This window comes from Podarcis pityusensis, assembly GCF_964106645.2.
Source record: "Podarcis pityusensis genome assembly, chromosome: 2".
NCBI classification, from domain to species: domain Eukaryota; kingdom Metazoa; phylum Chordata; class Lepidosauria; order Squamata; family Lacertidae; genus Podarcis; species Podarcis pityusensis.
The window spans coordinates 72,643,137-72,862,035 of record NC_138029.1 but is presented as its reverse complement, the minus strand read 5'-3'; the positions used below and the strand labels follow the sequence as shown (position 1 = coordinate 72,862,035).

At 42.6% G+C, this 218,899-nt stretch overlaps 1 protein-coding gene and 2 long non-coding RNA genes across 7 annotated transcripts; 1 reads left to right on the top strand and 2 right to left on the bottom strand.

Annotated features, from left to right (window-relative positions):
- Positions 1–252: 252 nt before the first annotated feature.
- Positions 253–196,791, bottom strand: BSN (bassoon presynaptic cytomatrix protein). 4 transcript variants are annotated; one of them, XM_080996376.1, is made up of 13 exons: positions 196,500–196,791; positions 171,859–172,258; positions 149,475–150,311; positions 38,763–39,191; positions 26,580–33,431; positions 12,030–14,181; positions 10,822–11,654; positions 10,120–10,216; positions 9,248–9,388; positions 8,322–8,376; positions 7,815–7,913; positions 5,680–5,744; positions 253–5,207 (listed from the first exon to the last, which is right to left on the bottom strand). In XM_080996376.1, the coding sequence occupies exons 1-10, from the start codon at positions 196,688–196,690 to the stop codon at positions 8,336–8,338; spliced, it is 11,973 nt and encodes a 3,990-aa protein (XP_080852502.1). In that variant the 5' UTR covers positions 196,691–196,791; the 3' UTR covers positions 253–5,207; positions 5,680–5,744; positions 7,815–7,913; positions 8,322–8,335. The 4 variants fall into 4 exon arrangements, with proteins under 4 accessions (XP_080852502.1, XP_080852504.1, XP_080852501.1 ...); XM_080996378.1 differs by having other exon boundaries at positions 7,815–7,910; XM_080996375.1 differs by lacking the exon at positions 5,680–5,744.
- Positions 96,893–137,792, top strand: LOC308472044. 2 transcript variants are annotated; one of them, XR_013983265.1, is made up of 3 exons: positions 96,893–97,103; positions 99,497–99,751; positions 137,704–137,792. It is a non-coding gene; the product is annotated as an uncharacterized lncRNA (long non-coding RNA). The 2 variants fall into 2 exon arrangements; XR_013983266.1 differs by lacking the exon at positions 137,704–137,792 and adding an exon at positions 123,638–123,714.
- On the bottom strand, positions 111,603–115,327 carry LOC308472049. Its single transcript, XR_013983271.1, has 2 exons — positions 115,209–115,327; positions 111,603–111,888 (listed from the first exon to the last, which is right to left on the bottom strand). It is a non-coding gene; the product is annotated as an uncharacterized lncRNA (long non-coding RNA).
- Positions 196,792–218,899: the final 22,108 nt, after the last annotated feature.

Here is a 218,899-nt window from a genome sequence, read left to right as displayed (position 1 = left end):
GAACTAAGCGGAACTCTGTTCCGGCACCTCTGAGGTGGGCACCATTACCACTGTAAGAGAGTTCCAGCACCTCCTTTTCTAGAAAAAATAGCACTGGCTGTACCACCAATCTGAAAACTAGGCTCTAGAAGGAAGTGTATGGAGAAGCAAGGAAAGTTTACACCGCTTTCAAATCTAGGTAACCCCCCCCCCCGGGGGGGGGACCACCCTAACTTTATGTGCCCCCAGCAGGTAGGGACTCAGCCTTGTGAATCATATTAAGTCCTTTTATTCTGTTTTCCACAGAAATACCTTGTAGGGCAACTTCCCATACGGAATCACAATACATGAGGTGGTACACTGAAATACTACAAGTTCTCACAGAGCACAGCAGGACACACACATCATTTACAATGTTCAGATAAAGGATTTAGGTCATTGCACTTACAACTGTAAACTTCTTCTTTTGTTTGATGGGTGGTGGTTGGTATTTTTTAAAATTAATTTTTATACAGAACCCCTCCTGCCTCCAAGATAATAAAAATAAAAAAGAATAAGGGAACAACTCAAGATACATGGGAGGCAGGACGAGGGCATGAAAGGTACATGTCATGTGACAGCCACAACAACTCTACAAGACTCTGCTATGCTTTGCAAGAAGAGGAACAGTCCAAAGGAGCCAGTCACAAACACCAGGCTTTGTTTGTTGATCTTTTGTACACAAAAGCAAGAGTTGGCAGGTGTGCTGGTTGGTGAGATGGAGCCCCCGAAAAGGGGCCTGTGAGTTGTTGTTTTTCTTTTTTTTTCTTCATACCACATGAGATTTTTAATTTAGTTTTATTATTTTACACACTGTACAAATATTTACAATGGAAGGGAGGGAGGGAGGTTGTAGCAGCCACTGTTGAGAAAACCTGTAGGGGACACAAATTCAACCTAGAGCCCTGAAGAAGCATCCTCAGATTTTGCACTTGTCATTGTGGGTAATTCTTTGTATATTTGGGGGGGGGGGCAGGGGAACAGGGGAGGCCTGAGTGGCAGGGAAGGAGCTGGGTGGAGAAACGTGCAGTTGTTGCTACCAAATGCCTTGTTCGACTCAAGTTGGAAGCAAATCTCCATTTTGGGAGTCTCTACCCCAGCTTGCCATCCAAGCTGAAGCAGCTGCCAAGAACATATGCTTACCAACCAAGCCTTCCATCCTGTATGTAGGTCCACTATGAGTAGCTGCCACCCCTTCTACTTGGAATTATTTCCAGTCTGTCTATCATCAGAAAGATCCATGAACTCCATAACTGCTATGGTGGCCACAACTCCAAGATGAACCAAACAGGTACGTAGACTGCTGCCAAAACTGGGTCTTTACAATGGGTGATTGCCAACAAGGTGAGTGTGCAGTTTCCTTGCGCATGGAAAACTCAACTAGCATTCTCTGAAGCTAAGGTGACATTTTCTGGTCTCCTCCAATGAGACAGCACAGTGAGGTAGGGCCCAAGTACCTGCTTATGCTTTTATTAGTAGAGTAACCAATTCAACAGTGCAAGGAATTCAAGAGGCAGCCAGCTTGAAAGCATGGCCTCTGCCTTTATCTCCTACATGAATTTCCATGTCCTAAGCCAACTGCTGTATCAAATGATTGGCCTTTGTTCTACAAAGCATTCCACGCTGGTAAAATACCCTGGCTTGGCTACTTTAGAAGACAGCCTCTAGTCTACATACATATGATAACTTTCCCCACCTTGTAATCCATGGGAAGGAATAACATAAGGCTTAGAGGTCACTCAATGGTACCAGAGCAGGAGGGGAAGATAGTGCCAAAGGTTGTGTAGGCAGTATATCTGCATATTGACTGAGAAGCTGGGTTCTTAGCAAACATCTGAACTACCATCAACAGACCTTCCTACTAATATTTTTAGACTTGCAACTCAACATCATGTCTGATACCCATTTGGGTATCAGGTGCAGTTGCACTGCCCGTGTAGCTTCTACCCTGTAGACTTTGACCCTGGTCCCCTTCATCCATCCACACAGCTGGTGGGGATGACTGTATCTCCCTCAGGCAGACACTGGTTCTCATTGCATAGGTGTCTCAGGCAAAAAGGGACCTGCCTTTTCTAAGGCTTTTGGCCAGATCTCTAGTTGGGCACCATAGTGACAAACTAGGAGCACAGGCAATTGCTGTGTGAATGTGCTCTCTAAGATGACAAGGAGAGGCCACTGCTGGCCAAAGATGTTGCAAAGTGTGAGTCTTCTCCAAGTGCACTCCATGGGAACCATGCAAACATGTCTGCCTTTACAGTTTTGCTTATAGTGCCACAGTCCTCTTTTCTTTTTAGTTAGAAGATGAACCATATTATATGCTAGCTGTTCACATGAGTCTCTTGTAACATTAAGGCTTATATCAAAATAATGCAGACCTGGATTAATTACTGTAGAGAGCTCATGTGATTCCAACCCCCAGCTGCCTAAGGGCCACAGCATACATTCCTTTTTCAGCATGCTCCTTTTTTAAGCGCTCACATAAAATAGAAAAGTGTGAAAGCGTGAAACACATTTGCAAGTGTGTTTTAAGTATCAAATAAACCAGGAATACGAGTCAAGGAGTCCTGGTGAGCTGCTGCTCCTTGAGTATCCAGTTGGTACCCAGGTTTGCCTCTGCAAAATGGGTGACGTGGCCCTTAGACTCACTGATCTGTCAGGTTCTCTTAAAAATGTCACAAACTTCTGTGTTTGCAAGAACCTCTCGTGTAACAGAGGTAGTTGCCTCTTAACCTTTCCCCTTCTCTGTCAGAAAAAGCTCATACAGTTTTGTTCCCATTTTTGCAGAGCTCTGTCTTTGAGTCTTACCATGAGGAAAAGGCCCTGCACCATCATTGCACCAAGGGTGCTTGGTATGGCGGAAGTGAGTTGAAACGGTCTCTGTTCTGGAACCTACTTCAGCTTAAACTGCACCGCTCAGTGGCTGTCAGCCTCCCATTGTCAGGAGCTGCCATTTAGTAGGTCTTTATTCATTAACATTGTGCTTGTGGGAACAGGAGACATCACTGCTGTTTCCCAGGTTATGAACTTAGGGGAGGGGAATAAGGTGCTTTCTTTGCACTAACTGATGCCACACTGCTCAAATTGTCCATGCAGAATTTATTGGGGTAACTGAGTCTTGGAACACCTCCCCCAGCCTGTGGTGCTCTCGAACCAAGATAGAATTTGGGCTTAATATTTTTTTGGTCAGGAGGAATGTGCTTCAAGTCTCAAGAAAGCCCAGGAAGACCCTTGAACTGGACACTAATGGCTACTCCAGGGAAGGATGTGGCAAAGGACCAATAGTTAATGAAGTTCCACAGGACACATCTGGTGTTACATTCTGCAGGATAATTATGCTTCATGGTGTCACTGACAGGCCTTCAATAACAAGTGCATAAATCTGCTAATGGCATTCAGAAGTGATGATGAACCAACTGGAGAGAGAGAGAGAGAGAAAAAAAAAAAACCTCAAGCAAAGAACGGCAAGCATTCTAAATAGATGAAACCGTGCAGAGAAGTAGCAAGCCATGCTCTACAACAGACAGAGACAGTCACCGGCTCTATGGCTACCCTTTGGCAAAAGTGTCCCTCGGATGGGTCAAGCATGCCACTAATTGAAAACTTCATACGCACAGGTGTTCGATATAAAGATACCTATCCAGTTTCTCAATAGCACATTTGCAATTAAATCCTTATACATAACATTGAACTTATTAAATATTAACAGTTGTTTTTTTAAACTTTTTTTGTTTTGTTATTTCATTGCATAGAACATTAGACATGAGAATCATTTTGCTGTTACCCACGGTGAATGGAAGCTCCTATGAGTCACACCAATGAATTGTTGCTCTTGAGCATGCTCAGTGTGGACGAGAGACGGGCAGGAAACAGACAGCGCAGACAAATGGGAGCCAGAGCATCCATACACTTGCTGGATTCTTTACAGCAAAGGAAAAGAGGAGCCGTTTCACAGGGTTTTCTTTCGGCTCTCGCGGGTAACAGTGCCAGGAGCTCCTCGCCAGCAGGTTCAGCAACATCCTGCCCCCAGGGAGCTCCTCCATCGTTCTGAGCATGCCCACTGGTAATGGCTTAAGAAGGACTTGAATTGCACAGTAGTAGTAGGAAGGAGGATGGCAGAGGCAAGCTCTCCTGATCTCATCACACTGGATTGTGCTCTTTTTTGTAGCCTTCTGCACTCTATTGCTTCTACCGACAACAGTCCATGTGCTAACGCAGGACAAAGCAAAGAGGAAAAACAGTATGTTCGATACAAAGTAAAAAACAAAAACTGAGAACAAAAAAGAACCTCACAAAAAAAGAAAATTTAAAATAAATCCAAACCCCCAGTTGCTGGGTGCTGATGAGGTATACGCATAAATAAAAGTGGAATGATTAAGGCTGTTTTTGAAATAAAAATAATCCCCAGGCATACATAAAACAATGCACAACACTAACAACGGAAAGCACTGCCATTTGAATGCTTTAGAATGGCTTCAGGATGGCTTTGGGGTGGCTGATAGACATGCCTGGCCAGCATTTGCTTCAGTCAATAGTCAGCCAGTTTGCACTGCCTTTCAGAGTCCTATGGCCTCTTATCTCAGTGGTGAAACAGTGTTAGGTCCTAGTCGAAGTTCTCTTCATCCCATGCTTTCCATTGCAGGGAGGATGAGAGGGAACAAACACTGTGCAGGCGGAGCGACCGACAGGGCAAACTGGAATGTGAAGAGCAGAGCCTCCAGCTCCCAGCCCTCGACTCAAGCACATCTTGGAGAGTGGGAAAAACCTATGAAGATTCTAGAGTTAAAATTCAGTAAGAGAGAAAACTCTGCGTATAATCTCAAGAAAGGGCCATGGCTCCCAACATTAGACCTTAGGCACAAATGGAACCACCGCAGTGAGTAGTCTCTGGAGCCCCAGACATCCCCTCCAGGATCAGGGAAGTGGCCAGTCTGTGTGACAAGCTGGGACCGGGCCATGTTCTGTAAACGTCTTTTATGTACATCTTCTCAGACTAAGCGTCTGCCTTCACCCCTTGGGGCTCATGCAACGAACACCGTGGAGTTGACAGCAGGCGGCTTCTGAAAGCCTTTTGCGACAGTTGGCTCAGATGTCCTCAAGGAGCTTCTTATGGGATCCACTGGCAAATGTCTCCATAAAGATCTCTTCCGCCTTCCATCTTGCAGCCTAGTGGTTTTCCATGGTTTCAAAAGCTTGATGAGACAAAAGAGAGAATCAGAAATATTATATTTACAAGAGGTCATTCACAGAAACACAATTTCTTGCCATGCCATGGTTTGGCACAAATTTTCCTGATCCTCTCTGGATATTCACTCACAGCACCACCTGAGAAAGTTCTGCTGTACTGTACTGTACTGTTTATGGCTGCAGTGTGCCTCTCTCATTTCTCAAAACCAAAGCACAAAAGCAACCCAAAGAACTAGCCAGAAAAGACCACCAATCAAAGAGCCTGAACAGTTTACATAATGACATCAGCTGCCCACGCTTACTGAGATGCAACTGTTTCATACTGGGGTTGTCTAAAACTGAGGATTGAAAGAGCCAGCACTTTCCCCAAAGAGATTTGTTGTTTACTTTCACCTCTCCACTCAAACCCGGGGGCAGACCTGGCTCACACTGTAATGTACAGACTGAGGCAGCAAGTGTAAGAAGCTACCCACTTACCTCAGCTGGGATAAGTTCAATTTCCCCCTCAAATCAAAAAGCATGCAGTCCTTTCAGTGAGCTCTCTAAAATGGACAAAAACACAGACAGGGCCATGAAAGGAGATAGTGCTGTAAGTGGCAAAGCTCTGAGCACACCCAGGGGATGGAATCAACCAGACAAAAATATTCTCTCTCTGCTTGTGGCTCAGGGCTGTGGCCCTGGGGCCTATGCAGGCTTGTGCTGCTACCCACATTCTGGAGCTGCCACGGGTCTCTCTGCCTCTTCCCCTCATTTCAACTCTTCCCAAGGTAAGAGTGTTCTGCATATGGCACACTGGCTTTCCTGGAACTTAGCACAGCAATGCACAAAACAGGTTCTTTCCCCTCCCGCTTCCAGATGAGCTGCTGTGTTCTATTGATAGAGCAAAAAGAAAGGATTGTTGTCTGCTGCCTGCAGTGAGAGGACTGCTAATAACAGCTGCTTTCCCCAAAACAGTCACTGCAATATTGTGCTGAGCGAAGCGGTATTTCTTAGTCAAAATAAGCAGCAAAGAGCAAATATCCTCACTCATGCCTTCTTCTTATGCCCCCCGTTATCCATTTTACATCTGGATTGCTGGTCTGGGGGCTTAAGTCTTTAAGGCTGTGGCTGATAGAATAAATTTTATGCCACAGCAAAGAAATTTTGATGCCTTACCATAACAGACAACAGAGTTAAGCACCAAACAAATGGGACACATTTCTACACTTGGTTCCAAACAATCTATTTATTGGCCATTCATCCTGATTTGTTTGCACAGCATTTGCGGGGACAACACCAGTTATTTATGGAGCATCCATACTGATTTGTTTGCAGGGAGGTTATATGACATTGTGCCAACTACGTGCTATCCCACACCTTAATTTTCTTGCTTCCTCTATCACAGTATCAGAGTTCACCCAGTGGGGTGCAGCTGCGACATCCTGGCAGGTGTTTCACTGCTGCTTAATATGAGGAGGAAGAAGGGGAAGGAGGAGATGGCAGGGAGGCTGGTGTGGCATGGTTACCATGGCAGGAGCAAAGGAATAGCCCCACTGTTGAGCCCACACCATCCTGGCCTCCCTCTTGCCTAGTCCCTCTCGCTCCTGGTTAAGCAGCAGAGGCACTGCTGCAAGGAACTTAGCGTTGCAACTCTGCTGTAGCAGGCGACCTGCTGTTTTGCTCCCTCATGCTTTATCATCTCTTTTTCCCCGCCACGGCTGTCCCCAGACATGCTGTCCTCTGTGTCTAGAACATCTTCCTGCTGTATATAAGAGTATTTAGTGCCTCAGCCTCCTTTAAGCCCTTCTTCTTTAGAATCGTAGTGTAGAGTTGGACGGGGCCCCGAGCGTCATCTAGTCCAATGCAGGAATGTCAGCTAAAGCATCATGACCGATGGCCATCCAACCTCTGCTTAAAAACCTCTAAGGAAGGAGATTCCTTTAACAAGGCCTTTCCCAAACTCAGATGGTTAACAGCAGGTTTCCTCAACCTCGGACCTCCATATGTTTTGAGACTACAATTCCCATCATCCCTGACCACTGGTCCTGCTAGCTAGGGATCATGGGAGTTGTAGGCCAAAAAACATCTGGAGGGCCAAGGTTGAGGAAGCCTGGTTAAGAGTGTGGTGCTGATAACGCCAATGCTGGTAAGGGCCAGCTGCATATTCCTGCATTGCAGGGTGTTAGACTAGATGATCCTCAGGATCCCCTCCAACTCTATGATTCTTTGAAACCATCCTAGCCACACCAACCTGCACCTTCATTTCCTCCTCCGTGTCAGTCCCTGCCTTCCCCTGCCCCCACTAGCTATATCCACCTAATACAGACTGTAAGAAGTCTGAATGGGGACTGTCTCTTTTCTCTAAGTCTGTACAGTGTGTAGCATGCTGTGGACATTAAACAAACATTTAGCAGCAACAGGATATACTCTTGACTGGAAGTGGCACGGCTTACCTAAACTGTCAGGCAAATTGCCATAAGCTAAGCAGGATCTCATATGACTAGGTAAAAGAAATATCTCCTATGGGCTTTGTCTCTTGGGGGCCATCACTGAGCCTTGATGAAAGCCAAGTATCTGATCTCATCCACATCCTCAGAAGAATGTAGGAATGGAGGCAATGAGGTGACACTCACTGTTATACCCAGAGTCTAGTGCGGCAGACTGAATTCCAATGGATTCTTCATAGGTTTTTCCAGTGCAATGATGAGATCTCCATTTATTCTCCCAAACTCCTGCCAGGGTGATAGAGAGACACACATAAGAAAAAGATATGGCTATTAGGAAAGAAAAATATACATGTGCAGAAAAAAAAGAAAAATGTCAGAGTAACTGAAGGGGGCGCTTGGATTAACAGAACACTAGGTTAGCTCTGATGTTAGGGTGCTGCAGCAATGAAAGGCGCCTGTTGAGGAACAGAAGTTGAACCAAGCTATGAAACAGGAAATTACGCCAGGACCTCTTTCAATGGCAATGGCCAGAGAAGATGAAATGTATCAGGGGTTTTGCTTGGCAGCTGTAATGTCATTGGGGATTGTGTATATATACTTTGTTGGAAGCCACCCAGACTGGCTGGAACTGCCCAGTCAGATGTGTGGGGTACAAGAAATAAATTATTATTACCACAACAAAAAGCGACTCACCCAGCGATGTTCTCTCACCAAAATGATGTGAATTTCTTGCCAAAAGCTGACACAGCTATGGGAGTAAAGATAAGAGAAATAAATGCCATCAGCATATGTGGTACCGAAGACTGGCTGCATCTTTTCCCCACTCACCTCTTTCCCACTGGATCTTCAGTTTTTAGGGCCCTTCTTCTATTTCACAAGAGCCCCTCCTCCATATTATCAGCCTTCACATTGCCAGCCCTGTTATCACCCTCTGTCCCCACATCTCTGTTTGTGACACAGGAAGGGACTATGGCTACATGCTTTGCATATAGAAGGAAATTCACTTCCTGGCATTTCAAGTAAAAAAGGATCTCCCAACAGAAGGGTTGGCCTGAGCTGATGGAAAGCTGCTGCTGGCCACTGGGATAAGGCAATTCTACTTTAGCCCTTAGTGATCCTCATCATCAAGTGAGCACTTATGGCCTGCCGTGTTGATGGTCTGCTATGCTAATGTGGCTTTTTCCTTCAGTGTTCTACCACCCAATCCCCATTTTCTTTGTTTTGATTTTGTCTTCACAGCTTTTACTTTTCTTGCTGGCTTCTTATTTCTTGTATTCTCACATAGGTGTAAATTAGAACAAGGGCTGTGGCTCAGCAGCGGAGCATCTGCTGTGAGTGCAGAAGGTCCCAGGTTCAGATTTCTGCCTGCTCCGGAGAGGCCTGAGGGAGACTCCTGCCTGAAATCCTAGAGAGCCACTACCAGTCAGTGTAGATAACACTGAGCTAGACGGACCAGTGGTCTAAATTAGCAGTTGCCCTGCAGTTCTGCCATTTGTCCTGAAAGAAGTGTTGAACAAATCCACGTGTGCAAGCATGAAGACAGGTGAGCTGTCTCCAGGAGCAAATCCCGCATGCTTTGACATGGGGCACCCAAGAAAGATGCCTCTGAAACCTCTCACCTTCTGTCAATTTGCCTGCTTGTTCTGCTGCCCCTCCTGGCAGGATTTTGGAGAAGACGCTCTCTCCTTCAGCTCCTGGCAGTCCAGTCGCTGCCCCTGCAGAAGTGGGAGCACCTGCTGGTTTGGAACCTATCTTAATGCCTGTTGGAGAGAAAGAAATTGATTTGTATGGATTTATTTAGCTGCATATATGCATTTATTTAAATATATATCTTCCCATATCACCAAGGGTAGGTCCAACTGGCAATTTGCATATACCCCCCGCCCCACATTCATAGGCCATAACCAATCTCTGTCTAACCGCCTTCACCAGAAAATGATGGCCACACTATTTCTAAGTGTGTTAACCAAGCTGCACAATGTGTTGGTGAGATATCAGTATGACAGGCACAAGAAACGACTAAAACTTCTTGGTGAAAAAAGTATTTTAAATTGGAGCTGAATGATGAGAGAACTTAACTTACAGTCATTTCCCCAACTGGTTAATGAGACAGGAGTGGGAAGCCTTTTATTTTTGACAGCTATGCAAAGCGAACCTATTGTACCCTATGTGGAATGAAGCTGGAGGCTGCTTTTGGGCATTCTACTTATGTTTATCTTTTCTATGACATACAGAATACTAGTTTCAAGTGAATTAATTCTACGCTGACTGGCCTACACTCTGGGGCCAACCATGGCTAAATGACCTAAAGCATTTGCCTTCTTAATCTCAGGTAGGACATCCCCCCCATCCATAGTAGATGGTCTTGGAACTCCCTTTGACTTCAATCTAATCGTCCCTCAGAGAGATCTGAGCCTACTGAACTACTGGTGCTGCCTCCCTTTTTAAGGAAAACACATACAATTGCAGGTGCTGGAAAGGAGCTACTGACCTCCTGCTGCTGCTCCCAGTGGCTGTGTTTGGGGTGCTTTCCCCACCTGTGGCACTTTTGTGGTAGGTTTGGATGCATCCATCTGTTCTGCTTTAGACTGTAATATAGCAAACAGTGATTTATGTATTTATTTAATGCAAATGAGAATGAATAATGGTAAAATGAAGCCCATCTCCTGGGGTCTTTCTTTTAGCCTTCTTCCTAGAGTTTAATTGCCAGGTCATCCTGGCTGTCTCACAGCAATCCTTATCCACCCACCCTATTCTCCACCAGATACTCCCCACCCTCTAGGATTCCTGAGGTACTGCCTGTGATCTCCATCAAGAAAGCTACATATAAAGCTCCTATACAAAGGCCATTTCCTTAAGTGCATTCCTTTCCTTTCCTTTCCTCTCCCCTCCCCTCTTCTTTGTCTGTGTCCGAACTGCCCCCTCTGTAACTTACTGCAGCCTATTGTTAGTTCCATGAAACACTACTCTGCTGAGAAGACTCCATTCTCCATAGCGACCTAGTCAGTCCACAAATGCACATTTCCTTGCTTTGACATTCTAAGGTGAGGCAATCCCAGCGCGACTCCTGTACTACAGAACAGGCCATCGCTTAGCCCAGCCCTCTCACCCGACATGGGGCAAAACAAGTTGTGGTCAGCTCTGAGGGACCTACTGTATAACTGACCCCGAGCAAAGGCACGTAGGTACTTACTGGTCCCGCTGGGTGAGTGCCAGGTTGTGCTTGGAGGGCAGATTGGGGTTTGCCTGCTGGCTGGGCTTGGCCAGGTTGTTGTTGGGCTGGCCGTGAGGAGGGCTGGGCTTGGGTTCCTGCTGGCGGTGGCTGCTGCTGCTGCTGCACCCTAGCTTGCTGTTGCTGTTGCTGAGAAGGTTGTTGCGAGGGAGCTGCTTGCTGCTGCTGCTGCTGCTGCTGTCTGCTCGACGGCTGCTGCTGCCTGGATGACGGCTGCTGCTGCTGCTGCCCAACTTGCTGCTGCCTCACTTGCTGCTGCTGTTGGTGCGAAAGAGGCTCCGATTTTGGCTGCTGAGATGGCGGCCCATGTTGCACCTGCCTCTGCGATTTTTGGGACTCTGAGGTATGATGGTAGCCCGATGGCTGCCGAGACTGCTGGGAGTACTCTGAGGAGCTGGAAGGATAACCTGGCTGCGCTCTTATATCGGCCTGCTGAGCCTTCTTCTGGGAAGAGGGCTGCCCATGTCCGCGTGACTCGTGGCGGCCAGCATCTCTTGGATGTTGCCTGGATGACCTCTTTGGCAGGTCATCGGTGGAGTGCCGGGAGGAGGACGAATGCCTCCCGTAGTCTCCATGGTGCCTGTGTTCTTTGGAAGAGGAGTGTCGCGGGTGAGAGTAGTCATCGTGATGCCACATGTCTTCATCCGGGGGCTCGTCATAGTCATGATAGGTGTGCTTAACTGGACCCCTCCTTTGGGAGGATGAGGAGTGGCCACCATAATGCCTCATCCTCTCCGAACGAGGTTCCCTCGGCTTATCAAACCAGTCTGTCTCCTCCTGACCCAAGTGATAGGCTTCAGAAACCAAAAACAAATCACAGTCAATCCCCTCATCCACAGTTGGGAATGTACCCCAGGATGAAGCCATGCAATGGATTAAAAGAAAGCAAGGAACCGATCGCATGCACACAGGATATGCCACAGTAGCCGCTTGGGAAATAGATATCTATAAATAAACAGGAATCATAGCACAGTATCACACTGAACAAGCAGTGAGCAGAGCACCAGTAGGACATGCAGAGTGCAGCATGCTAACACAGAACCACCAAAACAGAAAGCAAAATGCGGGAGAAAGGCACCTGGCAAGGAAACGGAGGCTGTGGTATTGTCCTTGCAAATATGACCCGCTTGGGCATGCTCTGGGGTTAAGTTACCACAGGTAGCCATTACCTTCACTGTCTGAAACAACACAGTGTGAATCATCCATGATGTAACCTTCTTCATGCTTGTAAGAGTGGGTTCTTGGCACATCTTTGATATGTTCTTGTACATCAGGCAATGAGTGACTGGAGCAGAACTGAGAGCAGCTGTCCCCAGCAGACTGAGGGAGAGGCCCACCCGAGGACCGCGATACGCCCATGGACTTCCCCAAAGGACTGATGGGGCTCTCTTCTTCTGAGGTTTGTGTGCGAATAGGAGGTCGCCCGCGACTTTGACTCATGCTAAGGGAAGAAGGTTTGGAACTGCCTCTCTGAGGCCTCTCCATGCTCTCTCTCTCGTAGGACCTGCTCCTGATCTCGCGGCTCGACATTCTCTCCGACACATAGCCGGACGATCTGGATCGCCCGCCACTGTATGCCCTGTCATCTTCTTCCATCGTATCCCTGGCAGACCCACCATAGTACTTCTGCTGTTCATATACATTCTTTTTGAGGCCGTATGTGATGTCGTCTTGCATCTTCTTTGCTCTGGATGCCACACTGCTGCTGCTGACTGACGTGGTTGCTGGGTAAGAGGCCAGGTCTGATTCCACATCTCTCGCTTCTTCTATAGGGGAGAATTTTGAGATCTTCTGTTCCATACCTTGTTTCCGATGCTTGCTGCGTTTGGAAGAGATGACAGCTGGGGCCAAGTTTTTGGAAGAGTGCTTCTGCACTCCCATGGTGGACCCAGGCTTGTCTGGGCGAGTGGAGTGCCTGTAATCACTGTCCCCATAGTAGTAGGAGCCAGAGCTACCCGACATCCTCCCATTGCTCTCTGGGCCCCTATGGTAGCCTCTCCCACGATGGTCAGGGCCGTGGTGATCATACATGTCCTCCTCTGACTCTTCTCCCTTTGGGTAGCAACAAGGCCTGCTGGAGACATCTGTGTCTGTGAAGTCACTCTTTTCTTTCATATATCGCCCATTACTGCTCTGCAACTGCGAATCTCCTTTTTGGCCCTCTGCTGAGGTGCTCTCTTTGGTTAGTTCACTGATGTCATCAATCATTACATAGTTCCGAGGAATGTTCTGCTCCAGGTTGGTGTAGAGGGAGTCAGAGGAATAGCTGGTCGAGGGACTTTGAGCTACACCGCTCCTATCCACCAGCCTTCCTTCTGGCGGCTTGTACTGGTCGTAGCTGCTGGTCACAGTTGTGGTGCTGTATGTCACTTCTGGAGTTGCGGCTGAGATGACCACAGTGGGGTTGCCTATTACTTCATAATTAGTGGGCATCTTCTGCTCGAGGTCAGCTAGCGATGTCTGCCGCGGTTTCTGGGAGGTGGTGTGTGTGTCCGCGTGGGTCTGGAAAAGAGCGCTCTGTGCTGGCTGCAGAGGTGTCTGACTGGGATACGTGGTCTGTGCTTGGTAAGGTGGCCGGAAGCCTTGGTGACTTTGCAGAACCTGTTCAGACTGATACCCGGTGCTTGGAGTAAAGCTGTGACTCTGGTATGTCGTTTGGGAAGGGTAGGCTGGCATCTGGCTTGCTTGGAATCCATTCTGTGCAGGGACATTGCTTGCTGAGGGGTAGTGTGGAGGCTGAAACCTTGCTTGCTGGAATGCGGCTGGGGCTGGTGGGGCAGCTTGTCCTGAGTACTGATACGGGGTGTAAGAGGAGGCTGATGTGTACTGTGCACTGGAAAAGTCAGCGTACTGATTGGAAGGGGCAGTACTAGGCCTCGTCAGACTCTCATAGCCAGAGAGTCGTAGGTTGTTGAGCTCGCTGTCAGACATATAATCCCTGTTTTCCCCCAAGCATCTCAGGTAGGGATAGTCACGGACGTTCCGGTCCTTCAGCAAAGACTCTTTTCTCTGCGTAATCCCCAGTTCCAAGTACTTCAGTTTGGCATCAATCTCCTTTTCTTCTTCATCAAGCTCAGCCTGTTTCTTCCGCAGCTTTGTGGACTCGTGCTCCACTAGCTTCAAGTCGCGGTCAATGTCTTTGAGGAGGCTGGCCTTCGTCACCTGAATGGCTGGCCCTGCCACTCCCTTCTGCATGAGGCCCGGCATGTACATCTGTGAGTGAGCTTGGCTGGCCAGAGGGAGATGAGCTTCTTCTGGTGGGGGGCTAGGCAGTGTCCGTTTCACTTTCCGAATGAGGGTGTTTGACTGCAGGGTTGAAATCTAGAAGGTAATGGAAAGCTTAATTTAGATAGCAGGTAACCATGTGTGTGAAAGAACACATTTCCATTTTTAGTTACCAGGTGGGTGTATTACTCAACAGTGGGGTTCCTATCTTCTAAGACAGGCCCATTACATATATCTCATATTTTACCGCACCCTTTTCAAGCTCTAAGTGGCATAGATGATTCCCTCCATCATTTAACCCCCCATCCCTCTTTGAGGTAGGTGAGGCTGAGAGTGACTGGCCCAAGTGAGCTTTGCCGAGTGGATAACTGAACGCTGGTCTCCCAGGTCCTAGTCCCACACTTTTAAATACTACATCACACTGGCTCTAATCTTGTGATGGAGACAAAGTGTAACCTTGCACATTAATGGTTGTTAAAACTCACCAGGACTCAGAAGCACTTGAGTCACAAGGATGCCACATGCAGCCAGACCAATGAGGACAAGCGACATGAATTATAGTCCTTTATTAGCAAAGCACTTGGTTACATCAGCTGCTAAGGTGCAAGAGATATGCACGCCCCTTCCTACTAACTAGCTGCCTAGGAAATCTACCTCTGCAGAATGGTGCTCTATCTTGGAGAGTTGGAGCAACAGTGTGGCCCCGCCCCTTCCTGCTTTCTTAGCTCCCGCCCCTTGTCTGATGTGGTGTGCGGAAGCACCAGTTGCTCCCCTCACTTCAAGCCTCTCCTTGAGCAGAGATACAGCGGAGGTGGGGAGAGAAGGGATCTCAAAGGTCAGCTTCCGAGACCACTTCCAGCTTTTCCTTCCTCCTTTCCCCGTTTCTGACTCCCCAGTTTCTTCCTCCTGACTCCCCTCGATCTCCTCAGAACCTCACAAATCACTGGCCCCTTCTGAGGGGTCCTCCCCACCACCACCCATAGCTGTCAACTTTTCCCTTTTCTTGCGAGGAATCCTATTTGGAATAAGGGAATTTCTCTTAAATAAAGGGGAAAGGTGCCACCACCTGTCTCCTCTTCCCACACATTCCCCCAGCCGTCATGCTCCTGCCCGTCTCTGACACAGAATCCTCAATGATTCTATGTACCATATTGGCCCAAATACAAGCCACAGTTTTATTTTCTTTTAAATTCCAACCGTGAAAAGTTAAAGTGTGGCTTAAATTCACAACCTTACAAAAGCTGGCTTTTACGATATCGTTGCTGAAACAGACATATGGTAAAATGGAATGGGTGTGAGTACCTGTGGAATTTTAAGGGAGTGACTTATATTCGGGTACAGAGGCGTAGCAAGCCCAGGTGGTACCCAGTTTGGAATTTTTTTTGTCACCCCCCCCCCACATTGACAGCTGTGGTAGGCTTGGGAGTCGCGGGCAGGCACCAAATGTCATCCCCTCAGTGATGAAACCTGGGGTGGTCTGCCCCCGCTCCCTATGCTTCTGCGTCCCCACCCCCGCGACTCCCAGGTACCCCAAGCCATCGGGGGAAGGGGGGGAGCTATGCTGCTTTGCCAGGGTGCTGGCAAAGCTGCGCAGCTTGTCCTCTCAGGAGCCACGGCTCCCATCCGTCCCCTTCCCTCTCTCCCCGGCTCGCTGTAAAGCAGCAAAGCAGTAGCCACTTATCGCGAGCCGGGGAGCGAGGGAGGCTGGGAGGGAGCCCCCCAGCTCGCTGTGAGCGACTCCTACTGGCGGCGGAGGGATCTCACCGTGTCCGTACGGCGCTCCAGCGGCGCCAGTGGCAAACCGCTATGTACAGAGCATGTGTGGTGTCGGTATGCACAGCGCATGCGTGTGACACAGTGCATGCGTTGTATGTAGCGGTTTGCCGCCGCTGCCACCAGAGAGATGTATGGACGGTGGTGGGATCCTCTGCCCGCAGCTGCAGCCATGAGCAGAGGATCCTCCACATTTGCCTGTGGCGGCGCGATGGCTGCTCGTGCTGACAGGCCCGGGCCGGGGCAGCAGGGCAAGCACCCCACGGGGTGCCAAGACACCTGGGGGTGTCTTGTCACCCCCCCAGACATGGGACACAGGGCGCACCGCCCCCCCCGCCCCCAGCTTGTGACACCACTGTTTGGGTGCAGCTTATATTCGGGCCAATATGGTAATGATTCTGCTTAATGATGCTTCACCCTCTCCATTATATTAAATTAAATTAGGTTAACGAAATTGTATTTCTATGGAGGTTTTGAAATTTGGCAACGCCCTAGATTAGCATGTCCATGGCTCTTTCTGCTAAAGTACTCACTGGATATAGAGTACCAGCACTTGTTTTTATTTTATTCATTTGCAGCACATGGCAGCCATTTTGTGCTGGCACCCACGACACTTTTATCATTATATGAGTAGAGGTGCCTCATTCTTTTACCCCCTCCCCCCAAAAAAACACCCACTGAGAATGTTCAATTCAGGAAGCCTTTGGGTGGTTATCTTCAAAACTAAAATGTACAACTAAAATATACTGTATACAAATTCTCATGATTTGGGGCAGGTGTGTGGGGGACTGCTTCTTAATATTGGAAAGGCTAAGTTGAATAATGATGTTAATGGCAATATTATACTATATGAATCACCACAGCTACTGACATTGAGGAAATGAGTTCTGAAAGAAGCAGGAATCAGCTTGAATATTTTTCTCTAATGAGCCAGAACAAAAATCAACTCAGTCTGGTTCACAGATTTTTTTTAAAAAATAAAAAAGTTAAAATAAAAATCTCTGCTTGGATTATCTTGGGAAGATTTCTGCTTTTGCAGGCAAAGCAAGTTTCTAATAATGCAAAATTTGTCTGTCTGGGAAAAGCACTCTTATTTAGTCTGAAGGTGTAAATCCACTGTCTTTGAAGTTCAGATGATCCTGTGATTATTATTATTTTTTGGTCTTGCTTTTGTGGAAGCCCAAGCCAAACAGTATGTAAAATCCAGGTGGAAGGAAATCTCCCCAAAGGTCTTGCCACCTTGGCAGATCTTACATAACCAGTGGAAATATGAGACCCTAACAATGCTAGAGAACAACGTTTTGCAGTGTTAGAGTATCTGAGGTCATGCAAGTAACATATTTTGAAATGAATATACAGGATCAGTAGGGCCCTAGAAAGAGACAGCTATCATGTAGATCTTGGAGGAGGGGATAACAGCTATTCCATCAGTATCTCTGATTGGTCTCTAAGGGCCATGCAGCCTGCAGGTTTCCATTGGGCCAAGCAGAGAGGGCAAGGATGCCTTGCAGGCAAAATGTCATCTGTCTGACATGAAGACATTCTGATGAGCAGAAATATTAACAATTAGCTTTTGGGCAGTCAGAGATCATTTCATGAGTATTTTCATAGCAGCCAGTTTTTGTTTCTCATGAGAGCTGCTTTCCCACACAGGGCCTGCTAGCCCTAGGTCACCAGTGGTGTCCCTGGGCAAGTGTCTCTAGCCTTCTTAGAAAGAAAGTTATGGGGTAACATTTGCAGGTCCCTTCTAAGTGATTTCTGTAAAATGAGAGTGGCTACCTAGTATATTTTTGCTTTTTCCTGGGGAATGCTCCCTGTTGTTATTAGAGAGCAACAGCATCTATCAGTGTTGGATCTCCATAATCAGGACCAGCAGAACATAGCTGACTTTCCATGGCAAGAATAAGGTTGTCAGTGGTGGGCATCTAATTTTGTGTTATGCCACCCCTGCCTTCATGGCAGTCATTTTGAGACCTGGAACTCTCTGAAATTTCATAATGTGCCCACTAGTCCAAAAAGGTTGGTGACTTGTGCCCTGGAGGAATGGTGCAGTTTCGCAAAAGCACACTTTCTTGCTTCTCTATTGCTTTCAGCAGTCACCCTTCATTGCAGGGGAAAAACAGAAAGATAAATGATAAGATATGTGATGCAAGCCTTTTGATGTAGCAGGCTTAACTTTAAACAACAAAAGAGTAGATAGATCCTCACTTTCATTTTTCTGGGATATCACCAACCTGTTGATCTCCCAAAAATCTTTGTACAGGCACCAGACATAACTCGATCTTCATAAAGTTTCAGTATATATCAGGCTAATGTGGCCTTGCTATGTTTTGAGATTTTCAAGGCAGGTATTAACCTGTGATTCCTTTATATCCTGAACCATCTAGAAGTATTGCACTTTTAGAGAAAGGGAGCAGAGAGGAAACAAGGGATACAGAGAATGAGAAGGAAAGGAAAAAGTGTGAGAAAGGAAGAGAGGCTTACATAGTTCCACTGCTCTCTGCCTCACACCTGTTCAATGCATTGGTAGCTTGTGATACTTACAGTGCACTTATAATGCAGCCATATTTAGCCTTCTCCCTTGCACTCCTGCATCGGGAGGACATGTCTCAACAGTCCATTTTGCAGCAACAGGGCTCACGACAAGCAGCATTTGGATTCCTACATCATCTTAGGTAATTGTCTTTTAAAAGCCATGCAACAGCTCCAGCAGCAATTGCAGAAGGGAGATTTCTGCCGCTGAAATTTGGGCAGCAAGTATCAGTGGGTATCAGCTGGTTCTTCCAGATTCTAGAGCTGACAAGGAACACTCTTAGACCTAAGTGTCATTGCTATCTTGGCCTGTCAAAGCAGTTGATTTTCAGGGATTTCTCTCACTCCTCAGCTGCAGGATGTCAATAGAGAAGGAGAGAGAATTGCGGCAGATCCTGCAGTAGCAGCTCCAAGAAGAACTGAACAGCACATAAAACAGGCTGCAGCTTTGAAGCCACACGCTGAAGAACGAGGAAATTTCTCCCTTTTTTACTGCATACAATTTGTAGTGCCCTAAACAATAGCAGACTATACCTAGGTGAGTTCCACACATTCTCAGTGCATATGTCAATCAGAAGTGTTTATACTGTAGAGGTAGGTCTAGTGCTGGTGAAATCAACAGAATTTCAGTAGTGACCCAGGATAAATGACAGCGTGGAGGAGTCAAATGAATCTGCCAAGAGTTTGAGTCTGCATCATTTGTAAAATGTGTCATCTCTCATGTGTGTCTAACCTATTAAAGTACATCATGTAGTGCTGAGCTGAAGTGGAGGTGGTGGGGGAGAGCTGTGGAAGAAGCATGAAAATAATCTTGAAATGGAAATAAAGGGGAAGTTGTGGACCCTTTGAAATGACGGTTTTTGCATGAAAATATTGAAGTTCATGAACATTTTACACATCACTACCACTATGCATCCTCAGCTAGTAGCTGATACACAGAGAGGTACTAATCTTTTATTCTGTCAGCTAACAAACACAAGCTGTTCATCAAACAATAAATAACTATCCTGCAGTACTTGAAGTCCCAAGTGTAAAGCCTGAAGGCAAAAGCAAGATGAGAATAGTGTCAGAATACCAGAATGCCAATCATAATGTTATTGACGGAAGAAACCTAATAAATGAGGGGATTAGTTAAAAGGAAGTTGAAAGGGAGAGTCAGATGTCTTCAGAACACTTGGAAGCTAATGAAACATACTGTACTAGAAGCTCAGATAAAATCTATACAGCAGATTAGAAAGGAATAAACAAAGCCAGGAAGATGCCCACCTAGTTAATGAGCAGACTTCAAGGAAACAGTAAAAGGAAGAAGCTTTCTTTTAGAAAATGGATGCCTTGTCCAAATTGGGAAAACAAAAAGAGCTTAAACTCTGGTAAAACAATAAACCAATGACAATAAACCAAGTGAATAAAATTTGAGGGAGATATTGTTCAAAACTATACAGCTTTATTTTGATCCTTTAGAATGAGGAAACTAGCCTGGGGAGCTGTCAGATTGTTAAGACAAAAGTGGTGTGAAAGAATTGCTGAATGAGAATAGGAAGATTACTGAGAAGCTGGACGAATTCACTGTGGAAGATACAGGAACTAGTATTCATTAGAGATGGCAAGAGATGAAGGTCTATGGCTAATTGACCACAGAAAAGTCACCAGATGCCACACACCCAATATGAAATCGTTGATCATCCAATTAAAATATGACCTTTGTCATTAAAACTCAATTTCCTTAAAATAATCCTGTATCAACTTTTTAAAGCTGGCAGAAAATCAGGAAATTACAAATCTATTAGTCTAACCTTTGTTCAGGGTCCTCTCATGATAATTGGTTAAAGAAGAGGCATCATAAGACAGGAATAAACAAATTGACAGTATTCACAATAGACAGAAGAAAGCAGTGGAGTCCCTCAAGGATATGTATAGAAACCAATGCGATTTAACTTATTTACATCAGGTCAAGGAGTAAGTCGTAAGGTGGCCAAGTTTTTGGATGATATCAATCAGAATGGGGCTTGAGGTAGAATGAGAAGAGCTCCTTAAGCAGGGAAAGGGATCCTATAGCCGACAGGCCAATCTTGGCCTACTAGGGGGTCCAATTTGACCTCCAATTTCCCCCAAAGCACTTCCACCTGCCAATCAGCTGATGGGCGAGGTTGAATTCTGCATTGGCTGTGCCCACCAGGTCCCCACAGGGAACTGGTATACAGTCAAAACAGCAGGATTTAACACCCCTCTCATCAGCTGATGAGCAGAGAGTTCAGTCCTGCTGGGTGGTGCTTCCCTAGTGCATTTCCTGCGGGGAGTGTGCTGGCCAAGCTGACCTCTCCCTCACGGTTGAACTCTTGACAGAGTCCCTACTCCTGTCCTGAAGGATGTCCGCAAACTGAGTGAATAGGCAAAACAAAATGGCAAGTTACGTTAACTGAAAATGGAAAAGTGATAAACACTGAGAGAAAAAATTCCACCCACCTATATGCCGGGTGGAAAACATCACTTCATTGTGATGGTTTGGTACAAAGCTGTAATACAACCGTATTTGAATATGTAAAGAATATTGTAGAGCTGGAGCAAATGCTGAAAGAGGGCACACAATGATGAGTGTATAGCACCTTCCCTACCATGGAAGGTTAAAGCAGTTGAGGCTTTTACAGGTGAACAAGAGGGATATTGTAGAAGTTGTACTGGAGAAAAACATTTTGAATAGTCTAGAGAGAATAACTAAAAACCAACCAACTAAAAACCTTCCAACTAGAATTCAGGGTCACTATTTACATTAATTGGTGATAAGATTCAGGACAGACAAAAGAAAGTACTTTTTCAAACAGCACATAATGAGCTTATGGAATTTGTTGCCGCAAGATGTTGTGATGACTTTAAAAGAGGATTAGACAGGTTTACGGAGGATAAGGCTATCAACAGCTATCAGTCATGGTAAATAAATGGAACCTCTGAATACCAGTTCCTGGGGGCAGAGGGAGGAAGCAATGGGGGAGGCTGCAGGCGGGTCTCCTAGAAGCATCTAACAGAGAGAGCCAGGGTGGTGTAGTGGTTAAGAGCGGTAGACTCGTAATCTGGTGAACCGGGTTCGCATCTCCGCTCCTCCACATGCAGCTGCTGGGTGACCTTGGGCTAGTCACACTTCTCTGAAGTCTCTCAGCCCCACTCACCTCACAGAGTGTTTGTTGTGGGGGAGGAAGGGAAAGGAGAATGTTAGCCGCTTTGAGACTCCTTCGGGTAGTGATAAAGCGGGATATCAAATCCAAAAACTCTTCTAGAGGGACCCTTCGTCTAACCAACTATTGTGTTCTTACTGATGCTGCAATTAGTGCTAGTGTTCTAGGAAAATGCCAAAATTAAAGCAACCGTTATGTAATACAGAATACAGCCTTCAGCTATTTTTTGGCACCCAGGAGGACTCCATCTTTTGCTAAGTGGGTTGGAGAGAGGGTGTTCAGGGAATGAGGGCTTTTTGTCAACCTGGGCCCCAGCCTGTTAATCAAGAAACTGAAGATATTAGCACTGTGTACAGGGAGATGCACTGAGAGTGCATCTGTAAATGACTGTGTATGTGCACACACCAAGGTGTAATCCAAGTCCAGCCTTTTAAAATATTCATTGTTGGAACGTTAATCAAATGGAAATGTCCAAGTCTACCTGCTGGGGAAATTCTCCTGCAGAAAAGGTTATTCTACAGCATGGAATATTGGATATGCAGAGAGGTGTGCAGAGTAGACATGGAGAAATAATGGCAAAACTTTGATATCATTGCTTTAGGCAATCCTCCAGTTGCACTGAGGAACACCTCCCAAAGACTGACAAGGGAGGAATATATTAAGACGTTATGCTGCATCAAAAATGTAAACAGCACTCGTTTCATCAGTAGAATTTGCCCAAGAGCATCATGATCAGTTCACACACTGAGGCAGTATCTTCAAGTCAGGCAAGAAAACACCTTAAAAATCCAAATACAACTCATGGCTGACATATATGCAAGCCTATTCTGGACAGTTGTCATTCCAGAAGTCTAACTGTCAAATGCTTTTCATGACTATTGCAGGGCACTTCAAACACTACAAAATTCCTACATGGGAAGCATGTAGGAATTAGCATGTTAGCCCTAAGTTTATCAAGCTGTTTCCTCTGGAGAGAGAAAGAGAAAGATTGAAAGCTGAACATTTCTCTCTCTCCAGAAGAAATAATTGGATTCAAAGAGCTGGATGAAGGACTCTGAATCCAAACCACTTTCTTTGCAGAGGGATAAATCCTCATTTTTTAGTGCTTCCGCCAGCATTTTGAATCCACACTGTTTCCTCTAGCCTCCTCAGCTGCACTATGGATTTCCCAATGGGGACTTCCCTAGTGCAGCCAATCCCTGCTGTTTGTAAGAGATGTGCTTTGGATTCCCAACAATCAGCTGATTGTTGGCTGTGCACTTCAGGCACCCACAACCAGTTGATTGTCGATGCTTGTAGAGATCCCTAGGTGGTGATTTGAAGCCCCAACAACCACCTAACAGCTGGGGCTTCAATGTGCCTTGCAAACCCCCATTGCGTTTTTATCTGCCCCACACCTGATGTGATATATATGACATCAGGTGCTGGGCAGATGGCCATGGCTTGGCCAAAATGGTCTGGCAGGCCTAATTAGATTCACAGGCCAAAAGTCCCCAACTAATATCTCTTTGTCCTGTTCAGTGTCTGCTCAGATATATGCAACACTGAAACTTACAGACACAAAAAGCCAAGTAAATACAGCTGGTGTTTCAAAATGACACTGTGTGAGTCTAAAGCATGCAGGAGAGGGAGAAAACAGAGGTACTGGGACATAAGTTGATGGGATAAGTCCTTGGATGTCTGTTATCACTCATCTACTAAGTACTCTGAGGATAAAATTGCTTGCATCTGTGGCAACCTGCACTCTGCATTCTTGTGGATCTGCAATGAATACATCCAGAGTGCCATCTATTCCTTTTTCATGAAATGACTTTCAATTGCTGAGACAAGGACCGGAGCCAATTACCTGTTTGGTACGACCATCTTGCTTACTATATCAAGCAGGAGAGTGTTTGACCAGTTGGCTCCAGGAAGTGATAAATGTTCCATGAAAAGAGGGGTGTGTGTGCAATCCTGATTACCTTGAAGACAATGGTTACATGGTCATTCCCTAAGAAGGCTCCTTTGTGTCCACAAGACTTTCCCCCCCTCTGTTAGCTGGTCACAAACATTCCCATTAGGGGAAAGCTGCTTAAGTGCAACTGCAGACATTCTTGGATGACACAAATTCTTTGGACCCACCCGAATCCTTTTTCTGACCTGGTTTTGTCATTGAAATAGCATTGGTTGTCCTGAGGAACGAACTCAGGGTGTAGGGTTGGGATACTGCAAAACCCTGTCAATTTTCCTGGGCCTCTCAGCAGCTATCAATATAATCAATCATGGTATGTTTCTGGAAAGGCTGTCTGAAGTCAAGATTGGGGGGACTTTTTTCCATAGTATTTCAGAAGGTGGTGCTGGGGACTGCAGCTCTGTCTCTGGTGTTCTGCCAGGTTTCATTCTGTCCCCATGCTGTTAACATCTGAGGGAAGTCACCCATAAATTTGGGGTGTGGTATGTACAGTATTCTAGTCTGTCTGCCATGGGAGATGCTATGTTGCCTGTTCTGGATGCGGTTGCACTCCCCCTTAAGAATCAGGCCTGTAGTCTGGGGGTGCTATTAGATTTAGTCTTATCCATAGTGGCCCAAGTGGTCTCAGTGACACAAAGATAAGCCAGAGATAGTTGTTCTTGATTTTGGCACAGTCTTTTTTTAAACTACTGCAATGTTCTGTACTGGGGACTGCACTTGAAGGTCGTTTAAAAACTGCAATTAGTTCAAAACATAACAGCAGGTTTATTGACTGGGACCACTTTGCAATAGAAAACATTTATTAGCACTTGTACTGGTTTCTCACAGCTGCAAACTGTAATGTTAAGACTATCTGGAAAACCTGTGTTGCCTACCACAAGAGCTTGACAGAGCAAGAATACAGATGTACAGCCTGCTAGAGCCAGAAAATTAGAATGCTTCCTAGATTAACAGCCCACCCCCCAATGTCTGGAAGCACCTTTCCATTGCAATTTATCAGCTTTCCAAAATATAGATTTCTTATGTCTGTGTAGAAAAGGATATGACTGACGAAGGTGAGTTGATGGACATTTTAGGGAATGGGATACGATTTCCCCTTGCGCAGCTGTCCTGGCAGGTACTAAAGCGAAAGATCTCATGACAATTCCCACATGGATGTCTTGTTTTCATATGTACTAATGAAGGGAAAGTTCCTCTGAGATGCCACGTAGGAGTTCCTTAGCAGCTAACAACATGTTTTTCCCAAAGCACAAAAGGCTATTTTTCTTTATTGCCACTAGATGGCACAAGAGAGAACACACAGCTTCTCCGCTTGCATGGGTTTTTAGGATGCAGAAAAGGGAGCACTTGCTATTTTGGACTTGGGTGTGTTCAGTATCTTGCTGATACTGAACCACACCACGGAGTATCAAACATATATTAAAGACGAAGCAAAAGAGATTGCTGTAAGAGGGTAGACATAATGCAATCCTATATGAGAAGAATTGCTGCAGTTGGTAGGTAGGAAAAGCTGAGAAGTATAATAAAAGCACAAGACTTTATATACAAAATATGTTAGGAATGGAGTTCATTATGTATTTCTTGCACAAATTCAGTAAGGATGCTGTGCAATTCAAAACTAGACTTTGCTCCTGAAGACCAGGATGCCAATCTGCAATGTTGTATGAGTGAGATGTGATGGTCCTCTCTTTAAGATGTCTGTAGATTGCCTGAAGATGTTCTAGTATCTGATATCATACTGGGAACATAAGGAGTAGCAGTGGATTCTTTCACGCTGTGGGGTATAATAATAATAAATGTATTCATACCCTGCCTGTTTCCCTGACAGGGACTCAAGGCGGCTTACGGACAAAATAAGAATAGCCAAAAGCATAGAAAAAAATACAATAATTAAAACCAATTAAACATTAATGATATTAAATATCTATCTACCCATCCATCTATCAGAGATCTATTAAAAACATACAGCTAATTATAATAAAAACAGCACCTGCCCTTTCATAAAAGCCGACAGTTCCCCAAAGCCTGTTGGAATAAGAAGGTATTCACTTGCCAGTGGAAGGACAACATGGAGGGAGGCATAATAACTTCTGCAGGGAGGGATTTCCAAAGGCCCTCTCTCGCATCCCCACCAAGCATACCTGTGAGGGTGGCAGGACCAAGAGAAGGGCCTCACCTAAAGATCTCAGAACCTGGGAAGGTTCGTATGAGGGAATACAGTTTTTCAGATAGCCTGGACTTTGTATATATATTCATGCCTTATATACAAACCACACATTAACATCCAGTAAGAGGGAATACATTTCTCAAAGGTTAAGACAGAGGAATCATTTTAAGTATAGTGAAGGTGGTTTGGAAGTGCCTTTGCTGTATAGAAAATGCATAAACCTTTCAATGTCTTGAAATGAACTCTGAAAAAGTGGTTCTGGAAATTTTCAGCATGTCAAGTGAAAGCAGGCTGCAGTCAGCAGCAGAGCTAGTCGCTTGGGGACCCGGACCCATGCCGTGCACCTAGGGGCGAGTGGCATGGCGGCAATCCACCTGGGGGGCAGATTGGCACAGTAGCGATCCGCCCAGGGGGGCGATCAGCATGGTGGTGATCTGCCCAGGGGGGATTTTGATACCCTTGTCAGGGATGAGATCCGGGGCGGACCGCCCCCCCCTTCCTATGCCCCTGGCTGCAGTGGGTACTTACTGGTCAATGTCCACTACCTCACCAATCCTTAAAGCAATTTTATAATTATTTTCAGTGTCTTCATGGTTTTATCTTATTTTAGCAATTTTTTGGGTTTAAAAATGTGGGCACTCTGCTTGAAGGAGAGGAGCATGATTAAGAGCATCATGCATTTGACTTGCATGTCTGTGAAGAAAGTTGCAAAACAAGCTTTACATGGAGAGTGAGGGACCAGCTGTGACCAATAAGCCTGTTGTCTTATCTTCACGGGGACTTTAAAGCAGCTCTCCTTCATTCCTGCTGCATACAGTGATTACGTGATAAGCGGGGGCCTTTAAACAGAAAAGCAGAAATATCATCAGACTTCTCTTACTTATCAGACAAGCGGCAATCTTACCTGGCTACCAGGAAGCAACGCGTGCTGATACAAGGAGAACCTGTCTTTTGCAGACTCCTCTGATGTTGGGCTGATGGGCTTGGGGTCAGATAAGGACCGCTGCATGGTTTTGATGGGGCGAGGTAGGGTCTGCTGGCGCTGGGTGGTGTCGGCTGTGAAGTGCTTCTGCGGGGTCACGTGGGCCTTGTTGAGCCTCTCGCTGGTTGTGAAGGAAGACTCTAGCAGCCGATGTGGGGACAGGGGCGAGACTGGGGAGTAGAGCACTTGGGGGGACTTGGGAGGCTGACGGGTCACCAGCTGAGACAAGGAATCTGTCGGCAGGTGGGATTGGTAGCCAATTTCAAGTGGGTCGGGCTTCTTCTTCCCCAAGGCCTGCTGTCGGACCGAATGGGGATCCAGGGGGCCTGTGCTTACGATCTGGATGTTGGAGGAGTAAGGCGTAATCGTCGTAGGCACAGTGAGCTGGGGGATCACGATGCCTGGCTGTGGCTGCGCTTCCGGCTCCGTCTGGCAAGCCAGGCTCTCTCCTCGCTGGGTCTTCTCGGGGGCAGAAATGTATTTCACGATCTCCACCTTGGGGTCAGGGGTGGTGATGTGGATGGAAGGGGACACTCGGTGGAGCTGGTCAGGTTCGGTTTGCACAGAGCAGTCACTGATGGTCTGGATCGCTATGCTAGCCGTGCCTTTGGCCGAAGAGTCTGGCTTGCTTTCTGCGTTGGAGTCTGAGTGCCGCGAAAAGCGGGAGCGCCGGCGCCGCACGGGCTGCTCCCACTCGCCATTGTCTTCCTCGTCAGTCTGCACACTGCAGTCAGTGCTGCGCCGGGTCCGCCGGCGGCGGGATGCATAGAAGCGCTCCTCCCCATCTTCCTCATCCGTCTGCACACTGCTGTCTGTGATCTTCTTCACGGCAACATATGGCTCGTGGCCTGGCTCCTTGTCATAAGCATCCCGGAGGCGCGGCATGGAGTTCCTCTTCTTGATCCCCCGACCGGCTTCCCACTGGTCTTCCGTCTGCAGGGACATTTCAGAGGCTGAGTTGGTGAGAGGCCTCTGGAGTCCAGGGTAGCGAGGCTGCCCTTGCCCGTCTTGCCCTGGGGCCGCAGTAGCTATAAATGCTTGGTTCATGGGTGGCCAGTATTGCCCATTTTGAGCAAGGGTCCGCTGCATTTCTATGGTGATCTCTGACGCGGCCTGGGGAGGGAGCCTCCCCGAAGGGTCACAGACAGGAGGGAAGGTGCTCTTCTGCCTCTTCTGCTCCTCCAGTTGGTGCTGCAGCTGCTGCTGCAATTGCTGGATCTGCTCCAGCTGCAAGCGCTGCTGGGCCAGCTGCTCCCGCTGCAGCACAAACTGGACTTGGCGCTCCTCCTGCTGCTGTTGCAGGACCTGGTGCTTTATGGACTGCAGCTCCTGGATCTCCCTGTGCATCAGCAGCTGCTCCTTCTCTCTGTGCCTCTGCAACTCCACTCGCTCCCGCTCCAGCTCCTCGTGCAGCCTCATCTGCCTCAGTTTCTCCAGCTCGACTCTCTCCCTCTCAATCTGGAGGATGTGCTCCTGCTGCTTCCTCTGCCTCTCTTCCTCCTTCTCCTTTTCTTCCCTTTCTGTGGCTGCTTTGCTGGCAATGCTGGGCTGGGTAGCTTCGGCCTGTTTCTGGGTTGGTGGTGGTGGTGGTGGTGGTGGAGGCGGCGGTGGCGGTGGCTGCTGCTGTTGCTGCTGCTGTCCTTGGCTGGCATCCCTGACAGTACTCTGCACCCCAGAAGTCACTGCAGCAGCCTCCTCTCTGCCTTTCTGCTCTGGCCTTTGCAAGGCGACAGCAGTCGGAGCCGAGGGCTTGGAAACTGGTGCTGGGCTTACGCTACTGGCAGCAGTGCTGGCTGCAGTGGTGCTAACAGGCTTCCCCAAATACATTGGTGTTTCCATTACTGAAGATGTGGGAGCCGCTGGGAGTCTGCTGGGCACTGGATAACGATACAGACCTTGGGATGCAAGGGGGATCCTGGGAGCAACTAGAGGCACTCTGGTCAAGCTGGCCAGAGGGACAGCTGTGATACTGCCTGGGGCATAGGGTCTATATAGGCCTCGGAGCATGGGGCGCAGCACAGAAGCTGGCTGGGTAGTGATGGGGAGAGTTGATGCGATTGGTGTGTTGATGGTTGAATAAATCATGCCATCAGCAGCTCGGACGGTGGCTGTGGAAGGGAGTCCCTGTCTGACAGCTCCAAGTCTGGAGAGGTTGTACTGGGCTAGGTTTCCATAGCCTTGGCCAGACTCTGGGAAATTTGGCTTGTACATCATGTTTGATTTCATGGCACCCTGCTGGGCCGAGATGCCTCCGCCCCCTCCTGGCCCATACTGTCCATATTGGAGAAGATCTGAGTTGTTCGTATGCCGTCCACCGTACTGGTCCATAGAGTTGAGTGCTGCACACATTCGGCTGATTTCTCGGGCTGTTGTGGCGCTATAATGAGCCAGGCTGGCTTCCTGGAAATTTGCCAGATCCCCTCTTAGCGAATACCTGTAGTCAGAGTAGATATTGGAGGCCGAGCTATATCTCCGCATTGGGTAGGAATGGCTCAGCAAGTCACTCGGCTGCCTGAGGTCAGAGAAAGAGCCGTACTGCATTCCGTGCCCCATGTAGCCTCCCTCGGTGAAGCTGTGGCTGTATGGAGGTTTCATGGTGGTCAGATCCACAGCGGAATCCCCAGCAGGAGCATTGAAGGGCTGCCCTCCCTTAACTGGGTAATAGTTCAAGCCCATTTCAGAAAGGTTTGTATCTGACATTGAGGAATACAGTCTCCCAAACAGGCCATGATGGTAGAACCTGTGCTCCTCGTACGGATTAGGCCCTGGTGCTGCTTGTTCTCGATAAGGATATGCCTCTGCCACCTCCTGTTCTCTGCTGCCATAGTACTGGCCACTAGGCTTGTCGGCGCTTGCTGCATCCCCAACATTTTTCTCTGGCACCTTGGAAGAAGGGTTAAAAGCCCCAGTGCAGCTGCCTCCAAAGGGAAATTTGTACACTACGTCACAGCATGCTATTTGACTTTCAGGCTTCATCCCTGTGAGATCCAAGGCATTGGGAGGAGGTTCCTCTTTGATGAGTTTGGTGACAGGGCCTGCTGCAATATCATCCATCTGCACCATCATAACCTGGGATTTCTTAGTCCCAATGGTGACTGGGGGTGTCTGAGTTTTCAGTTCCACTGGGATCCCTCTATACACCTCTGAACTTTGGTCCTGAGGAAACGGTCTGGGAATGGCACTCACAATATTCTGTGCATTGTTGGTCTGACTGATCAGGGCATCTTTTTTCATCAAGGATGTCATCTGGTTGGGCAAATTGTATCTTGCAAATTTCGCTTGCTGTGGACCTGCGGCTTCTGGACGGCCTGCAGAAGCAGAAATTCCAGTGCCGCTACCAACTCCTCTGAAAGTACCAGTCTGAACTGCTTGTTCTACCTGCTTAATGTGTGTCAGGCAGACAGGACTCCCCGTCCCTTGACCAAAGTCCACTCTGTTCTGGAAAGGGTCTCCATAGACCGCAGGATGCTTTGGCTGAGACACAAGCATGGAAGATGCAACAGTGATGCTGACTGTGGTGGCTGTGCTTATGATAGCGTGGGGCTGTTCCTGGGCATTAAGGTTGATAATTAAGGGTTGGATGGTGCTGGACTGCCGACTCGGTGACTGGTCCATAGTGAGGCAGTATTTTCTGCTCTCTGTAGCTAGGGATGTGAGATCCATCCCTTGGTCTGTTATAATGATTGGAGCTGACTTTATTGCAGTCCGCAGGTCCACAATATTACTACCAACTGGTCTGGGTCCAGGTTCTACTCTGGATGTCCCAGGTATTGATGATATCCGACACAAAGAAATGTTCTCTGCAGGCAGCGTTCCCCAGCTATACACACCAGGCATGCTGTCAGCAGCAGTTGTTTGCACTTTCTGCATTGCAGCACTAGGAGCAGAGGCTCTTTCGAGAGCTGATTGGGTCTTCGTGTAAGTGGACTGCAGCTGCTCTTGTTGGAGTTGCGCTGCATGGATTACTGTCTGACTGTAGCTATGCTGGCGGCCTTGCCGAGTTGGAGAGGAGGCTGGTGAAATGGAGGAACTTACGCCAATCGGCTTGGTCTGAATGGCTGCATCCGCTGCTAATGTGATGACCATACAGGGAGATTCTTGTGATGATTGTTGCCGAGCAAGGCGAGGGGAACTCGATCGGTAAGGAGTTTGTGTTCCTTGAGCTACCATTGGAGAAGAGGTTGACATAGCGGTAGTCGTGGGGGCATCGTAGGCGAGAACCGGGCTATGGGTTTGGGTGGAAAACTCTGCAGTTGATTTAACCCCCATCCCTGAACTGGGTGGCACCCCAGCTCTAGGAACAGAATGAGTTGGGCTCTGAGTAGGAGAAGAAGGGGAAAGTGGTGGGCTTGAGCTTTTGAAGTAGGAATATGTTTTAGGTGTCGACATGGGTCCAGTGGACTTGTCAGTCATGCTTTGGAGTTTTTCTCTTGCTGATGGCCCACTAATCTCTGCAACGCTCCTGACCCTGGAAATATTTTCTGTTTGACAACCATAGCTGGCTGTTACTTTTGTTTGAGTATAACTTCGGCTAGTAGTGGACACGGATGGTGCGTCTGAGCCACTCAGAGAAGTCGGAGAGCTATAGATTCGTGGTGCACTTGCAGGACTGGAAACAACAGTGGTGACGGTGCTAGTTCCTTTAGCATACGTGTAGGGCGTTGTTACGCTCTTTGAAACTGAACTAGGTGCTGTGGGTGAGCTATGAAGCTTTGGCTGCTCCTGACTCTCCTTTGCAAAATGCTGAGTGACTCGAACATCAGGGATTATTCTGCCTGCGCTGCTTTCAGTGGAGGAAAAGGAGACAGGAGCAGACAACTGGGTTGGGCTTGTCCCAGGAGTGAGTGGGCCACTTTCATAAGCACTCTCTGCATTCAGAAACTGCTTTTCTTGATAAGCATCTTCTCTCCCTTTCTTCTTTACTTCCTGTTCAAGGGTCAAATCCAGAGAAGAGGATTGATGCATCCTGGAGATATTCTGTGATGTCTGAAGGATTTCTTCATAAACTGCCCCAGATTTGGAAAGTTCATTCTGATAGTCTGCTTGAGAGGAGTCTAAATTCCGGCCGTCATAGCTGTAATCATCTATGTATTGGTATTCGAAATTATTTTGGCCTTCTGAACCACGATAGCCCACTTGCTGGAAGGTGTTGCTGTAGGAGACGCTTTGCTGGGATGGTTGCTGCTTCTGAAACATTTCTGCCTTCCTCATCATCTCTTCATAAGCTTCTTCCGCACTTTTCAGGGGCTTGTTGGAGGGGTAACCAGAGCCAGCAGTTTTTTCTGTTGGAGAATAGAGGGACATAAATGTTGGGAGGTTGTACTCGCTGCCAGACTTGTACAGCTTGGAGGCAATGACATCAAACCCCTCTGCCTCGGAGTCAATGGAAGGAGAATATTCCGAACAGGAAGATCTGTGCAGTTCCTCCATCTCTGCAGCCTGACGCAGTTCCTCGGTGGGTGATGCATCTTCAATGGGAGACAGATTGCTGGGTGGCGTTTTAGACCTTTCCCTCCTCCTCTGTGCCCTCAGCTCTTCTTTATCTCTCTTTGTTTTCCGAGCCGTGCTTCGGATGCGCTGCTGTTCTACCTCTCGCATTTTTTCCTGTTCTCGCAAGAGCTCCTCCTCCTCCCGCAGCTCTTCTTCCTCGGAAGAATCTTCTATGGTTGGCAGCAGAGGTCCGTGGGAGCGATGCCGGGCTTTCCTTTGCTGCTTGACCTCTTCCAGCCTCTGCCTGCGACTAGGGCTGCTATCGCTGTCCTCCTCCAGGGAAGAGATGGAGGTGGGGGAGGTTCCTGATGTGTAACTGGGTGTTGTTGCTGGCAAGGTGGAAGAATATTCGCCTCTTGACCTGTCTTCTGGGGATCCCGTCAGGCTTTCCATCTCCAGTTCAGGTTCTCTGTCCAAGCTGATGTCTGCCTCTTGGCTGATCTCCATGTCTCTGCCATAGTTGTTAGTGCTGTTTAACTCAATGGTTTTGAAACGCCGCAAACCTCCCTGAGATGCAGCCATGTCTTCCCCCTCAGTACTTTCCAGCTCTTTTCTTTCCTCCTCATATATGCTGCCGGAGCTGTGAGGCAGGCGTCTCTTGGATAAGGCGGCCTCCCTGCTTTTCTCCGAGTCAGGCTTGTGCCCGTTTTTTGCAACGCTATATTTTACACGATCGTATTCCTCCTCCTCCTCCAGGTTATCTTCCTCTGCGCTCATCTCCAGGAGTTGCCTTCTCATGAACTCTTCGTCAGTCATTGCAGGTTCTTTGCTTTTCTGCCTTGTTGGTACGATGGAGAACTCTCCTTCGCTGCTGTCCTCCACGTAGTCGTGGCGTAGCTTGCTGCCGAAGTCATCTGAAGATTCCATGCTGTCCCTCTGCTCCTTCTGGTTCTCCCATTCTAGAGAGTCTTCATCTTCTTCCATGATATCTTCTAGCTCCTCATCAGAATCAAAGGCTTCTGGGGTGATAGAAAGGGACCGTGGCCTCTGCCTTTCCCTCTGCTCCTCTCGTAATTCATGGTATGTTTTACCTCTGTCTGTTGGCTCCTGAGCCAGCCCCTTGGACTCCAGTAGGGGCCGCATGCTGCTTTCCAGCTTAGTGAGTTCCGAAGGACTTGGAGGGCTCGGCTCTACAATTCCGGTTTCGTTTAGTTGTTCTCCTTCTTGCTGCACTAAGCCCGTGATCTCACTCTGGGAACTGGATATGCCATCAGATGAGTAGCCAGTGTCACTCAAGCTTTGAGGGCTACGAGACAGGTCTGGTGGATAAGGCTTACTGGATTCCTACAAAAGAAGAGAAAACAAATTCCATTAGATGCCATTAAAAGAGACTTTTATGAGCACAACCCAGTTTATCACATAGGCTTGCAGAAATCCTGAGCTATAATTAACTTGGACATCATGAAGGGACATAAAAATTTGAAGGAAAAAAAAACTACAACACAATAGCCACAATTTAGCAAGTAACAAAAGTGTTATCCCTCACTTTAATAATAATTTTAAAAATTAAGAAGGGAAGGGCTCCTAAACTCAGGAGTCATAAGCAAGTAAAAAGGTAAAGGGACCCCTGACCATTAGGTCCAGTCGTGACCAACTCTGGGGTTGCGGCGCTCATCTCGCTTTATTGGCTGAGGGAGCCGGCGTACAGCTTCCAGGTCATATGGCCAGCATGACTAAGCCACTTCTGGCGAACCAGAGCAGCGCACGGAAATGCCATTTACCTTCCCGCCGGAGCGGTACCTATTTATCTACTTGTACTTTGACGTGCTTTCGAACTGCTAGGTTGGCAGGAGCAGGGACCAAGCAACGGGAGCTCACCCCATCACGGGGATTCGAACCGCCGACCTTCTGAAGTACCGGTAATTTATTTTTAAGCTTGCACCCCACCCTCTCTCTCAATACTCAGATGTCAAAGAATGTAAGCAAAGCTATCAAGTTTAGAAACAAAAATCCGGCACCCTTGCAAATTAACATGAAAGAAGTATCATTGCATGATGCATTTAATTAAAAATTCCTTCTTGCCAAGTTCATGACAGTAAAGCAAGACGGACAGGACCTTTCACGCAATCCATTTACAATCTAATAAATGAACAGCTCTTAGTCATTTGTTGCAGATGTCATTCTTCCAGGAAGCACTTCTGGTTTTGAGAAACAATATATTTTCCCAGAACCCAAATTGAAACATTTTGCTGCTAGGAAAATGTGATTCCCCTCAACTCTGTGTTAACAAAATCAGAATTATTCTGATTGCTCTGATTGTCATTCATTAACTATGATCAGGGCTTTTTCCCCCAGCCAGAACTCGCCAGAACTCAGTTCCAAAACCTCTCAGGTGGGCATGGTGAGTTCCAGCACCTCTTTTTCTAGAAAAACAGCACTGATTATGATCAATTTACATCTCTTTCTTAAAAAAAAAACACCTTTATTATTTCATGCTATACACTTAGATATTTCTTTAAAAATTAAATTATGTCTAAGTGTAGCCCAAGTCTTCAACATGCTAAGCCTTACTGCATCTGTTTGCTTCTGACAGGTCTGGATTTCAGCAAGTCCCTAGGAACAAACAAAACATTTGTAAAATCCAAATAGCTGGCTCTGCAGTTTTGTAAATCTGTGCTCTCTTGTTGTCAACCCAGGGGCTAAGATGACAGTGTCTTATTGGCTGGTTCCTTTCCTTTTAAAAAGGACCATCTGGTTTGCCCAAGGCTGGTTGGCTCCAAAGTTGTATGCTCTAGCATTTTTTGTAGCCTGAAGTCTAGCAAAAATATAAATGTTCCTTTTGCAATAAGAAGGAGCACAAACCTTGAAATCCTACAAGTTAAGACTGCAAGAATTACCTTGCTGGACCAGGCCAAGGTTTATCTAGTCCAGTAATGTATTACCAACAACAGCCAGGAAGGCCCTCCGAAAGCTCACAAGTCAGGTATGATTGTAATGGCCTCAGCACCTGGTTCTCAGAGGTACAGGACCTCTGAACATGGAGTTTCCATACAGCTATCATGGCCAACAGTTGTTAATAAGCACTATTTTCAAAATTAATGCCTAAGTTGACTATTTTTCATGTACAAATCTGCAGATTGGTGAACATTTGTAGGGAAGTTTGGATCACCATTGTTCGTGACCCCAGCAACTACCCAATTTGTGTGTACAGCTCTATTTCAGCTCTATTTGTTCAAATACTTGCTTGGTGTGTACCTCTTCAAATGTGGGCTGGAAGATTAATTGTCAAGAATATTGTAAAAAAAATATCCCAAACTTGACAGCCAGCTGTCAAAAGACCATTATTCTCTGGTGTGGAAGAATGGCTATTGGAGTATTTAAATATCTTTAATATACTATAAAGTGATGTGGCACTGTTAACAACACTGTTAATTTCTTGGTGTGGCAAATAAATTAAGCTGCCATTGTTGGTTCTAGTCCTGTGATTACAATTTCTCCTGCATTTCTTTCAACCATTCTCCATAAAATAATGGGTAAAAGGGAAATTGCATTCAAAATTTTTCAGAGGAGGTTTTTTTTAATATATAAAAGGATGTAATTCTCCTGGATAGGGTGCAGAGCATTTGGGCAATGGGGCCATGATATAATCAGGACAGGACCTGACATTCCTGACTAACTGCTGGCAGTCTGAGGCTTCTTATGCCAAAGAATTAGAGTAATTTGGAAGCAATATACTTTTTTCAAGCAACTACAGAGTTAGGTTTTTTTAAATAGGTGTTTGGCAAAAGCTGCCACAAGCCAGTCATGATCTGACACCTCCTCCCAAAACCAAACCAAACATTTGCCCAAAGAGCTGGAAAAGTAGGCTTCTTCAAAACTAAAAATATGCATCACTCAATATTAGCTTTCCTCTTCCTTTCACACCACCCACCTTTGCTCACTCTCTCTTAAGGGTTTCTTTGCTCATGCCTAGGATAAAATATAATGAGCCTCTTCTGCCCCAGTAATTCAGCAGCTTCCTGCAGGCTGCCAGCCTCTATAAATAGAGCAGAAGTGAGGATCCTGCTCCATATTCTGCCCCCCCCTAAAAATACTTACCCTTCTGCTCCTTCGCAGTCTTGCTCCACCTTGTGCTCCACCCATGCAAATACCTGATGGACATTTGTCTTTGTTTGATAAAGAAGGCATTGTGATTGTGGGGCACAAACTCCACCTCCATTCTTTTCTACAAATTCCTTACAGCAAAAATGCGTCGAAAAGGGCATTTCAGAAATGTTGCTGCAGTTCAGCTAAGCGTTATGTTTATTCCCAGGGCTCCAGTAAAGTTTATGGTGACTGAAATCCCACATACAGCAGTGAATATTTTAAATCTTCACACAGAACTTGTGGAACTTATAATTAGAATTTGAGATCAAGAAGGGAATTTTATTCATGCCCTGAATAGCAAGAGGCTGAAGATCTTAATTCCTGCACTTCAGATGCCAAGACCAGGTGACAAAATAACAAGAGAGGACAAAAGACCAGCTAATCAGTGTCTCTGGAGGCAGCAACCACTCTGTGGAGTTTAATTTCAGGGGTTGACAATTTTGCAGAGAAAGCCCAAGAGATTGAAGCAAGGGACAGTGGCACAAATAAAAGTGTGTTTTTAATCAATACCCCAATCAAAGCATTGGCAGCAGGATTGGTATTGCATAACTGGAGATTCCTACAAAGCCCTAACCAAATTAGTGTTAAATGTCATCTAGGCTAATGCTTACTCCCTACTTGCAGTTCAGGGGGGCTGAGAAGAAGAAGAAGAAGAAGAAGAAGAAGAAGAAGAAGAAGAGGAGTTTGGATTTGATATCCCGCCTTTCACTCCCCTTCAGGAGTCTCAAAGCGGCTAACATTCTCCTTTCCCTTCCTCCCCCACAACAAACACTCTGTGAGGTGAGTGGGGCTGAGAGACTTCAGAGAAGTGTGACTGGCCCAAGGTCACCCAGCAGCTGCAGGTGGAGGAGCGGGGAATCGAACCCAGTTCACCAGATTAGGAGACTACCGCTCGTAACCACTACACCACACTGGCTCCCGGCAGAAGGCAGATCCTTCAGCTGTAGTAAACTGAAATTAGTCAATGTGAACAATTGATTAAAAACAGAAGCAAAAAGAGTCTGCATAAAGAACAGCAGAAACACCAGCTTGCTGTGAAGTCCTCTGGGAAGTATCTTTGCTGTCCGTCCTGGGAGGGGCCAGGAGAGGGGAAAGCGGAAACATCGAAATGACATTCTGATGCTGAGTATTGGGGCCTTGCCCTCTGCACTCTCCTCCTTCTTTCCATCTTTCTGCTTCTTCTGCTAGCAAGAGCTTTTCAGTTATCCCTCAAGCACTCAATTTCACCTTTGTTTTTTCTCTGGAGCATCTCACAATTAGCCTCACACTGTGCAGGTGGCACCTAACACTCCACCTCCTCTGCTGGCACTTTCATTCTCTCTGCTAAACTCTGCTAGTTCTCGGTAACCCCTATTATTACCCAATAGCGAATGCTATTAAAAAGGAACAGACACTGACTTCACAGGTGCAAATGTGATTCACAGGTAGCCATTTTGACTCCTACCAGCTTTTGCTAGATAACCCCCGCCACACACCCACACAAAAGCTGCTTTTAAAACATAAAGAGGTCTATTAGGATGCAGCTACATACATATGAGTGTAACATGTAGTTTGAACCTAAGGCTGCAAAGGCATTACACTAGGGTCAGAAGGAAGAAAAAAGACTCTCTGAAAGGTCTTCTCTGTAAAACATGCCTTACATCACTGTGCATAAACAAACACTCTTGTCATTTCTGCTATTACAAACTACCCAGGAGGGTCACCGGACTACTGTGCTTGGCCCCACAAACAAACAGTGCTGTGATAGGTGAAACCTCTCTGTGCATAGGAGGTACACTTATGAAAGATGCTGGAGACAAATAACAAGCACCTTCATGTCCTGCAGTTCTTGCATTTGGACTAAAGCATTACAACTAGAAGAAACTTGCCAGCTAGGGTAGAGCCACTACACAGGCTTCTGGCAGGTGACCCACTGTGGCTTATTTGGAGGCAGAGGAGGAGGCAGTGGGTAGATGCAAACGCACCAGCAGGAGCACCACATTGGCTCTGCCAATGAGTTTGCACTGTGCTGACCTCCCCACCATCTTGGCACCTTCAGTTCCACCTCACCTGGTGATGTGCTTCTGATTACCACACAAAAGCCTATGTTGTTACAGTTACAGTAGCCTATGTTGTTGATGTTAAAGTATAATGTCACCCAAAAATAATCATGCTTTCTCCATTAATTGATTAAGAAGACTCTTGAAATTAACTCCATACATTTTTGAAACTAGTATATGTTCAATCCAGTTATGCTTCGAGGCATTGGTGTTTCGAAAACCCAGGGATGTTTTTAAAAATAGCAAGCAATGAAGTGGAGGAACAAATCTTAGCAAGGGGGAAAAAACCCAAAAAGAGACTTCTGCAAATATGGTGCATTTGTGCGAAGAGGCCTGTTGGATAGCAGACCATGTCTCTATCATCCCCTGCCTGACTGCCAGCTAAAAACACTTTAATAAACTGCCTCCTGTTGGCTTTTAGGTTTGGTATCAGCTACTCAAAAGAAACCTCTTATAACTAAACCATTGTGTCCAGTGGAGCGATGCTTACCTCCTGTTCTCGTGTTTTCTGAGACTCGGATACGGTCGTGCTATCTTTGATATCCGCTTCTGGTTTTGTGGCCATAGTTTTCCCCTTTGGCAATGGACTTTCAGAAGCTTTGGGAGGCTCTTCGGGTAGTTTGGGCAGTGGCTTTCCTTCTGATGGAGCAGGAGGCTTTCTGTCTTGGACAGCGGTTGGTAATTTGCTCGGTTCTGAAGTCCTGAGATGGTTTGCTTGTGAAAGGTGCCTGTCGTGAGGAGCTGACATTTCAGGTTGCTGAGGAGCTCCTCTCTGTTGCTGACCAATTCCTCCGGGTTGGTGTCGAGGGGATCCAGTTGGCTGTTGCTTTGGAGCAGGCAGTGGCATTGGAGCAGGGTCTCCTAGGCTTCCTTCTAGCAGCCTCTGAGTTTGGCAGTTCAAACACAGCCATTCATTTTTCTGAAATAAAATGGAAGAAACAAACAAACCAGGAATGAAATCCACATTTCATTCAAGATCAGCATGAAGATACCTCTCCTATGGAATGCAACATACTTCCTTCTCTCTGAGGTAAACATAATTATTTCCACTTTACATTATGTGGAGGAAAGCAGATTTTGCTGTAACCCCCAAACTGCCATGGTCTAATGGACTGATGTAAATCCTATTGAATTCAGTAGGGCTAACTCCCAGGTCAGTGCACATAAGATTACAGCCTTGGACAGATAGGCCGTTGATCCATCAAGCTTAGTTAGCAGCAGTTCTCTAGGGTTTCAGACACGCAACATTCCCAGCCTTACCTGGAGATGCTGGGGAAATGAATGTTGGACCTTCTGCATGCAAACCTACAACCCTTCCCCCAGCCTTAGATGTTCAAATTATAACTCAGTCATGGACAGGTAGCCTTGGGCAAGTCAGAGTGTGGCCGCCTCAATTATCCATCTCTAAAATGGGATTAACATTGACCAGCCTCCCAGGATCGCTGTGAGTACATCAGCATAACAGCAGATATATGTTGTCATAATATTACACTGGTGCATTTCCAATGGAAGAGCCAAAGATGAGCAGTGGCATTGTTAGCTTGGCATTATGACAACAAAAGAGACGGTGCGTGTTAAAACACATCAAACTCAACTGAGAGCCAAAGAATACTTCCCACAACCTCCTCCATCTCTGCCCGTACCACCATGACAAAGTTTAAGATTCAGATCAGCTCTGCATCCAGTTACAGCATATCCACAGCAGTATGAAAAACCCCAACAGGGAAACCTCCCAAAGAAGCTGCCTGGACACTACACTACACTGCACTGACTACCCTTTCCCCACTTTTGATAGATAATTCAAAAGGATGGCTATTTGCAGATAGAAGCAAAAGGGCTTTCAAATAGCCATCTATGGGGAACATTGCAGCCTCTCAGTTTCTGGGTTCTTCTTGTTTGCATCACAGTGGTTGCTTCTGTGGAAGGTGCTATCAATGTCCACGTGTCTGGCAGGCTGTGATTTCTCTTTGTAATGGAGAAAGGCAGCATTTCACAACTGCTTTATCTCCATCCAATATATATGCATTTGCAAAAGTTATTGTTTGGATATTAGTTGGGGATCCAAATGTTTGCTTAACATTTTCACCATGTCAAATTCAAGATGTATCTCAACAAGTTAACTGAAACACCACAGTGATCAAAGAGATAGTATTAATATGAAATCAGCTCCTTGTCCCTCAACAGAAACAGCTTAAAATCACGAGGTTCTATGCAATGTCTTTCTCTGAAAACATGTAGTAGACAAGGCATAATTTTTCAGAATAATACATGGGGGAGGGAACCCCCTCCATGTCCTAAAATTAAGAAAAATTACTTGGTATTGTGTTTCCTGTTGCTAAAGATGCCATTTCAAATGCACAAGTAGCTTCACTTTGATCCATAGTGATTTTATATGGAATGCTTAGTCACTTCAGCGCTGTTAATTGCATTCACTTATTCCACTCATAATGGCTCCCTTGTGTGCAGTGCATCTGCTGCATGCATAACAGCTGAAATTCTTCTCTTGTTCTTTTATTTTTAGCTCTGAAATGCAGAAGCTAAACTGTATTTTACCAAGAGGATGATTCTCTATAATGAGGGCTTTTTAAGTCTGCTGGATGATGAGCTATAGGAGGGTTGGAGAAACATAATGATGTTTGTGTCCCCAACATTAATATTAACATGCCCTTTCCAACCTCAAGATTTCATTTTACAACCATATATTTCTCTCATACATATCTGACTTCATATGACACCTTCTGGTACACCACATACTGAGGTATTCAGTACCAATGACCACAGAATCCTTCTGGACTAGCTTCCAGTAGTTCCACTCTTGCCTGATGGGCCAGAGGATGGTTCTGGCAGAATATTGCTCCTCACATGGCATGGCATTCTGCAAGGCTCACTTTGGACCCTCGTGCATTTTAACCACAGGAAAAGTGTGCAATTAATAGAGAGTACTACATGAACCTGAGGGAAAAAAGAGAGGCCTGAGAAAATGGATTGTGGGACTATGGACTGGGGAGTTAGGTAGCCTATTTTTTTCTGAGTCTAGGCCCTGAGGAGTCTCCAATCCAATCCCTTTAATAGTTAGATGGATGTAATTTTCCACCAGTCTTTACTGCAGCATTGTGAGCTGGCAATCCCAAGGAAGAAGTGAAAAGGCAATGGGACAGTGTGTTTATATGTTCACTTTAACCAATAAGCCAGTTCTTTGACTGTGATGTGTGAGGCATATGGAACTACAGAAGGGAAGCCACATCCACCTCATAAGATATGGTGGGCCTCACAAGGAAACACACTGGACTGTAGGATGTTGATCCAGGACAGATACTCTCCTCCTGTTTGTCCTCCCTTACAATCTGTTTGTATCTGTTTCCCCTCCACGCAGGGCTTGCCGTACTCTTTTCAGTTTTCTCATACTGAAAAGGCAGCAGTGGACTGGATGCCTGTCATGTTTATTTATGGATATGTATAGGCTTATGCCTTTTGATACGGGGCTTCTGTTCTTTCTTTCATACTCCTGTGATTTAGAAATGGTACACTGAGCATTTTAACTAACCGGATAAATAGATAAAGAGTAAGGCTGAAACCATGCTTGGGCGTCCCTGAGATTCTGTGGCAAATCTGTTGAGAACATAACACAAGCCATTTCCTGCCATCACCCTGGCATGTGGGAAGGTAAATGCACAGTTAAAATGATGAGAGCGTCATTTTGAAAATCCTGCTGCATTCATTCTCCTCGGGGACTATATAATTAATGTAACAGGCTCTTTCCTTTATTCAGGTCAATGCTAAGGCTCAGCTCAAATATCCCAATGCAGCTAAAGGGGTGGGGGTGGAAATAGGAAGAAGACAGGTAACTGGATGGAAGCATACATTAAGCAAGTGAAGTAACTACACAGGAAACAACATGTTAATGGAATATACCCTAAAACCACCATTGTCACCGTGTGATACCTTCAGATGTTTGACTGCCCATCTAGCCCTAGGTGACAGGAGAAAACAATTTCCCCTACTTCGTTTCGGCTCAACCTCAACTTGCTTACACACATGGAAAATATTTACTGTAGTACCTTGGTTTACAAACTTAATCCGTTCCAGGTCCGTTCTTAAACCGAAACCATTCTTAAACCGAGGTGTGCTTTCCCTAATGAGGCCTCCCACCACCGGTGCTCTTCCACTATTCTGTTCTTAGACCGAGGTAAAGTTTGCAAACCGGGACACTACTTCCGGTTCTGCAGAGTTTGTAAACTGAATAGTTCTTAAACAGGGCTGTTCTTAAACTGATATACCACTGTATTTATTTATCACAGCGTAAAAATACAAGATAAAAACACAAAATATTCACAGATGCTTGTTTCTGACTGCTATTGGAAATCTAAACCCAAGCTGCTGATTCTAGCTATGAGAGGAAAACTCCCACAACCCAACATTCCAAGTCTAGTGTGGCTTGGTTTAATTTTTATTTTTTTATTTTTGCAAACATACTTATGAACGATCTTGCACAAAATAAACAATATTTTAAACAACAGCTGAGTTTAAAATACAGTGGTGCCTCGCAAGACGAAATTAATTCGTTCCGCAAGTCTCTTCGTCTTGCGAGTTTTTCGTCTTGCGATGCACGGTTTCCCATAGGAATGCATTGAAAATCAATTAATGCGTTCCTAGGGAAACCGCCTTCAGGCCAGGTCCGGGGACAGTCTGTCCCCGGACCTCTTCTGAAGTCTGGGGGGGGGGGACAAGGGCTTTTCTTCCCACCCCCAGCATTTTAAAAAACCCCGGGACAGCGGAGGACTTCTCCGCTGTCCGGGCAATCTTAAAATGCTGGCGGGCGGCATTTTAAAATCGCCCCGGGACAGCGGAGGACTTCTCCGCTGTCCGGGGCGATTTAAAAGCCCTCCGGGACAGGCAGGCAGGGGGGAGCAAAGACTTTCGCCCCCCGCCCGCCTTCAGAAGGTGTTCCCGCCCCGCCGCCCGGCTTCGGAGCACCGTTCCGAAGCCGGGCGGCGGCGGGAGGTGTTCCCTCCCCCCCGCCCGGCTTCGGAGCACCGTTCCGAAGCCGGGCGGCGGCGGGAGGTGTTCCCTCCCCCCGCCCGGCTTCGGAGCACCGTTCCGAAGCCGGGCGGCGGCGGGAGGTGTTCCCTCCCCCCCGCCCGGCTTCGGAGCACCGTTCCGAAGCCGGGCGGCGGCGGGAGGTGTTCCCTCCCCCCCCGCCCGGCTTTGGAGCACCGTTCCGAAGCCGGGCGGCGGCGGGAGGTGTTCCCGCCCCGCCGCCCGGCTTCGGAGGAGCCTTCCGAAGCCCGCCGGCGGCGGGAGGTGTTCCCGCCCCACCGCCCGGCTTCGGAGGAGCCTTCCGAAGCCCGGCGGCGGCGGGAGGAGGTGTCCCCGCCCCGCCGCCAGGCTTCGGAGGAGGTCCGAGGACAGTGGGGAAGACCCGCTGCGCTTCCCCGCTGTCCCTGAGATTTCCCTATGGGCTGTCGTCTTGCGAAGCAAGCCCATAGGGAAATTCGTTTTGCGAAGCGCCTCCAAAACGGAAAACTCTTTCGTCTAGCGGGTTTTCCGTCTTGCGAGGCGTTCGTCTTGCGGGGTACCACTGTAAATAGGATAAAACTAAAACCAGCCATAGTCATGAGGACCCTTCTATAACACACGTGACCAAGTATACAGAATAACAAACATAAAACATGACTGTACAAAGAGAGAAATGCCTCAATTCTAAACTACTCAAAGAAAGGAATTGAAACACAAGTCAAAAATGACAAAGCTCAGAACTCAAAGGGCCATAGTTTAGTGGTATAGCATTTATTTTGAATACAGAAGGTCCCAGGTGCAATCTTTAGCATCTCCAGTTAGGGCATCTGAAACCCTGGATAGCTGCTGCCAGACACTGTAGAAAATATTGAGCTAGATGGACCAGTGGTCTGATTCAGTATAAGGCACCTTCCTAGGTTCCCTCCTCGCATCTGCAGAGGAGAGTCTATGAGAAAAACAAGCAGTACAGACAGAGAAATGAGCTTGTTTCCCTTGGGCTTTAGCCATACACACTTGGCAGGTAAGCTTATGTGCTACTATTACTTTCCCAGACCATGTTCAGCAGCATTTCCTAGCTTCCTTTACTTTGTGTTAGGAGTGCCAGCTATTATTTCAAACATATATAGACCATTTTTTCCTACCACAAGATAGTACCTAACAATAGAGTGTACAATGTAAAAATAATGAAGTATAAAAGTAAAAGTACAGCATTGATTCACAACTTAAAATAACCCCAGCTCTATAAACTCTAAAACAATACAAAGGTTACCTGTCATGTTTTGAGTTTTGACTATTGACAATATGTCCCATTTTCAGACATCTGAAAATCTGGTACATTATTCAAGATCAGGATGTCGTGGACTGTATGTGCTGCACACACAACTTCAGGTTTCCAGGTCATCTGGAAGTATATTACTGAGTCTGATAGTCTGGCTCTGTGCGGGAATCAATCCCAAGTCTCAAAAATTATGCATCCTTCTTTCTAGTGCAGAATAGGTTAAAACCAGTTTGGTAGAGATGACCCTGGGCTCCTTCAAGAAGAGCGGGTTATAAATTCAATTAATGCTAATAATAACGGCTGCACATCACTGAAAGGTCACAAGTTCAAATAAATAGGTTGGGGAAAATCCAAAGCTGACTGGAAGGGGAACATGGGGAGAGGAGTGGATGGGGAAGTTATACTGTGCACCTAAATGTTGTTGCATTGCCAGATTTATCTGGATACCACCCTTGGTCCCAAAATTTGCCAATGAATTTCAAAATTAAAATTTGGCAATAAAATCTGAAAATCGCCTGTTTTGATGGGTACATCATGTTGATATAAAATGACCTAAATTCTACTGCAAGCTGCCAATTTCAGTCAAAGACTAACTACTAGGTGTTAGGTACAGTTCAAAAGTAACTACTACTGTATGGGAGCTGTCACATACAGTGGTGCCTCGCAAGACGAAATTAATCCGTTCTGCGAGTCTCTTCGTCTTGCGGTTTTTTCGTCTTGCGAAGCACGGCTATTAGCGGCTTAGCAGCTATTAGCGGCTTAGCGGCTATTAACGGCTTAGCGGCTTTAAGAAAAAGGAAACAAACTCGCAAGAACTCGCAAGACATTTCGTCTTGCAAAGCAAGCCCATAGGGAAATTCGTCTTGCGGAACGACTCAAAAAACGAAAAACTCTTTCGTCTAGCGAGTTTTTCGTCTTGTGAGGCATTCATCCTGCGGGGTACCACTGTACTGGCAAATGTTGGCTGCTACAGCAAAATGTTTGGATGTCAAATGTTGGTGCTGAACATCAAACAGGCACCAAATATTCACTTATCCAAAGAACATTATTCATCAAAATCCACAGAAGAAAAGTTTGAGGAGAAGTTTTGACTACAAATTCATTTCAGCTCTAAGATTTGTACTACTATGATCACGCAAACGCAGCCCACCTTGTCGGTGACACATCAGAAAATGAAAGCTATGATTCATTCAAGAAGGGGAAATAGAAACTTCATACAACTGAGTAATTTGTTGCTGCACTGCGTATACGTATCTTTGTAAATTCACCTAGAAAATCCAGGACTCCCTGTCATTTTAATGCAGCAAGCCACATAATGCCTATGATCCATCTACTGAAGTCATGGTTTCGTGGTGACAGTTGTACAAGTTGCTTGTCCTAGGCACTGATAAAGCATAGAGTATGCCATTAAACATCTAGCATGGTTCACCCTGTGGTTTGTCTAGCTCCCCGTTTGCCAAGAAAATAGAATACAGGAAAGTTCAAGCCTAAAGTTCCATAACTGCAGTCCTCTATACTTCAGAGTGGGCAGTCAGTCACACATACTCAGTCCCTTTGAAAGTTATTGGATTCCAAACAATGATCTGTGCACAAGTGGAACACGTGTCTATTTGGGCAAGGCGAAATATAACACGTAATGGTGAAATATAACATGAAACAGTGAAAATAGCATACAAAAATATATTAGGGTAAATTGATTTGCAAAAATGTCTATATTAGGGGAATTTGCATTAAAATATGTATATTATATTAAAGTCACACTAAAATGCCGATGAACTTTCATAAGGATTTTTCATGCAAACTGATGTGGAAAAGAGGAGGACTGAACTTTAAGACTGGAGAAATGGAAACTGAGAGAAACTGAAACTGACATATTTGCTGGACCTTATTTGGGGAACCCCCTACAGCAGATTTAGGGGGAGGAGAGGATGCAGATACAGATTTGGCACTTCAGTGGAAACTTGTGGTACCTGTGTGCTCATTGTTAGACATGCCTCAAAGACATTAAGCTGCTTTCCCTTCAGTTAGCTATGAAACTAAGACTTGCCAAGCCAATCAGTCAAATTAGTATAACCGGAATTGTTGTCAAGAAGAGCGCCAAATCATTAAGATTACACTATAAAGAAACATATTACACTGCTGTGTCATAAAATGCATTGGGAATGTTCAAGTATTCAAGCAAAGATCGTATAGAGAATGCTGTTTACCTGGAGGGGTGAGAGTGTGTACCATCTATTATTTGTTTTTGAATTTTTGCGTATTTGTAATATTTGCAATCTACCTTTCCATGCACCATGGGTACCCATAGTGACTTACAACAGAGGTAAACACATGATGCACCATAATACCATATAAAAGCCAATACACATAAGAAAGGCATCAGCTAAAAGCAACACATTTCTGACAGTAATACTAGAGATTCCTACTGCAAACCAGCACCTAGGGTGAAAAGAAAGCTCTCCTTACACATGAGCTCTTGTCAAGTGTAATGGCCAGCTGGAATGGAAAGAGGCGAGGGACAGAAGAAACCAAAGGCAGCTAGTTTTTCAGCAAAGCCAATGGAGTAAGCCCTATTTCCCAAGCTTTCTCTGTGCTGCAGCTGGGAGAAATGCTGCTAGAAGAGAGTTGAGGGAGAGAGCAAGCAAAATGGAGCTGATCCCTGACTGATCAAAGCCAATGGAGATAACCATGCTTCTATCTCCCTCTACTGCTTATAGAATTTATCTTCTTAATTCATTTACGTGGTTTATAAAGCCACCCTTCACGCAATGGTCTGAGGGCTGGGTGCATTCTTCACTCGAATAAAATGAAACATCTGTACAAAATCACTGACATAATCACAAGCATTGAAACAGCCATCATCACAACATACTTTAAAGCAGGTGATAAAAATAGATCAAACTAGCTGGTATATCCTCACCACCCTTCCATAGGCCTAGGCAAAGAGGTGGTCTTCAGCTGTCGAGGAAACTCTTTTGGTGTCACCCCTTCAAGAGTTTTCTTGCTGATGGTGACCCACTGCCCAGAGCAGGCTCTCCTTTGATGGCTAAACATTGTTATAGTATGGAGGACACATGCTGGCAGCAGGTCAGCTTTTGCAGATGCTTTTAATAAATTATTTGAAAAGATTAATAAATGGCCTAATCAGAGAGGTTAATATGAAGAATGGCTTTCAATATTAATCCAGTTCATCTAGGAATCTGCCCTAATGTATTTTTCCATTCTGGCACAAGTGATTCAATGCTGCAATGAATATTTCAATCACATTTACTTTCTGAAGCCTTTATTACTGTGCTATATCATAAATACGATATTTCTAGGTCAAGTTCCTGTCTGTACTATCAGGCTCCATCAATAAGCAATCAAAATACCTGCTCGCAGTTCATAAAGTATTTTCACAATAATATACCAAGAATAATTCAGAACCTCAAGAAATATTTCAGCATTCAGATTATTGGTGCGCTTGCTGAATAACCAGCTGTTGTCAGAGCTTGCCCTCTCATTAAGCAAACTGGATCAGTTGTCTCACTTGGAGATATAGGCGGTCAGAAAATTGGGGCACCCCTGTATCCGCCATATGCTTCTGCTAGCCAGCTCTGCTACTATTCCTGCCACCACATCTGGCAACGTGCTTCCCCTCCCTACATCATTCTAGGAAGGGACAAAGGGGTCCTCAGTCCAAGTGAGCCATTCTGTGTGCGATGACTGTGTGTCAGTGCCATGGCTCTCTGCTAAAACAGCTGCCTGCCTTAAAACTTCTAAAAAATGTTTAGGAGCAATTTTGGTCACTGCAGCAAACCACCTCTGAGGGCAAGGCAGGTAGGTAGGTAGGTAGAAGATGGAGGCAGAAAACCTCACCACCATAAAAGAAAAGTAGGAGAGAAGGAGTGCGAGAGGGGCAGCAGCAGTTGCTGCTGAGGCTCAGGTGGCACAATCTCTTGCACTGGCCCTGACTGCTTCCCTCAGGAAATATGCATCAATAGATGCATTTGTGGATGAAGATACAAACGAAGTTGTTATAGTATGTGTTCTACATGTAGAACCTGGGTCCTGATTTCTGAAATTTAGCATCAGCCATAAAAGCCGTTCACTGCTTTATTTATATTCTGATTTTCCCCACATATTTGAAAGTTGCTTTTCCTTAATCAACTCCTGTTATTTCTTATCATCTGAATGATAATAAGGCCATCCCTCTCAGGTGTTAAGATTGGCAAGGGAGGCCCTCTTGGTAGTTCCAGTTTCCTCAGAATTTTAGCAGACGCCAGTCCAGGAGAGGGCATTCTCTGTGGCAGCCCCTAAAACTCTGGAGTGCCTTCCTCCATAGTCTCACTGGGCCATAGCTGTCAACTTTTCCCTTTTCTTGTGAGGAATCCTATTCGGAATATGGGAATTCCCCTTTAAAAAAGGGAAAAGTTGACAGCTATGCACTGGGCACCTTCAGCATATAGGTTTTGCCATATGCACATCTTTACCCTGGCCTTTGAGTCCTGAGATATATATTTTAGAACCCACCCAATTATTTTTATTGTATTAGGTTTTAACTTTTTAAATATTAACTTTATTTTACTTGTTGTACCTGCCCAGGAACCTCATGGTGACAGATGAGTAAGAAACACAGTAGACGAGGAGGATAATAATGTCAGTGGGCAGCATTTTCAGTTTCTTTCCCGTTATAAAGGTTTTCTGAATCAGTGGATCAAGCTGTGGAAGCTATTTTCAGATACATCATGTTCAAATATATGGCTTAGCAAGATGTGCCTTCATATCCTGTGCAAATCCCATTCATATTCTGTTCCCTATAGGCCAAATTATTTTCCAAACATGCCTTAGTTTCCTAAAAGTTCTGAAAGGATCACTGACAACTGCCATAAATTGATGGATATGCTAACAATGCATCAAGTATTGCTAAGCCATGCTTCTCTTTGGACTGAAAGATTATCCATATAGCCTCCCATAGATTTTATTTAATTACTTCTGAAAATCCTGTTTGCTGTCACCAAGGAACTAGTGTTTGCACTGTTGACTCAGATAAATCCAGATTAGGATTTCAGAATATTTTACATCATAAGAGATCCACAGAGTCTGTCTCTGTTCCCAGCTCAGCTGTCTCTCCAGACTTTAGGTCTATCACAGACATTGTTTCACTGTGTGCAAGCTTTTTCTCCTGATTGCCTCAGAATCTGCGCAGTGTTTTATGCCCAAAAATTCACTTTCAGTACTGGAACATGTAAATTCCACACATGGAAACCTGAAGTCCCATACATGGCAGTAGACCTCCTCTGAGCAAGACTATACCGCTTCCAGAAATTTCAATTTCCTTTCCTTTGACACAACCACGAAGATCCTACAACATCCTTCTATTAGCTCTCCCCTAAACTGTGTGCTGTTATGCTGTTTGGGGATTTAGCTGGACTCCATCTGGAGTTCATACTCCAAAACTGTTAAACTGCTGCTGGAGTCAGTTAAGTACATGTCCCCTGTAACGATGGGGTCCTAGAGTGTTGGCAATAAGGTCTCTCCCCCCCCCCCCAAGCTGGAACCACAATTTACTTATGAATTTATTTAGTAGCCTATCCCCTGGTGATCCCAAGGCATATTCCTTCCATGCTGCACCGCTTGTGTTCACTATACACTTCAGGTAACGGAGCAATTAACGCTGTTGATGACTCTGACTTTTCAGGAAGATCCATTAGTTCCTGCTGTGTGGTGAAGTTTGTTAGCATGATTATAGCCTTCTCCTGTTGAGAAGAAGCAAGTGCTAATCCTCAGGGAGATGGATGGTACTGCAGGAACTGGGAGTAAAAATAACCCATTGAAATAAAGAGGGTTGCCATGGTGATTGGAAAAATAGAAATGCAGAGATGGACAGGCAGTGGAAAGAAAAGCTACACTTCCTGTAATCAGCCCTGTGCTCTGTGCCATTTTTGTAGCCTTGGACTGCCATATGCATACGACTGAACTTGGTCATCACCTGCTGAACCATCTGTACACAGATCCGTCCCACATACTCAAAACTATGCAGCACTGCATGTGATAAACCATTTGGTTCTGGCTTCATTCAATCACACAGCTGATAAGTAACTTTGCTTTAAATCTGGTTGAAAACTGAAAATATCCTGATGAAACACAGCCCACATTTTCTGCCCCACCCCCGAAGTAGCATGGAAAAGATATAGACCAAGATTTTATGCAGAAGCATTGTGATGGATAACATCCCCCTCCCCAATTTTTCTTTAATAGACTAATATTTTATGGACAGTGTAATATATTTTGTAGTTCAGGAGATTCCCTGAGATTCCATTACAGGGATCCTGTGGTACATCGTGTATCAAATAGTGTACTAGGGGTTAAAGGGACTAGAATACAAACAATCTCAGCATCCAGGTTCTACAATGATCATGATCAAGGGCATGAATAATCGAATTGGAATAAGGCAGAACTTTTAACCTGCAATAATATACATTTTTACTTTGGAGCAAGTCCTACTGACTCCCCCACCCTTTTAAATGGGACTTATTTCTCAGGATTGCACTATTAGAAACTTGTTTACAAAAAAAGGTAAACCAGAAGAAAAACAGTAAGCCACAAAAGGAGGATTTAAATTGCTTTTCAGGATGTCATTCATTTCATTTAAGAAAAAATTCTATGCATGTCAGGATGGCATATACTAAATACAGCAATTAAAGCAAAATCTAATATGCAGCACAATGGATAAAACCACAGATGTCTTACACTAGCTGCTCAAATGCCGGGACAAATAGAAGCATTTGCCTGGCACCAAAATGACATTAAAGTTGGTATCAGGAAACCTCTCTGGAGATGACAATCCGCAGATGGGCCAACATGACCAAGGAAGTCTTTCCCCAGTCACTATGTGCATAAATTCAGATAGTTGGAGAGATGATCGAAGGAAGACCATGAAGTTCAGGCATGCTTCACAGGGTAGGGTATAGTCTGATGAAGTCGAGAGGGGGGTTTCATTTACAAGAAAAAGACGACAACAACGACAACAACAACACAGGGCCAAATTGCACATGAATAGCCTGTTTAAATAGTACACTTAGGACAGGGCCATGATTCTTTCTTAATGAAAAGCAGTCTCATGGAACCCTAATCCAAATTATCACTGTAGCTGCTTTTTGTTAATAAATATGTGGCCAGTCCCACACACTCTAACAGCGTAACATGGAGCATGAAGAAGAACTAGAGTTTGGATTTGATATCCAGCTTTATCACTACCCTAAGGAGTCTCAAAGCGGCTAACAATCTCCTTTCCCTTCCTCCCCCACAACAAACACTGGGCAAAGCTAATATCCACAAATATTATTGAAAAGCATTGAATTTTTTACCCATGATTTCCAACAAAAATCCTGGCTATGCCTATGAAAGACTTATCTGCTTGTTAATAGCGCTCAACAACTTTAGCCTCCCCCCCCCCAAAAAAAACTCAACAAGTTTGACCTCCCTTAAAAAAGCTCAACAACTTTGGCCTTCCCCCCTCCTCCAATGACACTGCCAGTTGTCTTTTACTGGGAGTAGATTGCGGTCTCTAGAGAGTTGGACGTGCCTGCACTAAGCTATACCAGATCTTATGAACATCTGATCACAGGCGACTGATGAGGTAGGAAGGGTGTATGTGTCATCCAGTGATGACATCTTTGGGAATTTAGCAAGAGGGGAAATCCACATGCTTACAAATGATGCAATGGCCTGATGCCATGATACAAGATTTGTGTTTCTGAACCTGCCTATTAACCCTGGTAAAATATTATTATAAAAAACACAAGGGAAGTCTTCCACTTTCCTTTTATTTTGATTGCTCTGCTTTTGGGTCATTTTTAGTGCTTTGTCCTTTTCACCCGTCTGTTCAGGACTCATTATTCCATTCACCCTGTGAACCTGTTCTCAACATTAGCACTCCTAAAAGAAGTCAACCTCCTCGCTTAACTTCAACCAGAGGATTAGGGTATGCACTTTAGATTTCACATTTGTCAGCTGTTGCTAGATTTTGGCTCTGGAGGGCCAGCAGGCCTCACACTAGGACTGTACTCCCTACTCCTATCACAGCAGAGGTTAGTCAGCCCTCCCCATAGGCATGGAAAAGACTTCATCACCTTGGCAGAAACTTCCTAAGGATATTGTTGCAATTCTATGTGTCACTTATTATTTTTTAACGAGAGTATCAAAATCTCCATCCAGGAAGGAGCACATGAAGGCAATATGTGTGCCAGTCAGAGAGCTATATAAATAGCCAGCCTCGGCCACCCACTTCCTCTTTAATTAAATTTTAAGCTAGAAATATATCAGAGGGTGACCTAAAAAAAGTTAAGTTTCCAGCAAGTTTCCAGGATGCAGTTGAATGTAAGCCTGATCAAGAGAGAAAGCTTCACCAAAGGAGAAAGACAGGAGGAAGTTATCTCATATAGGCTCCACCGTTTCGCTCTGTGTAAAGGTTCACCCTTGGATCCAAACACCAGAGGTCATTATTTCTTGGATCCAAACACCAGAGGTCATTCTATATGTAGATTCGCCTCCTAGTTAACTCTAAGACTGCTTAATAATAATAATAATAATAATAATAATAATAATAATAATGCTATATGCCACCCATCTGACTGGGTTCCTCCAGCTGCTCTGGGTGGCTTCCAACAAAGAATAGTAAAAGCTCAACACAACATTACAGTTAGGGGTGAGTAACTAGACACATTACAGTAGGGGTGAGGAACTTCCGGCCTGTGGGTCAAACTTATGCTTATCTCCATTGCCACCAAAGTATATATAGTCCTCACTTTTTTTACAAGATAAACAACCTCTCCAGTCAAGCTATTGCTTTCCTTTCATCCCATCTGCCCAGCCTCTCCTTGTAGAACAGGATACATAGAAAAGAACACTCTCCAACCAAATCGGTCACCGTAAGGTCTTGCAACGTTTTCTTCCAGTGTATGGCCGCTGCCTGCAGAACAACTTTGGAAGCTGCCCCTTTTCCTCCTGATAAGCAGAGTGATGCAGCTGATAGGAAGCCAGATGCATATTGCTGTCCCTACCCACTGGCTGCCCCTGCCCCAGAGGGAAACCCCCCCCCATCCCTAGATGGGCAAGCTTACACTGAAAAGTTTGCATTCAGCCTGCCTCTGCAGTACTCACCATCTAAATGAACCAGAAAAGGTGTGGGAAATCTCCATACTCTCCTGCATGCTTCTGTTTCATATACTCATGGAAGAAAATGCTTTCAGTGCCTAATGGATATGTATTGCATAACCTTAAGGCTCTTTCATGCGACAGGACTACAGAGCGCTTGCCAAAACAAAATGTACCCCCAAGCCAGAAAATAGGTACATGATGCAGGAAATATAAATAGATACATGAAGGCTTCTCATAAATTAGTGACTAAGATTGCGATCCTAAGCAGGTTTATTTGAAGGTAAACCCTGCTGAAATCAATGGTGTTACTTCTGAGTAAATGTGCTAATGGTTGAGCTGTAAATTATCAAACATCATTAGTTGGCTTGTTTTTCGCTCACAAGAGCGGGACTGGCTGGGATGCATTTGTGCATTATGTCCAATGATTACAGTAACTATGTCTTCCTCTTTTCTTCCTTTGCTTGCATGGAAATCAATAAGCACAGAAGGGAAAAGGCACAAACCAGAGGTTTACCTAGATACACACAACTTTTGCAGCTCTTACCAGGAGACTTGAACAAAGGCGGCAGGGAAGTAAGAAGGGATTCACTGTGAGATTTTTAGTGTTGCATATGACAATTTTGTGTGCACATTTTGTATTGCTGAAAACTACTGTGGCTGCTGATACCATGCTTGCATGAGCTGTTTTTCCCCAGTTTAATAAATGCACCTCAAGGCTGAACCTCAAAACAATTTCTAGGTACTAAACCCCATTGAACACAGTGGTACTTCCAAGTATTATTACTATTATTTATTAAATTTACATTTCCCCCTTCCTCCCAAAGCAGCAAAACAATACCATTAAAAATAAAACTTATTTAAAAGATGTAAAAGCAACAAAAATACATAAAACAGTCACAAATCCTAACAGCATCTGGGAGGGTTGGTGGCAGAGAAAAGTCCAGAATCAGAGGCAGAAGCTAAAGCAGGGGAAGAGAGAGGCCAAGAGGCAGAGATAAGTCAGGCTGGTGAAGAGTCATGAGTGTCTCCCCTTCCTGCTGTGACAAGCTCTCCTCCCCCCTTGTCTCCCAGAACCAGAAGAGGAATGAAAAGGGTGGAGGAGATTAGTGAAGTGCAGACACAGCCTCTGATTGCTTGGGGGAAAACCCTGGAGAGGAGGGGACTTAGGTAGTTGTGGGAAGGTGGGGACCTTCAGTCTCGGCAACTGCTTCATGGTGGCAAGACCTACCAGAGATGAGTTGTTATGCTCATTAGGCTTGACACTCCTATGCAGATTGTGTTTTTGCTAATAAAGAGTTAACTCCAACTTGCATGGTGTGTTTTATTGCTGGCTCGCCTCTGACAACTTATAAGTAAAAACATGTGAAAATGACACAGAGCATAAGTAGGCCAATACATTAATTTCATACAGAAAACACGGCAATTTGAAATGCATAAAACACGGGTAGACAAACTAAGGCCCAGGGGCAGATCCAGCCCAATCGCCTTCTCAATCCGGCCCATGGATGGTCCGGGAATCAGTGTGTTTTTACATAAGTAGAATGTGTCCTTTTATTTAAAATGCATCTCTGGGTTATTTGTGGGGCATAGGAATTCATTCATCCCCCCAAAAAAATAGTCCAGCCCCCCACAAGGTCTGAGGAACAGTGGACTGGACCCCTGCTGAAAAAGTTTGCTGACCCCTGGCATAAAACATAGTCAAGAACTCTGGGAATATCTCCATGTGATTTTTACTGAACATGAACAGCACTAAAATGCTTTTGTTCTTGATATGTATGAAAAATACAAAAACAATACTTCTACTAATGTTGTTCAGCAATGTTCATGTGAATGCATCCTGTTAAATAGCAGTATGCCATTGTTTTTCTATTTTTCATTTTTGAAGAAATGCCATATGGACATGATGATATCATATGTACTCTTAAGATATATAAATAGAGTTGGTTAAAAATAACCGAGTTATATAACAGCTTTTTCATAGCTTTTGCACGTGAAAATGGTGAATTTGTGGTCCTCCAAATGCCAGGCACCATCTCCTGTCAGCCCCAACCAGCATGGCCAATGATCAGGGATGACACACATTGTACTTCAGAACCATTTTGGAGGGCTACATGTTCCTCACTCCTGAGGAATTGCAACTATTGAAAGGGAAGCCAGTACATCAGTGGATAGGGCAAGTTAACAGGACCTTTTTCAGCATTACTCTGCAACTGGCATAAAATGAAAAGAACAGCATAATATATAAATATGTTGATCCACTTTTGTACATCTTAAACTCCTTCTGTGAATCTACTTTCCATTCCATATTCCCTGACTTACTTCAACTATACGAAATATACACACTCCGCTGTATAGAGCAGGTTGTAGTATAGTAAATCTACAATGCGCTATTAAGATTCAAGAGGAACTGACTGACATGTGACTTCAGCTTCCCATGCACAACAGCAAAGGGTCACTGTTCAGGACAAGCGTTTCCCTCAGGAGCTGTTGCAGAGAATTTCCCAAGGTTGCCTGAGAGCAGAATAATTTCTTCAGTATATACCACTAATACAAGATGGAAGAAAATGTCACTATTCATCCATCATACTACACCTTCTTAGAATAAAGGCTAAAATCTGAAACACTTTTACAAGTGAGTAAGTCTTATTTTACGTGCACAAGTGTTGAGCTTGTGTTCTCCTCCTTCCCTTCTTCCTGCCTCCCAGAGGAGGAGATTGGAAGGTTTGGCTTCCACTTCCAACTAGCCACAGCATTACCAGAGTTGCTTGCATGTTTATACACATGTAATACGTGGACTCATATCCTGCATGCATGTTCACAGAACTATTGATTTGGAGATATTTTCTGTAGATGATTGTGTGTTGCAGGCAGTACTGAAGTGGAAAAATAAACTTAGGAAGCACTCATTGTGTTGTGTTTAGCAATCACAAATAAATGCCAATATTGTTCAGCTTGCTTAAGGCAGCATTTTCCAAACTTGGGTCTCCAGCAGTTTTTTTGACTACAGTTCCCTTCATCCCTGACCACTGGTCTTTCTAGCTAGGAATAATGGGAGTTGTAGTCCATCAAAAAAACTAAGATCATGGCCACTGGTCCCATCACCTCCTGGCAAATAGAAGGGGAGAAACGGAGACAGTGAGAGATTTTACTTTCTTGGGTTCCATGATCACTGCAGATGGCGACAGCAGTCATGAAATTAAAAGACGCCTGCTTCTTGGGAGAAAAGCAATGACAAACCTAGACAGCATCTTAAAAAGTAGAGACATCACCTTGCCAACAAAGGTCCGTATAGTAAAAGCTATGGTTTTCCCAGTAATGATGTATGGAAGTGATACCTGGACCATAAAGAAGGCTGATCGCCAAAGAATTGATGCTTTTGAATTATGGTGCTGGAGGAGACTCTTGAGAGTCCCATGGACTGCAAGAAGATCAAACCTATCCATTCTGAAGGAAATCAGCCCTGAGTGCTCACTGGAAGGACAGTTCCTGAAGCTGAGGCTCCAATACTTTGGCCACATCATGAGAAGAGAGGACTCCCTGGAAAAGACCCTGATGTTGGGGAAAGATTGAGGGCACAAGGAGAAGGGAACAACAGAGGACAAGATGGTTGGACAGTGTTCTCGAAGCTACAAACATGAGTTTGACCAAATTGCGGGAGACCGTGGAAGACAGGAGTGCCTGGAGTACTCTGGTCCATGGGGTCACGAAGAGTCGGACACAACTAAACGAAACAACAAAAGTCCAACAACAGCTGGAAACATAAGTTTGGGAATCCTTGGTTTACGGGAATTAGCAAGAATCACACAATTACTTTAAAACACACACCACACACACACACACACACACAAAAACACACACATTTACAGTATTTATACAAAACTGCTGACAGAGAGTAAAAATGGCTGTCGCTTGAAGCACCAATACAAAAATATGAAAAATAAAATAAAATGGTCAAATATAACAAACAATTCAAAGAGCCCTGCTGTATCAGACCAAAGGCCCATCTAGTTCAGCATGTAGTTCTGAACTAGATGCCTATGGGAAGCCCACAAGCAGGTCAGGAGCACAATAGCACTCTCCTCACATTACACAGTTGACTCACCCCACATTGCTTGAATCATACATTTAAGCAGTTTCCAATAGAGATATAAAGATAAGCAGAGCTATGTCTTACATAAGATTCTGGGCAGGGCATTAAAGGGATTGTTATGTTAGTTTCCCCGGTCATAATGCTAGCACTTCTGTTCTGGTTTCTAATGTTTCTTTTATGCTGTATTACGTGTTGCATTATGGAACTGTGGCTTTTTTATCGATATTCCGCCATGTTGCACTAGATTTTGTTCACAACACTGACCATGGTGTGACACAACACCAGATGTCCCTGGACATGTCACTACCCTTTACGTGCACACATGCTTCTGTTCCCCAGAAATTCACCCACAAATATGGTGGGAAAGAACTGTATGCCAGAATACCACCCCAAATTTCATCACATGGTATGATTCATGACAACGATGGGGAAATTACAGGCCCAAACTCCCATGATTTTTTTGGTTAACAGATTTCTTTCTGGAAGCAAGGTACATGGAAATATGCAAGAAGCTTTCACTATATTCCACTAAATTTCCAGAAGTGGATTTTATATAGTATAAAAGAACACACAAAACATGGAAATTATCAGGTAAGCAGGTTTTAATCTAAATTTGTGAGGTGATCTTGTTAATGTCTGGGATGAGCATCAGTGGCATTTAATAACAAAGGACCCAGTGATGAGTAATAGGAATTAAGTTTCCCACCACAGAGTTATGATGGAGTTACAAGGGATGACTTGCCAATCAGAGCACCTTTTCAAAGGGTCCACTGAAAGGTCTTTTCAGGAAATGAAAATGAGAGTGCTTGCTTTAATTAGGGTGGAATATACTTGCTGGAGGGAATCCATTACTTGTAAAGGAAAATTAATGGCTGGATTAGAGGCATTACCCATATTAGATATGGCACCTGGTCCCTGAGGATTAATTAGACTTATGCAGACTATCTCATGTCTTGCTTGCAATATCCTGTTTATGGCTGTTGCTTACCAGCATTAGTGTTGGCTCATACTACAACTGCTTTACCAAACTGGTACTTGCAATATATATATATATATATATATATATATATATATATATGGCTGAGCAGGTACCCAAAAGGGCAGTTTTCATTTTGCTGCTGCTTTTGTGCTTCCCAATCAAGTGGGCAAGAGGGTGAGGCTCCAGGTATCTTGAGGAGGCGGTTTCTGAAGCAGTTGGTCACCTTTCCTGATGGGAAAAGTGAAGGGTGAGGAAAATAATTGAGAAGCAGCACTTGAAAATATTCCCAATTCCTTGAGATGGAAGCTCTCAATGGAATCAGCTTCCTGTCAGTATTTGTAAAAGAAAAGGTTCTGACCTCCTTTTTACTCCTTTGCCTAGTCCTCAGACTTTAGTTGGCACAAAGAGTCCTTAAGAAAGAGTACTTTGCAGAATGCTGCTTTTATTCTTAAAAAGTCTCCTTCTCCAACCACGACCGACAGCTTTTACACACACCAAACGCAACCAGCTTTCTACCATCCAACCAACCCACACCATACACTAACCTTGACCAGTCTATATATACAGGTATACGATACGATACGATACGATACGATACGATACGATACGCTACGCTACGATACAATACGTTATCTTGATTGTCATTGTCCCTTGCGGAACAATGAAATTGAAAACTACATAAAACTACATAAAAACTACCACAAAACTACATAAAACTACATAAAAACTACATAAAACTACTACAAAACTACATAAAACATTCAAAAACCCCTAAAAACTCTAAAACCCCATTTTAAAACACACTATACTACAGAAACCCCTTATGCTGCGTTTAGAACCAGAATTGCATTAGCGTAGAAACTGTTTTTCAGGCGGCTGGTATAAGTTGGTGAAAGGTTGCATGAGTTATTGTAGGCCGCTGATTCATGCTGACTTAGTTCTTTTAGCATTAAAGAAACAGCAGCCAATTTTTAGCCATGACACTTCCCTCACACTTCAACCTTCCTTATTGGAAGCTTCAGAAACAACAGCTGAAGCAAGAGGTGGACAGAGCACTGCAAGCATTGGAGGATATTGGGAAACATCAAATGGTTCTCCTGTTCTCCTCAAATTCTTGTAATATCCTGCCCCCACTCTCTTCAGCTATCATTCAAAGTGGTGGCTCCTGAAAATGGTACTATTCCAGCCTCACTTGGGCTGATGCTGAGGAGGTACAGGGCCAAGAAGAAGAGTGGGGTCTCAAAGGAGAGGCTGGCAGGCTGGATCCAGCCCATTGGTCTTTAGTTCCCTGCAATAAAACATACTCAAGACAAACCACAGTCTGCCCAGGCTCAGCCACAACACTAAAGTGACACAGCAAGTGTGGCATTAAAGGGACAATGCTGGGTTTTTCAGGCGTTTTTTCTTTTAAAAACAACAACAACAACAACACCACTGCATTTTCTGAATTTCTGATGTATTAATCCTAAAGCTGCAATAGAGGGCTATACCTATTCTGACAAATAGCTGGAAGTGTGCGCTAAAGCTACCATTTAGTAAAATAATTCAACAATAAGCAGAAGTACAATGCATTTAGGAAAAAGATATTTAACTGTAAATTTCCTCTTCCAGAGCTACCTGCTTAATTATACAAATGGGTGGTCTGCATCCAGCAAGGGCACAATTTCTTATGCTAAGCAGAGCAAAATCTGTTGGGTTAGGACTCCTATTTCTCAACTTTCTGCTGGCAGAAAGGAAATAAGGAACAGAGAGAAGGTCTGTGTCTGGACATGACTACTTTAGGAGAGCTTTGTTTACAGTTAGAAATTTCAGGGAACATAGGAAGCTACCTTATATTGAGTTAGACCATTGAACCATCTGGCTCACTGTTCTCCATTATGGCCTAGTGGCTCTGGGAAGAAGCCTATGACACATATAATACAAGTTTATGGTAGGACTCATCTGATAGTGGAGCCTCTGTCTGCTCTATGTTTTGGTAACTTAACACCAGAAAAAGAAGACTGTAATTCAAGACTTCATCTTAAACAAAAGTTGGAGTGTCTGACAAGGACCAAGCCCTTCTTGGCAGCAGAAGATAGAGCCTGAAATCCAATGTGGCTGTCAGAGGGCCTTGTCCATTGGTTGGCATCTCTTCACTGGCTGCTTAGTCAACTTAGCCATTGCCCATACTGCCTACTGAAGACTAGGTGATCTGAAGGATGGTAGAGTCACTACAGGCTCATCTCATCTGAGGCTGGGTCTGCTGCTGACCTCATGTCTGATGCTGAGTGGAAGGGAAAGCAGGTGTTTAAGGAGATAAAATGAGTGGAGGTGAGATTTGAACCAGGGTCATTCTGGTTCAGATGACTTAACCACTGAACTATATCAGCTTTAAAAGGGCAAGATCAAGTGAATTGCTGCATCAAATCTCTTGAGCTTGCTCTCTTGCAAATATGCTGAAGCCAATATAATAAAGGCCCTGCATTGTTTAATAGTGTGCAAGAATATTACTGTTCATAGGCTTCAGACATTCTATGCAGTCTATTATTATTATGATTATCTCTCATTTTAAGTTCTAGTTTCTTATAACTCCTTAATAGTGATTGGTTAAGCAACTACTGCTTTTTAGAAAAGATTAAAACCACTCCTTTGATGGGAGGAAAGAGCCATGACAGAGCCTTGAATGATAATATTCCTTCAGAGCTTTAGGAGTTGCTTAAAAAAGACAACACTACATTGTAATAAAATTAATTAAGGAGAGAAGTTATAAATAAAGTGAACTGAGAACATCCAAAGAATTTTATTCAATATCCTGTAAAAGAGGTAAGTGCTTGAAATTTTTCTTCAATAATAATCTGAACCCTGAATTAATCTAAGAAGAACAAATCTTCTAGTATGCTGATAGCCCTTGATGAATAGCTAAACACTAATTCCAATATTTCATTGAGTTCTACAATTAAACAAATAGCGATCCTAACCCTGGATTTACTTACTCCTAATTCTGCCTGCACTTGTGGAGCCTGAAAGATAAGTCAGTAAACTGGAGCTGGGGTGACATCTACATGGTGCTTTTCTTGTTTTAAGTCACGTCTACAAAACTAGGAGCACAAAAAGGGAGGTGATAAATGAAAGGGCACTTTGTACAAACAACAAAGCTCTAGAAGCTAGGGAGACCAAAAGTGCAGATGAAGCATACTGGAGCATTCTGGGATGGAGTGCAATGTCTCTTGATAACGTATGTGTAAGGAATTCCCTGATGCCAAAGGGAGAAGGGGAGCTAGGCCAAGGTATTCTTTTTCACTTTCTCAGTCAACAAGTGACAAACATCTGGATGTAAGGCCTATATGCTGCAGCTACTGCCCAAGACACCTCAGTGTAGCCATGCTTCTCTCGTTCCCTAAGGGCAACCAGGCAGACATTCATTATGCATACATCAGTAACTTTCTGCAATCTGATAATAATGCGGGGGGGGGGGGGAGAGAGAGAGAGAGAGAGAGAGATTGTTTTAATGATAAATGATTATAGATTTTGGCGATCTACACACAAACAGATAAAAAAACCTTTTGGCATGCAAACTCTACTGCAAAGGCATATCAAACCACCTTTTCAATTATGTATGTATTGCTGCTGGCTAGCAGAAGTTCTGTTGCTGCTGTTGTTTCATCTAAACAAAACCCAGTACCAGCAAGAAACTGCTTCAGCTGCATCCATCTTATGTCCTTATTGGCTGGCCAAGGGTTGCAATATTAATCAACGCAATCCATCCATCAATTAAAATATTATGTCTTGATAAATCACAGCCCTGATTAATCAAGTACTCTATGCTTCATTTGGCTCAGCACTTCCATCTCTCTCTTTCTCCCTCTCTCCCTCCCTCCCTCTCTTCATTTCTTGGCAGCATTTATTCCAGCATTGAGCTGTGGCTTCCTCATCCTTCCTCCAATCCCATTCCACTCCTGTGTGTGAGTTCCCTCTGCCACCGCCGCTTCCCCAACACAGTTGGTGTTCAGCACGGGCGCATGATCCACTGCTGACACAACTGGGTCCCTTTCAGCACAACCACAAGGTGGCCAGGGCAGTCTACATGCTGAGAAGCTGTGCAAATAGGAGGGGCTCATGATCTCAGCACTGACTGCTATTCAGGGAAGTCAGAAGGATGAGGGTTGCAGGGCTGCTTTTTCTTTCTCTACCCTGCACAGGCAAAGCACTGCCGCTAAATATCAGTAGTGGCGGGGGAGGGGGGCACTTAGGCAATGAGGGTTCTGGGCTGTTTACATTTAGGTACAACCCTTGGTTTCTTCCAGGTATGATGGTTGAAAGTAGTATGTCCATGTTCCTCTGAGAATACCAGCTGCTGGGAGAAGCTACAGAGAATGAAGCATGCTTGGTATTATAGCAGCCTTCATACTTCAAACGTGATCTTCCAGTGTGGAGATGGATGTTAATACCTAATGTGTTCACTTGGTATTATGGTTACATTTATTTTAATAAAAAATGGTTAATTTGTTTTATGACTATGCATATTTAATCTGCTAAACTAAAAACCTGGCAATTGATTAAATGTTCTTTAATCAGATTGCAGCTCCTAATTGCTGCACATGTAAAGGGTTTATATGCCAGTGGTATAGCTACTCCTCTGGAACAAACTCCTGTTGGAGGCATGTCAGATTTCATTTAGACCACAGACAGACAGACGTGGGGAATGAGACTTGCCATGTTTACTTGTAAAACCTATTGTACATCTGTAGCAAAGCAATACATGAACACAGTACAGCAGCATCTACACGTTTCACAAAGAGGGAGCACAAAATTGCTTCCACATTACAAAGGCTTTCCTGCATGGAAGAAATTTCCCACATAAAGTGTTGTGAATGAGTGTGCCCGGTTACCCTAATATGCTTGACAGATAAGTTAACATTCATAATGCATATTTTAATGCTCTATGGAGCAGTACAATATACCACTTCCAGGTGAGCTGCTCTTGCTATTAATTTCTGCAGAGTTTTACTGGATGTCTTACTGGCAGCTATTAAACTAACCTATATGCACCCTTGTATATTGACTAAGCTCGAAAGCTCTGGCTTTGGCTAAAGACCCAAGGAACTGCTACCTGAGTAGCCTTTTTATAGCCAGCCAGCCCTTGCCACGTCTTGCCAGCTAGCAACAGAATTCATGAAGCAAAGAAACAGCAAACACAGTAGAGATTTTTTTTGAAGATTTTGCATCAGTAATATGAAGTAGAAACCTTGCATTATGTTACCTTACCTATATCGACAGCTACAGAATATACCAAGGTGAAATGAAAGAGAGTTATTTGACAATTCATTAGCACCATAAAATGGCGGTCTTGCACAGCTAAAATGCTATTCCAGCTCAGGCCTAGTACTGGGATAAGTTTTAAATGCCCGGGGATGAAAGAAATTTACCCAAGTTTCATACAGCTGCCTAAAATTCAGGGAAATTGCATCTTCCACATTCCATATTTAGATTCAGGTAAGTAGGGAGCCTGGTTATACCAACAGAAGAATAATCTGGACCAGCACTAGATTTATAATCCTTCTCGCTTTACACCAATCCTTTCCAATCTCATCATCTACTCCCAGTAACCATTAATAACAGCTCATCGCATGGGAACTTGCAAAACACTGTACTTGTGGAATCAAAGAACAAATCTGTATTGCATCACTGACACTGGGGGCAAAGTCCATATGGACCAGGGCACAAAGAGGCACCACAGTGCTTCCCGAGGTCCTTGTATTTGTATTTGTATTTGCTCCTTGCAGTGTATTTCCTGCCTCCTGCCCACCACAATAACTGTCCTTTCCTTAATCTCTACTGGACAACACAAATATATTTTTCTATAGCTCTATAGAGTCCTGTTCTAGAATGGTAGCTATCTAACATACAGGAATCCACAAGTACTAACTGGTAATTCAGTTATTGACGCTTTATAGCAATTTGTAAACTGCTTTGAGTTTGTTTGCTTTTTACAATCAAGCAGTGTATAATTTTTATGAAACAGATTATAAATTTGCAAAAAATAAAAATCTTCATGAAAATTCACCAGTGTTTTAGTGAAAATTTCTTCCAATAAGCTATTTTTTACATGCCATTTTGACTAATGTACACATGTTTTGCAAATGATTTTCCCTAATAGAATGCATTTTTGTATGTTATTTTGTCTTCGTTTTAATGCACTTTCTTCTAATATATATGCATTCTTATAAACACTGGTTGGTTGAGAAGTGCATTGCAAAATTCAGATAGGTGTGCCTTTTGAAGGCTAGCTATGCTTTGGTTTGCATATTGTTTTGGAAAGTGCAACTTTGATACTTTCAGATTTGAATCAAAGTTCTCCTCCAACCTTAGGTGATGTTGTCGGGGGGGACGGGACACAAGTAACAGAATAATTGAAGGCGCCCGCTTAATGGCACACTGTATAAACCACATGCAGTAAGAACTGTCGCTTTCTGACCTGGCCTATTAGGAAAGAGCTACTTGCAACTAGGGATGCATGTGGTCAGAAGCCTGCAGGGTTTAAAATGACAGCTCTGAGTTAACAGATCAGAAAACAGCACTGAAAGGGCTATATTTACCCTCGCTGTAGTGTCCAGGAAGAAAGGGCTTGACATTTTATCCCCCTTTGATGTTTCACCATTTAAAATCCTTTCCCTTCTCTGTCAAGTTGAAAGCTATTTTCTGTATAGCTCTCTGTTCTGTGAATCTATTATTTTAGAAGACACGGAACCTGCCACTTAAATGACAGCAATCCAGCACCCCCAAAGTGGGTTTTGCTTCTAGCTTAAAGGTGCTTCTTGTCCTCCTTACCCAGCTGGGATAGCTCAGTAGGTAGAACATGAGGCTCTTTATCTCAGGGTCATGGGTTCAAGCCCCAAGATTTCTGCACTGCAGGGAGTTGGGTTAGATGGCCCTCATGATCCCTTCCAACTACAATTTTATGATTCTATGACTGAAAAAAGTTCTACAATTTCTGAAACCAACCTTGCCCAGTTCCATTCTCTTTACTCTCTATCACAGGCTTCCTCAACCTTGGCACTCCAGATTTTTTTTGGCCTACAACTCCCATGATCCCTAGCTAGAAGGACCAGTGGTCAGGGATGATGGGAATTGTAGTCTCAAAACATCTGGAGGGCTGAGGTTGAGGAAGTCAGCTCTATCATAAGATGGACTTTAATGGTAGACTTCCAGACTGATCATGCTACCTGCCCCATCAAAACAGAGGGCTAGTTTATTCAATCAAGATTCAGAGGGTGATTGATTAGTTTCATTTTGCCAATTCCCGACTACCTGATGGCCACAGTCCTAAAAACCTGAGGGTCAGTGGCTGTTATCCCAACATCCAGAGTCATGATTATACCATTCCCACACCCCTTATTATTACATGCAAAGGAAAAGAAACCATTAATAACTCCTCACTTGTATTTATAGACCTCCCTGTTAGGAAGTTCATAAATGAAAGATTACCTGTGACCCAGCTGGAGGTCTACATCCAAGTTATGCTTCACTAAAAGAAACTGGCGCCAAGAGTAAATTACACTTTACTTAATTTTTTTTGGGGGGGAGGACACAAACTATGAGCCTGGGTTTGGATGCAATGCTAATCTAAACCATGGTTTTGCTCCCAGGAGCAAAGCAAAAGGATGAGTGGAGGAGAAGCAAAATACTCACAAATTTCTAAATGTACCACCATTTGGCTCAGCATTTTGTGCAAACAAAGCCAGTATAATTTTACTGAGTCAGGTAGCTGTTAAAACACACACACTTATGGTACGAATGAGGAAGTTTTGTTCCGCTAGATATTGTTGAACTTCCATCATTCCTGACCATTAGCCATGCTGGCTGGCATTGATGACAGCTGGAATCCAACAACATCTAGAGGGCCACATGTTCCCCATCCCTGACATACAGAGAATTGTTCACAGTATAAAGTGATATCCAACAGCTATTAGACCCAACAGCTTAAATATAATTTCTGCACAAACAAGCAGTATACTTTTGATAAACATATGCTAAGTAGGGTAACCAACCGGTGATTGCCATTGCACTTTTTTGTGGAGTTTCCCTGTTGCCTTTTACTGGAAACATAGTGTAAAACTGGGAAGGGTGGGATATAAATTCATTAAATAAGTAAATGTTGACCTTTGTTTGATACAGTAAGGCAATTTTTATATCTGCACATAAATTAGTCTGACTGCTTTTAAAGAAATGGAATCTATCTACTTCTCCCATCCACTACATAACAGAACTAAATAAAATGGCTTGAATTTTTTTCATAACAATCTATGAATCACACTGGATATAAGCCAGTTCCTTCACTCACTCAGAACAGGACTTATCAAATTTAGATTAGATCCAACACAGCCACTGTGAATAAGCTGAATTCACAACAGCTCTAGAAACAGCAAATTAAAAGTATTTTAAACTATTCAGTGGTAACTAATTTAAATATGTGTCTAAGTAAACGAATAGTCAAATGTGACTCATGAAAATAAAAAGCTGTATTAAGAGTGCACACTGCTGCTTCCTCATCACATAAACATCTTAAGAAGGGCGCTGATTTTGCTGGCCATAAAATCCCTTTCAGCACTGCTATATTTAATTACTGCTTAATCAAAAAGAGTCTAATTAGAGGGCAAATGCAGCCCTTTATATTGCAATGATTGCATTTGTCTCTTTTATTTCAGAACTCATTCTCATCAGCTTGCTTCTGAATCAGATTTCTCTCACACAACAGAAAGCAATGCAATTATTTCAGACTATAAAAGAAAATGTAATTGCTTGTCACAAATTGAATACATTTCTAAGAAAGTGGTGTGACAGTTAGTTTCTTAGGAATATCACTGACAATCCTTTTTCTGCTGAGGTTTGCCATATGGGGATGAATGAGCATGTGGCCGAGTCACTGGGGTCAAGTTCCTTTCTCTGCCACTACAGATGCCCTGTTTATTCTTGGGCTGCAGGGTGCTTTGTGGCATGCTTCCAGTGACTGTGTGGTAAGGCCTTCTGGAACATCATACTACAACCATACCATCCCTCAAGGGTACATGTCAGACCTCATGCTAATTGTTTAGCGACTTAAGCCACTCTCAATTTTAGACCTGCTTTACAGCTGTTGGATACTGATTTCTGTTTTCCTGTATTAGATGCTTAAGATGGCTGCTTCCTTGATGTCTGGGAGGTGGGAGACTCTTGACAGCCTTTTATCTGCCACTGGGCTCCCACAGTTCAGTTAACTGTTTGCCTGTTGCAGTGACTACAGCAGTTATGAAATCTACTGCCAGATCATTCCAAAGGAATTGTCCCAGAGGAATTCCCTAATAAATCTGTCTGGTTAAAAGTGTCCCTGAAGTTGACACTGCTGTCCTGTTTCTCAAAACAGAACACTACTGCAAATAATGTGTTCCTGTTGCAGAAGCTCTCTTTTCAGTGCTATGCCCCAAAGGCCATGCCAGCTGTGATATATATTGTGCAGGTTTAATGAACAGCTCATCCAGGCTTCATTTTTGTAAGCAAGATTACTGCTAAAATTAGGGCAAGTTTGCCCAGTCATCTGCTACCACATTTTCTCCATGCAAACAGTCTCTGTGTATACAACTGCTTGGGGAAAGTTATAGCGTGAATTGTAAGTATGGAGTTGGAGGAGGCAGGGGTTGTTGTTTAGGTTTTGCAGAAGTTTCCATGACTGCAGCAACACAAATGCAGGAAAAATGCATCCTTATGCCACAGATTTACATAGGACTTTCTCCACATACTCACAGAACCTTGCATGTCCAAAGAACAGTTTATGAGGAGACATTTCAGTCACAGAAATGATTGTCACTCAGTAATTTCAACCACTAGGAAAAGAAGATCCATTGGTAGGTGTTCCCCTCCACCAAACTGACATAAAAAATGCAGGCTATAACAAATGGTGAACTGATAAATGGGGCAATTTTTAAATCCTATTTTATCCGCACCATTCCTGGTGCAGCTAGGCTTTCTCTTCTCAAGCTTACAAGGCATAAATATCCAAATTGCAAAACTGCAAAGAGAAAAAAATCAAGGTCAAAAAAGCATGTTGGTCAATAATGAAAAAACAAAACAAAACTCCCAAACCCATAAAATGTTGACAAAAATACGCTCCCCACCCCAAAGGTTTATAGTTAGCCAATTAGGACCAACTGAATTGCCACAAAATTGTGGCAAGCTTTCAAATTCCCCAGAACTCATCAGCAAACTGCCTTGGTTGCCTTGTACTTGTTGGAAAAGAAACAGAGGGAGTGTGACTATTACGTTGCCGATTCACCATCTCTCAGAGGCTTTTGATATCATCAGCCATTGTTGGCTGTCCAATCTGGGTCTGAGGGACAGTGTTTTGCCGCTGTTGTAATCCTATTTATACAGCCATCTCCAGAGAGTGGTGTTTGGAGAATACTGCTCAGTCCCATGAAGCCTTCAATGTGCAGTTCCACAGGAGTCAACCTTACCTGTTCATCCAGAGATTTGGAGTGTGTTGTCACCAATATGCTGATGGTACACAGGTGTATAATTATTTTTGGTTTACACTGACAGGTGAGGAAGAGGATGTGCTGGATCAGTTTCTGGCTTTGGTAATAGACTGATGGAACAATCCCCCATCCTTCCCCCCACTCCACTGTTCTGTGGCTTCTCTTGGTTCAGTTTCAGGGGGACAAGAGAAGGGACAGTCCTATGGCACTAGTGGAAGTCCTTGAGCATGGCTTCTCCTGATGGTAGTTGTTAGGTGAATCCCACCTAACTACTACTACTGCTGATTTCACACAGAGCAAGGGGGATGAGAAAAAACAAAAAAAAGCACAAAAATTAAGTTGTTGTAGTCATGAGGTCAGCTTGTAGACTTGGTTACATGATGTAGATTGCAGACTTTATAAGTCCCTCCCAGATGCTACAGATCAGGCATAGGCAAACCGGTCCTCCAGATGTTTTGGGACTACAACCCTAGCTAACAGGACCAGTGGTCAGGGATGATGGGAGTTGTAGTCCCAGAACATCTGGAGGGCTGAGTTTGCCTATGCCTGCTACATAACATATGTCCTATGGTCCCGGGTTAAAGAAGTAGTGGCTGCTCCTGCTTTCTGAGAAATTAAAGCCTGGCTTCTTATAATGCAGATATGCCCCACACCTTAAATGCAAAGCACAGGTGGGGTAGGCAGAGGGAAGGAGTTATTAATTTTGCAGACCCATTCATTACGTTGGTGGTGTGCTAGGTAAGAAGCGTCAATTGGAGCCAAATGTCATTGTGGCTGCAGGGGATGTAACTCTCAAAATGCAAAGTCCATCTCTGGGAGGTGAAAAATCATCTTCCTATGTTTTTGGCAAAATTTTATAGATCTTCACCTTATGCAAGAACAACATTAAGCTGCTTCAGGGGAAAGTACAAACTGTCCAATTCATTTGCCAGCAGCTAAAACCCACATTAAGATGAAGATCAGATAGCGATAACAATTAGCACTAATTTGTATTTAACATTTTCAAAACATAGCACAAGCATTCATTATTACATTCCCATCACTGCTGGGAGGTAAGTGGCTGAGACATTTGTGCTGAAATTTCTGAAGCTACACACATGTTCACTGAGCTATGATTTCAGCTTGAGATACTATGAAGAAAAGTACCTATAAGTAACAGATAATTCCCATTTCTCTTAACCCTTTCCAACTTTCCAATGGGAAAGGTAAGCCATCAGGTTTTGGAATCTCTTTAGGATGGATACTGTTTCACAAAAAGTAATTTTGGGTTAAATTATTTATAAAAATGAGAACACAGCCTAATATGTATTCTGAATGGCCTCATCCACAGAGAATACATGACAATGACTATATTAAAAAAGGAGAATGATTTGTTCAGGCTGAGAATTTATCTGTGCAGGTCCATTAGTTTGCAACTCAGTCTGCCCAGCCCCTGGAAGTTATTGCATTGCTTATCCACAGGATAATCACTAAAACCAAGAAATTCCATAACAGGGCCCATATTACTGTGCCTGACAGCAAGCGATACTGTGTACTTGGGATGGGAGGGGATGTACAAAAATGCACATAGTCATGATGGAGAGGTTTAACCTCCTCTGCTCCCACCCCATCCTACCCGTCCCATTCATGCATCTGATGATGTATAAGCTTCCTGTCACCTACCCAAACTCCTGCTACACTAACAAAGTATTCTTTTCTTACAGGAAAGAATACCTGTAAAGGAACTTTCGCTTCCAAAATGGAGTTGGTTTACATAGTTATAATGAGTATGGGGTTGCTCGTGCGTAAGTTGCCGCCTCTCCTGGCTATGTTGCCTTGTTAAACCTTTCTGTCTGGACAGCCCTTCAATTCGTGGCTGCCTCAGTCGCTAGCAGAATCCGTCAGTGGGCGTTTCTTAAACCTCTTCCAACATAAAAGTTGTTTGACGCCCAGTCTCCTCCTACTCTCCCTGCGTGGAAGTCTTCTGCGCAGGGAGGGCGTGGGTAGCGGAGGACCCGTGCTCTCCCCGCTGGTGTCCAGTGAAGAGTCCTGGAGCCCTCTCGCCGATTCCCCCATCTGCCCCCCCTTTATCGCTGGTGTAACGTTGATTTGCTTCCCCCTCTGCTGAACTGCCTCTCTCCCTGCTTGGCCCTTCTCCAGCATCATTTGAGAGCCTTCCCTCCGCCTCAGGCTCCGATGTCAGTTCCCTGACAATAGTTTTTTAAAACAATCAAATCAAGGCACAAGGTTTAAAAGAATCCAATGAAGATTCAGAGGAACAAAGGACATTGCTTAAATAGCACAGGGATGGGAAATATTTTCTGTATGGAGGGGCCAAAGTCATTGTGACATCAGGTGATGCTTCCCTTTCAAGCCCCAACCTCTGGTACTTTAAAGTTAACTGTAGGGCTTTCAAATGTCTTTAAATATAACATGAATGTTTTAAAATAGCAGCGAGGTGGTGGGATATGTGGGATCATTAGTGAGATTACAGTTAAACCACAGAGCCTAGGGCTTGCCGATCAGAAGGTCAGCGGTTCGAATCCCCGTGACGGAGTGAGCTCCCGTTACTCGGTCCCTGCTCCTGCCCACCTAGCAGTTTGAAAGCACGTCAAAGTGCAAGTAGATAAATAGGTACCGCTCCAGCGGGAAGGTAAACAGCGTTTCCATGCGCTGCTCTGGTTTGCCAGAAGCGGCTTAGTCATGCTGGCCACATGACCCGGAAGCTGTACGCCAGCTCCCTCAGCCAATAAAGCAAGATGAGCGCCGCAACCCCAGAGTTGGCCACGACTGGACCTAATGATCAGGGGTCCCTTTACCTTTACCTTACAGCAGATATGGAGTAGAAGTTTAAAGCTTTCTTTCCCTTCTGTGGTATTGACAATAATGGTTATTTGACTGTATTTGCAGCATGTTTTTCCTCCCAGTGTTGTTCCCCATTTACAGAATGCCCACCCTAGTGAGGTGTATATGTCTTCCTTGTTATTAACATCTCTGCTTAACTGAGCCTTTGATGGCTGAAAGATACTGATCCTGGCAACCTTGAAACTATTGGCAGTGAGGATATCTGACCTGTTTTCTATGCTTTAAGATTTTTTTAGGGGTTTTCAATATTTTTATATGCTTTTAATTGTTTTTAGAAACACATTTGTTTTCAATTGTATTGTTTTATTATTTGGTGTTTGCTGCCCAGGGCTCCTTTGGAAGGAAGGGATGAAAAATTAATAAAGAAAATAAAATTAAAATAGTAGCTTTTGAGGGGCTATATTCATCTGGACTAGGGAAGGATAGTATTGTATAAAACTTATTCATTGGCTGCTGCAACCCCAGCCTCTACGCCTGCTGTTTGCACTTGAAAAAAGCATGCATGTTAAATGCAAATATTTATTTATCATCTAGTCTGGCCTGAAATAGGCAGAGTTGAGTGCTCTTGTGGCTAACCAGCTGTCAGGACAGTGAGCTTTGAAGGAAGCCAGTAGGGTGGAGATATGACAGGTAGGCAGCAATGGTGCTTCAAGGCACCGAAAAAGGATTCCTTTGCAGGAAATTGTGGCCTTGAGAAGTTTCTGGCACCATCTTCTCTAAATGGGTTGGGGGGTGGATAGACGGGAAGAAGGCTATTTACATAAAGAATGAATGTGTTTAGGTTCCTATTGATATGTAAATGAAGGGGATCTTCTGTCGTTTAATTAGAGATTATCAAGATTTGCTGGAAATGCATATGCTAAATGAAGCTTCTTTCATTAATGAGCCATTCTGTTCAGGAGCTGGCAGGGCAGCTATTACAAAGGGCAAAAAATAAGGCTGCATTTGAACTGTGACAGAGCTGCTAAGAATATCCCAGGAAATACACAAAGCGGTATTCAACTAAATCATTGTGCAAGGAGAACAACTTTCACTTGTACAATGGGACTTCCCCTTTCTCCTCCCCCCAATGCATGCTCTGCACTGTCTCCAAGTCTGTTTGCAAGCATTGGGGGAACCCCCATAAGAGTTTTAGGGGGCTAAAAGGGGGAGGAGAAGGAATTAAGTCATTTTGCAAAAGGGGAAGTCGTTTTGCTCAAGCTGTTATTTAGTTGAATGCTGCCCATATTTTTCAAGTTGGGTGTGTCCCATTAGATTAATATGAATGATGTCTACATGTTTGATGGCAAATAACTATTCAATTCATTGGTGCATATATATTTTTTGTGGTATTTTGCTCTCATATGTGCCTGCACAGGATTGTCAAGAACTAGAACTTTTCTATATAGCATGTACTTTAAATGAAAGGGTATTTTGATAGGATTACATATCCAAATCAGAGCATATAAGATGGTATCTGCAGGAGGCCCTCACATGCAAAGCACAGTGATCAGTTGGGTATATAAGAGATAAGGTGATTCTTAGAAAGTAGTCAGAATTATTTGCATTTTATATATCAAATCATTTATAAGCAAATATGGTCAAAGCAGAACATAGAGGAAGAAATTTTATCCTGTATTAATGCTAGCTGAGAGAAGTATCTTTTGAAGAGGTACTTTTGGTGAGCTGGGAAGCATTTGCAATTCACAGCAGTAGAAAAGATTTCAGAACGATAGTACAGCTGAAAATAGATAGCTCTGATTGTTTATTGCTGCAGATAGAAACACCTTATCATAGAGCAATGAGACGATACTCCTCCTATGAGTGTATTCAGAGGTCAGCTGCAAAGATTGTGTAAACCTAACTATATAGTGAAGACACAGTGTGACCTTCTGCTACTTGCCTCATTTGCTCTCATTTGCCCGAGTAGCAGAAGCTAGCATATTGGACAATAAGAAAAATACACACACTGTTAAAATGTGTGCTCAGAATTACAATCAGAAAGGAAAGACACTAATTTCCACAGTGCTCATAATAACAGGAGGCAAAGTGGAAAAGCAAAGCAGGTAATAATGAGATATTTATTGTACATGAATCTTAATGAGGAGGGACACTGCTTTGAGCATACGAATGCTACAAAAATTGCAGCAATGTCTGATAGCAGCTTTCGCAAATAGATTGACGGCAATATGCTCAACTCTGTGTCAGCAGCAGGAAGGAAGGAGGCGAGGCAGGATATATTTTAGAAGCAGCGGAAAACACACTGCTTGGAACTCTGAATGGCAGGCACACGTGAAAGGAGTTGATGGTCCACCAGGGTGGGGAGAGGAAGAGGACACAATGAGCCTGAGGTGCTTTTGAAGTACCGAGGATGAAATGGAACAAGGCAAAAAAGCCTGAACAAAATTGCACAGGCGCTAGCTGGGGAATAATAGAGCTGTTACAAAGAGTGACGTGGAAGAGAACAAGAGGAAGCCACAAGTGACGCAGAGTAAAGCATGCTCAGCAGGAGCACATGGGAGAACACACACGTGTGGGAACCATTTTAAATAGCAAATCTGTGAGTCACTGTGCCAACAAGCAGGTGATCACAGTGACCTACTTGGTAGCATCCTATGACAATACCAGAGATGACCTGCAGCATATTGGTATAGTTCTGTCTCCTTTATCTCACAAGAGGATACTGCTGAAGCAGTTCTGGGCACCTGGCAAGCATGCATGCACTTTGTAATGGGGGCCAAAGTAGGCACTAACCTCTTGGCTGGCAGCTATTTCTACCAAAGGATCACTCTAAATGGGATTTAGAAGCGGAGAGCCAAGGGCTCCTCAAAAACAATATTGCTACCAAACACAAGCAATTAACCCTTCTCACTTGCCCCTTTTTACTTTGTGCTACCTGAAATGGAGAGGGTGTGCCTTTGAGAAGAGGGGACATTCTCTTTTCTCCCAAAGAGAAGAGGCAACTGATGACAAGTGAGTTAACAGGACACAACTGGAATGTACTGCTTTCTGACTAGACGTATATGTGATCAAAATGAATCACAGTACAGTCTATCACTTACTAAAGAAGAGATATCTTTAGTAAAATAGAAATTGCATTTTTTATTTATTTTGAACATTTTATATTCTGAGCGAGTACCAGTTACACCTACCAGTGACACCCGATCCCAGAACAGCAGTGTGATGCTGCTTCAGAAGAGTGCCTAGAGAGATGTTCAACTGAGGAAAGCACATTTCTCACCACCTTATTTTCAATTATTATTCTCTGAAATTAATTTGAAACCAGCTGCCAGTGCCAGGAATAAGCTGTGAAGTGGCAGTTGGGTCATTAGTTACGAGATCTAAGCTATGGTGTGTGGTTGGCTCTTCTTGCATTTAGCCTGTGCAGTAGTAGCCAACAGAGGGTTCTGACTCAGCAATTGTTTCAATTTACTAATGCATGGCAAATAAAATGTGTAATTAATAAAAATAAAACTGCTTCTGCAGGGTTTTTTTTTAAATCAACATCATCGCTCCATTACTTAAATGCTAGATCCAAATGCACTGCCATATTATGGACTGTATTAGCCTTGTCTTTTATTTATCCATTTTATCGCTAAAAAAACAAACAAACTTGTATTCTGCAATTTCATTTTAAAAAACTGTGGTTTACAACAATTTTGTGTGTGTGCGTGACACACACACACACAAATACAAACCACCTGAGAAATTTAAATAATAGACTAACAGCTATTACAAAACATGTTTTCTTAACTGTTTACATAAGCCTGGAAGCATAGGAAAGTTTTCAGCAAATGTTTGAAGGTTAAATAAAATACACTTGCTGAATCTCTGTTACAAAAGCGTTCCACAGGATGACATAAAAGGCTCAGTTTTATGTCAATGTTTTGTGCCTTACCAACTCAGGGGAATTAGATTTTACAAGTGAATCTAACGTATACTACTGCAAACCATACTTCAAAGCCAAAAATACTGAGAGCAAACACTACTAGGTACGTTATCTCCTACTGTACAACTGTACAACCTCCTAAAATCTGACTTGCATCCCTTGCATTATTGGTTTCTACTAAAGGGTTTCCTCTCATCTCCAATCCTCAATGCTTGTCATTCGTCTCATCAGCTCCCATTCCTGTGGTTTTACTAATGCCCCCATATTCCAATCTGAAGAGTTTTTGACTATTCATCGACTCATGGGAGTGGCAGGTAGAAAGCCTGCTTCAATGATTACTCCTTCCCTACACAATAAAGAATTACTCACAGATTTCATTGTTTGTTCAATTGCTAGGATTTTTTCCTTAATGACATACATCATCTAGTTTTTCAGAGGCCCAGTCCTATTTGCCAGCCTAGGTGACAGAGTCTCAGCAATGGAACATAGGCACAACCTCTTCCCACGTTGTCATCATCATTATCATCATTTTATTATTATTTATACCCTGCCCAACTGGATGGGTTTCCCCAGCCACTCTGGGCAGCTTACAGAATATATCGAAACACAATAATATATCAAACATTAAAAAACACCCTGATACTGGGCTGCCTTCAGATGTCTTCTAAAAGTTATGTAGTTCTTTATCTCCTTGACATCTGATGGGAGGGTGTTCCATAGGGTGGGCATCATTTGCTTCAGTGTTGTTGTTGTTTAGTCGTTTAGTCATGTCCAACTCTTCGTGACACCATGGACCAGAGCACGCCAGGCCCTCCTGTCTTCCACCGCCTCCCGCAGTTTGGTCAAACTCATGTTGGTAGCTTCAAAAACACTGTCCAACCATCTCGTCCTCCATCGTCCCCTTCTCCTTGTGCCCTCAATCTTTCCCAACATCCGGTCTTTCCAGGGAGTCTTCTCTTCTCATGAGGTGGCCAAAGTATTGGAGCCTCAGCTTCACGATCTGTCCTTCCAGTGAGCACTCAGGGCTGATTTCCTTAAGAATGGATAGGTTTGGTCTTCTTGCAGTCCATGGGACTCTCAAGAGTCTCCTCCAGACCATAATTCAAAAGCATCAATTCTTTGGCGACCAGCCTTCTTTATGGTCCAGCTCTCACTTCCATACATCACTACTGAGAAAACCATGGCTTTAACTATACGGACTTTTGTTGGCAAGGTGATGTCTCTGCTTTTTAAGATGCTGTCTAGGTTTGTCATTGCTTTTCTCCCAAGAAGCAGGCGTCTTATAATTTTGTAGCTGCTGTCACCATCTGCAGTGATCATGGAGCCCAAGAAAGTAAAATCTCTCACTGCCTCCATTTCTTCCCCTTCTATTTGCCAAGAGGTGATGGGACCAGTGGCCATGATCTTGGTTTTTTGATGTTGAGCTTCAGACCATATTTTGCGCTCTCCTCTTTCACTCTCATTAAAAGGTTCTTTAATTCCTCCTCACTTTCTGCCATCAAGGTTGTGTCATCTGCATATCTGAGGTTGTTGATGTTTCTTCCGGCAATCTTAATTCCGGCTTGGGATTCATCCAGCCCAGCCTTTCGCATGATGAATTCTGCATATAAGTTAAATAAGCAGGGAGACAATATACAGCCTTGCCGTACTCCTTTCCCAATTTTGAACCAATCAGTTGTTCCATATCCAGTTCTAACTGTAGCTTCTTGTCCCACATAGAGATTTCTCAGGAGACAGATGAGGTGATCAGGCACTCCCATTTCTTTAAGAACTTGCCATAGTTTGCTGTGGTCGACACAGTCAAAGGCTTTTGCATAGTCAATGAAGCAGAAGTAGATGTCTTTCTGGAACTCTCTAGCTTTCTCCATAATCCAGCGCATGTTTGCGATTTGGTCTCCGGTTCCTCTGCCCCTTCGAAATCCAGCTTGCACTTCTGGGAGTTCTTGGCCCACATACTGCTTAAGCCTGCCTTGTAGAATTTTAAGCATAACCTTGCTAGCATGTGAAATGAGTGCAAACCAAAATCGTCATGCTAGGGATGGTACTACTCAGGGGCAAAACTAAGCTTTATTTCACCCAGGTCAAAGACCCAGTTTTGCATGCACAGCCCACACACTTTTGTGTACACACACACACAAAGGTTGAGAACCTCAAGGGCACCCTTCTGGAGGCTTCACCAGGGGCAAAAAACACAGCTAGCCCCCTTATAGCTACAGCTCTGGTGCTACTGAACCAGCACTTCCCACTCGTCCAGCTTTCCATGCACTGGGCAGGACACTAAGGCTGGGATTCAACTAAGTTGTTGTATGTGAGGAACAAGGTCCCCTAACACAATAGTCTTCCTGTCTCTCCTCCCCCATGTCTCCAAAATCTGCTCTGGAAGGTTGGAGGAGCTGGGGGGTGGGTCAAGGTGAGGAGGGGAAAAATCTCATTGCATGAGCAGACCTCGTTCCCTATGCACACTTGGAACTAAATGAAATTCCATCTTGATGGCTCATTGTTTGGGATCTAAAGCTCAGTGACTCAAAGATTCCCTAAACAGACACAACCTTGCGTTGAAATTCCAGAAGATGGTATTGGTAGACTTAGGCATCCATTCTATTGTTCAAAAGTCCTCATGTTATTCAATACTAACATGAAGTCACTGAGTAAGGTCAGAGGCTTCGTCTGTCATTTCCAGTCGAGCCAGGTGATGCTGATCAGGTGTTTGAAAGCAGTAATGGGCTGGATGAAGTGTATGCCCAGGGAAGTGGTGTTCAGCCAGCTCTGGAGGGGGCTGCACTCTCCTTGAAGGATCATGTTCACAGTCTTGAGGTGCTATTTGAGTTATCTTTCTCACCCGAGACTCAAGTAGTCTCTGTGGCACCAAGGGCCTTCTATCAGTTGTGGCTGATACACTGACTGCAACCCACTCTTGGACATGAGTAGTTTGGCCATAGTTACCAGTGCTTGGTAATGTGTAGGCTGGATTACTGCAATGTGTATTTCATGCGGCTGCCACTGAAGACAGCATGGAACCTGTAGCTATGCTGCTAGGTTGCTAATAGGGACCAAATGAAGAGATTGTATTTTGCCTATATTAAAACAACTCCACTGGCTCCTGGTAAATTTATGAGCACAAATCCAAGTTCTGGTCTTAATCTTTAAAGCCTTGCAATGGATTAGGACCCAAATACCTTTGGAGTGTCTTCTCCCAACATCAATCTTCTAATCCACTGAGATTATCAACTGACACCTTTTCTTGTGGTGCGATCTGAAGTGCAGTGTGTTGTTACTGAAAAAGGGAGTCTTTTCAGTGTCTGCTCCAGAGAGATCTGTTACCTTCACAACCATCATTTTATGTACTGGCCACAAATATTTCTGTTTTCCCAGACTTGTAAGAGCCGAAGCATTTAAAATATAGATAGAACACATTTGACTTTGTTGTCCATTTGAACAGACTGTTGCTGTTTTAGTGTGTTGTTTTACTTTGTACACTTTACATTTTAAAGTTTTGTTTTTATTGCACATTAATTGTATCTTACAACTCTGTTAGCTATGCTAGTAGCAAAAAAAAAAAAAAAAGGCATGGGACATAATTTGTGCAAACAAACAAACAAACAAACAAACGGCGTTTGAGGAATCAAAACATTTTCCAAAGGCAGGTGGGGTGGAGCTGCAGAGTTCTGTACCACTTGCCATGTTTGGGATGCTTTCTCAGCATCAGCAGTACAAACCTCTGAAAATGTGATTGCAGTATGAACAAGAAGTTGAAAAATACAGAGATGACGATAAATGTTCTGCATTTTAAACAAGCTCCTACATAAATACATTGGAAGCACCAATCAGAGTTCTGATCACCTGCAAGATATATGCAACTCAGAGAGGCTATCCCCTGCCAGGCCATGCAGATGAGCAGGATTAGAAAGGGAGAAAGTGCTGCCATCGAATAAAAATAGCGAGTCACTTCAAACCCCTGTTGCTATCTCCTCTTTAATGAGAGACTTCCGTTGTGCTTCCTGTTTTCCAGATAGCATTGCTGACTGCAGCAATGTTTGGAATTGCATTAAATTATACTTGTCAAGATTAAAATTTCGAACTCATGGAACATTTCAAGTAATTTATTAATAGACACAAGTCTGGTGCTCATTGCAGTGCTAAGTGCCTAGGAAGCACATTTTGTGTCTGAATCAGAAGTTAAGCCAGCACCAGAGACTTCTGAAAATAATGTGTGAGGTGTACATTTATCAAACTTCTCATTCAGTTCAGCTTTCAGGAAAAAAACCTCAAAAGCTGTCAACTGCAATACCTTATTTTTTCCAAACCTTTTGCACAACCTCTACTTACTCCCACAACATGCAGCATCTTCATCCTGGCTTTTCAGTTTAGTTCATTACTTTTCCTTGTCATTTGTCATTGTCACTCAGGGTTTTGTTGCGTCAATAAATCAGATACTTTTAATCAGCAACTTAGAAGCACTTAGCATTTTTTAACATAAAAAAGCAGTGTCCAAAAATGACTTGGCGTGCAGTTCTCTGGGGAAGAAGGGCAACACTTGCCTCCCACCCAAAGTGACTAAGCAGTCTTGATGTGGCAGCAACTGCGGCCTTATTCCAATAAGATAGATCTAACAATTTATATTATATCTATATAATACAGAGCAAAGTTTTCTGTGAATAGAAATGAAGCTACACATACCACTGATTTTTCTAATAATAGATAACTATATACCAGCAAATTCTTGGAAATACTTGCTATACTTTGTGATCATGCCAGTTTGTGGAAACAATTTGTAGGCTCCCCACAGGCATCTGGTTGGCCACCTTGAACAGGGTGCTGGACTAGATGGGTCCTTAGCCTGTTCCATTAGGGTTTATTTCCTTGATCTATGGTGTCTACTTGGGATATGGGTATGCACACATGTCCGACAGACTAGCATGCCACTGGGAAGTCTGGAATGAAAACAGTATAACAGTTTATGCCACAGCAGACTATTTGTCTAACTGGTATCTCAGTATTGTCTACCTTGACTAGCAACAGTTCTCTAGGGTCTCAGGCAGAGAAGGGTCTTTCCCATCACCTGATGCTTTTGGATTGGAAATACCAGGAACTGAACCTGGAACCTTCATGCGAAATCCTTGCTATGGTCTCTACTCCCAAAATGCAGTCCTGGTTCTTTCCATGCCTTTGCTCGTATCATATTTGAGAGGTGGAATGTATCAGAAGCAACTTCCAGTGTAGCACAGGGGAAGCTACTGGTGGAAAAAATAAATCTAAAAAGTTCCATTGTATATGTGCATGGCTACAGATGCATGTAACAACAAGCCTTGTCAAATCAAGATCTTGTCCACAAGACCCATAAGACTTTCATTCAAATCATAATAATTGATGGTTTCTCTTGGGTTTAGTGATAATTGTCTCTCAGATGTGAGACAGAGTAATTGAAAGGAAATAAACTATGAAGACTCCTATATTTCGGGCAACGACAAGTGCTTGGGCAACCTGGGTCTCTTGAGCAACGGGGCTCACTGGAAGATATATCAGTTGTCTAAGATGTGCAAGTGGTTGGCTTGTATCAGGATCCTGCTCAACCCAGAAGAACCACCTCTAAGGAAGAACCATGAGACCCCACAGAGAATCCCAGTACAGCAGAAGTCCCAAGGCAGCCTGAAGTGCCTTAAACTCAGAGAAGGTGGTAGTGTGGATATAAGCTTTTCTCAGTCTCCTCTGAACTCATGCTGGGTTCGGTCCTCTAACCCATTTGCACAGCTCCAGATTGCTGTGGCTCAGTTCCTGCCACCTGAGATGCTTGTAATGGGCACTTTGTCAGAAGAATCAAGTGTATGTGTACATGTATGTGATGAACCTGGATACAGTAGGTGAAATCTAATGCCATGTTTGCCCTTTACATTCAGGGTACTAAACCTTTAGGTTGCTCTTCTATTTTTTGATTAAGCTAAATGATGAAGTTGATGTTAATTGGCTCGACTGACATTTTGTCAAAGTTTTAGCCATCAGCAAAATGAATAAAATAGCATTGGTTATTATGTTCAGCAAAGAATAGTGTGCAGAAGCTGTAACTTCCTACAACAGGGAAGGAGAGGATGGTGTTAACTTGCCCTAAGAATGCTTCTAAACATGATCCTGTAATAACATATAACAGGGCTAACAGCTAAGCCAATTGGAATTAATTCTCTAAGTCCTTTTTTGAAATCAAGTTACACCTTGCTTATATTCTCTTCTAAGTAGATTTCTGCCAAGATGTGTAAACTATGATTAAGCTATTGGTTGATTATTGCTGAAACCAGATCCGCCCCCCATTTATTAAATGCAACATTTTCTCTTTGAGAGGAATGAGTCCATCTCTTTCTTTTCTATATTTCTAAACTTATCAGGTTCTCTGTATAATCTGAACAATATTTACCACCCTCATAATTAAATTAGCCATGACACAATAATGGTCTTAGAAAGTGAATTGACTAGCCTGTGCCAGGGTGCCTCTGCACCCCTGCCAAGATTCAAAGACAACAGCTCTGACTCTCTGCGTCGACTGTCCAACAGCTTTGTATAGCAGATTAACTAGTGCTTTAGAACTCCTGCTTGGCTTCAGGTGCTTCAACTATTGTTGGCTGCAAGACCTTAACTAGAGGCATGGATCTTAAAATGGTTACACCCTCCCATAGCAGGGTTGAAGACTTTTCTCAATGTGCCATTTCCAAATGATTCCTCAAACAACATTGATAAGTGGCTTTCAGACAAATCAGATAAGCACTAATATGACCCCAATGAAGGCAGACATTACAGGTTGTATGGGGGGGAGGAGTGTACTGAGTTGGCAAGTTCTTTAAAGAGAAAGCAAGGAGTTAATTATGTACAGCCCCCAGGAATTGAACTCTAGTGTGTTGAGGATCTTATTTCAAATCAAGAATCCTGCAAAGAATATTTGTGGTTTTCAGCATCTCAGCATTCTGGAGAAAGAGTAGGTGACAATCAGATCTTATCTGTCCTTGAATTATAACAGGGCATGAGTTGCCATGGGATGTAATGGTTTCTTTTAAACAATCTTGCCATCGTATCCTAGGTCCAGAAGAGCTGGACCTTTAAGGGGCTTTTGCTACTACCACAGGTGCAGACTTTAAAAGAAGGGGAAAGCTGATGACATGTAAAAGCCTTTACGGTGGGAGCTAAATCGCTGGGAGAAATCCAAGCACCTTTAAACCTGTCCTTCCTGTGACTCTTACTATCAACCCGCTTCAGCTGCAAGTTACATTAAACTGCGCAAGAATAAAAGACAATCCATTTCAGACCTAAATGACTTAGACAGATGCTCTGCTGCCTCACTCTCTCTGCTAGGAAACCAATTACTATGTTCTGTGTGAGAAACGTTTTTACTAATACTGCAGGATGTTGATAAAAAAAACCCTTTGGAAGAGGGGAGGGGCTGAAAAGGCCAGGCTTCTAGCGTTCAGGTGAAGGCCATGCAAAAGAACTGCATGTAGAGAGTAGGCTGCTGATTATGGCACTTGTACAGAACAAGAAGGAAAACGAGACTGGTGTTATAATTGCAGGCATGCTTATGGTAGTCTTGTTGATGTAATTGGGGCTTACTTCTGAATAAATTTGTGTAGAATAAGGTTGCAAGGGTTTATCTTTTATCTCGCAATAACTTCCTAATAGTTATCTATTTATTTTGCAAGTTCAAGAAAAACAAGGTTCTGTTGCCAACAGAATTTGATTGTTCTGTCGCTTAGAAATAAAAACAGGGCATTCTGTGAAACAATGTAAACTTATATGCTGTTTAAAAGAAAAGGTTTGCATGATGTGATCCCAGAAATGTTAGCATATAAGGCAACCGGGTGGCACATCGTTGATGAAATGTATAAATTTTTCAGTCTTATCAATGTCAGCCCATAGTATCTACTAAAGAAGATTAGTAAAGAAAAGGAGTCAATGTCAATAGGAATCCTGGGTCCCCCCCCCCCCAATTCACAGTTAGACATATGACTATGAGTTCTAAGGGGCAGCTTGCTCATGCCAATTCCCTTTCAGTGATGAAGTTTACAACCTCTCCAGTTACTATTTAAGATGTGATAGTGATGTACAACAGGTCTTCACACTACAAGTAATGTGATTAAAAGCACAAGAGCAAGACCGTAATCTTATTACACTGGAATTATGCTTTGGCAAGAGCTGTTTCATTCTGTTATTTGGTCATTCACTTCCACTGTCTGCTTTGTTTTCTGCTTTACCTTCTCACTCTCCATAGCTATTTACAACTGAAGGTCCCCTTCCTCCTATATAAAAGTACCAAAGAGCTGAGTGATATGGTTGCCACCACCCTCCAAGTCTAAAGCTCTTATACTCTGGTCCCTTCACTCAGCATTTGATATACGGAAGCCTGTCAATGGTGTCAACCATGCAACCATTTGTGTACACTCACAAGAATCAAAGATCTTTAGGAAGTGGAGCAATCTGCCACCTCATGGGATTCACAGGTCTCTTCTTGCCAGTCACCATTCCATTTAAATGTCTATGGGGGCAAGCCATTTGGGGAGCCATGATTCAACCCCCAGATATGGTTGCAGGGTCAGGAAAAGTTTACAGTGATGGCTACAAAGGATCTTACCTTTTCCCTTCTTCTTCCCCTTCATGTGAAAGCTGCTGGGTTCAGCAGTACGGCAGCAACAGCAGAGCTCTGGCCACCCTCCTGCTTCCTTCCCAGAGGGCCAGTCACAGAGTTCTGCTGCTACCAAGCTGTCAAAGATGCCAGCAAGTTTCAGTCATTTTTTTAAAAAAGGAAGAGGAGAAAGGGTAAGAACCCACTACCACCACTGTAAGCCTGTTCCCTCCCACTGAAACTGTGTGAAGAACAGTTATTTATGCTGTCCTGCTTTCCTATCATGAGATTTGCACAAAATGCCCTTCCCACATCAAACAAATCCTGAAACAAAGAGAAAGGAAGCAGTTTTAGTCCCTGTCCAAGTTACAGGGTATTTTACACTCTCATACACAAATATACAGATTTTTAATGTCCACTGCAGCACTAACTTGGGTAGCAAGAACATGTTTCGAAGGAAGAATATGTTGGATGGTTGACAAGAGGTCAGTTTTCTCTGCTTTACTGCTTTTGGTGCCCCAGTCAGTGATGGATTGCTCTGCAAAGCAGTTGTGGTCTTGTGTCCAATTCTCCCCCCTTCCTGCATACATTTGATTCTTCTGAAGAGGCAAGAAAGCACTTATACAGCTTGGACAAATGATAAGCAGTAAACCTGCAACTTACTTTCACTTACGCAATGGCAGGTTTGCTTGGAGTGGGGGAATGAATGAATGAATGAATGAATGAAGAGCACGGAAAAACCCACCATTCCCTGCTGTCCATTTATTTATTCCTGTCTCCTATGTGTCCATAAATCCCCCATGAATTTTCCTCATGGCATTGTTGATTTTAAGATTATGAAATAGGGGGAAACATAAATTGATTGAATTTATCTGTTTCTTTGCCATTTATATTTCTTTGCAGTTTCTAGGACAATAAATGGGAGCACCTCTTACTCCCCAGGAAACAAAAATAGAATCACATTGCTAAAAATTCCCGACTGCGTATTTGGGTGTTAAACCAAAACTACAGGAAAGCTGAAAAAAGCAGAATAAACTGATTTCTCCCCACTGAGACCTGCTGCCAAATTGCACAGATCCTCTTTAAACTGAAGTTAAAAAAATAAATAAATAAAAGACAGGGCTAAGCTTACAGGAGAATTATCATTCCAAGCTATTCTGCTCGGGCATTAGACACTGAAACAAAAGCCAGGCATGAAAGTGGAAATGACAGTCTTATTCCACAAAGCTGATACGATCAGTTTCCCTGGGTACTTTATTCCAGATTATGAAAACAGAATGACAGCTACACCAGCTTCTAGGATGAAAGACAGAAAATTGCTGCATACAGTTCTACTGCTTTGAGAACATTTTCTAAATTGCAAAGGAAAGTGCTCTGAAGAATTTTTGCAGGCCTTTGTACCTTTTCCCTACTCTGACTTAACTGTATCCATAAGACCAAAGGGCAATGGAAGTTTCTTTTCCACCCCAAAATGACAGAAGCTTAAACAGCTCAACGGATCATTTCCATGAGGACTTACGCCACAAAGAATTGAGATTTGCTGTGTTAGATCAGCTTTATAGGAAGCCTCAGCAGAGGCAACAGCTATCAGCTGTCAGAACAGAGCCACAATTGTTGGTTTAGCAAACAACTGGTGATAAGACCTTAGCTGACAAAGATTCAGAATACAGAGATGTACTTTTGCATTTCAGGAATACACTGGTGTGTCTTCCCTATTATCTTTTTTTAAAATAACAACTTGCTGGTAGCAGGGAGGTTGTCTGTGGGTGCATAACGTTCACATAATCTGCCCTGGACATGTACAGTTGCCAACTTTTTTGACTGGTTCCGCTTCTGATGAAGAAGAAGAAGAAGAGTTTGGATTTGATATCCCGCCTTTCACTCCCCTTCAGGAGTCTCAAAGCGGCTAACATTCTCCTTTCCCTTCCTCCCCCACAACAAACACTCTGTGAGGTGAGTGGGGCTGAGAGACTTCAGAGAAGTGTGACTAGCCCAAGGTCACCCAGCAGCTGCATGTGGAGGAGCGGAGACGCGAACCCGGTTCCCCAGATTACGAGTCTACCGCTCTTAACCACTACACCACACTGGCCCGGAACTTAATTCGTTCCGGAGGTCCGTTCTTAACCTGAAACTGTTCTTAACCCGAAGTACCACTTTAGCTAATGGGGCCTCCTGCTGCCACTGCACGATTTCTATTCTCATCCTGAAGCAAAGTTCTTAACCTGAGGTACTATTTCTGGGTTAGCGGAGTCTGTAACCTGAAGCGTCTGTAACCCGAGGTACCACTGTATATACTAAATCAAGAACTGTAGCTTTTTGCCATCATTTACCTCTGAGAAACACAAAACTTCACCAGATTAATTTCAACATGTCGGGCTGACATGACAGGTACATAAACAAGTTCAGATTCTAAAAGCTAGCAACCATTTGAAAATTACTCGATAATGGAAAGAATGGTATACAGTGGTTATAAACACACATATAATCAACTAGCAAGTCAATACAGTGCTATAGAAATACAGCTGTGTAAATGGTACCACAAATGTCATTGAATGGGAGATCTAAGAAATTGGTATTATTATTAGTAGCAGTAATATTAAAGCAGGACCTCTGTGGCCAATCATAATAAATGCATACTGGTAGCCATTTACAGTGGAAGCTTGGTTCTTGAACTCCTTGGTACTCAAACATTTCGGCTCCCGAACACCGAATACCTGGAAGTACGTGTTCCAGTTTTCAAATGTTTTTTGGAAGCTGAATGTGGCTCCTGGCTATCGTTTCCGGGGCGCCTGCACCAATCGGAAGCCACGCCTTGGTTTTTGAATGTTTCAGAAGTTGAACGGACTTCCGGAACAGATTACGTTCGAGAACCAAGGTACCACTGTAGTTAAAAAGCTGGGGGGGGTGTTCACTCTTTATATTGAGCTGAGCATGTGGGAAAAGAAGCCAAACTTCACCTCCCCTTCTACCATACCTCCTTATCTATAACTGCCTTCAGGCACTTCTTCTCAGCTCAGTTCATTTCCGGTACAGTGGTACCTCGGGTTAAATACTTAATTCGTTCTGGAGGTCCATTCTTAACCTGAAACTGTTCTTAACCTGAAGCACTTTAGCTAATGGGGCCTCCTGCTGCTGCTGCGCCACCAGAGCACAATTTCTGTTCTCATCCTGAAACAAAGTTCTTAACCCAAGGTATTACTTCTGGGTTAGCGGAGTCTGTAACCTGAAGTGTATGTAACCTGAAGTGTATGTAACCCGAGGTACCACTGTACTGCTGCATGTGTGTGGCGGTATAAGGTTCTGTTCCCTTCCCCCATATGGTTTGATATAAAGTGTGTCCCCCCAATTCCTGCTTTATGGCCAGTGCCTCTGGAAACTTTGCACTACAACTGCCATCATCCCTGACCATTGGACCTACTGGCTGAGCTGTGGTCCAAGACATTTTGAGAGTACTAGGATAAGGAAAGCTCCTCTAAATTGCTGTGCTCACCAAATGTTCAATAAGCAAAAATAATAATGCTTGGGATTAACCCAATTGACTCTGATGCTGCCAGTGCACAGTGCTCCAATGGCTCATTGAGATGCTCATCCCATTAGCTAGGTTCAAAAGGTTGTGTGAAATCTACTGCATGTTCTTGGGAATTTTAAAGCCTCCTTCCCAGCACTTGCCCTCAAAGCCCCAAAGGCTAGGGGCCCACTGTTGTGGCATTCCATAAACTGTGGGGCACTGCTGCACACAGGGATTCTTGGGATACTGGCCACTATGATAAAGATAAAGATAAAGAAATCTACAAGGCCTCCGAATTAGAAGATATGATTTCTCAACTCTGCTTAAAGATTGGATTTCTGCTGTTGTCCATACATGTTTCCACAGCCCAGACCTTCTTCCCCTCTTTTCTTTTCTTTTCTTTTCTGTTGTGCTGCTTCCTCATCCATGGTTATGCCACATTTAATTTTACAGTCCTTGCTGTTAACAGCCCATGTTGTTAACTCATTATGACAATCCACTTTCTTTCATCATTGTTCACATAATTCATCTAGAAATCACTGCTGAGGCTGGTCTTCAGTGCCGAACCTCAGTGTTTACAGGCAGGTCTTCTGATAAAAGATTGTACCAGGTAATTATAAGAATTAATGCAAAAATCTGATAGATGGAATGTCAAAATATATGAGCCAGTAGGACTTTCATTGAATTCAGAGGGCCCCCCAAAAGTGCTTGCATTTAAAGGATAGGAATTTAGGTGTCTGGGGGCGGGGGAGCTTCTGACATAGGCTACTGGGTTTTATTTGTATAGTTTTGTTAACCCACAGCCATGGAAAGGTAGGTGAGCAGATATCTATAACTTGTGAAGACGATTAAATTGTTCTATAACTGTACATGACTGAGGAAGTCGTATCTCAAAGCAGTGATAACAGTAAAAGTCATATTCTATTTAGCTTCCCTACAAGAATATTACCAAGTAATGTTGTTTCACTACACTATTTATAATCAGCATAACATCAACTAAGTAGGCGTTATTGCTAAAAAGAAACGATTGCATCAGTTCATCTCTACCTTGGGTTTACAACATCAAAGTTGAGCTGCCACAGAGTTATGAACTATATCAGTAAATAGGCAGCAGGAATGGTGCATTGGTCGATATATTTATTGCCAGTCTTTAAAACTGTTGGGCTTAACTTGATAAAGACTGGAAATTCCTTCTAAGTAGCTCCATCTTTCAAGCCTTGTTATTAGCAGACACTAAATGACATCATCTCACAGCTCTCAGACTTGAGATCAATACTGAACGTTTTCACTGTGAAAAAAATCTATTTCTTCAATCTTGAATGTTTTGTTATATACTGACTATCTTCTGATGATGCACAATTAGAACAGTGGGAAAGTAAATCAGTGTGATATTTTTAATACCTACAACTAGAGATGTTGGAGAATTCCAACAAAAATGGAAATGGGAGTGGAAATTTTGAATGTGCAGTTATTCGTACCATGTCCAGAGCAGAAATCGATCCAATGATTACAACTGGTATTCACTGTCATTGCTGTCAGTCCCAAACAATATATACTGTAATTTATTACATACCACACTCCCAATTTATATTGCATTTCCTTTCCACTGAAATTAGTGGGATGGAATAACGTATATTATGAAGTAATATGCATATGGTTAGCCACCATGGGAATCAGGATGCTCTTGGTCTAATCCAGCAGGGCTCTTGTTATGTACTTTGGCTTCTGGTCTCCCAGTACAGGGTTTATTATCACAAGTGTTTTCAGGAGGATTTACAGTACCAAACAAAGATGATGATCACCATAATCATATATCTCAAAAATACAGGTGATGCAAACAAAAAAACAGTGGGAAGGCTGGCTACAGACTTGCACTCTACAGAACTATATTAATCCGGTTCTGTTGCTGTTCTAGAATTTATGGTATTTGTTTTAACGTCACAAATTATTCCTGAAGTTCCTCACAAAACTGATGCCCTCTCCAATAGTTATCAGCATGGAATAATACAATTTGCCAGGAAAAAAAGAAAACACAGGCAGTATCTTGAATTTCAATTAAGCCTATGCCACCACTAGGGTAAACACAGCAAGGCTGCACACAAGGCCAATCCACAGAAGTGTGAAGATGTTTGTTATGCAGTCATGCACAGTGTTGAGCACCTTGCATTTTAGCGATTTAAAAAACCTGATGGAGCACAACACAGTATCAGTACCTAGGAAGAAAGTATTTTCTCACGCTGCAAAATGAGAAATGCCTTTCTATATCTCTTATGGTAAAAAAAAAGAAGAAGTTGGGGAATTTAGAGCAGTTTTGAAAGCAGAAAAAAACAGGGCAAGGACAAAGATACAATGCCAGCAAGATCCCAGGAGACCATCTTATCTTCTTCTGCTCTGGAAACTTAGAAGGTAAAACAAATACTTCCGTGTGTGGGCTACTGAAGATGATACTAGCAAAGTAGATACAACTTGTCTTCCTTGGGGGGTCTGGCTCATACTTAAAAGAGAGAAAGAGAAAAAGAAACACCACATAGGAGCAGGATGGTGAGAGGTAACAAGAAAGTCTCCCCACCAGCAGCAGCTCACTGAGCTCTTAAATATCTTGTCTTCTTATTTTAACTTCAAGAGAGAACTCAACTGAACATGGCTAAAGAACCTAAGCAGAAAAAGATAACAAATTATGACAATATATTGTTCACAGAGTATGCAGAACGTAGCATCCTATAGGGAGAAAATTATTGCTCTCTTTTGCAAACAGTAACTACAAGTATGACAAGCGCAATGGAGCATGCCCTAAGTACTCACAGGGAACATTCTGTTGGGGATAGAGATGTTAGGGTTAGCAGCCCAAACACTGGATCACTACTTAATTAGTCCCAGCCATGGCAAAGAGGGGAAGCACTAGCCAGTGGGGAGAGGCTATTTATAAAGCTGAACTGTGAATTCATGAAATGGGACTGGGGAATTGTAGGAAGACTGGAAACTAAGCAGGCTGAGGGGTGGATGATAGTCCAGCTTCTGAACTTTAATAATCATTCAAACATATTATATCCAATGTTCCTTTGCAATGCTAAATGGCACTTGAGAAGCAATGTTACATGTTATTGTACAATGACTCACTAAGACTTTATGCAAAATGTTTATCTTTTATTTTAGAATGCTAGAACATTTCCTTTCCTTAAAAAAATGTTATTGATTTTAAATAGACAAAATGTACAAAACAAAACCCACCAAGTATATAATTTCAAAAACATTAAGTGTACACTTGATTGGAGATATAATTATGTCCTTTTTCTATTATGTCTTTCAGGTCTACAAAGCTTTTCCTATATATCGTTCTTATCTCAGAGTTTGCAAGCAATCAAAGAGCTCCAGATCTAGCATCCCTTTCCTAAGGGCCAAACTACACATGATGATGTTCCATGACTAGAGCTCCAGTATATTTTTCTTGTCCAAAAAGCAGTGGGGGCTACAGCAGGGGGAGAGGAGTGTTGTTGATGATGATTCATTGATTCAACTTGGCTGGGGCTAACAGCCCTGATCCAGACTGGGTTCCCCTCCTGCTACTATGTGAACAACAACAACAAAAGTCATTGGGAGCTCTAAACATGGAAAACCCACATCACATCTAGTTTGGCCCTTAATTGCACCTAACGTATGCCTTCTGCTTCTACTGATAACTATTTATCTAAAAATCAATACATATCACACGTCATCACACACCTTTTATTTTCTTTTAATATAAAATTATAATATTAATTCATGTAACCTGTAATACAAGCTGTGTATTATTTATTTATTTATTTATTTATCATCATCATCATCATCATCATCATCACTATGTTGCCCTTCATCCAAAGATCACAGTGTGGTTTACAATATAAAAACATAAACATACCATAGTAGCAAACAAAAACAAGACCCCCAAATTTAAAAGGCCATGGATTGTTTAATTAGCCAAAGGCTAACTATTACCCCCCAGCCCCAGAGATCTGTACATTCTTTTCCTAATTTAACCTCCCCTCCTATGAAATTCAAGGGAACTGTATTTTCTTCTTCTTTACTGTTGAAACTGTGAATCAAATGGGAAGATAGGTTTTTTCTTGCAAAATGTCCAATGAAGTTTATTATTATTTTAATATATATGCAACACTTAATCCGATGGTAATACGTCACAAGCCAATAATTATTACACTTGTTATCCAGTTTTAAATTTGTTTTTCCTCTTAATCCATTCTCAAAAAATAATTTAAGGATGTAAACCTTCAACCTTATATTGTACATCAGAATATTGAAGAAAAACTCTATTGATTAAGATGTTACTATGGATCTATGTACACACTTCATAACAGAGAATGCCTCAAATCTATGAAAAACTCCTATTGATTTGTCTGCCTTAATTAGGTGGATTCAGCCAATCATGAGAAAAAGGCACAAGATTTATAGATTGTCAAATCCTTCCACTTCTTACTGTTCCCTTAGCAGAATTAGGATTTCAACAAACCATTTTATTTCAGCCTAACATAGTAACCCTTATGCCAGAACTGCCCCCAATTTGTCACTGACTCAGACACATTTATGTGAGATAATCCTGCACTGAAGCAAATTATGATGAGGCATCATTTCATGAAGCTCTAGGAACGACTTGGTCTGAACTGGACACGGTATCTGCATGTCATGGCGCTTTCAGAGGTATGTGAAGCTGAGGCTGAGGAGTCACAAGTGGGCACAAGGTTATGCAAGTTCACTGAACTGCGAGACCCCTTGGCCCATGCACTGTGTCAAGATGATATAACATCTCCCAAAGGAAACGGATTACAATGATTCCTTTTGGCCATTAGGATGAATATGTTCTCATTAATCTTACAGAGACAGCCAACCGAAGAGTGCACTAATGTGACAAAGAGGGATATTTACAAGAGTTTGTATAGTTATAGGACAGCTTATTCTTTGCTTAATGTACATGGTACCTGCTATGCTACCGGCCACTAGACCAGCACTTACTCCAGCATAATCTAGTTGTGCTTCTGTGTGGCAGTGTCAGCCAAAGTTGGTAATTAAGTGCTTCAGAGTATTAATTTGCTCTACTCATAATGCTTGGATGCATCTGGAATGAGTTCTGGCAGCAGCACAGAAGAATGAGTTTGCTAGCCTTTTTGTTGTTGTGGCATGGCTCCTATGTCTTTGAAAGCTGCAGAAAACAATGCAGTAACAGGTGCAGCATTTCCCCATCACTGCGCCTCCATGCTGGATATAGTTGCACCTATTTCATTTCAATCTACCATGTACATTTGAAAGGTACAAGAGCCCTCGGAAGCGGGGACAAATGATTCTGTCCATTTCTGCTTCTCTGACTTTCCAATTTTTCAAATTTTAAGCTCAGCTGATCGCAATATCTGCACAAGTTTGCAAAAAAAGTCATGAAAATTCATCAGTATTTAAGTTCACATTTCTCCTAATATGTACATTTTAAATGAATTTTTGCCTTTTTCAAGCAATTTCCCCCATTTTATGCCCTCCCCCTTCAATATAGTAATTTTTGTGCACATTTTTATTAGAAGAATCGCATCGTAAAATTCAGAGGACAGCTGTGTTTCAGTTCGCATAGTGTGAAGCAGGTAGGCTTGCACTAAAATGTGAAGCAAAGCAAATTTCTCCCCCACCCTGCTTGGAGGAAGGAGGTGGCAAAGCTGTTCAGGAGAGCAGCTGGCCTGTGATGACGCGCCATGACTGGCCATGGAACTGATTGCTATCCTATCTTTGGATGTGACTGGGAAGCAGCATGGGAGAGAGTCACCTGGTGCTCTCCAATGGGAATGGCTTTACTTCTTCTGCAAAGATTGTGTTGGAAGCTAGGAGAAAACCCTAAATGAATAATGCCAACCCAGCATTGTTCATCCTCATAAGCTTCCCCTTCCACTGACATTTCAGTTTCTAGGAAATGCTGAACTCCTCCCACCAGGTTAAAAGCGGTAGTGCGAATTCCAAGGCTTCAGCCTTAAGAATGTATGCTGGTGAAAGAAAGTTATTCATTACTTATTTTGTTTCCTCTGAAAAGTGATATATGCTCTGTCACTAACTGTGTTCCTTTTCCTGTGGGAGATTGCAGCAGTATTTAGACATCATAGTAGCACACTGTGGACTTACATACTCTCCCCTTCCCTTTCTTCCTCCACAGTGTCCAAAAGGGGGTGTTCTGAAGCTTTCCCTTCCACTTTTGCTTAACTACAAGCTTGTTGTGTTGTCAGAACTGACAAGCTGTGATTAATGTTAACTATTTTTTTAAAAAGAATACCAAACCAACTTAATTCAATTATGTATAATCTATCACTAATTTCCTCAAATGGCAACAACATCTATCCATATTAATTCAAGAGGAATATGCTTCATTTATACATAGTTCATGCTGCTACTTCTGTGGAATTAAACTTCAGCAGACCCACTCTGCTTTGCTGATGAAAAGAATGTAGCAGTCTTTCCATATTGCCTTAAGTAAATCTGGAAATTTCTTCCTTTGTAAAAGAAATAATAATAATACATTAATTTATTATTTATACCCCGCCTATTTGGCTGGGCTTCCCCAGCCACTCTGGGCGGCTTCCCAAAAAATATTTTTTTGGCCTTGACCATAGTGTACTCAAAAGCAACTAATCACGAACTGCTTGTGGGCCTCGGATGCAAATGCATCTGCTAACATCCGTGAATACTGGCTGTGCTGGCTGAGGCTGATGGGAGCCAAATTCCAACAGTATCTAGAGGCAGTGGCGGAGGAAGCTGCTTGGGCATCTGTGGCAGCACGCCCAGGGGCGGGGCGCAGCCCGAGGACTCCGAAGTCTGCCTGCCTCCTCCCACTCAGCCGCCCTACAGTCACTGGCAGAGGAAGAGGAGTGCGGGGGGAGCGTACCACCCCTGACAGCGTGATCCCAGTGGGGTGCCATCGCAGCTGCCCCTCTGTCTGCGCTGGGTGCCCCACCCCCAGGACATGCGCCATGCCCCTGTGGGCAGCGCACCCCACCCCCAGGACGCATGTCACTCCCCTGTGGGCGGTGCACTCCACCCCTGGGACATGCACCATGCCCCCAGGACGTGCGCCAGCCCCGCGCCCGCCTCCTCTTCGCCTCCCTACAGCTGTGGGGGAGGCAGTGGGCGGACCGTTTGGGCGCACACGGAGCCTGTGCATGCCCAAACTACTGCGTCTTTTCCAGGAGAGACGCGTGGCTTGGGCACGCTGCAGGCCCCACGATGAGTGCCGCCTGGCTTCAGTGGTGACACCCGGGGCAGTCTGCACCCACCGCACCCCCTTCCTCCGCCTCTGTCTGGAGGGTACCAGGTTGGTTACCTGCAGTAGGCTGGATGAATAGCATGATGCTGCAGATGGAAATGTACAGGGCAACATGCACAGAATGGTGCTTACACATGTGGATCTCTCATGCTGCAGATCTATCCAGGGAGGCACAGCTTGATCTCTAAAACTATCAAAATCTTCAGTATGGCTTTCATATCAGATCCACTGCCAGAACACCACTTATTACTGGTGAAGTGTGAACCCGTAAGTAATGGGGGGGGGGGGAATTTTACACATCATTCTGGTGGCATTTCTACAGGAAATGACTAATGCGAACAAGCCTGTATTGTCTTGTGAAACGAAATGTGGTGGAATTTCTCCACATAAGCCATGTCAATGCACTACAAACACATCACTTCAGAATAAAAAATTGAAACCTCTATTACAGTGCCCAAGATCATTTTGCCTGCCAATCCCAATAAACTGAACATTTCGAGGTGTTCCTTCAAAGCTGCTGCTACAGAGCCTAGGCTGAAGTCTTATTACCATTTACATTGACTAGAAAATTAATCTTGATGTCAATTACTATTAAAGAAAAGTCCAGCCAGCTGCCATGGATAAATCTTGTTAACCACAAACTGAATTACTGTACAGGGTCTAGGCTGATTCGAGCTAAACTAAACAACACAAGAGGTTTTCTTAATTAATTAAAATATATGCTTAGCTTTAGGGTAAGCTTCCACATTGGTGCTAGTATAGCATTTGTGCCGTGAATGCTCAGCAGCCTGTTGAAAATATGTAGTTTGTCAGTTGTGCAATTGCTAGTACTGTAATACTTGCAGTAAACATGACCGCCAGGATCTTGAACTGCACTAAAGACCCATTTAGCATCTCCCGGTGACACAGATCATTGCTGCACATCTTGTGCAACTGGGCTCAATTTGAGGTTGAGTCTTGCCAGGCCTCAGCCCCACAACCTCTTTTAAATGCTAGGGAAGTATAATAAAGAGAGTCTCTAAGCATATTCAGAGTGCTATTCTTTGGGAAGGGAGAAATCAAGGTGCTCAGATTCGCCGGCTCCTAGACTGAGATGAGCCAGAGTTCAATCCTGTTTGTAAAATTAAGCATCATGCTTCTAAGTGCAAGAGGTCCACCCAAATAGGAGGAGCATATTTTGAAGTTATGACACTTGCATAGGAAGAGGGATGGACAACTTGGTGCCCTCAAGATGCTGATGGACTCCAACTCTCATCAGCCCCAGTCAAAGGTCACTGATAATAGCAGTTGTAGTCCAACAACATCTGAAGGGCACCATGTTGAATGTCCCTGCTGCAGAACTATACACAATGCTACTTCAGTATACGAAAATGCTGTTTCAGATAACTGTTCCACCTCTTTAAGATGAGGTTTTTTTTTAGCCTCCTCTACTAAACTACACACATGCAAATGTTACATCACAAACAGCTGTCCAGGACCCATATTGTGACAATTACTGTCCATGCAGGTGAAGCTGTGAACAGACTGGTATTCTCATAGATGCTGTCAAAATCCTTGGAGTCTAAGGTCTTGTTTGCACTCTTGTCATTTTCATTTCATTCCATTGTTTCAGTTCCAGTCGTCCTGAAATAATCTTTATGTGTTTCCTTGATACACACTTCCCCCTCCAAGATTTACAAGAGTCAAAAGTGATTTTTTTGCTGAATTTGCTCCAGTGGCCATATGGACATATGGACCCCAACAGGTATTACTCAATTTACTGAAAAAAGTAAGGGTGGGTTAAGCAAAATTACATTTGAAATATTCTGTGCTTATTTGGCTCACACACTTTAAATTATGGTAGTGTTCTGATCAGACTCACAGTTCAATAGGATAGCAAGGGAAACAGAAGGCTATATCTTTTTTTCTTAAGACTGTGGAGTCTTAAGAAACAAAAAGTTTCAGGAAATTGGATTTGAAACACAGGAGCAGATACAAGAGTTGCAGGAGCAACCTTCTTTATAAGACTTCTGCCAAGCCAGCCTAATCTTTTAATTAGCTCAGCCACTGATTGTAATCAGAAAGGAATGAGAATTTTAGCACAGCACACAAATATTTGATTTTGGGAGATGTGCAGGGATGGACAGCTTGATCTCCACACTTGTTGCAGTAGATATGCAATGTGAACTGGTGGTATTTTTTGTTATTATCAGAATAATTCACATTTCTTCTTCTATTTCTTCTTCCTGTTCCTTTTTGTGTGTGTTAAATTTTGAAAAATAATAATAAAAGGAAAGTGTCCCAAGGGGAAACGTTTAAGCACTCCTCCATCTTCTCCAAACTAGGCCTTGTTCTGTATGCAACTTCTTCTTTTTAATCATTTGGAGGTGCATCTCTTGAGTGTTTCATCTCATTTGGCCCTGAGGCCATAATCCAGAAGGCACGAGCACACATGTTTCTCTTTGAAAAACGAATATACCAGCACTGCCATACACCATGTCACATTATAAAGTGCTTTTTAAACTTCTGGTGTTTTGCAACATGTATATATTGCAGCTACCGGTTTGCCATTTGCAAAAGCAAAAAAGAAAACCCACCCACATTGGATGTGCTGAGCTATTCATAGGATTCCCTATGGGCTGTGGCCTGAGGGTTTCCTCCTTGTTTGTCTTTCCATCTCTTTTCTCCTCTTTCTAAACGAATATCATTCTTTTAGAGCTGCTTCCTTGTTGTTGTTTAGTCGTTTAGTTGTGTCCGACTCTTCGTGACCCCATGGACCAGAGCACACCAGGCACTTCTGTCTTCCACTGTCTCCCGCAGTTTGGTCAGACTCATGCTTGTAGCTTCGAGAACACTGTCCAACCATCTCGTCCTCTGCCGTCCCCTTCTCCTTTTGCCCTCAATCTTTCCCAACATCAGGGTCTTTTCCAGGGAGTCTTCTCTTCTCATGAGGTGGCCAAAGTATTGGAGCCTCAGCTTCACGATCTGTCCTTCCAGTGAGCACTCAGGGCTAATTTCCTTAAGAATGGATGCATTTGATCTTCTTGCAGTCCATGGGACTCTCAAGAGTCTCCTCCAGCACCATAATTCAAAAGCATCAATTCTTCGGCGATCAGCCTTCTTTATGGTCCAGCTCTCACTTCCATACATCACTACTGGGAAAACCATGGCTTTAACTATACGGACCTTTGTTGGCAAGGTGATGTCTCTGCTTTTTAAGATGCTGTCTAGATTTGCCATCGCCTTTCTCCCAAGGAGCAGGCGTCTTTTAATTTCGTGACTGCTGTCACCATCTGCAGTGATCATGGAGCCCAAGAAAGTAAAATCTCTCACTGCCTCCATTTCTTCCCCTTCTATTTGCCAGGAGGTGATGGGCCCAGTGGCCATGATCTTCGTTTTTTTGATGTTGAAATTCAGACCATATTTTGCGCTCTCCTCTTTCACCCTCATTAAAAGGTTCTTTAATTCCTCCTCACTTTCTGCCATCAAGGTTGTGTCATCTGCATATTTGAGGTTGGTGATATTTCTTCCGGCAATCTTAATTCCGGCTTGGGATTCATCCAGCCCAGCGTTTCGCATGATGAATTCTGCATATAAGTTAAATAAGCAGGGAGACAATATCCAGTTCTAACTGTATCTTCTTGTCCCACATAGAGATTTCTCAGGAGACAGATGAGGTGATCAGGCACTCCCATTTCTTTAAGAACTTGCCATAGTTTGCTGTGGTCAACACAGTCAAAGCCTTTTGCATAGTCAATGAAGCAAAAGTAGATGTCTTTCTGGAACTCTCTAGCTTTCTCCATAATCCAGCGCATGTTTGCAATTTGGTCTCTGGTTCCTCTGCCTCTTCTAAATCCAGCTTGCACTTCTGGGTGTTCTCGGTCCATATACTGCTTAAGCCTGCCTTGTAGAATTTTAAGCTGCTTCCTACATTTCAATTTTTGTTCGGAAGAATGCTTCCCCATAGGAGACAAAAGTAATGCAAGAAGGATTTATGACTACATCTACTCATGAATCAGACACAGGTCTGCTGAGACTTTTGCAGGTTATTTACAGAGCTTTCCTGTGATTGAAGACCATAAGAAGGGCTGAAGCTTCCATTTTTCAATGAAAGGGAAGCTGAACACCATTTGAGTTACCGTATTTTCTGTTCCGCAGGTCAGACAGCAGGCAACGAAGTGTTAACACCCCTTCAAACCCAGAAAAAAATATTTCAGCCTGCCAGGAAAGAAGCTGAGGATCATCTCAGTTTAGGGATTAACTTTAGAAGCAAAAAGGGGAAAAAGAATTTGATACATCTCTTAAAAGAACAAGAACAGTAACTGAAGAGAAACCACAGCAATACACCCAAGCAAAAAGCTTATGGAGACCACATACAACAGAGAAAATGCTGATAGTACAGATGTTATTATGGTATGTATATTCGTGTTTTTATATTGCAAAATGCCCTGTGATCATTGGATAAAGGGTGGTATAGAAATTGAATTCATCATCACCACCACCACCAGGTTTCTTTAACCAGAACTTACACCCTACCCTACCAATGTTAGGCTAAGAAAATTTCACAATTTCTTCCTCTACCAACATTCTCTGTAAGCCAAAAGACTGCATGTCCCAGTCTTTTGCAATGTAATGAGCCACTGCTAATAATTGAAAAGAGAAAACAGCAGGGAATTCACATTCTCGCAGCATGAACCCTGATATTTTACTGAATGAATACACTTATTAAATTGATTGGTTAATGGAGCATGTGTGCAGTGTTAGCATATTAAGAACAGGAAGCTGGACAGATATTTCCCTAGTGGTTTGGACCCAAACAGTATATAAATATGCAAAGTATCAGTTCGCTTATCACATACGGAAGGCAACTACGGGTCTATAAATTTACTTCCAACACACAGTAGAGGAGAATGTTGTATCAAAATGGTTGTATTTCACTAGAATTCTTCTGAAGTGCTTTCTGCTGTCATGGGAAATGTAAGAATTTACCACATAGTAACAGTATTCCCCATGTACATCTTTGCTGATATTACACATAATAAGTAATAAGGCTCCAAAATTCACCTATCCATCAAAGATATACAGAAAACCCCCAATTTAATGTTGCACAGCTGTGAGATTTTAATAGTGCTGTAATATATAGCAAACATAAATTTGTGTGGTTTCATCTATTCAAGATACTCACGCATTCCAATCCATGTCAGTAATGATAAATGCTTCAGATCTCAAGCTATGCCTTTCAGTGGCCCTTGGCTTGCTAAGCTGCTCCACACCGTTCTATGTTGTACTAATGACAAGTTTGTGTAAGGCCAGATATACACCCAGCTTACACATTGCCAATTATGCTGGAGTTTACCGTTTTTAAACGTGTGAGTAATGGGGGGAACCACTTGAGACAACTGTGGAAATATGGAGCGGACAAGGGATCAAAGAGCTACAGGGAAGGGTGCAAGAGTTGAAACACTTCTTTGTGACTCTATCTCAAATAGGAGGATGAACCCACAATGAGACTCAATTTGAAAAAATAAAGGAAGAAAAAGCTAAAATGCTTTTATAAAAGTTGAAAAGGAAAGAAGGGATGATGGCGAACATTTATCTGAGTAATTGCTAGCATGAAAGGGGATTTCCCCAAACCTATTTAGTGAGGCATTAAATAAAAATCCAGAAGTGAAGCACAAACTGGACAAGACACAGCTGTGAAGAAATCTGTGAGCATCGTTGATAGTAAAACTTGTGTGAAAACTGGTTACTGAAGACATATTGTTAGCTTTGACACAGTAAACTTTCAGCATCAGAGCAGGGAAGCCTAATAAACTAGTTGTCAGAGACATATAAGGGGGTCAGTTCACAAGTAACTCCAAACCAAACAATGGATTGGCATGAACACGTGAGCTTCCACAGAGGAGACTGCAGCTACTTTACTTCTCCTCCAGTGCTGATGTGGGGAGTTAAGTCATGGTTTGGCTTAGCATATCATCTGAACCTGTGCTGGTTGCTTTGTCTGTCTCCCGATAAACACGTTTTGAACGTTTTTTGGGAAGCCAAATGTCTGATGGGGCTTCCACAGCTTCCGATTGGCTGCAGGAGCTTCCTGCAGCCAATCAGAAGCTGTGCTTTGGAAGTCGAACGTTTCAGAAGTCAAACAGACTTCCGGAACAGATTCTGTTTTACTTCCGAGGTACAACTGTACTCTGATCCTAAACCTCTGCTGCCTTGCAGGATATCTTGGGGAGGAGAAAAGGCTAAGGAATAAACCCTACACAATTCTGCAGTGGAGTTCCTATGATGGTTGGATGGCACCTTGTACACCTCCTTCTGGGAACTCCTGCAGCCAAGCTGGTGCCACATCAACAAAGCTGAGAGGAGGGTCCTTTCATCTGGGCAGTCCAGGACCTCCATACACACTGCCCAGGCTTGTGTCCCCGGGAGGTCACTTAGTTGCTGCTAACACAGTGATCTGACTTCACCCCCAACAGCACAGTACATTGTGTCTCGAGAAAGATACCACCAACAGCATATTAACATTAATAAATGAAAATATTATATTCTACCTGTTGGACAAAACTATTGTATAGAATTTGGATTAATATTTCAAAATGTTCTGATTTAAGAAATTGTCACATAATGTCTACTAAATGGATTAAAAACTGGCTAACTAACAGATCTCAGAACTTCATCTGGATGCCAAAGGGAGAGAGTCTGGATCTCAGCCACATCAGCTTGAACATTAATCCTCTTCTCCTTTGACACTGATACCATGGCAAAAGCCTGCCTTCTAATCTGGCCTAAATGTTTTCCTTAGGAACGAGGAAAAGCCATGGAATAGGCTGCTTCTAAATTTGTCATAGCTACTGTGGCATCCATATCCCACCAATGGATGCATTTAAATTGCCTATGATGTAGCCTTTGAGATTAAACACTATCCCTATAATGCAATAAAAAACGCTTACTTGTTTAGTTAACCTACCTTCAAGAACACCAGGAAAAATCCACCACAAATAGTGGTGTGTGCAGGGAAGGGGCTGAATGAAGCACATGGCTGGTGCAACTGAGAACATGGAAGGGGAACATGGCCTTAGTGGTGTGCTTGCTGGCAGAGATAGTGGGCTGCTGGGGATATACAGTGTTGGTGTGTACATCTTATGTCAGCCAATAACATTTGCCACTCTGGAAACATATACAAGTCATAATCATGTTAACTTGCATCTTTTCTTAGGGAACAATCATCTTTACTTAGGGAACTGCTATGCTCCCATTAAGTCATCACCAAAACACGTATAACCAATGTGCAATGATATAGTTTGTTATGTGATGCAAGTTTCATGTTTGTCCTTCTTGTTTGCACATTTAATCTAACCTCAAGAAGCAGGAAGCATCATAGTAAAACATTCTGAGTTGGTATTTTGGAAAAGCTATGCATTTATGATTAAATGAACAGTAGTTCCCATTTCAGTTCCCATTACATATTAAATAATTGATGTTTCAAACACATTCATTTAAACGTGGAGGGAAAGGCTGCCCCCAATGTCTGCAGACACAGTATGCTTCTTATCACTTCACTGCACCATCAAACCACCCTTCTGACTGGATGCAAAACATCCATAAAGTTCTCAGTCACCTGCACTAGGTCGCAGACTTCTTTCGGGCACAGTGAGAACAGTTACTTTGTTCTCTACCGGCATGAAATTATCATGGTGTTTTCTACCCTTTGCTTATCACAGTGGGGAACCGCTATACCAAATCTCTGCTTTTCAAACAACATGCAGCATATTCTTGTAGATCTCCAGGTTTAAGGAGTTAACTTGTCCTAGTTTTGGTTAATGGCACATTTCTTCAGAAGTGTTTATTTCGTTCGGAAAAAGAAACCACAGGAAGTACTTGTTGAAAGTGTGCCAGCAGATGGCACCTGAGAGCAAGCAGCCAGAAATGCAGGAAAGAGTCATGCCAGAATGCTATAGCATAGACAATTCATATATTATGCTAGACCCAGCTTTCTTCATGGCAGAGTCATCATGATATGCAAATAATCACAATCCATCAATGAGAGAGTCTGGAAAAAGCTCCATATGAACAAATACACAGGGCATGCTGTTGTCAAGTAAATATCCAGAGAGTTCAATTCTAGTGTACCCATCAATATCCTATGTTCACTATGTGTATAACTTAGGGGTACAGCCATGCTAAATGGCAAAAACTGTCAGTAACTACTGCAGATGAGGAAATATGTCTATTTCTGTTTCTCTCAGTTTCTCATTTTTCCAACGTTAAATTCAGTTCTCCACATTTCCACTGGAGGAATTCAAGGTAGTGCTAAGAGAATCGCTTGTATGGGCTTCTGCTAGTGGTATTGGTTAGCTGAATCCAGCCCAACAAAATATTTTTATCCTTATGAAAATTAACCAGCATTTTAGCGCTAAGTTCTACTAATTACATTTTCAAAAAGGATAGCTTTCCTAATATTTATATTTTCCCTAATATCATGCATGTTTCAGTAGTATATTCATTTTTATGCACATTTGGCCTTAGTATATGCCTTTTTGTATACGTTGCTTGGCTGAAGGACTGCCCTAGAAATGCAGAGTATTGCAAATTTTGAAGGATGGCTATGTCAGCTTGCATATTATTTTAGAAAATGTGAATTAGGTAGGTTGGCCTTTAAATGCAAAGTGAATCAAATTTCTCCCCCATCTATAGTAACAACATCCATAGTGAATTACAACATTCTAAAATACAATATAAAGGACAGTTTGAAACAAAATTGCAGTCGCAAGAGTAATATGGGTCTTCAGGTGTCAATGGCCAGGGTAAAGAGGGGCATCGTGGCGAGGGAATTCCACAACGTGAGTTGTATTCCATTCAGTTCACAGGAAAGGTTGTTCTGTTTTCTTACCGGATAGAATGCCTGACAAGGGAAGCAAACAGTTCTCTGGTTCTCCCTGTGCCATTTTTAATTTGAGAGCAGTGAATTCCTTTACGAGCATCCATGATCAAACGTCAGATCAGATTGGGTTCCTACCCCCACCAATCACTTTAGCACTAGCCTCTGGGGCCAGTGTTTTCTCTTTCCTTTGTCTCAGGGACCACTATAATGGACCCCACTGCCAAAGAAATAGTGTGCTCGCCTGTCATGCCACATGTGAGCAGGAGAAAGGATTATCTCTTTTGCCTAGAACACAGGAAAAGGACAACTCCAATCTCTGCTGTCTAGGGTCAAGCCAAGGCCACAGAAACACAGAAGACACACAACAGTACAGGCAGCCCCCCCAATTACAAATGTTTAATTTGTGTGTGATCGTGTCTATGCACATCACAGTGGGTCGGCATCCGGAGGTCGAAAGGCCAGCTGGCTAGCCCCCAGCTGGATTGTCTCCTTCCAGCCATGCCACTGCGAAGACCCATCAACATAAATCAGTGACCCAAGCCTTGGGCACACTATACTTAGCAGTGTAACTGCACAACGGAAGAGACTGAGGCTTGTGAATACATACTATTAACTACAGATTTATTAAACATAACTCAAAACAGAGAAACATGTCGTCTCTCCTTGCCGTCTCCTCGGAGAGAAGATTCAAAAGCAAAAGCAATACAGCGGAAGTTCCGCTTACACCAGCAAACTGTGCTGGAATGTAAACAGACATGTGACATGTAACAATCTCATGTCTGCAACTAAAGGTGGAATGGAAAATCCCAACACAGTGAACCCAGAAGTGATCTAGAAACGTCACAAAACCATCACTGAATTATCACTAAAAGGGTGGAACGGGGGTGGGGTGAAGTGGGGAGGGGTGAGGTGTTCAGGCTTTTTTCAATTACTTCCAATTATACGTGATTTCAACAATGTACCTCGGAATGTAAACAGGGGTCTGCCTTATCTGTTCGGGATATAAGTGCATGTTTCTATGCGGAAGGGAGGGAGACCATTAAACTACTATATGCCTTCCTATTTGAGGCTGGGATAGGGCCACCTTCCCACCTTGCGTCACCAGCATGAACTCTATAGAACTTTTTTGCCTGCACAGACTCTTGGAGCTGCAGTACCTTCAGATGGCCCTATTTATTGTCTCAGATCACATCATGAAGCACCAAAAAAAGAAAATCTAGTAATTACTCTAATGACACATCCTCACATTGGTAAATAGCAGTAGCTGCTCCTTTAAAATTATTTCTGTTCCAAAACCACTGGAAAATTGTTTAAGTTGCAAAGTATTATCTGGAGCTTATGAAACAGGTTCTTAATTAGGTGAAACTGTTTGCTTTGTTGTAGACTCATTTCCAGAAGCACCTAAAAGAGCTTTTAATGCTAGCGGCACATTTAGACTGCAAAAATCTCTCTTCGTCGCATCAGCCTACATGCTCTCACTCACCTCCCACTCCAAAAGAAGCTATTTGAATCTTAAAGAACCCATTTAATGCACACTCTTCTTTGCCAGGGAATAGAGAGGTTTCACCATGAAAATGTCAGACTCAAACTTTACCATAGTAAGTTTCCTTTACCTTCCTGTTTAGAGGCCTGCTTTGGGCAGAGTATACTACACATTAACTAACAGAGCACAGCTGGAACTTAGACTTTTTTGTGTTCTTATTATTGGTCTTATTGTTATTTATTAATCACCTTCCCACATACATCCCAAGGTGATGTTTAAAACATAATAAAAACAGCTTAAAAACTGTAACAATAATAAGTGATAAATTTGATTACAAAATCCTAAACATTTTTGCTATGAAGCAAATAAGAGAGGGAAAGTCCATGGAAAGCGGTGAGCAACATAAACTGGAATCATCTTTCAATATTCAGCCTCTTTTTCAAGTCTAGTATTAAGCCACTTTCCATGTTCAGAGTGCAAGAAACCATATCACAATCCTAATGTGGAAAGGATTTATGCTGGATCTATTTGATGGCCATGGAGATATCATCTTAGAGCAGGCATGGTCATATTTGACCCTCCAGCTGTTTTCGGACTACAACTCCCATCATCCCTAGCTAACAGGACCAGTGGTCAGGGATGATGGGAATTGTAGTCCCAAAACAGCTGGAGGGCCAAGTTTGGCCATCCCTGTCTTAGAGTCTTGGTACCTTCATGACTGATTTTCCAACAGGCACTAGCATAGTAATCTTTCCCATATAACTGTTTTCATCAAGTGAGTAATTTAGCAGTCCAAGGAATAGAAACTTGAGGTAAGGATAGGCAAATTGTTTTCTTTCCCCCACAAATCAGAAACAAGTCATTTCACTTCCTGAACAACCCAGTTTTGGAAAATGAAGACCCTCCAAATGCACTCTCCCATCCTTTTCCTTACTTAGTTGGAAGAGAAGGAAAGATGGGGAGGATATAACAGCAGCAAGCAACAAGAAGGATCCCCCTTTTTCATCCTGATGTGCTCTGCAGTGTGTCAGAACAAAAAAAAAAAAAAAAAAAAAAAAAAGCACCAGTGCCTTCTCAAAAGCTATTGGCACTGTGGCAGCCTGTGGGAAGCTTCCAGTTCCCAATTGTCACTGGGTTTTTTCCAGTTCTGATGTTTTGCAGAACATGTCAGGGCAATGAAAAGTAAGATGAAAGGGGGCGAGCTCCCTTTGCCATGCTCTCTACCACTGTCTCAACTCCTCACCTGCAGCTAACTAGCAGGATGACTGAAGAAGGTGAATTTAGGTTTGATGGAGTCAGGTGAGCAAAGGTGAAAGCCCTTTTCTGACTTGGATACTGATGCAAGCTCGACTAGGGTGGGCCCCACAAATTATTTATCACTTTGTTTAGTAGAAGCATTGTATACCACCTCTTCAATTATTTCCCCCAGGTAGTTTACCAAAACAATACAAGTAATGTGATGTGAATTCCATTATAATCAATCCCTCTAAGAATCCCATTAGTTTATGGCACATAAACAAACACTTTCTCTCCATGATATTGGCAAGAATGTGGCAATGTGGGGACATTATATCATTTGTGATGGAGCTGTCCCTGGATTAGCACATTCTAGTCAGAGATTTTTGCTGGAATTATAAACCAACCGGTGGCTCCTGATCCCCTTTTGCTTATTTTTGCAGAACTGCTGTGTCATGCTGATCTAGTAGTATTTATCCTGGCTGTGTTTTACCTGAACATTGCTCACTGATTGCTCTCAGCCCTCCTTTACAAAGAAGGGTTGGCTAGTTAAAGTATGACAGCCTGCATTACCAGAAAAAAGGATGTTCAGAACAGAGTGGCATAGATTGACCATTTTGTTAACATCTCGTTTCTTTTTGTGACATATATGCATGGGGGACACATGGTGGGAACCCACCTGAGTGTCTGGAAAGATATTCTCCTGCATTAATTTCATGATAGCCCATGATCACTGCAGATAGTGACAGCAGTCACGAAATTAAAAGACGCCAGCTTCTTGGGAGAAAGGCGATGACAAACCTAGACAGCATCTTAAAAAGCAGAGACATCACCTTGCCAACAAAGGTCCGTATAGTTAAAGCCATGGTTTTCCCAGTAGTGATGTATGGAAGTGAGAGCTGGACCATAAAGAAGGCTTATCGCCGAAGAATTGATGCTTTTGAATTATGGTGCTGGAGGAGACTCTTGAGAGTCCCATGGACTGCAAGAAGATCAAACCTATCCATTCTTCAGGAAATCAGCCCTGAGTGCTCACTGGAAGGACAGATCATGAAGCTGAGGCTCCAATACTTTGGCCACATCATGAGAAGAGAGGACTCCCTGGAAAAGACCCTGATGTTGGGAAAGATTGTGGGCACAAGGAGAAGGGGACGACAGAGGACGAGATGGTTGGACAGTGTTCTCGAAGCTACAAACATGAGTCTGACCAAACTGCAGGAGGCAGTGGAAGACAGGAGGGCCTGGCGTGCTCTGGTCCATGGAGTCACAAAGAGTCGGACACGACTAAATGACTAAACAACAACAACAGCCCTTAGTTGAGAGTAGAATATGCTTGTTATACCCTGAATTCTTGCTCTAAACTATCTGAATTGCTTGAATATTATATACATGTGTACAATGTTAGTTTGGTTAATTGTTTATTTGTACATTTTTTATGAAAGCTACAAAACTATTTTATTTTTATTTCTAAAATCCCAGAAGTTTGTTTCTCTAGTTGAAACCAGCCCACGCAGAGCACTTGAGAGATTACTTGCATCTTGTAATTATACATTAGCATAAATGGTTTGTGCAGTGTCACTAAATTCCATGATGTATCAAACATGCACCCAAAGGAAAAAAATTCCAGTAATTCACTGACACAAGCAGCAGGTGCTTCCCTGAACCATGAATTCCATCCAGCTTTGTGTGGCATAAGCATACCAAATGACTGGATGCTAATAACTTTGCTTTTTTTAAAAAAAGGGTTCTTTGTCACTTCATTTTTGCAATAGCTTTTGGGAAGCATCTTCCATGACTAAGATCTGTGAGTACAAAATGCCTTAACTATAATACATGTGAGTCCAGAGATAAGTTCCAGAAGAGATTTTGCAATCACTTTCATCCAAGATAGATGTAGCATAAATTGAAGTCCAGTCCTCTGAATGTGAACCACAGCTCTCAAAAGCAACATGAAAAGCAATCCAAACCCTGTCTTCAAGCTTACCACCAGGTCACCTTAAAATAAATATCTGGCATAATGGAACGGAATGGAAATAAAACAACACTTGTAGAACTGATCCCTGAAGTAGATTGTCAAGGACAGACTTTGATTCTTTTGCTTGTGCAAAGGTGAGATGAGAGCAAGCAAGTTGTATCTGTATTATTTTATCCAAAGGCTTGCTGAATAGATGCTGCTCTTTAATGTAATGGAAATGAGCTCTTCTATACTGATCATCCATATTTTTAATCATACCTTCATTGGTTATATCAGTTACAAAGATAGCCCCTAATCACCATATTATTTATTTATTTATTTATTTATGGGTACCTGGTTGACGTGTTAAAATGAATGGTGCTTCCCTTAATAAGTTACTTATTTGAGGTGTTTAAGATTTAACTTCGCACCTTTTCCAACAGCTTTTTCACCTTTTAAGTGTTTATTGCAAGTGTTAACTAGAATCAGTTATCATGTTAAAAATAAACTGCATGTCGAACCCTGTATATGTCAATTTAGCCCAGTAAGAAGCTTTTAAAAGAACTCTTCTCCTTCAAAAAGTAACTTTCAAATTTATTTACCAATGCATCTTATCCCTGTTGTCTAAAGATAAGTTCAGTCCTCATTTTTCATGGGCACTGACTGAATTCATTTAAAGTTCAACACAGAGTTGAACAAAGATTTCTCCGGCAGCTTGACTTTCCCACTCCATTAATGTTACCACTTAAGAATGAGGGCAGTCATCTCAATAAACTACAGTAGCTTGAAGTCCATTTTTCCACAGTTTGAGGGTTAAGCTTTATATTTAGGAAAAACAAGAAATGTATTCATGCTAAGGGCCATCCCATTCATAACAATTTTAAGTGTGCATCTAATTTTTTTTAAGTATACAGCTAAAAAAGGTAGTGTGATTGACACAAACTCACTTTTATAAATAAAGGTATCATAATACGTATAACTCAGGGATAATATTTGATGGCTAGCTTTTTATTCCATCTTTGTGTTTAAATTAATATAATTTTATATGACTATAGTGCTGGCTTTTGGAATATTTGAAGGTGACCGTAGTTTACTGGAATTGGTTTCAAAAATGTACGTAGCCTTGAGAGGGCTTGACCTAAAAGGTCTATAAATACTTAATAAATAAAATAAAATAAATAACTAAAAGAAATATGACTTCCTTTAGCAACGACAGAAACAGACGTAGTTTCAAACAGATACCCTTTTTTGAAAAGAAAAGAAAAAAGCAATACTGTATTAAAGAAAAAAACCTGGGAGTCATTTTGAAACCAAGAGAGATCCTTCCTTGAATCCATATTTTGATTATTTTCTCATCATATCCATATTCATAATGTTATTTATTTATTTATTTACAGTAGTTATATTCTGCTTGTCAGGCAGATATTGATAATTTCCTTTCTTTCACCATAATGAAAAAACCAAAGATAATATTTTATGAGCGGCATGTTGTCAGGGAGATGAAATAATTCAGCCTAATACATAAATTATAGTGATACAATACTATTCATGGAGTCTCGTCATTCTCATCATTCTCACAACACAGATGTGAGGATTGCCTAATTGACATATTAATGAAGGAATGAATACGTGGTGGAACAGCTGCAGTCGTCACCTAGAACATTATCAAACAAATGTCCGAGGAAAGAATTCAGGTCTCAGGAATTCAGTTTATTGTCACAGAGCTGTAAAATGCTGCAGCTTGAATGGATTACCGCAGGGAAGGCCAACTGGTAGCCGACAGGTAGCACCAGGCCTGCTAGATTATTCTACATGCCCCCATAAGTCCGCTGGTCTTTTCCTGCAGACCCCTGGACAGTGTAGCGCCAAGCAAAAATAAGTAAAGAGCTGTAAGACCCACTTGGCTCAGAGAAGAAAGAAAGCAGAAAACCAAGTATTTACATTCAAACTGAAGTTCATTATTGCCAGCACTGGTTTCTAGCTTAGAGAATGATAAAACTGACCACTGCAACACCTGTGTTTCTTTCCGAGATGAATGGTGGCAAACAAAAGCCCATCAGCACTGAAAGCAGAAATTTTAAAGTGCAGTAGGAAAGCCATTGGTTAAGTTGCCTCCAAGCTGCTTGCTGCTAAATCACAAGGCTGGTTGGCCTGAGAAAAGATGCCTACAGTAGCATAAAACTCACTTTATTTTGTTGGCACCTGCATTTCTATTTAAGCATACTTTGTTCTTTTGATTAATATTTGCTATACAAAACTTTTACAGGCAGCTTTTGAAGAGACTTATTCCATTCCAGTGCACAAACTCAAGATACAAGTTGGTTACGTAACATGGCTCTGAGCAGTCAGTCACATTTATTATTCAGAAGACTAACGAAAAGTCTCAGTGCTTTCTTTCAAATATGCAGTTCTAACTTGTCAATCGTGGACTTACAGCCCTGTTCTGCAATGTCAATCTGCATCTTCACCACAACAGTGCCTTTGCAAATACTAAGGAGCCCATTCATATCATTTCATTTCATGCAGTGCTTCCCATGCAGGAATGCTGAATAAAAAAAGCAAACAAAGCGAGTTTGTCAACAAGGCTGGGAAAATTTAAAAAACTCAAAAAGATGCGAGAAAGCGAAAGAGGGAATTGTTCTCAAAGTGCTCCAGAAAGTTTATTGTAGTAATAAATGTCCAATATGTTTCAGAATGGTTCCCCCCCGCCCTATCTTCAGGAACAATTCTTTTTGTAGGAACACGGCACACACCCAAACACAATTAATGCTTCTTCCTTGGCAAAATACAGATGTAAACAGTCCTAGGAATGACCGAAGTTTTTCTATCAAAGTTTCCATCTCTGGACTTGTTGGTCTCCTCTTTCCTTCTGACACATCTGCAAAATCGATTATCAAGGAATTCCCCACACAGGAAATGTTGCTGGTTTGGCTACAGAGTACAGTCTACCTTTGGATGTTGCATCAGTATGTAGACCTTTTGCGCACTATTTCTGACTGGCCAAAACATGAGGAATATGTTATTGATATTTCCTGTAGAAGCAGCCCTTCCACTAGCACACCCTACCCATTCATCTAGGCTTACAGCTTTCCCCAGGAATTTATTTTTATTTAATATTTACAGGCTGCTTTTCAGAGTAAAACTCTCTCAAAATGGCTTAAATGATAAAAAAATTAAATCAGAGGAAGGAGTTAAGCATATGCAGTTTCGACACTATTTGTGCCATTAGCTCATCAATATATTTCCTCGGAAAAGCCACATGTTTCAATGTCCAATGCTTCTGATGACTGTAAGGAACTGAATAGGAAGTAGCCTGTGAAAAGACTCCATATTCAGCAAGGATTCCTTGCTGTGCCTAAGCAAATAACAACTTACGAATCACAATAGAGAAATCACAGTGGAGTAGCTTTAGTCTAACACAAGTTAGTGACTTAGTGATAATGGGATGAAAGTAAACAGTATGCTATTCATCAAGTGTTCAGATGAGATACTTTCACCAGGCTCTCCTGATCTTAAGCACTATTAAATGTAACAGTCACAGACTGAAATCTTAAGACTAGGAAATCCATTATCACCATTACACCACTCTCCTACATTTAAAGGCTGCTTCTCTTGCAAGTGGGCGGTCAGAAGCAGTGGTGAGGCAGGGGGAGACACTCCCCACCTTCCCCACTTCACAGGGGTAGTGCAGGAGCTGAGATTTTGAGAAGGTTTTAATCTCCGCTCATGAGCTGATGAGCAGAGAGTAAATCCTGCTGTCTTGGCTGTGCAATCCTATTTCCTGCCCCAAACAAGGCACACAGCCAACGCAGGGCTAAAATCTAGCCTCCCAGCTATACGCTGACATCACTGGTGCTGTCAGCGGATGGGCAGGAGGGCCTGACATGGGGGAAATGGCCTCACATGCCAAAATGGGAGGCCATGATTGGCCCATAAACACATCTGCCTTGTCTGTATTAAGCTTCCAATCCATTACATATTGAAAGCTTGAATAGCTTCCTTGGATTTAGAAGGAAATGAGAGATTGGGTGCCATGAACATATTGTTTATCTTCAGCTATTTTTACCCTACTCTTCAGCTGAAAAAAATGCTCACAGGCTTGCATAAAAGATCAATAATTATCTCTTCCTTGCTCATAAGCTTACAGTCTAACAGACACATCACCAAATAAATGGAAAAAGGATGGGGACACCAAGCATCAAACCCCTAAAGCAGGCATGGCCAAACTTGGCCCTCCAGCTGTTTTGAGACTACAATTCCCATCATCTCTGACCACTGGTCTTGTTAGCTAGGGATGATGGGAGTTGTAGTCCCAAAACAGCTGGAGGGCCAAGTTTGGCCATGCCTGCCCTAAAGGATCTCACCCAGCAGTTTCATGTAGAAGTTAAATAGCATGGAGGACAAAATCCATGCACACATTTTTCTATTTTCTTCCTTTTCTTGTCATAGAACTTAGTTGCCTACTGATCTAGATCATCAGTGAGAAGCTTCCAAAGGTTTCTACTATATTGTTGTTTTAAAACTTATTTTTGTCCTCAAAAATTCTTACTCACTGACTACTGGCTTTAAGGGGAGCTAGAGAAAGTGGTCTCTTTCAGCATTAAATATTAAGAGACCTGCTTTATCTAGCTGAAGGTTATGAACACTAAGTAAGCGATCAAGTTTCTTCTTCAACTATAAGACATCACATGATTAACTTTACTTACTGCTCCAAGCCATGCTATAGAGGCTGCTTTCAGGGAAGCTAGTAATGGAATATCTGAGAGGGAGTACTTTGAGATTGTATAAAATGAACTGCGCTGGGGCTCATATTTGCCCAGAAGTCATGATCTCTGCCCTGGAAGCCCTTATCCTATCTCTGACAAGTTGTAGATTCTTATTTGTAGCTTCCCACTAATGAGGAACAGGCACTGCAGATGCTAAAGCCATCATACTCTCTTCATTATTATTACTTTACACATTCAAGGCTGAGCCCTGACATTCATAATAAGTTCTGGGGCTCAACACCAACTCAAATCAAACCCAGATAGAATCAAGAGAGAATGACTCTGTTTAGACGATAATCAAAAACATGGTTTAAATTATAACAAACCAACTGTGGTGAATTTGGGTCTCACACACCCCGCCCATACTGCTTCATACATGAGAGATGGAGAGGGAACGCTTCTGTTCTCACTTTTAACTAAACTACAGCTTCCCAATCTGAATCTGGGGAACCATAATTTATTCTGCGGCTAGCTGTTTAAAACAAACCAGGACCAAACAGGTGTAAAAATGAAATTGAGCATGAAAATGAAAGTTGGTGCCATTAAAAGTGAACTTGCAAGACTATTTATGGGCCCAGGAGAAGCAAGCCTTTGGCTGTCAAGGTAGAACCAGGGTGGTGGTAATAATGACAGGACTAGCAACTTGGGATCTAATAGGCCACAACTTTATTGATTCTAGATGTCAGTGGGCTTTGGCTCAGGCATTAAGGTTTGTATTCTGAATCAAACAGGTGCTGGTTGATTATTCCTTCAGAGTAGTTCCTGGCTTAATGGCTGCCCTATGACACACATCAAATCCAAGCGATCCCTACAGGATGCCATTTGCGGGTGCTCTATGGGCCACTATCTCCTGTCTTGGCATTTGGACATAAGCAGCCCTACTTGGTGGACCATGAAGAAGGCTGATCGCCGAAGAATTGATGCTTTTGAATTATGGTGCTGGAGGAGACTTTTGAGAGTCCCATGGACTGCAAGATCAAACCTATACATTCTTAAGGAAATCAGCCCTGAGTGCTCACTGGAAGGACAGATCCTGAAGCTGAGGCTCCAATACTTTGGCCACCTCATGAGAAGAGAAGATTTCCTGGAAAAGACCCTGATGTTGGGAAAGATGGAGGGCACAAGGAGAAGGGGACGACAGAGGATGAGATGGTTGGATAGTGTTCTCAAAGCTACCAGCATGAGTTTGACCAAACTGTGGGAGGCAGTGGAAGACAGGAGTGCCTGGTGTGCTGTGGTCCATGGGGTCACGAAGAGTCGGAAACGACTAAACGACTAAACAACAACGGCCCCACTTGGACCCCTTTAATTGGGTACCCTAATCCCTAGGAGTGGGGAGGGGATCAGAGCTCCAGCCACCCCCTCCGCTTAGTCTAGGAATCCAACCCAATGCATTAACTGCCCGCAAGTTGTGACAGTTGCTATGAGAAATGAAATCTCTCCCCCCCCCCCAACAAGCCCAATTTGTCTGCAGGCAAATTCCTCCCTGGTTCTGAATATGGTGCCCAAATAAATCCACCACAAGCTCTAAGCATGCCCTGCTTGCTCACCTTCAATCAGGGCCAACGATAAGTTAAGGGCAGGGGGAGGTAGGAAGTCCATCAACAAATGCGCTGCTGAGAGCAGGCACAGCCATCTTTTAAAAGTTATGTAGTGGTGGACCTGAGCGAAGTCAGTCACCTTGCTTGCAACTGACTTGTGGGTGAGTTCTAGCTGCTCCTGTGGCTGATGGAGGACATGATGGATCGCCCTTCCAGCTGTGGCCATTCCACAACTGCTACATACCACCAATGACAGTACGCAGACTTTCTGCTTGTTTTCAATATTGCAAGATTCTGCAGTTGCCTTATGTATTACATTTATACCCTGGCTTTCCTCCAGAGATCTCAAGGTGATATACTTACAGAGAAAGGGCAAACATTTCAGTTTACCATGTAGACAAGTACTATCATTTTACTATCCTGACAAGATCTATCTGCAGGTAGATCCTAATGCCTTTTTTTCACTGATTCTATTTAAAGACACTTTTCCATTCCAGTAGATTTTAACAAAAACCAGGGAAGTAGAGAAGGAAGAATCAAAGCAGACTCTCCTCTTGCCCTTCTTCCTGCACATATTGTCAGACCATTACAGTTTTCAGATTTCAGCTGTCTACCTATATTATTGCACCTGTCACCTCATGTACTCTGCGTTCCTACTACATCTACTAAACTCTTCTATTTACTGTTTCATTTTGTTCTCTCAGCTTTAGAGATGTCATTAAGATGCTATTTCCTAACATTGTATGTAGATACCTTGCTGACCCTGGAAGTTTCTCATTCTGTTGTTAAGCAAATGGGTTCCCTCGGCTGAGTGCAAAAACATCCCTTGTGCCAAAGACGATGAATGTAGCTATTGCTGCACATTCATTCAATATATCGCAACCATTGTTCCATTTAGTACATACAACTGTTAATACAACTATGACTGTTCTCCAGTTTTCAGCATACCTCAAGTCTGTAAGAAACCAATACACTAGAGAAATTCAGTGCTCAGCAGAGGGCAGCTGAACTTTGAGAGCAGTTAGAATTTCTTGCTGCTATTCATTTGTGGTTCTATAGATTTAGGCTGAGGATGCCTCCTTAACCACTGTTAAAGAGGTAGTTTGAGTTTGCACATAACACTAATCTCTGGTTAATAACACCTAAGGTTTATGAACCAACTGTAAACCTTCGTTAACAAGCAACCCTAACTATAGTTTAAAAACGGCTGCTGGACTGCATTTACACATAATGCCAAGCCATGGTCTAATGGACCATAGTTTAATAAAACATGGTTTATTGCTGTGTGAGAACCAGGCCAATAAATTGCTCAAGGCCATTCAGAAAATCTGAAAGACAACCAGGGACTTCCTAAATCCAAACCCAACACTCTACCCCTCTCAAATAGGAAACAAATTTAACTAAAATAGGACTAGAATCCTAATTGAAGCTCGAAAATCCCCCCCCCCCCCAATTCTGGGTTTAGATTTGGCATTTGAAAAGTCATTCTATAATACCACAACACAAAAAATTATTTAAGATAGGACAACAACAGAGAAGAAACATAAATTTTATTTCAGCCAAAATTAAATTTAATAAAGACATCTGTTGGATGCAAGAATGAAAAAACAAGATCCTTAGAACCATCTTGTCTTAGACCGTGCCAATTCTCCTAAGCAGTCTCTCTTGCCAACAAACAGAAACTCTGTATTTTCCATTATGAAGCAGAGCCAGCTGACTCTTAATCCAGATCTCTACTCCCACTTGGCAAAAGCTGAGGAGCAGAAAAGCAAGGAGCTAATATAGTGAGGCAAAATGAATTGATCCAGCCAGTTATACCAGAATTATGGCTGTTCCCCATGTACAAAAAATTGTCATTCCTGGTGAACAATGGAGAAATTACCATTTGCACTGCAGTGTTAATATGCCAGAGATGCCTCCCCATATATCATCAGAGAACACTAAAACTCTATGCAAGCTGTTGAATAAGGCACACAACTGCCAGTTAAACTATTAGGGCATGCTTAGAAACAGTGAAGTAAATTGTCACACATGAACAAAGATTATCTACTATCCCCGCTGCTGCCACTAAGCATAGTTTGGAACCCATACAGTTGGCAAATGATGCACAGAAAAGTGGCAGAATCCCTGACCAAAGGATGTACAAAATCTACGTTTGAAAGAGATGAGTTGGAGTGAAAATTCAAGATTGCTTAATAGTGATGACAGGGTAGGATGAGGAGAATTGGTTGGTAGTGGAAGGTTAGGAGTGATTCAATTGAGCCACTATTGAAGAAGTGGTTCTTGGGAAATGATTTAAGGTCAAGGGAAGTAGGCTTGATGAAAGAGATGTTGTTCCAGCAGGCACAGGAAGCACATCACAGAAAGTAAGGTCAGAGTAGAAGGAAGACATAAAAGCAAGTTTGACAGAATATGAAGGATCCTGAGAGAGGTAGCAAGAAGCAGTATTATGAGATAAGAAAGAGATGGTACAAAGGGGCAGTGGATGGGAGGGGGAGCTTTTAAAGTATGGCCTATAGAAACTTGTCCTTCATGAGGAGGGACAGAGAGTCAATGCAAGGTTTAAGAAAATTGGTGGTGTAACGGTTACCATTAGGTGATAAAGTGGGTGGACAAAGAGAGGGAGAAAAGTGAATTTAAGATGTAGGAGATGGCAATGATGCAGAGGTTGTTGTGGTACTCCAGTTGTGCTACACCCTTCCCAAGATATATGGTTGGCACCAACTTTAGAAGTCTTAATTTTCTTAGAAATTCACAGGATATTAGTTGCTTAGTGTGAAGTCACTTTGTGGTTTTGAGACTGTCAGGTGTACTTATGTACATTATCAGCTTTCACTGTTATTTTGTTACTGAAATTTATTTGTGGCTCTTTTAAACTGAGTTTTATTGTACCCCAGTCTGAGATAATCGACGGTGAAGGAAGGAAGGAAAAAGGGTATAGGACGTGGAATATAAAATTTTCTAGACCCAGAGATGGGGGCAAGGTGAGGGAAGAGGGAGAGAGGACATAGGATAAGGGCAGGGTACGTGGAGATGGATGTAAACTTATACTGGATCTTGCTAAGCATCTTGCAGAAGTGTAAGATATTGGACTGTGTGGGAGAAAGAAGTGAAAGCTTGAGATACTTAAAAAAGAAACAGCAGGGCTACTGTGCAAAGAAGGGATGAGGGGTAGATTAGTTTAACAAGGAGGAGAGAGTAAATTGACAGTGCATAAGGTCAACATGGTCTTTCCTAAGAGGCGTCCAGCAAAGTGGTAACAGAAACAGAAAAGAGATGAAGCTTTGGACGTTAGCATGAAACACAGAATTATAATCAGAATGAGGTCAGTTTTCTTGACATTGGCAAGAAAAATCCATAAGAGGCCAGGCTAAGTTAACTAGCCTCTTGAAAAGTCTTCTTTATTATAACAGCTTTCCTGTAAGTTAAAGGAAACAGAATAATCAACATTCTCTTACACATCTTAACCACCAAATCTTTCATACATGTAACTGAGAAGATTCTGAGTCTCCCGTCACCCACCTTAAAGGAAGTAACTTCAATACAAGTTCTGCAGAAAACATCAGGGCACTTGAAGATCATAACAACAGGCACCCCCAAATAATAAGCATCTTACCTTCTTATACTGAGGCAAAGCCCCTTGCTTTTGTATCTCCCTGTCAGGATAGAACCTTCTTTATTGAGAAAAACACTATTATGACTGCCTTAAAAACTCTTCCTTTTAGAAGTAATAGATGCTGCTTAAAAGATAGTCCATAACCTATGTGTCCTGGGGATGGGTCAGATATTATGGGATATAAAGGATTCATGTTCAACTCAGAGTGTTTTCTTTGAGAGTCCCTTAGGCATTTCACTGCAAGAAAATGACTACATTCTTTCAGTTCTTGAGCCTTACCTTACCACAGTGCTAACAATGCACATTTTGTCAAGAATGTCCTGATATGCCCCAAGGCACTTTCCCCCCAAATACATTTCTTATTTCTAATGTGATTGGACATGTACTCCCAGCCTTAGGTGACTTGAGATGCAGCATTTTACATTAACAGTGGCTACTTTAGATATAAGCAGGGTACTACAGCATACCTAAGATACTTATTAATGAATCTCTATTATTCACAATGATTGGGATCTTTAAGTGTTTTATTGTGTCATGGCTTACTATCAACTGATCACTATCACAAGCAATTTATTTATTTAGTTAAAAGCATTTATAAACTGATTAATATTTTAAAACCTCTAAGTGGTATACACCATGAAAACAACATTATCACTGAAACCAAAGTACAGCATAAAGGCAGTAAAATGATAGTACTAAAGCATATTAAAAACAGGAATTCAAATCTATGGGTCAGGGAAAACCTGGGCAAAAAAGTCTGCCTCTACAAGACGTTTGATGCAACTCACATTTGCCGCTTCTTGTATGGCAGACAGAAGAGTATTTCATAGTATAGAGGCAATAGTGGAAAATGCCCATTTTGGGGTTGCTGCCCTATGATATTCTATACGGTATAGTACCATGAGTAGAATTTCCACAAGTCTATACAGGGGCAGGCTGTCTTTCTCATAAATTTGCCACGAGTTGTTCATGGCTTTATATATTAACAACAAGACTGTGAGCATGGCCCATAGTAGATCGGCAGTCAGTGCAGTTTCCTCAGAACAGATGTAATAAGTGCACATGCAGGTGTTGCACTCAACAACCTGGCCACAGCATTCTGCATCAGCTACAGCTTTCAGACTAATCCCAAGGGAAGCCCCAAAAAGAGGGCACCACAGTAGTCCAATCTGATTAAGAGGATGGGCTAGGCATATGCAGCCCCTCACAGTTGTTCCTGTCTCTCATCTAGAAAGCAACCCAATCAACAAGTCAAACTACCAGGGGGCAGCATCCTTGCCTGCAGTGGTGTCCAAACTTTTTTCAAAGAGGGCCAGATTTGATGAAGTGAAGGGCCGTGGGGGCCAACCAAAGAGCCAAACAAAGTTGTTGACCTTTTTTTAGGACTTAAGTTGTTGAGCTTTTCTTATCATTTTACCCCTTGTTACCCCAGAGTTGTTGGGCATTTTTTAGGATTTTACCCCAGGAAATAAACTGCCACAGGGGGCAGATTAAACCAACCAGCGGGCTGGATCAGGCCCCCGAAACAGACTTTGGGCATACCTGCCCTAGTGGTTCCCACAGCAACAACACTAAAAGGGTGTCTTCCCTTTTTGCGTGTTGCCAGGCCTGCTGCCCAAGGCAATGCTCCTTTTAAACCCCAGTGGGGCAGCTAGTAAAGTCAGACATGGGCATCTGCCATCAGGAACTGGCTGGCCCCTCTAGGAAGACAAACTGTCTTGCAGAGCCAAACTGCCCTGCAAGGGTACCACAGGTAGAAACAAGCAGGCAGCAGCTGCTAAGTGCACTATTCACTTTCTACCTGGGTGAGGCAAGGGGTGGGGGTAGGGGGTGCTAACACATTGCTCCTCAGATGGATCAAGAGAGCTTTACCAAGAACCAATAGAACACTTATCAATGCAGTGTAGGGAATTGGACATACCAGGGAATCTGGAAACCCATAATGACAAATGAAACGCCTTCCTCTGCTGCACTGTCCCACTTTCTCCATCACATTCTGATCTGCTTAAGGCAATCACAGTAACTGTCTTGCTTCTGCAGTTCCTGCTGCACATGATGCCTCTGCAGCATTTCTAAATGGATTTTACAAGCACTTTGTAGAGACAACCGACTCCATTCAAAAGACCCCTGAGAAGCAAACAGCCTCTACAGCACTACATCTGCCTGCTCCTTCATAGGTTCAAGCCATCAAACACTGATCGTGCCATTTGGTGATTATATTATTTTGAGTAATTATAGCATCTGACCACAAAATATTTCAGGTTTCTGTATCTGCTCTAGCACATACTGTTGATACTATGCTGCTTCCAAAGATTAAGAAATACAGAATACAGAACATACAGAAATACAGAACAAATAAAGCAATATATATTCACTGCACTAACCAAATAATTCAACACACACACAGAAAACATCCCAGTGATTACTAGTCACAGGTTTGTTTTCATTTCCTAGTTGAAAAAAAATTCTATTTAATTATTGGTTGGATGTTTGAACTGAAATTAAAACATTAATACACACTTCAACTACAATGTAATTTTGTTAAGAGATTACAGTGATGATTAATGTCACGGACTGACAACTCTGATGAGTTATGTCAAATACTAAGCTCATCTTCAAGAAAGGGCTAGGCCTATACATATTACATCCTCAGATAACCCTGCAACTGAAGACTCTTGATGGGCGCATGCATGCTGTGAAATCATAGTCAGAGCCAAAGAACCATAGTATCAGTCTTGCCAGAATTTACCTTCTGCTTGATTATGTGAATTAACTAATCAGTATTCCAATATAAGAACAAGATGCAGCTTAAGATGAACAAGTTGGATTCAAGTTCAGCAACAGAATTGTGCAAAATTACAAGAAACCTAGAATAATGTAAGCTAATTTTAGTTTTTGTGATGTGATGGTAATTAAAACATAAGTGAAATATAATATAATAAATATTTGCCAGTTTTTACTATGCTGCCACACCTCAAATCTATGGTCACCCAGGGCAAGATTAATCACCTGCTTAACTCTCAAATATCTCCCCTCCCATAATTTCAATTTTTGGGGGAAATATTAATGTCATGTCAGTAGGGAGGAGTTAGTGGCAGAATCCATGTTTGCTTCCAAAAGGTGCTGCTTCAGTCCTTGCTATCTCCAGGTAGGGTTGGGGAAGTTTCCTATCTGAAACCCCAGAGAACCACTGCCAGATGTGTAGACCGGGGTGACTATCCTTTTACTTGGTTCAAGGGCCACTTTCATCCTTCGCAAAACCTCTGGGGCCACATGCCAGCAGTGGGTTTGGCCACTCTACACTCTCACATATACTCAGGCACAAATGCCCCTTATTGGGAAGGGTGGGCTACTGCATCTAGTCTACTCATGAAAGGATCATCATGATGACTGGGGAGGGGTGGTTTGCAACCCCATCAGAGTGCTGGGCTCTGTCTACCCCAGTGCTGTGCCCACAATTTTCCCCTCCTTTTTTGTTTCCACCATTAAAATCAGTGATATCATGGCAGACCAGAAAAAATTGCTTCGGGGCTGGATTAGGTCTTCATACCAGTTAGCCATCGCTACTGAGCTAGAAGAAGCAGTGGTCTAATTCCACATAAGGCTGCTTCCTTGTACTAGGAAGGGGACATCCTATTTTGATAATGCAGAACTCCACAGGAAAGAACACTGATTATCTTAGATGCTTTCACTTATAAATTCAGTGGTCTGGGCATGAATGTTAATTACGGTTATTCAATACATGGAGCACCTTGATGAGGAACAAAGCACCCCCACACTACCCAAATGTTGAATAATGTGCTCAGCTGTTTAAAAATAGTAATTTATGCATACTCATAAACAGCAGAATACAGAGCACACATATTTAGGTATTCTAATTCAGTTCCCTCAGGGCTCTAGGGAAATACAGATAACATTTCCATTTTAATAAAATTGCATCATAATTTTGTTTACCTGTCTGCAAATTGCTACAGTGGACATTTAGCCATTACGGCTATCTACCAAATTTTATGAAATCTGTCTTCTAATGAAGGAGAGGGGGACTTTTCCTGATTTTCAACTAATAATCTTGCCGAACTCAATATATTTAATATTAACTCATCGTGACTCTAACTTGAAGAGGCTAAATATCTTATAATAGAGGTCAGGAACAGGCAATCATCAGGCTGAATAAAAAAACTGAAGGATTCTGTCTATCCCTCTGTTTGCCACTATTCCTCTGGTATTGGTTAGCAGGGTCTAAACAATAAAAAATAACAACCAGTGGGTCACAAGAGATATTATGTCTTGTTATAAATGATCTTAATAACTTTCCTCCAATATTCTTTAGAGTATAATTGACAAGGTAAGACAGACATATTTTTTAGAAACTTGCATCAGGTAGGGGATGGGGTATATTTTCCCCTGTGCACTTGAAGAACAACAACCTATTCAAATATTGCTGTTGTCGTGTACATGTAGAGAAATTAGACAATTTTACCATTACTCTGAAATCATCTTCCCATTTACCATTATGGGTTTCTTTTCATTCTGCAACATTTGATTATATTTAGACAATCTTCCTTTTACTTGCATTTCTGAAAATGCAAGTTCTTCATTTCTTCTAATATTCCAAAGACGTTAGTATATGGTAAAACAATATACCTAACTTCTATCAGGAAAATATAACTTTCTTATGCTATAGAATTTGATAGTATTAAATGGGCTTTGCAGCTGGTTTCTTCCAAATCTTTCTACAACTCTCTCCCAATTGTGACTCAGCAGCTTCATTTGGCACTGTGTTCCATTAATGAATTGTGACAAAGTATTTCTTCTGTTTCAGGTATGCAGACTTTCCCTTTTTGTGAATGACCCTAAGCTCTTACATTCAACAATAGTTCTTGAAATACATTTTCCTAAAACTCACTCATGTTTTGTATCTTTTGTGCTACCTATTCCTTACATGTCTAATTTTAATGGTATATAATATTGTATTTTTTTTTCATTCTCTTTGTAAGACTTCTTCATGAGCACAAACTTACTAACAATCTCTGAGTCACCTACAGTTTTGCATTCTTCATAAAGTGGTCTTCAGGATAAGAACAGTTTCAGGTTAAGAACGGACCTCTGGAACAAATTAATTACGTAACCAGAGGTACCATTGTATACTCAATACTGGGAGGTTCTGGATGCAAGCTCTCCCCCTCCATTCAAATAGCCTCATCCCGTTTTGAGTTGAGTCCAGACCCATTTGAGTGCAACTTGAAATAATGTTCAACTCCTGCCAACACTGCCTTCCTTCCCAAGCAAATACCTTTAGCTTAGCAGAGGGGGAAAATATAACTGGATTAAGTTCCACAATAATTCATACCAAAGATGGATGCATTTTATTGCCAGCCCAGCAGTAGTATTGGTGTGATACAGGAAGAGTTACAGCTCCCTTGAATAACCAACCAACCTCCTGATGTATGGAATATATGAAGAAAGTGCCATTGGCAATATTCCCCCACCACTGGCTATATGTAGTAGCGTATTTATCAAAACCTATGAATGAACACTGGCATTTAGTAGCAAACCATGGGGTGAAGGAAGGATATGTAGCCTAGGCTGGCTCTGCTTTCAGCTTGCTCAGTGGGACTTATATGGCTGCTTTATACCTGCACTGCATGTTGAGCTGCTTTCAGCTGATGAAATGCCAGCTATTTACCTAATTTGATAGAGTGGGGGATTTGTGTGCATGTGCAAGAGTGATAGTGATCTGGGAGTAAGGATAAAGGGCAGTACCGTAACTTGACTTCATGAGAGTAGCAGGCAGAGGGGACTGCAAATGCAAACACTGACAGATGCAAGAGAGAGAGAATCGTGGACTGACTGATTAGAAGGGAAGCTTCCAGCAGGGGGGTGTATTTGTAAGCGCATTTTCAAAAACGTGTACTTTTGTGTACAATAACGGATTCTTAATTACATCTAAAAAGATCTAACTATTTACCTTAGACCATAATATATTTAATTAGAGTGGAGTCCTGCTGAAGTCCTCAATCCAAAATTAAGTTGTTTAAATTTTCTCAAGATAATAATAATAATAAATTTTATTTATATCCCGCCCTCCCCAGCCGAAGCCGGGCTCAGGGCGGCTAACAACACTAAAATAGTGCAACATTCTAAAAACATTATAAAAATTAATTAAAATAAAAATTGATGGCAACCATAAACTAAAGTTCTGTAAAGATTGCCAAAGGAGGGGGTCAGGCTGCGCCCTGACCAAAGGCCTGGTGGAACAGCTCTGTCTTGCAGGCCCTGCGGAAAGATGTCAAGTCCCGCAGGGCCCTTGTCTCTTGTGACAGAGCGTTCCACCAGGTTGGAGCCGCAGCCGAAAAAGCCCTGGCTCTAGTTGAGGCCAGCCTAACCTCTCGGTGGCCTAGGACCTTCAGGATGTTTTTATTTGAAGACCGTAAGTTCCTCTGTAGGGCATACCAGGAGAGGCGGTCCCGTAGGTACGAGGGTCCTAGGCCGTATAGGGCTTTGAAGGTTAAAACCAGCACCTTAAACTTGATCCTGTACTCCACCGGGAGCCAGTGCAGCTGGTATAGCACCGGATGAATGTGATCTCGCAGCGAAGACCCTGTAAGGAGTCTCGCTGCGGCATTCTGCACCCGCTGGAGTTTCTGGGTCAGTCTCAAGGGCAGCCCCACGTAGAACGAGTTACAATAATCCAGTCTGGAGGTGACCGTCGTGTGGATCACAGTGGCTAGGTCAGGGCGAGAGAGGTAAGGAGCCAACTGCTTAGCTTGGCGGAGATGAAAAAATGCCGCCTTTGTTATAGCTGCAATCTGCGCCTCCATGGAGAGCGAGGTATCGAAGATTACACCCAAACTCTTAACGGACAGTGCTGGCACTAACTGCACCCCCGCAAGAGAAGGGAGTTGCCCCCTCAGTCCCATATCGTCCTGTCCCAGCCAGAGGACCTCTGTCTTCGAAGGATTTAACTTCAACCGGCTCCCACGTAACCATCCAGCCACAGCTTCCAAGCATCTGATCAGTGTGTCTGGGGCCGAGTCAGGATGGCCATCCATCAACAGATAGAGTTGGGTGTCATCAGCAAAACTCTGGACAAGCTGGGCGAGGGGGCGCATAAAGATGTTAAAAAGCATCGGGGAGAGTATCGCACCCTGGGGCACTACACACACCAAGGAGTGGCGCGATGACAATTCCCCCCCAAGCGCCACCCTCTGTCCCCGACCAGAGAGAAACGAGCGCAGCCATTGAAGGACTGTGCCCTGGATCCCCACGTCGGGGATGTGTGAGTCATTTATTATTTTGTACTATTCTAAAGGTATCTCGTGTTTCCTTGTATCTGCATATATTGTCATAGCCACATTAATATTTTATATGAGTGGGCAGTTTAGAAATATTTTTTCTAAGCAAACAAATAAATATTTTGACAATGATCCTGTGGGCACTATTGCTTTAGGTGCTGCTTCTGAAACTGTTTTGGTATAGTGTCTCTCTGAAAACAAAACTACGCAGTAGTTTGGAGATGTAAAGTATAGGGGAGAGCAGGAAGATGCGCTAAGATGTGCTTGTAAGGAAACATCATGCTACAAATAAAATTGACATACAATCAGTCCTGAAGATGGCTCCCAAGGGAACTCAAAGACTTTGCCACCTGCCAAGGGAAGAGAGGAATTAAATTGGTCTCGTCAAAAAGCTCAAGGAAAATATAGAGTGAGGTTTTAACATCTGCCCTCACTTTTTCAGGTAGTGCTCCCCCTGGGATTGGCAGTTTCAAATCCAGAAGGCCTATTTAGGTGGTCAGTTACAAATGCATAGCTGAACTTTTGTTTCTCATTTACAGTGAGGGATTCCAGAATGGGGATAGGTCCAAAAATGCAAATTGGTAATTTTAATGTAATTACTTACACTCATGTCATGTTGTTCTAGATAATCTATTGAATGACATATAAACTGGATGTCACTAGCAACTGCATATTTATTTTTTAAGTAAATTGCAGGAATGTGGTGGGGGGCAATCTTATCAGGACCCTGGCAAGGGACTTTAAGCCTTTGCTCTCCAGTGTAGAACTATACCTGCTATTTGCACTGAAAAGAAAGCTCTGATTTACACTCATGGAAGCTCTTTCCCAATGAAAATAGCAGGCAAAGGGTCAGGAACACCACGGGGTCCAAGTCCTCTAAACCCACCCACAACAGGGTCTTGTTCCAGATTATGCCATCTCTGCAGTTGCTAGTTACTTTAGAAAAGCCATTGACACCGTTGCTAAATGCATGTATGATATCTTGTCTGAACTAGTTTGGCCCTTAGAAAAGCAGGGACAAAGAACAGTCCGAGACATTTGGTCTTGAAACATCTATTTTTAAATCCATGTCTGTATCCATGTCTTACTGCAGTGTGACTTCTTGTGGTTTCTTACATTTCTAAATATTGTTATTGTGAGCCTCCATAATGAGTCTGTTATATGGCAGTTCATCAACCCTGTAAGTAAGCAAATGAATTAAATAAATCAGGTAAAATGTACGGTGAGCATCAATCTTCCTCACCTCAGACATGAAAGCCCAAAATATTCTCATGTTACTGAAAGCTGTTAATTACAGAAGATTCATAACAGGATTTGAAGGATCATGCAGACAAAGGCCAGATTCAAGGAACATGTGTCATTAAAGACTTTGTGATATTGACTTGGGCTTATGCTACCAATTATTTATAACCCCCTGCCACCTGTTTGTGCCTGGAGTACAAACAGCTTTTGAAATAGAAGCCAAGCCTCCAGCTGCATATAACACAGACAACTGAATTCAGAAATCCAGCTCTTTTCAAGTGCTGCTAATTTCTCTGTACTTTCAGCTTGCGACCTAAGTAAATTAAAAATAAAGCAGGGATGTGTTATTTAAAAAATAAAGTGTTATCACTTCAGGAACAAATAAGGTAAGGAAGTGAAAAGCAAAATGGTTATTTCTGAACACTGAAAACATTATGGCACGTATATTTCTGGGACTAAACTGATATTTCAGTGAAAGACATATCAAATGGAACATTAACTTTTCTCCATCAGCCAAAGGCTCCAAAAACCAACAAAAGCCTTTATCAATTAATTACACTTATTTCCCAGATTCTCTGCTCTTTTGTAGCACATACAAGAGGAAGCTGAAAGTAAGCCCCTGGATTTTAAAAAATTATTAATTGATATATATATATTACCTCTGCCAGGTTTCTAAAAGACAGCTGGGATATGATTGCACGTACCTGTCACTTTGGGTTCCTAATTATTATTCTATATGTGCCCCCTGTCTTATAGGATAGGGGAGGAACAACATAGAAATGAAATCTTCCAGAAGAATCCGGCTATCTCTTCTTTAGCAAAGCCCAAGCAGTGGGTGGTGGGGTGGTGGGCTGTGTCAATCCCAAATGGACCTCTGCCTGAGTTTACATCAATTACGTCATAGCATCTCTTTCTGTGTCACTGTCTTGTTGGACTGCTCAAGTTTAATTTCTGGTACTGCCTTTAACAACTGCATGACAGAACAAAATCTAACTGGTTCTGTGCATAGCTATTGGGGAAAGTTCACTTGGTTTATCACACAGTTGTTAAGGCTAGACTATAAAGAATGTAAATGGGTGATTTGTAGTAGATCGCTCAGCATTTTCTGATTCCTAATCATTTAAAGATAGGAAAAAACAAAGCGCCTTGGGGTGGGGTCTTAAATTAGGATGCTGAAACAAAGAAAATTGGGCGGGTGGAGATCAGGAGTGTTTTTGTATGTGAAAAGATTGTGAACTCAGTCATGGCACCACAAATAAAGTAGATGCCACAGGAGTGACACTATTAATCCTTGCTTTTAAGGTGCAGAAGCCTAGCCTCAAGTATGTGAAATTTTAAATTTCACCTACTCTCTATTGATATGAGCTGGTAACGCATACTAACTTACTAGCAGACACATGCTATGTTAAGAATGGTTTCTAAGAACTGAGACAATACAGAGTCTTAAATAATGACTAACTAACCTATATTAAATTCACACCACTAAATACCAATTAACCTAGTTAGAAAGCTCATGTAAATCAGTCTCACAGATTCAGGATGCCTTTCAAAGAATCTTTTTTGATTTAATATTTACTGTAGGATATGCTGGAAAAATCAAATACTATTTCTAGTCTGGCTTCAAATATAAGTATCCCTTAACACCATAATCCCCTCAGAGCTACAATCTATGTTACCCATTCATTTATAGACTTAGCAGCATTCTGCATTTGACCCTTGAAACAGTAACTGGGTAAAATTGCCAGTCTGCATAATCGCAGGAAGAAGAGATTCTTCAAAATTCTGCACAACAGGGACACGTTTGGTAAGGACAAAATACATCTTTCATAAAGAAAGCTCTGAAAAGATGCAAGGATTTTGACTGAGCTTATTTCAGAATTCAAAATGCAGTAAGGCACAAAGCTACCTGCAGCTGCAATTCCCAGTAACATAGTACTATCAGAAATCAGCTTGTTAGCAGCCATTCTGTTTGTCTGATTCCACTCAAAATCGATAAACAGGACTGAACTTTAGTTTCTACAAAACTGTGGGGAACTGCAATATTTGGACTAAGAACAGAAACTGAAATTCTAAATGAACCCGATAAATTCAAATGCTGGGTTCAAAACAATAAAATAAAGCCAGCACAGTGTGAGTAAATCACTGTACACTAGGGAACACTGGTAAGGTTCTGATAACATGGACAAAGATTCAGAGGTTATTGGGACAATAAAAGCAAAGTATTCACATTTCTCTCCTGTAACGGCCTTTGTCAGAAAGTGGAAGAGGGATAGGTATGAAGCACCGAATCTTGTCCTGCTCTCCGCAGCAACATAGTCTATCCTCAGCCAGTATGAAGCAAACAGAAGCTACTAAAGAATAGTCAGATTTACATCCCTGAACAATGCATTATCTTGTGCAACGGATGTAGATGACAAGCCTCTTTGACCCTACTGCTACAACTCATTTCTAGGAAATTTGTATTATGCCCCACCAGAACTCTCAAAAGTGATAGTACCATAAGCCCTGGGAAGCAGAGTAACACTGGTCATTGAACAGTTGTTAGAAACTTCCTGTTTCAAAATTTGGAGATTGTGAGTGGTGTTTGCAGCTGACAGAGAACAGTAAGCCAGCTTTCTTGTTTCTCCTGTTCCTATAAGTTTGGTTTCAAAATGAAGTTAGTTGAGGCCTTATGATATTCAGTCTATACCTTATCACATTCACCCTGGATTTAAGAAGAATCAATCTAAATTGTAAGATTATTTTAAAAATCAGATTATAAACAAAAGCTGTAGGAAACTAAGACTGGAGAGCAGTTATGAGATCTGGAATTTAGGGCTGTTCCTCATGGCAATGACGTTACTGGTCACCTTTCTCTTGAAATTCCTTCTTTGTGCAAAGTTTAGAACCTGAAGGGCTATAATGCAATATCCCCATTCGTACTAGGTTATCTCCACTGACTGTCTTTGTAATGAGAGCAGGAACTAAAGTGATTTACAAACGACTGTATGGAGGGAATCAATTCTGGATGACACCAGCAGGGAGGGGAAGATCTGACTAGTTCCATTTTGCATATAGTTTAGTAGCAGCATGTTGCTAAGTAAAGTTTGTTCCTTCTAATCCAGCCTCTGTGGCTCATATGTAATCTTGCAAATACTTCAGTCTTCTTTTACTATATAGGCTTTTAAGTGGGGTAGGGCACAGGAATGGGGTTAGTAAAAGATTTTGCAGCCATTTGACTCTTAACGGTTTATTTCCATAATCATTTATCCTAGCGTTAACAACCCTTGAACTTGCTCTGGTCCTGGATCTGTTTGCATGGTTATGTGGCTAAGCGCAGGATGAAGATGAAAATGAACAAAACGGTCAAGGGATGTTATTTTGCCTCTCATTTTGCCTCCAGAAAAGCAATTTTAAAAACAATCTCATAATCTTAATTATCAAGGAGACAAAGTTGAAAATTCACAGTAATATGAATATGACAGGAGAGAGTGACCAAGGAGGTTTGTCTACAGGCAACTTGTAAGGGGCAGCCCCACATGTATTTACTCACATTCACATCATCTTGGCTGTGAGTCCTGGAAAACCTGCTCCCTGCCTTGCAGGCCTTTTCCCACCTGGCCTGCTTTTGGTTTTTTGTATCTTTATTTTAGAGCTTGTTGTGATTTAGATGGAAATTGTTCAGTTTGCTTGTGTATTTTTGTGTTATTTGTTATTTATGACTATTTTTATTACATTTCAGTTACGTATATTTTCATGTTGTAACCTCCCTTGAGCATGGTTTGAACTGTGGAAAGGTGGCATACAAATAAAATAATGTATATATGTGGGTATTAGCACATAAAACACCATTCACCTGCATATTAGAACCAGGTTGGGAGGAAGCCTGCTTAAAGCTGTAAAGCACAGTGATGAAAGGGAAGGTGGGGTGGTGTTTTGGTTGTTGTTTTTTGTCTTTTTTACTCCTCTGGAATGCTCAGGCACCATTTCTTTAGACTCAGAACAAGCTTATTAAAATAGCCCCCACCTTCTGCCACCCCCTGAAAAATCCTGTTTTGAAAAATCAGACAATTGGTGTCTTATGTTGGTTTTATTAGGTCCCCTTGTTTAAGCTTCTTACATGTCTTGCTAGTTAATTTGGCTAAGTTGTAGTCAGGGATGCTAGTACAGTGTGTGTGTGTATATATATGTATATAAAGAATACAGTGTTCTTTAGGTGCTATTCCACATCCTTGGGATCTAATGACAGTTTTTCTAAGCATTTTTGAGACCAGTGGCTTACTTAACTCAGTCTCACAACATCACTGAGATTTCAAAACCCTCATTATCATGATACTTTTCCATCCTTCATGCTGCCACACCCTGCTGGCTCAACCTGATGTAAGAAATGATAGAAGGAACAAAGGGTTTCTGGGAAGTAGTTCCTGGGGCAGCATGTCACACAGAAAAGCAGACTTCTTTCTGTATCTCAGCATACCAGTTCCATGCCCTCCAACATTTGTCTGATGAAAATAGGGACTTCACATTCCATAATGTCAATTTTACTATTTATAACCCACACATCTTACTGGGTTCCCCCAGCCACTCTGGGCAGCTTCCAACATATATAAAAACATAATAAAGCATTAATTATTTTTTTTAAAAAAAAAACCTTTCCTATACAGTATTGCCTTCAGACGACTTGGGGGTCAGCTAACTCCATACCCTCCAACATTTTTCCAATAAAAATAGGGACATCCTAAGGAAAAGTGGGTCTTTCTGGGATCAAAGCAGAAACCGGGATGGCTTCTCTATATCAGAGGTGTCCCTGGAAAATAGGAATACCTGGAGGTTCTGCAGTTCTAAAGTTTCCTCCTCCACCATTGTATCAATATATGTGGAACTAAGTTGGTGTGTTAGGACAGCAGTCATAGAGGGAAGGAACAAGTTAAGGGAACAGAAGTGACTCAGAGAGCAGGACGGTCAGAGAGAGTTAAAAGCTGAAAGAAAGCTTGTTTAAGTTAAGTTCTTGGTTTTATAATACTCCTGCTAGATTCTTAATGACAATTAACACCACTTGAAACAACTGTCACACACACACAGCATGTATCTACTATCTTTCATTTGGTTCTATATTTGAGGGTGCCCAGACTAACAATTCACTGCTCAGAATGCTGCTCGCTCAGGTCTAACAGCATTTCAGGTTGGTTCCTGTAAATCTTGCATGATCTGTACACCCACTATAGCGAGTATGTTTCTGTAAACATCTCCAAACATTTTAGACAGGGCCCTGGATGGAAACTCTGGATATCTGGGTCAAGGTCTGGTTATCCATTCCTCCATCCCAGTGCTTGACCTCATGAGTTCTCTTCAGGGAAAGGGTAGAAACCACCCACCCCCCACATTCCCACTTTTATAAGGGAATGGGAAGAAATTGTATGGCAGATAAGGCACTGGGTTGTATCTGTAGTTTATTGAGTACATTGTTAAAAGGGTCTGGGAAGGGGTGTCTGTTCGGAAGTCCACACCCAATGGGCCATAGCACCCTTCCAAGTGGTGGCCCTGTTGGGCTCATCTTGATTTGGTGTATGTCATAAAGCGAACCTCTATACAGGGTTGACCCAACCTCTTATCAACCAACAGGTGGGCTGATTGATACCTGATGCTTACCCAATGCCATCGCCAAAGCCTATTTACATATGTGAACAATAAAAGTTGTAGCCTATTTCAACCTAAGACTGATATTCTGAGTCTTATTTCTACCTGAGATGGCCCTGCACTGGGCTGCTTGCTTCCTGTGCCTGGGCCCGCAAATATCTAGTCCTCTCTCTTCCTTCTTGAGTCTCCTTGTTCTCAAAAGAACTAATACATACATACATGTCCCAGAAAGTGGGACTACCTTGCTGGAATTGTCTTAACCTGCTAATCTTCTTTGGCCAAGAATTACTAAATAATTACATTTCCGGGACCAATGTGCCCATCTCCAAGGCAGCAGAAGGTGCTTTGACAAAGGGGAAAAGGCAAACATTCTTAAAAGGGATTCCCCATATAGCTGCTTCCACCTTCAGAAACAATTGTAAAACGGTTAAAGTCTGTCTGTCACACAGACACAAATACACCCACCTCATGCACCTAGCGCAGACATGCTCAAGAATTGAAAGCATTAGGAAGGGGTCGGATAAATCCCTGTACAGCTGCTTGCTTATGACAGCAGCTTTGAGTTACACACTGATTTTTCAAAAGCACATGTGCAAAAATTAAAAGAACTCAAACTTTAATGCCTCTCTCCCCGCCCCTTTCTTCTGTCTGTTCTTTTGATGCCTGGGGATGTAACATGCTTCTCTCTCAACTGCTGAGCTATCAGAGTGCTTTATATAATTTACAAGCATTATTCATAATAGCCAAATGCAAAAACTGGAAGTAGGACAGACTGTGCTTCAGTCTCCCCCCCACCCATCCCACTTTTCCTTTCATTAACTTCAAACCTGACTGTTACAGTGCATTTTTCCAGTAGGTGATATAAAGCAGGTCCATTCTCTACATTTTTTATATGACTAATTCTTTTGAACTCTGGTATGAATCATTGGTTTTTGATGGGAAATTAGGACCTTTGCAAGCCTAGATGACACCTGCACAGGGGCTCAAACTCAAAAATCTGTTTGAATGGAATCAACCTGAACTGGCAGACAGGCTGATTAAACAATACATGCTAAGTGGATCAGGAAGGAGCAATTCTTAGTGATAGTCTACCATTAGATCTGTATAATCTCCACTAATGATAAAGGTCCAGATAATGAGAACTACAATGCCATCCACTACTGCTTCTACTACTGCCATCCACTACCATCGACTGTGGGGAGGACTGTAGGGCCTGCTCCCTTCTAGGGCCTTTTCCAACTGGCCCAGGGGGCGTGGCCCAGGCCCTTATTTGGAACAAACTTTTGGGGAAGTGTGGGAAGTGTTCTGCCATTGCTTCCCTGTTCCAGGTGGTTAATGTGCTTTCAAATGTCCTCAAGCAGCCAGTGGCAATTTAAATTTTTATTTCTTTTTTTCCTTTTTTCCTTTGTTGGGGGTGGGTGGGTGGGATGGATATTTGGTTGGGGATTAATTTTAGTATAATTGTTCTGTTCCTTTTTTTGTTGTTGTTTTATTGGTTCTGTATAGTTTGTGGGGGTTTTTTAAGGGGCGGGATCAGGGCTGCCTGGGAGTGGGGCAGCTGCTTCAGGTCATGGCGGATTTTCTCCTGGAGACACCTAGTTTGGTTGTCCTAGGGGATTTTAACATCCATGCCGACACGACCTTACAAGGGGCCGCTCGGGACTTCGTGGAAAGCATGGCCTCCATGGGGCTGTCCCTGAATAGGTTTGGCCCAACTCATAGTCATGGACATGCCTTAGACCTGGTGTTCACCTCTAGTGACGTGGGTGATCTGACACTAAGTAAAAGTGAAACAAAAGAAGTGGCATGGTCAGATCACTTCCTGGTGCAACTGGACTTCTCCGCGACCCTTCCCCTCTGCAGGGAGGTGGGACCAACTCGGATGGTCCGCCCCCGCCACTTAATGGATCCAAATGGTTTCCAGAGAGGGGTAGGGGATGCTTTATCCCATGCTGATGGCCTTTCAGCTGATTCCCTGGTGGCCCGCTGGAATGTGGAGTTAACCAGGGCTATCGACTGTCTGGCTCCAAAGCGCCCTCTCCGATTGCATGGAGCCCGGACAGCCCCGTGGTTTTCTTCGGAGCTGAGGGCGATGAAACAATTGCTGAGATGGCTAGAGCGTTGGTGGCAGAAAACTCACTCCGAATCTGACCGGACACAGGTTAGAGCTCAACGTCGAGCCTACCAAGTGGCGATAGCGACGGTGAAGAAGACTTTCTTCACCGCCTCTATTGCATCTGCAGAAAATAGTAGCAGGAGATTCTTTCAGGTGGTTTGCAATTTAACGGAACCACGTGTACCACTGGGGCCTTGTAAAGACCCCAAGATCTCCTGCAACGATTTTGCAAAGTTTTTTGCAGATAAAATCACTCATATTCGGAAGGAGCTAGACACCACCGTGGGAGCAGGGCTGGGGCGGGAGAGTGCTAGAGCCCTGTCTGGTCAAGTTGCATGGAATCAATTTCAATCCGTTACCCCCGAGGATGTGGACAGGCTGCTTGGACACGTGAAACCAACCACCTGTCTTCTTGATCCTTGCGCATCCTGGCTAATAAAAGCAAGCCGGGAAGGGCTGGGCGATGGGCTCTGCGGGGTGGTGAACGCTTCCCTCTGTGAGGGAACATTCCCAGACCCGCTGAAAGAGGCGGTCATTAAACCGCTTCTTAAAAAACCATCTTTAGACCCGGCCAGTATGGCCAACTATTGCCCAGTCTCAAATCTTCCATTCTTGGGCAAGGTGATTGAGCGCGTGGTTGCTGAACAACTCCAGGCACGCCTGGAGGATGCGGACCATTTGGATCCCTTCCAATCGGGATTCAGGCCTCATCATGGGACTGAAACTGCCTTGGTCGCACTGGTTGATGATCTCCGGTGAGCTAGGGACAAAGGTGAGAGTTGTTTCCTGGTTCTGCTGGATCTCTCAGCGGCCTTTGATACAATCGACCATAACATCCTTCTGGACTGTCTAGAGGGGCTGGGAGCTGGGGGCACTGTTATACAGTGATTTCGCTCCTTCCTCCTGGGCCGTGTTCAGAAAGTGCTGGTGAGGGATGAGTGTTCAGACCCCTGGGCCCTCACTTGTGGGGTGCCTCAGGGTTCCATCCTCTCCCCCATGCTTTTTAACATCTATATGAAGCCGCTGGGAGAGATCATCAGGGGGTTTGGACTGGGTGTCCATCAATATGCAGATGATACCCAGCTCTACCTCTCTTTCAAATCAGAACCAGTGAAGGTGGTGAAGGTACTGTGTGAGTGCCTGGAGGCGGTTGGAGGATGGATGGTGGCTAATGGATTGAAGTTGAATCCTGACAAGACAGAAGTACTGTTTTTGGGGGACAGGGGGCAGGCTGGTGTGGAGGACTCCCTGGTCCTGAATAGGGTAACTGTGCCCCTGAAGGACCAGGTGCGCAGCCTGGGAGTCATTTTGGACTCACAGCTGTCCATGGAGGCGTAGGTCAATTCTGTATCCAGGGCAGCTGTCTACCAACTCCACTTGGTATGCAGGCTGAGACCCTACCTGCCCACGGACTGTCTCGCCAGAGTGGTGCATGCTCTAGTTATCTCCCGCTTGGACTACTGCAATGCGCTCTACGTGGGGCTACCTTTGAAGGTGACTCGGAAACTACAACTAATCCAGAATGCGGCAGCTAGACTGGTGACTGGGGGCCGCCGCCGAGACCACATAACACCGGTCTTGAAAGACCTACATTGGCTCCCAGTACGTTTCCGAGCACAATTCAAAGTGCTGGTGTTGACCTTTAAAACCCTAAACGGCCTCGGCCCAGTATACCTGAAGGAGCATCTCCACCCCCATCGTTCTGCCCGGACGCTGAGGTCCAGCACCGAGGGCCTTCTGGCGGCTCCCTCATTGCGAGAAGCAAAGCTACAGGGAACCAGGCAGAGGGCCTTCTCGGTAGTGGCGCCCGCCCTGTGGAATGCCCTCCCATCAGATGTCAAAGCGATAAATAACTACCTGACATTCAGAAGACATCTTAAGGCAGCCCTGTTCAGGGAAGTTTTTAATCTGTGATATTTTAGTGTATTTTTTGTTTCTATGGAAGCCGCCCAGAGTGGCTGGGGAAACCCAGCCAGATGGGCGGGGTACAAATAATAAATTATTATTATTATTATTATTATTATTATTATTAAGATTAAAGGGTTACAGAAAGATTGTTAACTAAAGAACACAGAGCTTTCAATAGGATGAGCATGACCTTCTGGATCCCATGCTCTTCTCAAACAAAGCACAGAAGGAATATTAGCAATCCTGCAGAGAAGGACTTTGCTAATAAAGGGCTGAACACACTGGAAATGTGAGCTTGTAATGAGAATATAATACCATAGCAAGAACTTTGCACAATTCTGAGTAATGTGTAGATGTATAATTATTATGTATTACATTTATAGCTTACCTATCTTTCAAAGAGCTCAAATGTCGTACTTGGTCCCCCTCCAAATTTTATCTTCACAACAACCCTGTGAGGTAAGGCTAGGCGGCTCACCTAACTGACTAGTGGATCGGATAATAACTAACCTAAGGTGTCCTGGCAAGCTTCATGACTGTGTGGAAATTCACACTCAAGTATCCAGTCACCACCAGGGAGAATGGGAACTCTAGAATCAATAGGAATTTATTCAGAGAACAATAAAAACCAAAGTACTTAAGAACATAACAGAAACCTTGCTGGGTTAAACCATAGATTCATCCAGGAATCCACACTGTTTCCCACAATAGCCAACCAGATGTTCATCAGAAGCCGGCAAGAAAGACATAAAGGCAATAGCACTCTTCTACACTCACTTCCCAGCAGTTAGTATTCAGAGGCCTCTACTTAATGTTTCAGAAGCAAGGATGCTATAAAGAAACAGAGACAGAAGGTATAAGTATGCAATACCATAAAATAAATCATAGTTTGCGTATTGGGTCCAACTCCCAATTTTGGTAGCTAAAGCTTGCATCTGCTCTCTGGCATCAGGATGCACCGTACATACATGGCTCTCAGTCCCCTCTGATTTTCAGGAGAGAGGTGGCAGTTTTTTTGAGATCGTATTTTCCTGTAAGCTTTAGGACTCCTTCCCATCTATAGGAACCTTCTCCAGCCCTGTCACTTATTTCATTTTGTCACCTGAATGCTAAGACTCTCTATTTGAAAATATGGGGAGTGATCATGCAAACATTAGGCTTCTGGAATTGCATATTATTATATTAAGGACGAACAGTGTAAAAACAAATCAATGGTGTTATAAGCTATATACCACAGTAACTATACAGACTTGAATGTCAGTCATTCAACATCACAACTGAGGGCTATTTTGGATGTCAAAGTAGGTGGGGAGGGGAAGAGAAAGTGCAATCTGCCATGTCTGAAGTGAACTTTTGCATTGCCCCACACCCCCACATACAAGCTGTCTCCCCATTTGAAATTTGCACATCACCCCAAAGGTCACGTCTCTTGGCACTGCTCCGTAAGGCAGTTTAATAGATGCCAGTGCCTATCATATAGGCGCAAACAATTAAACAAGAAAGAGTAATTACAATATTATGAACTGCCATAAAGATGAAAAATGTCTTTGGGTGTGTTCAGACTGCTGGGATTCTGCATGGTTTGAGAAAACTGCATGGAGCATGTAAGGTATATGGCAGCCATAGGTAACCTCGGCCTGCCAGATGTTTTGGAACTACAACTCCCATGATCCCTAGCTAACAGGACTAATGGTCAGGGATGGTGGGAATTGTAGTCCCAAAATATTTGGCGGGCCGAGGTTGCCTATGCCTGGTATATAGAATTTACAATGATCAATTGCCACATCTTCGTAGCATATGGGATAGGAGGTAGGTTATACAAAAACTTCTACCTCTCTTTTTTAGAAAAAGAAAATCATGTATTTAGTATTAATAGGAATAATATTAGTTAAGTGGGAGTCATGTTACCAATATATCAATTTAATAATCAGGTCCAGAATGAGTCCATGTTTGATATTATACTTATGGATTCACAGGTCTTAAGATTGCTTATCCAAAGTTGTCCAGGGATAATTGGTGACTGAATCCATGCTCTGGCATATTTGCATGAGTAATGAAGCAATACTAACCAGCTTGAAAGTTGTCTGATGCACAAGTTTTTCCATCAATGCCATTTTCCATACTTCCTGGTACCAATTATCCAGAAAGGAATTCTTGCAAGACCTTCAATTTTTTTAGCAATTACAAGTCTAGCTGCTATCAGTAAGAATGTTACGAGTTTTTTGTGCACAGCCCCTCAAATATATGTAATAATGCCAAGTGTGGGTCTGGAAGCAAGGACTGATTACCAATTGTACCATGGAAAACTCCTCCTCATGATGTTGCAATTCTCTCACATTATCACCACATAAGGAAAAATGTTCCTCAGTTCTCACTTTGCCTCCAACATGATGGAGAAACCGTGTTAGTCATTCTATTTTGTATGTGAGGAATAAGGTACCAGCGAAATGCCATCTTTAAAGAGTTCTCTCTGACTCTAGCAGAAATTGTTTCAACAGTGCTTTGCTTCAAATCCTTTTCCACTTAACCTTGCCAATTTCCAGAGTTAATGTTCCCCAATTCTTTTAAGTCTGTCATGCGCTCCCAATGTTTGAGCTAATAAATTTCTCTAGATATTTGACAGTATGCCTTTTCTCCAATTTGTGGTTTGGTTTATTAAATTCTCAAATATCATGAGAGGTGTAGTGACTTGACTCACAATTATGAACATTGTTACGAAACGTTCCTCCTGGTGGAGTTGCTTTCTAATTGATTTTGTAATTGTCCTGATTTGGGTCTGATTCCCTGACTCCTGCAGTTCAAAATATTATCTAAGGTCCAATTCCTGTGCAACTTGGCATCCAGAATCTCAGGTTGGGAGATTGAGGTGTAGCTAACTTAAATCATTTGTCTTTAGGGGAAGAGGAGAGTTGGTGGGATGATGTCATCACCTCCTCAACAACTTCAACCTTATTAAAAAGATAAAAAATCTTCCAATGACTGGTGTGAACAGAGCTCTCCCACTATTCCTTTCCTAGCATAGTACAAAGGTGGATGTGTACATTCAAGGTATGTAGATATCTTTAGCAAATGTACAGTATAACACTAAGCATGTTTACTTGAAAGTAAATGCCAGTGAGTTCAATGTGGTTTACTCTCAGTAAGTGTCTTTAGGATTGCAATCTTACATTAATTTGTTCCTTTAATTTTTCAACAGAAGATAAATTCAATTTCCCTCCAAGTCTGGAACCAGGTCACTTCGCATGTCCATATCAAAATCCCCACCCACCCCCCCAGTTCTGGCAAAGCACATTAAACTGATTTGCATTTATAGCAATAAATGAATGCTACTGCACAAATTCAGTGTGTTATTTTAGGGAAATAAATTAAAATAAATAAATCTCAATCCTGCAATTCCAAGAGGATTCAATCCATGTGTACATACAATATGTAGAGATGCGTTTAGCAATGATAATCACTAAAACAACAGTGCTGAACACACCAGTAGTGTCTTGTCTTTCAAACTCTCTTTACTATTTCAGATTCAGATTCTGTTATATTCTCTGCTAGAAGCTTGACACAAATCATATGTCACTTTATCTTATTAGCTGAAGGGCTGTACTGCCACAGATTATTTTTGCATGTTCTTTCATTTACTCTTTAAAACCAAAGGGAAGTTGTCTAAGACTTTAGGCAATGCAGAAGGCAGTGCTAGGCAGTCATCATCCCTAAAACCTCTTCTAAGCACATGTTTATTCTATTGATTTTATTTATCTCTTTGTAGATATCTACAAAGATATGATTTGTTCAGAAAGCTGCTATTCTGGATGATATCTATGTATGGGAATTCAGTCACTCCATTTGCCATGGAAGCCTCCTATTTGTTCAGATTTCCAACAGACTGAACTACGCAGACTGTAGTATGCATTGCAAATGTTAGCTTGAAATGTTCTGTCAACCAAAAGAGAACACCCAATCCATAGTATTCCTCTAGAAACAGTAGGAGTATGGCTGCCTACCTTAAATAACGATATTTTCCTGGTAAACAGTTTCTGCTGCTTTCCCCACAAAAATGAATATGGCTTTGCCTACTGATGTAATAATAATAATTTACTATTTATACCCCGCCCAAGCCAGAATACCTATGACATGTATTACCCACTCATTTGCTCCCATTCTGCTATTTGAATATCCAACAAAGACATTAGCCCTACATATGTACTCACCACGAGCAACGTCTTCCTCTTAATGCTCCAATATTTTTGTTTAGATGACATGATATTAAGTTCCCTTTAAAGAACCATAATTTTTCTATTTTTGAATAACCTGGACAGCATGTCCATGCTGGGGTCAGCTCTTATCTAAATTGTTCTAATCTCCACATTTCTGGCTTTCCTGCACATCTTCCATTATTATTATTATTATTATTATTATTATTATTATTATTATTATTATTTTGTTTCAGGTTGTCATCCCATTGCTATGATCACATTCCTCTCTCTTCCACTTCCACATAACTCCTTCTATAACCCTCCAGTCCCCATTTGCAAAGCTGCTCCACATCTCTGTCCGCATACCATGCCTCACATCTCTCCTTATTTCCCCTGTACTCTTTCAACATCCCAACAAGATTAGCTGCTATTGGTGTGCTTTTTATTCCACTGTGAATCTTGCCATGACACTTTCAGCAACTGTATCATATCCCCTCTCTTTTTCATCAAGTCACTTCCTTCCCTCCTCAAGACTAGTTTCATCACTATGTGTTTCTAGAAACAGCTTAACCTTACCTTGTACTCCAAATTCTTCCTTACCTCATTTCTAGTTCTCTGTCAAACCATGACCTCTCTGTGTATCCCTGTCAGCCAGTTTAATATAGACTATAAGTGCTCTGGGAAGGGACTGTATCAGCACTGCTAACTAAATATTAAATCAATCAGAGCTGGGACACATCTATTTTTTCTTCGATTAATTTTCTATAATAGTTGGTTATGCAAAATTAATAAACAACAATAATGACAGACCTTTTGCCATATATATTAAGAGAGGCATTGCCTCCCATTGGCTGAATAGTGATACACCATGGAGAGAGCTGCGGAGCTATCATGGATTCTCTCTCCAGGGGAAAGGAGTTAGGAAAGCAACCCTGAAATAGGTCTGCTTCTACTGCTTGAAATGGTCTCCCCAGAGATCTGAATAACAGCCAACTTTCTAGCTGTACACAAGAAGCTGTCTAGGGAGGGAGGTTGTGAAATCTCCTTTGGGGCTTGAATATGCATCTGCTGGGGATTCTTCTGCTGTACAGAATATTAGGGCAGGGAGACTTAGATGGCACAATTTCTTTCACACACGCAGCAAACTATGTAACACTGCATATATCTCCACAACTGTTCCTCCTTCCGCAGGAAAAGACTGCAACCTTGGCATATATGCACATGTACAGTAGGATCACAACTTGTGCTGATTTAACTTGTGCGACTGCAACCTGACGCGCCTGGTGGCTGGCCAGCTGATATCACACTAATATTAAATGTATGCAAGTCGGAGAGTTCCTTGCCTTGCTTACTGGGCTTGGGAAGGTCTCCTGTGGGTTCTGGAGGCCTTCACAAAATCTTGGAAGCCCTTGCAAGATCTCGTGCAGGCTTTGGAAGGTAAAATTGCTTGTGCTGGGGTGGTTCCAGGGGATTGTTTTGAATATACACAACTTTGGCTTTATGTACTACCCCCTCAGAAAGTAAACCCTGAGCAAAACACGATCCTACTGTATGTGTACAGTAGGACCTTAACCTCCTCTTCTCTTCCTGGAGAAGAGGAGGTTAAGGGGTGATATGATAGCCATGTTCAAATATATAAAAGGATGTCACATAGAGGAGGGAGAAAGGTTGTTTTCTGCTGCTCCAGAGAAGCGGACACGGAGCAATGGATCCAAACTACAAGAAAGAAGATTCCACCTAAACATTAGGAAGAACTTCCTGACAGTAAGAGCTGTTCGACAGTGGAATTTGCTGCCAAGGAGTGTGGTGGAGTCTCCTTCTTTGGAGGTCTTTAAACAGAGGCTTGACAGCCATATGTCAGGAGTGCTCTGATGGTGTTTCCTGCTTGGCAGGGGGTTGGACTCGATGGCCCTTGTGGTCTCTTCCAACTCTATGATTCTATGATTCTATCTGTATATCACCACTTTACACATGAAGTCAGAAATTGGGGCTGCTCCTCTTGTAACACTATAATACTGCTTTTCAACAGTGACGGTGGCAGGTACATTATAGACAGGAGTTCATCAGACCTCTGAAACAGGAATCCATCCTCCATTGGGAGCAGAGCATGTATAATCTTTTAACAGCTCAAACTGGGCTCATCTTCCTCAGTAGTTCAGTCCTCTGGAGTGTTTGGAGTTGTATCTGCTGACCTTGGTGACTGCAGAGCTAGAACAGCTAAAGAGGGGGAAAAAGAGCTGCAGTGTAGCACTCCTGCAGAAAAAGTGAGAGCTGCAATCCATGCCTCCACTTCTGGCAAAGCGAGTAAAGGCCTTAGAGGATCTCCTGCAAATCCAATCCAGCTCAGGGAGGCAAAACGTGCTTAAAATCTGTAAAAATGTTTCCTACAGTATAAGATTCAAGAGAAATGGACAACTGAAGTCCTTTGAACAAGGAGATGGCTGCCTCCAAAGAGATTTTAAAAATCAATATTATAAAAAATATAATGGAAATTGACTTGGAGGGGATAAAAAGCATTATTCAGTTCAATTCAGATGTAACAGATGAACTCCTTATACCAAACGCATCCCTGAACCATCCGTTTAAACAGTGTTTCATAGACGTGTTGCATTTTCATGTTTCCACTATTTTTCAAATTAACACTGGGGTCACATATCAGTCTTACCTAAAGGGGATTATTTCTAGGCATGGGAGTCTCACTGGGAAGAACACAGCTGGGGAGAAGCAGTTTTCAGTGGAAGTATTCAGCAACTCCTTCCATCTCCCCATGTTGCCCTTTACAGTGTAAATTGTCCTCCCGTTCTCTGGCTTCATAGGAAGCCAACAGACATCCGAATTTAATATACAGGGCTCCCACTGCCACCATCAGATTTTTCCTCTTCTTTAAAACATTCAGCATATAATGCTATATACACTGAGTTCAATGTTTCTTTCTTCCTTCCGAGCTGAAAAGAGTTACAAGTGCAGCCATAAAGAAATGAAAACATTGAGAAAGCAGTGTGTATGTAATGGGGCATAGCACAAGTCTGCTCCCCTTCTCTGGTGGGCGGGGTTGTGGCTGGGCCTCAGCCCCTGCAATGATCTGGCTGGGGGTGGAGACTGACGGCCTCCTTGATGCTGTCTGGCCATGTTGCCGGTGCTAGGGCAGGGCCTGACCAGGGGTGGCCCCGCCATCCAATCAGTGCCGGCAGGAGGCATGGCCGCAGGTAATTTAAACTGCAGTGTGGCCAGAGACCATCCTCTTGCGCCTTTTGCCATGTAATGGGGTATAGCACAAAGTAACAACAGATCTATTCACCCCAAAACACACAAATTGTATGCAACCCCAAGTGGAACAGCTTGGAGCCCAGTTCCCCCCAACTTACCTGACTGTCCATTGTTGGGTGAACCCAAATTTACTCAACATCGAGATTGGTGTTGTTTGAGGGTAACATCATGTGGACTACACAAATTAAATGTGAAAGCAAACAGCTGCAAACACACAATAAACCTCAGTGTGGAAAAGCCCCATGTATCTGATTAGAGTAGGTGTAGCTCAAAAAAGCTTGTCCCAAAATAAATGAATTAGTCTTGAAGGCGCCATAAGACTCTTTTATGTTTCTTCTGCAACTAATATGACTACCTCTCTTGCAGTTAAAATCAATAGTACATCCAAGTTTCCTAAGTATAGTTAGGACTGAGCCAGGGGTGCCGACTTGCCCCCCACCTTAAGGGGGCGCAGACATGTGATGCGTCACGTGATGCCGCCCACAAGACCTGTGGAGGGTGATCTCCGCGCTTGCTTGTCCCAGCCACAGCCCAGGAGCCAGGGTATGGCTGGGACAAGTGAAGCAAAGACCGCCCACTCTCGTCCCAGCTGTGTGGAGTCTGGGTTGCTGGGCAGAGGCTGGCGCTGGGATGTGCATGCAGCTGCGGCAGTGTGTGGTGGCAGCCCCCTCAATATTGGGGGGCGCGCTACCCCCTGCCAAAAAGTATTGGGAGAGCTGAAGCCCCCTCCGCCCCCTATACCCAGCACCACTGGACTGAGCTGTTAAAATTGTATGGACATGACAGGCAAAATCTAATAGCAAGCATTATTTTGTCTCGCTGTACCTTTCATGAACAATGTGAAGTCTGCTTTTAACAACAAACATTGTTATAGCTATAGAGAACTGATTTAAATAAAAGTTCTCCAGGAGTACAGTACTGCCTTCATTTCTTTCCTTCTTTTTTGGTGCAGAAAACTTACATTGCCTGTAGTCTTTGGTTTATTATTTATCAATCTTTAATTAGCATAATCTTGCAGATATTGAAATAAAAGAAAAATACACAGTGGTGTACCTAACATTCTCTGCTTCTGTTTATATGGCAAGCAGCTACACAAGCAGACAGAACTGTTTGCTGAACATTAATTTTTGATTTTAGCAAACGGGCAAGTTCACATGCCTACAAGTGAGCTTGCTTCTGAGCATAACTAATTATATGGCGGAAGAGCTCACCACAAGCACAAATCATACAGTCAGCTGTGTAGATTCTTCTAATCTTCTCCACAGGACAAACAAATAATTTGCACCCATGCTGTAAAGATTTCATCCTATACCTGGCAAGAAGGGCAGAGTCACCCAGAATTAGGGTGGTATAGTGTGGTTAAGAAGATTGCAGTTGGACTCCTATTCTGCTCTGAAAATCACTGGGTGACTCTGGGTCAGCCCCTGGGCCAGCTTTTCTCACAGGATTCTTGTGAGGACAGAATGGGGGCAAACCCTCATTTATGTTTTCCCAAGTTCCTTTGGGGGAGGGTGGGGCATAAATGCAAAGAATAAAACAAGTAAAAGGCAAGTTTAGTGTTGATGATTGTGCTCCAGGTCCACTCAATTGGTCCTTGGGGTGCTGCATAGAAAGGCCGACATCTTCCTTGCTCCCTAACAATTCTAAGTTTGGGCAGCAGCAGGGAACACTGATCTTCTGTCCCAAGGGAATCAAACATGCTCCTACTCTGCAATTGCCATCCTAAGATCTGAGTCTATACATTCTGACACTACAGCACCATTGTTTTTGCAGGCCAATTGCTACATTTCTATTAAAGAAGGAAAACAATATACAAATGTAAATTTTAATCAATATATGACTGAACAGGTTTTTATTCATTAGGGGTTGACGGAGAGAATGGTGAAATGAACAATCCAACGAGCAAGCAGTTTTAATGGTTCCTTACTTTCCCAACCTTGCTAGGTTAGCAAGAGTGATATACAGTTTAACTCCCCGCCTCTTTTCTTCAGTGAACCATGCTTAGACATGGCTACAAACTGCCTGTTTGGGCAGACTGCTGCATATCTTTTTGTAGAGCACAGTACTCATCCCTGTATTCTCTTGGTGCCAATGGGGAATTTCTTCCCCAAAGCAAATACTAGCTTTAGTAAAAGGATTGTCCTCAGGACTGAAGCAGGGGAGGAAAGCCTTAAATTCTCCCCTCCGCACCTGCTGGTGGAATTTGCATCTTTTAAAAACCTGCATTTTTGTTCAGCATTCATAAATAACTCAGAATTTGGCAGTAGCAGCCTATTTCAAACATTAGGCATGCAGTTCCAGACTCCTATGGAGTTATTTTGTTTACACAAAACACTGCAGAAGTGGGAATACCCCAAACTTTATAGTGTCAGAGATTTGCTGATTTATTGGCTGTTAGGAGAGCTGGACTGCCCATGAGGCAGGATGAGGGAGCCGCCTGAAGCAGCACCCCTTAAGGGGTGGCACACCCGTTCAACTGCCAAGGTGGAGGTGAAGGTAGAGGCATCTTCTACTGTAAGGAGCTAACCATATACATTTGAAACCCTTCCTACTTTCCCTTGCTATTCGTTGCCCCATTTTTAACCAATGGCTCATCCCTTCATCGGAACTTGGCTGTATCTTGCTCCTATGGAATGTTCCAATCTGCACTGTGCTGCTTCAGTCAAGGTTTTACATTCTGTAAAATGTAATATGGCATCCTCTCTTGCTCCTTGTTCATCTCCTCTTACATGCAACATTGAGCTATGTGGGGTTTTAAAAGGGTCCCCCAGTCCCTGACATTACTATTCAAATGCTATGAAGCTGTTGCTGACTTCATTGCACCAATGTTACAAAGTCACTGCTCCGTGCAAAGAAATGTCATTACCCAATTCACATGATTACACCATTTAAGCCATTTTTTTTATCAGACAAGGAAAACAAGGTGAGAGTTCCCAGAGAAAGCTAGTGTGATGCTTAAAAATAAAAAACACACTTGCTTGCAATTTCATACTTGTTGTAGATGGTTTGAACTTCCTACTTAGGATTAGTGTACTCTTTTGGGGTCATTTAGGGGTGCAGCTTGGCAGGTTAAAATAAGGGGCCTTTGGGCTTCCTGTGGATAGAGCTATATAATAATGCAGTACACTACTAGTCTTGCAACTTCCGTGGTAGCATCACACCCACACAGGCATTTCAACGCCACCACTAAAATGCAGCACTCTTTTGCTGTGTGCGAGGTGACAGCTGTTTGACAGTAGTAGTTAAAGTAAACCAGAAGCCACTTAAAGTTGTTGTGAGAAACATCTATATACACTTGAAATTTCAAGATAGCTCTTTTCCCCCTTTGGGGAAATGAAGGGTGCAGGGAGGGCTAAATGGTACTTGGATTCGAGCCAGATAATCATGGACTGGATTTTATGTCCCATCCAAGCAGCATATGTACCCACAGCGGTGCAGCACCCCACAACACGGTCACAGTGCTGCTTCTGTGCTAATTGAGAAGCCATCTGCTGCCCAGGTATCAGTTCCAGTTCCCAGAGCACCAGGAACTGCACAGATCCCTGACTTTACATTGCAGAAGAGAATTTTTAAAAAGAGTAAGACTTTTAGGACCAGCCCCAAAAACCATCTCCTGAAATAATGCCCTGAAAATCAAAATGCACTGCTGTGCCATAAACGCTGATCAGATTTTTTATGCGTATGTCACAGTAACTTTTAATCTGATTTAAATAACACCAACTTTAACCCAATTTTATGATTTAGAATGGATTTTTTTTATATCTCCAAAAAGATGTAAAAGTGGTTTAGAAGAAACAAAATTGCTTCCAAATAAATTACTTTTGTAAAATCCTATAAATCAATCTTCTTAATATTGTGCACTAAGAGGCAGGCTTGTGCTTCCTGTGCATTTTCCAACCTCCATTTCCACCAACAAAAAATGTATGATCCATACTAGAGACTGGGTGGATAATAGATCCAAGCCATGTGACTCAGTTCTCTGTAGTTATAACCTCTAGGTATAAGCTCCCTACTATGCTGAGGATTATCAGATAAAGACGGTAAATTAATTGAGAACTCTCAGGTTCTGTGCCTCTGGTCTGGACTCATGAAAGGGCCAGCATTGCTCCATGGTGATTTTTGCAATGATCCATTAGATTCTAGCAGAACTGGAGGACTTCACATACATTTCCAATTAGATGTAAAGGGTATGACTACACCATCTTCCTAGGAAATTCACCATTTACGGTTCATGCTGAAACTGATTACCTATGAAAGCAGCATGACATCTTCCAGGTGCAAATCAAAGACTTTTTTTAAATAAAATGATGGATGACTCATCTACTATCATATTTCCTTTAAACTTCAGAAACCCAAGACCAGAATATGCATTCGTAACCATTTCCATATTGCAGAACAGGAAAGAGATATCTGTGTGGTGATACAAGGCTTGGGTACCTTAAGACCTTTCCCTACGTACATTCTTCTGCCCTTACCCACAAGGACAAGGTTCATCAAGTCAACTCCAGCCTTCATGTACTCACTAGGCAAGGCCGTTACTCCATCAACTCTTTGGCAATCAAATAATTATCATCAGGATCTATCCCAGCAAGTTGCAAAGCATTCTGCCATTTCAGCTTGGTATCCAAACCAAATGCAACCAAATCCAGAGCAGCTCCTTCTTACCCAGGCTTGATGCTTTTGCGTTCAGAAGCAAAGCAAAATAAACAATTACTTGCCCGTTGCTTTCACAGTGCTACTTTCCCAGGGACCCTCATCCTCTCACAGGCCAAGAAAACATGATCGCTTTGTTCCCCCCAGTCTCTTCCAAAACCAAATTTTGGAGGAGCAAGAGGGAAACTACGTAAGATTCCTTTATGCATTTGTTTTCATATGAGAATAGTTGCTAATTTCCCCCATCAAACCAATAAAAACATGCACTGCCATTCATATCCTTATTAACCATATCCTTATCTATATTGAAACCAGCTACAGGAAATGCACTGCTTTTCAACACTGTGTTAAAAATTAAATTAGGAGCCTTACCTCCACCAGATGAGGTGTTGGGTTGAATCCACACATGTTGCAGACCTGCTGCTTACAGGATGTACAGGTATTATAGTTGGAGGGTTCACCGGAGCCCACGTTGATCTCTGCTTTACAGAGGGGGCACAAGACCCTTGCTTTCGGCACTTCCTTTGGCTTAATTACTTGTTCTGCTTTTGCTTGCTTTGCAGCCGGGACAGTTCCAGCCTTACCCTGCATTCCAGGTGTGGTGCCTGGGGCTTTAGGACCAGCTTCTTTGCTGGCATCGCTGAAGACAATTTTCGGAGGCACTTTGCCAGGGGACTGCTGACTTGGTGGGGTGGCCTCTGGCTGGACAGACATGAGTGTGCTTGCCTGGGTCAAGAGGGAAGCCCCAAATCCAAAGAGTTTACCAGTGAGGCCCTCTTGGGGCTGCTCTTGCGCCCCAGCACTGGGGGCAGGGGCCGAAGTCTTAGCTGGAGAGTCTCCCACAGTCTTTCTCTGATCAGTGGACGAAGGCTTTGCTTGCTGATGCTGAGGGGAAGACCTCACCACTTCCTGAGGAGCAGCAGGTTTTGGCTGGGCTTGGCTGGGTGGTTCCCTCTGGGCTGAAGCAGGGGGTGGTTTGGGGGTCTCAGGCTGCATGACACCAGCACTTGGCCTGGGGCCTGGCTGCATAGTTCCTGGTTGTTTCTCTGGTCCTGGTGCCACATGGGGCAGGGGCTGTTTGGCTGGGGAATGGGAAGGGGAAAGTGCCGGGGAATGTAGCTGCTGCTGGCTTTTGGAACGGGGCGCAGTGGTCATGTCCATCCCCAAAGCTCTCTGCATCTGGCAATTTAAACATAACCATTCTTGCACCTAGAAGACAAAAACAAAGAAAAGCCCATAAAGATACATGCACAACTCAGTCATCAGACAGCTAGACTGACAACATGAGAACACAGAACCTTTGTCCCTTGTTGAATGTTGCTTTTCTACCCAATGAACAAAACAGACTCAGTACATATCTATAAACTCTTTCTCCAGAAAGATATTTTGCTACTCAGTAAACATCAGGGGTCCATCTGTCAACTATTTCTTTTCTTTGAAGGCCTCCAGTGAAATCTCTGTCTCTAATACATCCAGCATAAATTTGTCTCTATGACCTAGTTCATGTCTGATGAAGGCCTCGGCCTAAGCATCCGAGGAGAATGTGGGACTGAGGAGCATGTAAGTCCCCCAACATCTTCACAGCCATGCCACACTGTTTGTGTGAACATTTTAAAGCTGGTATGATTAGGCAAATGGCAGTGGCAACATAGCTGGCCTCCATCTGGTGTTATCAGTTCAAGCAGTGGCGGAGGAAGCCGCTCAGCCGCCTGGGGTGCACCGTCCATAGGAGCGAGGCTCACCGCGGGGCCTCCAGAGCCTGCCTGTCTCCTCCTACTCAGCCACCCTGCAGCTGGTGGGGAGGCAGTGAGTGAACTGTTTGGGCATTGCGGAGCCTGTGTGTGCTCAAGCCACCGCATCTCTCCCAGGAGAGGGTCTGCGTGAACTGCAAACCCTGCGGTGAGTGTCGCCTGGCATTTTGTCACCCCCCTCATTGTTGACACCCGGGGCAGACCACCCCTACCACACACCCCTTCCTCCGCCCCTGAGTTCAAGCATGAACACAGCCTAAGCTGGAGCACAGCAGCCCTGTGTGCTGCCAAGGAGGCCACCTACAAGTATGAGTGAGACTTAGTTTAGTGGCACTGTTCAGCTCAGTATTCTCCAATGCACTGGCTTATCTGGGAAAACTTGTTCAATGAATGGCCAACCCTGGCAGTGGCACGTGAAAATCATGTAGTACTATGTATACCCAGACAGCATGACTTGCACACTGCTGCCAGGTTGGTCATTGACTGAAAAGATTAAGCTTTACTACATTCTACAACCTTTCAAAGCTCTGGAAAGCAAACACAGCAGCATCTCAGAGGCAAGATGGAAAGGTTCAGCCTTCCTCACCAGACATATATGGTTGACTGAAAGCAAGACACATTTTCACTCAATACATGTGAAACCCCTAGATACAAAATGAAAACTGTGACATGCCTTGGCTAAGTACTAACAAATGAAACATTCTCCCCATGAGAGAGATACCCAGTGACACAATAATATCTGAATCAAGTTAATTAAAGAGGCTTTATGGGAGCTGCAAATCTTTTGATTCTTTGAATCCCCAGGACACCATGTGACTGTACAAATATTAATATATAACACACTGTTGGATAATCACAGTTCATAAACTGGAGATTTTCTTAGGCAAGCAATTGCAGTCCTAAAAAGCAGCACAGTCAAGAAAGGTTTACAATAGAGGAAAATAATAGCTGAGAATTTCAGAGCAAGGCTGAGACAGTTAGGGCAGCAGCAATGCATATAGTTGCTCTTTTAACTCAAGAAGCCCAAAGCATGTATTAAATCCCACCATTTTAGTCCTGTCCTCCCAATCTCCCTGAACTCTTACTGCTTGCCAGCCCCCCTGGTCCCAAACTATTTCCAAACTGAGGAACCTCAGCCCATGATTAAGTACCAGTTCATCTTCTGGGGCTAAAGAGCTGGAGGAGTCACACATTTGGGCCCTGGCAGTTCTAGAACTGTTGAAATGCTACTGCTGATACTAAGACTTCAAGGGGCGTGACGATCTTTGCAACTGATCACTCCAAAAGAAATGGAATCTACTTTTTCATTTAACCTTGGGAAACTTGCCCTTCTGGTTCTTTACCCACAGACCTAATGCTATATGAATCAGAGCAGAATGCACAGCCATTTTAGTTTCAACATTTCATAGCTTTGAAAGGCTGTAAGCAGACTTTTCAAAAAACCTTTCTCACCACTGAGAAAACAAACAAACCAATAAGGCAGTAGCAGAGTCAGGAACAAAAAAGACTGCCATTTTCATCCACCTGCCAGAGACACTTATTCGACAACACCAGTTTGAAAATGGATGAAGAGATACACAAAATAGCTTACAATTACAGATATCCTTCACTTCCTATATAATTTTTCAAAATCAACTATTACAAAAATGCAGTACTGCATTAATAAAATGGTTCATCAGTAGTGAAAAGGCTGCTGCCCAGTAGGAGAGCAATGCTTTGTATGCACAATGGTCCTGAGTTCAATCTTCAGTTAAAATATCAGATAGGAATGCTCAAAAACACCACCGCCTGAGACCCTGAAATGTTGTCTGTAAAAACAGACAACGTTATGCAGTACGAACCAATGTCTCAGTGAAAAACAGCTTTGTATGTGCCAGTGAATTATGTGTGTAGAATGTATTAATTCTGCCTGCTTTCTGGGACAAATTGCTTCTTGTGTTCACGGTTGCTTCTTGTGTTCCTTTTACACTGGTACAAAAATCACAACAATAAAAATAGGCTGCCTCAGGAAGGGAGAGAGAGAGAGAAGAAAAACTGGAGGAAATGCTTCATAATCAATCAAAACAGCCTCTGCCTTGATATATGCAAAAGGAGAAAGCTAAATTCCTGTGATTTTCAGTACTCAGCCAACCACATCTGTGTGTCAAAAAGCATCTGCAAAGCAACTGGTAGCTATATACCAATCTGTGAAATAGCACACTTATCAAAGATGCTTCCAGTGCCGCTGACGCAGCAGTTAGTAATTGCTTTACTTAGCAGGAGAGCTGAAAAGGCTGCACTAAGACAGCAGCACTAGGTGAGATTGAACTAGATGTTCCAGCTCAAAGTGTTGTCATCTCTGCAAGCAACACCCCACCCAACTGTACCTGACAACTGCCCAGTTTGTCTACATTTGAAAAGGAAGCTAGAGATGGACTGGAGAATTTGGTGCAGAAAAACTGGGGAGGAAAGGGGTAAGTACCCCTATTCACCTGCTGCATCTCCCGTCAAACTTTACTGATCACAAACTGACTAACAAGGCTGTATTAAATGCAACTGTCTGTGATGTGTTGTTTACCTTGATAAGGCTTCCAGAAGAAAAAAAATACTGGCCCCTCAACCCACCCCCTGCAAGCCTATTAACTTCATTCATTCTTCATTCTATTGATTTAGTATTTTAAAATGGCACAACTGCAATGAACACAATACAGACATCTTTTGCATGACTGGCAACTCACTCCTATAAATGTTTACTTGGAAGGATCATTGAGTTCAACAGGACTTACTGCCAGGTCAGTATGCATTAAGACTGCAACCTAAACCAGTCTTTAAAACATAATCAAGGCTTTAGGTTTCTGTGCAACCCCATTTGTAGTCCAAAGATGAGAAACTGTGTGACTTATGAAAGAATGCAGGAATTGTCCAATAAATTAAGTCACTATTTACAAAAAAAAAGTATCCACAGAAAATCATACCTACTAAGCAGTGTTTTTTTTCTTTTTTTAAAAAAAAAGTTTAGGGGTACTCTCAGTTTCCTACTCATATTGAAATACTGCCCCTTAATGAGGCCAAACTTAGATTCACAAAATGTTTAGGGGTAGGCGTACCCCTGCGTATCCCCAGGAAAAAAGCACTGCTACTAACCATGATATACAGTTGTATGTAAGAGGGTTCCATAACTCTGAAAGCAGAATTAAACCCATCCTAGTCCCAGTGATTTTAAAGGCCTGGCTTCCTGCTACAGCTTCCCCATCCTATAATCACCAACCAACAGAAATCAATTTTATAGGGGCTGAACTTTTACAGGGGGAACTTCCAGAAAACAGAGCTAATAAAGAATGCCCCCCCACCTGCACACGCACGCACACACACACACATTCAGAAACTAGACAGCACAACACCTCTGTTATCTGAGAGCAGGTCTTCCAATCAGGACACTGAGCTGTCAATTATAACCGGCAAAACGTTCCTCCAGCAACCCAGCCCAAGGCAAAAGGACAACCCTTCCAGTTCATTAAGAAATACTTCTTGTGTGATTTGATGCCTCACTAGATCCCATTTAGATGTTCTTTGTCCTTTGGCTCCTGGAAAAGACCAAAAGGTCTGAGCACGTGCATGCGTACAGGTCTTTCTTCCCTGCTTTGCAAGCAAGAAATGTAGGAAAGTCTGCCCACAGTGAGTGTAGATGTTTTCTCTGCAGTTCTAGGCTTCTTTCCCTTTGCTGTCTTAAAAAAATTGCAGCCAACACAGCACACCTTCAACATCAGCCCTCTCAATCAAGGCAACAGCATTTAGGGTGCTTTTTGGTGCTGTGCTGAAAAGGGCCATGGGACAGGCACGTGAATAAACAAGAAGCCTCAGGGCCCTGGCTAGTCACTCTTTGTCTTTCTCAGAATTAAAATAGCAACTTGAGAGGGAGGAGGGTGGCCTGAAGGCAACAAGGATCACTGGTGCTCAAAATTGTTTTCATTCACTGGTACCTTATGCCTGAAGCAGAAGCAAACACATAAAGACATTGGATTTTTGTATGGGGGGGGAGGGAGTTTAGCTGGAGGGTACAATTCTGATGCTTTACACAATAGATATTATACTAGAAAGAGCAAACCGCTCTGAGTAAACAGACTTACATTTTATAACCTTAGCGCATGTCGGCATCAAGATATTCACACAAAACAGTGTTAGCCTGTGTGGGTCCACATATTTACACATCCCCCCCCCCCCAAGCTGAAGGCCGCAACACAAGTCTCTTCAGGGCCTCCTTTTACAAACAATGCTGCTACTTCTAAGCGTACAGGCAAAAAGACTTCCGGCCTACTGCAGTGCAATGTACTGTACTGACAGAGACTGCTTTGCAGCTCCTTCCTGAAAACTGAATGCATCTTAGAATTTGAACTCATTGCCTCGTCATGGGTGCACTATTGTTTTCACCTTGCTGTACTTCCCCACATAAAGCTGTATACATTAACGTAGCTAATATCAGGCTACTGAGAGCTGGAGGCCAACCATTAACTGATTTTGTTAAAATTAAAATTAAATATTGCCCCTCAACTAAGAATCACAGGACAGTTTACAGTATAAAAACGCAAAAATACACAACGTAATAACAAACAAAACAATAGCCATCCCCCCATACAGATTATTATTAACATGAAAAGCACACATTGTAAAACACCTCTCAATTTTCACGGGCAAGCTAAAGGTTGTGGCTTGGGAGCAAACCAGAGGGAAAACCTAGCCTCAGTTCAACGTTGGGATCACGGTATCCCTTTAAAGGGATCCTGGGGGCAGTGCTTTGTCCTGATGTCCAAAAAGGGACTGATGGGCCATAGCTCCCCAAAATGGTGGTCTTAAGGGTGGAGCCACCCTGATTTGATGTACAAGATAGGGTGACCCTTAACCTTGTCAAGCATCTGTCAGCAATTGGGCTGGTCGATGTTAGGATACACACTCAATGCTGATGCCAAAACCTGCTAACAGCTGTAATCAATAAAGTTGTGGCCTGTAAAATCCCAATACTGTTGTCTTGTGGTTTGTTGCAACTAATATCATAACTGCCCCGTCCCACCCATATCTGCACTGGGCCTGGGCCAGCAAAACATGTCTATGCTGAGATAAGATGGCGCCCGGCACACTTCCCCTGTGCCGATGGACGCTTGTGCCGATAGGAAAAAACTTGGGCTCTTAGCAGAGTTCTTAGCAGAGTTCTGCAGCGGTAGAAAGTGTTGCCTTGTGTGTGGATAATAAATCAGACTGAACGCAGGCTTCTTGCTAATCTCTAACAGCCTTTAATGAGAAGAAAAACATCATAAATCAGCCCGGCGAGAGAGCGGACATTCTTTCGTCTCTCAGCCAAAAACGAAAGGAAACTCACACACAAAGAAAGATTCCCGTATGTGAACCAAACCACGCCTCAGAATGTGAGACGTCACACAGAACTGTTTAACCCTGTAAGTTCTGATTCTCCTCACAGTCTAGGGCTGAAGCTTCCAGTTTACAGATTATCTCTTCCTCATGCTCGTTTACCATATAGAGTTCTTCCAGTTATAAATTCAGGGATAATTATTCCCTTAGAGAATTGTTTTCAGCTTTGAAATTTTGTTGGAATGCTACAGGTAAAGTTCATAACATTGTCTATTGTCTATTTTTAATATTGCATTGTTATGTTGTTATGTACTCAGTAGTATCTTGGGAAGAGCCAATCTTGGCTGCCATCTAAACAACAGCTTCTGAGGAAGTTTTGAAACAAAAATATATGCCAGAGATTTTAAACAAGATTATCTATACTACTGGATAACAACATTAACTGTATTTCTGCATGAAATTTGTACAGTAAATCTATGGATGCATGGGATGCACAGGCAAACTGTGTTATCCAGCATCCTGCTAAAAAAATCATTTTGTGCAAAATGTGCAAAAGAACCTCACAAAAATAATAAAAAATAGAGAGCAAGGAAGAGTTCTTTCTCTATAGGTTGCATTAAAATGTAAGTTTTTCTTTTGGCTATTAACTGAACTTTGGTCAGATCACACAGAGAGGCCCCTGATAACAACAAAAATCTCTTCACATACGACTGAATTAGAAATCTCTCAAAGTTGCCCAAGCATACAAACAAGTTCCTATCTCCCAATGGATTTGTATTTGTAATTTGAATCAAACAGAGAATGTAATTCACTATATACTAAAATATCCCTCATATGATTGGTCAAGGGGAAATACTTGCGAAATAACCTAGCTTAAATAACCTATTTTGATTAATAAATCATCTGCTTATTAGAAGATTTGTCAATAATTGTCAGTGCTGCATGACTTAGCAGCAAGGAAATCTCAAGTGGAAGAAATGGAAAAGATCAGGGCAGTTAATGTAGGGGACTCCTAAGCAGATAAGAAATCTGTTTGGTTCAGTTTAAATTGAGATGTTATTGTTCTAGATCTCCCTCCCTTGTTCACACACGGTTATATTTTAGTATGTTTGCCCTATAATGTAATTTCTGTGATGAAACTTTTATACTGAACCTTTATCTACTTTTATCAACGGCTAGTATAATATGACTGATGAATGAATGACAGGTTGCCGTGCATAATTTTTGCTCCCTGAAACATCCAAAATCTGGAGAAGTGCGTATTCTGACTGGGAGTTGTGTTCCAATCCACAAACAAATTTGGGAATGTCAGATCAAGCTGGTCACCTGCAAAAAGTGGAACAAACAAATTCCTTCTCCATCCCCAGCTGACACATGACCAAAAACCTCCGATGACCTGCTAGCAGTTTCATATATATATACGGAATAGCATGATGTAAAGAATAGAATCCTGTGGGTCCTCATAAGGCAGTGGCCCCACACCTACCTTCTGGAAACACCCAGTCAAAGCACAGTACTTCCTAACCCTAAACCAGTCAGAAATCCAAGGAGGATGTCATAGCCAATGGTATCAAAGGCCAGAAAAGCCAACAGGGATGCAGTCTCTTTGTCTGGCTCATGGCAGAGGTCTTCCACCAAAGTAAGGCTGCTTCGGTCCCAAGCTAGGCCTGAATCGGACTGGAAAAGATCTAAATAACGTATCATCAATATCATTAAATTTCTTTATTGCTTTCCAAATTGTTCAGGCCTATAAAGGCTGATTGTTAGGTTAGCTTTACCTAAGCAGAACTTGTGTTGACTTATAATAAATCTTATTTTAAGTAAGGTAAAAATCACAATGATACAGGCATCCAAATCTGTATCACGACTAACAGGTGCTTTGTATATACACTATACTTTTAAAGCAAATTTGAAACACATTTCCCCTCTCAAAGAATTATGAGCACTGTAATTTGTTAAAGGTTGCTGGGAATTGTAAATCTATGAGGGGTAAACTACAGCCCTCAGAATTCTTTGAGGTGGGAAATGTGCTTTGAAGGTATACTGTGCACGCAGCCATTCTTTATACACAATACAACCAAGCCGTACACCCGTCCCTCCTGAGATCGAAACCTACATATGCTTAAGTAACATGAGAACTGAGTCTAAAAAGATTATGTCAGGGGAAACCTATTAATTTGTGTACCAGCTGCCTCACTTGGGCAAGCTGCTTTAGTAAACCCAGGAGTGCCACCATTTTCAGTCTCCTGCAGAGCTTCTTAATGTACTCTGTGTGACATTTCCAAGGATTACAGCCAGCCACTCTGTAGTGGAAATTATTGCATCATATGGACAAACCACACAGCATCTTCTTGTTAAGAACGATTCCTCTCCCAATATGCACATGATAATATGCAAACAAAACTGCAAGGTGGACAAAGACACTGCCTACGTCTGCTACCTGTGTCTATCCTCATTCTCGCCCTCTTTTAAAAGGTTTCCCTCAGGTAATATATTTTATAAATCCTGATTCTTTCTGCAAGGTTGAATTATGTACAGTGACAAGAACTTCTCCTTTATCAGGACAGTGTTTCTAGTAGCTGCCTGGTAGTGACTATTAAATTGGAAGAGCTCTGTAGCTGACTATGATGCAGAGGCCAGAACCGTGACTGATGCAAGCAGTGTCTGCGCCACTCTGATAAGAACATTAGATGTTCCTGAATAATCTCGTCTTTGCTCAACATTAAAGCTGGTATGTTTACTGTTTCTGGCTTGTATGAGAGAGAGAGAGAGAGAATGAGAATACCATTCATCATATCCATTAGAAGTGAAGGAATTGCCAAGAAACAGGGTAGGATAACATTTCTTTCTACTATCCACTGTGCTTCTCTCTGTACATTTGCATTGTTGTGGCAGAAAGCCAATGGTAAATTACTTATCAAACTAGAAGTTACTCATCCTAGTCTTGGGAGGTGAAGGGGTTTAAGCTTAATTTCTTTAATTTTGTTTATACAAGGAGGGAAACTTCAGCTTGGACTTACTTAAAATACCCGTTCCGTGACCCAAGGTTATGGACACACTCTAAATCCAGAAAGAGACATCCTTTGAAAATGCACCAGAAATTGGAAGAAAAAAGATGTACTACTATTAATTCCCCATAGCAGCAGCAAGGCACTAGGAGATTATGCCTCCTCATTGCAGCATTTCTAACTGAGATGCCTATAAAAGTTTTGTTTTCGGGAAGCACAGAGTGCAAGGACTTAAACAATCAATTTTATTAGATGACCCCGAGTTTTAGTCTTTTGACAGAGGGAGAAATCTGCTCCTAATCAACTTTATTCACACTGTCTTTCCCCCCCTTAAACAGCCTCAACCAAACACATTAGCCTTTCATCAGAAACAAGGTGCTCTTTTTATGATGGGGCAGAGAGATCTGCACTCAGTATTTATTTATTTGTCATTTATTATTAAAGATTTATTCTGCTCTCTTCAAGTATCAGGGCATCTTATCATAAAATATTAAAAACAATATGAAGTAAATAATACATAAAATATGTTAAAAATAGCAAATCTATAAAAGCAACATAAAATATAATCCAAGCAAAAGAGATCGCCAGGAATATAAAAGGTCTTTGCCTGTGACAGAAAGACATCAGAGTGGGTGCCAGGTGATCTTCTGGGAGTGTGTTCCGAAGCCAGGGCTCCACCACTGAAAACACCCACTATCCAGTAGTGACCCACCAGAGCCCAAATGGCCAAGTACAGACAGACTCATGTGAAGATAGACAATCATTCACAGTATAGAGCCACTCCATGTATTTGTATTTGGGGAGACTCAGCCAGATGTGCAGGGTATAAATAATTTATTATTATTATTATTATTATTATTATTTTCAGAAGGGATGGCAATTATAGGAGATTTAGAACTCTTGGGGGATGCAGTAGGGAGAAAAAGACCAATGAACAGAGCAAGGGCCATGCACACAGGGAAGACTCTACAAAGCACTTCAAATGCCACAGTTACTCTGTTTCATCTGTCACTACAGTCTTATCCATTTACAACCTCTTGTTGCTGCACAAGAATTATCTGGTTAATGAAATTAGGAATGCGAACCGTGCCATCTTCTTGCCTTAGCACTGCACTTGTCTGAGTTTTTACATTACATATATTGTTTTATTTAAGCCTTCTATGCCCCTCTAAACAAAGACTAACAAGAGCAGTGAAAGAGTTGATTCAGCTTGCAAGTTCACCTCATATATGCCCGCTTGACCACTTTGATCTGTGTAACTGGCACTGTTACAGATGCCACATAGTACTCATTCTATGCTTGTAAGAAATTGAAATTGATTTTGAGAGTAGCAGCATCCACACTTTGGAACTCCCTGCCTTTTGACATCCAGACCTTTAGAATGCTGGCATGTGTTTTAATCTGGATTTTAAGCTTATTGTGGATTTTAACTATTTTTTAATGTTTTAAATGATAATTTTATTTCTTTTTTGTAATAAACTTAAATGCAATACAATCAAGTGGTATCTAAATCTTGTGAAATATGTAACATATATAAATAAATAAGATGAACACACTGGTTTCATATGGAAATTTGTAGTACAAACCTACATCCTTTAGGCCAGGGGTCAGAAAACTTTTTCAGCTGTGGGCCGGTCCAGCATCCCTCAGACCATGTGGTGGGCCACTTTTGGGGGGGGAAACTAACAAATTCCTATGCCCCACAAATAACCCAGAGATGCATTTTAAATTAAAGGACACATTCTACTCATGTAAAAACACGCTGATTCCTAGACCGTCTGTGGGCCGGATTAAGAAGGCAGTTGGGCTGCATCCGGCCCCCAGGCCTTAGGTTGCCTACCCCTGCTTAAGGCTATTTTTGATTCAAAATAGTCACAGGACCTATAAAAGTGACATTTCAAAATCAAAGCTTAAAATTTCTTGTTTTTATAGTCCACTTAAAACAGCAGCTCCTTTGAAATAAAGGCAGATGTCTCAGACATGACTAGTGAATACAACTGGAAATGTCATCTGTTTTAGTCTAAGATGCCTAATATAATTCCCGATTTTCTGTTCTCTTATCGCTTTGCTCATTAACACAACTACTTCTGCTGGCTCAACATACTTAATCTCTGCCTGTTTTTTTGAAAGCTTGAAGAAAAACAGCTCAGTTTCGCAGACAAGAAGTAAGGAAAATAAATAGTTCTCTAGTTCTCTTAATACAATGCCAGAGATGCTTTTAAACCAGTCTAGTGCCCTGGACATGGAGGCACAGGGTAAGACAATTGCCTCTACCTGTAGAATGTATTAATATCTCATTCCTTCTTATTGAAAATACGCTGAGAGTAATAGCTTAACCGAGACTGAATAATGATTTTCAGTGAGAATTCTGGGGAACAAGCTACAGATACATACAACTGCATGTAACAATACTTCAGCAGCTTCTTCTTGTAATGAAAAGCGATTATGGAAAAGGTTTTTTCCCTTATATCCCAAGAAAAAATTATTTACAACGATCAGAGTACTTCCTCCTTTCAGGTTGCTGGAACCAATCTGTCTTAATGAGCCATTAGACACCCTACCAGGCTTTGCCCCTCAAATGTTTTCAGCCAAGATGGGTCAGGGCTGGCACACAAGTGGTAGGCCATGTATCTCCACATAATGTGGAGTGGGGGAACAGATGCATTGTCTAACATTATTCTGCTGCCATTCCCTACTGCAGTTAATTTCCCCGCTATGGGGCTCCAGAATGCTGGAGTTTTGTATGTACATTTTCATGTAATGTGCCCTTTAGAGTATTTTCTTTCTTCCCCAGTGTTTTAAATGAAACATTTCAAGTTACAAACTGTCAAGATTTGCAAAAGCAAAACAAACAAATCACGGAAGAGCTACAGTATGTTGGGGGGAAACAAGAAACTTTATCCAGGATTTGAGAATATGTACTGCAAATGACATGCCCAAAATATAGTAAGCTTTCTTTGCATTTGTAGAGATCAAATTTCATTTCTTAGTATTTTAAGTTATATTGCAGTATGCATCTGGAGCTTTCTTTTTTTTTTTTTTTTTTTTTTTTGCACCGCAGAACACTAGAAATACTGGATGGTGGATTTACAGTGCAAGCAGCTATTTGCAGATCCAGGTATGTATATGGGTATGCCTTGCAGAAACTCTGATTCACACCATTCTACACCAATATACTTAGTTTGTAGATGCAATGACTAGAGTGTCTAAATGGTGAGCAGATATATATATCACTGGCTCACCTGTGAATCCGCCGCTATGGAGTCAGACTTAAAACAGCTGAACATATTGCGGTCTGTCAGTTAAAGCCACCTAGGTTTCAGTTTTCAAGTCACTAGCGCCAATGGTTGACATTAGGGGTTCTGCTGATACAAATATGAATTTGCTTTTAATTAGAAACAACTGAGATCATTTGAATGGCAGATATCACAAATGCATGCTTCAACAGCTGCCTAAAACTATGCATTTGGAATCTTGGCACATCTGGCTACCCTTGTTCAAGGCTCTTCCCGCTGCCCTTGGCAAAGCAGCAATTGCAAAGACGAAAGCATGCTGTTTTTAATACATCCAAAGTTGTTGCCTTTGCTACCTGCTGCTTTAATTACTTTTCACCCCCATGTTCCCTCTCCCACACAGAAAGCCACACGCCTACATCCTTTGAAGAAAGCGTAATGTTTCAATCTGAAACGCCCATACTGTTTATCATACCTCTTAAATGTTGCAGAACTCCTGCTTAGTCTTGCTCACTCCTTATATCGGAGGCAGAACATGTGGATGACACAATCTAAAGAGGACTGTCGGTAGAACTAATTGCCTTATTCGTTGTGAATAATGTATCCAACACATTTTTATTAGCACTTGCTTCATCTTTTTGTTTAGTTAAAACACTCCTTTCATTATTCTTCCCCACTCTGTAAATGAGAGGAGGGAACCAGAGCAGGAGAGGAAGGAGCAATTGGAACTGTTTGCACATAAAGCAACCTTAGATGTTATCAAAGGTTCTGAACAATTGTACACTGTGTTAATGGGGATAACTTGTTATTTCTCTTTAATAGAATGACAGCAGAATCCTATACTTCTCTATTTAGAAATAAGTCCTGCTCTGATGAAACTTACTGCCAAGTATCTGGGTGTATGGCATTGCAGTCAGAGAAATGAAGTTGAGAAATAGGCCATTATGTAAAAGGCTTGTTAGCCTGCAGTTCCTTCTCAATAAAAGAGATGATGAAAATGAGGGGACAGAAAATAAATACCAAATTAGAGAAGACTTAAAAGAACAGGTATATTTAGAAGTCAGATACTGCAGCAGATATAAAAAGAAAGCCAGATGCTTATTTATTTCTTGAATAAAAGAGTAAGAAGATGAAAATGCAACAAGATGAAATCTCAATTAGCGGATATTGCCCTCTGGAATTCAACACAGCATGGGAAAAGGGTTTAATATAACTCACAAAACCATTCACAAACATTTTCAGACTGGTTTATAGTTTATAATTACAGCACCGGTAAGGCAAACTATGTCTTACCAAGATGGTGTGAATGTGTGAGCTCTTGCAGAGGAGCTCACTTCAACTTTGCTCCTCCTGACCATTTTTTACTGCCATGCTGAACTAAGCCAAGGTTTGGCTTAATGTGCTGTCCACATCCAGGCTCATGGTAGCCTCCTCATTACCTATGGGCAGCAGCCAAGAAAAAACTTTTAACAAAATGTTTGATAAAGGATGTAAAGAGGGTATAATCAATTTGATGAAGGGCATTATCAAGGTAAGCTTAGGCCATAAACCATGCTTTTTAAGGGGATAAAATTCTGCCCACATATATAACATTCTCCTTTGCTGCATCATGTCGGAGTAGGTTAATTCTGAATATAAACAAAAAATAATTACTGGCCAAAGGTCAAATCAAGAGGACAATAGTTTGGATCTACATTGCTCCTCCATTCACACAAGGAAAGGAGTGATTTCCACCAACCAACCCCCCTCTTATCTACAGCCCCACCCCATAACATCCTTTCCTGAGAGTTCCCTAACCCCCAGCAGCAGATTTCTGTGGAGCACAATGTGCTACAAAGCGAAGCGGGAGGCAGAAAAGTCATTTTGTAAAAGTGAATGCTATTCCATTTACAGAAGGAAAGAGATGTTCCAAACCCATATGAATGAATAAAGAGTTATACAACAGCACTTTCAGTTGCATAAAAACATATCATCGCTGCAGTCAACTGCTATAACACAGAGAAACACAAAAACCCGGCCTAACATCAAAGTTGATGTTTAATCCTTGAAACATATTTTAACAAGCATGTTTCAGATTATTTTTATTATTATTTTAATCACACAAAAAGTGATCTGAAATCAATTTTATAAGAAATTCAGAAAAAATATGCAACTATAGGAATATATGGTTAAAAAAGATCAGGTTCATTCATACTGTTGTTTAATGTGGGTAGCAAGCTTCCTAAATCTCCATTAATTCTCCATTGTCCATATGACATTCTCCCTCTGGACAATGGAGAATTAATGAAGGTACAGAAAGCTCACTATCCATATTAAACAACAGTATGGGTGGCACCCCTGTTTCTTCTGCTGTTGATGTGGTTTTTATGACTATGTGTGCTGCTTTTGGGTTTCTTCCCCAATTTTTTTTTTGTACTTTCATTCTAAACCAGCTTACATTGATTTTATTATAGAAAAACAGGATATAAATGTTCAGATAAAATTTAAAAGCCCTCTTTATACTGAACCAAAAATGTCACTTTTTGTTCTCTTCCTTTTTTACATTCTGTGGCTGCATCTAAGGCTGATGTTTCATTCACTAACTAGTATGGCTAGCTATAGAATCATAGAGTTGGAAGGGGCCCGGGGGTCATTAGTCCACCCCCCTGCAATGCAGGAATCTCAACTAAATCCTCCATGACAGGTGGCCATCCAACCTCTGCTTAAAAACCTCCAAGGAAGGACAGTCCACCACCACTCAGAGGAGTCTGTTCCACTGTCAAACAGCTCTTACTGTCAGAATGCTCTTCCTGATATTTAGTCAGAATCTCCTTTCCTGTAACTTGAACCTATTGGTTCGGGTCCTAGCCTCAACTGAACAGATATAAGAGTCAGCAGCATTCTTCTCAAAACTAAAACAATTAAGCCTGACATGATTCAAAAGTGATGCTACCATAGTTGGGAAAACAGATTCTACCTGGGTTCAGAATGAGCAGTAGCTTGATTAATCAACTATCTAAGCACAGAGCAATGAAAGAAAATATGGTTCCTCTCATGCAAAGAAAAATTAAATGCCAAGTGGGTGTAAATACCTTGAAGATTGCACTTAATTTGTAGTTCCCTAAATTATCAACATTCCAAGTAGCAAAGTAATGTCAAAGGATGTTCATAACCTTGCTAACACTCCTAAGCAAATCCATGCTCAAGCATCATGATTAATTATCAGGCATTGGAGAACCTGGTAAACACAGCACTTAAAGCATGCACTTGTGGAACAATTTAAATCAACTCATCATACTTCCATGGATGTAAAAAAGTTTGCTAAACTGTGTTTAACACAGACTGGAATACAGAATCTGAGCTATTCAAACAAGCAGTGAATCAAGTTTGGGAAGGATCCCAAAAATTTTCTAGTCCTACCATCAGCTGAAAAAGTAGAGGATGATTTCTCAAACCTCATCTCCTCTTCAAAGAGACTCCTATTTGCTTTGGACAGAGCTTCTCCTACCCACCCACCTACCCACCCACCCACCCATGAGAACCACCAGTAAAACTCACTCCCATCTGAATTATTTCTTCCCTGGCAGAAATAATTTAAAACTTTATGCCCCATGTTCTGGATTGGGGGCTCTACGCTGGCAACTTATGTTTTAAAACCCTACATTTAGGGGCACCGTTGTCTGTTTGGCCATGAGATGCTTCTAGTTTGGCCTTTAGGTGGTTCCAAAAGTATCTAGGAAACTTGTTCTTTCAATTAACCACCTAACTGAAGCAAAGTTGCCACAAAAATCTATGCCTCTAACCCTGTGGATTGTAGCAGTGAATAACAACTGTTCTTTATCATCTTTATGGTCACCTTTAAGGATCTGAAAATGGATTGTTATCAAGTAGTCATTTAATTGCCTTTTCTCACAGCCTAAATAGTCTTGATCCCTAAATGTTTCTAAATCTTTTCCACAGTGCCATTTTCTTCGGCTTGTTAGCGTGCTTCTTAAATTGGACGTGTTAATCCAGTGTGGCCTAATTAATGGTAAATTTTACAATTACTCCTTGTTACTTCTGCAAACTCATTCTGCAAATGTATAAACTAACTCACATGAAAGGCTCGTACTTTATTTAGAATTATTTTCACCAGAAGACTGAAGATGAGGGGCAAAGGAAATACAAATTATGGTATTAGAACCACACTAGAGCCTTTTTGGGGAGAAACAAAGTAGAATACAAAACTTCTGCACTCAAGAATCTGGACCAACATGTGTATTTTTAAAAGTATATTATAATCAAAGAGATCCAAACTGACTTTATAAAAGCATAACTGGGATCATCAAGCATAATGCATAAATGATTCAGAGAAGAAAAAATGTATTTTATATACTGCACTGGTTATTATGGTCCCATCAACACTACACATTTAAAGCACTGCTATACCACTATGAAAAACCATGACCTCCCCCAAATAATCCTGGGAACTGTAGTTACTGTAGTTCAGAGAGTTGTTAGGAGATCGTTCTTCCCTTCACAGAGCTACAATTCCCAGAGTCCCCAAGGGAGAGAGATTGGTTGTTAAAACCCCTATTGAGAACTGCAGCTTTCCAAGGGGAATAGGGGTCTTCTAATGATTCTCAGCACCCCCAACAAGCAGTGGTATGGTACTGCTTTAAACATATAGTGCAGATGATGCCTTAAGCAGATAAGCAAATGAAATCTATTGAGATATATGTTGAGGGAGGCAGGGGACTAATTCTGTAAATTAGCAACTTTGTTTTATCCACCTTAATGTTCACTGGAATCTAAAAAGCAAAAGAGCCTACAGATTATCTCCACTACAAAAAAAAGGCAACAATAAATTCAAGAAGCAAAGCTTTCATCCTGTCAGTCAATCAGAAAGCTAAAGGAATGATAGCACTACTATCGTTTAAGGAAAAGAATTTCCTGAAAATTTCCTGAAAATAGCCTTCTGGCTTAACACCAAGTCATTCATTTGCAAAGGCGAGAATTATAAGAGGCATCCGAAGAAGATTTGCCCCAAATACATTATATAACAGAAACCATTACTGTTCAGAAAATGATTTCTCCTTCATTGTTAGCCCTTGTATTCTGTCCCTGGATATTAACAGTTAATATTCTTCCACCTTGTAAAGTGACAGAGTAGTAGGGTTGCCATATGTCCTCTTTTTCCAGGACATGTCCTCTTTTTCTGGGGTAAAATATCTGTCCGGGTGGATTTTTTAAATTTGCCAAAATGTCTCTGGATATACTTTCTGGATGAGACATAGACATAACTGGTGGCTGAAGACTTGCTTTCATCTTCTCTTCTCCTGCCCCCCCCCCCCCAGCAATGTATCACAGCTTCTATAGCCTACATATAGAAGGGGTATTTAAAATGAGAGTCGTCATAGCATCCTCTTTTTTTGCTCTTCAAAGTATCGCAACTCTACAGGGTAGTAAACCAGAAGAGACCATTGTTAATAGATCCCCCGTCAGTGACTGTGTTTGTGTGCGCATGTGTGTGTGTGTGTGTAAAAATTGCATTCATAACAATATATTGTCTCTGGTTTGTCCTATAAATTACTTTGTGGCTTTAAAACTACAATAATAAACACATGTGCTGACATGATGTCAGTTCAACATCCCTACAGTGCTGATGCCTTTTTTGACATGTGGAGGTTTTTTTTGGAGGGGGGGTTATTGGGTTGTTGTTGTTTTTATTATGTATTTTCTAGTTTTATTCTGTGAACTGCCCTGAGACCTGTGGGTAAAAGATGGTATATTTGTTAAACAAACAAACAAACAAACAAACAAACAAACAGGTTTGAAGCATTTTATGATAAAGGCAGCTTAACATACTTATTTGCTTGTACAGTCAAAATATGGAATCAGAGGCCTGCTCAGTGTGGCTGCTCAAAACATCCTCTGTGGCATCAACACTTCACATGATAAACAATAATCAAGCCCTTCAAATTGGTCTCTTTCAAATTCACAAGCATCATATTCCACAATTAGGATTACTTCCTTATCTAAAATAGTCACTCATATAGTTCACCAGCCTGGATTTGCTGGGGTTTTTTTGCTAATTTTCATTTAAATGAGTGAACCTGTGATTCTCCAGAGGTTGCTGCAGCAACTCTCATCAGCCCCAGTGAGAAAGCCCAATGGTCAGAATCTGGAGGGCCAGAGATTTTTCACCCCTGATATAAATCCTCCTAAATGACAAAGAAAGGAAGCAGAAGTTTTCCAAGCTGATTTGTTTTGTGCCTTGCTAGAACAAAAAGTAAAATGGGCAAATTACGAAATATGCCGACAAATACCGTACTTTTCCATGTATAAAACAAGGTTTTTTTTCTTTAAAAATAATGCCCCCAAAATTGTGGGGGGGGGGGGTCTTATACATGGGTAGTGCATAGGGTGAACGTTTGACTGATTGCTGCCGCGGCTGTTAGCCGCTATTGTGCATGTTATTGGTTGCTGTGTCAATGGGTGCTGTTGATTTGCTGACACTGCGGCAATTGGGCAGGCAATTGGCAGCTTCTGCCGGCGAGGGGACAGACGGGAGGTGGATTTTACAAGACGTGCAGGTGAGCAACCCCCCTAAAACTCTCTGCAAAAAAAGCTCAACAACTCAGGGCTATCCTCCACAAAAAGAGCTTAACAATTCTGTGCCATCTCCCCACATTCTCTTAGAGTCCCCAAAAATAGGGGGCTTCTTATACATGGGGGGGGGCGTCTTATAGACAGAAAAGTACGGTATGGCATTTGATTTATAGATCCTTTTGTGTATTCCCAACCTTTCCATACTGTTTAATACTATTCAGAAAAGTCAGTTTCATTTATCTAAATGGAAAAGCATAATGAACATTCATTGCAAAATATATTTCACATAAAGTACTCAGGCAAATATGCATTAACAAAATCGGGACATAATTCAAGCGCAGCTGCTGCACAAACTCCATTAATTTCAAACTCCATTGAAATAAATGGAGGTTGAGCAGTAACAGTGGTTAGGGTAATGCATCTTTAATTATATGTAAACAATTTTGAAATGAAAAAGGGCAGATAGCAAAACATTGCAACAAATAATTCATCCAGTTTAAATCACAAATGAAAGGCTGTGAGATGAAGGATAATGTATTATGTTATCTCCCTGCTTGAGAGATGCTCAAGTGAGTTAACATTATATAAGGAACTGGTATAACTAGAGAATCTTATTAGCTGGGCTATCGTACTCATGTTCAGACCAGTGGGATGTGGGGGCGAACCATACTGAACTAGTTTAACAAAATGGCGTACTCCACCCTGCCTCGATCAACTTACCTCACATTCTCCGCCCACTCTATTATCCCTTGCACCTATTGAAGGATTCAAAGCAATGGAATGATTTGCTCTGTGGGCTTCACACAATAATATACAGTTGTACCTCGGGTTAAGTACTTAATTCGTTCCGGAGGTCCGTACTTAACCTGAAACTGTTCTTAACCTGAAGCACCACATTAGCTAATGGGGCCTCCTGCTGCTGCGCCGCCGCCGGAGCACAATTTCTGTTCTCATCCTGAAGCAAAGTTCTTAACCTGAAGTACTATTTCTGGGTTAGCGGAGTCTGTAACCTGAAGCGTATGTAATCTGAAGCGTATGTAACCCGAGGTACCACTGTATCAAGGAAATACACCTATGTTTGTGTGACTGCTCTTCATATATTTAGGTATTTTTTAATTAAATAGCAGCCACAGAGGCAATCAAGACAATGTGAAGGGTGGGTCCCTCCTTCCCCATGTCAAAGCCCACTACCCTAAAAAACCTGCTATTTGGCACAGGAGATGCTAGATTTGTTGGAAGTGCAGCAAAGGGGTTAACTACCAGCATGCTTCCTGCATGCCATAGTTTTAATACTTGTGGCCTCTCTCCTATCACACAATAGGAAAATAATAACATAAAAATGATGATGCAGTTTATTTATATGCTGCTTTTCAATGCAAATGCCCGCCAAGCAGTGAGCAGCGCATTAACGTAGCACATGCAACAGAGTACAATAAAATACCATATATCAGTCAGTAAGCAAAACCATTTAATAACAAAAGCACCACATTGATTTAATAAATAATTATGATGATAAGAGTCAGAGGAGAACCTCCCCAGACTAGAAAATTAAAGGGCACTCTCACCAACCCTATATTCTATCCCACACATTTAGGTGCTAGAGACCTGAACAAAGAGAAATACTTAATTGGTTTTAAAGTATAGAAGAGTAAGAAGTACCCCAGTTTAAGAGTACCCTAACTTAATCTTATCAAATTTAAGGGGTTAGAATTAAGGAACATGAATTACAATCATGTCGTTCACATACTGTCTAGCTTGGCCCAAAGTCTGGTTATGCAACCCTGATGTATTTTTCATACAAATCAAAGGACTGGTGTCCAGGGAATGTGGCCAAGAACTATTTGGGAGCTGCTACAGTTGGTTAGCCTGTTTGCAAGCTGAAGACAAGTCTTTTGAGTGCCACATACCTAACAAGGAGAAAATCAAAGGTATTTCAGGGGAAGTTTGTCAACACAAGAGATTGTAACCAATTTTCCCCAGTACCAAATATTGCAGAATGAATGCTAGGAAAATGTGATATCACTGCAGCAGAAGAGATAACCTCAGAAAGGATCTATGGATCCCTCACCATGAATAAGTAATAACTCCAGATTTATTTCACAATAAAGCATAATTTAAAACCACTCTCTAAAAATGTCACATCAGAGGACCAAATCAACCATAACATAACAACTATAACATCTGAGCTCTTCAGATGCTTAGTTTTATTCCCTATTCTACTCAACAGCCAATGGAAAGATTCTCTTCTGTTGCTCCTGAATTTCACAACCATCAAGCCTCAAAGCTATCTGAGCCCCATTCACACACAAAAATCTGAGTATATCAGGCTTCATGCAAGTGTTAGCAATCTTTAGCTAGTAACAAGCCTGTTGACTGAAGCAAAACTGTATCACATTTTCTCCCTTCCCTTTCATACTTTCACTCTTTCTTTTATTCTTATTGCAAAAGGTAGAAAAAGATTCACCATAAGAAAACTTAAAAAGAGATTCAAGAAGAGTATCAGATGAAGGAGCTAAAATGTTTTGGTTGACAGAATTCATTTAGAAAAGTTAGTTGCAGTTTAGCCAGGTGTACACAACCAAGCTCTCAACAAAACTGCATATGCCCCTATTTGATGACATTACTACAAACACTATAGTTCCCCAGTCCTCTAAACCATTCTCATCCCACCTTCATCACATACACACATCACTCAGTGTTTCAGATCTCAATAACTATCCGCAAAGGTTGAATTCCAGACTCCCCTTTTCATATCACACAGTGCAAGGAGGCCCTCACCTGAGTTATGACATACTAACAGAAATCAAGTAATGATGCCCCATAACTTGATCAAAATGTTCAGTTTATGTATTACCTCAGTCAGGTGAGGGTTGGGGTTGAATCCACATTGGTTGCAGACCTTGTTGTGACACTGTGTACAGGTGTTGAAGTTTGGCTGGTTGGGAGAGGAGGTGAGTTCTGTTGTCTTGCATATAGGACAGAGTGTGCTGCTAGGAAGGGGTGCAATTTGTGGGACAGAATAAGGTGAGGTAGGGGTGCTGCCTCGATCCGGTGACACAGACGGTGAACGCCCTGTTCTCTGGCTCCTGCTGTCCACTTGGAGTGTCCTCCTTGGCCCATCAGCCTGTTGGGGGGTCTGCCCTTGGCTCCTCATCTCTCTTGTGCTTTCGCTGGTCTGAGCAGCCGGTTTTGGGGATGGGGAAGCTGCTCTCTGTCCAAAGGAGGGGTCCGATTGATCTGGTCTTCTTGGTGTGCTGAAACACATTAAATGCAGATGTCAACCAGGTTGCAGAGAATTGAGGTAAGATAATAGGCAAAACTGCCTTGACTATTTCCTCAGGATATACTTTGAAATGCATTTGAGAATCTCTGAGATTCAAAGTTAAGGGCAAGAAAATAAGTGTAAATAGATGTTTAGAGAAAATGATTGCCATCTTTACCTCCACCAATTTCTTAAAACCACAAGACATGGATATTTCTTCAAGATGCAATCTAACAAGTTGTAAATACAGGATTCAATTGTATTTAAAGTCAAAACAGCTAAAAACGTGTCCTTTCTTTCCCCCAAAGGCTATAATCTGAAAGGGGTGGGGCTATATGTCAAGTGTGCAGTGCGTATGGACTTGGAGGATGAGGCATACATTTTTATACAAATAAAAATAAACAAAAATTAGAACCAACAGAAATCAGGCATACTCAGTTCCAACTGGATATATTCCCACTACTGGAGAAGGCTGTGTGGTCATTTGCAATACCACTCTCAAGTCTTCATGCAAGCAAAGGAACTCATAGCCAGCTAGAAGAAACAAATCCCATCCACTTATGCTGTTTCTATGATAGAGGATAGGTAGATAATTCAACTGCTACATGGCATTATAAAAAGCAGTTTTTCTATTTTGCCAAAAATGGAAAGGCGTTTAAAATAGACTTCAAGAGCTGCTGCTTGTTCTCTATTCTAACTTAAAAATAGGTCAGCCGACTGCAAGAACATCTCTTCTTTAGCACACAAGCATGTATATATATTGTCATTCATTCTGGCTTCCCTTATTAAGGAATATTCCAAACCAGAATATCTAAATTCACCCATCCTCTTCCAAGTTTCTAGGGCAGGATCAAACATAGTCCTGGTCTTTTGGGAATTTAACCTTCTGAGGTTCACCAGGATATTATATTGCAATTTCATATTCTCTCATGTCTGAGTAATATTTATAAACTCCCTATCATACACTGGCAGAAAACTCTGCACTATTCATTCAGTGCTCAGTCCTGTAGATCAAATATGTTGGCTTTGTCCCAAATACTTTTTTGAATTCCTGTGTAACCAGAACTACATCAAAAACAGAAATAAATAATGCAGTAATATGTGTGTGCCAAACAGTATTTTGTTGTGACTGGTTTTGAACATACTTTCCATAATCCCATCATAAGAGTGTGATGGCCACAAGGGAAGGTGACTCTCTTAGCTGAAACACATTTACCCATCCTCAGGCTCAATCATTCTTTCATTTAAATATACTTTGAATTTTGATACAGCTCAAGTTGCATCTGAGTCATCTGCCGTTTCCCTCTAGTCAGCTCCCCATTGCACTGGTAGCATCTGAGTATGGTTTGACAAAACAATGTGGGTGTTTCCCATGTAAGCATTAGTGGTTTTGATCAAGAGGAAGCAGGATAGGGGCGATGTGTTATCTGGACAACTCATATGCTGCCCAAATGATATGTGAACCAACTACAGGAACATCAGCCACCATTGCAACTGTAAAGTTTGAATCAGGCTTGATCTTCTCTGAGTCAAGTTAATATCGAGCCAATCCCAAATGTGATGTATCCAACGATTTATGCCGGTGCTCTCTCTTATCCATGGCTAGAGGACAAGTAAGGAAAGGAGCAAAACCACATGGCTACTCAGCATATTTGAAGATACCTACAGAGAAATCAAAATAAAACCTTGCAAAAACACCACAGTGACACACACACACACACACACACACACACACACACACACCACCTTTGTCCACCATTTGTACAGGAAGTTGCCACTGCCTATGGATTCCTGCCAGGCATACCTATGGTAAAACAAGCTACTGTCCATGTTGCATATTCCTGCAGTATAAATTGTTTTTCTGTAGGGAAGCTATTATCAGAGTAGGAATATCACCTTATCCAACCCACAGATATGCAGTGGTTTGTGTCCAAAGGCACAAATATATTATTTGCTCCTAGCATAGATTTGGCATTGACAAGGCCAAAGTCTTCATGAATGTTTAATAAGCACTATAAATCTTTAGAATGCATCAATGACACTGTTTCATACTGTTCAAGTAGATTGCTTTAATGCATGCATGCTGTTCCGACCATACAATTCCTTGTGACTCTCACAGCAGAACTACACATTGTAAGAAACATAAGAAAAGGCAGCCTCATGTCTTCCCCGATAATCTGAAGGATCGTTCACAAAGACTTCTGAGTGATAGTGGCTGGCAGGGAGACAGAGCAGCAGCACACTGCCATCCTCACAGCAGCAGTGTCACTGCCACTTACCAGAAAGGCTCAGTGGTGGGGTAGAGGCAGAGGGCCTTTTGGGTAGTGGCTCCTGCCCTATGGAAGTCCCTCCCAGCAGATGTCAAACATACAGCTATGTGATTTTTAAAAGACATCTGAAGGCAGTCCTATTCAGGGAAGTTTTTAGTGTGTGATGCTGTGTTGTGTTTTTACTACTTTTTGTTGGGAACAGCCCAAAGTGGCTGGGTCAACCCAGTAAGATATATAAATAAACTAATAATAATAATAATAATAATTAGGAACTGTTGATGAAAATGACAAGTTATCTTTTAAAATTGTTTGTGTGGTGTATGTGTGTGCTTGTGCAAAAGATGTTAGAACATACGATAACCCTCTGTTTTATTATGTTGTAAAATGGTCACTACTGAGAAGGCCCTCTGCCTGGTTCCCTGTAGCTTTGCTTCTCGCAGTGAGGGAACCACCAGAAGGCCCTCGGCGCTGGACCTCAGTGTCCGGATTGAACGATGGGGGTGGAGATGCTCCTTCAGGTATACAGGACCGAGGCCATTTAGGGCTTTAAAGGTCAGCATCAACACTTTGAATTGTGCTTGGAAACGTACTGACTGCGATCCCCAGCCACTGATATTCAGAGACATATTGTCTCTGATACTGGAGATAGTATACAGGCATTATGCTCAGCAACAGCCTTATCCTCCATAAATTTGTCTAAACTCCTTTTAAACTCTCCAAGTTGATGGCTATTGTTTAATTTTGTGATAGAAAATTCCATGGTTTTAACTATGCAAGTCAAGAAGTACTTTCAGCTTAATTGGATCGCCTGTTTCTAGCATTTTGACAGAGGGAGAAAAGCTTCTCTCTAGCCACTTTCAAAGTGAATCTATCACAGCTCTGAACATATTCATTATAACACTTGTAGCAGGTGCCATTTTAAGGCACTATTTTTGCTATTTTAATTGATCCTTAATTATCACTAAAATGTTTTTATGTCTATAAGAGAAGAACAGCACTATAATTGCATAATGCTACAATATTACTGTAGTATAGTTATAGAACTACTGGGTTATGTTGCTACAGAACTATATCTCTTTCATTAAAAAAAAACACCTGATAAAGTGTAATAAATCACTTGCCTTAGACAAGAATTTCAGTTTGCCTAATAGAAGGGCTGGTCCTGAATAATGGAGGATTTTAATGAGAAGTGTCTATACAGACTTGTGCTTCTAAACCAGTTCAAAAAGCAATTTAACAAGTACAGAATTTAACAAGTACAGTACTTTCCTACATTCCACTTTCCAAATCAAAACCCTGCCCTTTTTAAAGGACAGAAGAGGCACACCAAAGGCATCCAAACTTGTGGAGATGACCCTATTGTTCTCTTCTTCTAGAAAAAGTCAGGCTTTCTGGGGTCTGAGTAAAGACAGAAGAATGAGGTGGGCAATAGAAGATGTCAGTGATTGGGAGATGGCATCATGTGCATGTCCATAAAAATGTGTGAAAGAAACCCTGCATATTACAACCAATATGATCTGGGGGCTGGCATAACTTTTATGTGAGGAAACGTTTTAGCTCTGAAAAATATAAGCAAAGGGAAGGACATTGTAATGGGTCTAGGGGTTGCTCGTGCGTAAGTTGCCACCACTCCTGGCTAGGTTACCTGGTTGAACCCTTTCTGACTGGACAGCCTCTAGCTTCGTGGCTGTCTCAATCGCTGGCAGAATCCGTCAGTGGGCGTTTCTTGAACTTCTTCCAGCACAAAAGTTCTTTGACGCCTAGTCTCCGCCTAGTCTCCCTGCGCGGAAGCCTTCTGCGCAGGGAGGGTGTGGGCAGCGGAGGACCCGTACTCTCTCCGCTGGTCTCCGGCGAGGAGTCTTGGAGCCTCCTCTCCGATTCCCCCATCAGCCCCCCTTCTCCACTGGTGTTACGCTGATTTCCTTCCCCAGCAGATGGGCTGCCTCTCTCCCTACTGGGACCCTTTCCGGCATCCCTCTGGAGCCTTCCCTCCGCCTCTAGCTCCGATGGCAGTTCCCTGACAGACATGATAGAAGTATATGAAATTATTGGTATGATTAAAGTAATATGCTTTATTTATTATCAAAAGCACATTAACATTCAAATCTGAACAAAAAATGCAACATAAATTAATGAACTCAAAATAAAAATTTGCCCATCACTTGCAAGAAATTCAAAGTTACAATTTATGTATGTTTACTAAATTCAAGGAGGGATTACACCCCAAATGTGTACTGAATTGCACTTTAAAACAATAATTTTTGAAAACATGTTTCCCTCTAGCCATTTAAGAGTCACACAGGTAGTAGGGGAACACTTCCATACTCCACCTTAAACATTAATGCTTCCTCCAGTTTGGCCTATCTAACCCTTATATATTTTAGGTATTAAATTGGAATTTGGATTAAATTATGTTCTTATTATCAGTGTTCATGCAACCACTGAATGGTTCTAATACACTGTAGAGAAGCACTTTAAAGTCTTGATTACTTATCTTCAGTTTGCCAACTATCATTAAGAAGGTAATGTAGTGCTTCTTCTCAACAAGGGTATTTTTCAGATTTAATTATATCACACCAGCTACTATAGATCCACCACACTTAATTCAAGAGTGCGCCAAAACTGCATTTCCATAAGCATTTCAGTATTGGCATAAACTGTGAATTGGCACGAACTGTATTATCTCAAGGGGTTACACTGATTTAAAATCAGTTTTATTATATAAAAATGGGGAAATGTTTTGTGTGGAAACCAAGTTTCAAAGGGACCTCATCACACCCAGATGTTCTGAACACAGCAGAGCATGAAAGGGAAGCAAAATAGAACAACAGCTCTGAGGGGAAGCTCTCTGAAGACTGCCCAGAAGTAATAGTTGCAATATAAGCCAGACGTGACAAGGGCAACGAAGCTGAATTTCATGGGAATGCTCTAGCAGGAAGGTATGGCTCAAAGCAGGGGATAAAAGAACACAAGAGGATTGCAAAAGAGGAACTCTGTTCTTCCATAAGCCAACTTTTAAGGCCTCAATATATTGGGGTGTCAGCAAAGTTCTCTGACCTCTGGCTCAAAAATAAACCTCTGAGGCCTTGTTAAAACAAACAAACACCTCAAAGGAGAGGCAAACTTTACCACCCTAGACATTATCATCCGGCTAGGATTAAAATCCAAGCTGAAGAAGAGATTCACGCACATCTCTGCCAGTCCTTGTGATCCCTGGAAGCCCTCCCAGCTGGCCTCCACTCTCCCAAATGCACTCCTCCTTCCATCTGCTGCATTCACCTTTCAGGCAGTGATAGGAGCAGGGCGATGGTGCATGGGGAGCGGAGACTATTTCCCCCTTTCCCTCCCTCCTTTTATGCTGCTCCACTGCAACTGCAAAGGCCCATGGGAGAACTACATCTCCCATGATCCCCTGGGATTTGGCACCAGCACACTGCTACCCACCATGTTAGAGCAACAGAAAAGGGAGGAAACTGACTCCTCTCCCCAGGCACGCCACCACTGCTGCTATTGCAGTAGGTTAGTTTGGGAAGATTGATGGAGAGATGTTTGAGGACTACAAGGGCATTCTTCCATGCCCTTAGAAGACTCGGAGAAATTATGTGAGAGCTTCCAAATGTTTTCTGAAGATTTTGGATAATGCACAAGGTAATTCAAAGTGAGCTTGCAAGAGCTCTAGTGGAGCTCACCAGACATACTGAGGTCAATAGGACAAGCCTAGACTCTTCAAAGAATTTGGGGGAATAAACATGACATATTTCAAAATTACTTCATCGCATTTCTAGGAATCGTCATCATCGATAACTTATTATCAAGAGTGCTTATCATGAACTAAGCACTTTACGAGGAACATAAATTTACAACAATCCAACCCAGCAGGATTACTATCTAGTAACAAGGCTTAAAAATATTCAAACCCTTAAAGCACCAATATTAAGTTTCTAGGTGCCTGGATGATTAGTTATCTGGGATTTCTTCCAGCCTTAATTATATGTATCTAGTCATAGGCATAAAAATATGCACACAAAAATATGGAAGCAGAAATAGGAAAGAATATATTAGTTAATTACTAATCACTTGATTTCAGGACTGGCTACACAACAAAATAAGTGTTAAGCAAAGGGTGCACTAATCTATACGGCAGCACAATGTCACAACCCATAACATTTCAACAGCATAGCAGGAAACGTGCTCTGGAACTTTAAACAAATTTGCCTGTGAAAATGTTTGGGACTGAGATTTAAATAATTCAGGCTGCAATACTTCACTCACTTACCTGGAAGTAATTTCCATTGAACTCATTTGGACTTATTTCTAGTCGACATATATAGAATTGTGCTGTCAAGACCTTAAAAATCAACATAAAACTGAATTCACTGAAGTATAAGGAGAACACCAAACTAGGTTTTCCCGATGATAGTAGAGACTGTCCTAGAAGACTGAGGGACTAATTAAAATTAATGCAACGTAAGCCTACAGCTTCATTTTACTGGAGTTACATGGTTGCAACTGAAAACAGCAGTCCTGCATCTCTACCTCCTCTCATAATTTGTCAAACATAAACACAGGATGTGATGCCATGGCTCCCCAAGTTTCCCCATCTCCACTCTACTCTACTGGCTGCTACTTGCAGAACACTCATTGTCCACAAACGTGCTCACATTTTGATAAGCATATGAGCAATGCTTGACAGAGCACTTGTGATTGTCTTTGGTCCAGTGCTGGCTTCTGAAGACACTTCCACACATCAAGCAGTCTCATTTTCAAAGCACCTCCATGTGAGAAGAGAAGGGTCAGACTACATAGGAAGCTGCCTTATAAAAAGTAAGACCAGTAGCCCATCTAACTTAGTTTTACACTTACTGGCAGCAGTTTTACTCCAGAATTTTAAACAGGATCTTATTCAACCTTCCCTGGAGATGCCAGAAACTGAAGCTTGGCCATTGATAGCAGCTCAGCCTGGATAGCTCAGTTTGTTAGATTGTGGACCTTCCATATGAAAAACAAGCGCTTTGCTGCTAAGCTACTGTAGTACCAAAACTTCTGGATCATTAGTCATGCCAGCTGGTTTGTTTACTCCAAGCTACTCCCCTGACCTGCTGGGCAGAGAGAATGAGGAGACACAAAGTTGTATTTTTTTGTAGTATCCATGCATTTCCAGTAATATGTCCAAAATTACCTGTGCCATAAAAGATCACCAAAATATATTCCCCCTTTTCAGGTAGTTCCTAAAGGCACTGTCTTGATTCACAAGTAAATTTAGCATTTATAGTAATTTACAGCGTAGGCTGGTATACTTAACTACATATTATTTATTAAATCTATAACAATATTCTACTCTCTTAGGAAATAATACACAACACATCTAATAAATAGCTTAACTCTTTGCATACGATTTACATCAAGCAGCATTAAGGCATTTGTTTGAAATCAGTTTCAAGAAAGAATGAAATGTGGGTTTCCTTCTCTCAAACATAATTTCTGTTTACCTTCCATGCAAGAACCCTTACAGAAGCATTTACTTCCAGGTCAAATGCCCAGCCATTGCTAGTTATCACTGGGTGGATCATTATTTTTCCATAAAATTGGAAGCAAGCCTTAATGGTTCTAATCCTGCTGAAGTTATGGACAACCAGACAGGTGAATACAAATACTGCATCCAAAGATATATCCAGACAATCCAAATAGTTTGTATGAGTATTGCAATGCGAGGGTGATTGCATATCCAGATGTACATCCCCGGCAGCAATGTGTGGAAAAGGCTGCTTGTATGTGTTGATAACGCTTGATGATTGAAGAACATGTTTGTTGTTTGATTGGTATAAATATTCATCAACTGAAAACTGGGGAAACTGCAGCATTTAAATAGTTAGAGGGCATAAAATGGGAATGAAAAAAACATTTTGGTGGGCTGAGTGACTGGTCCTGGCAAGATACAATTTGGCATCTTCTTAAGCTAGGAGAAAGGTCCCAACAGATCTGAAGTTCTGCCAGTCCCTGGCTCACAGCATCAAACTAATTTTCTATTGTGTCATAGTTCTAATGCTTGTTTCGCAAGGAGGCAAATATTTTACCCATGCTTCATTGTTTACAGAGGACAGTAATATTTAACTCAACGTATATGATACTGAGTCACATGCCAGGTTTAAAAAAAAAATCAGAAGAGATGCATATTATTATTATTATTATTATTATTATTATTTTAAAAATCAAATAAAACCTTCCCCTCCTTTTTTTAAAACCAAGAGCATGATTCATCCTGTCCCATCACCAGAACCCTCAAGAGCTGTTTATGGGTACTTCAGTGTAAAACATGGAAGGGCCTCATATTCACACCATCTCAGTGCGCATCGAAGGAAAAGTCAGCTTTGGGGGGGGGGGAGGACTTATGGATTGCTCTCATACAACCACAAGAGCAAACTTGGTGGTGGTGTTTGTGTTCTCTCCCCACCACACACACAGAAAGGCTAACAAAAAGCAAATGTCAATTTATCAAAAACCAAAATCAACTTAAACAGACCATGGTGAGGGAAATAGTACAATAGTATAAGTAACGAGCTGCTGAAATATCTAATGAAGGATGAACTTAGGAAATGCCTAAAAGAATAAAGAACAATTAATAAACCCAGGACAAAACAAAGTATATCAGATTAATTTCACTATTTTATCCATACTCCAGAAGTCTATTTTCTTCAGCAAAGTAAGTTGAAGTTCTTGAAACTATGTGTCATGGAAACTAATGAACAAAGAAAACTGCAATGATTAATCTTTTTTAAACTTTAAGTGTATTTGAGATATACTGTCATGAACAAAATGGAGACCAAAGGAATAAGTAGAATTCCTTTAAAACAGATACATGAACGCTTAAAATTCTTAACAAAGGAATTATTAATATTGCAGCCAATTAAGAGTGAAGTTTCCTATCAATTATTAATAAAGAGTCAAAGACATATTACAAACACAGGTGAAGTACTCGCTGAGTTTTGGATGAATGCCCAAGTTCTTTTCCACTAACTCCTAAGGTGGCTCTTGAAGTCAATAAATGAACCATTTGAGCCTTCCAAAATGAACTGTGTTTAAGGGAAGATGGTAAGCTGGCGACACTCTTTCTTGTTCTGCTCAAAGGGTTGATACTGCCTTGAGAGAGAGAGTATGGTGACAAGACTTTGGGCAGTATGCAGTTATTTTAACAGTGCAATCGTATCATACGTTATGTCCACTGGAAGAGAATCGGGTTGCTCCTAAGCCCCTTTGAACAGAAGGTAAGCAAGCCTAGTCAATTCATGCTGGCTGGCATTGCCCTATGGCTGTGCCAGGGTTATCTCATGCTAATGTAGCTGCTGTGAGGTCATGACAGTGTCAGCAGAAGGTGCAATGATACACAGAGTTGGGAGGCATGGCAGAGAAGAGTGAAGCTAAGGAGGTGTACACATTACCACTTACTCTGCACTGGTGCACTCCCACTTCTACTTTGTCAAGCTGCGTACACACCATGCTAGCCATGAACCAGATTGATCCTGTAATTTCTTGAGAAATACTGTTGCTTGATGTGTGTGTTTTTTCTTAAACCAGCTTCAATCCAATTAGAAAACTTAAGTTGCATTCACTTCATACTTAAATCAGATGTGTACATTTGAAGCAGCTGCCATGGATGCACAGATGAGTACGAGTGCACGTGTGTTTCTGGGTGATTTTGGGGTTCAGGAAACCAAACAGTTCATGCATGCTTGTCCCTTTCTGATGTGGTTACAACAGTGTGCAAATGTGACTGGAACTTCATTGGGGATTAATGACCTTGCTGTGATTGAAACTGCTAAGGTGAGCTTAGGTGTAGTCTGAGAGTCCTATGTTTGCTTAGAGGTTACTTTTGCCCTGCTGCCAGTGTAACATGCTAGTCAAGGCACATGACACAACACAAACAGAATGCAACCTCTCCAAATAGGTATATTTGCCAAGGAGCTAGTGGGGGGTGGAGCTGTGGAAGAGAAGAGCATCTACATCACTTCCCAACATCCACATCACTTTATCAGCCACTTCCCCCCCAAAAAACCTAATGATCACTTAGTTACAGGCACTATCCATTGCAGCTGCTATCTATTATTTATCACTGTCTTCATGTCTCTCCGCAGGCCACCAGGCAGCCATTCAACATGCACAAAGACAAGGGTTAGAGTTAGCAGTAGTGACCAGCAGAAGCCAGGGCTCCTGAGCCTTTCCAGACAACATGACAGGCAAAAATGTAGTGTGTTTAGTCATGTACCGCAAGTGGTGTACAGGAGTGGTGAGAGCCATACCTGCTAGTCCTAAGGCAAAGCATTGCAGAACTGCAGAGCTGGAAGGAGCCTCAAGAGTCATCTAGTTCAAGTCCCTGCACTGCAGGAATCACAGTCGAAATATATAAAAAAATAAAAAATTGTCCAGTAGCACTTTAGAGACCAACTAAGTTTGTTCTTGGTATAAGCTTTTGTGTGCATGCACACTTCTTCAGATACACTGAAACAGAAGTCACCAGACCCTATCTGAAGAAGTGTGCATGAACACAAAAGCTTATGCCAAGAACAAACGTAGTTGGTCTCTAAGGTGCTACTGAACAATTTTAATTTTTTTATATATATTTCGACTGCGTCAGACCAACACGGCTACCTACCTGAATGCAGGAATTGCAGTTAAAGAAGCCCTGACAGATGGCCACCCAACCATTCTTTAAAGGAGAGTCCACCACCTTCCAACCAGCTCTTACCATCAGAAAGTTCTTCCTAAGTTTCGTCAGAATCTCCTTTCTTGTAAGGAGAACAAGAAGCCTGGCAATCCCATTCCTTTGTAATGCTGATAGAACCTGCTCCACAACTAAATCTGTTTGTGCCTGTTTCAACTAGGTCTCTATGTTTATTTTATCCAGCTTATGGAATGCCCCTCTTCATCTTGTTTTTCACATCAGCAGTATTCATGGAGGGATACACTGACTCAGAGCTTGTCCATACTTCCGTTTGCGCCATGCCTAGAAAGCACGGGTCTGAGCGGTGTCCCCTTGCCCCACTCCTTTCCAAGGGGAAAAAAACCCCTCTTTAGCAACAGATTGGAACAAATGGCAATCCGGGAAAATCCCAGACTGGGTGTTAAAGAGCAGTTCCCCCCTCCCCCGGGTGGGGGAGAAGCAGTGGGACAAGAGGAAGTGTGGATAAGCCCTCAGTTCATATACAACACTAAATCAAACCTTGGCTTAGTGCAATTCAACAAGGGTGTGTGTGCAGGTGAGTCCGCAGGCTCCCAGAGAAAAGACTGCAGATGATTTGCTCTTACTCTGGTCTGGCTGCTGCTGCACTGCTATTCTTTGGAGACTACTGTCACTCATAATTGTTGCTGATGGTGCCAAGGATTCAAATCCCTGTCAGAAGGAAGGCCTGGAGAAGTTTGGGCATCAATAGTTTGGAGTACATGGTATCAATAATATTGTACTTTCTGTTTTATGGAAACCACCCATCCAACTACTCTGCATCTGGATGGATAGCTGGGAAACTGTCAGGTGTGCACACAAGCCGTTGCCCCCAACCCCGTCACTAGCAGAGCTGTTGTCATGTTAGGGAACAGCTGTGTGTAGAAGACGAGGCAGGCAGAGGGCTGAGAAAGAGGTGAAAGATGAGTGCTGACAAATATCAGTATTCCACTTTTGGATTACTGTGTAAATTCTGGTTACATCTCAAAAGAGGTATCGTGGATTTAGAAAAGCTGTAGTAAAGGGCCACCCAAATGATCAGGCATCTGACTGACGATCAAGAAAAACAGGATGCTGCACCAAACAGGCCTTTGGTCTGATCCAGTAGTGTCTTTCTTACTTGCCTTAGGGCCTGAGGAAATCAACCACAGGAGAGATAGGGAGCTAAGGAAATGAGGTACTGAGAAAGAAAAGGAGAAAAACACTCTAACGAAGTTGGAAAGTAAAGGAGAAGCTCTCTCTATGCTGCTGGCAGGAAGAAGCAACACTGGAGTGTTACATATTGAGGAGAACAAGGAAAGCAGGGAAACAAAGGAGCAGAGAGCCAAATGTGAAGGGAGCTGAGAATCCTGATGTTTGAGGAAAGTAGGACACAGTAGTCAGTGGCCTGAAAAAAACAACAGGAAACTATCAAGAACTGCGGATGGTGAATGCAGAAGTATGGTGCGTGGAGAGGAAGGAATCTATGGAGGCAATGAGATTGAGATCTAAGCAGAAAGATCTGGGCTATAAAAAACTGCACATGATGCCTGGGGACAGGAGGAGCACTATGGTGTTGACAAGATGGGAGGCTGCAGAACTGTAGTCCAGGGTGCACTGGCTGATGTTAGTTTGAATGAGCCAGACAAATATTTGCAGATCTATAGAACAGAATTGTTTTACTAATGTCATTAAAAAATAGTAATCCTCTTTTAATGGGAGCAAAAGCACAAAAGAAAAACATCCTAGTGCAGAATGTAACTCAGGAATAAATAATGCTTGATTCCCCCCCCCCCCATCATGTATTTCTTACTAGTCTACATTAAACATAGACATCTTTCAAAGGGTACAAGTAAACTACTACCAATATAGCAAAATGCCACGTAATGACTGACAACAATTGACAGCTATGCTGCCTTTCTCAGAGAATAAAGAGTAGCAGTAAATTTTTAAAAACCGCATCAGCTTGCAGTAGCTGCAGATTATGGCTGCTGTGCAAAGTAGAGCACATAACTAGAAAACAGCTAATTTTTTTCTCCAATTTTTGGCTCATAGAATTCTGTGATTTCTGCCATGTGTATTTTGAGAGTAAAATTTCATGCACCATGGTATTGTAGCAGGACTATTATTGCAGTGCACAACAATTATGGTGTGAGCTATTTTCTCCTCATATGATGAAGCTTAAAAACATAAAAAGTCTAGGACACCTGTACATCCACTAGTTGCTCACATACATAGTACATAAACTCCTAAATTTCTAACACCTTTTCAGAACTTCAGCCCTTCAGCTCCAGGAGCTCCTCCACCCCTTCCTTTTTTGTCACCACTACAGCAGGGTGAGGAAAACTTCTCAAAGAGCTCTCACACGTGGAACTACACCCAGGAAGACCCATTTCAAACAGAAGGCTGTGCTCGCAAAAGGGTCCACATTTTGCTTTCTACACAAATTACCAAGCTCATGCTGTTCTGCCCTATGTGAATAATTTGATACGTCTTCATAAATAAAGCCTTAGTAAAAGTCAGATTCAAGCTCATGAGCCTTCTTTTCTCAAGTAATTTTTAGATGCACTCACAGATTAATTATCAATGCCCTCTGGCAGTTTTCTGTAAGAATTAGAGTAACCTGACTGTGAAAATAGAGTAGCTTAGAGATTCTTTAAAAATTAAGTGGTTTATAAATGCTTTTTATATAAATAGGATAGCAAAAAAACATGGTGGGGGGAGAAGGAGTGGGGAACATTTGGCCCTCCGGATGCTGCTGAACTACAAGTCCCATCTTCCCTGGTCATTGGCTATGCTTGCTGGGGCTGTTGTAAGGGATGTACATTTGCACTACAAAACCGAATGTGCCTCAAGATGGAGAAGCTGGACAATTGTAGCAGGGCTTGATAGCTGCACATTAAAAATCCTTCTAAAATGCCAATTTGCTACAGCAGCTGTTGCACCGCCCAAATAACGACTAGCCCTCATGAAGGTGCACAACATCCCCAAAGTCTCCATGGCCATTACATTCCTGGTAAGAACCAGAGGAACTGCAGACTCCAGTAGAAGCAGGGCAATGATCCAACATCTTGCGTGTTCACTCCCATGATCAATTGTTACTTGACACACTGTTTTTGAGCCCTCCTCTACTTCTTCTTTTTTAACCTGACTACCCCCAAAGGGCTCAGGGTTGCTGACACCACAATAAGAAAATCAGTCTTTAAAACCTCAATTAAAAGAAATACCAACAGCTAGAAAATCCATGCACCATTTACACGTTGGTCCCTTAGGACAAGAAGCTCAAATTAGATTAAGATGGTCATTTATCACATCAGCTCTAGTTTTAATACATGTGTGTAATTATCTTGCAGGCAGTCGATCGGTTTGGTGAAACACAAACACTCAACAGACACTGGTCAAAGAAGGTTATGGACTCCCCACAAGAAATGGAATATGCAAGGACATAGAAGGCAAGGCCTTCCAAGGGAAAGTGGACAGTGAGAGAACCTCAACTGCACACACAGGCACACTGTATTCCAGTGATTTGTGACCAGTGGCTCATATCATGCACACCATACATGGCGTCCCTCCAATAATCCTGGGGTGTGTAGTTTCTTAAGCAGAATTGTAGCTCTGCGGAGGTGCACTATAGTTCCCAGGATTCTTTGGGGGAAGCCGTATGTTTTACATACACACCAAAGAGCTCAAAACTAAAGCCTTCTAGCCCAATGGCTTCTTTAAACCATCACATTTGTTGTACTCTAAATATAATTCTGCTAAATAAGAATTTTTAAATAATACATAAAGTCATTATGTCTATACTAAAGGAGATAAAACATATGCTAAAAACATTCTTGTTTAGACAAGCCTACCCAGAGGCTTAGAAAGTTGGAGTAATTCCTTTTTTTTTTTAACTTTTGTACTGTATGTTTTAAAGTAGGGTTGTAATTTTTTCTTTGTTTTATTTGTTTGTAAACCACTTTGAGGGTTTTTTAAAAAACAATCAAGCGGTGTATAAATTATAGGGAATAAAACAGCAAACAAACATGCTAACAATGGAATTAGACAAGGTTTCAGGATAGGGAAAATGGCATATTTTCCCACACTGTAGTGTGCCCCTGCCCAACCTGGTCGTTCAGTAAATAATAAAATAAATAGTAGACCCACACTGGATCTCTTTAGTGCTATAAAGCACCACCTCACCTTGGTAGCTCCAAATAATGGTAGAACAATCTTTTCTTCTCAGATTGGGTGAAGCCCTGAACAAGAACACTCATTAGGGACTGCAAATACACTGCAACATTTTGCTGTTGAGTTCACACTTGTGTACAGTGGTACCTTGGGTTACGAACTTAATTCGTTCCAGAGGTCCGTTCTTAACCCAAAACCGTTCTTAACCTGAGGTACGCTTTTGCTAATGGGTACTCCTGGTGCCGCTGCGCTGCCACGACTGCGCGATTTCTGTTCTCATCCTCGGGCAACGTTCTTAACTCGAGGTACTACTTCCAGGTTAGCAGAGTTTGTAACCCGAAGCGTTTGTAACCCAAGGTACCACTGTACTAGTAATAGGGTTGCCAGACCTCCAGGGCTGACCTGGAGTCTGCAGGTTTGCCTGCCTGCCTCCAGGTGGCAGGTGGAGGGCTTGAATCTCCAGGTGGAATTTGAAGTCATAGACTGGGAAATGAATTGTACAACAAATGGCCCAAGAAGCTACTTCTTTGAGTCAGTGTAAACTGTTCAGAGCTGTGCTCAACCTGCACATCAAGCAAGTTTCTAAAGAGCCGTATTTAAAACACTGTCACAAACTTTATCAAAGCTTGTCTTCTCCTGCTACAAGGGCCCGAGGTAATCCTTCAAGAAGGCCCTGATTAATGCAAGCGACCCAATGGTATCATGAAGTGGAAGGAAAAACAAGCCTTTAGAAAAGAAGGAAGACAGGAACCATGCATGGCAACACCCAATTCATTTCTAAAGTGAAAAGAATGTCAGCGCCTAGGATTTGAAGAAAATGAAGATAATACAACTAATAGGAAGATGAGCAGCAATTATTGTGTTTCCTTGGACTAACAACATTAATCGACTAATCTGTGCAATTACCTGATTCATTACTTGATCACAGATTAATTGCAGATTCGTTTTAATCTGGTCAGCCATCTGGACCTGACTGATTCTTCTACTGCCACCTTGTACTTTCTGCAACCACCTCTATTTCTGCCTGCTACTGAAGTAGTGCTGCTGCAGCAACTATTTTACATTTATTTACTGCTACCACACAGAACACAGAAGTGACATGGCCCCTGTCCAGAGGGTTTGCAATTTTAGTGATGTGAAAGGGAATGGAGCTGGCAGCAGAATGCTCAGGAAAAAACAAGAGAAAGCAGTTTTCCAGGAAAGGCACTGTGAGTTTACACATTAAGAATGTTGCTGCATATGCAATGGTATTTGGATCAGCAGACCCTGTACAACGTGAAGCTGAATGTGTGTTTGTGAATCCACAATAGACATACAGTACAGAGTACTGTAGTCAATGAGGTGCTCCAATTTGCTGCTCCAAACCATGGCACAAATATGGCAAAATACTCTGCCATGTAAAGAGCATTAAATGGCCTTAGATATTAAGGTGTGAAAGAGAAAGTGTTGGCTTGATGTGCAAAGGGAAGATGGCTCCAAAATGGTCATGTCATTCACTGTGTCCATGGAAGGAGGAACAAAACCCGCTTTTCTTATTCTTTATTGGCCTGTATACTGCTCAGTGTCCAAATTGGCTTTTAAGCAGTTCACAAAACATGAAAGCAAAATATACAAAACCAATTAAAATCTGTAACTAGCATCAAAAAGCAATACAACAGTAAAAACAGGAGATCTAGACCCACACCAAGTGAAAAATGCCTGTGTAAAGTGGTGCCAATACAGATGGGGGCCTCTCAAATTTCAACAGGGAGAGCTCCACAGACCAGGTACAATCAATGAAAAAGCTTGTCTTCATGTTACCACAAGGTAATAATTACTGGGCAGCAGCAAGGCTAATCAGGTTCCATTTGCTTATCTTACTGCCCTTATAGGGCAAGGGAGGGGAACTTGGTATTTCAGGAAACTTGACCCAGAGTTGTTTAGGGTTTTATATGTAAGTAACATAAAGCTGGCCTGATAGCTAATAGGCAACCTCAACATTGGTATGTTATGTGCCTGATAAGGAGCGCTACTGCACCAGCTGCAACCTCTGGATCAGAAATAAGAAAAACCCCATACAGAGCACACTGCAGTAGTCTAGATATGTGTCACAGTAACCAAGCTGTCCCTTTCCAGGAAAGTCACCAGCAGAGTGGTTCTCTAGAGAAGAGTTCCCTCCAGAAATCTGTGGACTACAATTCCCATAACCCCTGACCACAGACCAAACTGGCTAGGGTTGATGGGAGTTGCAGTCCACAACACCTGGAAGGACCCACATCCAATGCATATTTCCTCCCCCATTGTGATATATGATATATATGGTACAAGCTCTCAAAGTTGCAAAATCACTTTCTGTTTGGAGGGAGGTTGCCTAAGGTTATAAAGGGGCTCTCTGGAACGACAACAAAAGATAAGCTCCACTTTTAGGGAGTTCACTGAGGCAAACAGTGAAAAGCATCCTGTATCACAGCAGAACTTCATAAACCACATATTCTACAAGGGCCAGATCCAGGTTTGTGATGAAGCAGGCATCCATTTTCAACTACTGCCAGTTTCGGTCTAGGTATTAGCATGGATGCATGAAGCATCATGCTTAACACATACCTGTTAAGTATCTGTTCCGCAAATATGCCTAAACTCTGGTTCTCAAAGCATAAATGATCTTCCAAAAGATCTGCATGTAGCTGCATTGTTTTAAACATCTCAGATCTCAATAACGCTGATTTGGCACTTGAAAACAGCAGCTTAAAGATGCTGGGCAGAACTTAACTAATGAACTCAGTCAGGAGAAACCCTGTCGAGGGGCTTCTGCTTGCACAGCATGACTCCCTCCCCCCACCCCCACCCCCATCCCCTGCACACGCCCCACAATTGGCTATGGGAGGTTCAGGAGAATCTACAGAACAACACTCAAGGGAAGGGTGACTATTCCATCTGGCAAGCCAAAATGCTTGCACAGATGGAACGTTCAACATAGTGTGAGGTTGAATTTTACCCTATGTCTCCCTCCAATCTCTTTTTTACCAGACAGTTTGTCAGATATAACCATAATTGGCATTTTTAAAACACACATATTCTACAAAGTCACTAGCCATAAAGAAAATGAAATTATTAGCCTTCAAAAAGATTATTGGGTTATGTACCGGTAAATTCACATTTCTTATTGGTAATGCAACACTCTTGACACAAAGCACTTCATTCTTAAGTCTTTTACCCAGCTTTTAATATTTTCCTGTCATTAAAACCAATGTGCCTTTAAATGCACATGTATGGCTGAATTGTGTCCAGCATCGCTTAGTAAGTTATCTGCTTTCTCTTCGCTGTTTTAGCTATTAAGACTAAAATTTCAGTACACAAAGTTGAATGAGTCCTCTATAATATTCCAGATTCCTTCTTCCATGACGTCCCTCTTCCAACCATCTTCCAAATACTTTCCCCAAAAAAACTGTTTCAAAAGTTTATAAAAACATATTCACAAACTGGTAACTCATCATTTTATATGAAGCTAATTCTATCAACCCACCTTATAGGGCTGTTTTCACTAAGAGGTGCTTTAAACACATGATATGCAGTTTATGCTTGTTAATTAAAGTTTTATCATCATCACAGCCTTGTATATTTTATACCTGCATTTCAAAATAAGTATGTTCCAATTTATCCATTACATTTCTGTTCCTCCACCAAGAAAGTACTGGGGTTTCCACTACTTTGTTATGTTAGGTACAGTAAGAGATAGTTAGTGAATGATCAAATGTCATGCATTAACCCTGGTAAGCAGGGATTTCAACAAGACTTCCCATGTTCATCTAACATTTTACACTGCACTTCTCCCCTGCTACCTATAAAAAGTAAGAGGGTTTAGGTTTTTTATATTTGACGGTTTATTTCTTTGTTTTATCTGCACTTTTGTTGCTGTTATTAGTTGTATTTTTATAGTGAAAAGTTCAATAAAAACTAATGCCTAAAAGAGAAAGAGGGCAGAAAAGCATTTGGTTAAAGATTACTGCTGAACGCTACTGAGATGATAGGTTTGATCATGTGGGAAAAGACAGCTTAACAGTAAAACGCATTAAGAAACTGGAAAATGCATTTTAATCCCAGTGACACACTTGAGTTTTATACATAAAGTGCAGTTGTATGTCTTACAAGTGATCTATAACTGAGATTTCAGAAACATGAAAGACGATGACCCAAACATGTGCTGTATCCATTTCATTGTGAAGTGATATGAATCAACTATTTTTGACTCCTAAATTAGATACTAACTAGAGATTTGCAACCAACCTGGTTTATTCAAATCAAAATATTAAATAGGCACCACACAATCCCATCAGTCTCCTCTGACTCGCTGGCTCCTTTCCCCGCCTATTCCCGGGAGCTTGTAACAGGAGCTTGTTACTCAGCTCTTCTCCCACTCCCACTCCCCCCTTGGCTCCTACTGTTCTTAACTTCCATCTCTCTTGCAGCCACCTCAATTCATCCTTTCCTCAAACCCCTCCCTCTCAGCCCAATGAATTCTGTGTTTCTCTAACTCCAGCCATCTGCCCTCACGCCCCCATTCCATGGCACCAGCTCAAGCTGGGGAGTGTCATTGCCAAGAGGCAGGGGAAAGACATGTTCAGCCCATTATGAAACAATTGATAGATAGATATACAAACAGCCTTAGCTGCTACAGCAGGAGTGACAAGAAGCCTGCAGCTTCCAGAAGGTCAAGGCCGCACCTGTAAGGTCAAACAACTTCCAGTTATGCATTACAGTGGTACCTTGGGTTAGATACACTTCAGGTTACATACGCTTCAGGTTACAGACTCTGCTAACCCAGAAATAGTACCTCGGGTTAAGAACTTTGCTTCAGGATGAAGATGAAATTGTGCAGCGGCCGCGCAGTGGCAGCAAGAGGCCCCATTAACTAAAGTGGTGCTTCAGGTTAAGAACAGTATCAGGTTAAGAACGGACCTCCGGAACGAATTAAGTACTTAACCCGAGGTACCACTGTACAGCCACTTCTAAGAAGCTTGACTATTATCAGAGGCATGCCACAGCCTGTTTTTGAACCATGAGCATCCTGTTTGCATTCAAGTTGGTTATTATAATAACCTTGTGATAGTAAGAATTTGGTGCCCGAGTTTGCCTCTTTTCATTCTTCCCTCCTCAACCCTTTTCCTTTTGTGTTGTGTCTTTCCAGATTGTATACTGAGAGTGGGGAAATATATATATTTCGAAAGCTTCACTGATAAAAAGTATTATTATATATTTATTTAGGCTCCACATTTTTCCCAGACTGGGACTCAAGGTGCCTTTTAGATAAAGTAAAGGCAGCTAAGAGATAAAGGAAACATCTGGAAAGCACTTGAGTTAAAAGAAAGTCAGTAAGACCTTTAGAGGTTTATACTGTATGTGACTAGCTTGCTTCCTGATTTTATTTTGTACATCACCTTGAGACATGCATGGGAGGAGATTAATAATAAATAAATATTTACATGTGGCTACATTTTGCCCCACATTAACCGCTGCTATATTTTGTTAAAATGTTGAATTTGAGAATCGTTCAGAAGATCTTGGCCTATAGTCCTATCAAAAGGGAAACAGATATAGCTGAATGCATGGTTCTAAACATATTGAATATTTGGGAGGGGAGAATTAGTACAATTCGGAACTCACAAAGAACCTAACTGAAAGCTTTATGGTGCAATTCTATGCAAGTTTCCTCAGAAGTAAGTCCTACTGAGTTCAATCATGGTGCTTAAAGGTAAAGGGACCCCTGACCATTAGGTCCAGTCATGGATGACTCTGGGGTTGCGGTGCTCATCTCGCTTTATTGGCCAAGGGAGGCAGCGTACAGCTTCCGGTTCATGTGGCCAGCATGACTAAGCCGCTTCTGGCGAACCAGAGCAGCGCATGGAAACCCTGTTTACCTTCCCACCGGAGCAGTACCTATTTATCTACTTGCACTTTGACGTGCTTTCGAACTGCTAGGTTGGCAGGAGCAGGGATCAAGCAACTTCAAGTAAATACCTGTACCTCCAAGTAAATACACACTGGATTTCAACCCAAGGACCAGTGTGAAACTTCAAACAGGTACACCAAGATGCATCATGCACATGGCAATATAGGAGGTAATATAGGAATCTGTCTTGCACCAAGTAAGACTATTGCTCTATCTAGTATTGGCTACACTGGCTTCCAGTGATTCTCTAGGTTTTCAGACAAGATTTATTCCCAGCCCTTATTGGATTAAGCCCTGGGACCTCTGGCACGGAAAGCATGTGCTCTAGTACTGAGCTATGGCCCTAGCCTGGTACTGATACCATCCACAGGGATATTACCCAACATTAATAATTCTGAAATAGTATATTTTCCCATTCCTATGTTTTATATGGATTTGGCTCACCTGCTTCTGAAACACTTATAGGTAGTAAACATGTGGAATCTTAATTATACTGTGCAGTAAGTTGACCTAATAGGCTCTATTATTCATTAAGCAAAACAACCTTTCTAAAACTGAAGTCAGGTCCAAACACCTTTTTTTTGCACAGAGAAATTTCTAATATTGGATAAGGTCCTTTTAATTAACATCCTTAGCCTTTGTTGTTTTTGCTGCAACAGACTAACATGGCTACCACTCTGGAAACTGCCCATATTCGTGATTACTCCTGCGCATTCCCTAAGCAAAGGACTATAAGGCTGACAGAATAAGCATCTATTAGTCGTGACAGGGATATGATAGGATGCTTGTTTTGAGAGAACAGGGTTGTGCTGATTGTCTGGGTTTGGAAGAGTGTCTAGTACGTTTGCACAGATGTATTAGTACTTGGATAGCTTCCCAGTTCTGTTCTTCGACACACCATGGCAGGAGTGTCACGGAAAAGCCTCAATGCGCAGATGCTTCAAAACACTCAGCTCTCCATCAGTAACACTTTTATGGTGCATAATTGAGCCTGAACTGCAGACTTAAAGAAACCTTCCAGGCCACAGAAACTAAATAATCCTGCTACAGGTCCCAACATAAACACACTTCTTTCCTTTTCATAACAACTAGCTAGCTAGCTTAGCTACAGACTACACACACTCCTTCCAAATCTTATACAAGTTCATTCTGCCTAATTATTTCAACATCCATTAACTCTCATGCCTGTATATACAACTTGCATATGCACCAATGCTTTCCCTACATCCCCCCTAAACTCAGCTGAGGAGTAATGTACAAAGGCTACCCTGCAAGAGGGAAAGAACTGCCACATCACAATTCCGACACCATTTCCTCTACATGCAAATGACAATTCTACAAACAGATTATGTACATTTTCAGAAGAGATTTAGGATTAAAGATACTATTAAAACATATCTATACCAATTTGAAGATAGGTGATGGATTGTTGCCTTTAAAAAATGTAAAGGGATCAATACAGAACATCAATCAGCATAGTTTAATAGATTTCTTCTACAAACTCATGACAAAAATCCAATGATAAGAAAAATCCAAGTTCAGGCAGGACCTAATACTTTTGGCATTAAAGGGCGATAAAGAAGGTTCCTGCTTCAACATAGCCTTAATACAGAAAAACAAGCAATTTGATTTCTTCCAGAATCTACTATTGCATTCTCCTTGTAATAATGGAGCATTTAACAGCGCAACCCTTTTTAAACATATGAACAAGGGTGATACACTTCTTAGTGTATTCTACTCAGCTTTTCGACAAAAATGGCTCAGTACCTATTAGCACATACACACATATATATCCAATATCTTGCTACAAAACATTGAAAAGATTACTCTCATTTTTTCACTAACTTTTTATTTTTATCTGCTTTCTAACACTAAAGTTCTACATTTATTGGTAGCAAATGTTATTTTTTAAAATTTCTTCTAAATGTAGTGTTCTGCTGCATGATAACTAATCATTATACTACTCTCCACCCTCACCCTGTCATGTTTTGTTTTCCTTTTTAGGAGAAACTACACAGAGCACTGATGTTTTTGTTCTATTATTTCTATACACTGATGTAGAGATTACATAACTACTACTATTATTATTATTTTTCTTTTTATATATATTTCAAACAGTCTGCAATTAGGATAACCACATGCAGGGTATATAAACTGTACTCAACATAATGGCCTTAAGCACCATCAATTGTATCATTATAAACAAGCGTGAGGGCAATGTAACTGGCCAAGATGATCTAGTTGTGAGAAGGGCGACCTGTTTGTCTGTAGATGTTGTAGATGACTTAAGCCAGAAGTCTTGACAACACACACATTGAAAAAGGGTGCTTGCTTAGTTCTTTACCCACAAACCATGATCTTCTGTTTTGCATGTCACTTTTCCCATCTTCTGTGTAATCAACATCCCATTCATGTTTCTCTGCTCCCCTCTCCCTGATACTAGCCTGCACTACGACACTCTGTGGAAGTGTCTGCATCCTATGCATGTATGTGCCCATGTGCCATCTGGTCCTCCATCCGATGCCTTTTGCAGCACCATCCAGCTAGATGGATCTCATTCGCTGCATCAAATATGTGCAGATTCCTGCATACTCTCCTTTAAAACATGAGTCTCAAATGGAACCCAACACAGCCTTTCGTCCACTTCAGACACCACCAAAACTATACCACAGAGCTTGGTCAGAGATCAGCATTCCCAAAGTAAGAGGTATCAATATGCTCTAGGGAGCCTTGACTCTCTGGGATCGAAAGAGTGCCTCTGAAAACAAGGGGCTTCCCTTAACATAATGCACACATGGCAAAGCTACCACCCAGGCCCAACCATCTTTCTGTTTCTCCACATCCACTCATTCCGACAGAGGAATCATGTCCAGAGCCTTCCCCTACAAGAGCTGGCGACCCCCTCCGGGTTGCACCCGATCTTTTTCTCCCATCTCTCTTGGCCGTCTCGAGAGGCTGAGCCTTGCCCTCTGCTGCCCCATTCCTCTCTCGCACTCCCAGCTCATGCCCAGCCCCACCGGGCACCCCGCAGCAGAGGGTTCCCCAGTTGCACTTCGCCCTTAATCCCCACTCCCTCCAGCCCTGCTCCTCCTCCTCCTCGGCCCTGACAGACCAAGTTGCCCTCGAGCGACCCCTCCCCTCCAGCCCGGCTCAGCCGGTCTGCGCTTCCCACCTGGCGGAGGGTCCGTGCGGCTGCGCGGGGCCCGGTGCGGCGGCTGGAGCCCTGCCCGGAGGGAGCTGTCCTCCGCTGCCTGGTGCTGAAGGCGGCTTGGCAGCCCCGGGCGACGTGGAGGGGCCGGCGGCGGGGCCGGGGGGCAGCTGCCCCTCGGCTCCACCGCCCTCCAGGCTGGCCTCGTTGCCCATGGCGAGGCGGCGGCGGCCGGGATGGGGACGGGCTCCCGGAGCGTCCTCAGCGCAGCGCCTCCTGCGCCGCCATCAGCCTAGCTCCACCATCGCCGCCTGCCCCATCCGCACTGGGCATGCGCTCGCCGGGGCGCGAGCCAGGCACCCACCCCTCCCACAGCTGAGGGAAGGAGCGCGCTCCGTGTGGGCGCGCGCGCGCGCGCACCCCGAGGCCAATGGAGGCTCGCGCAGAGTTCAAGCCCGCCCACCGCGAGCACGTGCGCGGCCCGACCAATGGAAGCGAGCGAACCCTGCTCGTTTCCCTCCCCCCTTCCCGCCAAGCGCGTGCACGAGCAGGGCCGGACGACGAAAACCCGGCGACGAGCAGCTCTTCTGCGGTCCAGGCGAGGCGGCCGAGAGAAAAACCTTCCCCTTCAGAAGGCGCAAAGCCCCGAACGGAACGCCTCGCCGTTCCTTTATTTCCCGACCAATGGGAATTTGCGCTCATTCCCTCCACCGTTTAACTGGCCAATAGGAGCACGCTCTTCCTTACTCCATCCTTCCGCACATGCAGGGCTCGCCTAATGGGAGGCCAGCTTCCCTTGCCCTGCCCTGAAGGTTGCTCTCCATCGCCAGCTTCGCCGCCTTTTCCCTCCCTCCGCTCCCGAGCTGACCAATGGGAGGGTACACCTGCTATTTTTGCCCTTGGCCTGTCCAGTGCATTGGAACTGCAGCTGCAAGGATATCAAAGGCAGCCTCCTTATCCTGAAGCCTGGCCCCTTTGCCCAGCCAATGCATTCTTAGTAGGGCTGGGAGAAGGCATGTGCCCATCTTCTGACTGCCATGATGTGTGTGTGTTGAGACATAGACTTGTGTCACTCCCCAGCACAAATAATCAATAAAAGTAGGTAGCAACATCACTATTTCTATGAGGTCAATATATTTCTTCAGGCCAACTATGCACATCCAATTAGCAAGAGAGGAAATGATTATAAACCAACTTTTGAGCTGTATAGAACAAAGCATTCCAGAGAAATTCACTTTCATTGCAACCTCTGAATTACTGGTCTGTAATTTTTTATTAATAGTAAGTAAACACTGGGTATTTTTACTGGTACATAGAATTGATACCTTGCTGTCAATAACTATCAGAAACTTTTGACACCAGTTCTAGATGACTCCACTAGGATTGCCATTATCCAAAATTACTAGTTGCCAATAACGGCTAATGGCTAAGAAATATTGATAATTCTTATGAAGTAAGTTTCTGACATCAGTGACAAATAACCATCCCATTCATCATACAACATTAACTTATTTTCAGAAATCCTAAATGTCTCCATTTTTAGAGACTAACACCAATCAATGGAGCTAAGCAAAAAACGGGGGGAAAGCTCAAAAGTCTGGGAAGTATTGAAGAAGCTGCCATATATCATAGACCTTTATTTCAGCAGAGCATGTTTTAACAATATAATGAAGGAAATTATCAAATGCTTTGCTGAAATCAAGATATATGATACCCACAACATTCCCATGATCTACCAAGCTAGTATTCCTATCAAAAAGAAGATACTGCTGGTCTGTCATAACTTTTTTTTCTTTATTAATCTGTGCAGGCTCCTGTTCATATTCTGTTGGAAGCTGCTCAGAATGTCTGGGGCAACCCATTCAGATGGGCAGAGTATAATAACAATAACACTTTTCTTTTTAGATGCTCCTAGACAGCTTATTAATATGTTTTACATTGAACTTTGGTTGGTACTGACACCAGGCTGACCAGTCCATATTTTATCATATCTGCCTTTCTCGTCTTTTTGAATATAAGGGTAATATTTGCCCATCTCCAGTCTTCCAGTACCTCAGCCGTTCTCCAAGAATTCTCAAAGATTATATATTGGCAACAGCAGTGATATAATGGCTGCAAGCACCTTTGGGTGCAATTAAGCTGTCCCAAAGTCTTTAATGCATTTAAAGTAGGCTAGGTATTCTCTAATCATATCCTGGTGTATCCTGGATTTCAAATTTCTGCTTCCACTTTTTTCCAGGCCAAATACAATCTCCCTTGAAGGAAGAAACCCAACCAAGGCCAAATAAGAGCTGAGTAGTTCCGTCTTCTCTCTGTTGCCTGCTAACACTTCACCATCTTCCACAATGGGGGATTTTCACCACCCTAGAATCCCCTACTAGCTTCAGATGAAGGATTTTCCTAAGTACTGCAAGCAGGGAACCCATGCCTGTTCCAATCCTGTAAATTACCAGCCCCTGCCAGCTGATGGAATGCACATGTCAAAAACCTGTACTGTATTTAGATGCAAAGACACACTTCTAGCCTAATGCTTAGAAGAGGTGTACATGCCTCTCTAGGGTGGCCAGGTAACAAATATGGCAGGGCTCTGCACCTTTAATAGTTGTGTACATAGAATCATAGAACTGTAGAGGGGGACCCTCTACAGAATCATAGAAGGGACCCTGAGGATCATCTAGTCCAACCCCCTGCAATGCAGGAATATGCAGCTGTCCCATATGGGGATCAAACCTGCGATCTTGATGTTATTGGCACCACGTTCTAACCAACTGAGCTATTACGAGGGAATCTAAGCAGGAGTTCTTTTCTTCTCCCTCACACACAAGGGCCTGCCTCTTCTAAGTTGGTTGTTGCTGTGATTGTCAGTGGGTGACAACTGCCAACTGAACACCATCTAAGCAGCAGTAAATAATCCTTTATCATTTTTAAGTGCAGATATATGCAGATTTAATTCACTAATCAGTCAGTTAAAACTCTCATGTTTAATCAGTTAAGATTTCTTTAATGGGATGACAGCCCTAGTATTTGATAATCAATTAATTACTTTTGAAACCTGGTGATTCAGTGACTAACATCATTAATCAGGAGAAAACCACATTTTCACCACATCTAAATATCTTGCCAACAAACTATCCTTCCAATCTCCCGGGATGAAAACTGCCAGCTGAGTATACCTGATGCCACTATTATCAATCATTTTGTCTTTTCTCTAAATTTTTGCTACCTGTATGCATCCAGTGTCAGAAAACTGGATGCATTCTCTGTACTCAAACACGCCTTCTGTGTGAATTGATCCACCTAGCTGCTCTCTTTGCTCATCCAGTTCATTACGGTGTTTTTATTTTTAGCAAAAATAGAAAATCTGGAAGACTGATGATCCAGAGGGAAAGATTGTTCACCGAGGATAATACAGCTCCACTACAAATGAAGATGCTTTGTGTAGTTTAATGCAGAGCTGTTTGTGCTGATTTTTGTGCTGGTACAGCTTCACGGTATCGATTGCTTTTAGTTTGTTGCATTTTCATTTCATTATCTTGTGAACTTCCCAGAGGGAGGACATGGGTCATTTGGGTGGTATCTAAATGCCAATAAATATATATAAATACTAGGCGCTGCCACTCCTGCTTGCCAACCCTATCTACCCCTTTCCAACTCCCCATCCTTTTACACCTCACCTGTCCCCTCACTGCTTGCCCAAAGCCCATCCCCTTTAAAAGGAAGGAGGTACTTCACACAGCACTGTTTGAAGTGCTTTCCCCTGCCAATTAACCTCACAGGGTGTGTGTTTAAAGGAGGGGGAGGTCCTTCACAACATCCAACCCCCTCAGTTCAACAACTCACCTGGGCCACCTGCCATTTGGCATACTGCAAACGGTGAACTATTGGCAATCATACAAACTGCCATGTGATGACAGCCTTACATTTTTATGCATATAGGAAGAAACAAATTTTGTGATGGTATTCATTGGTACAAAGTACCATCACCTCTATTCTTCCTGCCACTGGTAGCCATTTTGTGCAGGTACCTATGACACTTTTATCAAGATATGAGCAAAAAAAGCAACAAAAAAGTACACTGCATACAGTCATTGTACAACATTAGTAGGTCTGCCTCAAGATAGCCCTACAAGGTCTGTCTGAATCATAGAAGATCACACCTCCTGACCCAAAGAAGCAGCAGTGAGCATTCCCTAATTTGAAGTGTTTTTTTCAAATAGTATTAGTTTTACATGCAATTTCTGCTAAAGAATTAATATCCAGTTTCCCTGTTGTTCTTGGGAGGTATTTTTCACAAAAGCTGCAAGGCCCTTGGGGGGGGGGGATTGGGATAAATCAGGAAGAGCAGTTCAGCAGTAGAACAGACTCAGGAGGTGGTGGACTTACCTTCCTTGGAGGTTTCCAAGCAGAGGTTGGATGGCCATCTGTCATGGATGCTTTAGGTGAGATTCCTGCATTGCAGGAGGTTGGACTAGATGGTCCTCAAGGTCCCTTCCAACCCCACAATTCTAAGTTTTCAGTGGAGAGGGGAAGAAAGAGAAACGGTGGATACAGTTTAAGTCCCTTTCTACAGTAAATATAATAAATACCCACCTATTTCTTATTTAATCATTTTGAATTTATTTTTGTGAATGGGGGGGCAGGAAAAGAAATGGTGGGTGGGTTGTATATGTGTTGCAACAATATCTGTATTAACCATTGGCCTGCATTCACTTATTAAAAGCTGTAGCAGCAGCAACTGTGTTGGGTGGGGTAGGTTTCTCTGAACCATGTGCAATTCAAGCAGAGTAGTTGCAAAAAATAGAGATCTGTTTCCAATACCTCATTTTAGTTTAGAGAAAGAAGTGTTTTGGATAATGGAACGTTAGAATGAATTTTTTTTTAATGGAGTAGGAAAACTGCATGCAATTAGAACAAAATGTATTCCTTACATCTTAAAAGCTTTTTTATTTGTTTAGGTTTTTGGCAATGAATGAGTAAACAAAACCTGATTAAAAAATGTATGTTATGTGGTGTAGCTTATTTTCTAAATGAGAAGTATGGAATCAATCTGGTCTGAAAATCATAAGTGGAAGCTTTTCCCTGGTCCATAGATGTGCAGAGAACAATGGATGTTTTTCAGTGAGAAAACAATGGAACTGTGCCTGTGTAATGGCACACTTTCCTATGTAAGTGCTGTAGAAGTCTTATTGTTAGGGAAACAGCAAGGTTAATAGATGCAGCCCTACCAAATAAAAATATCACCTGTAGCCACTGCCTCCAGTTGTTGTTGGACTACAACTCCCATCATCGACTCGATAGCTCAGTCGGTAGAGCATGAGGCTCTCAGGGTCATAGATTTGAGCCCCACGTTGGGCAAATGATTCCTGCATTGCAGGGGGTTGGACTAGATGACCCTCACGATCCCTTCCAACTCTCCAATTCTGTGACCCCTTGCTATAAGCCATAGTGGCTGGAGCTGATGCAAGTCCAGCAACTTCTAGAGGACATCACATTGACTATCCCCTGGACATAGCAGCATGGACACAAGCATTTCTCTACAAAGAGTGTGCAATCTGTGCTTCTCCTTGTATGTTTTCCTTGTACTTGCACATATAAGCAGGTGAAATCGGTGCATACCTTATCAGATGTGATATGCAATACTCATACCTAGTAAACCAGTGGTTTTCAACCAGTGTGTAGCTGGAGCATATACTTGAACAGTTCTTATAAAGATCCAGCTGTATTTTGTTACTTAGCACACTCACATTGCCATTTTCTCATCTGAAACAGAGCTAACCCCCCAAACTATAATTACTTTCTTTTCTAAGGACAACTTTCTTTTCTAAGGACATCTTGCAGAACCAATAGATGCAGCTTGCACTAATAAGGTGTGCTGGGGGGGGGGATTTTGTTGCTACTAGACCTTTACAGAGTAGTTGCTTTTACAACTTACTGCATTGCTCGGTAACAAAGGATAAAAGTTCCAGACCTCATCAATTTTAAGATTGACTGTACAAGCCTACACTCAAAAGTAAGGTCTTTAAGCCTTATTGAGTTACATGGACAGGCAACTCCCAGGTAAGGGTGTATATATCAGATTGCAACCACAAGTACTCAACAAATATCCTACAAGACCTAATAGCTAAAATCCAGAAATAAAAATTATAGACCAGCCCTCTTTGCACAGAATAATCTGTATTTAATTATTTCCTCTTTTTTTCAATCTGACCAGAACAGCCTAAATGCCATCTGGTTCCAAATAAAAATCCACTTGGGGTAAATTGCTATATATTTAACGCTTTTGGAAGGCTTCTTTTGTAAATGGAACTGATCAGTAGATTCCAACCTATGACTGGGGGCTACTTCATTGAAAAGGGGAGATCTGAGATATTATTTAAATGGAAGAAATGGCTGGCAGCAACAAATGTTTTCCTGCAGCAGAAGCTAACAAATGTTCTAATTAGCAACCTAGCAGCTCACTGCCCAGGCAGGAAAACATTGATAACTGTGTCTCCAATAATGGCACCCAACAGCACTTAGACGTGCCAAAAGATGCATTTTATGCCCTATATGCCTGTTTCATTTATTTATTGCTTTTCTATACTGCCCATCAGCTAAGTCCCCTGGGTGGTTTACAAGCTTATTAAAAATGCAATCAGAAAAATTTAAACACGGTATAAATAAACAATATATACAATCATCACAAGAACAGAAAACATAACAGCCAATATAAACACAAGCAGCATAAATAAAATCAATATATAAAACCAGCAGAGGGGGGGGAGGAGTTAGTGAAAGAATTTACAAAGCACGCAAAACAGCACTGTTATACTTTAAAGTCCTGAGGGAATAAGAAATGCCTTTACCAGGTGCCAAATGTATTTGTGTTTACCAAATGTGTTTACCAGGTGCCATAATGTAGCACCAGGCAGGAGGACACTACGAAAATGGGTTACAACCTTCTCCCTAGTGGCCACCTATTGCATTTTGGTAGCAAGGAAACTTGGAGAAGGGGTCAAATGAAGAGCTTGAGGATCAATCATGTAGGTATATTTGGAATGTATATACTGTTTTGGGACTATAATTCCCATCACCCCTGACCACTGGTCGTGTTAGCTAGGGATGATGGGAGTTGTCATCCCGAAACAGCTGGATGGCCGAGTTTGGGGATGCCTAGAAAGGAACACACAGATCCCAGCTGCAAGCATTACCACTTCAAGCTATATGAGTGGAGCATCTGAATTTCCCCTTTCTCTTGGGGAGTTCTCACCCTCTATAGAAATAGCTGGAACAGTTCTCATGTGATGGGCTGAGAGTCAAGGCCAAAATATGTTATCATTAAGAGCCTGGCTCCCATCGGCCTGCCTGTAAGTGGTGTTGAAACGTAAGTTATTCTATTTTTAGGTTCCCTGATAAGGAAAGGTTAGCTTGTTAATTCTGTGTTTTGTTTTCTTTTAGAAAGCAGTTCCAACATTTCTTAATCTCTTTTGATCGTTAAATAAATGCACATAATTGAAACCCTGGAGCTGAGCCTGGTTGATTTTATAGCCTAGGTCCTTGTTAGTAGACTTCTGCCTAGGTCCTTGTTAGTAAGCATACTAACATTATTATTATTATTATTATTATTATTATTATACCCCAGCTTTTGTTGGTTGGCAAGTAAAAATATAGGTATAAAAAAGGAGAGTTTCCTAAATGCCAAGATCCAGGTTTGGGGCAAGTCCTCTTTGGTGAGAGAACCCTAGCAGAGATTTAAATCACAGAATATGCAGCAAAGCGAAGTATGGAAATATAGGCTGTGCAGTGTCTCCTGTAAAGTGAGTTCCAAAGTTTCCCTCTTCCCCCAGCTCAGGTAAAACACCGTACATTTTGTAAGTTAAAAACTGTTTAAAATCTTCACCTCCAGGTTGGTTATGAGGTTTAAACTAGGAAGCCCTGTAAAAAGGCATGTCTTTCTCCAGAAGTGTAAGCTGGAAACCTGAACTGTCTGTGTATTCAGGCAAAGGACTAACAATGCACTGCCTTGGAATAGGGAACAAAGGGTGTCGCAGCCTGTACTACCTGATAGGGATGGATGGTGCATTAATCCATTTGTCAAAAAGTCCAGCATTCTGCTATATCACAGTGGCTACCTAGCAGGAGAGAAGTTTCATGCAATTGCTCTCTCAGTGAAACAGAGATCCCCGGGCCTAAATTATGCACCGAATCAGACCAGATTATTTTATCACAGTCCCCAGCAGGGTTGAAAATGCATACGATTCTTCTTTTCATAGTACCAATGCCATTAATCCATTTCCTAAAATATCCTGTCCTCTCCTGTGACTAGATTTTCGCCCTCTTTGTTGCTTCTCAGAATGATGAGTAAAACTGCTCCAAGAAAAATATACTTCTTAAATTTTCAATGAATTAATAAATCTTTCTTCACCGGTCTTACTCAAATGATTAAACTGTGCAATTTAAAATGTTCAGGCTGACTTGTCCCTTCTGAGTGTAAGTCACTTATTAATATTAGTGTTATTTTGCAAGTGGGAAGAAAATTATTAAAGCCACTTGTCCATTTGGATTTGCTCGTGACAGAAGTAATTTTTGCTAATGATCAGAGCAAAGATTCCGTTTATAAATCTGAGGCTAACTCTTTTTTTGTGCTCTGGGAAATCAAAGCAATTTGAATGCAGATGCATTCAGGACATACATTTCAGCAGAGGCATATCTCTAAACCGGATCATGAATCTCTGTCCAGAGACTTGTAGTCACTGATGCTTTATCACAAAGTAAAAATAAATAGATTAATGCCTAATGATATTTCCTCCCAATGATTGGCACTCAGTGAGCACATCAGCAAGAGCAGGCACTTAAGACCTGTGGACAACTTACCGTATTTTTCGCTCTATAAGACGCACTTTTCCCCCCCTAAAAAGTAAGGGGAAATGTGTGTGCATCTTATGGAGTGAATGAAGGCTGTGCAGCTTTCGCTGAAGCCAGCAGAGCAAGAGCAAGAGCTGTGCAGCACCTCTTGCTGTGCTGGCTTCCCAGCGAAGCGGGAGGAGGAACGGAAGGGAGCCCTTACGGAGCCCCTTCCGTCCCTCATCCTGCTTCGCTGGGAAGCCAGCAGACCAAGAGGCCCTGCGCAGCTCTCCCTCTTGGTCTGCTGGGTTCAGCGCCTCTTCAGCGAAGTGGGAGGAGGAAAGGAAGGGGCTCCGTAAGGGCTCCCTTCCTTTCCTTCTCCCGCTTCGCTGAAGAGTGTCGCTTCGTCTCGCCTGCCTTCTCCGATCCCCCCAGCAGGGACAACGCTGCTAGGCGGCCAGCAGATCCAGCTTCCCCAAAGGGGCGGACGGACCAGCAGCTCCTTAGCCTGATCCTCCCTCCTCCTTCCTCTTCAACAACATTTGATTCAGAATATTTTTTTTCTTGTTTTCCTCCTCTAAAAACTAGGTGCGTCTTATGGAGCGAAAAATATGGTGCTTGCCGCCTCTTAGGCTCTTGGTATGATCTGCAAAACTGTTGCTACAATCCTGAAAACCTCAGGTTTTATTTCTTGTAAAGTTCTAGTCCTCATTGTGGGAGAGATATGAACTTGTCAGGACATTTCCAGCATGCTCCTCTGTGCTCCTCCCACCATTCCTAAAAAAGATGGATCATGCTAGGAAATTTGGCAAGATTGCTGGTCTCCCTGGTTAGGTAAATTAGAACTCCATGCTTATTACAAATACTCCTTAAACTATTCAGAGTAAGGTAATGTCTTGGTTGGGAACACGAGGCTGATGCAGATCCTTAAGGAAGTACAGCCAGGATTCTGCTTTCCTCATATGGTCAGAAAGGTGGCTCAAGAACTGGTCATTTCAGAGTATTTTAGAAGTTACACCTCTTCGTGTAAGATGCATCCTGTGGTCCCAAACCCACCTCAGCTTTCATTCATGTAGAGAAGCAAAGCGAAAGTGCAAAGAAAATGAATGAACATGAAAACACAAAAACCACTCCTGTTGATGTGTTGTGCAGACACACATACTGCACTGCTTTACAAGGGGGGCGAGGTGCCTAATGAGAGCCGAGAGAACGGCCCAAGGAGCCCCAAAGCTCTTCCCTGTAATTAAAGAACAAACCTGTTGCCTTCCTGCCATGTGAGTTCAACTGCCTCATTAACATCTCTACTGCGCAGCAAGAAATCTACCCTTTGATCAGGGACCTAATTATTTATTTATGATTTTAAAAGAATAATTAGCATAATGAAAAAGTAGAGAGCTGGCAAGGCGGGGGGGGGGGGAACGGGACTGAGCATCTGTTCACGCTTCCGGGGCTTAACACATGTGCAAATGGGGAGCAAAGTCTCTACGTTCTCCAAGCAGTTGGTCTGGACCACGGTCCCTCCGATGTGTGGGTGGGACTGCTCCAGTCAAGCATATGAGATTCTGCCACACCTATGATAGGAGTCAGAGCTTTAAATATGTATGCAAATGCCCATGTTTGATAGACAGGGCTGGCCCAGGATGTTTTGCCACTTGAGGAAAAACGCCCAGCGTCCCCCTCGCCACAGATGCAGGCGCTACCTGGCCCCATGCACACTGGGTGCATCACAGTGGCCTAGGCACAGAGCAAGAGGCGGTGGTGAGCAGAGAACCTCTTGGATCTGGGTCCGCCACCTGAGGCAGCAGCCTTACTTTGCCTCATGGGCGGACCAGCCCTTCAAAGAGACATGCCAGCCTGCTTTCCAAATCTAATTCGTTCTATGGGAGAAACAGCTTATGAGGTCCTGAACATGTCTCTACAGAAAGAAGCCCCATTTAGTTCAGTGGGACTTACTCCCAGGTAAGTGTGCCTGAGTGTATTAATACACCCCCCCCCATCATTTTGTCTTTCTCTCTAAACACAAGAGCCCTGCTGGATCCAGTCCAAGGCCTATCTAATCCAGCATCCTGTTTGCCTCTGGGAAGTTCACAAGCAGGATATAAGGGCAGGTCTATACATTTCTACTCAGAAGTGAGTCCCATTGAGCTCAGTAAGTGCCTATGAGATTTTGTCAGCCCTATAGACTCCTCATCTCAGTCACTGTGCTGCAGATAACCTGCCCCCTGCCTCCCGCTGGGTTGATTTGATTTGTTAGATTTTATTTCATTAAAATTATATACTGTTTGAATGCATAAAACCACAAAGTGGTTTACATATAAAAGTACAAGGTATAAAGCTGAAAACTTGCGCAGAAATATATGTGTGCATGGCTATTCCTTAACTGCCTTTTAACTGCACATCACATTGACATTTCCAGTTGATGAACCTTACTGAACCTTTTTAAAATATTGTTATGATTGCTGGCTGTCCAGTAGTTTGGTTACATAAATTGCTCATTCGTAACTCAACATGGGCAGATTGACATATTGCCAATGGGAAATAATTGCTAGGAGATTACTGGAATCCCATCATCATAGAGACAGACAGCAGTTTTCCAGTTTGGTGGGGCAGGGGGAGGGAGAGAGAGAAAGTATTGGGTAAGCCAAAATCTTACCTTGGGAGTGCAGGGCCCTTCTCTGGGAACCTGCTATAAGGCAGCTTCTTTTCATCTTGTTTATTTACCAAACAGTATATACTATATACTGCCCTTCATATTTATCCTAGGGCTGTGTGCACACCATACATTTAAACACACCCCCCCCCCAGAATTGTAGTTTGTTAAGGAGTCTGCCAGTTGTGGCTCAGTGAGGGGTAAACTACAGTTCCCAGGATTCTCTGATGGTACTCAGTGGAAAAATGCAGGGCTTGGGGGCCAATGGAAGAGCTGGTTGATAGGGTACTGGCTGCCTTATAGCACTAGTTACTGTTTGCTTCTACATCTGCCCAACTTGCTTATTTGTAACATGCACATTAAAAAGGTGACAAAAAATATAATCCGTCTCCAGTGCTCTCAACCCAGAGAAACCAAGCTCCACTCCACCAGGAATCCACCACCCAGGATAGGCTAGTGGGGAACAAGCAACATATTTCAAATACCTTGGGCCTGATTTCCCAGAATATGATTTTGTATGGCCCTTGGCTCTAGACCATCCACCGACCCTAGACCTTGGAAACAAATCCAGCACCAGTGTGGAAACAATTGGTCACTGAACAGACAAATGAGTGGAAGGATGGTTGACAGAAGATTAGGGTGATGGAATGGTGGGTGACACTGGAGTGAGTGATAGGTAAAGAGTGTCTGTTGAGAAGGTCAGTTTGGAAATTATGCAGAGTGTGAGATCAGAGAGCAAAAAGGCTGCTGGTTAGGATACCCGTTGAAGGGAGTCCACCAGAGATCATGTTTCATTTACTTTTATTTATTTGTAGAGCACTTCACAGCGAAAAGTGTAGTGCAGTACAGTAAAATAGAATAAAATACCTTATTTTCCCATGTATTAGATGAGCCTTTCTAACTAAAAAATCATGTCAAAAAAGTGGGGTCGTCCTAGGCGGAGACCCACTGAAATCACAGGCGGGAGAAGCCTGTGAACTTGGGATTCGGCTGGCACCCTTTGCGCCTCCCCTACTCGCGGGGAAACCCTGATTTGGGGATCCGGAGCGAAGTGGGGTGAGTGGCGCGGTGCTTCGAATTGACTGCTTCTTTCACGGAGTGAAGCCGCATCGCTGTTGCCAGAGAGCGCTGACTTTTTCCTGTGGACAATTGGATTTTAAACAACTACCCGTGAGTAGAACGGAAAATTAGATCCTTAAATTCATTAATTTGGCATCGAAACGGGAAGGTTCTAAACAGGAAGTCCGCCTTCCTTTTTTGTAAACAGATTGAAGCAAAGAAGTTGCAAGTTAAAGCCTTGGAAAGTTTATTTTTGTAAAGGATTAAATCTCCATCGGTTAAAACTATTAAACCCCCCTTGGAAGCAGGAGAAGAGGGGGAAAATTTTGGACCTAGTGAGCCTGCAGGAGAGAGTGAAAAACCAAATTACCACTGCTCCGAACCTGGAAACGGGCTGCCAGAAAGAGTGACGTTTTTTGACAGCTAGCAATAAGAGAAATATATTGTTTCCATTGTACTCATCTGCGTTTAAAAAGTAGGAAAAGAAACTATCTTTATAGTTTAAACTGTGTTTGAAAGGATTGATACAAGTGGAGACTGTTTCCCTCTAGAGGGAGCTTTTGAAACTGTTACAAGAGTGGAGCTGGGGTTTTTCCAGTTGCAAGATAAGAACTGTGTGAAATAGAGATCGACCTTGGACTTTAAGAATGTTGACAGAAGGAGCCTTAGTGACTGTATTATGTAAGATAAGCTATTCGTTAGAATCATAGAATCATAGAATCATAGAGTTGGAAGAGACCACAAGGGCCATCGAGTCCAACCCCCTGCCAAGCAGGAAACACCATCAGAGCACTCCTGACATATGGTTGTCAAGCCTCTGCTTAAAGACCTCCAAAGAAGGAGACTCCACCACACTCCTTGGCAGCAAATTCCACTGTCGAACAGCTCTTACTGTCAGGAAGTTCTTCCTAATGTTTAGGTAGAATCTTCTTTCTTGTAGTTTGGATCCATTGCTCCGTGTCCGCTTCTCTGGAGCAGCAGAAAACAACCTTTCTCCCTCCTCTATGTGACATCCTTTTATATATTTGAACATGGCTATCATATCACCCCTTAACCTCCTCTTCTCCAGGCTAAACATGCCCAGCTCTCTTAGCCGTTCCTCATAAGGCATCGTTTCCAGGCCTTTGACCATTTTGGTTGCCCTCCTCTGGACACGTTCCAGTTTGTCAATGTCCTTCTTGAACTGTGGTGCCCAGAACTGGACACAGTACTCCAGGTGAGGTCTGACCAGAGCAGAATACAGTGGCACTATTACTTCTCTTGATCTAGATGCTATACTCCTATTGATGCAGCCCAGAATTTCATTGGCTTTTTTAGCTGCCGCGTCACACTGTTGGCTCATGTCAAGTTTGTGGTCAACCAAGACTCCTAGATCCTTTTCACATGTACTGCTCTCAAGCCAGGTGTCCCCCATCTTGTATTTGTGCCTCTCATTTTTTTTGCCCAAGTGCAATACTTTACATTTCTCCCTGTTAAAATTCATCTTGTTTGTTTTGGCCCAGTTCTCTAATCTGTCAAGGTCGTTTTGAAGTGTGATCCTGTCCTCTGGGGTGTTAGCCACCCCTCCCAATTTGGTGTCATCTGCAAATTTGATCAGGATGCCCTTGAGTCCATCATCCAAGTCGTTGATAAAGATGTTGAATAAGACCGGGCCCAAGACAGAACCCTGTGGCACCCCACTAGTCACTCTTCTCCAGGATGAAGAGGAACCATTGATGAGCACCCTTTGGGTTCGGTCAGTCAGCCAGTTACAAATCCACTGAGTGGTAGCATAGTCAAGACCGCATTTTACCAGCTTCTTTACAAGAATATCATGAGGCACCTTGTCAAATGCCTTGCTGAAATCAAGGTAGGCTACATCCACTGTGTTCCCTTCATCTACCAGGCTTGTAATTCTGTCAAAAAACGAGATCAGGTTAGTCTGACATGACTTATTTTTCAGAAATCCATGCTGACTATTGGTGATCACACCATTCCTTTCTAGGTGCTCATAGACTGTTTGCTTAATGATCTGCTCCAGAATCTTCCCTGGTATTGATGTCAGACTGACTGGGCGGTAATTATTTGGGTCCTCTCTTTTCCCCTTTTTGAAAATAGAGACAACATTTGCCCTCCTCCAGTCTGCCGGGACTTCGCCTGTTCTCCAGGAATTCTCAAAGATGACTGCCAGTGGTTCTGAGATCACATCTGCCAGTTCTTTTAATATTCTTGGATGCAGTTCATCTGGCCCTGGAGACTTGAATACATCTAAACTAGCCAAGTATTCTTGTACTATCTCCTTAGTTATTCTGGGCTGTGTTTCCTTTGCTGAATCATTTGCTCCAAATTCTTCAGGTCGGGCATTGTTTTCTTTATCGGAGAAGACTGAGGCAAAGAAGGCATTGAGGAGTTCAGCTCTTTCTGTGTCCCCTGTTTGCATTTCACCATCTTCTCCTCTGAGTGACCCCACTGTTTCTTTGTTCTTCCTTTTGCTACGGACATACCCATAAAAGCCTTTTTTGTTGCTTTTAACCTCTCTAGCAAGCCTGAGTTCATTCTGTGCTTTAGCTTTTCTGACTTTGTGTCTACATGTGCTGGCTATTTGTTTGAATTCCTCTTTGGTGGTTTCCCCCCTTTTCCATTTTTTGTACACATCCTTTTTTAATCTTAACTCAGTTAAAAGTTCTTTAGATAGCCACCCTGGCTTCTTTAGGCACCTTCCATGTTTCTGTCTCATTGGTATTGCCTGATGTTGTGCTTTTAGTATCTCCCTCTTAACAAACTCCCAGCCATCATGAACTCCCTTTCCTTTTAGTATTACTGTCCATGGGATCTCACCCAGCACTTCCCTAAGTTTTATGAAGTCAGCTTTCTTAAAGTCAAGAAATTGAGTCCTAGTATGCTTGGCTGCTCCTTTCCGCTGTATAGTAAACTTCAGAAGAGCATGATCACTCGCGCCTAATGATCCTTCCACTTCTACCCCACTAACCAGGTCATCAACATTGGTTAGGACCAGATCTAAAATGGCTGTTCCTCTTGTTGCTTCTCCCACTTTCTGGACAATGAAGTTGTCTGCAAGGCCGGTGAGGAATCTGTTTGACCTTATGCTCTTGGCTGAGTTTGACATCCAACAAATATCCGGGTAATTGGAACAGCTCCACAAGAAGATGGACGCTATGAATACCAAACTTGAGAACTTGGGACAAAAAGTGACCATAAATACAGAAATTGTTCAGGATTTGACACAGGAACCTACCTTGACAGGACAAACTAGGGAGAAGACGAAGGAGAATGTTGGTGTTGTTAAACCTAAAATAATACAAGTGGAAGCCCCAGTTTTACAGAGGCAAACTGAGGACTATAAGTGGAGGCCTTTTATGAATGAATATAGAAAAAGTCAGAATTTGAAGATTGGAGCCCTGTTTGGATTGAAGAAGGAAGGTTGGATAGACTCTTTCATGCAGAGATTTACTGACCTTTGGGTCCTGAATCTGGGTCAGGAGGTGATTGGAGTTGTGGGGGCCTTTGGATCTGGAGGAGCCTTGAAACATGATTTGAGATATTGTATGGACACTGGTTTTAGCTGTGGAGAGTTGGTTGGTCTGTCGAGAGGGAATGGGGGCATGGTTGGGTCGGGCCCCCCCCAAGACCTGTGCTTCAGCACCCTCAGCATCAAAGAATATGAAGAAAAACTGCAGAAGGGACTTGGAAAAGATTTAAGAGCCTCGGACAGAAGATCTCCAGGTTGATGAACTATATGGAAAGGACGGAAATGACTGGCAGAATCTGAGACCAGGGAGAAGAGATGGTGGTAGAAGATTGGGAAAGTTTAAAGTTTATATATAGAAATATTGTAAATTTAATGAGTGTTAGAAAATTGATGGAATGAAATTTTATGGCTTTAGCAGAAATGTTATAAGGAGTTAGGTATAAATAAGTATTTCAGTATTAATGGAAAATAAGGTACAAAATATGTTAAGATATTCATAATGATAAAAAAGCTCAACAACTTTGGGCCTTCTCCCCTCATTTTCTTTAAATTTAGTCCCCCAAAATAGGTGGCATCTTATACATGGGGGTGTCTTATACACAGAAAAATGCGGTAGAGTGAGTGTGTGTGTGTGTGTGTGCACGTGCAATAATGTTATGTTACATTATATCATAAATAGATGCAATATTTGTCATTCTTTACTAAAAGGTTATTTGTTCCAATTGTTGTTTTACCTAAATAAATATATTTGTGGTTGGCATCCATCTGTCTCAAGAAACAATGGAGTGCACCTCCAGGTGGCTGCAGAAATTGGTAACTCATAACTGCTGCTTCCTACATTGTTTTTGCTGTGGTAGCAGCACCAAAGTGACTTCTCTGGGGCTGGGGCAGTGTTTATGGAGGTCCTGGGCTGCCCTTGACAGGAAGGACTGTGTATAGTGATGTCTGCCTGACTGCCATAGTGCTACTAAAGACACAGGAGCCATGTCAGATACAAGTGTGGCAACCCAGGAGTGATAGACATGATTGGTACAGTGTGTCTGGCAAATTATCTAACAGAAGAGCTAAGCATTGCCTAACAGTGTAATGAGATGCCAAATGGCTCACATGATGAGGAACCTTGTAACAGAATGCTGAGAGCCTGTTTGTATAATTTTATCCAGATGCTGCATGCAAATTTTGCCATCCATTATGTAAAAATCCTGTATTAAACACAATTTAGAGACTGTCAGAAATGTCTCCATTGCATAACCCCTTATATAAAGCTTCTCCTTCAAAGAGAATGAGTTTAAGGGTGCTTTGTTAGAATTTGGGCCTCTCAAAAGCTTGATTATGAAATCATTGAATGTGATTGCATGAAAACTCAACCAAGGATTTATCACCTCAAACCAGAAACACAAAGGACTTCTGTGCACAGGCCTGCCCATCATCCATTCACTGCTGTATCAACTGATGACTTGGGTGAGCGAATCTGCCATCACAGGTCAGTCACCAAAAAATAATTAGAAATGTGTGACCGTGATCAGAGGAAGTAAACAGTGAAGTGCAAAACCAGCACCAAAAATGAACCATATGTATCTAGTTTCTATCTTACACAATTTTGGAGAAATCGCACGTTCTACTTTTCCAGGTAAATCTGCCAATAAAACCTGGACAAGATACGAGATTAGGAAGCAGGGGTTTTTGTTTGTTTGTGTAGGTACATTTAGCAGTACGAATATTAAGAGGTTTAGGTGTTATTAGTTGGTTGGCCAGCTGAAAAGGTGGGCAGGGCTCTTGCACCTTTACTTGTTGTGCAGAAGAGAGAACAGCTTGCCATCCCCTCATACACACAACTACTGTATTAAGCATGATTCTGGAATTCGTTTGCATCTGGCCACCTTCCTTCTAAGCAGGCATGGCCAAACTTGGCCCTCCAGCTGTTTGGGGACTACAATTCCCACCATCCCTGACCACTGGTTCTGTTAGCTAGGGAGGATGGGAGTTGTAGTCCCAAAACAGCTGGAGGGCCAAGTTTGGCTATGCCTGTAAGGGCTGAAGGGCTCTGCCCAGCTTAGGGGTACTGCTGTCTTCAGAGACTGCTATCCAGAACTGAGAGACATACTTTTGCTGTGGGCTGGATGAAAAACAGAAAACAGCATTCACCAGGGAAAAGGAAGCTGTCCTGTCAGGCCTGCCACCAGTGGTCTTGTACGAGAATAATAGGACTTTAAAAATCATGGACCAGCAAAAAAAAGGTATAATATAGCTATAGTGAAATGTCTTTACATCCACATTTTTTTAAAAAAGGAAATGTATCACACACACAAAAGGAGAACACAAATTTGCATATAATAATGTGTATAGATGCAAAAGCAGTGTACCTGGTGGAGTTAGCTTCCTGGCAGACGGGTCAGTGTTGCTTACTGGGCGGGGTGAGGCAATGGGGATGTCGGTGCAGCACAAGCACAGAAGCAGAGCCATTCCAGCCGCTCCTGCCGGTAGAAGATTGTTATTAGGTGACCTATGTGCTTTCTCAGTCTGCTGTACCCATGCAGACTGTTGACGGGTTCTTAGGATTCTGCATCTTTGGGCCTGGACCAGGCAGCCTTAGATGACTCCTTAAAATAGTTGATCCATGGCCCCCTAAGTCTAAATGGGAAAGAGTCAAGACTATACACATATTTAACTTCCCTGCAGAAACCAGTGGCATGTCACAATCTGGGCCTAAGCATATTTGCTTAGAAATCCCATTGATTTCTTTCAATTAATATTACAATCGTAAAGATGTTTAAACCTGGCTGGATCATGCCCATTGCACATATTTTATTTTACTTTGTAGGTCTATAAATCTCAGCTGAGATGATTTCTTGCATTAATCCAAGTGCCATAAAGTTAATTGCTAATCTGATAAGATCTCATACCCTTTAAAAAATCTACACCACCAGTCTCCTTTTATTAAACATTGAAATTACCTTCCAAGAGCAGCCCAGCACTCGGCTCATTTTATACAGAGCATAAAACACCATAACTGTATTTAACTGTCTGAAATAAAACCTCCAGCTTATTATTGAGTAGTATGTGTAACAATTCCGTATGAAAGCACTTTTTCAGTTCAACGATCATCCAAGCAGATTCTGTTAAGTGTTGTAATTTAAATGTAAGCACTTTTAATTAGCCATCTGCACTGCTTTTTGGGGGGAGGGAACTTGCTTACCTCAAATTCTTTAGGTTTACAATTTCTAGATCTCTTAATAGCTGCCAGGAAATGGCATAGACAATGAATGTTGGAAGTGCATGATACACGAGTGAATAATCAGTGTGTGCTTTCCTCCATCACACTATTTCTGCATCCCCCAACATGGTGCCCTCCTGGTGTTTTGGTCTTCCGACTCCTACCAGCTCTAGCTAGCAGAGGGTGATGGAGGTTGTAGTCCAAAATATGGACAGGGCACTTGGTTGAGGAAGACTGTTCTATTTTATACATGTTTTCCTGCTCTTCAGGGATCCGTTGTGTTATTCCTTCAGTTCAATGTTGTTCGCATTAGCACCATTCTCCATGAGCGAGTTCAAAGTTATTTAGCCCATTCCTGCAGCTTGTCATTCAACAGAGGTGGTAGGCATGTATAAAGAACAAAGACCAGTCTGTGTTTCCTATCTTCAGCCGCAAGAGAGCAGCACCATGCAAAAAACCCATGCTGTATGTTCAACACCTCAAGAAACATCTTTCAGGTGAGAACCAAAGGTTCCTTTTCCTGCGCTTTGGATTTGTTTGTTTTTGAATATTTATACCCAGTCTTTCAACTGCATTATTTCTAAAGCAACTAACTACAGGTTGTAACAGTCACAGCTTTCCAATAACACATAACCAAGGAGCCCTTAGTTGTGGGGTGAGGAGACCTGTGGCCCTCCAGATGTTGCTGGACTACAGCTCCCCACCTGCCTGAGCACTGAGCACTGGCCAGTTTTGGCATGGGTTTTTCAAAGGTGAGTTTCCTGTTGTAGAAGAAAGCACTGGAGACTTATGGAACCTGTGTATATATGTATTTCATGGTGTTGAAAGGAGCTTCAAATAGTCCAATCTCCTGCAGGAAACTACAGCATCCCTGATAAAGGACCATGTAGCCTGGGCATTTACATAACATATATTTACCTGTATTTACAGGTTATGCAGGTATGCACACACAGGCAGACAGCACTTGATTTACAGTAATACCAGCCCCTCAGCCCACCTTCATGTCTTGGCAATCCTGCCTTATCTTGAAATTATTAAAAATATATACATTTTGTGTACTAAGGATAAAGTAAACTTTCATTTTTCTTCATGCTGTGAGGGGAGAGACTTCATCAGGCAAGGCCTCCTTCCACCTGCCTTGCCCACCCTCCGGCCCTGGGTCTCCTCATAAGGAAGCTATGCCTGGAGGAAGAACTGTGAGGGGAGAGACTTCATCAGGCAAGGCCTCCTTCCATCTGCCTTGCTCCACCCTCCAGTCTCTGCTTCTCATTTTGTATTGTATTAATTTGTGTACTGTGGTTTGCTGTTGTTTTACTGATTGGAGTTTAGAAATTACTTATTGTTACTGTTGAGTGGATTTCTGTTTAATTTTGAAATGCTGATATTTAATATTATTCTATATTGTTTTAATGAATGTTGAATGTTATTTTATTTGTATATTGTATACTGTATTATGCATATTGTCTTATTTATATGATGTTAGCCGCTCTGAGCCTGGCTTTGGCTGGGAAGAGTGGGATACAAATAATTTTTTAAAAAATTATTATTATTATTATTATTATTCAAGCAGTAATATGAATATTAATTTTGTGGCAGTTAATTATCTTGAGAAAAGGCAAAAAGAAATTTGAATCAGAAAGTAGTTGCTACCTATTAGAAAATATTTTTCTCTTGTGGGCTTAAATGATAAATAAAACAACATAAATATCTTTTGTATGTGACACTGGGTGGGAGTGTGTGTGTGTGTGTGTGTGTGTGTAAATATAAAATAAAATAAAATCAAAAGGTAAAGGACCCCCTGGACGGTTAAGTCCAGTCTCACTTCTGGCACTTCAGGCTGAGGGAGCCAGTGTTTGTCCACAGACAGCTTTCCAGGTCATATGGCCAGCATGACTAAACCTCCATCCTAGTCATTGAAAGATTTGTGCCACAATATTTTGCTATCCTAAAATTGCTTTCTTCACATGCATTCTTCACATAGCAGTTCTACTATGGCAGCTACATTCTCAAAGTATTAAGCAGTTTAAATAAAAATGAAAATAAAGATATAATAGAATAAAATAGGGATTTATAACATGACCATAGTGCTTTTATGCCTCCTAGTGGCTGCTTCCAGTCAACTCAGCTGTTTATTTTGTAAGCATCAATGACTTGTACTTTCATAGACACTTTCACAGGCAAACTATCACTTATACTGCTCATCATTTTGACACTTACAAAGCTAATAAAAGCCTCTGTTTCACAGAAGAAGAAGCAGGAGTTACCAGCAGCATAATCTTCCCTTTTGATTTCAGGGAACTGGAAGAAGCCAAATGTATTCCATACCAATTTCCTGCCATAATATTTTATAGAGTAATGTTCCTTGCTTAAAGCACTTCACATGATGAGCTCAGGAATCATTACCCTGTACTGTAGGCCACCCAATTTATTTGTGTATTTAAAAATGGGTGAGCTAAGGTTGAGGGATGAGACAGCACAATCCTATCCCCCAGATCCACTGGCTGAGGGGAGCTTCATGGAGGACCGCAAGGTGCCTCCTTAAGGCAGCTCAATGGAAACAGCTCTATCATGGGTGGTTCTTTAGGCCACAAAATGAAGTTTTCTGAGGGTGGGACAGATGTGGTCCTGGATTGCCCAGATCTTTGTCTTCTTCGTTTCTCAGAATGGCCCCAGGATCAGGATCTCCCACCATCATGCAAGCCTGGAGTTGACATAACTAATCCTCCTCCCCCTCCCCCACAAGAACTGCTGGGGGGGATTTAGAGACAGAAAGATCTACCAAGAAAAAAAAGGCAATCTCCACACCCTCCTCTCCTGGCTGGTACAAGCTAGCTGGTGCTAAAGACTAGCAAAATTACTATGGCATAAGACTTTTATGGACTTCATCTGAGGAAGTGTTATCCTCCACTGGCAGGTGGGTGTAGGAATGGGAGGAAATAAACACTGAAGTCAGAAAGAAAGGAAATGTCCGTGACAATGGCTTTGTTGGGAATAATTAACTGTGAAGCCCAAGGTAAGTTTTCCCATATGGTGAGCTGTTTGTGTAGACCAGGGTTCATTCCTGACAGCCTGAGGCTGGATTATAGGGAGAGAGAGCAGGATTTTGGCGAACGTGATCACCTGAGGCTATGAACAGGTACATTCCAAACAACAAGCCAGAGGTACCCAAAAAAGGGCCTGCTGGTGCCAGTGCACACTCTAATGCCTCC

Coding starts and splice junctions, on each gene's coding strand:
- BSN (XM_080996376.1), bottom strand. CDS start 196,690: ATGGGCAACGAGGCCAGCCTGGAGGGCGGTGGAGCCGAGGGGCAGCTG. Junction 10,217..10,821: donor GCACTCACCCAGCGGGACCA/GTAAGTACCTAC, acceptor GCTATATTACAG/TCTAAAGCAGAACAGATGGA. Junction 9,389..10,119: donor ACTGGGAGCAGCAGCAGGAG/GTCAGTAGCTCC, acceptor TCTCTCCAACAG/GCATTAAGATAGGTTCCAAA.